At 36.6% G+C, this 265,978-nt stretch overlaps 4 protein-coding genes across 9 annotated transcripts; 1 reads left to right on the top strand and 3 right to left on the bottom strand.

Annotated features, from left to right (window-relative positions):
• Positions 1–26,730: 26,730 nt before the first annotated feature.
• Positions 26,731–53,224, bottom strand: LOC145664918 (uncharacterized). Of its 2 annotated transcripts, none has more exons than XM_081732019.1 (2): positions 52,965–53,224; positions 26,731–29,975 (listed from the first exon to the last, which is right to left on the bottom strand). In XM_081732019.1, the coding sequence occupies exon 2, from the start codon at positions 29,943–29,945 to the stop codon at positions 29,610–29,612; it is 336 nt and encodes a 111-aa protein (XP_081588145.1). In that variant the 5' UTR covers positions 29,946–29,975; positions 52,965–53,224; the 3' UTR covers positions 26,731–29,609. The 2 variants fall into 2 exon arrangements, with proteins under 2 accessions (XP_081588145.1, XP_081588146.1); XM_081732020.1 differs by lacking the exon at positions 52,965–53,224 and adding an exon at positions 52,184–52,466.
• Positions 52,590–149,436, top strand: LOC145664917 (L-xylulose reductase). 2 transcript variants are annotated; one of them, XM_081732018.1, is made up of 7 exons: positions 52,590–52,748; positions 125,934–125,987; positions 131,739–131,997; positions 139,484–139,589; positions 142,486–142,587; positions 144,663–144,780; positions 148,758–149,436. In XM_081732018.1, the coding sequence occupies exons 2-7, from the start codon at positions 125,936–125,938 to the stop codon at positions 148,859–148,861; spliced, it is 741 nt and encodes a 246-aa protein (XP_081588144.1). In that variant the 5' UTR covers positions 52,590–52,748; positions 125,934–125,935; the 3' UTR covers positions 148,862–149,436. The 2 variants fall into 2 exon arrangements, with proteins under 2 accessions (XP_081588144.1, XP_081588143.1); XM_081732017.1 differs by having other exon boundaries at positions 52,608–52,748; positions 125,875–125,987.
• Positions 149,437–150,914: 1,478 nt separating this feature from the next.
• On the bottom strand, positions 150,915–178,777 carry LOC145664915 (uncharacterized). Its single transcript, XM_081732016.1, has 3 exons — positions 178,635–178,777; positions 173,376–173,990; positions 150,915–152,368 (listed from the first exon to the last, which is right to left on the bottom strand). The coding sequence occupies exons 1-3, from the start codon at positions 178,714–178,716 to the stop codon at positions 152,088–152,090; spliced, it is 978 nt and encodes a 325-aa protein (XP_081588142.1). The 5' UTR covers positions 178,717–178,777; the 3' UTR covers positions 150,915–152,087.
• A 23,555-nt stretch (positions 178,778–202,332) lies between these two features.
• Positions 202,333–265,605, bottom strand: LOC145664914 (uncharacterized). 4 transcript variants are annotated; one of them, XM_081732012.1, is made up of 5 exons: positions 265,292–265,605; positions 248,642–248,790; positions 226,913–227,083; positions 215,720–216,591; positions 202,333–213,501 (listed from the first exon to the last, which is right to left on the bottom strand). In XM_081732012.1, the coding sequence occupies exons 2-5, from the start codon at positions 248,690–248,692 to the stop codon at positions 211,656–211,658; spliced, it is 2,940 nt and encodes a 979-aa protein (XP_081588138.1). In that variant the 5' UTR covers positions 248,693–248,790; positions 265,292–265,605; the 3' UTR covers positions 202,333–211,655. The 4 variants fall into 4 exon arrangements, with proteins under 4 accessions (XP_081588138.1, XP_081588141.1, XP_081588139.1 ...); XM_081732015.1 differs by having other exon boundaries at positions 226,913–227,071; XM_081732013.1 differs by having other exon boundaries at positions 265,561–265,603.
• Positions 265,606–265,978: the final 373 nt, after the last annotated feature.

Genomic DNA, 265,978 nt, shown 5'->3' with positions numbered 1-265,978 from the left:
TTATTTGATTTTTGTGGGGCGAAACATATAACTGCGGCTGAAATCACCGGCAGATGATAGAGGTTGACAGAGAAACTGGAATTTCTCGTTAGCATGTCACAGAATGTCGAAAGTTTGCGGCTGGCGGAGAAAACGTCACCAACGAGGAGCGCAGTGGCGGACGCAGATTAGTATCAACAGATTTTCACACAGCTTGCGTGGAGGAGTTGATTCAGGACAGCAGGTGGATTACGTTACGACATCTGATGGCAGAATTGGGAATGTTGTTCGGAAGCGTTCGTCACATTGTGCACGATATTCTGCAGTAGTGAAAAGTTTGTTCCCGATGGGTTCCATGCAAGGACAGGATTTTTACCAGAGGGAGTCTTCAAACTCATCCCACGATACAATAAGTGCCGCAATCGATATGCAGACTGTGTCGAAAAATAACTAATGTATGTACTATCTGCTGGCTGTATTGGTTGTATGAAATAATATATCGTCGCTGCGCCTCGAAGAACCGCTATGTGACATTTTTGTCTAAAATGAGTTATACCGTGCAAATAAACATCAAAGCTGCCAGGCAGCGTCTCTTATAATATGATAAGTGAATATTCAATTGTTTCGCCACAACAATGAAAAAAATAATAGATAGGCTTCAAGTTTCTAATCGCGTACTTTGGGTTGGAAGGCAAACTTTGGGAAGGAAGGTAAATTTGGGGAAAGAATGATAAAGTTAGGAGAAAAATAGTAAATTAAGGGAGAAATACAAATTTCAAGCGAGAAAGGTATATTTGGAGGAAGAATTGCAATTTTGGAGGGAAGAATAACAAATTTAAAGGAAAGAATGCCAAATTTAGGGAGTAGATGGATAGTTTCGGAGAAGAAAGGTAACTTTGTGGCAAGGAAGGTAAACTTGAATGAATAACGGTAAATTTAGAATTAAGAATAGTAAATTTGAGGAAAATGATAAATTTAGGGAGCAGAAGGAGATTGGTAGATTTCGGGGGAGAAAGGTAAATTTAGGAAAGGAAGTAAATTTGGGGAAGAAAGATAAATTTAGGGAGAAGAATTGTAAATTTACGGACGAAATGTAAATTTGAAGGAAGAAAGGAACATTTGGAGGAAGAACGGTAAACTTTAGGGGAAGAATGATAAATTTAAAGAGAAGAATGGGAAGATAAATTTGGGTGTTGAATCCAGTAATGTGAGGCAATCGAGGAACTACGTAAATTGAGGGATAACAAACTCCAGCATAAGAAGATAGAAATAATGGACGTTAGAAGAACGCATAAACACCAAGTAAAAGTCCTCTATCTTTTTGTGGGGTATTGCGTCAGGATATTTAGTATAGTAGGTAATGATAACTTAAGAGCTAGACAAAGAATTCGTAAAACATCTAACTTAGTAGAAGTTGATCAACCAAGGGACAGTTACACCAAATGACATGGCACCTGAAGCCCTCCTGAATTTCCTAGGCATTTATTTCTGCCTTCCAGCGAAGTTATTTTTTCCAAATCTGATTTGCCTACCATGAAGTAATAGCATATGATAACGAAACAACTTAGCGAAAAAGATCATTTCTGTTTTTCGTTGCTTCATTGGTTAGATTTGGATTTAATCTATCTTTCAGCATTGAGGTTATATGAGACGTGGAACTACAAGGTTAATGTGGAATCACATCCGCACAAGAACTCCCATCGGGACTCGAGCACGAGTCTCCTGCGCCATATACGCTAACCATATAGACACGAAAGAGCTCTTTGCTTCTCCATTCGGAACTTTTTTTCTTGCTGCATATAACTTGAAATGACAAGCAAATCTGCGGTAGGATATTTAAGACGTCTATCTGCTGTTTCTACATTTTGATAGTTTTAATCTATCATACACGTCTTTTGTAGAATTGAGTTCTGTTTATGAATAGAGCGAAAGTTGTACGCAGTCGTTCTTTCAGAAAAAATGTTCCGGGGGCACTCTTAATATTCGGGGGGGCACTGCTGGTAGGTACTATTCTATTTATTATTATATTACAGACGTATTATTTTGGTGTCCTCCGGGGGGCACTCTCAGAGTTCCGGGGCGCAGCCCCCCTCCAAGAAACATGTCTGGAAGAAACACCGGTTGTACGTATTACCTGACCAGCGAACGATTGCGGGCGGCCGGTTTTGAAACTAAAATGCAAGCAGCAGTGTTTCTAACCGGATTACTTGTAATCAATCTATCATAGTTCTTTTTGTCCTGTTCGTAATAAACCACTTCACGCATATACTCAAGTCAGGGGCAGTTCCATGGGGCGGGGCGATTGCTCCTCCCTCAGAATGGGATATTTTTTTTATTTTAAAAATAAAACCTAAGAATTTTCACCTTTGTATTATAAATGTAAAATAAAACCTAAAATAGGTAGGCCTTACTTTTTTTTTTTTTTTTTTTTTACGTTGCAGAAGTCAAATAAAGCAATAAATTGCAAGAAATTACTTACATTGGCGTTCTTGCTCAAAAAAATGTCCACCTTTGGAATCCCAGGTGGCCATTTCTGTTCTAGAAATTGCAGACAATAGCTACTTCTCCTTTTCAAAAGTTGCTTTTTTTTTTTTTTTTTTTTTGGCAATACACTCTTACCTTGATTTAACTTCGAAACATTCAGCCTGAATCCGCCCCTGGCTCAAGTTAAGACAAACAGTTTCAAAAGTTATTGAAGTTATTTGCAGAACATCTTAAGTAACAAGCCAAAAAAAAAAAAAAAAAAAAAAAACTACAACAAAAATACACCCTCCATATTAACTTGCGAACAAACTAGCGAGCAGCGTTTTACAGGGTGCTCCTGTTTTATAATGACACTGAATAAAACGTAATCAATTTTTATACAATCTGCTTAATACACGGTAGTAGCTCACTGAATTGTCAATTATGCTATGTTGTTCTTAAATTGGTAATTTCCATTCATATATCACTATTCACAATACATCTGCATTACTGCAGGAATGGTTCACTACAACCATATAACTTACGGCGTTCTTTATTAAGCGGAAAGAGATTAGGCTATGCATAACATCCAAACTGCAACTTTTAAAAACAGTTGGATACACTGCAGAGTGAAACTCTCCGCTCCCCTGTCCCGCCGTGCTTGCCAAGAAACTGATGTAAACACAACAGCAGCGCCATCCTCCCAAAACTGCACTGCTATCCTGGTCAGGTAATACCAAGGAACACGAACGTTGATGTACCATGGGACAATAATTTTGGATGTAATGATCGCTATTTGTTGTAACGATCTTATGAATGTATCGGACTTCAAACCAAGTTCTATATTAGTTGTGTATTCTTTCTGATTTGGTTAGCACTCTAGGACGTCTTTATGCAATAGGTAAGACATCGGTTTCCAATGTGTTATTTCAACCTTTTAATTGAGTTGCTATTTATTAATTCGAACTTCCCAATCGCTTACAATATGGGCATAGATGGTGTGAGTCAATGAAAATTTTACCCACGACTCGTTGTGACCCACCATGACCCACTCTGATCCACCCACCGTCACCCACTCCGATCCACCACACACCAAAACTCATCGTCATCAACTTTGACCCATGATCCACGCCCTCCTCTGAACTGAATAAAGAGTTTACCCTTGTAATAAAATAAGGCTATGAAATTATTACTAATCGTAGTTTGAATTTCTACGGTCAATCGCTCAAACACCTCTCTGTTACAATACCGGTGGATCTGACATTTACAATATAAAACGGTAAAGTGTTTGTCATGGTCCATATTAAGAAGAATTTCAATTTAATTATCATATATAATTATTTCCTTGTTGAATTGCAGATGCTTTTCAGTACAAAATACAGTATGAAATTTGATAGTCTGAAATCAAAGTGAAGAACACCAATGCAAAGGAAAAAAAAAGGTGTAAAGTTGGACTGTGTCTCGAAAGCCAAGTATGTAGTAAGTCCTATTGCTAGTTATTACAAATATCAATATCCAAAAGTACCGTACCTGAATTTTTAGTTTACTTCAGGTAAGTAAATAGAAACAAATTAAAAAGGAAGAAAAAATTAGGCCTTGAATTTGAATCGTAGACAATTTCACCAGTGTTCAGAAGATAATGTCTACAATGCACTGAGCACAGTGGGTCAAGAGTTGGTCACGATGGGTGGTGGGTCGCAGAGGATCACGTTCTTTTTTACCCATAACCCAATCCAATTTTGGATTTGGGGTAAAAAAAAAAAAAAAAAAAACGTTCTGTGCTTGCATTCGAAATCAAACACGATGCCACATGTGCTAGCCATACATACAGCTACATGGAGTAAGAAAGTAAAGCAGTTGAAATACATAGAAGGTATTAATTAATGTTAGTATATTTATTTCCAGGTAAAAAGTTTTCTTTACAAGCTAAAGCAGCCACTACAATATGGAGGCAACAACAGAAGTTGCTATAGAAACTAATGCTAAGTAAGCCTTGGTTTCCTTTCTTGGGAAACCCCTGCAGCAGAATCCGTAATAAATAAAGAAAAGAAAGAAACCTTTCGTAATGAAAACATTCATTTTATTTGTTTTCTCACTCAAAGAAAATCCGCAAATGAAATCATTTAGGATTACTTTCAACCTTGTTTTCTCGACCTATTATTAGGGAAAGATATATTACATCTTTTCCACAGAAGATAAATATTATCTCACAGCCTTTCTTCTTCTTTTTCTTTCGTTTTTAACATTACGAGGTGAGTTCGTAATTGAAACTCGCACTAAAAGCATTATCTCCGTTCATTTCATTACGAACAAATACTTGTGTATAGGGTCATTTCTTTCCTTCAGAAAAGTGTAGAATGGAATTGAATTTTTATTTTGATGCTTTAGAAACTCAAACTGCAAAAACTCACAGTGAAATAACGGTTTATTGATCATTTCGCAAACGATGTCTCACACGAACAGCTTTTCGCTACAAAAGTTATTTTTATTTTTTCCATAATCTTTTCAGTGATGCACCAAATCAAATATGTCCTTTGTCATTTAAAACTTTCATGTGACCTCCTAGAGCCTTGTAGACCAAACAGAATGTCCCATTCGATGTTCTTTCTGACGTTTTCTTGTCTAATTTTTTGGATCAAAAGATCCAATATATTTCAATTAAAATTTTTCTCGTTCGCCTTAGATATATCTGGAGAACTACATACAGTGTAGCCAAACGCAAATTATCACCTAAATTAAGATGATATGCTTATTCCGTAGAGAATACGAAAACTCGATTTAGGGATCGTTCAAAAATTTGCTGGCCCATCCAAGATCCAATATATTTCAATCAAAAACAAAATTTCTTGTACGCAATACAGTATATCTGGAGAGATACATACAATGTAGCCAAATCTAAATTATCATTTATCATTTATCAGAATAATGTGTGTATTCCGTAGAAAATACAAAAACTCGATTCACAGGCCGTTCAAAAATGTTGTGACCCCTGATCCAAAAACTAATTATTGGCCAATCTTTTGATGCATGTTATGGATCATTCCTAAAATTCTTTTTGTTTTATATAAAATTCCTTTTATATTCAGTCGTTTGTGATTTATAAACAACGGACCTTTCCTCTAAACATATTGGGCCTTATGCAGAATCGTTTTAACATATGATTAGCGTCATACTAAACGCCTGACTGCTGCAGGATACATATGTTAGTCGAAATCTTTAGTATGGCACTAATCACACATCAGAACGCCTCTGCATAAGGCCCATTATATTTATGTTTCCTGTAGGAAGATGCTTCTTTCTTCCTTGTTCGACAATGTGTTTAAACAGAAATGGAGAGATTCCCAGAAATCACTAGAATTTGTAATCAGTATATCGCACCTAAGGAAGCAGAAGTATTAACATGTAGGTTTTAGAACACATGCTGCACCCTAAAAATTTTAATTTTGGAGGTGGATGATAATCTTCCTTTAAAAATGGAACAATCACACTTCAACCCTACAATACATGATTTTTTTTTTTATATATATATTTTCTATGAAAAAGTAGTTTTGCAAATGGAAATAAAAATGAGTAACGGAAGTACCGATACTCTTAATAGTGCCATCTATGCGGAAACTATGGAATTACAACCAGCTTCGAACGTTCCCAATCTCGTTCAACAGGCATTAGCAACTACATACTGTTAGCTAGGAAAGCACAGATCATTTACCACTATGACCCATATCTATCCTACTATGCATTGTAGGGTTAATTATACCAGAATAATATTTTGAAAAACGGCAAAAAGTTCCGAAATTGAACAAAATTTAGTCTTCACAGTCAGTTCTCCTCGTTTTCCACAACCAATTTCCGTCCTCTCTATTACTTTTGTGGTGGGAGAGGCGAATGATACATTTGGCGGGATTGTGTAAAAGCACTTGGGGTCATGGGCACAGCTACAGGAAATGTGACGGTCAACATGTTTAGAGCTGTATTCCTACTTTGAAACTTCCGAAATTCGTCGATCATGATCAAGAAGCATCGAAGTAATTCAGAGACAGAAATATTAAAATAGTTTGCAAAAAAAGAAATAAATAAGCAAATCGGATGCATGTGTTTAAAATTAAAAACAAGCTGAGAAACCGACGGATCTTTAAATAACCAAAATTGTTAAGTTATTCAAAATTAAAATCCTGAGAAAGAAGAAAAATGAGTCTCTGTCAGTCTGGCAATTAAATAAGCCATGAGTGGTAGAGTTGTCGATTGAGATATGTGATTGAAGACTCTAGATTCGAGTTCGATGAATACCGAAGGTAGCCCCAAATAGCTCGGTGTTCCTCAGCGGCCTGGTATGTAACAGAATGGGAGCAAACGCAAAGAAGGGAAACAAATAATCTTAAAGATTTTTTGGTATAGTAGTTATATAAAACGCATAAAATCTTTGTTGCCTGAGCACTGGAAGTCTCTGTACTCTGTTCTGTCCTGTCCTTAGCCTCGGAACCCTATCCTGCTCTGCTCCATGAATCGCCTAGCTAGCGAAGTAAATTGGCGCATAGTCTGTTATAGAAGACTAAAACAATTTGTTTAGCCAACAAATTTGGGTATTTTAAGTCCAATTAAAGAATTTTAAGTGTACAAGCGTCAAAGGACGTGCTTCATTTAATCTTTGTCCGAACTTCGGGATCCTCAGACAAGGTGTGGCCAAGAATAGACGAAGAAGACACTCGTTGTTCCCTCGCATTCTGCCGGCAAACATTCACTTTACTTGATATCTACCAGCAAATTGGAAATAGCAAATTGGAATCATTCACCTACTCCAAGGTTACACTGAATCATTCATCCTCACCAAAGACAATTTCTCCATTACCTTCCCTTTTATATTTGCTGAAATGGAAAAGGTTTAAAAAGAAAATAAACTGGCTTTGAAAAGGTTGTTTTCTACTTGTCGACTGGCCTCCACAACTAGTCTTCTCGATGTAGGTAGGATCTACAACTCCTGCCATGTAAAGAGGATAGGCAGACAGCCCGGAGGTGATGTTTGCGCTTGAAAGTCCGGAGATAGAAAATGTAGATGTTTCCTCGAGGAACCCTTTCTGGAGCTTAGAAAAAATACAGGAAATTGGAACATTAGTTTGGATGTGAATGGTAAATTCTATTCGATTATTTGATTAAATTACGTTTATCTACGACAGAATCATGAACTCTTAAATTTCAAGAAACAAAACTTTTATTTATGATGTACATTTGTAGACGGCTTAAATAAGCATGTATTAATTAATGGTTATCACTGAAATCAATATATATAATAAAAGTAAGTGTGGTTTGTTTTTATTCTTTATTTGGTCGATAGTTGATCGATTTCGTCTAAATCCGCACTGATAATCTCCAATAATTTCATCTGCGTGTGGGGTCAATCTTGCTAATAGAATATTTGAAAAGATTTTATAGGATGTTGACAGAAGAGAAATGCCTCGATAATTATTAGTCAGTTTTGTCGCCTTTCTTGTGAATTGGAATAATGATTGATTCTTTCCACTCTTGTGGCAATTTTTCCTTGTTCCAGATAAGGAGAATGAGTTTATGTATCTTGTTCCACAATTTGTTCCTTCCAGCTAAAATTAACTCAGCCGGAATTTCATCTACACCCGGAGATTTGTGTTTCTTTAATTTCTTTATAGCGGTTTCTACTTCTATTCGGTTGGGCTCTGGAATATACGGTTCTGCGGTGTGTATCTCCTTTTCTCCGCCCACACTAGTTTCTGGTTGCGTGTTAAGCAAATCGTCAAAGAAACATGTCCATCTATTTAAGACGCTATCCGTATCAGTGAGAACTGTACCGTCAGATTTCTTTAATATATAAGCACGAGGTTGATAGCCTTTCTTAAATTCGCTGATCCCCTTATACATGTTATACATGATGTTTTTATTTTTACTATTATCTTCAAGTTCCTTAATTTTAGCTTTCAAAAAATCGCGTTTCTTGGTTCTAAAAGTTTTGGAAGTTTCCCGCCTGATATCTGCGAAATTTTGTATAGTTATTTCATTCGGATTTTGTAGCCAGCGTAATTTTGCCTGTTTTCTCTTCTCTGCTAGTTTTATGCATTCCTGGTCGAACCATGGTTTGTTCCTATGTATTTTCGTGTGTCCCAATTTTTCTTTTGCTGAAATTTTAATGATATCTCTAATTTCAATCCAGGTATCCTCAACACTAGTACACTCCGAATCTTCTAAAACCGAGAATCTATTCGAAACTTCAATCTGGTATTCCTCTCTTACCTGGCTCTCTTCTAATTTCTTTAAATTGAATCTCTCTGTTTTCGAACAATGAATATTACCTTTATTCAACGATAATCTCTCTCGTATTATCGCTGCTACCAGGTAGTGATCAGTGTCACAATCAGCCCCTCTAAACGACCGGACATCAATTATGCTAGATTGTCTTCTTCTATCTACTAAAACGTGATCAATTTGATTCTCATAACTAGACTATTTAAAATAAATATTTCTTGTCGGAAGGGACCTTCATGATGACGGTAGTCAAATTTATTAAGCTGACCTATTTGAATACTACATTCATAAATCATGTTTAGGTCGCATTAGTTTAAGATCACATGGACAATGCTCGAACGAATGGTCAAACAAATCCTACCATGAACTGCTTGATTGTTGTCAAATACAAGAACTCAATTCTCGATCAGTAGCGAACATCTTTTTCATTTAGTTAGTTATCACAGTTTTGATATGAAAACAAGTTTTGTCTTTGTCACAAACAAGTTCCTTATCATTGGTCGAAACTTTTTTTTTTAATGATTTAACTAATGTAGAAGGAAAATCAATAAACAAAGATAAAGGAGCTAGTAGCACTGAAATTTCAAATTGATATATTCAGATTGACACTCGATATTGAATTCCATAAAAAGGATTACTATCTTTCCTCTGCAGGGTATTTTCTTTATCTTTTATAACATAATAGATTATTATTTAAAGAAAAAACGGACACAACGAGATCGTATTTGTAGTGTGTACTAGGCGTTTCTGAGTGTGAGTGCCCTTTCCCTCTTCTTTGTTGTTCATGATGCGGTAGCATATTTAAAATCGTGGCTTTTAAGATTTGTTCTTTCTAGAGAAAGAAGGGGTGACGAATGATGCCATTGCACGGGGGAAAGGCATATTGCCTAGAGCCGGCCCTGATCTGAATAGTCAGCAAGGATAATGAAAAGAAGACATCACGCGGCAAATAGTAACAGATAAGGTTTCCAGCAGAAAAGGGAGAATAAACAACAGACGATCGTAGGGAGAATCAATCAACAAATCCGGAAACAATACTTTTTCTTGAGTGAACAAAGAAGCCATATTCCATGCACCCTTGTTTTCATTCAATGCTATTATTAGATTACTTTTTACGTCAACAGATGTCACTCTTTTCATTCATTATCAATTGTAGTCTGCAGTCTGAGGGTAACTTGAGCGCATAGGGGAAGGTGGAGCATAATGGACACCTTAAAGACGAAATCAAAATTACGAACAGTGGTGAATCGCAAATCCGCAAAGGAGTGAATTACACGTAAAAGTAATATTACAAATAAAAAATCAAATATTAATTTTCAAAAAAGGTAAAATTCCACATTAAATGTGTGAATTTATATCATGGATGGCTGACCAGCAGTACAATATCTGATATTTTTATTAGCAGAATATTAAATGTGTTACTAAAGAAAACTCCGAAAAATGGGAGAACAAGAATTTTAAGAATGATCCAAAAAAATGCATGAAAAGTTTGCGATCTTGGTCAATAATTAGTTTTTCGATCAGGGGTCACAACATTTTTGAACGGCCTCTAAGTCGAGTTTTCATGTCTTTTTACGAAATAAGCATATCATACTGAGTTAAGTGATAGTTTGGGTTTCCCTACACTATATGTAATTCTCCAGATATAAGACTTACAAAAAAAAAATGTGCCTGAAATATATGGATCTTTTGACCCAAAAATATATTCGGTCACTTTTTGTAACTTTGTGTCTCGAGTTCCGAAAATCGAAACGTCAAAATTCCTTTAAATTCATGTTCCCCGTACTCAAATTTACAAAAGATATTGAAATCAGGTATTATCCAGTTACCTTCTTTGTTCTATTCTATTAGTTATTATTAATAACTAGTTCTTATTATTAGTAACATTTTATTTTTTTTTACATTTATTTATTTTTATTTAATCCAATTATTAAAATTTTAAAAATAAAATCTATTTAACTTTACTCCGTCAACAATACTAATACAAATAACCTACAGTTACACAAAGAAATCTATCTAATTAAGAATTTGTTAGAGAACTAAATAAACTTTCTCTCTCGTTACTTTGTTTCACCATAAAAAATCTTTCATTCACTTAGTCAGGCCCGTTCATTTCTATTTTTTTTTTTTTTTTTTTTTTTTCATATTCCTTTACAAAGGTGTCAACGTGATCCATCGCAGCAGCAATGTCTGTGTTTGGCTGACCGGAGTGTCCCAGTGTACAAATTCCCGCCAACTATAATCGGTCCGCTGTCGCCTGTTGGTGGATAGCCGCCGAAGTGAAGGAAAAATGGCCGGCATCGTTCCGTTTTGGTTTCCAAACGGAAAGCCACCGAAGCGGAAGCGAAATGGCTGCCGTCGTCGTAAAATTAGATGTCAGTTGTCGTTTTTCCGCCAGGTGGTGTTATAGAAACTTTTCGACGAATGACCGCTAAATGATCGTGAGAACTCGGTAACGTCCGCTGAGTTTGGAAGATCGTATTTTGTTAAGCGCAGTATTGCATAGTAAGCGACTTTGTCCCTAGATCCAGCAATCTAATAATTTATTTTAGCGATAACATTTTGTTCATTTATCATTGTTAGAATAGGGAATGAGCGACGTTTTAAATATCGTATAGAGACTAAATTAGCATTATTTCTATTAAAATTAAGGTTTTTAGTGAGTTTTCGAGTTATGTTTAGGAACATTACTGTTCACGTCGTTGTCACTGGCGACGCGATGTGCAGTTGTTTATTTCAAAGAGGGTTGAACAAAGGTAACAACCAAGTTTTAAAGTGCAGACCAATACAAAACGACCAATGTGGGCCATCCAATGACTCGTCATTCATATTGTTCCGATCTTTTAAAAATTGGTCGATTTCTTTTGGTATATATAATGTTTTAGCCTGTTGTCTTTGGTTGTTAAATAATAAATTTAATTTAAATGAAATTTGATTTATTAACGGTTGCAGTTACAAAATTAACAAATAGTATAGTGGACACAAGTGAATATATTATCCCCTCACGGGATACCGATTTTTAGCTACCCAATTCACAGCTCAGAGATCGGAGAAAAAGGAAAATGACTTGCACTATTGTCTCCAGTTCCATGCTCCAGAAAAGGTCTGATCCTTGATCGCTTTGAAGTGAAGTGAAGTGAAGTTAAGAAAAGTTTTTTTTTTTTTTTTTTTTAACCTTTTGTTTAGTTATTAAATACCACTTTAATAGTCATTTATCTAAAGGCTGGGTGTTAGCATGCGGGATCAGGTTTTATTCAGTTGCTTACTGGCTTTCGTTCGTTGTCAGTCATTTATTATCACAAAATGTATTTAAAACTTAAAAGTTAAAAAATTGTTCGTTCGTGCTTCCTGCGCGGTACGTGACAATAGTTATACCGAAAAAAAAAAACTTTATGCCGGTGTGACTTCACTTGCACCTCTGTAGACGTAGTAATTAGATTCGATACGGAAACTATACATAAAGTACTGAACCTCTGTAGTGAAGCAAAACTGTGTAGTATAAACATATTAACCCACAAACGCCCAAGACCAGTTTTATTCGTTAGCAACTGCATTGAACAATACCGTGTTACATCGAAAACCTGAGAAGAAAACTGAACGAAATTCGTACAACAAGAGAACGGGTAGTGTGCCTGAAGTGGAACAACGGGGGTTTGGCTAAATGAATGGTAAAGCCTATACCCACAAACGCCCCTTGTGCCACCAGTGACCCACTTATTTTTCACTACGTTACATGGGCTATATCATTCATTTAGCCAGAAGCCCGTTGTTCCACTTCAGGCACACTACCCGTTCTCTTGTTGTACGAATTTCGTTCAGTTTTCTTCTCAGGTTTTCGATGCAACACGGTATTGTTCAATGCAGTTGCTAACGAATAAAACTGGTCTTGGGCGTTTGTGGGTTAATGTTAAAGCTTTTTTGAGTATTCTTTTATATTTTAAAGTTACTTTGATCATATTTAACAATTAAGTCAGCAGCCAGTCGGATCGTTCAATATTTAACCTCATGTTAAAAAAAAAAAAAAAAACTTTGTATATGCCTATTCATCGCAAAACGACTTCAAGCATGAACAGGACTACTCTCACAGAAGCTTGATTAGGTTTACTTTATGCTTTTCTTTTGTAGAAAAGAACTTACGCACATACACGAAGTTCCACATTAAAGAAGGACCTCTGACAACACTAGCTGATGTCAGTTGTAAACAACGAAATTAATTACAAATTTTACCGTTTACACAAATAAATCAGTTGCGTAATACACCATTGTGTTTTTATTAATATATTATGGTTATTTAGTTATTTACAGAACATGTTCAAATGAAACCTCTTTGTGATAGAAAACGAAAATATGCCAACACGGGAAACAGAAAATATGTGCTAAAGAAAGCACAATTCCATCACTACATTATCTCTGTGAAACACTTTCCTCTTGAGAATTTTATTAAACGTCCCGAACAAGTGAAATCCAGGCTGTTGGGTGGGTGAAGCTACATGCGGACGAGTATTGTCATGGAGAATGGCGACACCAAACGTCAACATTCCGGGACGTTTCCTTCGTATGACTCCATGCAATTTGTTGAGAACCGCGATGTAGCGTTCTTCATTCGCTGTGATGCCAAATTTCGTGTACTCTAACGACAATGGTCCTTGATTGTCGAAAACTGCTGTAAACGTAAGTTTGCCGACGAATGGTTGTTTCATTATTTTTTTTTTTTCTTTCTTTTGGCGTTGACAGATGCCTCCATTGCATGGTTGATGCTTTGGTTGATGGTTCGAAATGGTGACAGCATGTCTTGTTTCCTTCCACAATGCGCAGAAGAAAAAAATCACAATCTTCTGTATATGGACACAGATGCTGCGGACACTCACACATGCGGAGATACTTTTGATCTGTGGTAAGAACATGTGGGACCCATTTAGGGTTGCCATATTTCAAAAATGGAAAACCGGGGCGCTACTAAATTAAGAGAATCTTTGAAATGCTTAAAATCAAACGAAGTGTTATATACTTATTTACTTTATTCCATTAGATAGAGTTGTTCAAGTATTACATAATCACATTTTTAGTAATTTTAGTAGACCTTCTCGTCCCTAGTTAAGCAAACGTAAGCAAATGATTTACCCCCTCCCCTGGTAAGGAAAAATGTTTAAAAAAAAAACATTTCACTCATCTCATAAGTTTCTATTTAAAAAAAAAAATACTCCAATATTTTCAAATTGTTGTCTGTTCAGTTGTATTAATTAAAACACTATATTTTTCTTCTTAAATGGTCAACAGAAAATTACCAAAAATATCGGTCAGGGATTATTGATTAAAATATTTCAGAAGTAAGATGCAGATTGAAACAGAGTATTAAAAATTACCATAAGATTGAGTAGTAAAACCTTTTCTCCCTGCCCAATGAAACGAATGCTTCGTTTAATGTCAAAGTAATTAAATCGTGAACTTAATTAAATCCACGTTTTATGAATTCGTTTTTTTTTTTTTTTTTCAAGTTCTGAATTGCTACACTCAGAATTGAAAAGCATAATTATATACTTAATCCTGTGAAAAAAACAAACTATAATATTCCCTTCGTTTCATCTTCGCTGAAATCCGGGACATTTAAGCGTTCCAAGAAATATTTTCGGGACACCGGGACGCAGATCTCGATTCCGGAACGAATGGCAACTTAGACCCATTATGCACACAATTTATGATACAGCAGCTTCTTCCGCAAGATACTGTGTATTATACCACGTGAAACAATTAACTGCAAGGCCACCGTACAAAGTATACTTTTCCTCTGACTCTTGTACACATTATTGGCCTTGGGGCTTATGTAACGGTTTGCGTCAACGCAACGCAAAAACTGCGTTTAATTCGACAATGAGCATAACCGATATTATTATTATTATTATTGCATGTTTTCCATTGCATTAGGCTCCGCAATTTTACCGTAGGTTGGTATGAAGAAAGTTATAGATATGCTACATTGACTTGATCCCTAGTCTTCCGTTGCAAGCGCTGCTATCGGCTGAAGGAATTCCACTCGCTTTCTCTCGCTTAGCAACAGCTGAACCCTTATTCGCTCAACGCGTGGGTGTGTGAGGATGTGAGCGTTAGTTCGCATTTTTACCACGGCTCAAGACATTTTGGCAGCACAATACATTGACTCGTAATTTTTTAAGATTTAAACAGCGTTATCCAGAAAACATTTAATGGTCTTGTGAGTTAGTTTTTCTTATTATTATATTCGTTTTTGTGTAAAAGGAATAATCGTTAAAAACTGAAAAAGTAATATTATCTATGACATAATTAACGTCATATATAACTTTTTAAAAGTCTTTTGTTTTAGTTAAATTAGAAGAATCCAAAAATACCATAGCTTACATTTAATGAAATATTTTCTTTCTAGCAGCAACAGTAATCCAATGTAAGCAAGTCCTGTTCTTAAATTCCCTAGTTAAAAACCCAAGCAAAATAAAGATTGTCGGTAATAATTCATTGTCTTCTCCCTTGCCACTGGAGTTTCATCTTCTGGACTTGTAGGAGACTCTGGTGAAAACAACAGAAGAAGAAAAAAAGCTCCAAGGAGAGAATCCTGCTACTGGGTAATGACGCCACTAGCTTTCTTCGTGGAATAACAATTGGACATCTTCCGAGACAATACATTGCAGGATTTTTTTTTCTTTTAGCTAGCTTTGTAACAGTTGGTGACGAGAGGGAGGGACGAAATAGAGCTTGGGTAGCAGCCTAGCAGGAAAAGAAACAAAAGATGAGTTGAACTGAGAATGGATTGCATGTAATTTTTGTCCGCAGTCAAGCGTTTTTTTTTTGTTTGTTTTTTTTTTTTTTTTTTTTTTTTTTTAGCATCCAAAGAGGATACTAAGTGCAAATAGCTACGGTTCTCTCGTACTATTTCCGTTAGGGTTAACTATTAACTGTGATTGTTCACAGTGATGCCAATCTGAAACATTATAATATCCCATCTCAAGAGGTAAAATTCCCAATTTGCTCTTGATTTTCTCACGTTATACTCATTACAAAATTAAGGAAAAATGAAAACTGAAATTATTACATGCCATACATTTTCCTCAATATATGAGTAAACTAATCGTAAATTTCAATCTGCGTTTATCAAGAAGTTGATGAATAACTATTTAATTTAAAAAGATAGTTGAAAATGTTGGCGAAAACAGTTGTCGGCAGATTTACATTATTTCTTGTAGTCATCTTATTGTAATAAGCGTAAAGATACTAGAAGAAATTTATTTTCCAGTCGTTTTGTGTAGAACGTTTTCGAAGCTGGTTGTTTCTCATCTTGCATTTTTCTTTTTCGTTAGTTATATTCTTGGTATTTTTGTTTTTAAATCAGAGTACAATTTACATTCCTTGGAGCTTGCTTTTAGAGAATCACGTGCTACTTCTTCACTAGCATGCATTTTCGGATAACAAAATTTGTAAATTAACATTGATTTCAGAATTATTGAGGAGTCATTGGTCTACTTTTCATTCATACGGAATTTTCATATTGTTAATGAAAAATCCCATATTTGTTGTCAATTGCGACAATATATATAGTTAATGTCAAAAATTCCTCGAAATGGTATTTTCCCCAAGAGCTGGCATCACTGATTGATCATTGGATGCAGCCGAAGGACAGCAAGGATTTTGTGTTAGAAGCCTAGACAAACAAACTGATGTGAAAACTAAAACAGTGATAAAAAATTTAAACTAAATTACAGCGAGAGAAAAAAATCGTGAATAAAGAATATTAATATACTGTTACAAAAATATTCTTATACCAGTTTATCATAAATTTACTAATATTTGTAGAGAAATACGTAGAGGGTGTTCTCACGCAAGAAGAAGAATAACGTGATAAAGAAACAAACAAAACTTCTCTTTGTAAAATATACAGCAGTGTTATATGGAAAAAGCCTAAACACGCAGGTATTATACTTGACAATAAACTTTCCAAAGATATAACAACTCAGGACTCTTTCCGAATTCAAAAAAAGAACTCCAGAAATATTTGAGACAAAATAAAAAGTCTTCGATTTCATTTCTGTAAAGATAGAGTCTACAGTTTTTCTACCACTGAAATAAAAATTGAATTATTTTACTATTCTTAAAATAATGTATATTTCCTTTTACACAAGTAGTGGCAATATAATAATAGAAGATTTCCCACAAGATTCTCAAAATACTTCCAATAATATTTTCCCTGACAAGAAACAACTTTAATCGTAACCGTATATTCAGAAATAGGAAGATACGTAACTTTAACCCTATATCTCGCCAAGTCATCAAAATTTTTTGTGACGTCATAGGTCAAAGGTCAATGTCATGGCCCGGGGTCAATGACCGAGGGGTACCTAGGATCACCTCTAGATTTTGACAGGGGTATATTGGCCCATCCCCTAAATTTTGGCAGGGGTACATAGGACCATCCCTCTTAAATTTTGGAAATTGCCTAATTTAAAAATTGGCTATGATAGCCTAGGACCAGGGTATGTACCTCTATTAGTATGGGGGGTCCACCTCGTATCCCTTTTATGGGTAAAAAATTGCGAAAAATTCAAATTTCGGAGATTTTTCACGTAATTTATCCCCTTTGATGAGGTTTAATTGTCTTATATAGTTATATAGGTATATACAGGAGTCCATTCCCTATTATGAGTACATTGATGCACCCTTTAAAATTTTGAGAGGGGTGCCTTGGCCCATCCCTTAAAATTTGGAAATTGAGGAATTTAAATAGTTTGTATCATCAGCGGAAGAAAAAATACAGACACCCCGTACCCAGAGGAGACCATAAGCAGCAACTCCATCAGCGGAAGAAATGCAGACATCTCATACCCAGAAGAGGAGAGAACTAAGCAGAGTGCTACACATCCATCTTTTACGAGTAAGTTTTATTTCTCTCTCTTATTGATATTTACAGAATACGTCTGCACGATTCGAGGATGACACGTTCAATGTATTCCTTGACCTAGATTATCCACTTATCATGTTAATAAAATTTTATAAGAAGTGCAAATACCTTTCGCTAAAATACAACAAGTTGAAAAAAAATATGTTTTATCATTTCTTGAAATCCCGAACACTCGTTTTAAAATAATGTTAATCTTGAAAATTTGGTTTGAGAATTTGAGGTGGAAAATTTAAGTTTAAAAGTGTTATAGTTTTCCAACATTGGGCTTAAAGGATTAGTTTGAAAATATTTCGGTCGAAAATTAATTGAAGAATTTTGATTTCCAAAATTTGGTTTTTAATTTTTAGTTTGAAAATTTTACGTTTAGTTCGAGAAAAAGTTTGATTTGAAAAATTTAGATTTAATATAAATCTTTTCGTTCGAAACTTTTGTTTCTTAAAATTAGGTTTAGTTCGAAAAAAATTGGTTTGAAAATTTAGTTCGAGAAAACTTTGATTTAGGAATTTTTAGTTTTCCCAAAAACTTGGTTTAAAATTTTAGTTCGAAAACGTATTTCGAAAAGTTTTCTCTGATTTTTTTTTTCATTTTTTTTTTGTTTTGAAAATTTTACTTCGGAAATTTTTTTTGAAATTGTTTTAAAAATTTGTTTCAAATTTTTTGGTTCAAAAATCTTTTTGAAAATTTTAATTTTTTGATTCGGAAGTTTTGTTTTTAAAATTTTCTTTTTTTCGGTTCGAAAATTTTTTAGTTTTGAAAATTTTAACTGTTTTGGTTCGAAAAGTCTTTAATTTTTAAAATTAATTTTTTTCGTTCGAAAATTCTTGCACTCAGTGGAACCGTCTCGAAAAGAATCGGAGCTGTTTAGATTTTAAAAATCTGGTAACACTGTTTCCATCAACGAAGCACTTAGTGAACAACAAAACGCTGAGCGTTTAAAAAATCGCTCAAACTCACAAAATGTTTCGTAAGAGTTCTTACAATGAACCAATCATATTAAAGCAAAGTATCATCTCTTTAGTTAATCTACGAACGACAAGAATGCACCCCACTTTCACCATTGTTAGAGAATAAATGTATCCTTTCAGAGACATACTAAACACTCTGGTTCGAGATTAATCCTCAAAATTTACCCCCGTTTTCGATTTTTAGCCATCCAAGGGAACGAAATTAGTCCTTACCTTTGACCTTTGCCAAGGGCTCGTTCATGTACCTTTGCGCTATGACAGACAACCCCATTCCAAGACTAAACACAAGAACGTTTAAGGTGGGTCTGTACTTCACATCTTCTTTAAGGTGAGCCACCCAGGGGACTTCTGCACTCTATCAGGGTAAGAAAGCTGGTAATCATCTTACCTGTAAAAGGGAACGATAATATTTAAGGTGGGGTCAAACCCTCCAAGGGAACTTCAAGGTACCAAAAAGAATAATCATAAAAGTGAACGAAATTCTAAAATCCAGAGTGAGGGATTTTCCCGTAAGGGTGACTCATGACGTCAGGGCAAGAGTATTCAAATTTTCATCAAATTAGTCTAATGTTGAAAATAATGACATCAACAAAGTTTTACTTGCATTTAAAACTGTTAATTTTATAACAGAAAATATTTGCACCACATGCATGTATGTAAAATAGTTACTATGCGGCACTACGGAAAAGAAAAAAAACTGCGTACATTCCCCCTGAATGTGAGGCAACAGGACGAATGTGAAGCGGGAAAAGCACGCACTACGAATATTTTTCACAGGTCACAAATTAAATTGCCAATTCCTTCGTAAAATGTACACTCCTCATGCCACCAAATTTTGCACTTGTTATATTTAATCCAATCTTCTGTTGGAGAATCACTATAGGTGCCACTGCATGGATACTAGTAAAAGATGTTATCATTTTTCTTCTTTACACTATTGAAAGCACTTTTCACTTGCAATTTTCGCTGTACATATTTAATGTGCTCCCGTTTGGCATGATGTTTGGTAGCCTGTGAATGATTCCATTTCAGAGGCAATTTTTGCTTAAAAAATGATGTTGATAGTATTTCAGACTTTCCGCCAGTTGGTTTGGGTTTGACACATGAAGAACGTATGGCTGATGGTGAAGACGTTATTGTAATTGATGGAGAATGTGACGTCGATGGCCTTGGACTGATCGTATTCTTTGATGAACAGGGCTTGAACTTTACGAGACTTACGTACATTTTGCAACTGAAGGAAAATATTCTTGAACGGAACGGAACGGAACTGAAATCATTTTCACACTCGGTTTCAAGAATCGATTCAACAAACAGCTAAAAATCTACATCGCAGAAGGTATTTGAATTTTATGAAACAATAACACTTTGCGCTAAACAAGAACGCGCCATTTCCAACGCTTGTAGCCTTATAATAAACTTGAGAAAACAGAATTAAAACCACAAACTATCTGAAACAGGTTGTGAAGCTTTAAAATTCGTCTGAATGTTTGTATTCTATTTATAATAGTTTAGTTATGAACTTCCTTGCATGATATTTAAGTTATTGTAAGCGACGTGTTATTCATGAGGCAAGATTACGCACGCGTGTCCTCACCCTAACCATATGCGTACTCTTTCTTCCTACACATATAAGGGACATGTCATGAAACCGGTGCGACATAAATGCAACCTGTACTTTATGATGTAATAAAAGTGGTATAATAAAAGTTGGTCATTATTTGCACTTTCAATTACATTGTAAGTTATATAGAATAGGCTTTAAAAACTAGTACCACAATGGTACACTAAAGTATAGAAAAGCAAAGTTATTTAACTATACAGTGGAGTCGCGGTAATCCGAACAGGTTCGGGAGGAATTTTTGTGACGAAAATACGCAGCTTCTGGAAATTAATAACTAAAAGGATGAAAATGGATGCATGTTTTCGTAGAAAACAAAGCAAACTTTCGTTCATGGCCGCCCACAGAGGAGGGCAATAGGGGGCAATTGCCCCTCCCTGGATTTTCGAAAAAGGTTAAAATTTATAGGCTCTTCTGGTGACAATAGTATATTTTAAAAATCAAAGTTTTGTTTTGTTGCGTTTCATTCTAGCAATTGTGTGTGTCTTGCCCCCCCTTGGAAAATATCCTGCGGGCGCCCATGCTTTCGTTAAATACAGTTTTTAGACTTTAAGCCACATTACGACAATTACATAAATTCTTAAATAGAATACAGTACGTACTGTACAATATTGAAACTTATAGGTTTAGTATGAGTGAAATACAGTAATGCAGTAGAATAAATACTGTACTGTACCGCACTGTAATGTGCAAATGCTCAAAACAGAGGAAACAATGCTCGCACGGAGATAACAGCTGACAAACTGCCGACCGCTACAGAGTGAACTACACAGAGATATTAATACCCCTAACGGAAAGATTTGTAACTACTGTACGTGAAAAAAATAAAGCCATCAAGTTTTTCGAACACTTGTAACATTTTTCCAGTACAGTACATATACTGTAGTCAGAAAACGTATTTTGAAGTATTATATACTATGTATTACAACACAGTAGACCCGTTCACCCGCTTCAAACCGCTCGGCTAATCCGAACATTCACGTAATCCGAACAGGGATCGGTCCCAATTAGTTCGGATTAGCGGGACTCCACTGTATTTTCTATCCTTCTACGCACCAATTTCACAAATGTGTGTTTGTTCATCGCAATAACTTTCTATCATCACACATATCCGCATTTACGCATGGACCAACAAGGGCTATGGGCCGAAGCCGCAAATTTTGTCGGACTAGTTTGTTTTCCACATTTCATGTCCAGAAATTACAGAAATTTGGCGACAAACATTGGTAGTGAGGGGCAGCGTTTTCTAATGGCCCGGGGCGACAAAAATGTTAAATGCATGATGGTAATGTTGCAATATGCATATTTTTTCTCGTAAATTTCAACATTCTTATGCTTATCCCCTTCTCCTATATGTTTCTGAGTCAGCATTACGTTTCATATTTTAGATTGTAAAGGAGACATGAGTTCATAATCCTATCAATAATCATATTATGAAGTTGTATAAATTACAGTAAATTCTGTTAACCTGGTCATCTCTTTAAGTTGGCCACCTGGCTACTTTGCTCTTTACTATGGGACCTGCATTTTCCCATAAGATATACATTACTTATTCTAAGTTGGCCACCTGCCAATACTGGTCTTTAATATATATATAATGGAAACTGTCTATATTGGAACTTGGCCAATTGAAGCAACATTGCTCCTATGCTGCTAAAGTTAAATTTCCCTCTATATGTTGGACAACTACGTAATCTTGATTTCTTAGAAACCTTTTCAGAACATAGTCCTAAGTCGTGTGTTGCAGGTTAGTAAATCGAAAGGAGAAAAAAGGAAATATGGTTCGAAACCGTGTGTGCATGAGCGATTTTAATTTTGTATGGGTGAAAGTTTAGATTATTGTATAAAATTCTCCATGTGCTGCGTTCATAGTCCGAGAGACAAAGCATGGTAGCGCGCCGACTGGCGTGAACGCTCACAGTCGCGATAGATACAGGCTGGAGCACAAAATGTCATACACTAAAATTTTCTAATATAGTCTTTAACTCACCAAATATATGATACAACTGAATATTGATTTATCCTTTGGAATGTGCATGATTAGTGACCATAAATGACAAGGATCTTATAAATAGATGATCTGCCCGTATGTATCTTCATCCTATTAAATCGATGAAGCCAAAAAACAACCGAGCATCGGCACGTTTGATTGGCTACTCCCGTTTCTGCCATCGTCTGATTGACTACTTTCGTTTCCGCCATGATTGTTGGCTCAAAACATTGCGATCCTATTGGGCGGAGTGAGCAGAGTAGGGGTGGCAAAACTGTGACGTATGGCTTCAAAATTTTGTTGTAAGGGCAGATCCTCTATTTTATAAGATCCTTGATAAATGACTTGTCAATACGTGAATCTTTCTGGCGTATCACCTTATCGAAACGAATATTAAAGTTATTTACAACCCTACGACTTAAGTTCTCTCCAATTCCCTTAAAAATGTCAGGATGGTTGCTCGCAGTTCCACGAGATTTCGTGGTTTGCTCTGGTAGACAGTTTCCTTTAAATATCCCCATAAGAATTAATCACGGGGATTAAGATTTGAACTCTGTGGCGGCCTCAGTACACCATGTGGAAAACGTTCAAGATATCAATCGGACATCACACGTTGTTGAAAATGTTCATGCAGGAAATCCAATACAACGTTTGCTGTATGAGGTCGAGCTCCGTCTTGCATGAACCATTGATTTTCCATTGGTAACCCTGTTGCATAGGGTTCGGGGAGAAAATTGTTTTGCAATATATTCATATGATGACTGAACTCGCCTACCCTGTTTCCCACAGTTAGTTTAGACAACACTGTAATTTTGTATGGGAATAATTGCAGATCCAGTAGTATTCTTTAAAAAGAACGACGTGCAATGCCTAACTCAACAGAAGCTCTTCCGGTTGACTTACCGGGGCTCCGTGTAAAGGCCACTCGCACCGTGGCAGTATTCTCTGGAGTACAGACTGTGGTGTGACGCGGTCGTTTCCTTTCCAAAACACTGCTATCCGTTTCAAACTTTGTGAATAGTCTATACAAAGTTTGTCTGGTGGGTGCCTACCTAGTACGAAAATGAGCACAAAAACGTTCCTGGGTCGCAACCACACCCTTTATTTACGCGAAAAACAACACTGTTTTCACTTTTTGCTCAAGCGTCAACCGGTCTTTGTTCGCAATGCTGAAAACAAACTAAAGCCACACCACACATGCACGACATTCACAAAAGTTTATCCATGAATGAATGCACGTTATACATGCCAAAATTGGAACACACTAAACCTTCACATTTGAATTTTATTACATATTTTCATTGTATGAAATTTCGTGCGCCACCCTGTATGATAAGGATCTCATATTAAACTATAGGCACATATTTTTTTACACTAGCACCTTTCTTCTTCAACGCAAAACTAGTAGCCTCAGTTTTGAATCCAAGTCTTAATAGCAGGAGCTAGTGGAAGTGTGATTGCTATCTACTGCATATATTTCCGAAATTTCCGATTGTGTAATTGTCTCCGTTCTTGTACAACGCTTTCACAGCAAAAGCACAATATACCCCATTCATTGCTCCACTGCGATTAAATACTTTTCAGTACGCTACAAAAGGAAATACTGGTTTCACCCCCACTGAACTCTCTCCTTGGAAAAACAGTGTTGCAAAATTGTCCGATTTACTGCTGGATCCTTTAATTTTTATCACTATAAAACACCATAATTACGGTTTACTTTATTGTTTGATTGAATTAGAATTTTAGCGTCCTTTTCAGCATCGAAACGTGGACCTAAAGCTTAACGTGGAATCCGAACTACACGAGCTCCCACCGAGAATTAAAAACGAGTCTCCTGCGCCAAAGAAGCGTACGCTCATCATTTAGCCACATTTTATTGTAAATGTTCACACGTAAAACTACTTCATTATGTTTCCAACTACCAATAAACACTTTTTGCTTCACATTTTCGTTTTGTAGTACCGTTTTACTGTGAAATTATTTACAGTTTATTCCAAAATAAGCTTTTTTTTTTTTTTTGTCACACTTTTAGCTGTTGAAATTATGGTCAACCGAGATAGGAATAGATATGGTTAGGATTCCCTATTAAGTTACACACCCATTGTTAATACAAACTCGTATCCCAATGAAACAAATGTATGAATGCGTGTCATGGTCAATACATAGTTTGAATGTACACTGAACATGGCACTGATAAAAGTTGCAATCATACAAGATAGTACGGTATCTTATATAAATAGCTCAGAGCTTACAAGAAATTTTTTTGTGATTTCTAAGGAACAATTTACTTAATAAAATACTACCTTGAACTCACTTCAGCACTTTGATTTGTCCATCCCTTTACGTTTCAGCGACTGTTTGTTGTTGTCCTCTGTACGTATACATTTTGCATAGTTTAAAAATATCGTTGACACCAAACACAAGCCTGAATGTACTTGAAGGGTTAATATTTTGACCAACACCTCCAATGTTTGAATTCTTGTTATGCATTCGCTTGAAACTCTGCGATTTAAAAAAAAAAAAAAAAAAAAAAAAAAATCTGAGTCCATAAATCTTCTGGGATAGCATTTCGAGAAAACAGAACATAGGAAGTACTTCCTGCCGCATATCTTTTATTTTCAGTGTCCGTTTACATATTACGTACCAAAGATTTTAAAAACAGACTTGAATCACCCCACCTCCCCCATTGTTAAACATTCATTTGAAAAATGCTCTTTTAAGAAACATTCTACAGGGTGAGTCAAAAGTCCCTTACCACGCCTTATAAAATGAAAGCGAGTGTAGATAACCGGAATTGGTAATTTCATGGACGCGTTAGGCCTAAGAGGAACCTTTATTGTACGTGTCAGATGAACAACCGCCATCTTACTGTTCGCCATTTTGAATCTCGCTCAAAAAGTCTAAATGGGAACGGGTCATGTTATATATGAAACAGAGTTAGAATTTTAAGAGGAACTCAATGTTTTTAATCAGATTTAACATAGTTGTAATAAATTCGAAGTTATAAACAAATGAAACTCTATTATCTCGTGCAAAATGTGTTGGCCGTGTTGCATTAAACATATTTGCAGACGTATCTCCTAAGTTATATGAACACGGAGTTGTATCTCAGATGTGATTTGTACACATACAGTTTGTATGTTAAAAATGATACAGATCACTAATCTCTTCCCCATATACCTTTAGGTGACACCACAGGTAAAAGTCCAATGGCGATAAATCAGGTCATCTGGCAGGACATTTCACTGGGCCGCGTCGATCAATTCATCGATCAGGAAATTGTTCACCCAGGTCCTGACGAACCTGCAGTCCATAATAAGGGGGCACACCGCCATGTTTGTAAAATAAGGAGAAAACTACCACCTGGGGCCGACACTGAGGAAAGAATGAGTTGTTCTAACATTTGTGAGTAACGCTCTGCAGTTACGGTTAAAGTACCAGGGATGGCAAACTGGCCAATGGCACATTTTTCCACAGATCTCTGCCCACACCATAATTTCCCCTGCAGCAACTATTTTACATGGATCTATCCATTTGGGGTTTTCTCGAGACCAGTAGCGTACATTTTGTTTGTGTGTCCCCTGTAAGACACAAATTTGCTTCATCGGCGTGTAAAATTTGCATAGCAAGACAGGAGCGCACTAACAAAATTGCACTCTCCGATCTGGGTCATGTTCAGAAAGATGTTACTGGAACTGCAACTTGTAAGGATGCTATTTATGCGTCTGTAACACCCTGCAAATGGAGGTTTGGCTGACGTGGCATTCCAGTGATATTCGGTGTGTGCTGCGCTGTGAAAACTTAACAAACGACGAGAACAATGCCGTAGCTGTGCCTTCGTCAATGGCAGTTCTAGGCCTATCTGATCGTGGACTGTTCTCGACTGTAACTCTTTCTTCGACCTTGGTCAGTAACTGTGCCACTACAACGTGCGAAACTAGAGCATGTTGTAGATGCCTTTCATTGAAATCACGAGCAAGAACACAGGCATTTATGCCAGCCCACATCTTGACGATCTTGATGCGGTCAGCTTTGGCTAATGGCATGGTTCAGCACCTGGAAATTAGACATAAATTCTCTTAAAATTTTAGCCCTATTTCATATATTACGTGAATTCCTTCCCATTTAAACTTTTAGAGCAAGACTGAAACTGACGGATAGCAAGATAGCTGCCGTTCACCCGATCATAAAGGTTCTCCTTGACCTACCGTGTCCTTATATTACCAATTTACGTTCGCTGTCATTTTGTAAGGGACTTTCGACTCACCCTGTATATCCCGTTTTCTAAATAAATGATGAAGAGAAGCAATCGTTGAAACGCATGCGGACAAATTAAAGCATGGGTGTTTAAGCAAATTCAAGATAAATATTTTATCATTCACTGTACATACTATCATTTCAATGATTCCAAGAATGTACTTAATTTCAGGTGGATTTATGGTGGTAGTATTCTATACAAAGCACAAATAAGAATTACCACAAATAATGATTTAATTTAATTTAATAGCATTAATCCATTTAGACCTTTTAATGCTGAAAAAATAATTTATTTCGCCAAAGAAAGAAAAAAATGAATATACAGCCATATTCAATGATGTTTTTTAAAAGTTTTATATCGCAGTGTTTCATCTGTAAGGAACATAACACAATACATTCTTTTTCGAAGAATTTCATTTTACTGTAGTATCCATTACACAGATCCAAACAATCAATTTACTGAAAATATTTAGTATCAACTACTCCACATATTTTAGAAATAAGGACACTAGTAATCATATAGTAAAGTCGCAATAAACAAAGTTACACATTCTTCTTTATGTTACTGCTTTTTTTTTTTTTTTTTACCAGCTTACTTGTCAAACATGCCACCTGCACGAGTAAAAGCTTACCAAAAATATGTAAGGAGTTCATTCTTTTTTAACAAGACTATACATAGATACACACAGAGAACAAATTGATTTCATAGACGTTCAGAATATTCTATAATTATTTTTTGTTTAAAGAGACAGAAATATCTTTTTGTTGTTATAAAAATAGATTTCTAAATAAAAATATGTTGTTTCTAATGTTATCTATCCTAATACCCCACCAAGAAGAAATTAATGTAATAGCAACCCTCATTTAAGAACGGATATTACGTTTCTATGAATCATACCAAGTACTAAGTGCTTCTCAGAACCCTCTTAAGACAAAACAATTAGTATTACCACCTTGGATCGCGAGATCACCATTTTAATTCAGACACGAGCTTATGTGATTAGGATCATGTCCACGTACCACAATGTCCCAGTGTTGATTCGTTCGTTTGTTTGTTGAAGTTTAACATTGATTTTCAGAATTCAAGCTACATGATACATGACCCTACAGTTTAACAGTATTAAATACGTATACCATCTTTATTTTTAGTTTACTGATTTGTGTGGGGAACTGTTTTAGTTTTCTATGAAATCAACCACACTAAATTTTCTACTTCTGTAAAGCCAGGGTCTATACTTTCTCTACAACATAAACGTAAATTCGATTATTTTACCAATCGTAAAATAATATTTTTTTTCCTTTTAGACAAGTAGTTGCAATATCATAATAAAAGATCTCCCACAGGATTCTTTAAATACTTCCAATGATATTATCCCTAACAAGAAAGAACTTGACTCATAACCGAATACTCAGAAATAGGAAGATACGAAACTTTAACGCTAATACATAAAATAAAAGAATTCTTTTATTCTTCTCAGGTTTAATATTTCACAGACTGCAATTAAGAAACCACTAGTATACAAAATCAAACAAAACAATGTATTGCACCCTAACCTTAGCAATCGTATACAACCTAAGATTCGCTAATGAATCATGTGAAAACGAATTGACCACTGTCTTGCAAAGCGTTAAAATTTTTCTGAGAGATCGTTATATCACAGGTATTTAGAACACACATATTGAACGGGTTTTGTAAATGGGAATCATTATTAAAGAGGATAATCACGAAAAACGTTTAACTTTGTACGCACACATGAACGAATTTCAAGCAAATGAAAAAAAAAAAAATGAAATGTGATTAGTACAATAGTATAGAAAACAATATGTAAACCTCAACAGTATATTCCGCCTTGTTTAGTACAGTAATTTCCCAAGGTTTGTTTGTTACGATGTGAGATGTTAAATACATCAACGTACAGAATAAGACCTAAATACTAACTCAATAGCTGATTTAACCCTTCTCCGAGCAAGACATTTTATTGTGCTGCCAAAATGTCTTGAGCCGTGGCAAAAATGCGAACTAACACTCACACACCCACGAGTTGAGCCAATAAGGGTTCAACTGTTGCTAAGCGAGAGAAAGCAAGTGGAATTCCTTCAGCCGATAGCAGCGCTTTGAACGGAAGACTAGGGATCAAGTCAATGTGGCATATCTATAGTAACGTAGACGGAAAATTCAATACCTATTGTCACACATTGTTCCGACTAATCTAGAATATGTATATTTTTGTCAAGCAGCAAAACTTTGTGTAACCCTTTTCTAAGTCCAGCAGAAATACAAGTCGGGGCCAGACATTTTTGTAACGTAAACGGGCAACCGGGGCCTGTCAGGCCCAATATATATTTTAAGTGCAGAACAAGCAAATTTCAATGCCAATTGTCACATACTGTTTCGACTAACGGTTACAATAGCCACGTGTTCAATACATAAATATCTGACCATTTGATCTTATATTTCACAGGAATTTCATTAAAGTTATACAGGGCCTCCTAGGCCCCGGTTACATCAGGAAAATGTTTTCAATTTTAAAAAAAATCCATTAGCTTAATGTTTATGATTTTAACTTCGAATAACGATAGAAGAATTCAGAATTTTATGTCCTCGAAATATGTACGGTTATTGAGAAATTCGAAAAAATGAAGCTACTGGGCCTGGGAGGCCCCAGTTGCCCGGATAAGGGTTAACATTATCTCCCAATTACTGATACTGCTTGAACATAATTTGAACAAAAACATTAAAATTTCAACCTATTTTGATGTTCTTTTCTCTTAAGAATGTCCTGTTATTAATTATTATGCGCTAGCTAATGCTACATTTTACATGACAGATTTCTGTTCCAAATTTTCATGTAACTACAGACTATATTACGTATTGCATTATAAGTACATAAATATCTTTATACAAAATTTTCTCAATATTTACTGATTTATCAAGTAACCTTCTTTAATCTGAAATAAAATAAGCTATTTATGGCTGTGATTTTTCCTTAATAAAATTACCAATTATACACTTATTAACAAAAAGTAATAGTTCAGACACATTGGATTTTGTACCACACGGTGTTGTTTTGTAATTAATGTAACATATTAATGCCCACTTATAGGATTTTCAGAGTTAATCACCTTGTTTCTCTCTCTCTATCACTTTCAACTCGCTCTTTGTTCTCGGTTCAAATTTTCTCGTTCGTCCTCATCATCCTCCTCTTCTTCAATTTCAACCTCCTCCTCCTCATCATCATCATCGTCCTCCTCCTCAGCACCATTTTGCACAGCATTATGGCGCCCCCGCACATTAACATCCATGTTGATTTCCAACTGCATTCGAATGTCCAATACCATGAAACCAACAGTGATTAATAAAGGTAAACGAATGCGTGATTCCCACGCTAGTCCTAACAGAAACATCAAACCTTTTTGGAATGGTCCATTCAGTCCAAGAAGGGAAGTCAACGGAGACATCCCTGTTGATTTTACACCCACCATACTCTCCTTCCAACGATTTTCTATCGCTGCCTAGAAGAAAGAAAAAGAATGAAAGGATTTAACAAACGATTTGAGCACAGCCTTTCTAAAAGTTCTTTAAAAAAAAAAAAAAAATCTAAGATTAGAGAGCACGCTACGATCAATGTAATCCTGAACCACAAGATGCAGAATATATCATAAGATATCGGTTTTCTTTACACAACACACACTATTATTAAAGTAAAAAAAAAAATAAAAATGAATAAATAACAACACTGCTCACGCATGGCCCTTTGGAAAGTCCTATATTCTTATTGAGATGAAATCAAGTCAAAGAAATTGGATTAACTCTTTGGGATCTTTATTTCAAGCTAAAGTATTGAACTGAATGTATAGTGTTATTATCATGTTTTTTTCTTTCTTTCTTAACCAAACAGTATATGTAGTTTAAGCTCCATGTAAATAAGAATATTTTTTCGTTGTATCTTGAAGTTTCGTGATTTATTCCCCCATAGCAGGACATGCCGCGATCTGCGATGTGATCGCAGAAAATTTGCCGCGTCTGTGCAGAAAAATTGCCGGAGAAAAAAAAAAGGCCAACAGAAAAGTGTAAAAACATGCCTGCTACGTGTAGATGTCTTAAATTTCACGGACGACTCGCATAAATAGGTTTTTTTTTTTTTTTTTTTTTTTTACCCCACGTAAAGCGTATTTTTTAGCCATCACAAGTGATTCTTCTGCAGAACTCCTGCAGAAAATGTTTGAAGAATTCATGCAGAAAATTTTTGACTTACAAAAGCTCACCGCAGAAAACAAAGAAAGTTCTGTCATGGGGATTTATTCATACGGTTTCAATGTTCTCTGACACTTTCTTCGATGAAGTCAAAAAAATTACCAAACTTCACGCAGTATTAAGGTTTTCCCCTCTGCGGAACTCATTTGTGATTCGAGGGAATTTTCACCGATAAAAATGAACGTTTTATCGCTACAAAGAGAAGAGAACTTACCTAGTGGAATTGTACTTTAATACAAGAATCACAATAGAGGTGTAATTGGAAAGTTTTACGACTGGGTTCGTTATTTAAAAATGGCAGTACTTACAGGCTATTGCGATGCATCTCTTTCAACTAGTACCCCGCTGCCTGAACACACAGATTCCAACAGTGTTTCCACTTCTGGAAGCATTTCTGAAAATTATCTTTCGTTAGGGTGTGAAGAACTCTATCTGTATTTAGGGGCCGCGGTGGCTCAGTGGTAGAGCGTTCACCTCTGATGCTTGGGATCCCGGGTTCCCCGCCAAGTGAACTTTGTGGTGGACAAACACCGTGTGCGTGGGTTTCATCGGGGTTCTCCCGTTTCCTCCCACTTTCTTCATTCCACCATTTCATTCACTACTCATCATCGCCGTCTCCTTTAGCCTCACCGGCATAATCGTGGGACGCAAAACTCAAAGATTTCATTTCCTCTCTGTATTTAGCATGACGTCTTCAATTGAGTCAAATCTCTTTCCTTTCAGCGACAATTTTAATTTAGAAAACAGATAGAAGTCTACAGAGGCTAAATCAGGGGAATGTGGGAGTTGCGGAAGCACAGGAATGTTGAATTTCGATCCGATTAAGCAAGTCTTGGGACACTTCAAGTCAATGTTGTTTCTGCTCGTCTGACAACAATTTCGAAATGAATTTTGTGAACACTCAATGCATGTTCAAATCGTCAGCTAAGATTGACTGAACCGCGTAGAAACGTAAATTCAGGTCGTCAGCCATCTCTCTAATTGTAAGTTTACGGTTTGAGCGCACTAAATCGCGAACTTTCACAATGTTTTCCTTGATCTTTGATGTGGAAGGCCGGCTGGACCGGGAGTCATCTTTGACTGAATCGCGGCCATCTCTGAATCTGTTAAACCAGATAAACATGTTTGACCGGCTCAGTCATTTATCTCCAAAAGCTGTTTTTATGCGTTCATAAGTCTCCGAAGCATATTTCCCAATTTTAAAACAAAATTTGATACCACTGTTGTTTCAGTTTTTCATCCATTTTGCGCAATTAATAATCCGCCACGACACACACACGCCCGCACTCAACAGGTTGCTACGCTGTACTGAACAAAGATATCGTAGTGATTCTTGCAGCACATATCAAGGTCACACCACGGCACCGCTTCCATGCTAACGGGCAATTACATCTACTCCTCTTGAGCAGTGGCGCAACATGTCTTAAAACTTTCCAATCACACCTCACATTAGGCAAGTTTTTTTTTTTTTTTTTTCTTAGTTTGTGGCAATAAAATGTTACTTACTACCAGTGTCACTTATGTTTTTTTTTTTTTTTTTTTTTTTTAAACTAATTTTACCATAGTTTTTGAGAATGGAGTGTGAGTAGAACACACGATAATTCCCCACAGGAAGGTAAGAATCTTAACTTATATCTTCAATTTTCAGCTTCTGGATTCCACAGAAGAAAGTGTCACAGAATACTGAAACCGTACGAACGAATCAGAAAGATCCGCAAATTTTATATTTTTTTAAAATAGTAGCAAAGTAAAACAGTCTGAAAAATAACAAGGTCAATGTTTTAAAGCACTATTTCATAGTTATCACCTACTAGAAAGTTCTAAATTGCTATATTATCCTAATTTTAAAAATGCTTTAAAAAATAAATAAATTAATTAATTAATAATAATAATAATAATAATAATAAGAAGAAGAAGAAGAAGAAGAAGAAGCAGGAAAAGAAAAAGACGGAAATAGGTTTGAATTTCACTTCCAATCTAGTTCACAAAATTCCGGCCATACACCTCTCTTAATTATAAGCGGAAGTTCAAATCAAAATACTAAACTTTACCACATACGATTGCATAAAATACCTTTCTTTGAGGAAAGATGCGTGACCACATTTTTTCTTCGACAAGACTGTACAGTCAGAAATTCGAACCCTCGCTCCCCAACCCGCTTCACAAATTGTTCTCTCAAAAACTTGAAATGATTTTTTTTTTTTTTTTTTTTTTTCGAGTAACTTCCAGGAAACTATTTTATCTTCAAGTAGCCGAAATATTTACTTAAATAGTTTTGGCGACTTCGAATTTATGACTATTTTGTCTAAATGAAAAAAAAAAAAAAATATATATATCAACTTTTATTAGCGACTATACAAATTCATGATTAGTAACGTTCATGACAAGTTAATTGCTTCCCTTTCTCCCCTTTCTTTTTAATCATTTTCTATATTCAATTAAAATCTGTTTGCCTGTAAATTACGGAAAACTGCATTAAAATTCGTCCACCTCTTCTCAAGAAAGTGGAGGAAAAATAGCCTAAATACACTTCTAGTAACTACTTTGATATACATTGCAAGGTTTCACGTTTTGGTTGTAAAAAGAAACTTCACACGACAACCACACACAAGATATCGTCGAAACGAAGCTCAATGAAGTCAGCAACACATCTGGATAAAAGGAGCCACAACACCGCAGAAGGCATCAATCTCCAACGGTTGATCATCACCTCCATTCTCTAGGACGCACGGTCTCTGAGAACTCCTTTATCCTTAACACTCTCTAGAACGCCTGGTCTCTTGAGAGTTCCTTTTGCTAGGACGCCTTGACTCTGCAAAACATTTTACCACTCTCTAGGAGTCTCTACCAGTCTCTGGGAGTCCCTTTATGCTTACCACTCTCTGGGACGCCTGGTCTCTAAGAGTTGTTTTATCCTTACAACTCTTTAGGATACCGGATCTCTGAGAGCCCCTTTATCCTTACCACTTTCTAGAACACCTGGTCTCTTGAAAGCTTCTTTATTCTTACCACTCTCAAGGACACCTGATCTCTGAGAGTTCCTTTATCCTTACCACTATTTAGGACGCCTGGTTTCTGAGAGCTCCTCTGCTAGGACGCCTGGTCTTTGAATTTTATCCCCCTCTCTAGAACGTCTGGTCTCTGAAAGCTCCTTTATCCTTGGCACTCTCTAAAACGCACTGGTCTCTGAGAGTTCCTTTGCTAGAATACCTGGTCTCTGCAAACACCTTATCACTCTTTAGGACGCCTAGTCTCTGAGAGGCACCTACAACAACTCCTTGGCCACAAGAGCCTTGGATCCTGTCACCCTAGGAGGCATGGTCTCTGGGTTCCTACAAACTCACCAGTGAACTATCAAATATCTAGAGGAACTTATATTTGAACTGTAATTATTATTACTACTGTATATAAGAAGAATTTTTATAATATAAGATAGAATTGTACAATATATACTGTATATATATATATATTGGGTCGATGCATAAGTTCGTGCGGTTCTTATTATTTTATTTTTATTCTGCTGTTCTGTTAATTCAAATACAAATACAACATAGACATAATATTAACATATTCTAACAATACATTACATACATTTCAGTGTCATTCACATTAACTCACAATCACTCAGTGATGTATTCACCTCCACTATCTATGATCTGCCAACGTTCAGGTAGCAGTTCAATGCCTTACCTGTAGAGCTGTTTTGGTTTTGACTGGAAGAAATTTGTTAGCCATTGGTCAAGAGAAGCGCTTCTGTGCTGTTCTTTCAGCAATTGCTTCATTTCCGTACACTGCACCAATTGTTCTCGCAGCTTCTGCTGCACTGGATCCTCGGCTAAACTTAAAGAGTAAAATGTGACGGAAATGATCACTTTTCTCAATTTGACATTCCGTATTAGTTTGTCTGAAATATATACAATAATACGTTCACAATCAAGAAAACCTGTGTTTCACAACACACAAACTCCAAACTACGGTAAAACAACGGAACGATAAACAATCGCCTCACGCCCCATTGTTATCAAAGAATACCACACGAACTTATGCATCGATCCAATATATATATATACATCTTTACCGGGATGCAAGTCCTGAAAAATGATGAGAATTAGCGTCAGGAATAGTACGCAGTTGTCAAAAATCCTCGCCTCGCGAAACCAAAATATGATAGGTATGCTTTAATCTTTCCTCGGAAAATGATATGTTCCTCGACAGACTCTTAAATGTGAAATCAATGACTGAAAAAGGAAAGGACATGATAGGTCTAATGGCAAGTAAAAGAATAGAAGCACTGTGTGTTCAGGAAACAAGATGTAAAGGAACTGAAGCGAAGAATCTAGGAAGTGGGTATACACTATTGTATAGTAGAGCAAATCAACAATGCAGAAATGGGGTAGAAATTGTCTTGTGTAGTGTAATGAATAGACTGAAATAGTGTGACGTCACATCCGTTTCGTTGCCATGGTGATCGCCATTTTATTTTCTATACAAACACGAGCGAAGGCTGAGAAATAACGCATAAATGGTGATGTGTTATGTATTTGATTGTACACATTAATGTAATTGAGCAGGAATGGAACAAGTAATATCCTAGAATTCTTTACCAAAGATTTTCGATATTCTGTAGGCAATATAAAATTCTTAATCGTAAACGTAAAATTACTAAGGCAAAATAAATGACCAAATATGATTCGATGAGAGCACACAATTGTAATATTACATAATACAGACAAATCAACACGATCTTTACACATGGTTTGTTCCCCTTCTGTGCAATATATCGAAGATACAAACGAATAATGAATACAAACTTACTTCTACTTCAGTTCTTCATGTTTGCTCCCCACTCTGCCTTTTAAATATTTAAATTCACCATCATACATTACGGAAGACACGTAATTTGATTCAAAAGCATTTTCGCCTTTTTGCACCAACTTTATTTCGTTCTCAAAGTATTTAAAAATTCTAAATAATTTCACAGCCATTGTTTACTCAACACCTCATTTACACACACACATTTGTATAGAAAGCAAAATGGCGATCACCATGGTAACGAAGAGGAAATGACGTCACCACTATTCCAGTCTATTAAGTCAACGTGTGAATTAAGTTGTTGGTGTTAATAGGAGTAGTAATAGAATAATGAGAGTGAAATTGCGCATTAAAAAAATGTTTAATATTGTACGTATGTACGCCCCGCAAAGTGGGTGTGAAGACGATGTAAACGACACTTTCTGGAATAATTTGGAGCGAAAATTAACTAGTACACCAAAGGAAGAAAAAAAGTGATTCTGGGTGGCCATCTGAACGGTCATATTGATACTAAAGAAGGAGTTATACCTTCATGGGTTCATGAGGGTTGGAATATCGGAGAAAAGAATAGGAAAGAGGAGAGAATATAAAATTTTCTACTGGAATCTGACTACGTTATATGTAGCACGTCCTTCTAAAAGAATCCAAAGCAGCTAGTTACACAGGATGGGTGAAGTCTCTCCCTGATAACAAACATTAATAACAAGAAAACAGAGAATGATAGACGCATGCGGTCTGAAAACATCACCTGTATGATACTTCAAGGTTTTACCACAGCCTGTGCAGCCATCTACTGCATCTGACAGTCATTTGTTTGAAAATAGCATCAGCACAGCAGAAAGCGAAGTGTGTTTGAAACAAAATATCCCGTCACAGTTCAACGAACATTCAGGAGAGACTATGGACAGCAGCCACCATAGAAGTGTAGAGTCAAATAGATTTTCTTATGCACAGACAACACTCGGAAGATATAAAAAAATTATGAAATCATCAACGGAAAAGCAGTTGTAACTCGACACACAGTCCAAATATTAAATTGTGAATTCACCTGCAGAGATGCTCAGAGATGAAGTTAAATGATGGAAACTCAAAGACCCAAATCTAAGATGCGAGTTCAAAGAAAAAGTATTGCGAAGACTAAACCAGTAAATGGAGTCAACAAATGGTGTAAGATAAACAGGGTAGTCACTATACAGATAGGGAAGGAAGTATTAGGTAAAGGTGCTCCAGTAGATAAAGATACTTGATGGTGGAATGAAAACATACAGAAAGCATTCAAAGAGAAAAGAAACGTAAAAGTAAAATAGGATAAATCAAGAACTGATGAAAAGCGAGACCAATACAAGAAAGCGAACGAAGATGATAAAAGAGAAGTGGAAAAAGCAAAAGTAAGAGGCCTGGCGAGAAGTGTATTAGAGACAACTCCTACGGATAGCCAAGGCACGTGACAAAGTAACAAAATATATCTCCTATATTATACAGATAAAGGAAAGAAGGTGTGAAGATTACTTTAGAAATCTGTTAAATGAAGAAATCTCGAGAGTAATTTTGGAAAATGAACTACAATCTTTATATCCCACGGTTATGTCGGCTAGGCTAAAAGAGATGGTGATGATGAGAAACGAGAGAAATGGTGGAATGAAGACAGTGGGAAGAAACGGGAGAGATCCGAAAAAAACCCATGCACACGATGTTTGTCCACCTCAAAGCCCAGTTGGCGCGAGATGGGATCAAGGCAAGGACCCCACGTAGCAGAGGTGAACGCTCTACTACTGAGCCACCGCGGCCCGAGAGTAATTTTGTAGAATGATGTACCAAACCAAGTAGTCAAAGACAGCGTAAGGAAAGAAGAAGTAATAGTAGCGCTACGCGGATTGAAATATGACAAAATAACTGGCCCGAATGATATATGGAAATGTCTCGACGAAGAAATAATGTATCTATTGTTACATCTGATCCACGTGGTATTTGCTGAAGAAAGAAAACCGAAATAGTACACGGAAAAGGGTGAATGATATTCGAGATTGTAATTGTAATAATTATAGAAGGATTAAACTGATTTCTCATATAATGAAGATTTGGGAAAGAATCTTGAGAAAGGGCTTAGCGAGGAGTCATCAAGAGGAGGGGAATAAATTGGATTCATGTTAGGTCGGGGACACTAGATGTGATTTTTGCAATTACACAAATGATGGAAAAATACCACGAATAGAGAAAAAAACTACATGTAGTGTTCATCGACCTGGAGAAAGCTTGTGACAGAGTACCATGTCAAGAGATCTGGAAATGCATGTAGTGCATGTTCCCCTCGCCCAAGATAGGTACGAAGAAGCTAAGACAAGGGTCAAGAGCAGCGTAGGATACGCGAATTGAATCAAGGATCTTCCTTGAGCTCATATCGATTCAACCTAGTTATGAATGTCCTATCTGAAGATATTAAAGACTCATCGCCTTTAAGTTTAACTATTTACATTCTTAACAAACCGGAAGGAATTGGCTTTCCATTACAACTAAATTTACTATTCATACTGTTTAAAATTTCCTGGCATTCTTATAAATTGTTCCGACGAGGGTGATAGAGGAAAATTATCGTCGAAATTATGGGAACAATGCACTAATTTTTGAGCACTACTGAGGTTTATGTTACAAAGGAAAAGTTACCTAAAGAGTCTCATTATTCACTTGACCAAACTGTTTCAGACAACCTTCGTCTTCATCGGGCTGCAGAACACATCACATTCTGGAGGTGCCTCTAACTTATCAATACTTAAAACTGTATAAGCTGTTCGTAAACAACACCAAAATTACTTTGGGAAATGAATCCTTACAGGAAAACATATTTAGTGGGTTTAAAGGAGAATCATCCAATATCAAACAATCTTAACTATATAGTTTTTTATCCGTTTTGGACCAACAACAAACCGTAAGAAAAAGGGAATTCTCAAGTTACAGTTCTATGGGACAGGGACGCCGACTGGGTGACTATGTAGCATAACGGAAAATTTATGAGATCTACAAACGAAAAATCTACATTAAGAAACAAAAAAACTGATATAATTCCATATCCACTGCAACTACTCGACTTTCACCCGATATTTCATTCTGTAGCTTTGACCCTCTTTATAGCATTCCGAACCATTTTCCGCATCTTTCCTTCCAAGAAAAGAAAAGAAAAGAAAAAACTGCTGACACAGTGAAATCTTTCAACGTTTTACAAAATACCTAATTTTACGCATTAAGCTATTTTACATAACTTTCTTTTCTTTCTTTAAATGCAACTTTGGAAGAATGTGCAATTGTTAAGCTTCGTTGTGCGTTTCACACCTACTAATTAAGAAATATAACTCAATTAACGTGTTTAATTTATCTCTGTCTTAGTGTTGAAAGTTTTACGTTGGCAGATTTCAGTGTTTTAGCAATTGTTAGTTCCTTCAGAAGTACATACTTATTCACATGTCACACAACTTTTAATCATGAGATACAGTTATTTTCTATTTAAGGATTTCAAAACTTTCTCATTTATATATAGTTTCTATACCGACGAGTTGAGCTAACTCCATAATGTGATGTGTTACGCAGCTTAAGTTTCGCACTCATCCATCGATGAAGATGGAGGTTGTCCGTTGAAACAGTTTGGTCAACTGCATAAGTCGCTTTAAGTGAGCTTTTTGGCATTTTAATCTTGCTTCAGATCCCTTTACGTTGTTACTACCAAGGATTATTTTTGTCTAAAACATGTTTTCGCGTGCCATAACTATACTTACAAGAATATTTTTATAATTTCTGATTCTTCGTAATGAGTATATTTTTATACTTAAAATGAATCTTACTACAAACAAATATGCTTTTTTCAACAAAGAGCTTATTAATCAAGTAAAAATGAAGTGCGAGTATTTGAAATTCTTATGTAACTAAGAACTTTGTTCTTCAAACAGGTAATTCAGAGAATTTAACTAAACTTAAAATTCAGTCTTTCCAAATCATTCACGGGCTATGATGGGAAGAACAGTACAAGTATTAGTATTAGTACATGTTTGTTGTATTAGTATTGGTACATGTTTAAGTATTAGTCTGCGTTTGACTCTTAGACACTTATTTCATAATATTCGACTTATAATCCAGTCCCCAGCCTATATCCCCGTAAAAATTTCTAGGTCCGGAGAATTTTATTGCTGGAATGAGATAAACAGTGACCAAATAAAAATAAAATCGTAGGCAGACATCTGTTATCCTGTTCGTTATCTTTTGGCAGCAATTTTTCAATATGGCGGCCGCTATAACACTTCCACGTTATCTCGGGAACTACTGACACTTTTTGAGTGATTTAAAAGTATAAATCCATATTTTCGGGGTTATAGAATCTGATGAAACCGTTTCCAAATTAGTTTTAAATGGTTTTGAGTATGTTCGTATTAAGTATGTGTACTTACACGCCACGAAAACTGTATAAAATTAAGTAATAGGATTTCTCTTTATTATTTCAGAAAAGAGGCAATGATGACTAATACTTCTGCAACAAGTACTCCTCAAGGTGCTCAACTTAGTCGTCTATGCATGAAAGAGCCCTTCGATAGCAGCAGATGCATAATTTGTCAACAAAATATTTCAGAGCGATTGACCAGTACGGCTGCCGGAATTAAAAGGTTACAAGAAGTTGCTGAAATTCGAATGTCGACGTAAGTAAAAGTATAAAAGAAAACGATAGATAGAAAATAGTGTATTACAGTGGCAACGTCTGTTGCAAGGCTTATAACAGACGTAGATGTAATTCGAAAGAAAGAAAGAAAAAAAAAAAGTAGATGTAATTCGAAAATCGAGGGAAACCGAAACAGCTGAAAGGGTTCTAAACAAAGAGGGAAACTGTTCATTATTTCCACCAGGAACAGCAATGTCTCGGTCAGAAGAACGGGAACATACTGAATCTAGTAGCGTGATTTCACCAGAGCTTTTGCCGTATCTTATATGTGCAAACGTAGCAACTAGAGGAAAGATGGGAGATATTGAAAATATAGAATTTATGAGTCAATACGTGCAAACTCTTTTCTAGCTGCAACTTGTCATTTCCAAGACGAGATATTTTGTCGAGCTCCTGACCTGGATAGTGAGGGAAAAATTTTTCACAGCTGATTTGTACGTATATGAAAATTGTATACGAGGATGCGTTAAAAAGTATGAGAGCAGTTGCAGAAACAGAAACGGAGAAGCTTCCATCATCAGAAAAGAATTCTGTATTTCGAAAAAATAAATGTGAAGTTAGAAACACTTATTAATTCTGGTTATATCCTAACCTTATCTGAAATGTGACACCTTCTGAAGTCTATCGACAAATATATACAAGTCTATAACAGTGAAATTAAAATATTCTTCGTACGCACGTACGGCGAAAGAATACACTTTTTCTAATCCAATAGAAAGAATGAATCACTTCCGGTGTTTTGGGCAAGTTTCACACCAGAAAAAATTCGGAAACAGATCGAGCTAACGATACTTCAAAATGTGCTGCACACATTCCAAGAAAAGGTTTACCGCGGCCAGGACTATTAAGTTTAAGAATATCTTTATATTATTCTAAATGCAAGAGGAAGTCCGAAAATAAATCTCTCTCTCATTTTCCCCAGGAAAACGAATAGCAATGAACGAACCAAGACAGTGGTTGCACGTGCAACACAACCAGACACAAGTGTTTGGGGGCCGCGGTGGCTCAGTCGTAGAGCGTTCACCTCTGGTGCGTGGGGTACCGGGTTCGATCCCAGCTCTCGCCAAGTGAATTTTGTGGTGGACAAACACCGTAGGCGTGGGTTTCCTCGGGGTATTCCCGTTTGCTCCCACTTTCTTCATTCCACCATATTTCATTCATTTCTCATAATCACCATCTCCTTTAGCCTAACCGGCATAACCGTGGGACATAAAACTTATTTCCAGACACAAGTGGGTATCGTTCGCCCGTGATCTTGCAGATGGCGCCGTCGAAGCGTCTGCGCAAAGCGGAGACGAGTCTCTCAGTCGAACCTGGTAGCTATGGAAAGCAGCGCGTTTTGACGTCGTGGTCAAAAGAGGAAGTGCAAGCCAGGGTTTGCCCAAGTGGGCCCAGCCCGAAAAAACCCCTGGGCAAATCAGATGCTTTCACATTAAGGTATACAACAACATACGACATAAACTTGTGAATGCACTGAATGAATTAAAAAAATATTTATTTTTTAAAAAAAAAAACTTTAGCTTGAGGTAATTATAGAACAAATTAATGTATAGATTATGCTTATAGCCTGTTTGAAGTAAGATATGCAGTTTTATATTTTAGAAAATACTATCCGCGAAAAGTGTGCTCGCTGACTCGGCGACGCCGAGGGACGTTATCCCTCATCGGGTTTAAGGCCATAGGTGCTGGTATTACTAGTAAATATGCAGTGCTCGGAGTTCCGACGATTACGTAACTCTTACTATTTCAAATGCTGAATTCAAACTTCCTTACTAGTAGAAGTTTCGATGTACACCAAGAAAAAGCTGCATTTTCGAAAGAAAGGAAAGGAAAAAAAAGGTCGCGAAAGAAGTGCTCGGGAAATTCCCGCAATTCAACGCACAAAGCGTCGCAACTGAATAATTCAACAATAACACTATTTATTTTACGCTGGAAGATATTGAATTTCATTTAAGACATTTTGAAACATTTACTTTATGAAATATGAATTATGTCTGTGTTAATTGTTTTAAATTAATTTTATGGAAAGAGCCGTCTTGCAACAAGTGCTCGGGAAATTCCCGTAATTGAACGCACAAAGTACGGAAGTGAACTCCAACCAGTGGCGGCGGTTAGACGTTACAAGTGGGGGGGCAAGACGATCTGAATATTTGAGATCAGTTTTAGTTTTCCTGGTGGCTTGTAACACTTTGACGAAAGGTTGTATAACTATTAGGATAGTGTCTTTTTCAGTTATACCGTATATCTTGTTTCATATTTTACTAAGTAAATTGACAAGGGCAACGCAAGTAGATACTAGCCCTTTGTACTCTTAAACAACGAAGGTGTAAGAAGAGATTTGATTCCTTGCTCATGAATATCTGTCTGGAAAATTGTGTGATCAGATTAGGAGCCTATTTAATAACAACGGTGCGAGCGGTCCCGGGTTCGACTCCCGGTGGGGGCACTCGCTCGAAAAAGTGTAAAACGCTTTTTCAGGCCAGCCATTCTGAATGAAGTTTTCCTGATTTTTCCTCATTCACACCAGGCAAATGCCGGGGTGGTACCTAACATAGAGGTCCCAGGCCGCTTCCTTCCTTCCCCCATCCTTTGTTCCTTCCCTTTCCCCGGATTGTGTGCTCCCCGAGGGACGCCATCCCTCAAAATGTGAAGGGCTAAATGGCCTTAGATGCCGAAAGTCCAGAAATATAAATCCTAACCTATTTAATAACAAATTTGCAAAACAAATAAACAGAAAGGATAATATTAATCAAATAATCATAGTAATGAATAATGAGGCTTGTTTTGGAAAAGTTATATTGAAACTGGAAACTAATGAACAACTTATATTTTTAATTCCACGAATGCTATTATGTGTTATTACTCTTAGAATGACAGTGAATACTACAAGGATATACTGCGACATTTAAAGAAATACTTTTGCAGCTTCCCGAAACATGTTCGCTGCCATTAAGTACAGTTTTCACTTTCTTGGAATACATCAAAACTCAGCAATACTTAAAGTCACTCCATATTTCAGTTATACAAAATAATCCTAAAACCTATAATTATGCTGAGTTCACTAAATTTAATTGTAGGTATATATACAAAACTGTATATGTACACCCCCAAACTCGTATATTACACTGCAAAATTAATATTCCTTACTGAGCTCCTTCGTGGCTAAGCGGTTAGCGTACGCGCCTTTGACGTGGGAGACTCGGGCTCGATTCCCGGAGAGCTCACGTGGTTCGAACTCCACGTTGATCATTAAGTCCACGTCTCATATAACTTCGCTGCTGAACAGGATGTTAAACTGAAAAAAATCGAATCAAAATATTCCTTATTATTAGAAAAAAGAAAATACATTTTAAGAACTGTCGATTTTTGTGCAATTAAAGAATAACTTGTGAAGGACTTCTTTTCTTGCGAAATGTTATCTCAATTAGTTCTAGAGCGGCTGACTAACATATCGAGCCCTTGCAAGAAGAAATGAAAGTACGCTGGAATTATGGCGCTCCAATAGGTTATTTTTGGGATATTTTTAGTGGCAGTTCAAACACAATTCCTGTAGCTTTCTTAATTCCATGGGAAGACAACCAATACGTACTCATAGAACGACAAACACTTTGTGGCACCGTTTTTATTCTATAAACCAATAATACATACAAAACTTTATATTTCCAAATGAAACTATATACATTAATGAGTAATTTCAAAAAAGTGGAGGGGAGGCAACTGCCCCTCCTAATCGCCGCCCATGACTCCAACAATAAAACTACTTATTTTACATTGGAAAATATTTATGTCGTATAAGAGATTTTGAAACATTTATTTTATAAAACACGAATTATATATCTTTGTTTTAAATTAATATATTTGGTGTTCATATTTGGCGAACGTCACTGAGGCTTCTGGGATGATTCGATCTACATTTGTTCGTTCGTCTGCCCGTACCACACGTGTTCATATTTGGCGAACGTCACTGAGGCTTCTGGGATGATTCGATCTACATTTGTTCGTTCGTCTGCCCGTACCACACATACTACAGGATATCACTTTCAGTCTTTTAAGTTTAAATTTTCAGGGTACAAGCACGAGACACACTAAATTTCCTGTATAGATTTTGGCGGCATACCAACGTAAAATTTCAAAATGGCGGCCATTCTTTTTTCAAAATAGCGGATATCCACGCTACAAAGTGCAATTTTTGGTCTTTTTAAGTTGACATGTTCAGAGTAGAAGCATGAGACATTCTAAATTAGCTGTATATACTTTGGCAGCAATCCAACGTAAAATTTCAAAATGGCGGCCGTTTTTTCAAAACTGCAGTGAATAGAAAATTGTTGTGACAATTGTGACAAATTGTGGCAATGATAATCTTGAAATATAAATCACATTTTAACACTTTTACCTCAAAAACATTGAAATATTTCGAAAAAACCCAATTATACCCGAAAATACCCAAAAAAAACCCACATGGGCCCAGGTGGGTTGGGCTTTTTCAAAAAAACTCGGGTTTTTTCAAACCCTGGTGCAAGCGGTTATCCGCTATGAATGGGCACGTGGTATATCGGGAGCAGAAATCCATAAACATCTCCTGGAAGTCTATAGGCGTCATGTGATGTCGAAACAAATGGTGCGGAGATGGTGTCGTCAATTCAGTGAGGGGCGGCAGCAAGTGTTGGATACACTGAGACTCGGAAGGACGTGCATGACCTCTACTACAGACGAAAATGTTAGGATGGTGGATGCCATGACCCAGTGACTTTCATTTGTTTGAGGCTTTGAAGAAGAGTCTCGGTGGCAGGCGCTTTGGAACCAATACTAAAGTCACAGAAGCTATCCGACGCTTCTTCCGTATACAGAGCCCTGAATTTTTCCTGGAAAGGTTTCTTGAAGCTTATAGACCGGTATGATAATGTCTCAATGTACGTGATACTTATGTGGAAAACTAAAAGTACGTCTGATCTTTAATGTTACAGGTTATTTTTGATCTTGCATCCTCACTTCTGTCCACACTTGTCTGAGGAAACTAATTTACGGACTCCCCCTCATATATTTATGGATGAGAAGAGAATATACACTACATCTTTTCAAATAATGATGAGTGGATAGGATTATAGCAAAACCTGTAATTAAACGTAAGTTCAGGACGTAATAAAGAAAATTATTCATGTAAGCTCCTTTCTCTAATGAATTTTCAACCTAAATTTTGGCCGTCAGTAACGACCTTTCTCTCTAAATCTGACTGTAATGAAAATTGCAGACAACGACCGAAAATTCAGTGGACACTTCATTACGAAAAAAAAAATATGGAGTAAGTTTCTTCAAAATCTTATCCCTCCATTGCTTTTCGGTCTCGAATGATATCTAAACACCATTTAAAAGAAAATGTTCATCTTCAAGGAAAAACATATTAATACTATATTAGTAACCAGGTTGATTAATTTCTTTATTAAACTTAGTGAATGTGGAACGTTCATCCTTCCCAAAACAACTGATGCACCGTCTGTAGCAATGGGAATAAGATTTCTCGCAAGAAAATCTCGGCTTATTCCATGTTTAATTCCATATCACTGAACTGAGTATTATTTAGTTCCTCCCCCAAATCACTTGGTAGTGACTGGTTCACTTGCAGTGATTGCGGTTCGTTATTTGTAAATGTGATTAGTATAAATACAGTGATTACGCATGGCGTAAAAACTACAGTGCATCAAACACGAACCAAATTCTGTTAGGAGACCACTAAAAATCACGAATGCTATCTAACTGAGTCAGGACAGTAGCACACCAGTGAGGGCCGAAAGGCAGCGAAGAGGTGCATCCGGTAGAGAGCAGGTGCGTCAGCGATGGTGGGTATATGTATAAACAAGGTCGCTTAAACGGCTCACTATAATTAAGTCACAGTACCGCCTCCGAAGCCGTCAATGGATTTGGGGAAGATAATGAATGCCGTCTCATTGAATTTAATATAGTGTTAGCACTCGAGTCACTAATTTCTTCTCAATTAAGAAGGCACGTACTGTACTAAGTTCCGTATGGCTAGAAAACACTGCTCTTATGCAAAGAACCAAAGTTTCTTTCCTACTTGTAGTAGTGGATTCATCAATCATTAAGTCTAATCTTTAAATCATATTTGAGAATTGGGCCAATTAAATTACATTTTATTGATTAAGCTGTGTGTTTCGTTATGTCAGCACATGAATGATTGGACTGTAAAACTTTTCCTACATCCTAATTATTTAAAGACTGCAAGCCTAGAAGAGCTGGTAAATCGGATAAGTTCGATTGAGCTTCGGCAATGCATACACAGTTCTGTAAATGCGATACCCACCTCATGATACTTATTCTCCTGTATTGCAGTCGAGTTTTGCAGTTCCCTTTCACTTGGTTTTCTCCGTATCTTCATGCACAACTGATAAATTGTATAAATTGTAGCCCTATACTTTTTTTTTGATAGCAGGATTGTTGTTGTTGTTTTCTTTCTTTCTTTCTTATAGACCGCCGTCGTTTATTATCACTGTCATCAAAACAGCTCTATCCCTTCTTGAGATAATTTTAGTCCTTGAGATTTGTGTATACTTAAAGACACGATATCCTTACAAACTGAACAACCGATTTTTCCATTAAGAATAACTAACCATTTGTTTTTCTTTTAAATTCTGCCATCATTGTTCTTTTCTCCAATAAGTTAAAAAACTTTCTTCTTTAGTACTCTCGCCTACACTGAAACTACTGATGTTAACTTCACTTGAGCTGTAATGTAATTCTAAAAAAAAAATATATCTATGTATATTAAAATTTTCAACGAACTTTAAAAAAGTTCGTTATTGAAATCTCTATGTCTGTGTGTCTGTCTGTTATTTACGATTTTTTTATATATATATATTTTGAGCTCTCCATTTGATAAAGCATCAAAAAAATATCTGAGAAAGTGATGGAATTTTTCGCGTCACTCACGGAAATTTAAGGAGCCACGGGATGGTAAATATTTTGGTAACAAATAGTACCGGTGGCCACTGGCCACCTTTCCCCAGATATTGGCCAAAAAAGTTGGAATTTAAGAAGATTTAAGGAGCCATAACGCGGGAACCGTAAGTCATAGAGAGATGATATTTAGCGAGAAACCAAAGAAGATGAGGATAAAAAGATTTACTTTTACATGTAGGAATAATCACAATTATCCTTCCCACTCCATCTTTCCATTTTTTTCGTTCTGGCAATCGAGCATTCTCAACTTGTTTGTTCTTGAAAATAAAGCAACACGCTATAAAATAAGTATAAGTAATTTCTATAAAATAAGTAAATTCACCTCAAAATACAGAAACAAACAAGGAACTCATACAGGTGAAAGGCCACGACAGAAATATATACCGGTATATATAAACTCACCACAAAATAAACAAAGGATCTGAACAGTCAAATCTGGTAAGAAGCGACGTTATAGTTTGTATTCTTAGTATTCAGGGACTTGGGCATTACGGAGGTTAGAGAAGAAATATTTAGAGAGCTTCGAAATGTGGTGTTGGAGGAAGATGGATAAGATAACATGGATAGAAAGAGTAATAAACGAAAATGTTTTAAAACGGGTAGAAGAGAAGAGGACGCTTCTAGCAGCAGAAAGGTCAATTGGATTGGACACATCTTGCAAAGAAATTGTCCTCTTCACAGGGTTGGCTGCTTTAAACCAGCTGTTTTTTTAAATCAACAGGTTTAAACCAAAAAACGAAAAATGTTCGTAAAAGGGTAAGTGTTCGTAAAATCTTGATGAACACACATTTGTGGGTTATCACGTGTCACTCCCGCATATTATTCGTATTATATTCAGATCAAATTCCCCATTCATTACTCAAAACTATTATACTACAAAACAACTTTTTTCTTATAAGTTTATGAATGTTTCTTTTTGATTTTTTATAGTTTATTATTATTCAGCAATTGCAATCAAAGAAAAATTTTAAATATTGTTTCACTTTAATAATGATTACTATCGATACATTCGTCGAAATGCCGTACTTTTTTTTTTTGGGGGGGGGGGGGGTTGCCATACAAACCCGACGACAGTGAGTCGGTAGACGTATCGTATTTGTGGCCAATTAGTCCCGTTTCGAGTTCCAATGGAGGACAATTTATTTCGGATGTAAGTGGAGAAACGGTTTGGACTCCGCTTTAAGCTTATGTGACCCCTTCAAGCATAACCCGGTTGTTGCATAATAACAGCATGGTGAAACGAACTTATTTCTGTCCATATGTGATATAAGTACACACAGTAAATTATTTAAACAAAAAAACTGATTTAAACAAAAAAAAACGGTTTTTTTCTTTATGTTTTTTCAATAAAAACCATGGTTTTTGCCAACCCTGCTTCTTCATATCGTCATAGGAGGAAAGATGGAAGGAAAACGAGGAATAGGAAGAAGAACACAACTGATCGATGATTTGAAAAATAGAAGAAAATATTGGGAGTTAAAAGAGGTAGCTGAAGATCCAGAATGTGGAAGAAACATTTCCAGGTCCAAACTGAAAATTAAGAAGAAAAGAAAAAAAAAATTATTAGCCCCAGGATCTGGCAAAAGGCAGGATACTCAATAATAGTAATAATAATAATAATAATAATAATAATAATAATAATAATAATAATAAATAGTAATACATACATCAGGGTTGGCTGGTTTAAACCAAAAAACAAAAAAATGTTCGTAAAAGTGTAAGTGTTTGTAAAATCTTGATGAACATACATTTGTGGGTTATCACGTTTCACTCCCGTATATTATTCGTATTATATTCAGACCTAAATTCCCCATTCATTACTCAAAAAGATTATCCTACAAAAGCAACTTTTTAAAAAAAGTTTATAAATGTTTATTTTGTGATTTTTTTTTTTTTTTTTTTTTTTTTTTGTAGTTATTATTGTTATGTAATTGCAATCGAAGAAAAATTCTAAATATTGTTTCGTTTCAATGTTTACTATTGAGAAAATACATCGAAAATGCCGCACTTTTTGTGTGTGTGTGGGGGGGGTCATACAGACCCCACGAGAGGCATTTAGTGAAATAGTATCTTTGGTACCTATTTATGTATAAATGAGTCTGAGCCAAAGTGGACTCAAATAATTCGTATCTTTATTCACTTTTCTTATTGATATGCAGATTAAGTCGTTGTATTTCTTTAATTTGGACCAATAAATGTCGTTGTTAACTAACTTGAACTAAATTAGTTCTTCTGTACTCCGTAGTACTTTGAAATTGTTCATATGTAATTCTGTATAATTATTTCACTTGTGCAACTGTTTATCTTTTTGTCCTTCTGAAATTAGTCTTGACAGTTATATTAAGAAGCATGTAAAGATCAGTACAACGTATTTTTTTTTTATCAGGATTCCTTCGTGAGTGAGTCGGCAGACGTATTGCATTTGTGGCCAATTAGTCCTAGTTCCGAGTTCAAATGGAGGACAATTTCTCTCGGATGTAACTCGAGAAGCGGTTTTTATTCCTCTTTAAGCTTATGTGACCCCTTCCAGCATAACCCGGTTGTTGCATAATAACATCAAGGCGAAACAAACTTATTTCTGTCCATATATGATATGAATATATAGAGCAAATTATTTAAACCATAAAAACCTGGTTTAAACCAAAAAAACAAAAACCATGTTTTTTGCCAACCCTGACATACATTATGATCTAATTTACGGTTTGTTAATTTACGTATTCATTCGCTTAGTTTTTGATATTTTACACTCGCAATTTTTTAACAAAACGCATTCAGTATCTTTGTTGTCTCGATCTCCTTCAATGTTTGCTTTTTCCATTCGATAAATTCGCTTTTAAAAACCGATAAAAGCTTATTAATTGCTCTTCTTCTCTTTTACTAACCGACCAAAAGTTTATTTTTAATACTTAAATAGCATGAAAGATATTTTCATTGTTAGTTTTATTTTTAGCCTCTTTATTCGTTGCAAGTTGAACTCCCTTTAACCAAGAATTAGCACAGAGGAGGGAATATACAAGTATTTTACGTGATAGGCCTATATAAGGTCACAGTTGTGATTGTATCGAGTAATAAATTTGCAGTTATTTCTTACTCTACATTGGATGAAAATGCGGTAATGTTTCCTTCGTTCTGGAATTTATTTAATTACGAACGTAATTCCAAATACAGCTGAACGCCAGTTCACATCGAAATAGCTAAAAAAAAAAAAAAAATCTAAGAGATGATAAAATAAGGTAATAACAATAATATCTATGTAAATAACAAGAAAAGTTGACAATAGCTGACTAGAATTTATCCACTAAAATGGCGTCATAATGCAGAGTTATATACAGTTTCAGAATTAAATAAATCTACAGGAGTATGTGATAATTCTTTGCATAATTTAGGAAGCTTGTAGAACAGAGAACGTTGAACTATTGACAATACTATGTGAAAACGATGTGTATTACGGGTTTGTTTGAAGGAATTGGAATTCTGAGAGTAGCATTTCGGACCTGAGTTAGTCTCATGTGAGATTGTACAGATATTTGAGATCAATGTTTTTATGACGAGTGTTGTGTACCTGAATCCATATGATCAAAATTAATAAACCAGTAGTGCAATTTTACTTCTAAAAAATACTGGTATGAACTAGGGATGGCCAGAACCGGTTTTTCGGATCTAGGTCTGGAACCGGTTCTTCGGATCCAGGTCTGGAACAGGTTCTTCGGATCTAGATCTGGAACCGGCTTTCAGGATCCGGTTCTGGAACCGGATTTTCGGATCCAGGTCTGGAACCGGTTCTGAAAAACGGATCTCCGAGAACTTGTGGCCATCCCTAGTATGAACATTAGTGGAATAGAGAAATAGCGGTATGGTATACCGGCAAATACCAACACCTTATCTATAACCTACTCTTTCAAGAGTTCATGCCTCTAAGCTACCGCAACATGAAATGATCTAACCTCCTTCTAAGAGTTGAAACCTAACCTACCGGTATCCAATAGTTCAAAACTAAATAAAAAGGGTTTACTCGAGCAGATGGTTCTACCAAACAGAACATCTATAGGTAAAATACGGTATGAAACATTTTTCATTAAGGAATGAGTGTGTTACTCAAGAAGACAGTGGTACCAAATTTTGACACATTTCTTACATCTTCAAGTTAGGTTAGAGCTTTGTATTTATATATATATATATATATATATATATATATATATATATATATATATATATATAGCAGAGCGTACACCAAATGAGGACCTCCATTACTACTTGCAGATCGACTACAGGAGAGTTCACTAAAAATACGGTACAATGTAGACGTATAGCATAAAAACCAGAGTGCATAAAACACGAATCACCTTGTGCTAGGTTGCCACTAAAAAGCAAGAATGCTATCTAACCGAGTTAGAACACGAGCGCAGCAGTGGGGATAAAACCGGTAACAAAGGGGTGTCCGCAGAGAGCAGGCGCGGGAGGATTACGCATAAACGAGGATAGTGGAAGAGCACACTTACACATACACTATCACTCAAAATTCATTTCAATATGCGGTCAATGTTCCGTTAAGGGGGTTCAGTGTCTTTGACACCACTTCCTTCTATTGATTTTCATTTGATTACATAGTATAACGTTATATTAGGTTCTATTAGGTTAGGTTAGCTTATGGGAGTACAGTGTAGTTTTGGACCCCCTTAACGGAACATGGACCCAATATGCTGTGCAATGGTGCCAACAAAAACATGATCTTATATTAAAAGGTGCAAAATTTTGTAAACCTTTGTCCCAATTTTATTTATCCCTCCCCTTCCCCCTCAGCGGAACGAAGACAATTCCTCCAGCACCAGCACAAAATAAATGCTAGGAATACTCTTTAATCTTAGTAGTGACAGTAGCTTCTAGGAAAATTTCGGTTTTGGTGCATGGTTCATAAGGTGCGAACCCACCAGCTTTGCCTTATCAGAACGGGAATGATACAATCCTTATATGAAGTAACCAACTCACCTAGCACAGTTCGGTGCGTGTAACATTCAAGAATGTATTAAGGTATTATTTAAGGCTAGAAAAATGATGCAAAATAATTTTATGAAGTGGATGGAAGCTCGTAAAACTGCACGTCGTCTTCGTATGAGGACATCTGTTTGGTTTATTTGTTGAAGTTTAATCCCTTTTCAAAATCGAGGCATATTGACGTGAACTTATCGTTTAAGCAGAATCTGATGGATCAGAGTTTAGCGTCCCTTTCAGCAGCGAGGCTACATGAGACGTGATCTACAGCGTAACATAAGATACCAACATGCGCTACGGCCTGGAATCAAACCCGGGTCTTGTGCGTCTTTGACACGTGTACGCCAACCATATAGCCATAAGGGAGGTCAAATAGTACCCGAACTACAGTAGGGCGTCGAAATTGTAATGTCTTCGTATCAGGAACTGAAGGCACAAGCGCTAACCTCTACACCAATGAGAAGGGCTATGAGGACATTCAGTTTGTAGCTTGCAGGAAGAGCTTGAATACGCGAAGGCAGTCTGAAAACAACGTGCTAAGGGAGTAATTTCACTCACGAAGGTACGTACATCATTTGAAGTCAATGTAACTGATTATCGTGGGGATCATCTGCATATTGTGTGCAGTGCTTTTGTTTGCTGATTCTTCTGACAATGAGGCTCTCATTATTTTTAAGATTACTTTAGGTACATTGACTCTATATTTTTTTTTAACTCATAAATTGGCACTTATACTTTTAACTGTATCATTCCGAATTAAAAGAAACAAATAACATACCTTGTTACCATTTCACCTCGATGATAGTGTCAATAGCTGACGAAACACCTCATAAACTTCAAGCTACTTTCATCCGTTCTGCCTCAGAATTCAATTTTCATTATAGTACTATGATTTTGGTAATGAATGTAAATTAACTATTTAGCTCTCAGTATATAAATTGAATTCCAAATAATTTTGTCTTTCAAACTTTTATTTATTGACATATTACTCTGTCAAACCAAAATCGACAATTGACATACGGTTCAAGCAGTGTTGCCAGCAAAACTTCAGAAAGTTAGATTAGATTAGATAATCATTTTGTGGACTATATTACGTGTATACAGTAGGGATGGCCAAAAATTTTCGGATCCGGATATCCCGGATCCAGTGAGATCCGGATCCGGATCTTGCCGGATCCGGACCTAGATCCGGATCTCGGATCCTAATCTCAGATCCGGATCTCGGATCCGAACCCAGATCCGGATCTCGGATCCGAACCCAGATCCGGATCTCGGATCCGAATCTCAGATCCGGATCTCGGATCCGAACCTCAGATCCGGATCTCGGATCCGGATCCGAAATTCGGATCTCGGATCTGGGTCCGGATCTCGGATCTGGGTCCGGATCTCGGATCTGGATCCGAAACTCGGATCTCGGATCTGGATCCGAAATTCGGATCTCGGATCTGGATCCGGATCTCAGATATTGATTGGTATCCAAACCTACATCTGAAATTCTGATGATAAAATTGAATATCTAAAATTCGTCAAAACTTTTTTCGGATTCACTAATATAGTAGGATGCTGTGGTTTTAAATGTTTCCATAACACGTTTGTGCTACCTTTGTTCTTTATGTTATTTTAACCTTGCAATATTTACTTTCTTATATAAACTTTCTTATTTTCTCATATACAAATGAAATATCTTTTAGATAAGACCCTTCTAATCGCAGGAATACTGGACAAAACAAACTCTTTATTAATAGTAGTTTCTGACTCACTAGAGTCCAACCATCAACAAATCTTTCACTTCGAAGGTACAACAAAAAATATAAGACTGGTTGGCGTGGAACAACAGTAGATCTTTAAACATACACACGAGAATTTCAGGAGAGCGATATGGTTGTGTAGTATTATTAGTATTAATAAAAGTGTTCGTTGTACGACTTTTTATTACATAACTTATGGCTTGCCCTTTGAGGTCAGGAGTTTGTTGAAGGAGTAAATATAAAAGAGATTTCTGTTATTTCTTCTTCACCCTCCAGGTTTCTTTAATCATACATTGCAGGACGTAACCAAAACATATCCATGCATCGTATCATTGAAGCGTTTTGTGTTTTGTATATTAAAGTGTTCAAAAATATTTAACATATTCGCATTTGTTCATGTGATCTCAGGTTCAATTCTCAGTGGAACATACATGAGAAAATTGAAAGCTGAAACAATATGAAAATAGTATTTAAAAGTCAGGAAATTAATATTAAAACTTTAGCTATCTATTGGGACTGTAACGCTATAGTTAAATTAACCCACACGTTTCGTGAAGATATATTAAGTCGTTATTGTTTATTTACTATAAGCTACCAGATACATCCTCAGAGGCCACTTTACACTGTAATAATCAACAGATGAAAACATTGGGAAAGGAATGGAAGGAAGGTCTCCAGAGCCTTAGATCAAGGTACTAACCTAGCATTTGCCCAGTATAACTGAGGAACAACCCTGGAAAATCCTCAGTCAGGATAGCTGGTCTCCGAATTCGAACCCGGTATAATCCAATTGCGAAGCAAGAATCCTAACAAGTAGCCTGAGCTCACTCCGTATTATTATTGTTATTTAATTAACGTAATGTTCTAAAATTAGTGCAAATTAAACCCTACTTTCTTTATTGCTGATGATATAGTTAATAAGCCTACATGAGACATCAGTCTCCCATTAAATAGGCCTTGCTCAAGAAAGAATACCAGAACTGGAATTCAGGAAGCGGAGGTGAAGAGATTAATGAGGATGAGGAAACTATGTGCGATGCAAAAACTGAGAAATTATGACTTCATCACAGATATATTCACTTACATACGTCAATTAATATTTCTCTGATACAGGGCACTCTACTTTCTATAGTGGCAGGAAAATGGCCCGCTTTTGTAAACGAACACATTAAGCACGTGCATATAGGCGCAATATCCGTGCAAAGAAACATAGGTAAAACTAGAAAAAAATAGGGAAAGCGAGGGGAAAGTGATAAAACGCCATTCAGCTTTTTTTTTTTTAAAAAAAAGCTGAAAATAACTTAGAGCTACGAAAGACGCGAGGCGAATTTTATTGAAATGATTGTTTTTCCTTAGTGATTAGTTGTGCTAACTATGAACATGAATTAAAAAAGAAAACAAGTAGCTAGCTCTGAGTTTCGCAAACTGGTTGAAAAGAAAATATTGGATAAAATTTAATAATAAAGAAGGCTTTTATGATAATTAAAACAAATTAAATTCTTGGCACGACAGTCCTTTGGTTCCTACCATCGGGCTTACGTTCATTTGAAGCGAGATTTGCATCCAATACATTTACAGTAAAAGGATACACAGCCTAATGCCGCAGACCACTCGACTATGGCTGTCGGGTTTTCTCGGCTAATCTGTAGCACATTAACAGTAACTGATTATTTTAAAAGTTGCTCCTAAATACTGACAATCTAAGTTTTATGTATCAAATATTTCCTGCGGTAATACCATACACTCTCCGACTTCTATAGACGAAAAGCTATAGTTACCCACATTATCTAATACAGAAATAAGTTCTGATTTTCTAATAGCTGCTGATGGTGATAGTCAAGGTTCACCGAAGCATGATCCAAAACCCAAACTGAGATATTGATGTCGCTGGAACGCCTGAAAAGTCATTGTGGGTAAGTGAATTGCCCACTTGTCAAGATGAAGGGCGATGGTGATGTGAAATGCAGGGCTGTCAGAGGTACTACTTATAATAATTGGATTTGTAATATTCTATGTTGCCGTAAACCCTCTTCAAGAAGATAACTGTTAATTTTAGCTTTGAAAATGTTACATAAAGAGTTTTATTGCTATCATTAGGTTACATATAAATCTCTTTATTCCGGAATTATCGGATTTATTTTACCGCTTAACTTTCACATCTCTTCTGATTTACGAATATTTAAATCACGATTATCCCCTTAAGGTCAATTAGTGATATTTTAACTTATTTCGAACCAACTATGTATATGGCTAGTCTTGTTATATGGGAATAATTGAGACTAGAAGCAGTCTACAGGCTACGTTCAAAAGAATCTTGTCCGACCTCCTGATAAACCACGTCTTTCAGCAAGGTGAATTGTGGCAATCCGATACTCACATGAGGAAATCTTCCGGTTCAAGTGAAAGCTTCCATAAGAATCAGCACCCTAATCAATGGTATGTGCCTTGCTAATTTTTCTCCAATGTGAAAGTACCTAACTTTATTGTTAAAAATGAAAAGGTTTTTATTTCAAACAAGTTGTCATTACAGTTTTCATATTTGAACACAACACTCATGAAAAGTCATGTTAAAGCGCGACTTACTCCTGAAAAAGAATATTTATCTGTTTTTAATTTCTCGTGTTCCTCAAACTACATGCGGAATTAGTGCAAGTGCCTTCCGCTCGCATTACCTAGGTACAAACGCAATGGCGTATATAGGGGAGAGGCTTCCGGGCTTAAGCCCACCCCCCCGAAATCTTACTTACTATAGTAAACTATATGAAATATCTTGCAGAATTTTCACATTTTCAGGCAAAGCCTCCCCCCGAAAGTTAGCAAAGCCTCCCCCCGAAACAAAATCGTAAATACGCCACTGTACAAACGGCTACGATCTTGGTACTAGCACATGTTTCGGTTTCCAGATCTCAAATATTTATATTTCAGCCTGATTCTATGTATGAATCCGAAATTTCAAATCTATATAACAGGCACCAAAATTCATAGTTTATTCTCGGTGCTCATATTGTGATTTACTAAATAATTGTTAAATCTAATTGTAGGGTATACATTTGATATTTTGAGCAGACTGAGCAAGATAAATATACGTAAAAAGTAGTCAATACTTGTCTTAACTGTTTATGTTTTCTTAACTGTCAATGAAATAGGTGCATTGAGGAATTTTAAATATTCACCTCGGTCCTGCAACCGAGTGGAACTAGATTCGACATTCGAACTCTCATCCGGATCGTTTTTTTTTCTTAAGTAAGCCAAACATTTGATCTTTAGAGTAGAATGAAGGAAACAAATAGACTTGTCAATATTCGTCTTAATTTTCTGTTCTCTTCTTCACTGTCAGGACTTCGTGAAATTACTTTCGGCGAATTTTAGATATTCAAGTTTATCATAATTTGGATGGGATGTGGGTTTGGATAAGAATCAAGATCCGAGATCCGGATTTCGGATCCAGATCCGAATTTCGAAACCAGATCCGAGATCCGAATCCAGATCCGAGATTCGAGATCCGGATCCAGATCCGAAATCCGAGATCCGGACCCAGATCCGAGATCCGGATCCAGATCCGAAATCCGAGATCCGGATCCAGATCCGAAATCCGAGATCCGGATCCAGATCCGAGATCCGGATCCAGATCCGAGATCCGGATCCAAAGGATCCGGACCCAATCAGATCCGGATCTTCGGATCCGGCCAGATCCGGATCCGGCCATCCCTAGTATACAGGGTGTTTCAAAACAACAACGACAACGTTTGGGAAGTGATTCCTGACTCCAAAATAAGACAAAGAGTATAAACCAATCTGGGTGCACAAATGCTTCCTTTCAGAGTTATAGGCTGGCTGAAACATGAAAAATTGAACTTTAAAGATCCATAGCTCCAATACCATGGGACCTACCGTAGTCGGGTCAAGACTTTACTCAGGAACTAATATGTGCCCTATCCAAATATCCATGTTTCAGAATCCTAAGGTACTCATGAAACTCCCTCTATAAAAAATGTTGCGTGAGTACCTTAGGATTCTGAAACATAGATTTTTGGATAGGGCACATAGCCTATTAGTTCCTAATTAAAGTCTTGACCCGACTACGGTAGGTCCCATAGTTTTGGATCTATGGGCCTTTAAAGTTCATTTTTTCATGTTTTCGACAGCCCATAACTCCGAAAGGAGTCATTTGTACACCCAGGTTGGTCTATAAATTTTGTCTTATCTTGGTGTCAGGAATCACCTCCCAAACATTGTCAGTGTTATTTTGAAACAATCTGTATACAATAAACAATAGGTCTATATCTTGTTGCTGAAAATGAATGATCGAATGATTTACCTATTTGCTTTCGAAATGGCCGAAATCGAATGTATACTTCAATTTCAATGCATAATAAAAATATTATAAAGTCCCTATTTTACAAGTTAATAAATATTACAAATATACGGATAAATGAATATGAAACTAGTTTACTTTTCAATCATTATTTAGCTTTTGTACCCGTCCCAAATCGCACAGTTAACACTCATGTGTGTTAATGGATGTACAGTGCCGTGTCGCAAGGGGGTGAGCGGTCCCCGGGAATTAGAAAGAAAATAAACAAATAAAAAAAAGAGAGATAAAATTACTTGGAATACTACTAGAGCCTTTCTATTCAACTGTGCCCCTTCTGTCGATGCGTTTTTTTTTTTTTTTTTTTTTCGTAGCTCCCTCCAAAGAGGAAGGACAAGTTACTGTGGCCGAGATCTTTCAATTGTTGGATGCGGAAGCGTTGCCACAATGAATTATTTCACGGAGTTCGTGTTCTCTCTCTTGTTAGCCATTCTAAGTAGGAATGGCCACAAAGTTCCGGTTCCACGAGGAACAGGTTCTAGAACCGGTTCCAGACCTGGATCCGAAAACCCGGTTCAAGACCTGGATCCGAAAACCCGGTTCCAGAACCGGATATCAGACATCGGTTCCATACCTGGATCCGAAAACCCGGTTCCAGAACCGGATCTTAGGAACCGGTCCAGACCTAGATCTGAAAGCCCACAAAGACCCGTAAAGGAGGCACAAAGTTCTCCTTACAAAAATGCAAAGAGGACCATGCGCTTGTGCCCTCTCCGCCCAGACCTGCTTGTGCTCCCAGAAAAAAAATTGGTCCACCAGTGTGTGTTTAGCCAAATGAGTTGTCCAGTTTGCCTGTTTAGCCAATGAGTTTGCCAGTTACACAGTTTATTTAGCCAAATGAGACAAGCGGCCGCCGCCTGGGCGCCTGCCTGTCTCTTCCACCATTTCATCTAGCACACTGTTCACAGCCTGCCAGCAGCTCTGGTTTAGCGTAGGGATGGTCACAAAGTTTCGGTTCCAGCGGAACCGGTTCCGCCTGAGGATCCGGTTCTTGAAGATCTGGTTTTCAGAACCGGTTCCAGAAATGGGTCCGTAAACCCGGTTTCAGAACCGGATCTTGGAAACCGGTTCCAGACCTGGATCCGAAAAACCGGTTCCGGAACCGGATCCGTTCAGACTCGAAAACCAGTTCCACCAGGAACCGGTTCTGGCCATCATTAATTCTAAGTAGCCTACGATCTTCACTGTCAAGACCAATCGACTGAATGACAAATTGGCAACACAGCTGAGTTCACTTCTTTTCCCTAAGCAAAGGGAGAATTTCCTCCGTCGGTTCGTCAGTGGCCGTTACGGCGTCTGCATCGTGTTTTATGTGCTCTGTGAGGACGAGAGTTGAGTGGGCCTTTCTATTCATATACACTACACTTACACTCTTTTTTCCATTTACACGTTCATACATTCCCTTCTTTTTTTAAACACTTTTTTCCATTCATTTTACACTCCCACTTTTCTTTACCTTTTGCCCTGTCCATCTTGGCCTTCAGTCCTCTTTAACTGTTCGAACTTCTCTCCCGATTTTGACCCTTACCCTATTGTGTCATACTTCTCTCTTGATTTGACTTTTTCCCGCGTGTGACTTTACTTTTTTTCACGTATGTTTTACTTTATCATACTTATTACTTTGTACATATCATATACCTTTGTCCTCATCTTATTACTTTTTATCATTTTCCCACTAATCAAATCGTTACATTTTACACGTTTAATTACCTTTGTAAATTGCCGATAAGTCTTTTTCAAGACAGTGGCTACGTTCTTTTGCGCCACTTTTGTGACGCTTCTACAAACAAACAAACAATTTCCTCCGTCATAGGGTGGGGCTGTAATATATTTCGCATATTTTCCGAGGGTACACCTGAGATAAACAGGCTCTAGTATGTACTTTAATCCTCTTCTTCCTTTAGGGAAAGCAGGGATTAGTTTTGAGCTCGGTTCGCTCCAACCATGATGGCGCTTCGCGGCTGGTCTGTCGACCCTACTCATAGGTACGGGAGCGCCGTCGTATACTCTCGCTCCGGGCGCTGATTTTTTGGCGGCACTGCACTGAGTATGTAACAAGTGATTTTTACAGAATCGATTGCGAAATTCAAAACTCTTAGTTTAACGTCCCACGTTTAGGCTAAGCGAGACAGGTGATTAAGGCAAGTGAATGATTAAAGAATCGGTGCAATGAAAACGTGGGAGAATAGGGAGTACCCCGAGAAAACTTACAGAACAATGTTGTCCACCATAAACTAACTTCGCCGAGGATTGAACCAAGGACCCCATGCACCAGAGGTAAGCGCTCTACCACTGAGGCACTTTGCTTCCCGATTGAGAAATTCAGATGGAGGGGAGTTGACAAATTATTATTTTCGACTTATTAAATAACTTGAATTCTTTGTGCTAAGTAAAATAGGCCTATGTTAAATTAAGTTAAATAATTTTGTATTTGGGACAATGACAAATTCGTTATTTTTCCTGTAATATTTTAGCTCACATCCAGTGGCGTACCCAGAATTTCTTCAGGAGTTCAAGTACTGTCCAATATTTTTCAAGGATAAGAGTGTTTATTGTGTATAAGAAACATTTACTTACCATATATTGCTTAAGGAGTGGTTAAATCCCGAATCGTTATTACGTGCGGCACTGCTCACATCAGGATGTAAAGAATGCCTTCAGAGTGAAAAATCACTGCAGGCTTCAAATCCTAGGGAAAGATGCTAAGCTGGTTTCACTGCCATTGTGTATGTGACTTCCCTCTTATAGAACTCCAGAGCCGTGATTGGGACAAGCACAAATAGATGATAAATCACCTCTACGATTTGTTATAGCATCAGTCCGGGAATTAAGTGAACAGCCCTTGTATGTGTATGAAAACATATTAAGAGGATTACAACATAAATAGTGTTCATTGTATCCAAAGTAGTCACTTGGTACATCAAATTAATTTGATTTGATTTGACTTTTTTCAGTTTAGCGTCCCTTATATGTAGGGTGACCAAATCGCCAACTAGAAAAAACGGGACATCTTTTATTTCTGGATAGGTTGCTCCCCTAAATATATTTTTAGCCTATCCGTTCTCTTTTTCTGTATTTCTCGCAAAAAAGGCAAATTTACACTTTTTCGTTTTAAAACCTATTGAAAAAGGTTGTGGAATTAATTAGATAATAAGTAACAATCAGCAGCTAACAAAAAATGAAATATTTGAAAACATTACTAAAAATATGTGAGCGCTCAAATCTGTCACTGACAGGATTTATAATTACTCTCAGCATCGGATTCCAACTCGTTTTATTTGCATTTTCTTACTTTTAAACATTATTTCATTTACAACTAGTTTCCTTTTTACTTTCACTTTTATAGTTCTATACTTCTGGTCACCTTTCGTAAATGGAAGTATGTTACATCTTAGTCAAATCACGGAAACACTGTACTGTACCGATGACAGCGAGTCAATCTTCCACCGCCCGAAACAGAGAGTAAAAACAGGTTACATTTGTTCTTCATAAGACTTTCAGCCCTTGGCACTGTCGTGTGCGGAGTGGGGAGACCTAGGAGGGAAAACAGTGCAGCCACCACATCCAATATTGCAAACGTCCTAATGACGTTGCTCAGTAATTAGACATATTCCAATATAATCACATAGCTTAGAAAATAATAATATAAATTAGGAAATTTTAGCGATTCAAAAGGTTTTTTGTACCCAATGTACGTAAATACGGGACATTTTGGCGTCCCGGGAGAAGTTTTCGGGACACCGGGAATGGTAGTGAAAAAACGGGACAATCCCGTTTTTACGGGACGGTTGGTCACCCTACTTATATGAGATGTGGACATACAGCTTACGTAGGATCCGAACCACATGAGCTCCCGCTGGGAATCGAACCCGGGTCTTCTACAACAAGGGCACGTATGCTAACCGCTTAGCCATGAGGGAGCTCCAATTCTAGAAAAGAAGTGTATAATAAAATAAGGTCACCTAAGTGTAGAAACAGTAGGTACCGCAGTATGTGCTTGTCACTTATATTTATATGCAACAAGAAAAATATTTCCGAATTTCGAAAACAAAAATTACGATTATACATGAAAAATATATGAGACCTTATTCCTTACCAGTCTTCGCAAATATTGCGGAGTAATTGACAATGAACAAGTTACATAAATCAATTATAACTGCTATGCCTTTTACCGCAAACTAAAACGAAGATTTTGCGTTTTATTGACAAAAAACGTTACTGATAGGGCCATGATATACAAATCACTTTTGGAAAAATTACCTCACTGCCAAGGGCGCCGATTCTGGGGGGCACACGCCCCCAATGCTTATGTGGGCCCCATATATTTTAATGAATATGTATTTTTATACGTATTTTTATTCTTGTATGTATTTTTGTGTGTATACAATATTTGACAAAATATGAACTCATCTTAAAATCATCATATATGCCTTCTTAGACCCTTGTCTGTAACCAAACACATATCTGAATGCCCTTCCCCAAAGTTACAGAGAAATCAGGGGCGTCACTTAGGGGGGAAGTAAAGGACAATGCCACCCCTAAAAGTTTGAGGAATACATATATTTTAATCGATAGTCTACTAATATATTAGTACAAAACGAGAAAGTAATATCGGTGGTGCTCTTGCCCCCCTCAAGCGAACGTCCCTGAGAGAAATCGGTGCCCTTGCTTACAGCAAGTAAAAAGTGCGTAGAAAATTCAGGAGAGTCGTATGTCATATGCAGTGGTGGATCTAAAAGGTAAAAACTGGGTGGCCAGCCAGAACCTAGACTATGATAGGTAGCCTATATCATGAGTTTACTGTAAATAATAGCTTGAAGTAGAGTAGAGGGGGGCAAGAGTACGTGGGGGGTAAGGATACGATTCCCTAAAATCAGGTGAATATATTCGCGTATGACAATAATGCGTCACGTGGAGTCTGATGTTAATAGCGTCTAATCTGATTTTCACAAAGCTTTGCACCCCTTGTAAACAATGCAGACTGCAGTTCACAAATGTAGCCAACTAATTAAACAAAAAATGTTATATGCAATTTTGTGCTAAGAAATGAATAAACAAACTGAAGGGGGAAAAACAATGAGATTAAAAATAAAATGGCATGGGCCTGTGATAAGAGAATCAGGAACCATTTTCTCTCGTTTGCAGTGGCGTACGCACTGCTCTCCTGAATCTTTGAACTACTATATAAACGCATACACGCATCAGGAGGAAGAAGGGCAGAACGTTATTCTACCAGTGTAAATTACAATTAAAACTTACTAACCCCACTCCTAACGTTTCCTCTAACTGGGAATCTACCTAAAATGTTAGGATTCAGAACCACTATTACATGATGACTTAGTGTTCCTACTAGCAGATCTATGGTTGGATGGATGGATTAAAGTTTATAGTCCCCTTCAACAACAAGGTTCTATAAGATTTGGACCTACAGCCGAACAAGTGATCCGAACTACATGAACTTCCTCCGGAAATTGAACGCTGGTCTCCCGCCCGACGACGAGTACGCGGATCATATAGCCACAAAGGAGTTAATTATCAGATCTAGAAACATGTGCAGTTGTACTCACGACTTCTATTCAAAATTGAGCTCTTGGGGGGCCGCGGTGGCTCAGTGATAGAGCGTTCACCTCTGGCACATGGGGTTCCTGGTTCGATCCCAGTTCGCGCCAAGTGAACCTTGTGGTAGACAAACACCGTATGCGTGGATTTCCTCTGGGTCCTTCAGGTTCCTCCCACTTTTTTTTCATTCCAACATTTCATTCATGTTTTCATCACCAATTCCTTTAGCCTAGCCTGCATAATCGTGGGACGTAAAACTCGAAAAATTTCATTTCATATCATTTCAGAATTGAGCTCCGTGTACGTTTCCATTATAGGCGAGCGAGTGTTTGGAACAAGCAATTGTTCATTCTGCAAGAACTTGAAAACTACTGAGTTTACTTATTTATTGAATAAAGAATTTATTAGTTTATTTCCTTTCTTATATGTAATAAAATACCTATAAAATATATATATCTTGAATCCTCGTGACCAAGGGCGCCCATCAGGGGGGGCAAGGTGGGGCGCTCGTCCCCCCCCCAAAGAGGAAATTGTACTTGGGAATATTCATTTTCATGAAATGACACAACTGTTTGACAACCATTCTTTGTGAAAAACTGAAAAATAATTATGAGTTAGCAACATTGAAAATGAGACTAATAACAGTTTATTCTTCCATGAGCAAATAGTACACAACAAATGCAATGTATTATGGTTATTCATGTATTGTTAAGGCACAGTAAGAACATTTAGGTTTCGACTCAAAGTATGTATCTATATGGATCGAAATCTTGAACCAAAAATCGAATTTGTAAGGGAAAACTGTTACAACAAATGACAAAACATAAGAAGTGCGCGCCACAATTTAAAGATGTCGCCCAAGGAAGCCAGCAGGTTACCTGCTGCTCCGAGTTATTCTGTTAAACATAAACAAGGCAAACTCGTAAGTGCAGAAGAAAAGCAAATACTTTATCAAACGATATCAACGTTGTTCAATTCACTTGAAGAAAATTAAGACTTGCTAATTTTCATGTTCTCATAGAATATTTATTTACTTACTTTGTAGTACTGAAGTTAGTATTTGTACATTCGCATGCTAAGAAAGCACATCAACAAATTGAACTAAAGGGGGAAAAGTACCATCTGTTTTCCATGGATATGCTTAATGATTTAGGTAATAGATGAAAAAGAAATAATCTCCCATAATGATTGCTTGCTGTTACATACCAGCGCCATCTCTTTATCGTTCAGTTGATAATTTGACATAACTCATTGTAATTTCATCTATAATTACAGTTTGGAGAAAAATAACAATGTTCAGTTGCTCTTAAAGGAGGGGGGATTATGGGTATTTTGCCCTATATCACGGTAATGGTGTGAGAGTGAGACGAGTAATGCACATCACAGCAGCAGAAATACATGCACGTGCTGCAGCAGAAATATTGCGGGAAACAGACGAAACAATTTCCTCTTCACCAATCAGGAAATAGTCGTGCGCGCAGTGATACAACATCAAGTTACGCGGTTTGTTTTTGAAAGGTGCAAAGGACTGTGAAAAACGCTTTAGAACCTAAACAAGTTTGAGGGTGCTGTTGCAAACTGCAAGCTATCTAGGTAATTATTTATTCTTTTCTAATAGTTTGATATAATATTGATATATTAGTTAATGAATAACTTACACAATTTTATAACGATTTCAAAGTATTATAAATCGTTAGTTTCTAACATATCCATTGTTTGACAGGATGGAGTAAATTGCCTTTCTTCCAACAGTTGGCTGTACAACATCACGGGAAAGTAAATTGTGTAGTGAGGGGGCAAGGGTACGCAGATACCGAGGGGGCAAGGGTACGCAGATACCTACGGGGCAAGGGTACGCGTGCGTACTCTTGCCCCTTCTGTTCTATGAAAAAGAATCCAATTTGATTTAGATCTAACAATCAAAAAAGAATGTAGATTCCGTTGTAATAGAGAGTGACGGCAAACTTTACGAATACTGGTTCCCACATGTAGCCTCTAACGTTAAAAATTCTGAAGAATCCTGATATTTTCTTATGTACGAGGAATAAATTGTTATTCTAAATTCCACTCCTTACATAACAGTATCTAAGGTGGTGTTTGAGTTTTCGAAACAGATAAACGTGTGAGATAGTTAAATCTGCAGTTATTGAATAACGTTACGCTTGTTTATTTTATTCAGGTTTCAGAAATACTACGCTTTGTCCTCTTTTATCTTAAATGTCAGTAGTCTTTAGTAATAAATTTCAATAGGCTTTATGCAGAGTCGTTCTGACGCGTGATTAGTGCATACTAAAAAGTTCGACTACCATATGTTTCCTGTAGTAGTCAGTCCTTTTAGTAATCATACGTTAAAACGACTCTGCATAAGGCGGTATCAGTCCAATGATTGGTATGGGATCCTATAAAGATATACAAAGCTAACCTAACATTTGACAATATGTAGCTTCATCAAGAATAGGTCGAGAAGTTTTCAAGTTACCCTCGTAGGTGACAAGTATTCTGTAACTGATGGAATAAGCTGAATTTGGAAATATATATTTTTATAAAGGATCTAAATATTATCTGATTTTTTCGTATACTATGCATTCCCATTACTGATATAAGGAGAATTAAGGATTTTTTTCCTCTTTTTAAATGAGAATCTGCAACGTCTTTAGGCACAATAAAGCCAGTAGGCCTATTTACCGAAGAAATGGAGAACGAATTAGTGGAATATATCACATTACTGGGTCAACACTTCTATGACTTAACTTTAAAAGATCTAAGAAGAATGGCATACAATTTTGCTGAACATAACTAGTTGCCCTATATACTTTAGCCATGTGAATCGAATGGCAGGAAGAGATTGGACAGAGTCTTTCCGTCGTACACATTTAACAATTGTTTTGCGACAGCCTTCAAAGACTGGTCTGGGGGAGAGCTTGTGGTTTTAGCAAGCCACAAGTTGAACGCTGTTTTAATTGTCTAAAAGATCTTGTAAGACAAAACGGCTTCCCTCCGCGGAATATCTACAACATGTACGAAACTCTCATAAATACAGTTCCTCATAAAGTTCCAAAGTCGACTAAAAATCAGTTGTGAATAAAACTGTATCTAGTGATTTTAGAGTTAACATAACAGCTGTTTCCTGGTGAGTGCATCTGGTTCCTTTATTCCCCAGATATTTCCCAGAAAACGAATAAAACAAGAATTATTCGATGGCTTGCCTCTTGGTTCTGTGGGAATGATATCTGATTCTGGTTCATCAACTCACAACTTTTCGTAGAATGGTTATATTAATTACACCAACATGTGCGATCAAATTCGGTTACGAAAAAGATATTGTTACTTGTTGACAATCAGACCTCTCACATTTCAATCGAACCGATTGATTTCTACAGGCAAGACGGGATAGTGATGTTGAGTTTACCACCAAATCCCAGCCATAATTTGAAACCATTAGATCGCTCCTTTTTTGACCCGCCAAAATCTTGGTATTCAACAGTGTGTGGTAAATGGATGAGGAATCATCCATCCCGCCTAATTCCAAATTGCGAGTTTGTTTACTGAGGCTTACTACAAAGCTGCAACCATTGGTATCCAGCCTTCAAGAATCTGGAGTTGTCCCACTGAATCCAGATGTGTTCACTGAAGAAGATTTTCTTCCTTCTATTGTGGATGTGGTAGACTTAAATGTAGAAGCCAGCTCTGAAGACGAAAGATTCCTGAAGCAACAAATCAAGCATCCGACCTGAATAGAGACCAAAATCGTTCATCGGATGATTCACTGGAAGTAAAAAGGGGCCCATGCGGCGCATCCTTTGCCAGGTGCTCGTCCTCCTCCATCTGTTACCAAACCTTCAAACAGTAACGCTAGATCCTCACTAAAAGCAAGCAAGAGCTCATGCGGACTGTCCACTTCAAACACTCTTCTGCCGGTTGCTCGTTCCCATTCATCTGTTACCAAATCTTTAACCAGTAACGCTAGATCCTCACTAGAAACAAGCTAGAGCTCATGCGGACTCTCCACTTCAAACACTTTTCTGCCGATTGCTCGTTCTTATTCATCTGTTACCTAACCTTCAACCAGTAACGCTGGATTCTCACTAGAAGCAAGCAGGAGCTCATGCAGATTGTCCACATCAAACGCTTCTCTGCCAGCTGCTCGTTCATCGGTTAACAAACCTCCAACCAGTAAAGCTGGATCTTCACTAGAGGTAAGCAGGGGCCCATGGGGACCGTCCACATCATGCACTCCTTTGGGGGTTGTCAGTCCTCCTCCAACTCAACCAAAAGATCTTGATCTTCTCGAGGTCAATCAGAGATTCTGACATCCTCTCTTTTCAAGCAGAACTTACTTCCGAAACGGCGCCGTCCAAAGAGCAAAGGCAAATATAATCTTGTACCAAGAAAGCTACAACCGAAGTTGTAGCTACAACTCCTGAGGTCAGCGAGGAAGTAGTGTACGAATGTCCATTATGCAATATCATCTAGAGTGATCTACCAATAGAAGACTGGATCAAGTGCGCAAGATGCCATGAATGGTGGCATGAACAATGCACATCATATGAAGGAGTAGGTACCTTCATCTGTGATAATTGTTAATGCTCTTTTGGGTGCGTACTCTCGCCCCTTTGATATCATACTCTTGCCCCACATATAGGGGCAAGAGTACGAATTTGAATGTTTTCATTTTACGAATTATAGTTCCTCAAAGGACAGAGGTATATAAAAGTTGAGTTCACATTTCGTAAAGGAAAGTTCAAGTTTTGTGTTCCATGTGTTGTAACTATTTTTTACCAAAATATATAAGTTTAATTGAAATTTGCGTACTCTTGCCCCCCTTTCCTATATTTTTGTCATTCAAAAAGCTGGGGGGCTATGTCCCCGGCCCTGGCCTACATCCGCCACTTGTCATATCCACTGGTACAGTACATACTGTGCCTCATGCCAGCAACTTCCCCTACATCTTACTCAGTCGCAATTATCTATCTGGGATGACGAACTAACTTATCTATACAATAAAATCCTTTCTATTCAATAATGGGGAATAATTTAGTTTCCGGGGATGGGGTATAATCAGCAACGAAACATATACAATCTAAATATCAATCGATTCAGCTTGACAAAACAAACCGATCAATACCAATTTTAACTACTTCCGGTTTATTCAGCCTAATTTAGTTTCCGGGGGTGGGCTATAATTAGTTACGAAACATATACAAACTATATATCAATCGATTCAGCTTGACAAAACAAATCGATCGATACAAATTTTAACTACTTCCGGTTAACAACTTCCCGTTTACTGAGCCTAATTTAGTTTCCGGAGGTGGGGTATAATTAGATACGAAACATATACAAACTATACACCAACCGATTCAGGTTGACAAAACAAATAGATCGATACAAATTTTAACTACTTCCGGTTGACAAATTCCGGTTTACTGAGCCTACTTTAGTTTCCAGACGTGGGGTATAATCAGCAACCAAACATATACAAACTATATATCAATCGATTCAGCTTGAAAAAACAAATCGGTCGATACCAATTTTAACTACTTCGGGTTTACTGAGCCTAATTGAGTTTCCGTGGGTGGGGTATAATCAGCAACCATCCATATACAAACTATATATCAATTGATTCAGCTTGTCAAAACAAACCGATCAATACCAATTTTAACTACTTCCGGTTAACCACTTCCGGTTTATTGAGCCTAATTTAGTTTTTGGAGGTGGGGTATAATAAGATTCGAAACATATACAAACTATATATTAATCGATTCAACTTGACAAAACAAATCGATCGATACCAATTTTAACTACTTCGGGTTAACTACTTCCGGTTTACTGAGCCTAATTGAGTTTCCGGGGGTGGGATATAATCAGCAACCAAACATATACAAAATATATATAAATCGATTCAGCTTGACAAAACAATTCGATCGATACAAATTTTAGCTACTTCCGGTTGACAAATTCCGATTTACTGAGCCTAATTGAGTTTCCAGACGTAGGGTATAATAAGCAACCAAACATATACCATTACCATACCATATTAAGAGTACGATTACCATTTGTTATACCTAAATCTAAAACAATCTCCCAAAAAATTCACCACTTGTGAGACTTTGTGAGAAACATAATGATATTATAAAATCTGGAATAGTCGTGGATTTTGCAATGTCTTTGGAAAAGTATATAAAATTAATTCAATTGTTTTTGAACCCTGTTTATGTAATGTAATGATTACGTTATTGCATTCAAAAAAGAAAAAATAGCCTGCATGAATGTTGCTATTTTAGACTTTTTTCTATCTATTTTTCTTATATTTATTTTAATCTAATAGATTATTTAGCAATTTCTCAATTGTATATTGAATTTGTATTCACCTGTAATTGGAGCAATTGGCTCTGTAATAGGTGTGTGTTAAATAAATAAATACACAAACTATATATAAATCGATTCAGCTTGACAAAACAAATCGATCGATACCAATTTTAACTACTTACGGTTAAACACTTCCGATTTACTGAGCCTAATTTAGTTTCCGGGGATGGGGTAAAATCAGCAACGAAACATATACAATCTATATATGAATGGATTCAGCTTGACAAAAGAAAAATCTATCGATACAAGTTTTAACTACTTCCGGTTAATAACTGTCGGTTTACTGAGCTTAATTTAGTTTCCTGGGGTGGTGTATAATCAGATACGAAACATATACAACCTATATACCAATCGATTCAGTTTGACAAAACAAATCGATCGATACCAATTTTAACTACTTCCGGTTAACCACTTCTGGTTTATTGAGCGTAAATTAGTTTCCGGGGGTGGGGTAAAATCAGCAACCAAACATATACAAACTATATATTAATCGATTCAGCTTGACAAAAGAAATCGATCGATACCAATTTTAACTACTTCGGGTTAACAACTTCCGGTTTACTGAACCTAATTGTTTCCGGGGGTGGGGTATAATCGGCAACCAAACATATACAAACTATATATCAATCGACTCAGCTTGACAAAACAATTCGATCGATGCCAATTTTAACTAGTTCCGGTTTACTACTTTGTTGTTGATTTAAATATTTGATGACATATGGTTGCTGCACTACTATATACTCCTACATATTTTTGAACCTAAAAGAATGCTATTTCGAAGGATTGGTGTCTGACAAGTAAAGGTTCAAGCTGGAGTTTTGCCACCTTTACGCCGAAAATATATTTGCCATCTCTCTCCTTGGCGTACAAAATTTTATTACGGTAGGAAGTTATAAAATAAATTTATTTCATGCATACCTTTGTCACGTTTTGGTAGAAATTTTAATAGATTTTCATATAGCAATAGGACATGGCGGCCACATGCGCGGGTCACTATGCACCAGCACAACAGCGTTACGCTCACACTCTGCACACGTGTCTACTGCAAATACTATTTTAAAATTCCACTTAACTTCAACCACAATGACTGAAGTTAATTGACTCGTTGAAGGACTTATATGTTTCGTTGCTGATTATACCCCACCTCCAAAAACAAAATTAGGCTCAGTAAACAGGAATTTGTTAACCGGAACTAGTTAAAATTGGTATCGATCGATTTATGTTGTCAAGCTGAATCGATTAATATATAGATTGTATATGTTTGGTTACTGACTATACCCCACCCCGGAAACTAAACCGGAAGTACTTAAATTGGTATTTATCGATTTGTGTTTTCAAACTGAATCGATTGATATATAGATTCTATATGTTTGGTTACTGATTATACTCCACCCACGGAAACTAAATTAGGCTCAGTAAACCGTAAGTGGCGGGTGTGGGGTATTATAAGCAACGAAACAAATACAATCTCAATATCAATCGATTCAGGTTGACAAAACTAATCGATCGATACCAATTTTAACTACTTACGGTTTACTGAGCCTAATTTAGTTTCTGGAGGTGGGGTATAATCAGCAACCAAACATATACAATCTATATATGAATCGATTCAGGTTGACGATACAAATCGATCGATACCAATTTTAACTACTTCCGGTTAACCACTTCCGGTTTACTTAGCCTAGTTTAGTTTCCGTGGGTGGAGTATAATCAGGAACGAAACATATACAATCTACATACAGTCGATTTAGCTTGACAACACAAATCGATCGCAACCAATTTTAACTACTTACGGTTGACCACTTCTGGTTTACTGAACTCAATTTAGTTTCCGGACGTGGGCTATAATCAGCAACGAAACATATACAATCTATATATCAATCGATTCACCTTGACAAAGCAGATCGATCGATACCAATCTTAACTACTTCCGGTTAACCACTTCCTTCTTAGTGATTCTAATTTAGTTTCCGGGGGTAGGGTATAGTCCTTAACGAAACATCTACATTCTAAATCTCAATCGATTCAGCTTGACAGAACAAATTTATCGATACTAATTTTAACTACTTCCGGTTAAGTAAGCCTATTTTTGTTTCCGGTGGTGGTGTATAATCAGCAACGAAACGTATAGAATCTATATATCAATCGATTCAGCTTCATAAAACAAATCGATCGACACTAATTTTAACTCCTTCCGGTTTACTGAACGTAATACTTTTCCCGAGTGCAGGGTATAGTCAGCTACGGAACATACACAATCTGTACATCAATCGATTCAGCTTGACAAAAAAAAATGATCGATACCACTTTTAACTACTTCCGCTTATACACTTCCATTTTACTGAGCCTAATTTAGTTTCTGAGGGTGGGGTATAATCAGCAACGAAACATAACAATCTATATATCATTCGATTCAGCTAGACAAAAGAAATAGATCGATATCAAGTTTAGTTTTTTTTCTGGTTAACCACTTTAAGTGTACTGAGTTTAATTTAGTTTCCGGGGGTGGGGTAAAATTAGCAACGAAACATACAATCTATATAAATCGATTCATCTTGTCCAAACAAATCGAGCAATACCAATTTTAACTACTTCCTGTTAACCAGTTCCCGTTTACTAAGCCTAATTTAGTTTCCGGAGTCGGGTTATGGAAATGTCAAAATTCAAAGAATTCTTTCAATAAAGTGGATACTTTCAAATATGTACCGTAACAGCACAAGATGTGCTAGGCATGTGCCATTTAGGCATCTCAGCTTCTTTTTAGGTACCCGACACTTGGTACATATGGTATTCATGTGTTAAGTATGTATCCTCGTCGCCATAAGTGCCTTTACATCGCAGTGACGGGTATGTGACCGCGCAGTACTCCAAGGAAGGGATGGTTGTATAAGAATTTGTGATTAATTTTGAAGAGTTTTTATTTTGACTAGGGAATTAACATAGGTGAAGGGAGTAAAGACACAGATTTGAAGCATCAGTTCACTGTTATTGAAGCATCAGTGCACGAAAAGATTCGTATTCTCAGTTTTTCTGTTTATTGTTTTATATGTTAAGTTAAACACCACAATATGTATCACTGATATCGCAGATCGTATTATTTTTTAAAATCGTGTTTGTAACCTATTGTCAAAACATTCATCTCCAGACATGATGTGGAGAGAAGAGAAAGAGATATGACATCTGTAATATATGTATATGTGATTCACTAAGTAACTGTAGAAATTAATTAAAGGACACATAAGAGAGCGAAAAGGAGCTCTAGAAGTCTGAACTTTTTAGAAACGTGCTAGATAGGTGAAAATATAGTTAAAAATTGCAGAAGGTATCATGTAAATTACCTCTCTTTTCTTATATTCTAGTATACTTTTTCTTTCACATCCAAACATCTCTATTCAGAATTACGAGATAAAGGTGAAGAGAGAAACATTCCCATTTCAAGAATTATATAAGGAAAAAAATCTTTTGACTTAGACTAGATTCGAACTCGCAACCGTTGAATCCATGGCTCAGCGCTCTACCGATTGAGCTAACAACTACTGTTGGAAAAGCCAGATTTCTACAACTACCGGTTGCTGAATGGTGTGTATTAACCAAGTTTGCCGAGATAATTGCTTCATATAGCTATAATAATAATAATAATAATAATAATAATAATAATAATAATAATAATAATAATAATAATAATAATAATAATAATAAAGCAGAAGAAGAACAGAATCTAAAAAGTCACATATGTTGAAAGTTTGACGTGCAGAGTAAGTCCTAATATGAGATTTTATTAATTATATATAATAAATGTAAGCGTGGTTTATTCGTATGTGCTACTCAAACTGCGCAACTCACTACCTAGTCCCATTAGGGTTGTACGCATATGGTACAGTAGCCTTGCGTCCTCCAACCGTGAAGAATGTTTCTGTTTGAACCTATGCGTGTCCTAAGAGGAAGGAGGAGATTGAAAGAAAGAAAAGTGGTTTAGAAATTATGCAAACTTAGAATATGTCACGAGGTGAGGTGATATAGAATTCAGCGTGTCTTTCAGCTACTACTCTATACAAGACGTACATCTACGACTTAACGTGGAACCCGAACCACACGACTCCTGACGGGAATCGAAACCCGTATCACCTCTAGTTCTATCATGGGAGACACAGGAACATGTAAAAATAATCGAAAATGAACGATATTATTGTTAAATCCATAGCTTTTGAGTGCATGAATTATGTATGATACACTCTATATCGTTCACATCAAATTTTAGCATTATCTGCATGGAGGTTTAATGGGAGGGGTGAAAATTAAAAATTCCTAATTGAAATATATGAGTGTCTATTCAATAGCTTTCGGGGTCGCTGAAATGCATAATTACACTCCCGATACTATTAAAGCCCAAAGCTTTACTCTTTCGTTGGCAGGAAGTTTATTCATTTACTTAACTCAGGACACCTTAAAGTTAAGGATATGAAACTCGATGCATATATTTCTAATTCAAAATTATTAGATACGTATTGTAGCTTAGACTTCTAAGGAGAGGAAGGGACAATTTAGGCAATGATTTCCTTCACATTCGAACAAAATACTGCCCCATTATATTGCAAAAACTCATTTCGAGTGGTGTCATTGCTAATAGTTTTACGTATTTGTTTATATCCCTACTCATTTATAACAGTATCTCACTTTTCCTGTGACGGGAGCAACACCTAAGCGAGCATTCAGTAAAGTAAATGCCATTAAAATCTATATTCATAGCACAGTGGTGCAAATAAAGTTGAGCTCTTTGGCAATCTTTAGCATGGGAAGCGAATAAAGCCACCACATTGGAAAAGCAGCTAATGAATTCCTCTCCGAAAAAGATCACCCGCACATTTATTTTACAGGTGGTGGTTTATAGCTATACTTAAGTTTGTTGAAATTGCTCCAGTGAGGCGAGACACTGAAGTCATTCGTAATAAGGGGGAAGGGACATGTAAAAGTAGTCAAATATGAACAATATTAGTATCGAAATCATAGTTTTCGTGGCCGCAGATGAATAGTGACGCTGTCGATGTTGCTTAGGTAGAAGTTAAGCATTGGTTGGCATGGAGGTGACAGGCAAAAAATAAATAAAATAAAATCGAAACATCCTATATTTGTGTCAAATATATATTTTTCGGTATATCTGACATAAATAGTAATATTCCAGATGTGGTATATGACCAAGGTCGGCCCCATTCGCATGCGGTTTCAGAGGAGAGAATCGGTGAAGATTTCAGAACAGTTCCTTTGACTTAAGTTTCAGTACACTGAGAGGGAAGAGTGGTAACACACAAATACTGGTGTCACATCCGGACCTATCAGAGGTATGATTTCTGGGGAACTGTCGTTGCTCCAGGGAGGCATTACCCCCTGATCAGTCCCTAACATTCTTACTGCTTTACAGGGGCGTAGGCAGGAATTTATTTCAGTGATCGAAAGCATTTTTAGGGGTAAATTGTGCACCCTCCAGGAGCCCATGTAGCATCGTACGTTCAACAGTACTTTCTCTGAGTCAAAACTTTGTCTCTCTCTCTCTCTCTCTCTCTTTATATATATATATATATATATATATATATATATATATATATATATATATATATATATATATATATATATATATAACAGTAACAGGGTCGGTTGTAGACATTTCGTAACTGTAAGCAAATAATATTTAGGCGCCCCGCCTATATGATAATAAAAGAATTGAATGCTGTAATGGACAAAAATTCTTCAGATAATTGTTACAATTACAAATTTCTTCAATATATAATAATTCAGTCTTCCAGTGAGTATTAAAGGAAAATGGCAAAATTAAACCTAATTAACTGTGGATGAATCATGACCAAAGTTCCAGTTTTAATAATTTATTATTATTATTATTAAATAAGCACAGGAAACAACTAAAATGTATACCTAAGATGTATTTTGACAAATACAGTTGAAACATAAAAGTCGAAATAGAATAAAACTAATGAGCTTCAAGTCTAACATTATCACAGGTTTGATTTTGACAAAGAGATATGCTCTTACACTTCATTAAAAGCATATTTAAATAGTGTTTTCTAGTGATACAAATATGGTAATTAGCTTAATTTCTCGTTTTCTTTGTTACTGTAAAGTTCATGTTATAAAGACACTTTTCTGGCTTTCAATTTGGCAAAATCTCTTATTATTGCATCCATATCAATTTCATTCAGAATGTCATCTTCAATGGCCATCAAAGCTAGTCCATTTAATCGTTCTTGAGATATACTTGATTTCAAATAATTCTTTATTAATTTTAGTTAAACTAGTTCAATACACAACAAATGACAAAAGTGTGTCTTAATTTATATGTAATTTGTCCCCGATCAGTGGCAGAACTTTAAAATCAGGTTTCTCCGCAAAAATTCTTTACAGGGCCCCTTATGCCTATAGAACAATTCAATTCTTTCATGTTTCTTTCCAACATAGACGTTCGAAATCAGGCAGTAACACAATGTAAACATAAGTAATGATGCACCCATTGAGGTCCGAAGATTTTTTCGGAATAGCCTACAAAATGCAAATAATTTTGTGTATTTGCCCCCTGAAATTATGCTAATTGGGGGATCCAGACTCTCAGACTGCCTGTTCAGTGTTTCGTCCACACATATTTTAGGGGGCCACTCCCCCCGGGAGGAGATCAAAATAATACGTCTATAATATAATAATAAATAAAAGAGTACCAGCAGTGGCCCTACTAAGTGTGCCCCCCGGAAGATGTTTTCTGAATAGAAAACTGCACCTATTAGGGATGCGCACGATACAAGATTTGTGGCTGTCTCGTCTCGAAAATGTGCTGTAAAAGTGATGGCTCGACTCGAAAAATGTATATTTCTCTATTGGAAGAGCCGTGTCTCGACTCGAATTTTGTCTGGAAAATTCTGTCTCGACCTGGCCCCTTGCGCATCCGTAGCACCTATGTCGGTACATCCCTGAACACAAGTAACTAATAATCAAAACTCTACTTTGCATTAGAATTATTACTAATTTAAAATATCGCTCCATCTAAATTTATTAGCAGAGAATGGATTAATAATTATTGTTATCTGTCATAATAAAACGAGCATCTGTATACGCTGCTGTGATTGAAAGTGAGAGTACTGAAAAAAAATACTTGTCATCCAAATGACCTTTCGTCGCTTTCGATTATATCCTTTCAAGTTCTATACTTATATGCCACGTGAAAACTAATTGTATTCAAACAAATTTTGAAATACATGAAATTTAATTCAGACCCGTAACCGAAATGACCGTATCGTTCCATTTTAATTCAACAATTAAATTACTGCAATCAGGTTAAAATAAATTTGTCAGCTTCAAAAGAATGTCGACCTGCAAATGCTTCGTTAACAGTGACTGATATTGACAACTCCCCACCTCAATATTTGTCTAATTTTGTCCAGCACTCGAAAGAAACTCTTTTAGAGCCTTCGGTTGCCTCTTATCTTCTTTCACGTTTTGTAGCTTTCTTTTCCGATAAAATGCTCACTTGGTTTTATATCGTTGGTCATTATTATTACATGAAAAACAAAGTACTATTAAAAAGTGAAAGCACACATCATTATAAATTAAAAATATAAACAAAAACGAAATGACTTAGGATAGAAATGAAAATGTTGACGAATGACAAATGACTAATAGATATTAACAAAGTGAGCATTAAGCACTGGACAGCGATTGTGAGTCATTAGGAACTTAAGTTAAAATTTCCCTCAGAAATGATTTTTAAAGAACCCATTTGTACCGCCCGTCTTTTCTTAGTATTCGCTCCACTCCCTGGACGAATGGACAAGAAAGCCTACTTGCTTGCATGGGGGCCCGAAGAATGTTTTTAGGGTGGTCATCTCCCTCGTTACTATATTACGTTTGGTATTTTTATTTGTATTAAGAAAATCTTAAGAAATTATACATATACATTATACTTGTCGTAAGCCAGGTGGGGCCTGGCCCTTTCGTCCCCTTTTGGGTGCCCATGCTTGCTTCAACTTTGATAATGTGCATTTCATTTACGGTGATCTTTCTCAACCCTTAACTGTTGAGAAAGGAATGAAGAGTCTGTTATATTTGTATTTTGTGCATATGGTGGGATTGTGGAAAGAATACCAGTCTTTAGCTCTACGGTCATAGTGCTTAATACAACATCTATTGGAAAGCTAAATTTACATTGATTTTATCTCATATTCGTAAAATATCCCTTTTCCCTCTTTAAAAGATCTATCTTGTGCCATGGAAATTTTCCTCAAACTAGCATCTCTTGTGAGTGTCGCATTGGCATCAATTTCTAGAGGATATCAGGCTTAGCGCCTATTTTGAATTCTCCCTGTATGTTGTTATTGTTCTTCAAACAAGAAATTGTAATTATTAAATAATAAAGAAGAGACTTCCCTATGTTGTCACCTCATCCCAATACAAATTCATGCTTACCATTCTCTTTCTAGTTTCCGTAACTTCATCAAAACAAGCTCAGCCACGCCGTTTCAGCAATTAACAAACTTCCCTATTGACCAAGATAATTGTGATGAGCTAGTCATCCACGTGCGGAGCACCAGGAAGAAGCGAAAGCAAAGAAGTAGAACAAAACCAGGGGACACGGGACCCTCGAGGTGAGAAGTGTGACAGAAGCCGCCAGAAACACACTTTGGACCCCTATTCAGAAGAGTCGTCGTAGCAGCAATTGAAAGACGGTCGGCACGCCTGGGCCCTCACCAACCATTGCATGACAGAGGTGTCATTCTGAAGAGGCCAGGACATCTGGGAGCTGTTGCCCTGAGGTCGAGAGGTTCTTCACTCTCGAACGTGAGGTCCGGGATCGATACCAGACGGAAACACACAACGAATTGGAGGATAAGGCTTCACCCGATATTTGAAGAGGCTCATCATATCGAAATGGCTGAGGTACAGTAAAACCCTTTCCTTTCCTAACCTTTGTGTCTCTGTGATTTCTTCTATTAGAAAACATGCATTTCATTTCATTCATCCCCAATTAATTACTTCAGCTATGTACTACTCAGATCCCCACGTACTTTCTCTCTTGCCATGCGAAGTGCTATCCCCACATTCTTTCAGTAAAGAACTGATAATTGAGCAAATAACTGTGGTTGTAACTCCACAGTACAGTACAGCAAGACATTGATGTGCGAGTCCATTTCATTTGTAAAGGGGTGTTTTACAGCCAACCAAGCGAAGATTCGACTTTATTGTCCTTTTGATGTATTTTATCTGTATCTCAGTCTGTACTAGAGACCTGCACGGGCCGGGCCTGGCCCGAGGCTCGAAGCCCGGCCCGGCCCGCGGGCCGGGCTTGGGCGGGCCAACTCTGCTATTTCTTTGGGCCGGGCCGGGCTTGGGCGGGCCGACAGTGTTATTTCTTTGGGCCGGGCCGGGCTTGGGCTGGCCAACACTGATTTCTCTTCAGGTCGGGCCGGGCTGGGGCCGATCAATTGCAATTCTTTAATAATTATTGACTTTCGTTAAACGATAATTGGAATAAAGCCAAACGTTGAAGAAGTGTGTCCGTGAAAAATGTTACAAAGGATGCAATAGCTATTTACAGTTTGTGTTGCTTAGCGGCTCCACTTTCACTATAGAGGATTGCAGGCATTATGCGGTAAATTGAGCTCTGACCTTGACATTCACTGAACTCAAAATATAACAAGAAGGGGTGGGAATGTTTTGCCTGTCGCTAAACAATTTTGTCATCTTCACTTTATAGTAAAAATCAATTAAGTTAGATTTTTGTTACAGGGAATGGAGTTTTTGTTCTCTCGATGACAGGCAAAGTTCTAGGAGGCAATGGTACCATTCGGGAGGCAAGCGTCAGGTTGTGAACCAGAGTTTAGAAAATGTTTCTGAGGGTTAGGTCAAATTTAGTACTAAATTTTGAGAAAGATTGGGGCTCGAGCTAATTTTTTAAGAAAATTATCGGGCCGGGGTCGGGCCAAAAACTTTTAAAATTTATCGGGCCCGGGCCGGGCTTGGGCCAAGAATTTTAAAAAACTTATCGGGCCGGGCCGGGCTCGGGCCGAAAATCTCCAAAACTTTTCGGGCCCGGGCTGGGCCGGGCCTAGGTACGTTCGGGCCGGATTGGGCTCGGGCCGAAAAATTCGGCCCGTGCAGGTCTCTAGTCTGTACAATATTTATTCGAAGCTATATGAGGAAAATTTTTCATCATAACATTTTTAAAATGAATATTTACATTTAAAACAAAATTCATTTTTCTAATTTGGCGCCCTGTTCACCTGGCGCCTCCTGCGAACGCGTAGTTCGCAGGATTCAAGATCCGGCCCTGCAGTAACAATGGAATTCTGTATTACCGCCCGGCTATCGTTGTTGTGAAAACATTCATCATAATATGACGTAGGAAAATGAGTTACATTAAGGTCTAAGATCTAATATGAAAGTTGAAACATCGCAAGTAAAACAAAAACATATAATAGCAAAAAGTTTTGAAAATAATTTCAGTTTAAACTAGCTGCGACTACATTTAATTCAAAATTGAACTTCTGGAGCGCAACATATGAGCGTAACTAAAAGAAAAAATCAATAAGAACAGTCGGGATTTGAACCTAAAGAAAACAAGTAGGAGTCCCTTATACTAACCATTCATCTACTATATTTGCCAAAGCTTATGTATTAAAAGTATCCCGGTATTCGCCCAGTGGTACTGCAAAATCACTAGTCAGGATGCCTCGTATCGAAATTTGAACCTGGAGACTCCCAATTACAAAGGTCAACGCTAACCAGTAACCTACGTTCGCTTAGTAAATGTCATGAAATTACTTTTCTGTAATTATTTTTGGAAAATGTTTATTATTTTCATGAAGCAAAGAGTGCATCTTCTACTTGGGTTGAGAACTATATACTATACTTCTAAGAGTCAACTAATAGTTGATGTTTCTTATTTCCGTCGATTTTCTACATGTGCTAAGTTATTTCAATTTTTTTTTTAAGTTTTCCCTTCCGGTTATGACAATGATTAGAAATGAAGAGTCCTCTTCTTATACAATTCTTGATCATTGTAACATTTTTTAGTCTAAATTCTGAATTATTGAAAATATTTAAATTAGTTAGAATGAAGAGGATAATACTAAGAAACATGATTAGAAAAAAAAGAAACATTGTTGTTTAACGAATTGATAGAATCAAGCTTTTTCAAAACATAAAAAATACTGTATGGTATGGGATGATCATGGAAAAAGTAAAAATAGCCATCGAGGACACACTAACCAACCACTGTACGCAGGTAAGTCAAGGTTCGTTAACTTGAAAATGAAATGAAATGAAATCTTTGAGTTTTACGTCCCGCGGTTATGCCGATTAGGCTAAAGGAGACGGTGATGATGAATAATGAATGAAATGGTGGAATGAAGAAAGTGGGAGGAAACGGGAGAACTCCGAGAAAACCCATGCACACGGTGTTTATCCACCACAAAGTTCACTTGGCGGGGACTGGGATCGAACCCGTGACCCCAAGCACCAGAGGTGAACGTTCTATCACTGATTCGTTAACTTTGTAGACGTATATGAAGAAATCACTAACAGAAAATAGCTGATAGCTTTACGCCTAACCATCTCAGCGACCTCGAAACTATGAACTCTACATGAACATCGGTTGTCGTTTTCGATCATTTTATATGTTACTACCTTTCAAGGTCGCAAGGTGTCTTGCCCCTTATCCCAATGCATGAAAAGCAAATGATATTTTCGCCAGCCAGGGGCAGGGAAGGAGTAAGAGAACGCACACAACTCGCTGTATAACTTTAGGGCAAATACCTAAAGGCACAAGCAATAAACCACTTGACCAAGAGCAATGTTGCAAAACATAAGACAAGGTGAGCCCACGCTCAGCCTGTTCGACACAAAATCACTGACCCTTCGAACAAGATAACATTATTGCGCTCTCAGAGTCAGGTTTTAATTGCATTTGTGTTGAAGTATGTTTTCTTTGATTTTTAAACATTTGATGAATTTCTTACACACTGTTGTGTATGATATTTTCTATGTGGAATATTATTGAATATTTTCTACTGTACACATTGTGTAAATAGAACTCATCTGTATTTCTTACATTGACTTTGAAAACTTTAGCAATGCCCTCATGCGCTGTGTACGGCTTTAAAATGAACACACGAAATAGAAAAGTTGGTGAAGCGAATGCCAAGTTCCGTTCATTTCCAAAGCAGGGAGATTTACAGCAATTGTAAAGCAATAGGGGTGTAATTTTGTCATCTGTGGTTGGACCCAAAAAGCCGTAGGTCCACGCTGCTTATGCCCTTAGCAGAGCTGAGCTGATTTTGAGTTTAACATCCCGTTCAGCAGCGAGGCTATATGATATGTAGACCTACTGGTTAACGTGGAATCCGAATCACATGAGCTCCCACCGGGAATCGAACCTGGGTCTCTCACGCCAAACGCGCGTACGCTAAGCTTGTGCCCTTAGTTTTATGAATTTTACCAAATGAATGAATATCTACATATTTTAACACAGTATATGAGTTCTTTGCTATATTGCTTTTGTAGTAATATTTTTGTCATTAATTTGCTTATTATGTATCTTTCTATATAAAATAACAAGTTCTGGCTGGCTGATTGATCAACGCTAGGCCAAACCGCTTAAGCTAGAAACTTGAAGTTTAGAAAGGGCATATGATTTGTAATGTAAGGTCCCACTAAAAGAAGACTATCTGGAAATTTGAAGGGAAAAGGGAGAAAGAGAAGTGGCAATTATCTTAAAATGCCCATACCCTGGAATCTTTGAGTGTTAACGACATGAAATTTGGTATATGGACTTCTCATTTAAAATAATTAGATATGTATGTAAGCGTTTTTATGATATTTGCCCTAGAAAGGAAGAAAATAGGGTAAAGTTATAATTGTTATAATTGGATGGTCATAACTCGAAAATCTTTAAGGTTATTGACATGAAAATTGGTTGAGTTGATTTTGAGTTTAACGTCCCATTCAGTAGCGAAGCTATATGAAACGTTAACCTACTGATTAACGTGGAATTCGAAATACATGAGCTCCCGCCAGGAATGAAAATTGGTGTTTAGGTTTTGCAAGTAAACCAAACCGCTTAAGCTAGACATTAAAGACATGTTTCTGCGTTTTTTTCATTTTTCCATAGAAAAAAAAAAGGTTTAAATTGTAATTGGTAAAATAGAATGGCCATATTCCAAAATCCCTTAAGAGTAGAAACATCTTGATTAAAGATGTATTTCAGCGTTTTATACATATACATATATATATATTACGGTTAGAAGAAAAACAGCAGGAAGACAAAGTTGGGAGTTGAAATTGTTACAATAAGATAGCCATATCTCGAAACCACTTAACATCAGAGGTCTTAGGGATATGAGAAGTGAGAGGTCGGAGAAAGAGCAAATGCAAGCATCTGGGGGCGGACTCCCCGCCTAGCCCAAAGCAAGTTATGCAATAAAAAAAATTTGCATCAGTTATACTTTACACGGCGGTTTCTGGTTGTTGGTTTTTGAAGCTCCAAGTTAATCACATAACTTCAATTTACATGTCTTTATTTTCTAAAATTCAGCAGTTGTTTATAAGTGGGTATTTTGGACTCAAATTTTACATTTAAATTCATATGTTTTTTCGTTATTTATATCTGGTATCAACTTTGTTTTCTTTATCAGAAAGATAGAAGAAATTTTCGATTATTTTTACATGTTCCTGTGTCTCCCATGATAGAACTAGAGGTGATACTGGTTTCGATTCCCGTCAGGAGTCGTGTGGTTCGGGTTCCACGTTAAGTCGTAGATGTACGTCTTGTATAGAGTAGTAGCTGAAAGACACGCTGAATTCTATATCACCTCACCTCGTGACATATTCTAAGTTTGCATAATTTCTAAACCACTTTTCTTTCTTTCAATCTCCTCCTTCCTCTTAGGACACGCATAGGTTCAAACAGAAACATTCTTCACGGTTGGAGGACGCAAGGCTACTGTACCATATGCGTACAACCCTAATGGGACTAGGTAGTGAGTTGCGCAGTTTGAGTAGCACATACGAATAAACCACGCTTACATTTATTATATATAATTAATAAAATCTCATATTAGGACTTACTCTGCACGTCAAACTTTCAACATATGTGACTTTTTAGATTCTGTTCTTCTTCTGCTTTATTATTATTATTATTATTATTATTATTATTATTATTATTATTATTATTATTATTATTATTATTATTATTATAGCTATATGAAGCAATTATCTCGGCAAACTTGGTTAATACACACCATTCAGCAACCGGTAGTTGTAGAAATCTGGCTTTTCCAACAGTAGTTGTTAGCTCAATCGGTAGAGCGCTGAGCCATGGATTCAACGGTTGCGAGTTCGAATCTAGTCTAAGTCAAAAGATTTTTTTCCTGATATAATTCTTGAAATGGAAATGTTTCTCTCTTCGCCTTTATCTCGTAATTCTGAATAGAGATGTTTGGATGTGAAAGAAAAAGTATACTAAAATATAAGAAAAGAGAGGTAATTTACATGATACCTTCTGCAATTTTTAACTATATTTTCACCTATCTAGGACGTTTCTAAAAAGTTCAGACTTCTAGAGCTCCTTTTCGCTCTCTTATGTGTCCTTTAATTAATTTCTACAGTTACTTAGTGAATCACATATACATATATTACAGATGTCGTATCTCTTTCTCTTCTCTCTACATCATGTCTGGAGATGAATGTTTTGACAATAGGTTACAAACACGATTTTAAAAAATAATACGATCTGCGATATCAGTGATACATATTGTGGTGTTTAACTTAACATACAAAACAATAAATAGAAAAACTGAGAATACGAATCTTTTCGTGCACTGATGCTTCAATAACAGTGAACTGATGCTTCAAATCTGTGTCTTTACTCCCTTCACCTATGTTAATTCCCTAGTCAAAATAAAAACTCTTCAAAATTAATCACAAATTCTTATACAACCATCCCTTCCTTGGAGTACTGCGCGGTCACATACCCGTCACTGCGATGTAAAGGCACTTATGGCGACGAGGATACATCAGCTAGCTAAAGTTTTAGGTGCGTGTTACACCTAATTGATATTTGCGACTATGTACTACAAATGTAGCATTTATATACCGGGCTCAGTTTAGCACTTTGATAATCATTTGTTTTTATATCGTCACTTGGGACATGTATCTTTCATGTTCGAGGTACTTACTTTAGGTGCATACTTTTTAGATACTTATGATAATTGATATCTGCAGCGACACAATAATGAGAGTTAGCACTTTGCATTTGCTCATGCGCAGTAATATGCAACGGTTTCTCGCGCTTTCTGCTCCACTTTCTGTCCTTCTAATACACAATCGCTTAGAAAAAAAGAAGGAACAAATGCATGAAATTTGGGAGATATATGTAGAAAAAAGAAATGACATAAATGATGAATAAAAGTTAAGAAGAATCTTTCATACATATGTGAACAGTTAATTATTTACGTAGTTAGGGATAAAGATTTGTATTATTTAGATGCCAACTGTCGCCGATCATTTGAAAGTGAAAATGGTAGAACCATGAAATAAAGTAAAGTGACGTGTGTCATTTTGTTATAAAATTACATGGCAAGCGGATTTTATCTGATCCGAAACGGTTATCGTCGAATATACAGGGTTAAAACAGCACTCTGATTAGCCAAATTAAAAAGACCTCAAGGATTTATCCCTCTACAAGCAACATTTTCCTCATCGGCTTCGTGGCCATGTCAGAAGAAAACGCGCCTAGTAATCAAAGGGTTGGTGGTTTACGCGAACCCTGAGGCACATTTTTTTTTTTTTACTTGTTTATAATGTTTTCTACACTTACCTTAATGTAAACATATTGCGCATATAGGCGACTTAACATATTTTGGGTGAGTAATTATGTGGTTCATTGATGCTTGCGTCATGAGGAACCTACTTGGAACATACTAGGTAAGTTTCCCAGGTACATAGGAGGCATGTGCCTAGGGGTGGAAATAGACTGTGACTATCACTTGCCATCCATGTGGTTTCTCTCTCACAGGTATATAAGGCACATACTGGGCACATTTCCATGTACCTGAGGGAACATGATTGGCATATAGCTGCTATATAATTGTGCTGTTAGGGTAGGATCAATATTAACAGACCAAAACGATATCTACGAAGAAATAACATCTCGACTGAAAGCAGGGAATTCGTGTTATTCAGATCAAAATTTTTTTCTTCGAGAATTCTGTCGTAGATTTTGAAGCTTAACATCTATAAAACGATAATCATTTCTGTTGTACTGTATGGTTTTGAAACTGGTCGCTGACTCTGAGAGAAGAACACAGACTGAGAGTATTGGAAAATAAAATCCCTAGGTGAATATTCTGTCCCAAGAACGACAGAAATGGGAAATGGCGGAAATTTCATAACGAGGAACTGCATAACTTGTATTGTTTACCAAACATTGTTAAGGTTATGATATCTAGGTAGCTCAAGTAGGCAGGTCATGTAGCCAGAATGGAAGAAAGTAGGAGTGGTTTGAAAGTTTTAACTGGAAATTTAATTGGAGAAAGACCAATAGGAATATCCTAGGCGAAGATAGGAGGACAATATAAAGACAGATCTCGCAAAATTGGAGTATAAAGTAGAAACTGGATCCTGTAGCGTAAGGAGAGAAGTGAATGGAGAGTTTTTGTAAACGCAGCATTCAACCTCGGGCCTCTATAGTCCATAAAGTTAGTTAGTTAGCAGGCCTTTTTGCTTTAGAACAAAACAAAAACATGAAAAAGCATTGCATGAACAGAAAACATTAAGAATTTCGATGTTTTTTTATTTCGGTTATGTAGTTATATCTACGTGAAGTTAGCCCTTGCTTTCAAATTTCGATTCGATACCAAAATCTTTTGTAATTGGTTGTTTTAAAGAAAAACTCGTTTGTTTCGAAAAAAAAAAATATATTTACAAAATAAAGTTAAGTGGGAAGGACAACTTTACACTTGCCCTGTGCTTTCAAATATCGATTCGAAATCGAAGCCGATCATTTGTGTTTCGTTTGATATTGATTGTTTTGAAGGAAAAAAATTGTTTCAAAAAAACAAAAAACGTAAGTGTTACAAAATACAGTTGGGGGAGCAACTTCACACTGGCCCCACCTACTTTCAAATTTTGATTCGAAAATGAAGTCAAGAGTTTGTTTTTCGTTTGTTATTGATTGTTTTGAAGTAAAAAATCGTTTGTTTCGAAAAACATAATGAGATATTTATCCAATAATCGAGGGAGTTCCGAGGCAACTTCACACTGGCCTCCCCAATATTTTCAAATTTTGCTATAAAAGTAAAGCCAATCATTTGTGTTTCGTTTGATATTGATTGTTTTGAAGGAAAAATTTTGTTTAAAAAAAAAAAAAAAAACCTAACGGTTACAAAATACAGTTGGGGGAGCAACTTCACACTGGCCCCACCTACTTTCAAATTTTGATTCGAAAATGAAGTCAAGAGTTTGTTTTTCGTTTGTTATTGATTGTTTTGAAGTAAAAAATCGTTTGTTTCGAAAAACATAATGAGATATTTATCCAATAATCGAGGGAGTTCCGAGGCAACTTCACACTGGCCTCCCCAATATTTTCAAATTTTGCTATAAAAGTAAAGCCAATCATTTGTGTTTCGTTTGATATTGATTGTTTTGAAGGAAAAATTTTGTTTAAAAAAAAAAAAAAAAAACCTAACGGTTACAAAATACAGTTGGGGGAACAACTTCACACTGGCCCCACCTACTTTCAAATTTTGATTCGAAAATGAAGTCAAGAGTTTGTTTTTCGTTTGTTATTGATTGTTTTGAAGTAAAAAATCGTTTGTTTCGAAAAACATAATGAGATATTTATCCAATAATCGAGGGAGTTCCGAGGCAACTTCACACTGGCCTCCCCAATACTTTCAAATCTATATATATAAAAGAGAACGTACAAATCCTTTGTTAGCTCATCACGCTAATACGGCTGAACCAATTTCTTTCATTTTTGGGGGGTTATTAAGATTTGGACCCTAGATGGTTTTTATCATATCACTTTAATTTTCAATTACCAGTGTCTTGAGATAATTGACCATTCAAGTGTCCATAACGTACAAATCCTTTGTTAGCTCATCATAGCTAAAACTAACCGTATTTATATGCAACCCACATGACCGTGTCACTCGGCGGGTTAACATAAATGACAGGCGATATAATGTTAACATTTACTCCAATCTTCTATGGTTTTTATCATATCACTTGAAAGCGAAAAAGTAAAAATTATCTAAGTAACAAAGTTTATTGCGTTCCAGGGTGACCCCAGCGAAGCGGGGTGAACGCTGCTAGTTTTGCTATAAAAGTAAAGCCAATCATTTGTTTTCTGTTTCGTATTAATTGATTTGAAGAAAAAATAGCTTGTTAAGAAAATAGTAAGAAGATATTTACAAAACAAAGTTGAGATGTGGCTAAATTTAGCCAGGTTCCTATACTTACAAATTTCGATTGAAAACCAAAATAAATTGTTTGATGTGCGATTGTTGATTATTTTGAAGAAAAAACAGTTTTTGAAAAACATAAAAAGTGTTTACAAAAGAAATGGGTGATGAAACTTCACACTTGTAATACCGTCATATTTCGAATCAAAGCAAGAGCTAATTTTTTGTTTTTGGTTATTTTCAAGAGAATTTTTTTCTGTTTGGGAAAATAGAAAGAGAGACTCTTATCTGTTGTTGATTGTTTTGAAGATAGAGATCCCCTTTTTCCAAACACACACACACACACAAACACAAAATCGTTTGAAGATATATTTGGTGGTCAACTTCACACTACTTTATCCGCTTTTAGATTTCGATTCAAAACTTTCGATTCAAATTGTTTATTTTTCCTTTCTTATTGAGTGGCTTCAAGACAAAATTTTTAAATTCGAAAAAATCTTAAAGGTTATATAAAAATATTGTTGGGTGAGCCAATTCATACCGATCTTTCAAATTTTTAATTTCAATAAAAAAAATCCTTAACTGTTGATGTTGCCAAGAACGTATTCATATTATTGTTTAACATTTGTCCCAAAACATTTGCTTCTTTGAAGGCACAGGAATTTGTTAGTTAAGGTTACAAGATTTATATTTATTTAATAGCATTTCTGACAAAAAGTAAAAATGAGATAAAAAAAAGGGCGTAAGAAATAAAGCTAACCAGAAGTTAAAATCTGTATCGATCGATTTGTTTGGTAAAGCTGAGTCAATTGATATACAGGTTGTTCGTTGCTGATTACACCCGACCCCCGGAAAATAAATTAGGCTCAGTAAACCGGAGGTGGTTGTCCGGAAATAGTTAAAATTTGTACAGATCGATTTGCTTTGTCAAGCTGAATCGATTGATACATAGATTGTACCAAATTTCACATAAGTAAATCCCCACGCTAAGCGGGTTTGCATATCCAGGCTCCTAACTATGAAAATATTTACGATCACTCCAACCCCAATCATTTCACAGATTCAACCTGTTGTATATAAGTTATTAGGACATAAAATTGAATGTAATTTATACGAAAAACCCTTTTATGCATTGCAAGACCTGTAACGTCCAAATATTCACCACAAACTTATAGTTGTATCGACATAAACAAACAAACAAAATAAAAAAAAAAGTGTGGAGCAGGAAACCACTTTACACAAAAGTCAAAAGAGGTTATTGAAGGCATACGAACTGGTCGAGCGGTTTGGGTGACTAGTCTGTCAATCAGAAGTTTATGTGTTCAAACCCTGTAGAAAATATTCGTTTTTTTTTTTTTTCTTAAAAGTGTGTTCCTATTTTCATCAGAGGACTGAGAACATTTCTTTGAATAAATCTTTGGAAACTACTTTTCTCTCAAATTCGATTAGAAGCGAACATTATATGAATTGCAAATCTAACATCCACAGCTGAGAACAAAACATTAAGTATGTTCAATATGTCATTATTATCCTTTGATTTGTAGTGAAAAACTAATTATAAGCATTGACAATTTCAGAAGATTCTCCCCCGGTAATGGTCAAGATATGAATGAGAAAAAACTGATAAAACATTATTAGTCCATTTGAGCATGATCGAAGATAACTTATGGCCACGAAGGGGAAATTTATGTCGACAGGATCTCAAATTCTCCGACAGGTCATGCCCTGAAATCTTCACTGTTTGAAAGGTATCCTTAACAAATAGAATATTATATTTATTTCTCCTTCTACGTTTTGAAATGGAAAAATCATAATTTTAAATAGAATTATAATACGATAAGCATAAAGATTTATACAACTAATGAAGTAAATATCCTTGTGTAAGTTATCGATTTCTATTCGGATTAAAACTCGAATATTCGTTTGCATCACATTTTAAAGTAAATCCTCTCTATATATAGTTCCTACTGGAAAGCATGTTTAACTCCAATTACTTAATCAATATTTTTAATAATATATTTTTATTGTAATACTCTTACTATTCAATGTTGTATGCACTTAATTTCCCAAAGCAAAACCTCACAAATGTATAATTGACTAGTAAATATTATCAAATAAATTATCATTTAGTTTACGTAAACATTGCATCGCCTGATTTGAAACTTCGTATTTTAAATAATAATAATAATAATAATAATAATAATAATAATAATAATAATAATAATAGTAGTAGTAGTAGTAGTAAAATCATAGCCATATCTTTATCAGAATTTCAGGCTTAGTCAATAAATGAATTCAACATAGTCTCTATTCGAAGCTCTATTTAATCGAATCAGATAGAAATACGAAGAGGAACTTCGAGAACAGGTAAAAAAAATGTTACTTTGGTGGGTTTGAAAGTAACTTTTAAGAGGTTTTTTTTTTTTTTTTTTTTTTTTTTTTTTACAATTACAGACAAATGCCTTGGACACTATTTTCTTTTCTTTAAGTTAACTGATTCACCGAACGTATCTGACATATGAGTAACTTGTCTCTATTTTCTACTCGGTTATACACGTTTTACAATCTTTTCCATTAACCTTGAACGACAAGAACACGAACACAAAAACATCCACGTAGGTATGACAGTTAAAATTCCTAACTTCCCCCACGGGGAATCGAACCCGGAACCACATACACCTGAGGCACACGTGCTAGCCACTAGACCAGCGGGAAGAACAATCAAAATGTATTTTGTAGTGTCTGAAGTTTATAGCTATTTCACCCTGTTGTAGTATGTCTATTGATTTTTTAATGTTTACCGTATTCGTTACTTTGAGGAATGATATATATTATTGATATAGGTTTTATTACATATTCGGCCATAAATATTATATAAATTATCAGAATTATTCATGATCTTCCATGGAAATTCACTGGTGCATGCGCAGTAGAAACAGAAGAACACAATTTTCTGATGTTGGTCAGAACGCAAATTTCTAACAGGCTGTCTGAATTCCTTGGTGGAAAGCAGTAGTTCCCAGCCTAGGGACCTGCAGCTTCCTCCTGAGTAAGCATGAAGAGCGAGTAAGGTGGCGAAAGCTACTGGCATAAAAGAATTGTGCAATAAGTAAATAAAGCACTACTTATTATGACTTTCAAATTCAGCTTGACAATTTTATAATTGCCGTTTTACAAAAACATCATATTGCACTAGGAGGGTATGCAAAAGTTTTGCTGGAAATAAATATAAATTCCTGGGATGATGATGATGATGATGATGATGATTATTATTATTATTATTATTATTATTATTATTATTATTATTATTATTATTATTATTATTATTATTATTGGTCTCCTACTTCTTGGCCAAGATGTGAAATATTCACTACCTTCTTCATACCGCTAAATCAATTTCTTCACTGTTTTCTCGTCACAGCTCATACCCCTAGCTATCTGAATGGCAATTTGTCTAATTGTTGCTCGACCTATGATTTTCCCTCGCATAGTAACAGATAGTTTTCTACAGCTTTTAGAGCGAGGTATTTTGACAACCTGTAGAAATTTGCATTGTGATTCGTATTAGCAATGACAGTAAAGTGGATATTTCTGTTCCTACTGTGCATCATCAGTATCATTATATCAGAAGTATTCCGCCATTACCAGCGGGTCACTTACCGCAGCTGAGAAGCTGCCATGCTCCACGATCTTCTGTTAACCTCTCCATCTTCACATACGATTTTTCTGTTTTGATATCGCCAATAGCCTAATTCTGTTTCTATATAGTCTAATTCGTCCTCTCCCTCTCTTCCCTGCCACCATACCCCTCAAAATACTATTTCCTCCATCCTAAAGGCTCTTTTCGCCATTTCTATCCTTGCTTTTATTTCACGTTCGCATGTCAAATCATCACTAGTAATAGTACTCAGATATCGAAAACTAATCACTTGTTGTTTTTTCCCGCTCCTACTTCTATATTTCACACCGATCGCTTCGTTTCAATCACCATGGATTTTGTCTTTCTAACATTTATTTTCATCCCATATTCTTCACAAGCCTTTCTCAGGTTTTCTACATCTTATTAATTTTCTTTTTAGATTCTACAACAACAACCATATCAACCCCAAACCGTATACACCTCACCATTCTATCTTCTACGGAAATTCCATCTTCATTATGTAGACTCGTTTTCGTTATCTCTTCTAAATAGTTATTAAATAAAATATAATCGGCGGAATATAGCCCTATAATCTCTGTTGAACTCATCTTCCAATTACACTGTCTGTCTACTGCGCATGCACCAGTGAATTTCCATGGAAGATCATGAATAATTCTGATAATTTATATAATATTTATGGCCGAATATGTAATAAAACCTATATCAATAATATATATCATTCCTCAAAGTAACGAATACGGTAAACATTAAAAAATCAATAGACATACTACAACAGGGTGAAATAGCTATAAACTTTAGACACTACAAAATACATTTTGATTGTTCTTCCCGCTGGTCTAGTGGCTAGCACGTGTGCCTCAGGTGTATGTGGTTCCGGGTTCGATTCCCCGTGGGGGAAGTTAGGAATTTTAACTGTCATACCTACGTGGATGTTTTTGTGTTCGTGTTCTTGTCGTTCAAGGTTAATGGAAAAGATTGTAAAACGTGTATAACCGAGTAGAAAATAGAGACAAGTTACTCATATGTCAGATACGTTCGGTGAATCAGTTAACTTAAAGAAAAGAAAATAGTGTCCAAGGCATTTGTCTGTAATTGTAAAAAAAAAAAAAAAAAAAAAAAAAAACCTCTTAAAAGTTACTTTCAAACCCACCAAAGTAACATTTTTTTTACCTGTTCTCGAAGTTCCTCTTCGTATTTCTATCTGATTCGATTAAATAGAGCTTCGAATAGAGACTATGTTGAATTCATTTATTGACTAAGCCTGAAATTCTGATAAAGATATGGCTATGATTTTACTACTACTACTACTACTACTATTATTATTATTATTATTATTATTATTATTATTATTATTATTATTATTATTATTATTATTATTATTATTATTATTATTATTATTATTTAAAATACGAAGTTTCAAATCAGGCGATGCAATGTTTACGTAAACTAAATGATAATTTATTTGATAATATTTACTAGTCAATTATACATTTGTGAGGTTTTGCTTTGGGAAATTAAGTGCATACAACATTGAATAGTAAGAGTATTACAATAAAAATATATTATTAAAAATATTGATTAAGTAATTGGAGTTAAACATGCTTTCCAGTAGGAACTATATAGAGAGAGGATTTACTTTAAAATGTGATGCAAACGAATATTCGAGTTTTAATCCGAATAGAAATCGATAACTTACACAAGGATATTTACTTCATTAGTTGTATAAATCTTTATGCTTATCGTATTATAATTCTATTTAAAATTATGATTTTTCCATTTCAAAACGTAGAAGGAGAAATAAATATAATATTCTATTTGTTAAGGATACCTTTCAAACAGTGAAGATTTCAGGGCATGACCTGTCGGAGAATTTGAGATCCTGTCGACATAAATTTCCCCTTCGTGGCCATAAGTTATCTTCGATCATGCTCAAATGGACTAATAATGTTTTATCAGTTTTTTCTCATTCATATCTTGACCATTACCGGGGGAGAATCTTCTGAAATTGTCAATGCTTATAATTAGTTTTTCACTACAAATCAAAGGATAATAATGACATATTGAACATACTTAATGTTTTGTTCTCAGCTGTGGATGTTAGATTTGCAATTCATATAATGTTCGCTTCTAATCGAATTTGAGAGAAAAGTAGTTTCCAAAGATTTATTCAAAGAAATGTTCTCAGTCCTCTGATGAAAATAGGAACACACTTTTAAGAAAAAAAAAAACAAAACGAATATTTTCTACAGGGTTTGAACACATAAACTTCTGATTGACAGACTAGTCACCCAAACCGCTCGACCAGTTCGTATGCCTTCAATAACCTCTTTTGACTTTTGTGTAAAGTGGTTTCCTGCTCCACACTTTTTTTTATTTTGTTTGTTTGTTTATGTCGATACAACTATAAGTTTGTGGTGAATATTTGGACGTTACAGGTCTTGCAATGCATAAAAGGGTTTTTCGTATAAATTACATTCAATTTTATGTCCTAATAACTTATATACAACAGGTTGAATCTGTGAAATGATTGGGGTTGGAGTGATCGTAAATATTTTCATAGTTAGGAGCCTGGATATGCAAACCCGCTTAGCGTGGGGATTTACTTATGTGAAATTTGGTACATATTTCGTTCATGATTATACCCTAACCCCGGAAACTAAATTAGGTTCAGTAAAGCGAAAGTAGTTAAAAAAAAAGGTATCGATCGATTTGTTTTGACAAGCTGAATCGATTGATGTATAGAATTTATATGTTTTGTTGTTGATTATATCCCGCCCTAGAAAACTTAATTAGGCTCAATAAACCGGAAGTGGTTAAACGGAAGTAGTTTAAAATTTGTATCGATCGATTTGTTTCGTGTAGCTGAATCGATTGATATATAGATTGTATATGTTTAGTTGCTGATTATTCCGCACCCCCGGAAAATAAATTAGGCTCAGTAAACCGGAAGTAGTTATCCGGAAGTAGTTAAAATTGGAATCGATTGATTTGTTTTGTCTAGCTGAAACGATTGATACATTGTTTGTTTATGTTTCGTTGCTGATTATACCCCATATCTGGAAACTAAATTAGGCTTAGTAAACCGGAAGTAGTTAACCGGAAGCAGTTAAGATTGGTATCTATCGATTTGTCCTGTAAAGCAGAATCGATTGATGTATAGAATGTATATGTTTTGTTGTTGATTATAGCTATCCCTGGAAACTAAATTAGGTGCAGTAAACCGGAAGTAGTTAAAATTTCTGACGATCGATTTGTGTTGTAAAGCTGGATCGATTGATATATAGTTTGTGTATGTTTCGTTGCAGATTATTCCCCATACCCGGAAACTAAATTAGGGGCAGTAATCCTGGAGTACTTAAAATTGGTATCAATCGCTTTGTTTTTTCAAGCTGAATAGATTTATATAAAGATTGTATATGTTTGGTTGCTGATTATTCCCAAAGTGACTAGAACTTTTACTTTCAAAAACGGGACGCATACGAATCGGCGCCGGTGGAGGGGGGGAATAACTTCCACATTACATTTTGGGACTCAGCTGTGTTTTCAATTTGTAAAATGCATACAGTGAGTGTAAAAAGTATTCATACAGGCAATATTTTTGTAAAAAATGTGATTTTGTCCCGCTTCGATGATATGTAGATCCAACTCACTGGGCAATTAGAAAAAGGTGTTCCGGGAAGGAAGACTTGGGGGAAGTATAAACAACAAATGCTATTTTGACCTTGGTTTACAAGGACAAAATGGAAAAGTCTGAAAATTCATGTCCAAAAAGTATTCATACAGTACCACAACTCTCACAAGAATACCTCACTCTCCGTGTACAGAAACGAATGTCGGGCCTATAAAGGCACTCTAGTTTGTTCTACATTCCCGTGGAGTGCATTCAAGTTCACAACATTATCGCGGAGTTTGGAAGTGCGGTAGTATGGGGCATAAGGGTCGTGAAACTACAGAAAAGGAACGAAGAATTACAATTCGTCTGCATAACCAGTGTAAGTCACTTTCTGAAATCACAAGCATTGTTGGTAAACCTAGAGGGACTATTCACAGTATTATTGATAGAATGGGACAGAGAAAAACGTTGAAAAATGCACATAGAACAGGTCGTCCAGTCAAATTAAATAAGTGTTGTCAGTCATTGATAGTTCGAAAAATAAAAAGTATTTGCGTCTGAGTGTGTCAGAGCTTGCAAGTGAACTTCATAATAAACTTAAAGTGCATGCCTCACATTCTACGATTCGCGATTACTTGAAAAAGTGTGGCTTTTATGGTTGGGTAGCCCGTAGAAAATATTTTGTGAGTGAAGTCAATAGGAAGAAAAGGTTAACATTTGCCAAAGAACACCGAAATACACCACAATAATTCTGGAACCGTGTGATATTTATGGATGAAAACAAATTCAACATTTTTGCATCCGATGGACAAACCATGGTGTGGAGGCAAAAGAATACAGAGTTTCGAAAACAAAACCTGAAACCTACAGTGAAACATGGTGGTGGTTCTATCATGGTTTGGGGATGTATGAGTGCATCTGGTGTAGGGTCCTTGTACTCTATAGATGGTATTATGAACCATTATCTGTACACTGATATTTTAAAATCGAATCTCCATTCATCTGCTGACAAATGGGCATTAGACAAAACTTCATGCAGGACAAAGATCCAAAGCATTCCGCTTTAAACACGCGCCTTTGGATCTTGTACAGTACGCTAAAGTACATGCTAACACCTCCCCAATCACCCTACACTAATCCCATTGAGCATCTATGGGACTACGTTGACAAACAGATTAGAAAACGACCGATTTAGAATAAACAAGTCTTGCAAAATGCTCTGCAAGAGGAATGGCAGAAAATTCCCTCATCAAAGACCAAGGCTTTGGTAATGTCAATGACAAAGTGTATTAAAGCTATTAAAGCAACAAAAGAATCTCCTACGAAGTACTAAAGTAGCCCAATTTGACCAAAACAAAGGCACTAAGTGAAATGTACGAATACTTTTTGTTGATTGATATTTCTTTCTTTTCACTACCTTTTTGAATTTCCTGCACGAATAGTAGCTTGTTTTTTTAGCTACAGTCCTAATTTGTTTCTTATCAGTGTATTTTTGTGTTATGTTTCCTACACTTGAAGAAATAAAATACAAATTTTCAGTTCAAGTGGTGTTTTCTCACCGGGATAAGTTACATTTTACCATTTTCTGAGGTGTATGAATACTTTTTACATTCACTGTAAGTAAGAATGATAACACAGCGTTTCTAACTTAAGTACAACCCAACAACACTTTTAACTACTTGAACACTCAGAATTCCAACCCAATTTACACTTGAACCACAGAACACACAGAACACTCAATTCCCATTTGAACATTCAGAAGTTCTAGGCACGGCTGAACCTTCCCAGTGAGTGTTGGTACGGGAGAGTGTAGAATTAGCGTTGACCATTTATATTTTGAATAACAATTACGGGACACCTGGGTCAATTTTGCTTAAAAACGGACATCCCGTTTGAGAATCAGAAAAAAACGGGACAACGGTTGAAAATAAGGGACTGTCCCGGCTAAAACGGGACGTCTGATCACCTTGATTATTCCTCACCTCCGGAGACAAAATTAGGCTCAATAAGCCGGAAGTAGTTGAAAGTTGTACCGATCGATTTGTTTTGTCAAGCTCAATCGATTGATATATAAATTGTATATATTTCGTTGCTGATTATTCCCCACCCAAGGAAAATAAATTAGGCTCACTAAACCGGAAGTAGTAGAAATTGGTGTCAATCGATTTGTTTTGTCAAGCTGAATAGATTGTATATGTTTCGTTGCTGATTATATCCCACACCCTAAAACTGTATTAGGCTCAGGAAACCGAAAGTGGTTAACCGCAAGAAGTTAAATTTACTATCGATCGATTTGCTTTGCCAAGCTGATTCGATTGATATATATATTGTATATGTTTCGTTGCTGATTATATCCCACCCCCGGAATATAAATTAAGCTCAGTAAACCGCAAGTGGTTAATCGGAAGTAGTTGAAATTCGTATTGAACGAATTGTGTTTTCAAGCTGAAAAGATTGATATATAGGTTGTATATGGTTGGTTGCTGATTATTCCCCACCCACGGAAACAAAATTAGGCTCAATGAACCGGAACTGGTTAATCGGAAGTAGTTAAAATTTGTGTCGGTCGATTTGTTTTGTCAAGCCGAAGAGATTGATATATAGATTGTATATATTTGGTTGCTGGTTATTCCCCACCCCCGAAAACTAAATTAGGCTCAGTTAATCGGAAATGGTTAATCGGAAGTAGTTAAAATTGGTATTGATTGATTTGTTTTGTCAAGCTGAATCGATTGATATATAAAGTGTATATGTTTCGTAGCTGATTATATCCCGCCCGAGGAAACCAAATTGGGTTCAGGGTAGGAAGTAGTTATCCCGATATAGTTGAAATTCGCATCGATCGTTGTTTTTTGTCAAGCTGAATCGATTGATATATAGTGTATTTGTGTTTCTTTGCTGGTTCTACCCTATCCCTGGAAACTATATTAGGTTCAGTAAACCGGAAGTAATTAAAATTTGTATCAATCGATCTGTGCTGTTAAGCTGAATCGATTGATATATAGATTGTATACGTTACGTTGCTGATTATTCCTCAGCCCCTAAAACTATATTAGGCTCAGTAAATCGGAAGTGTTTAACGGATGTATTTGAAATTCGAATCTATTAATTTGTTTTGTCAAGCTGAATCGATTGATATATATAGACTGTGTATGTTTCGTTGCTGATTATACCCCATCCCGGAAACTAAATTAGGCTCAGTAAACCGGAAGTCGTTAACCAGAAGTAGTTAAAATTGGTATCGATTGATTTGTTTTGTCACGCTGAATCGATTGATATATATAGATTGTATATGTTTCGTTGTTGGTTATACCTACCCCGGGAAACTAAATTATTCCCATTTATTTTTTTTTAACCTTTTCACGTAATTTTATTTATGATTTGCTTTAATGTCTTCTTTTTAACATTTACATTTGAACATCATCATCTCAAGTTTTATTTTGAATTTATAATGCACAGAATGTCTCGGAGAATACCTTTATCGCAGCAGGAAGAAATAGCCTCGGTGCTGAAAACCTGAAGAATCAATCAATTAATCAACATCAGCAGTGCTGAAGGTCGCAAAATCAAATATAGATACTGTTAAGTACGAAAAATATTACAGGTTTTAAGTTTTCGTGAGTATTACTTGTTCTTAAGAGATGGCAGCACGTGTGGTGTTATAACCCATTCTCACACGCTTAACTAATTTTAATGCTTGTAGAAAGACTTTTCAATAGTTTATTTATCTTCTTATTTGCTCTTAGGAAAAATGAATGGAATGTACAGCTGTGACCTTATTTGAAATCTTTAAAATCCAACCCCACAGGAGGCACAGTTTTATTCGTAATACAATTGGTATGTTAGTAATTGCTATTAGTTGTGCTTCTGCTACCTATAACCCACGTCGTCGCATATATCATTGCCATCCGCATATCTATAATCCGTAACCTCTGTCCTCCACATTTGGGTTTTCATCCACGCTCATGCACTTCTTCTACCGCATCCCTAGATATAATAATGAATATACAACTGTCCATTTAATAGCATCCTGAGCCCATCTATAAACAAAAGATACCAACAACTCCGTTTTCACTGGCCCCAGAGAAGGCGTTACCTTCTGTGGCCCGCCCAGTTTCGACTGGGAATGAAACTGCAGGTAAAAAAAAAAAAAAAAGTTGTGCTTTTGTTCTTATTACCTTGTCTAACTACAAGATTTTTTTCTTTTTGGTAGAGCATAGGTGATATATACCTTTGCTCTGAAATTTAACATGCATATTGGAATGGTTTATCCCATTCTGTGACAAACTGGTTTATGGTGGTGAAACTGTAAACTGCCTTTAGAGATTGTCCGTCTTATGTAGAGTCGTATTTACGTATGATTAGCGTCATACTGAAGGCCTGACCTGCAGGAAACATATTAGGGGAACTCTTTAGTATGGAACTGAACACGCGTCAGAATAACTCTGTATAAAGCCGTAGGAGTAAAATTTTTGAAGGAGCAAACGTTCAAGTGCCTCTTTTACAACTTTGTACTCATTGGCGTAACTAGGATAATTTCCTAGGGGGGCCATGGCTCCTTACTTCTGAAAATTGGAAGAATCTTTTAGAAGACCCTGTTATAATGTTTATATAGACGGGATAGATATGAGGAAAGAGCTTCTATACCAATACATGTTCATGACTTTCCAATGTCTGGGGCGCGGTGGCTCAGTGGTAGAGCATTCACCTCCGGTGCTTGGGGTCCCTGGTTCAATCCCGGCTCGCGCTGTCTGGACTTTGTAGTGGACAAACATCGTGATCGTGGGTTTTCTCGGGGTTCTCCCGTTTCCTCCCACTTTCTTCATTTCACTCATCTCTCATCATCACCGTCTCCTTTAGCCTAAGCGGCATAAGCGTAGGACGTAAAACTTACAAATTTCATTTCATTTCATTTCAAATTTATAAGGGCTACATCAAATAGCTATCATCGTATGTGAAGTATTGTCCCTTGGTACATGGTATATATATATTGGCTCCAGGTTCACTTGTTTCTCTCTATATGCAATTACTTTATGTTACCCAAATAAAGTACAGAAAACTGAATTCAATGATAGGAAGGCAAAATTGGAATGAAATTCAGGAGAGGTGCCATGTCCCATGGTATATTGTGTCCCTGGAACGCACGACTTCTCCTACTTTACCTATCTTCACATAAAAAAAAAATTAAAGAACTACATTCTTTTATAAGAAAGAAAAGAATACAGATGTATAAGTGCAAATCTTTAAGCCACAGTAATAATTTCATTGTTAAAGAAAGTATAGTTTTATTAAGAGAGTGCACAAATGCCTGTCAAGTTACTAAAATTGTATGCAGTCCAGATCGGATAGACTTTCCATGAGTGCGCTCTGGTACAGACAAAACACAATCATTAAAATAATAATAATAATAATAATAATAATAATAATCAGATTTCTTTTGAGGATTCGTTGAACCCCTCCGTGAGTGCCCTCTGGTTGTAACTATATTTTCCGAGTTCCTCTACTTTATAACTATCTAACTACTAACGATGCTAATGATATTAACCACGCAACTACAACAGTACGCTAAGATGCTCATATGTAATTCAGGAATATACAAGAGTTGTCTTATACGGTATATGCTGAAAAACGTTGAATATGCTCCTTATAAAATCACAAAAATGTGTAGCTAACTGCAATTTAAGCAACTAGCCTATAAATATTGCAGTGTATGAATGTGTAGCTTAGATTTTATGTAGTTAATTATATATATACAGGCCAGGTCGGGTTGTCTGGTCGGGTCAGCTCGGGTCGGGTTGTCGGGTCGGGTCAATCGGGTCAGCTCGGGTCGGGTTATCGGGCCGGGTCAGCTCGGGTCGGGTTGTCGAGTCAGCTCGGGTCGGGTTGTCGGGTCGGGTCAATCGGGTCAGCTCGGATCGGGTTATTCGAGTCGGGTCAGTCGGGTCAGCTCGGGTCGGGTCAGTTCACTTTGGTCAACTAAGTTTAGGTTGAGCTTAAACTCGGCTGGAGTCGAAAACTACTGTTTTTCACTAGGTGCCTAATTAAAAATAGCAATTTTCAATTGATTTTATAGAAACCATAAATCTATTTTGAACACTTGCAGCTAGTGTTTTTAAGATAAATGCTTATTTTTCGACTTGTGTGTACTTTAATTTTTAAATGTGGAAGATTGATTTTACCAATCGACTGTAATATTAATATTTACACCAATATGGAGTCCGGATTTAGAACAAAACTAGAAGTTGTTTAAGCAAGGCCAAAAGAAAGATTGGATATGGACGACCAAGCCCAAGCAGGGCCGCGGTAGCTCAGTGGTAGAGAATTCATCTCTGGTGCATGGTGTCCATGGTTCGATCCCAGCTTGTGCTAAGTAGGCTTTGTGGTGGAGAAACGCCGTGTAGTGGGTTTTCTCGGGGTTCTCCTGTCTCCTCCCACTTTCTTCATTCCACCATTTCATTCATTTCTCATGGTCACCATATCCCTTAGCCTCGGTGTAGAACCGAGGGACCTTAAACTCAGGGGTGTAGCCAAGGGGGGGCCCATCGGGGCCAGGCCCCCCAAATGGTTTCCTGCCCCCCCTTAAATGACCAGCTTTTAAAACATCATAGTAAAATTACCTCCCTTCATTCATTTAAAAGTAACAAAGTTTATTGACAATAAATAATTTACGGTAAATAGTATGGAGAAATATTGTTTTTCCATACCGATCGAAAAATAGGATACTTTTTTGTGACAGCAGATTACACAATTTACTGCGATTTATATTTGACAGTTTAAAGACAAACGTTTTAACAAGATATTATAAATATAGCCATAAAACAAAGGTACTAAACTGATTTGTAAGTACATTATATTTTTATATGCTTTAACAAGTATTTTAAAAGACATAGAGGATGGAAAATTTGGTGAGAAACAATGTTTTTATTCAGTTTGGATTTCATTCGCTCTCTCTTTTATTTCTACTCAGTGTAATAAAATAATTGTTTTTTTTTTTTTTTTTTTTTTTTTTGTCACGAATAATAAATACATATTTTTGTCAGGAAACCGTAAAGAAATTAAGTGAAATTTCAAAGAAAATTAATCTTGTGTAGATAGGTTCTCTATACAAGGTCTTAAATTTAAATATACAGGTAACCAAGAAAAGTTTTGTTGCTTTTTCACCCACCACCTTCGAACATCGATATGTCACCTAACCTGGAAGATCAAAAATAGTCCCCATCAACATCGACGACCTTCTGAAAACGTTCTGGAAGGCCATGGAATCCATCGCGGTAGAGCTTGGTGGGCCGTGAAACGAAGAAGGTATCAGGTGCATTTTGGACTTTTACTAGGGATTTGAACTGGCGTCCTCTAAGGTGATTGTCCAAAGAATGGAACAGGTAATAATCGGACGGTGCAATACCCGGGGAATATAGTGGTTTCAATATTGTTTCCCATTCAAGGCGGATAATGGTGTCCTGAGTCATCCTAGCCACGTGGGACTTAGCGTTGTCCCGTAAACGAGGACCCATTTGCAATTCAGAAGTGATGGCTCCAGAGTTTTGAGTTTTTGTCGAGCACAGCTCAATTGCTGACACTACACAGTTGCATTGATACTCTGACCAGCTGGTAGCAGTTCCCGATGCACGATGCACCAAACACACAGAAGGACCTTATTCTGGTACAGTGCTGGTTTCGGCTGTTTTGAAATCGGTTCATGGGATGCTAACCAATGATGACGGCGCCGTGGAGCTTCGTATAGGACCCACTTTTTATCACATGTCAACGCCCTGTCCAGAAATGGCTCCGAAACAGTAAATAAACACATGCGACTGCCGCGTTGCCTACTGGCCCGGAGTCAAAACATGTGAGACCCAACTTGTAGTGCTTCCCAACTTGATAGATGTGCTGCCGAATGGTTTCTCCACACACTGAATTGTAGTCCCAGTTCCTCTTTGTACGTACATGTGTTGGTCTTCTGGCATGTGGTGTTTTCGGGTGTTTCGTCATCGTCCTTAAACTTTTTAAACCATCGCTGCAATCTCCGCGTCGTCACGACACCCTCAACAAAGGCCTGGCATATTTTCTGTCCCGCTACAGCGGCGTTTGACCTCCATTTGAACTCGTTCAGCATACATGCTCTTATGACGCTCTGTGGATGTCCCATGTTCCCCCTGTCTTTACGCAAGTTCACTGTGTATCTGAATTGCCACAACCGGGTAGTATGTTGGATATACCCACACCAACAACTGACGTTCGCCTTATCTCTACTCGCATTCAACTCACGGTGTGAGGTCCAATTGAACACAGACCTCCACGAAAAGGGACAGAACTTTCTTGGTTACCTGTATTGTTATGCACAAAAGTATAGCGTTTGGTCCCGGGCAGTAGTTCTTGATTAAGCATAATAAAAACTATCTTGAATATAATTTATGGATAATAATAATAATAATAATAATAATAATAATAATAATAATAATAATAATAATAATAATAATAATAATAATAATAATAATAAATAAGCTAAAATAGTGTTTTTAGTTTTCCACAAAGAAACCAAAATTTTCCCTTCTTTTAGGCCTCAAAAACACTAGCAGCAACACATTTTTTTTTGCTTTGTACATTGTAGCTGCCCCCCTCAAAAACCACGGGCCCCTCCTACACAAACCTGCTGGCTACACCCCTGCTTAAAGTGAATATTTCATTTTATTTCACCAAGCCTAAGGACATCGATACAAGAACAAGATAAAGATTGGATATGCAAGACGAATTGCATAGTAATCTTGCTCTTGGCCTTGTTTTGGTGATCACCAAGTAGCGATGAGCGTATTTTCTTGCTTTCCGTATAGTATGAAAGACCATAATCAAAATCACACTTGGTTTTCATTTGTACCGATGAGGTGAGCATTCTTGGCTCTTGTATAGCATGAAAGATCACCAAGACTACGAAATGCAGGACCAAGACTTGTCTGCAAGACAAAGAATAAGACGCAGTATTGATGACCAAGACCCAGGGAGCGAATTATTTGAATTTCATTTGTTGGGCTGAAAGTGATGAAATAAAATTAGTACTTTATAATTAAATATCATACTGTATTTTTAAATTTTACATTACAAAATTCATATTATGTGTCTTCTTATGTGCAACTATACTGTAAAATACGTTTTAATTACCGAGAAAGAAAAATCAAAGTGACACGGGTCCCGGAATCATAAGAACCTATTTTGGAATGAAAGTTGAAGGGTTGGAAAAAATCACAGATGTTCTCCTGTTTCCTCAACCCTTATCATTGTAGTTAAACGATTTCCTTTTGTCTCCGCCAAGAGACTCTTGCTACTGCCTTCCGAGAAGACCCCCTACCGTCCGAGCAGGTAAGAACACTGAGCTTGAAGAAAAATTTCGTCACATAGAACTAAAGCAAGAAAAAAATAAATTTCTCCCACGTCAGACATTGGTATGTTATAAAAAGAAATAACCAAACCTCAAAAGTGCCAAATATTCATTAAGATGCATATACAAATCCCCCGCTTGATCTAGCTATTCTCTGTTCCACATAAGCTGATAGGAAAAAGAAGAAGTTTTTCCCCCCACCACGCTCAAGTACAGGTGAATGTTGGTGTTCCGTCTTCCGCCATCAGCCCTCGCACACGGAGGTATAGAGTGTATCTAAATATGTCTAGGCCTAAATAATAAATTACAACTTTCATAATAACACTGCGTATTTTAAAACACTTAATTACATTTACCTGCATTAGTGAGTAAGCAGCACATGTGTCATTTTAATGGAAATTTTATTGAACAGTTGTATTGTTTATTTTCCTTCTCTTTTGGCAGTCGGGGTTGTAACATAATGTTGGAATGGCAAGGGATGTCAGGGTTGGTAATTGAATTGGTATTTACTGCTTTGATACATTAATTTCATAATATAAAATCGGAAACCAAGTACAATATGTATGGGTAAATTATCAGTGCGTTAAGATAATAACAATAGAACCTGAAATAATAATAATAATAATAATTAATAATAATAATAATAAGTGGCATCCGTGTAACGTGGGTTCCTGTCACCACGGCATGGCGCGTCCTCAGGTTGCGGATCGAGGAGAAGTCCTCTAGATATAGAGGTTAGCTGCGAATATACTGAATAAGCAGTCGCGGACAGACGACTAGGAGTGGTCCTCCAGCTTGGGGGTTTGGGTAAGGCTAACACCCTCATCCTGTAAAAAAAAGGTACTTGTTCAGAAACATCCACAAAAGCCTCGGACAAGGACTGATAACTTGGCACGACATCAGCAAAAGAAAATGGACATGAGATTTGGAACATGGAATATTAGAAGTCTTTATAGGGCAGGCGCGTTAAAATCTGTAACGAGTGAGTTAGAGAAATACAGGATGGACTTAGTAGGAGTTCAGGAAGTTAGGTGAGAAGGAAATGGATCTGAAAATTCCGGAAATTTTACGTTCTTTTACGGGGAAGGAAATAAAAATCACCAGTTAGGAACAGGGTTTTTCATCCACAAACGAATATTACCAGCAATTAAACGGGTTGAATTTGTTACTGACAGACTTTCTTTTATTACTCTTAAGGGACGGTGGTGTGATATTATTGTTTTAAATGTACATGCTCCAACTGAAGATAAGGGTGACGATATAAAAGATAGTTTTTACGAAGAAGTGGAACGGATATTTGACCAACTCCCGCGATACCATATGAAGATTCTATTAGGGGATTTCAATGCGAAGGTAGGACGAGAGGATATTTTCAAACCGATTATAGGGAACGAAAGTTTGCATAAGGAAAGTAATGACAACGGTGTTAGACTCGTGAACTTTGCAACATCCAAAAACCTAATCGTGAAGAGTACAAAATTCCCACATCGCGACGTTCATAAATACACTTGGACATCACCAGACGGAAAAACACATAATCAAATTGATCACGTTTTAGTAGATAGAAGAAGACAATCTAGCATAATTGACGTCCGGTCGTTTAGAGGGGCTGATTGTGACACTGATCACTACCTGGTAGTAGCGATAATACGGGAGAGATTATCGTTGAATAAAGGTAATATTCAATGTCCGAAAACGGAGAGATTTAATTTAAAGAAATTAGAAGAGAGCCAGGTAAGAGAGGAATACCAGATTGAAGTTTCGAATAGATTCGCGGTTTTAGAAGACTCGGAGTGCACTAGTGTTGAGAATACTTGGATTGAAATTAGAGATAGCATTAAAAGTTCAGCAGTAGAAAAATTGGGACACGCGGAAATACGTAGGAACAAACCATGGTTCGACCAAGAATGCATTAAACTAGCAGAGAAGAGAAAACAAGCAAAATTACGGTGGCTACAAAATCCGAATGAAACAACTACACAAAATTTCGCAGATATCAGGCGGGAAACTTCCAAAACTTTTAGAACAAAGAAACGGGATTTTTTGAAAGCTAAAATTAAGGAACTTGAAGATAATAGTAAAAATAAAAATATTTGGGACATGTATAAGGGGATCAGCGAATTTAAGAAAGGCTATCAACCTCGTGCTTATATACTAAAGAAATCTGACGGAACAGTTCTCGCCGATACGGATAGCCTCTTAAATAGATGGAAAGATTTCTTTGACGATTTGCTGAACACGCAGCCAAAAACTAATGTGCGTGGAGAAAAGGAGATACACACCGCAGAACCGTATATTCCAGAACCCAATCGAATAGAAGTGGAAGCCGCTATAAAGAAATTGAAGAAACACAAATCTCCGGGTGTAGATGAAATTCCGGCTGAGTTAATTTTAGCTGGAGGCGAAAAATTGTGGATCAAGATACACAAACTCATTCTCCTTATCTGGAACAAGGAAGAATTGCCACAAGAGTGGAAAGAATCAATCATTGTTCCAATTCACAAGAAAGGCGATAAAACTGACTGTAATAATTATCGAGGCATTTCTCTTCTGTCAACAGCCTATAAAATCCTTTCAAATATTCTGTTAGCAAGATTGACCCCATACGCAGATGAAATTATTGGAGATTATCAGTGCGGATTTAGACGAAATCGATCAACTATCGACCAAATATTTACCATTCGCCAAATACTCGAAAAGAAGTGGGAATACAATACCCCGGTACATCAACTATTTATTGATTTTAGAAAGGCTTACGACTCGGTTAGGAGAGAAACATTATACAACATTCTTACAGAACTTGGAATACCGAGAAAGCTAATTAGATTAATTAAGATATGTTTAAGTGAATCCCAAAGTAAAGTCCGGGTAGGAAAATTTTTGTCCACGAGCTTCCACGTCGAAAATGGCCTGAAACAAGGAGATGCGTTGTCGCCATTATTATTTAACTTTGTGCTGGAATACGCCATAAGGAAAATCAAAGAGAGCAACCAGGGCCTAGAGTTGAACGGCATTCACCAGGTTATGGCATATGCTGATGATGTAAATTTAATAGGGGATGATAGGAGAACAGTAGAAATAAATGCAGAGATCTTATTAAACGCTTGCAGGGACATGGGTCTAGAAATAAATGCAGAGAAAACTAAATACATGGAGGTGCGTCGGGACCGTAATACGGCAAATTGTGGAGGCGTTAAAATATTAAATAATGCTTTTGATAAAGTGGATACTTTCAAATATTTAGGATCAATATTAATAGACGAAAATCATATTCACGAAGAAATTAAATGTCGACTAAAAGCAGGGAATTCGTGTTACTATTCGGTTCAAAATCTCTTGTCGTTGCGAATTCTGTCGAGGAATTTAAAGCTTAAAATATATAAAACGATAATCATGCCTGTTGTTCTGTATGGTTGTGAAACATGGTCGCTTACTCTGAGGGAAGAACATAGACTGAAAGTATTTGAGAACAGGATCCTGAGAAGAATATTCGGACCCAAGAGGAACGAGAATGGGGAATGGCGGAAGCTTCATAACGAGGAACTACATAGTTTATACGGTTTACCCAACATTGTTAGGGTCGTGAAGTCTAGGAGGCTTAGGTGGGCAGGTCATGTAGCTAGAATGGAAGAAAGTAGAAACGCTTTCAAAGTCTTGACTGGTAGACCCATAGGAAAACGACCATTAGGAAGACCTAGGCGCAGATGGGAGGACAATATTAAGATGGATCTCGCAGAGATAGGAATACAAAGTAGAAACTGGATGCAATTAGCTAAGGATAGAAGTCAGTGGAGAGCTTTTGTGAACGCGGCACTGAACCTCCGGGTTCCATAAGCCATAGAGCTAGTTAGTTAGTTAGTTAATAATAAGTGACATAATAAAACACTTCTTGTTTCCTCTCTTATATACATGTGTTCTTACATTAAAAAGAACCAGAAGAAAAATAACCATATGTATACACACTGATAATAGTGAATAAATGCGTCTCGCCCCGGGCGCCTCAACTCAGGCAAATGCTCTGGTTTCTATTGATTATTTTTCAATGAAATCATTTTCCTACGTTTTTCTCTGCGTACGTGCACCTGATGTGATGGTGGCAAAGTATCTTTTTTCTGTTTGTTGTTTATTAATACGCGGCCATAAATTTACGGTAAAGCATCATACATACAATATTCATCAACATTGAAGTATTCTGAGTTTATTAAGGGGGAAAATTTGTTATGGTGGACTTAGAAAAACAATCCCAGATTGATTGAAGCCTGACACGAAGTAGTAACTACAGATGCTACGTAATTTGAACAGGTCCATGTCTGAGTCTGCCGTTTGCAAGCAAAATTATAATTATTGGAGCTTAACCATCATAGTAAATTTGACGCCCCTAAAATCCCCTAAAATTTGGCGCCTTGTGCGGTTGCAATCCTCACCCGGCCCTTTCGTTGGCCTTGAGTTTAGCCAATTGATAATAGAGTAAATTGACTTTTGAATTGTTACTTGACTATTTTAATAAAAACGGAGTTGTCAACAGTCCTGACGACCGTTGAGGAGGAGGGAGAGTAACAGAAATTTGGAAATGAAATGAAATCTTTGAGTTTTACATATCGCAGTTATGCCAAGTAAGCTAAAGGAGACTGTGATGACGAGAATGAATGAAACAGTGCAAAGAAAAAAGTAGGAGGAAACAGGAGATCTCCGAGAAAATCTGCAAAAGCAGTGCTTGTCCACCACAAAGCCCAGATCCACGAGCTGGGATCGAACCAGGGCCTTATGCCCCAGAGCCACCACGGCCCCCCCAAAAAAGTTTTTAGTTCTCACAGAACTCTTGTCTGGAGGTCAATGCAATTAATGGGTGCTTATGCATACTTGCATTGACTTCAAATCCTCTATAAAATCAACATACATAAATACACACTAAAGGACAAATAATACTGAGTAAAATGTATTAGTATTAGTTGCTGCTCTCCAGAGGTTCTGTATTCATACTTTGGTCACTCTCGCCAGAGTCGTCACTGTTGTCTCCAAGGTTAATAACGATTTTTCTGTAACTTCGCAGTTATCCTGTCGAGTTTTCAGTATTTCCTTTCTTCGATCTCCACTACATGTTGCACACAATCTTTCCACTTTTCACGTGTTACCATTTCTAACCCTTCCTCCAAAAGAGTCTTCACTTCACTAAGTGTAAAACGTTTATTGTTTCGTGCCTCATGTCCCTTTACTTGACTCCAAATCAGTTCAGTTGGATTAAATGTACAATAGTAGGGGGTATTCTGAAAAATTCCCTACCTGAAGACGCCGCCGTTTTGTCCACTTTATACTTGCAGCATTCACTTTTGGCTGCAGGAGGTATAAGATTAATTAACTCAGTTTTAACGAACGAGTCATCATAAGAAATGCTTCTATTTTGAAGCCATTCTTTTATTTTATTTTTTTGCCCAAGACATGGTGGGAACCCGATCTACCTTTACACTGTGATAAGATGCGTTATCCTTGACTATCACGCAGTTCGGTTCTAAATGTGGAAGTATGTTTTGAAACCAAGGTAACATTTTACCTTTACTGGTAGGGTTCTTAAGTCCAATGGAGAGTCCAGAAAGAAAGGCTTGTTTACTAGAATTCACAGTTTCATCTACCATTACCATTGACACAGTATGAGAAACATTTACCCGTGTCTCATCAATATAATAGATTTTCCTACCCTCTGCTCTGTACTTCTTAATTAAACGGAGATATTTTCTCCTCCATAATACTATGTCATCCCTATCAACTACAACAGACCTTTTATTGCGCTATACATACTTGAATTTCATTATTTTCAACAGTCTATGGAAAGTTGAGTGAGAAAAGCAGGGCACTTCATCATCGGTATTTATAGCTATCAAAATTTTATTTAACGTTGGCAATGCATTACGGGAAAAGATCTCATGTATTTTTGATCGAATTGCCGATTTCGTGAAGTCGTCATAGTTTTCCGAGAGGGGAAATACTTGTACGCGTATTTTTGGGACTTCTTAATTTATTTTCATTAAATTTAGCCTCCCGCCTACTTCTATAAACAGTTGTCTTTCGTACACTTGTCTGTTTCCCAGTCATGTCGGCGAATTCTTCAACACTTAAAATGCAACGCTTCTCACTACTTCATAACGGTTTCCCGGGCTCATGTTTTACAACAGAACTAGTGCAAGTATCGTGAATTGTCGTTTCTCAAAGCACTAAATACGCAAGTATTTACAATTTAATATGCACTAAAAATTTGTTTCAGATAATATAAACTATACAAAATATAATGGATACAAAATACAATTTAATATGCACTAACTTCACACGACACTATATATAATATAGTTACCATACACGCTAAATTCATACAATATTTGCACAGGTCGATAGTCTGCGCACTCGATACTCAGACAGCCAGAACTCAGACCGCCTTCCTTGAAATTGTAAAGACATAATGTCGACAGGATTGGTTTGCTTTCTCTCCCGATTCTTAAGTGAAACAATGATAGAAAACTTTATAACGAATTAGTTCTTATTTCTAGAAATGCAATTTAATAAATAGGACTAAAGCCAAAACTTTAATGCATAAATAGTAAAAAAAAAAAATTCTTAAAGACAAAAATTAAAAACAGTAATTGTTTGTTATTCGGGGTTGACAGATAAAGGTGCGAGCGAATTGACGTACGAATTTAGTGTGTACACGATTCTGTTTATTAGAAAAGCTTCCCTCCCTGTGAAGGTCAACGGCTTGCTTTCCCCTCCGTACTGGAGAGTGGTGGGAGGAAGGAGAGTTTCCTATCAGGTTGCCTGGAATAGATAATAGTGGTTAACGTGTAAGACTTCGGTACACGTGGTCCGGGTTTAATTCCCAATGGGAGTGCATTTTGGCGTTCACCCAGTGGCGCTCTCAAACGGATCGGGTTGACCCGACCAGACTCGGATCGGGTCAGCTCGGGTCGGGTCGGGTCAGTCGGGTCAGCTCGGGTCGGGTTATTCGGGTCAGGTTGTCGGGTCGAGTCAACCGGGTCAGCTCGGGTCGGGCTGTCGGGTCAGGTCAATCAGGTCGGATCACGGTTCGGGTCAGTCAATTCGGGTCACGGGTCGGGTCGGGTCGGTCTTCAACCCGACCCGTTGAGAGCACTACTTACTACCAATCTTGGAGATGTTCCATTGGATAAACTTGATGTTTTCACTGCAAATTTAATTTGATTGCTATTGTTGTCCCTCAAGTCCGTCTACAAGTCGTCTTCTCTTGTATTGTGGACCTGCTTCTCTTCTAAAAATTGTATTTTTTAAAATATTCAAGTTGTACGGGAAGTTAACCAACTATATTTCTCTGATTCGATAGTTTTACATACCATTATTATTATTATTATTATTATTATTATTATTATTATTATTATTATTATTATTATTATTATTATTATTAGAATATTATTATTATTAATAATATTATTATTATTTTAGAAAAATGTCTTGTGTATAAAAAATGGTTGTATTTTGTATTTCTTTGTTCGCAATGGTTTGTGTAATTAAGCTTTAGTACAATTTTAGTACACGACAATGATTTATTGTAAAACGTAAAATGACAAAATTTTACACTTTCCTTTAAATACAAAAATGAATAAATATTAGCCCGTAACTGATTTTTAAAAAGTTATAATTTTAAATTATGTCATTGTTTGTATATTTATTTGTGTTTCTATTAGATGTAAAAGTAAATTGACAAGGAAGGGACATGGACCTGTTATCCGAACTTCCGAATCAAACCTAGTCTATTCGATAAACATTACAAAGGTATGTTCATGCACAAAGGAGTCAGTACCTGGGGCCCATTAACACTGTTAGTATAAAGAAAATCGTAGACTCGCAGTAAAATAGCTTTTGTATCAACACTTGTTCATTGGAAAAAAATTAAATGAAATCTTTAAGTTTTACGTCCCACGGTTATGCAGTTTAGGCTAAAGGAGACGGTGATGATGAGAGATGAGTGAAATGAAGAATGTGGGAGGAAACGGGAGAACCCCGAGAAAACCCACGATCACGATGTTTGTCCACCACAAAGTCCAGACAGCGCGAGCTGGGATCGAACCAGGGACCCCAAGCACCGGAGGTGAATGCTCTACCACTGAGCCACCGCGTCCCAGACATTGGAAAGTCATGAGCATGTATTGGTATAGAAGCTCTTTCCTCATATCTATCCCGTCTATATAAACATTATAACAAGGTTTTCTAAAAGATTCTTCCAATTTTCAGAAGTAAGGAGCCATGGCCCCCCTAGGAAATTATCCTAGTTACGCCAATGAGTACAAAGTTGTAAAAGAGGCACTTGAACGTTTGCTCCTTCAAAAATTTTACTCCTACGGCTTTATACAGAGTTATTCTGACGCGTGTTCAGTTCCATACTAAAGAGTTCCCCTAATATGTTTCCTGCAGGTCAGGCCTTCAGTATGACGCTAATCATACGTAAAAACGACTCTACATAAGACGGACAATATCTAAAGGCAGTTTACAGTTTCACCACCATAAACCGATTTGTCACATAATGGGTTAAATCATTCCAATATGCATGTTAAATTTTAGAGCAAAGGTATATATCACCTATGCTCTGCCAAAAAGAAAAATATCTTGCAGTAATACAAGGTAATTTACCTAGAAGCACCACTTTTTTCCCTCTGTCTTTCATTCCCATCATGCGATGGGCGGGCCGTAGAAGGTGACGCCTTCTCTTTGGCCAGAGTGATGTCTTTACTATGTGAAGAGTATTATTGTGGTTGGATACAGGTTGCTAGTATAGTGTAGGTGCAATCAGAAAGCTTCTCAGTATTAGTGGTGTTGTATCCAATTATCGGAAGTGCCACGTGTCATGGGCTGGGTTAGTGTGAGGTGAGGTAGAGAGGTTCGGCAGTGGTGTCATGGGAAAGCATGTATTGCCACTAAACTATTATCGATATATATGAGTATGGTTTTGGTATATTCGACGCTCAGGGTTGTAGTCATCTGAATTGGTTTCTCGTTCATATATTGCCAGTAGATAGTCGATTGGAGGATATCCAGTACGGGAGAGAGCAGGGATCTCATCTAAGAGGGATGTGAGCGTTTCATGTGATGTTGCTATATGATGAGTAATGTATCGCGTGCGTAGGCGATAGAGGTGGTCCAAGATAAGAGGCATTGTAGTGCGTTGATAGAGCTCGGCATTGGAGGTTCGATAAGTTAGAGAGTACGCAATGCGTAAGGCCTGACGCTCGAGGAGTTGTAGGTGACCATAAAAGTGAGGAGTCGCGGAAAGCCAAGCTAGATGACCGTATGTCATAGCTGATCGAACAAAAACTTTGTAGGTATACAGTAAGACGTTAGCATTTAAGCCCCAGGTTGTGCCTTTTAAGTTTCTCAAGAGGTGAGGCGACGACGGATGTCTTGCTCGAGAGCGGTCAGGTGGGTGCGCCATGTTAGCTGTTTATCGAAATGAACCCCAAGATATTTAACACTATTGCTGAGCGAGATCTCTGATTCCAGTACCATCATATGTAGACGCTCAGGATTGTGTGTGGGACAGTACTTGTGTTTTTTGCGAGCAAAAAGTGTCACTTGTGTTTTGGTTGGGTTTAATTTCAGTTTCCGGCGTAAGCACCAGGAGATTAGGGTATCTATGGCTGCTTGTAATTGTAGATTAATGCGCTCGACAGAGGATCCGAGAGCGAGATAGGCGGTATCATCTGCGAACCTCAGAGCATGAATTGGAGGTGACGGAGAAGGCATGTCAGCTACGTATAGGATGTAGAGAAGTGGAGAGATTACGGATCCTTGAGGGACTCCTGCTCTTAAAAGAAATTCGTGCGAATGTCCTTGGTGAAGTTGGATAAATGTACGTTGCTGGTAGAGAAAATTGGCGATCACTCGTACGTAATGAAGTGGTAGGAGGCGCTTGAGTTTGAATAGCAGCCCCTTGTGCCAGACAGTATCGAATGCACGTTTGATATCGAAGGAGATGAACACAGATGGTAAGTGTTTATTAAAGTGACTCATTACGAGCGAAGAGAGTTTCAGGAGTTGGTCGCCAGTGCCAAAAAAAGGTGGAAATCCTGCCTGAGCAGAAGGAAGAATATTTCGTTCGGCAAGGAAAGGATGGAGCCGTTTCACAAGGGCCCGTTCCAGTGTTTTACTGAATACAGATGTTAAGCTGATAGGTCTGTATGAGTTGACTAATGCCGGGTCTTTGCGTGGTTTTAAGAAGACGAGGACTTTTGCGAGCTTCAACTGGTTAGGGATATACCCTGTGGTAAGGATGAGAGTATAAAGGATGGCGAGCAGGGTATGAAAGAGAGGGGGAGCCTGAGAAAGTTGCCGGTAGGTTATTTTTTCTGCGCCTGGTGCTGTATTAAGTCTGTCCCGAAGTACATGTTGGATATCCTCGGAAGTTATTGGGGCTAGAAGAGCGTCGGTATCATTTAGTGGGTCGCCAAACTGAGTTTGGAATAAGGGTTGAGTTGGATCACCCTCTATGGCAATATGATGGTGTGATGGATGGACAAAAATGGGATCAGAGTGGGATGCAAAGGCCTTTTCGAAGTAGATGGCAAATGCTGTTGCTTCCTCAGTGTCAGTTGTGGGAACCGTGCCATTGATGACTAGTGGGTAATGTGAACCATGTTTCTGGTAGGTTAGACGTTTGAATAAGTTCCAGAATTCTCAATAGATTCCTCTCATTTTGTAGCTGGTTACAGGATTGGCGCCAGGTAAGACGTTTTCGGGCGATGACGTAGTGCTTAACCATTCTCTGGAACTGCTTATGGATATGGTAAAAGTATGGATTATGTGTTCGGCGGTACTCTCTAAGAGAAGCATGGGAACGATCTAAGAGTGTAAGCGCATACGGAGGTAGGATGGGCCGGAGTGGATGTTAAGTAAGTTTGGGGACTGCATATTCTGTGCCATCACTGATTGCTTCCGTTAGGGTTGCTGCCAATAGGTCCATTGAATCAAAGGTGGTAATATTGGAGTTAGCATTCGCTTGTCGTGTGGTGATGTGTGTTTGATATTTGATCCAGTCGGCCTTACTGAAATTGTATTTTGGAGGTAAAGATGCTGGAGGCTGCGTGGGAGCTGGTTGTTGAATCGTGAGGAGAAACGGTAGATGATCGCTGCCAACTGAACCAAGAACTTCCACTGATGCGCGGGTTAAGAGATTATTGGAGGCTATGGCTATATCTGGCGTGGTATTGCTAGCTGGGCGAGTATGTTGAGGCAATGGAATACAGGTACTATGGATAGTTGCCAAAAAATCCGTGAGGCGCTGTTGCTGAGTGGCAATGCGGGAATGGTAGTAAATGTCGGCCAGCAGGATATAAGTTCGGAAGTTTAAGTCAAGATATGTTATGAAGTGATATGGCAATAGCTGTGTAGATCGGACGTAGATAGTAGCAACTGTTAATGTAAGTGATGGGAAGTAGACAGTTTGAATAACGTGCTCAGAGTAGCGTTGAGGGTTTGGGGGTATAATATGACGTCTGGGTAGCGATGGCTTTAGGGCTATAGCGGCTCCTCCGTGAGCTGGGTGTTGCGATAGGTCCGCGCGGATGAGATTGTATTGCGGAAAATAGTACCGCTCGTTAGGTTTTAAGAAGGTTTCATTGAGCAGGATGCAGTCAACGCTATTGGCGGCAGCCATGGTTTCCAAGAGTACTCTACTAGTGTGCAATGAGCGGGTGTTTGGGAAGAGAAATTTGAGTGGCCGTTTTCCCCGTGTGCGAGTATTCATGTTTGAATATCAGAGTAAAAATGGAAGTAGGTGGAAAGTCCGAGTACGTAGCAGCCATATGAAGGTGGAAGATGTCATAGGCTGCTTTCGTAGCGTGGGTTAGAATGGTTTCCCGTTGATAGGGGAAGGTGTTCTGGAGCACTAGATTTATGAATTGAAGTATATTTTCAACGGTGGGTGGCGGTAGAAGAGAGGTTTGGGTGCCGGTGGATACTTGAGTTGCTGGATGGATGCGTAAGGGCACTACTGTTTCCGGTTTGACTGGCAGAGGCTTTGGTTTTGGGGGGCATTGGTAGTAGTAGGTGGGGTGTGATCCACCACAGTTGTTACAGTTCGCAGGTTGTTGAAGGTTTGGACAACTTTTAAGTTTATGAGCGCCTTTGCAGTGGGGGCACACAGATGGCAGCGTGCATTTATTGGTAGGATGGGCGTTATAGGTGAGACAATTTTCGCATCGTAAAGATAGAGGTGGTGGAGTCCGTGATGCTTCCACCCGATGATGGCAGCGGTAGATATATACGCCATTTTGAAGAAGTTTATCGATAAGATTTTGATCATCGGTGAGCAGGTGCACCATATATGTTGTGCCGGTAGCGTTTTTAATTCTTAGTGCTCTTTTTGGGTGATAGCCGTCTTCCTTTAGTTTGTCTAATATCTCTTTTTCGGTCAGATTTGGATCGACGCCACGAATTACCACTGATAAGAGTGGTGTGCGGCGTGGTGGCGGTGGAGTTTTTTGATTTGGTGTTTTCAAAAGTTGAATCTTGGCATTTGTCCCAAACATAGCTGGGGATTGGTCGTTTTCAGAATGATACCATTTTGTGTTTTCACGAGTTGGTGCAGATCGAGGCGATTGCAATAGCGCATGAGTTGGAGATAAATGGCTTTGATAGTGAAATACTCCGGTTTGAGGTTGCTGAAGAGGATGGTGTATATGTTAGTTGTAGGTTGATCGACAATGATGGGCTTATCAATGGATGAGGTAGAGGCAGATGGTACTGGAATCGCGTCGGTTTGACGTTTAGGTGGACTTAAGAGAGAGGTGGTCGGTATATTTGGTTTTTATTTATGTTGGTTGGGCAGCGAGAGCGATCTCTGTCCCTGACAGGAGAACTGGTGGAGACGGAGGAACCTCCAGCTGAAGTGCGTTCGCGTTCTCGTGGACGCGTGCGGCGATCTTTGGGTGGTCCCATGACAGTGGCTGGTTAGCTGTGTCGCCCAGATGTATTATCCCAAGAAAGTAGATTAGTAGAGGATCCTGGCGTATCGCAAACACAGAAGTGCTGCGCCCCGCTCAGGTTATGTGCGGACAGTACAACCAGAGTTAGTAACTAACAAAGAAACTACGCGGTGCAAGTAGATGGTCAACTGGTGGATAGGCATGCCGTGGTCGTGCCGGAGTCTGATCTAGCAGACCACCAAGAATTGGATGTGCCTCAGCTATACGGCTCTGTCTATAGCGAGTGCGGAGACGATATAGATTTTGTAAAAGCGTGGGTATGGTGGTGTGCCGATAGACCTCCCTAGTAGGAGTATTTGCCGGTAAGAAATAAGCGGTGCGCAGAACATGACGTTCCAGGACTTTGGGTGTAGAAGTGCAGGCATCACTAATAGCAATTAGTAACATACCAACTATATTACAAATAAAACTGTGCCTCCTGTGGGGTTGGATTCCAATTGCGACCTTCAGCACTGCTGATGTTGATTAATTTATTGATTCTTTAGGTTTTCAGCACCGAGGCTATTTCTTCCTGCTGCGATAAAGGTATTCTCCGAGACATTCTGTGCATTATAAATTCAAAATAAAACTTGAGATGATGATGTTCAAATGTAAATGTTAAAAAGAAGACATTAAAGCAAATCAAAAGTAAAATTACGTGAAAAGGTTAAAACAAAAATAAATGGGAATAATTTAGTTTCCGGGGGTGAGGTATAACCAACAACGAAACATATACAATCTATATATATATCAATCGATTCAGCTTGACAAAACAAATCGATCGATACCAATTTTAACTACTTCTGGTTAACGACTTCCGATTTACTGAGCCTAATTTAGTTTCCGGGATGGGGTGTAACCAGAACGAAACATACACAATCTATATATCAATCGGTTCAGCTTGACAAAACAAATCGATCGATATCAATTTTAACTACTTCCGGATAAACACTTCCGGTTTACTAAACCTAATTTAGTTTCCAGTCGTGGGATATAATCAGCAACGAAACATATACATCAATCGATTCAGCTTGACAGATCAAATTAATAGATACGAATTTCAAATACTTCCGTTAACCACTTCCGATTTACTGAGCCTAATATAGTTTTAGGGGCTGGGGAATAATCAGCAACGAAACGTATACAATCTATATATCAATCGATTCAGCTTGACAGCACAGATCGATTGATACAAATTTTAATTACTTCCGGTTTACTGAGCCTAATTTAGTTTCCAGTCGTGGAGAATAATCAGCAACGAAACATATACATTCTATACTTCAATCGATTCAGCTTGACAAATCGAATTGATCGATACCAATTTTAACTTCATCCGATTAACCACTTCCTGTTTACTCAGCCTAATTTAGTTTCCGGGAGTGAGGAATAATCAGCAACGAAACACATACAATCTATATATCAATCGAATCAACTTGGCAAAGCAAATCGATCGATAGTAAATTTAACTTCTTGCGGTTAACCACTTTCGGTTTCCTGAGCCTAATATAGTTTTAGGGTGTGGGATATAATCAACAACGAAACATATACAATCTATATAGCAATCTATTCAGCTTAACAAAACAAATCGATCGACACCAATTTCTACTACTTCCGATTAGCCACTTCCTGTTTAGTGAGCCTAATTTAGTTTCCTTGGGTGGGGAATAATCAGCAACAAAATATATACAATCTATATATCAATCGATTCAGCTTGACAAAACAAATCGATCGACACAACTTTCAACCATTTCCGGTTTATTGAGCCTAATTTTGTCTCCGGAGGTGAGGAATAATCAGCAACCAAACATATACAATCTTTATTTCAATCTATTCAGCTTGAAAAAACAAAGCGATTGATACCAATTTTAACTACTTCAGGATTACTGAACCTAATTTAGTTTCCGGGTATAGGGAATAATCTGCAACGAAACATATACAGTCTATATATCAATTGATTCAGCTTTATAACACAAATCGATCGTCAGAAATTTTAACTACTTCCAGATAACTACTTCCGGTTTACTGCACCTAATTTAGTTTCCAGGGGTGAGATATAATCAACAAAAAAAACATATGCATTCTATACATCAATGGATTCTGTTTTACAGAACAAATCGATATATACCAATCTTAAATACTTCCGGTTTACTAAGCCTAATTTAGTTTCCAGATATGGGGTATAATCAGCAACGAAACATATACAAACAATATATCAATCGTTTCAGCTAGAAAAAACAAATCAATCGATTCCAATTTTAACTACTTCCGGATAACAACTTCCGGTTTACTGAACCTAATTTAGTTTCCTGGGGTGGGATATAATCAACAACAGAACATATACATTCTACACATCAATCGATTCATCTTTACAAAACAAATCGATCGAAACCAATTTTAACTACTTCCGGTTAACCCCTTCCGGTTTACTCAGCCTAATTAATTTCCCGGGGGTGGGAAATAATCAGCAACTTAACATATACAATCTATCAATCGATTCAGCTACACGAAACAAATCGATCGATACCAATTTTAACTACTTCTGGTTAATCACTTCCGGTTTATTGAGCCTAATTTAGTTTTCTAGGGCGGGATATTATCAGCAACAAAACATATAAATTCTATACATCAATCGATTCAGCTTGTTAAAACAAATCGATCGATATCTATTTTAACTACTTCCGCTTTACTGAACCTAATTTAGTTTCCGGGGTTAGGGTATAATCATGAACGAAATATATATAATCTATGTATCAATCGATTCAGCTTGAGAAAGCAAATCGATCTGTACCAATTTTAACTACTTCCGGACAACCATCTCCGGTTTAGTGAGTCTAATTTAGTTTCCGAGGGTGGGGTATACTCAGCAACGAAACATATAAATCTATATTTCAATCGATTCAGCTTCACGAAACAAATCGATCGATACCTATTTTAACTACTTCTGCTTTACTAAACATAATTTAGTTTCCGGGGTTAGGGTATAATCATCAAATATATATACAATCTAAGTATCAATCGATTCAGCTTGAGAAAGCAAATCGGTCGATACCAATTTTAACTACTTCCTTACAATCACCTCTGGTATACTGTCCGGGGGTGGGGTGTAATCAGCAACGAACAACCTGTATATCAATTGACTCAGCTTGACCAAACAAATCGATCAATACAGATTTTAACTTCTTCCGGTTAGCTTTGTTTCTTTCGCCCTTTTCTTTTTTTTTTTATCTCATTTTAACTTTTTGTCAGAAATGCTTTTAAATAAATAAAAATCTCGTAAACTTAACTAACAAAGTCCTGTGCCTTCAAAAAAGCAAATGTTTTGGAACAAATGTTAAACAATAATATGAGTACGTTTTGAGTGAGTACATCAAGTTAAGTATTTTTTTATTGTTTTTTATTGAAATTAAAAATTTGAAAGATCGGTGTGAATTGGCTCACCCAACAGTATTTTTATATAACCTTTAAGATTTTTTCGAATTTAAAAATTTTGTCTTGAAGCCACTCAATAAGAAAGGAAAAATAAACAATTTGGTTGAGTTTTGAATCGAAATCTAAAAGCGGATAAAGTAGTGTGAAGCCCAGTGTGAAGTTGACCACCAAATATATCTTCAAACGATTGTGTGTGTGTGTGTGTGTGTGTGTGTGTGTGTGTGTGTGTGTGTTTGTTTGTTTGTTTGTTTGTTTGTTTGAAAAAAGGGTTTCTTTATCTTTAAAACAATCAACAACATGTAAGTCTCTCTCTTTCTATTTTCCCAAACAGAAAAAAATTCTCTTGAAAATAACCAATAACAAATAATTAGCTCTTGCTTTGATTCGAAATATGACGGTGTTACAAGTGTGAAGTTTCATCACCCATTTCTTTTGTAAACACTTTTTATGTTTTTCGAAAACTGTTTTTTTCTTCAAAATAATCAACAATCGCACATCAAACAATTTATTTGGTTTTCAATCGAAATTTGTAAGTATAGGAACCTGGCTAAATTTGGCCACATCTCAAGTTTGTTTTGTAAATATCTTCTTAATATTTTCGAAACAAGTTATTTTTTCTTCAAATCAATTAATACGAAACAAAAAACAAATGATTGGCTTTACTTTTATAGCAAAATTTGAAAGTATTGGGGAGGCCAGTGTGAAGTTGCCTCGGAACTCCCTCGATTATTGGATAAATATCTCATTATGTTTTTCGAAACAAACAATTTTTTACTTCAAAACAATCAAAAACAAACGAAAAACAAACTCTTGACTTCATTTTCGAATCAAAATTTGAAAGTAGGTGGGGCCAGTGTGATTTTGTAACCCTTACGTTTTTTTTGTTTTTTTGAAACAATTTTTTTCCTTCAAAACAATCAATATCAAACGAAACACAAATGATTGGCTTCGATTTCGAATCGATATTTGAAAGTACAGGGCAAGTGTAAAGTTGTCCTTCCCCCTCAACTTTATTTTGTAAATATCTCTTTTTTTTTTGGAAACAAACGAGTTTTTCTTTAAAACAACCAATTACAAAAGATTTTGGTATCGAATCGAAATTTGAAAGCAAGGGCTAACTTCACGTAGATATAACTACATAACCGAAATAAAAAAAACATCGAAATTCTTAATGTTTTCTGTTCATGCAATGCTTTTTCATGTTTTTGTTTTGTTCTAAAGCAAAAAGGCCTGCTAACTAACTAACTTTATGGACTATAGAGGCCCGAGGTTGAATGCTGCGTTTACAAAAACTCTCCATTCACTTCTCTCCTTACGCAACAGGATCCAGTTTCTACTTTATACTCCGATTTTGCGAGATCCGTCTTAATATTATCCTCCTATCTTCGCTTAGGATCTTCCTATTGGTCTTTCTACAATTGGATTTCCAGTTAAAACTTTCAAACCACTCCTACTTTCTTCCATTCTGGCTACATGACCTGCCCACTTGACCTACCTAGATATCATAACCTTAACAATGTTTGGTAAACAATACAAGTTATGCAGTTCCTCGTTATGAAATTTCCGCCATTTCCCATTCCTGTCGTTCTTGGGACCGAATATTCACCTAGGGATTTTATTTTCCAATACTCTCAGTCTGTGTTCTTCTCTCAGAGTAAGCGACCAGTTTCAAAACCATACAGTACAACAGGGATGATTATCGTTTTATAGATGTTAAGCTTCAAAATCTACGACAGAATTCTCGAAGATAAAAGATTTTGATCTGAATAACACGAATTCCCTGCTTTCAGTCGAGATGTTATTTCTTCGTAGATATTGTTTTGGTCTGTTAATATTGATCCTACCCTAACAGCACAATTATATAGCAGCTATATGCCAATCATGTTCCCTCAGGTACATGGAAATGTGCCCAGTATGTTCCTTATGTACCTGTGAGAGAGAAACCACATGGATGGCAAGTGATAGTCACAGTCTATTTCCACAGTCTATGCCTCATATGTACCTGGGAAACTTACCTAGTATGTTCCAAGTAGGTTCCTCATGACGCAAGCATCAATGAGCCACATAATTACTCACCCAAAATATATTAAGTCGCCTATATGCGTAATATGTTTACATTAAGGTAAGTGTAGAAAACATTATAAACAAGTAAAAAAAAAATGTGCCTCAGGGTTCGCGTGAACCACCAACCCTTTGATTACTAGGCGCGTTCTCTTCTGACATGGCCACGAAGCCGATGAGGAAAATGTTGCTTGTAGAGGGATAAATCCTTGAGGTCTTTTTAATTTCGCTAATCATAGTGCTGTTGTAACCCTGTATATTCGACGATAACCGTTTGGAATCAGATAAAATCCGTTCGCCATGTAATTTTATAACAAAATGACACACGTCACTTTACTTTATTTCATGGTTCTACCATTTTCACTTTCAAATGATCGGTGTAACACGTACCTAAAACTTTAGCTAGCTTTAACACATGAATACCATATGTACCAAGTGTCGGGTACCTAAAAAGTAGCTGAGATGCCTAAATCGCACATGCCTAGCACATCTTGTGCTGTTACGGTACATATTTGAAAGTATTCACTTTATTGAAAGATTTCTTTGAATTTTGACATTTCCATAACCCGACTCCGGAAACTAAATTAGTAAAGGGGAACTGGTTAACGGGAAGTAGTTAAAATTGGTATTGCTCGATTTGTTTGGACAAGATGAATCGATTTATATAGATTGTATGTTTCGTTGCTAATTTTACCCCACCCCCGGAAACTAAATTAAACTCAGTAAACTTAAAGTGGTTAACCGGAAAAAACTAAACTTGATATCGATCTATTTCTTTTGTCTAGCTGAATCGAATGATGTATAGATTGTTATGTTCGTTGCTGATTATACCCCACCCTCAGAAACTAAATTAGGCTCAGTAAAATGGAAGTGTATAACCGGAAGTAGTTAAAAGTGGTATCGATCAATTTCTTTTGTCAAGCTGAATCGATTGATGTACAGATTGTGTATGTTCCGTAGCTGACTATACCCTGCACTCGGGAAAAAAATTACGTTCAACAAACCGGAAGGAGTTAAAATTAGTGTCGATTGATTTGTTTTGTGAAGCTGAATCGATTGATATATAGATTGTAAATGTTTCGTTGCTGATTATACCCCACCACCGGAAAGTAAATTAGGCTAAGTAAATCGGAAGTGTTTAACCGTAAGTAGTTAAAATTGGTATCGGACGATTTGTTTTGTCAAGGTGAATCGATTGATATATAGATTGTATATGTTTGGTTGCTGATTATACCCCACGTCTGGAAACTCAATTAGGCTCAGTAAACCGGAAGTAGTTAAAATTGGTATCGATCGATTTGTTTTGTCAAGCTGAATTGATTTATATATAGTTTGTATATGTTTGGTTGCTGATTATACCCCGCCTCCGGAAACTAAATTAGGCTCAGTAAACGGGAAGTTGTTAACCGGAGGTAATTAAAGTTTGTATCGATCGATTTTTTTTTGTCAAGCTGAATCCATTGATATATAGTTTGTATATGTTTCGTACCTAATTATACCCCACCTCCGGGAACTAAATTAGGCTCAATAAACCGGAAGTGATTAACCGGAAGTAGTTAAAATTGGTATCGATCGGTTTGTTTTGTCAAGCTGAATCGATTGTTATTTAGATTGTATATGTTTCGTCGCTGATTATACCCCACGCCCGGAAACTAAATTATTTCCCAATAATGTTCTGTTCTAAACATGTGGTCTTCCTCCTAAAACACCTATGTTATTTAGCAATATATTAAAGAAATTTGTAGCTTATCTCGTTGATCAAAAACAGTCACTAATGAAAATGTTTTAAAGGTATCGGGGATTCTGTTAAAACATTACTCGCTGCTTAGTTACCACACAGATAATGAAATCCTTTATTCCAGTTATAGCCATCTGACGTCAACTCACGAATGCCATCGTGTTCATTCTATTGTATAGGATTATTTACTAACTTGATACTATAACCGTCTGCTCACTTCGATAACTCAACTGAACACAAACGACCTTGGTCTCCTAGATGCAAGGCATTGTGCCAAGGTCGTGCACTAAACTACTTACGAGCGTGCTTTAACAATTTCTTTCTTTTCTTTCTCACTAGAGAAGAGTATAGTTGGGATTCCAGAACACAAAGTGACGGACATTTTACACTCTTTTCAGACATGGAGATTAGTTTTGCAGGCAAACGAGCTCTTGTCACAGGTGCAGGACAAGGTAAGTTTCGTGCTATTCGTATTTCTTTTAGGCTAATTATTAGGTTTAAATGCGACAACCTCAACTGAAAATTCTTCTTACCGTTCATGTCACGTGTAAGTACGGGAAGCCGGATGGATACCAAGCCTCTTCACGTGCAACAATTCTTAAGTAACATGGGCCACTGACATCGGTATGTGATAAACATTTCCCCAGTAGTTCACCTTTATCTAAGGTTACCAGGTTATCCATTTTACCAGATACCGGTACCATCCTTTTTTGAGCCACTTTTTCATTCCTTGTTTCAGTAGTACTAAAATGTTTGATTTCAGTAAAATGTTTGCTTTTGTTCAGATCTAAACAACAGAAAAAAATTCTTACAATTTTTGCTCTTTGCGTTGCTAGGAAACCAGTTCATTGTTGAATATACGAATTTAACTCTGCAATTTACTGCCTTGATAAGCTAGCAATGTCATAATGTAAGCCACGGTAAGGAGTTTGGTTTTAGCACTGTACACAACGTGAGGATTGAAGTTTTAATTTTTTAAAGGTTTAACAACGGAAGTGTCTCTCCGCTACACCGTCTGCCTGTCAATACTTCTGTGCATTCCACCGTGACCATCACTTATCAACAGTGATGACTAATGTCCGGATTTGTATGTAATTACATATTTTTTTCTTCATATCTAGGTTCGTCAAATCCTTAAATGTTTGTGATTCACACCTGTAGGGTGCTTCAATTTAAGTTTCATATTACATATTTTTTTTACATATTTTGACCAATATTACATATTTCTATGGTTTCCGCATATTTTCTTTTACATAAAACTGTCTTAATATTTTGCGTTTACTGAAATTTTAATTTGAAATAAAAAAAAAATAAACTCTCCAACTATGCAAGGCTTGCATCTAGATTCAATTTTGTCATGTCTATCATTTTGTTTCTTTACCGAAAGAGAAATATCTCTTATTTTTAATTGTCAAACCATGTTTCGCAGAATTTTCGCCGATAAAAGAACTAAGAAGAAACAAGTAAAAATCCTCCCTCCGGGGTACATTAGAGCGCCCTTTATTCTCAACTCTGGAGGTAGACAGATCACGTGCCTGACAGGCGACTGGCCAGGAAATTCCTAAAATGAAGTCTATTTGATTGTTATCAGAGGTCGGACAGGAAAAAAGATGAAAGCAAATCCTGCAATTCAAGTTAAAACTGTATGCTAGTGCGCTTCCAGGAATTAACTACAAGAGTTCGTTCCAAGAAGCTGGCGACAATGGCAATATCATAGCAGGTAACCTAAGCTTTCAAAGAACTTCGCTTGTTCAACTGAATAACAGGAGGACAGTACTCTAGTATTGCAGTTGCAAAACGCACGTGTTCTGTATTGACCGTCGAAGTTAGAAATGGCTCCGGTTGCCTCAACTTTATCCGCGAAATTGAGGTCGTGGGTAACTATCGATGATGTGTTTATTACGGACGGTAAAGTGGTGTTGTGCCAAGTGTGTGATAAAAAAAATGGATGTTCAATGAAATCTCAGAACATGTACGAAGTTCACTTCATGCAAGAAATAAAAATTTGCGAACTGCAAAAAAACAAGTACTCTTGGCCAGGGGCGGATGTAGAGGGTTCAATTCGGGGCATTTGCCCCGGTGCGCAGCTGATTGAGAGTATGTAGAGGGCGCCATTTCGATACAAAATTGGGATGAAATGGAACAGATATACGTCTTTGCCCCGGGCGCAATATTTCGTAGATCCGGCCCTGCTCTTGACACAAATGCATCAAGATACTTCAGTGAGTGAGTTTTTCAAAGACATGCCAAGCAATGATAGTAGCAAACATTCCTTGGAACAAAGTTCAAGTGCCAATATACCGTGCTTTTCTGGAGAAGTATTGCGGGCGTCGAATTCCTGACGAATCCACTCTTCGAAAGTGTTATCTCGAAGTTTGTTATAGGGAAGCTATAGATACCATTAGGGCAGAAATAGGTAGTTCATATATTTGGATTTCTGTGGACGAAACAACAGACGTTTTGGGACAGACAATTATGTAGCAAATTTAGTGATTGGAAAGTTAAATGAAGATGCTCTATCTAAATCCTATCTTATTGCGAGTAAATTGCTGGAACTCACGAATCATTTCACGATTTTTCGCTTTGTAAATGATGGTCTTAAAGTGTTGTGGCCGGGAGGAGTTGAGGAAGAAAAAGTCCTTGTTCTCTATACAGACAGTGCAGCGTACATGTTAAAAGCGGCTAGAGCACTTACAGTTTTTTACCCTCACTTAATTCATTTCACCTGTATGGCCCATGCTCTTCAACGTGTTGCTGAAGAGGTGAGAGACAACTTTTGCGAAGTAAATCAACTAATTTCATCCATGAAAAAAATGTTTATTAAGGCGCCACAACGTGTTCAAGTTTACATAGATTAACTACCAGACGTGCCACTTCCTCCGGAGCCTGTGCTAATGCGATGAGGCACTTGGATACAGGCAGTACATTTCTACAATGAACATTTTCAAAAAATTAAGCCTGTTGTTCATTCATCTCCATCGGAGTCTGCTGTGTCAGTTGGCATTGCTCAGAAACTGTTTAATGACTCAAAAGTAGCGTGTGATATCGCATACATAGAGAGCAATTTTGATTGGCTACCTACAAGCATTAAAAAGCTAGAGACTAGACTGTTGGGCGGCCTCTTCCGGAATCCATGGAAATCATAGAGGATGCAAAGAGACTGCTGCAAGGTTTGTGTGGATATGTAAGAGAAAAAGTTCGAAAGAAACTAAATGCAGTGCTGGAAAGAAACCCGACTTACGACAGCCTATTGGCAGTGTGTGAGATTCTCAGTGGTGAAACAAGAGCCCCCTTGAAGATATTTCCCCCAACTACATCCCCCCGTTGAAATACGCTCCTGTTACCTCATGTGATGTGGAGAGATCATTCTCTGCATACAAGAATATTTTATCCGATCGCCGACAAAATTTTACTTCTGATCATTTGGAAATGTACCTTGTTACCCATTGTGCAACAACACACAGTTGAACTGCAGGCACATCTTTTGTAAGTACTTTATTTCAAATTAAAAATGTTCATTAGTGGAAATATTCTTCAATCTTAGTTCAGCTAATCTTGTTTAAAAGATATAGGACTACTTTTCCCTGCATGAAATAAACATGTATAAAACAATAATTTCGTCTTAAGTTACTTTTAGTATTTAAATTTGTATATTGCGTATAATTCATTTCAAGATTGGGCCGTGGTGACAGATGCGCATTTAGTGTAAAAGGTTCTAGATTTGAAACGGGACCACACCACACGAGATTTCTGACGTACAAATGCCGTATGCATTGTTTTTCTCGGGGCTTTCCTGTTTCTCTCTAGCCGATTCACATCTTCCTTCATTCGCTTCTGATTTTTATTATCCTGCAGTCACGTCAGTGACGTATGGCTGTCTCAGCTGTTCAAGCATTTCACTTCATTGGGGGACTTGCATTAAGCAGGATAAAGTGTAGTAGATTTTTCTTTTTTATTTTCATGATTCGTTTAAATATTGCATACTCATACGCGTGTTAATGTTACGTTTTCATAAATATGTAACATAAGTAATATTACATATTCTTATATAATATTACATATTTCTTATATTTTTAAGCAATTTTTGTTACATATTTATGTACATATTTAGTGGGTTGATATTACATAAATATCCGGACTCTAGTGATGACGCTATAGGAGGGCAACGGGCGGGCAACTACCCAGCGGCATCATTCGCCACCTGCTTGCCCCCTCCCCGCAGCCATGTCATATTGTAATTTAGAGTAATTAATATTCAACTATCATTTTCCATATGCAAAAAAAAAAAAAACCTATCTGCTCCCCGAAAACTGTCTGCCCCTAAGAAGTTAAAGCTGGCGTCGTCACTGTTTACCACGTAAAAACTATAATGTGTTTCAGAGGAAACTGGAGGCGTCAGTATAAATTTAAATTGCACGCCGTCTTCAATCTTCTCTCTAAAATACATTTTCCCTAAGCCTACATTCTCCACTCAAAAACTTCAATGTTGCCATGACAAACGGTTTTCATTACCTCTATTTAAGGTTTACTAATGACGTGATACTTTCTCTATACTGAGACCGGGAGTGATAGTAGATTACAAACTAAATACAACTATTATTTAAAAAGTAGTTCACAGAAAACCAAAACAACATGATACGTAACCAAATGAAGTTGAGTTCGTTCCTCTACTCGCTGCCTTAACTTGGATTTTAGGGGAGTTGTTTTTCTGGCAACACTGTAATTTCTATAGATGGTAACACTGAACATTCTTCAGGTTCATATTTTCTGTTGTAAAATCAGTGATGCATATTTAGCCTATTTAGGAAGACATTTAGCCATAGAAATCAACGGAATGCTTATAGCCTTAAATAGGGATGTGCACGAGTCGAGACACACTTTGAAAAATTCGAGACGTGTCGAGACAAACGTATTTCTCGACTCGACTGCTCATAAAAATCTCGACTCGACCTGAATGTCTCGAAAATCTTTCTATAGATATAATTCTTAATATTATTTTGAAGAAAGTACTCACTCAGAAACACTCGGCACGAGAATTTTGGAAACTGCAGGATTTGTCAGGTGTTCGAGAGGTGCTGTGGTGAGTGTCTTCAACAAGTGGCGAAACCAAGGGAAAACGACGTCCAAACGTCGAGGGGTTGGGCGCCCCCTAGCTCATAACAGAAGTCGGACGTCGTTGGCTGGGCAGACTGGTAAAACAGGACAGGCAGCGAACTGCGTCGGAACTAACATCCGAGTTTAATGCTAGGCAAAGTACAAGTGTGTCTGAACTAGTGTAAAATTTCCGGAAATTTTGAACCTGTTGGTAAAAAAGCTTTTTTTTTTCGATTTCTTTCTGGAAAAAATGGAAAATAAGGTTAATTTTATTAGGTTAATTTTACTAGTAATTATATCTTTTCTTTCAAACGCGTGAAAAATACATTATAAGTTCAAAAATTTCAATATTGCGAATATTAAAAACTAGCACCCGAAAATAAAACTATTCCAATTATTATCTATATATTAAAATACTAGATTCACGCGTATATGTTTGTCTCCAATCCTTTCGATAATGAGATCTCGAACCCACAAGTGCTTGAAACGTGCTGTTTTCATTAGTCGATTCCAAATTTTGTGTAAATTGTCCAGTTCTAATTGAATACTAAAAAAATGGTCGTTAGTGCTTTATTACATATTTAGGGGTATACTGGAAGTGCTGAAATTTTTGAAAAAGTAAAGCATCATACCCTACGAGTTATATATACACCAACATCACACAGTTGTATATCTTCAGGCGTTTGTTTCATGGCCAAATGATAATGAAAACGAAGGATAACCATCTGTTTCTCTGTGTGTCGGTGACTGACAGTTCATGCATGCTCCATTGATCCATTCTGAGTAATTTACTGCAGGAAAGAAACATTTGTTTCCGGAAAAAAATATGCGTATATTATAGTTAGTCATCTGAAATGTAATGCAAAACAAGTAACGCAAACTAAATACGTTACTTAAAACTTCGTTACAGTTACTTTGGGAAAATGTAACGCGTTACTAGGAATTGTTGCTTAAAAACTAAGGCGTTACTTGCGTTACGTTACTTCCCAAAACTGCTATATGGCCAATGTTTAACCGATTCCACGTATATTAGATGAGCGACAATCGTGGACACAAACGGAAAAAGATATTCCTATATATATATTTATTTTATTTATTTTTCTTAAAAGGTATTGGTAGAGCGTTAGTGAAGAAATTAGTCGAATGCGGCGCAGAGGTGGTGGCATTGTCACGAACACAGAAGCACTTGGATTCATTGGTTGAGGAGGTGAAACCCAAAGCTATCCAAGCTATTTGTGTGGATTTATCCGACTGGGACTCCACTCGACGTGCAGTACAAAACGCTGGACCAATTGATTGCCTCGTGAACAACGCTGCAGTTGCACTTCTAGAACCATTTTTGGAAGTGAAGCCGGAAAATTTTGACATGTAAGTAGATAAACTTATAGGGCCTTATGCAGAATCATTTTGACGTATCATTAGCGTCATACTAAACGCCGACACATAAGGCCTCATGCAGAGTCGTTTTGTCGTATGATTAGCGTTATACTAACAGCCTGACTACTGCAGGAAACATAGTCGAACTCGTTAGTATGGCACTAATAATGCTTCAGAATGACTCTGCATAAGGCCCATAGTCTTTAAGTGATTATCTGACTGTGAGAATCTTCAGAAATGCTGTTTCCCGATGAATCATCTACCAACGAGCTACCAACCACCAAACTGCCTCTAACGAGGTATAATCTATGAAATTTATAACTGAAGTAACATTCAACACAATGTCATAAGAAGCAATCTCAGACTGCGATACAAGTACTACCATATTAGTCTAAACGTAACCTGACCCTTGGGAGAACGATGGCTCAGTGGCAGAGCGCTTACCTCTTTCGTATCTGGCATCCCTGGTTCTATCACCGGCTAAGTGAGTTTATGGTGGACAACATCGTCTCAGGATACTTCTATTTTCTTATTCCACCAATTCTTCCATCGTCATTCATTTGTTTTAAGCATCGTTTCTCTGAGCCTAACGAGCATAAACGGGGTTAAACTGAAACATTTCATTTCATAACCCGTCCGTTTTATCCAAAGTTCAACCGTGAACAGTTAAAGAGTAGCTTAAATTCGCGACCTAACAGAAATTACCCTTTACGATATCTTGTCACCTCTAAAATTGTTACTTCTTATTTCTAACCCTCGCCTCTAACACTTTACTATCGCACCTCCCTATATCACTTTGAAGTCTTGTGGAACGTAGATTGTTTTCCAGATATATATGGGGTACATGTCAACTCCCTAGTTACGTTGGAACACCGTTTCTCGTGAGACCAGTGAAGTCAAGCAGCGCCAGATCTGGTCAGAGGAAAGATGGGTGACCGTTTGTACTCACCAGATGGTGGTGGTGTCATTGCGAAGTCTACCTAGCGTCGTGAGGACAATTAAGGAGCAACCAGAAAGAAAGAAAGTAGCAAGCTCCGGACTAGAAGGCAGCATTAACGGCAAGGGGAGTAGATGTGCTGACCACACATACTCCCAAACCCATGAGTACCACAAGTTAGTTAGTAGGTTCTCGGTCCCCTAAGCTCCAGGGGTTTAGGTTAATTTAGATATATCATCATCATCATCATAGGTATTCTGCCCTTACTGGCAGGTAGTGATGAGCGCAAGAGTCTTGGTCTTGCAGTTTTTGCAAGAGTCTTGCATGCAAGACCAAGACCAAGACCAAGACCAAGACCAGGAATCCCGATGCAAGACCAAGACCAAGACCATACCAGCAAGACCAAGACCAAGACCAAGACCGTACCTGCAAGACCAAGACCAAGACCAAAACTCTTGCGCAAGAGTCTTGCACAAGTATGGTACTACTTGATTTTTTATAGAATGTAAAAAGGAAGGGGAAAAATCATTACATCTTTCACGTGAACTTCTTGGCTCCAGTAAAAATACCGCCGGAGTGAATGTGTTCCCAGTAGTTTATGCAATCCATGTGAGTCGATCTGCTCCTGTAACATATAGCTACAGTATGTCGTTTTTTGAATCGGTTGTTCACGAGACGACCGACAGCATAATTCTATGAACTGTTACAAGCTATAATAGCTTCAGTGTCTGATTTACTTTGGTCATCATTTGATCATTCACGACGGCCCATGATTGGATTTTGGGAAATCATACGAAGAATAGTTGTGTCCATAAGAAGTGGATAAGCAAAAATAAACTAGAGCATGTTATGGACACGGTAGCTCAGTGGCAGAGCGTGCACCTCTGGTACATGGGGCCCTGGTTCGATCGCAGCTTGCGCTATGTGAGCTTCTTTGGTGAATAAACACCCTGTGCGTGGTTTTCCCGTTTCCTCGTACTTTCTTCATTCCACCATTTCTCATCATCACTGTTTCCCTTAGCCTCAGTGTAATAATCGTGGGACGTTAAAGTAGATATTTCATTTCATTTCAAAACATATTAATGGTGTTCTTCTTCCAAAACTAAAGAAATGTAGTATTGAACATCGGCAATTCCGTACACCATAGATGTCGACTACATGGGTATGGCATTGGCTCTGAGGTTCAAGCATCCGTTGGAATTTTTTAATGTGTACTTATAAAATTAATATTGAAATAACATTTTCATGACATTGACAAAAACTTAGCGCATGTGACCGCAAGTTTGATTTCATAGGTGGATGCTTAGTATATACGTTGAATAATTGTTTATCAATATAACTTATAGCCCCCTTAGGTATACGGCATATCTAGGATTCAACGATATAACATTATACAACAATAAATAATCTATATTCACAACTGAGAGTGATTTCGTATTTATTTCAAATAACTTGAAGTTTGATGCCGTTATTATGTATTTCTAATGTAGGTCAAAAGTATTTATATAAATTGAGTTTACACAAAAGACATAGACCGTTGAGTCGTTTTCAGTTTTCACTCAAATTATTCCAAAATATTGGGGCCGCGGTGGCTCAATGATAGAGCGTTCAGCTCTGGTGTTTGGGGTCCCGCGTTCGATCCCAGCCCCCGCCAAGTGAACTTTGCGGTGGACAAACACCGTGTACGTGGGTTTCCTCGGGGTTCTCCCGTTTCCTCCCACTTTCTTCTTTCCACCATTTTCATTCATTTTTCATTATCACCGTCTCCTTTAGCCTAGCCGGCATAATCGTGGGACGTAAAACTCACAAATTTAATTTCATTTCATATTCTAAAATATTAAGAGGTTTAATTATTATTATTTTAATTTTTTCTCTCTCTTTTGGTCAATATTGCAAAACATATCATCATCGTCATAATAATAGCTATTCTGCCATTATTGGCAAGTCACTTGCTGCAGCTGAGAAGCTTCGATGACTGTGGTCCTCAGCTAGTCTCTTCGTCTTAACGTAGCAATTTTCTGTCTTAATATCTTTCTTCAACTACAATCTCCTTCGCCCCCTCCCTCTAGCACGTCCCTCATAATACAGTTCCTCCTCAGCCCATGTCCTCCTCTTAATTACATCTAAAATTCTTCTTTTCTCCCCTACTGCTACTATTTCTAAAACATTCGCATTCGTTTTCTGTTCAACCCAGCTGATTCTCTCCTTTTTTCTCCATGCCCACATTTCGAAAGTCGAACTGTTTCATCGTTTTTGCGTAATGTCCTTGTTTCTGCCCCATACAGTACATATTAGAATCAGTAAAACTAAATTTCAATATTTAATTCGGAGTTTGTTCAATACAAAGATGAGCTAATCGTGATTGGAAAGAAAAAAAAATCTGACGCCTTTAGAGCATAAAAATAATTTTGCAATTTATGGTATTTCAGTAATCTGTGCCGTCTTGGTTTTCTTTCATGCGTCTCACTGTCAGGGATAGCCTCCCCAGTTTGGGAACCAATGGAGTATTGGATCTGTTAAAACATATAAAAATATTACGAAATGTTGTGATTTATCTTATAAGTAGTGAAGCGTGATCACCCATTGAAAAAAAAAAGTAAAGGTCATCGCCTATGTTGTACAATATCATCACACTTACACGAAGGTAAAATATATTACATTTAGAAACATACATTGTATTTCCCTCACTATTGACGCAATGTAGGATTTATTATTCCTTATATCCAGAGTAAAATTTACTTATGAAAATCATAGATTTCTTAAAAGCAAAACTTGCAAGACTCTTGCAAGCAAGACCAAGACTGGGTGTGCAAGAGCAAGACCAAGACCAAGACTAGGTGTGCAAGACCAAGACCAAGACCAAGACCGAGGGTTCCAGTGCAAGACCAAGACCAAGACCGCATGTGCAAGACCAAGACCAAGACCAAGACCAAGACCACCCGGGTCTTGGTCTTGGTCTTGCATTTGCTCATCACTACTGGCAGGTCACTTGCAGCAGCTGAGAAGCTTCCATGCTCCACGGTCCTCCGCTAACCTCTTCGTCTTCACGTATAATATTGATGATATTACTACCCAGATATCGAAAACTATTCACTTGTTCTATTTTCTCCCCTCCCACTTTTATTTTTGACACAGTCCTCTTCGTTCCAATCACCATGGCTTTTGTATTTCTAACATTTATTTTCATCCCATATTCTTCAAAGCCCATCCTTAGGTTTTCTAACATTTTAATGATTTCCTTTTCAGATTCTGCAACAAGCGCCATATCGTCTGCAAATCTGATGCATCTAATCATTCTGTCTCCTACCGAAATGCCGTCATCATCATATAAACTCTTTTTCACTATCTCTTCTAGATAGACATTAAATAGTGTTGGCGAGAGGCAGCATCCTTGTCGAACTCCCCTTCCAATTGCACTCTCTTCCGTCAGTTCTTCCCCTATCCTAACACTTACTTGTTGGTTCATGTATAAGTTTCTTATGAGTCTTGTATCTTTCCATTCCAACCCTATCTTCGTTAGAACTCCCAACAACAATTTCCAATTCACGCGGTCAAAAGCCTTTTCTAGATCAATAAATATAACATACACCTCTTTCCCTTTTTCTATAAATCTTTCACCGATGGCTCTTAATAATAATAATAATAATAATAATAATAATAATAATAATAATAATAATAATAATAATAATAATAATAATAATAATAATAATATATCTTGTGCCCTAACCTCTTCTGAACTCGAACTGCTCCTCCTCAACTTCATTTGTTCTTCCATATAACCTTTTGTTCAGTATTCGGAGCAAAATTTTAGCTCCATGAGATATGAGACTGATAGTTCTATAATCCTCACATCTCTTTGAGTTCGATTTCTTAGTTATCGGTATCATGATCGTCTTCAGAAAGTCTTTTGACCACTCTCCTGTTTCGTATAATTCATTGCATAGTCGGAACAATTCTTTCTTTCCCTTGTCCCCCCTATTTTTGATGAATTCGATTGGTATGTTATCTATCCCTGATACTTTCCATTCCTAATCTCGGATATAGCCTTTTCAAACTCATCCCAAAGAATACTAAATCCTTTATCATCATCGCCTACTTCATTTTCTACTTCAACATTTAGGCTACACGGTCTATCCCTACTCTCATATAAATCTTCAATGTATTCTTTCCACCTTCCTATGACTTCATTTCTCTCGCTGACTACCTTCCCATTCTTATATTCTACTGCCATCATAATATCCTCTTGTTTCTTCTGAAATTCCATAGATTTCACCTTCTTCTACATTTCCTCATATTTCCCAACTCTTTCTAATTCTTCTATGTCCTCGCGTTTTCTTTTGTAAAGCTCTTCCCTCGCTCTGTCTGTTTCTCTCCGTAATTCATTATTTAACTTTCTGTACATCTTTCTGCCCTCTCCTGTATCAACCTGTTTCCACGTCTTCCTTTCCCTCATTTTCTGCAACATCTGCTCTGTAACCCATGGTTTCTTAGCCGTAATGTGTTCGCGGTAACCCACTGCTTCTTCTGCAGCCTGTTGTAAGCAAAGTTTAACATGTGCGTTGCATCAATATTTCCCCTTTCCCTGAATGTTCATCCCTCGAATTTTAAGGAAGCGGCTTGCCAACGAATTCTTTTTTTCTTTCTTTTTCTTCGTTGCATTTTAAAGATATGAGCTATTTTCCAACGAATATGATAGTTCTCAATATTTGAACATCGTAAGTCACAAGGATGTTATAAAATAAAGGATCTGCCCATACAACAAAATCGTGAAGCCATACGTCACAGCTTCGCTACACCCACTCTGCCCACTCTGCGCCACTAAGATCGCAATGTTTCGAGCCAACAAACATGGCGGAAACGAGAGTAGCCAATCAGACGTACCGGCTCAGACGATGCTCGGTTGTTTTTTGGCTTCATTGAGTGCATATGATGAAGATACGTATGGGCAGATCCTCTTATTTTATAACATCCTTGGTAAGTCATTCCAATACTGTAATTTTAACATTGATAATAATGATGTATTCCTTTTCCCTGATTTTTTAAAAATATCTTTCTGATCATTGGTTTTATGTTGGTAGTTGCATTTTGATTAGCATGTGTCGGCTTTTAGCCTTTTCGTGGCGGAAACTAATAGCCCGACATCCTGCCATCCTCATCGAATCCCCCAATTAATTAATAATGAATAGTATCAAACCTTAATGAACTCAAATCTTTATTTTTTCTTTTTGAGAAAATCTTTCATCTGAAGTGATATACAGGGTGTTTCAGAACAACACCGACAACATTTGGAGGTGATTCCCGACACCAAGATAAAACGAAAAGTATAGACCAACCTTGTTGCACAAATGCTTCCTTTCGGAGTTATAGGCTACCGAAAACACGAAAAAAATGAATTTTAAAGGTCCATAGCTCCAAAACTATGGGACCTACCACAGTCGGGTCAAGACTTCACTTAGGAACTAACATGTTCACTATTCAAAAATACATATTTCAGAATCCTAAGGTACTCACGCAACAATTTTTATAGATGGAGTTTTGCTATAAACATATAATCTGAAGTACTCACCAAGAATTTTTAATGACTCCCCCCCCCCCGTAATATAGTGACAAACAAAGTAAATGTCTTTTTATAAGTAATTTATTTTAAAATATTTCTAGTTCATGAAGTCAGGTAAGAATTAGCCAAAGAGAAAAACAAACAATATAACTGTTATTTATGAAACTTGATTATAATTACACACACACACACACACACACACACACACATATATATATATATATATATATATATATATATATATATATATATATATATATATATATATATGTGTGTGTGTGTGTGTGTGTGTGTGTGTGTGTGTGTGTGTGTATGGATTCGATGTATTTTGTTACCCAAAATCCAAATTTTGAAACCCTAGGACGATTGACCTTGTCAATTTTGTTTTATGGACGAAAAACTTGTGTCCTCCCTATCCAAAACAGTTCAAATTTTTTGCTCTGGAGTTCGCTACACAGAACTTTATTATTATTATTATTATCATTTTGTATGGCTGTGGTACGTGTATCCTACCTATCCTAAATCGCTCAAGTTTTTCTCACATAACAAAAAGTTGACACGGTCAATCGTCCTGGAATTTCAAAATTTGGATTCTGTGTATCAAAATAGTTCGAACCCATACCCTGGGTCCGGGCACAAAACTTTTATTTATTTGTTTGTGTGTGTATGTGTGGCTGTGTATTAGTCTCAAGTAAGAGCCAGCATTAAGATAAATCTATTTAGAATTAATAAATTACTTTTAAACTGGTAAAATTGATTAAAAATTAAAGAAGTATGAAGAAGTATTAAAAAAAAACATTTATGCATTAGTATATTGAAATACGTGTTAGCAAAATATAAATGTATTTAAAATTATGGAAACATTTTAGATACACAACAGTCGTTGGAAGTTTTCTGAGTGAAAATTTCGTTTGAATGTCAGCAAATAGTTAAAAGATGAAAGCAAATACTTCTAATTGTTTTGTCATGTTCTTGTATTTCAGGTCTTATAATGTGAACGTCAAGTCTCTTATCAATGTAAGTCAAGTTGTTGCTAAAGGTATGATTGAGAGAAAGAAAGGGGGATCGATCGTCAATCTATCATCACAAGTAAGCATATAATGTTGAATAATTACAACTTATATCGTTCATACGTATTGAGCTTACAAGGGAAGTTCGCGAGAAAGTACTTGCCTGCAGAGAAACTAAGCATGTCATTTGAAACACCAATTCATACTGATTACAACAAGCTAAATAAAATTCCTGTACGGTTGAGAACTTTTCGAGAGATTCAACGTTAAATGTATGATTGCGCCTCCTAGCGACCCACCGTTCTTATGCAGTTTTGATGGTTTGAAATTGCTACTGCTTGATCACCGGGGATCCATTCAGAGACAAATTGTCCATTGCAAGTTGGATGACGGATGGCAAAGACGTAATGGTTGAGAATACACCAAAGAACTGCACACGATTTGTACAACCATTTGATGTGTTTGGATTCCGACCAATCAAAGATTATATCAGGAGATTTGTACATAGTATGAAGCTTCTTCATCCGGACCGTTATGACGTACCAACGAAGTAATCAAATAAAGTTCGTGTCTATGCTAATGAATCAGTTCCGATACATTTGATTGTTTCAGTTGCGTTCCACAAGCAGGTTACGGAACAAATTATGTAGCTTTTGAATCACCTGTCGAATTTGCTTTTCGCTTTGGTTATGTGAGCTATTTCCCTTGACGGATGCAACGCAATTGCACATATAAAATGTTCATGGTGAAAGGTAGCCTCTTGCTTGCGTCATTTCTTCATAGAACAGAAAAATAACAGTGATCAATTTTCATCTCTAATCTATCATTATTGTGAACAGTATAATGACTAATTTTAACTATAAGAAAACATTAATTATTGCGAAACAGTTTTTTTTTCTGCTACCTCCCATAGATTTCAATTTGTATGTCAATATTCGTTGCTAATAATGTTGTACTTACCGTGTTTAAATGTGCATATACTCAATTTTTCATATAAACTTTCAAGTTGAGTTTCTCAGTTCTCAATCGTATAGGAATTTTATTAGCTTGTTGCAATCAGCATGAAACCGTACTTCAAATAACATGCTTATAGTTTCTGCAGGCAAATGCTTTCTCCCGAACTTCCTTTGTTAGGGGAACTGAAAATGCAAAATCGTAAAAGCAAACTTACCTTAAAATTCTGTGTATAATCAATTATTTAATACTTGATATCATCAACATAGTCATCAGTTTTGTTTACGATTTGAATGCTATGGCTAAAAGCTACACGTAAACATTGTAAGGAATAAATAAATAAATAAATAAATAAATAAATAAATAAATAAATAAAAAGATATAGTATATAGAGTGTCAGTAATATTTGATAGATATGTTTTTTTTTAATCTATACCCTTCGCGTTCTCATTCTTCGATTTTTTTTTCCGAAGAATAAATTATCTATATTAAACGCACAAGAAAAAATTCAATACAACAAGAAATCTGTCAATCTTGAGTATAAACTCCTATTTGGTCCCTTGAGTGCAGAAATATGCCTGGTAGCTGATGCTGATGGCTCTTTCACAAGGTATTGACACTTTTCAATATCTGGTTTATAAAAATCGTGATAATTATCTGAAGTTTTACTCTCTGTACAACAGAAATTCAATTAACCTAGCAGTATTGACTCCTTTCGGTTCCTTCATCGGGACTGATAATTTTCCATGAGTTGTAGGCACTTTGCAACCGATTTCTTCTTTTTATTTTAAATCCTGAAAACTGTGTGAAATTTTGCTTCAATTGCTGGAAATTAAGTGGTTTATTAGATAATCACGTTTCAAAAGTGGTTTCGTCCGATAAAGGTAATCTCGAAGAATAATCTTTTTTGTATAAATGTCTAATTACTAATTATTTCCTGCCTCAATCTTTTCATGAATTTCTTTGTGAAGAAGGCTAAGTAGTAGAGCCGAAATACAGAACTTAGTACTTAGACGAATTTTGAGGTAAGTTTGTTTTTAAATCTGTTGATATTTCTTAGAGAATATATCTTAAATCAAAACAGAAGAAATGCTATTAACTGATAATTAAGTTTTTCTTTTTACTTTCACAAAGGAGACAAACATTTCTATAGTTGTACCATATGTAGCAACAAGAATGACTCCTTACGTCTGTGCATGTAGCAATATTTCTGTCTTTGTTCCAGTGTTTTACACTGTTGGGATTTCATCTTTAATGTACATACCTAAACATACGTAATAAATTATAAATTCATTATTAGTACCAAAATTAAGTAGAGAAATCGAAAAGTTATTTTTAAAAAGTATTGTTTAAACATTTCGTATGCGAAAGAAGAAATGTATTATATTCTACCATGTTCGCATGTAACAATAGATTAGTGTGAATATGTGTTAAACTTATCTGGTCTGATCTAATGTAACACAAGGTTTTGCCTTTTTTGAATTCACTGTCCAACATTGAATTTCTTTCCTAAAACGTAACACGTGATATAAAAGTTTATTTTTCTGTTGAGTTCAAGCTCTTCAAAATTTTGAGTTTTTTTATTAAGTACTTATGTCCTATGACCAGGAATAAAAGTATGGGGGAACACATTGAAATGTCCTCCCGCCACTTCCAAAAATATCTATATGCGTCCCACCACTTCCTAAAAAATACAATGGGCAAAGACACACGGGGGACGGCAATTTTGTTTGATTAATAATACTAGTTTTCTTTCTATTTTTTTTTCAAAAATATTACGTACAAAATATCTTGATTCAAGCTGGGTCAAAGAATATGTAATTCCAGTAATGTAATTTATTTTTCAGTTTTTAATCCTATAGAGAAAAATAACAGATATTATAGTATTTCCGATATCGTAATATGTTCGGTTTTATGTTCAAAATTGCACTAAAAATTGACATTTTCGTAGAAATGTAAGCTTAAAATATATGCAGTTGTAGTTTTGTAGTTTATTAACAGATTTATCTTTCTCTTTACAGGCCAGTCAAGCCGCATTAGCAGATCACACTGTATATTGTGGTACAAAGGGCGCTGTTGATATGACAACAAGAGTAATGGCCTTAGAATTAGGACCACATAATGTAAGTTAAGATTTTTTTGTCTGGGCACTGCGGTGGCCCAGTGATAGAGCATTCATTCACCTCGGGTGTGTGGGGTCCCTGGTCCGATCCCAGCTCGCACCAAGTGAACTTTGTGGTGGACAAACACCGTGTGCGTGGGTTTTCTCAGGGTTCTCCAATTTCCTCCAACTTTATTCATTCCGCCATTTCCTTCATTTCTCATCATCGTCTCCTTTAGGCATATTCGTGGGACGCAAAACTGAAATATTTCATTTTTGTTTTTTGTCTGTATGATATAATATGCAATTATATTTATAAAAAATATTACCATTAATTAGCACTAATTAGTATATGTTGTGAAGAAAATTTGTCTGCTGAAAAACCGTACTAACTCCGATTCGTACAAAATAATAATAATAATAATAATAATAATAATAATAATAATAATAATAATAATAATAATAATAATAATAATAAAGAAGACAAGATAGATAGTCCTTCATAAAGTAACGTTACACAAAGCCACATCTTGTTCAAGAATGCTTTTTCCAAAATAATTTCAAACAGTGAAATTTTGGATTCGAAAAGTGGCCAATTATTAATTTATTTAACTTTGTTCTTTTTCATGAGTCGAAGTTATTAGTACACTAAAGAAAGTGTAGTGAAGGACGTGAACATGGAAAGCATTAAAAATCGATACTTAGACAAATCTTACATCACCAAATTTTGTTTTTGTTGTGGACAAGATTTTGCTTAATACAAAATGCCAGTGTCAAAACAAAATGATATAAAGAGTAATTCTAAAAGTATGGTCCGCGAAATCAATTCAAGGGATCTGTAACACTTTTCAGTTAAGTGCAAACTATAAAATGATATAATGTGATATAAAGTCTAAAATAAAATGTGTAGTTGTATTGCAAGAAGCACTTTTCCGTCCAGTATTATCAGTGGCGTATTTAGGGGGGTGGCTTCCGGGCTTAAGCCCTCCCGAAATCTTACTTAGTATAGTAAAGTAAATGAAATATCTTGCAGAATTTTCACATTTCCAGGCAAAGCCCCCCCCCCTCCGAAAGTTAGCAAAGCCCCTCCCGAAACAAAATCGTAAATACGCCACTGAGTATTATAATCAAATGTTTTGATTGCTACTGTTCTCTTGTCAGTTATTACATCTGTGTTATACTGCAAAACTAGTCTGGACTTTTGTATTTTGTTTGATATTTGATATGTAAGTAATTGGAAACGCGTGAAATATCTAGTTCTAACGTTTTGATTGATTCTCGCAATTTAAAGAAGCTACTTGAAATATCTCTAGCAAATTATTTGTTATCTTTAGCACATAGTAGTATTTACCGCTATATATCATATAAATTTATTCTGATACTAAATATTGCAATTATTTTTTTTAATATTTATGAAGGTAGATAATCTAATGCTCTTTGTAATTGTTATAGGAATCATATATATATATACATATATCGTCAAAATTCCACATCATTTTAAAATATCTGTCTAGTCAAAGATGTATTATGTACTTACCATGAAAGATAAAAAGCTTTTCGGTTAATTTTGTGTAGCATCCTTCTGTTGGTTTTAAGTGTGTTGTATTTTTAATACAGTTTGCAACAAACTCAATTATTGTAAATATGTTGTAATATATAGAACTGAATTTCTTTTTAAAAATATCTATTTGTATACCAATTATGATGTTATATGTTTTTGGGGTCATCAACGCCATCTGTCATAATCTTGAAAATATAATTCTAACGCTCTTTAATATGAATTGGGGTGGTTATTTTGTACTTGGTAACATTGAAAGATCTTCATTCACTGATGGTAAACTTTCCTGTACATTAAAAGCTCATTGAAGAATCCATTTGGTTTCTGTACATAGAGATAATCCCTTTTCATCCTTGTTCAATATTAATTAACAAAATTGTACTTTTTACAAATTTCATTTAAAATATGACATTATAAAGATGATACACTCAGCTCAGTTGGTAGAATCATTAGAGTATTGTATGTGTAATACCATGTGATGTGTAGCATTTTCAGGATTTCTGAAACAAGTTTTTTTTTTTTTCCTCTTTCCTTTTCAGATAAGAGTAAATTGTGTAAACCCAACTGTAGTTATGACAGAGATGGGAAAAATTGGTTGGTCAAAACCAGAGAAGGCTGATCCAATGAGAGCCAAGATTCCTTTAGGGAGGTTTGCAGGTACTTGTATTACATTCTGTTTTAAAATTTGTATTACATATGTATATATGTCGGTCATTCAATACATACAGTATGGTGCTAAATTCGTTGTACAAAAGCAGAGGAGTGATTCCTGGGAGTAAAACAAACAAACAAAAAAAAGTTCCAGTAAACATAGGGTGAAAACCCCATCGTTTACGTGTTATAGGCTGCCGAAATCATGAAAAAATGAATTTTAAAGGTTCATAGCTCCTAAAACTATGGGACCTACCTTGGTCGGGCCAAGACACCACTTAGGAACTAGTATGTGCCCTATCCAAAAATGCGTGTTTCAGAATCCTGAGGTGCTTCCACAACATTTTTTGTAGAGGGAGTTTGACTACGGGCATATGATATAAAGTACTCTCCAACTACCTCCATAAAAATTGTTGCGTGAGTTCGTTAGGATTCTAAAACATGTATTTTTGGATAGAGCACATACTAGTTCCTAAGTGAAGTCTTGACCCGACTACAGTAGGTCCCATAGTTTTGGAGCTATGGACATTTAAAATTCATTTTTTCATGATTTCGGCAGCCTATAACACGTAAACGATGGGGTTTACGCCCTATGTTTATTGGAACTTTTTGTTTGTTTTACTCCCAGGAATCACTCCTCTGCTTTTGTACAACGAATTTAGCGCCATACTGTATATGTTTTCCTATGCTGTAAAATATTTATTTTTTAAGAGACATTTGTAAACTATAGACACGTGTGTAAGTGGGTCCTTTCTCACCTCTGCATGTAATCCCCATTGAGATTCAGGGATTTGTCTCACCGTTGCACCTGGCTATTTAGCACTCCCCTTATATTACGTTTCACTTCTTCATCTGTTTCGAAACGTTCACTTTGCAACGCAGACTTTAACACCGGAAGAAGATGGAAGTGACTCGGCATTAAATAGAGGCTATATGGAGAGTGGGGCATCCGCTCCTACCCTAATTCTTCAGTGTAGGGTCGGGTTTGCGTGCTGAGTGGGAGTGGGCGTTATTGTCAAGAAGAGACTAGGTCGCTTATGTCGAATTGAATTTCCATAAAGAAGAGTTCAGGTTCGACAAAAGCGACCTGGCTTCCTGTCAACTGCTGCAGAAGAAGTAAAGCAGAATGTGAAGAAGAAGTGAACAGACAGAGCCCTGATTTTCTGCAAAGGGTTTAGACAAATTGGTCCAACGATGAGATAAATGTTTGAATCTCAATGGGGATTATGTGGAGAAGTGAGGAAGGACTCACCTACACATGTATATATAGTTTACAATTGTATCTTATTTTTTTTCCCACAGTTTAGGAATACTTATATATTAAACAACCTACGTATCTATATATTGTCTGAAAGTTTTTACATTCAACTGTATTTGGTTACCTGACGTATATGCAATATAAAATATTTCAATTAATTTTGAAAGGTTATTCCTTATACGATATTTAATTTTGAAAGGTTATTCCTTATACGAAATAAAACAAAACAAAAAAGTATTAACCTCCGTGCACTCGCATGGGTGGCATTTACAATATCTTTTCAGAAGAATACACGCCTGATCTCAGTACGCTGGGATAAGTTGGCCGGACCGTTAGTTTTGCTAGTTCTCTAGTTAAGTATTGACACAGCAGATAGCGCTGAGACCATTATTTTCGTGATATTGAATTCCAATAATTACTAAAACCGCGGTTAAAATATACCCAGACAAGCGCTGATATAACATACCTATACGCGCGTGCCCGAAGGTTAAATACGGTGTATGGTTAGAAAAATGCGCTTTTACATAAACAAAAGGTGTCCGTCCATAAAGTCTATTTCTGCTCACAATTTCAAAAATGATTAAGAATGTGAAAAAATGACAATGTTTGTACCTCTCCATCCAGAAAACAGAGTGTGGTGGAGAGAATGACCTGTGTAGAAAGGAATTCCAGTGAAATACCGTTCCAATGGTCTTGATAATTTTTTTCTAATATCATAGCAATTTTAAATAGAAACAATGTCAATCTTGGAGTTACACCAAATTGTTTATCATTAAATATAGCTCGATTCCCTTATTAAAATTTTTTGAAATAAACACCTCTGTCATCGATTCCAAAAGTCGTCCCCCTCAAGGTGCCGCGGTGGCTCAGTGGTAGAGCGTTCACCTATGATGCATGGAGTCCTTGGTTCGATCCCAGCTCGCACCAAGTGAACTTTGTGGTGGACAAACACCGTGTGCGTGGGTTTTCTTGTGGTTCTTTCGTTTCCTACCAATTTCTTCATTTCACCATTTCATTCATTCCTCATCATCACTGTCTCCTAAGCCTAGCTGGCATAATCGTGGGACGTAAAACTTAAAGATTTCATTTTCAGCCCTCTCAAAATAATATGACACTATCTTACGGATTTCCTGTATTCTCAGCCGTTTCTGAGATTCTGGGAGTGAATATCAGACTTTATTATAGACATCTTGTGTTTATATAAGAACACCTTTATGATACCCAATTCTTTAAAATCTGTTTGTTCCATTTAATATAAGGAATCATCTCTCGATGTTTGTTGCTTTCTTTTTCATTCAATATTTTTGCAATTGCTGGCGAAAGTGGGGAAATAAATACATCATAGATTGCTTTTATTTTTTAGTTTGCTGCACTTATACCTATCAATCTAAAAAAAATAGCAAAGTTGATATGGGATATTCAATTTGATATTTTCAAAGTTGATATGTTCAATTCTGTATCTATATACATGAAAGTGCAAAAATCTTTGCTATATTGCAGCCAAAAATTTGACTAATACTATGGAGAAGCAAAAATTATGGTCGAATAGCACTTTCAAATACTGTTCTTTTCTTTTTGATGAAACCAAGGGCATTATATTAGCATAAAAGATGTTTCGATGTTCACATTGTACCTACAACGAAACTCTAATGAGAAAAACATAGAAATATCTCCGTAGAAACCAAGGAACATAATGGTACTGCAAAATTTTATCGTTTGTGGAATGATTGAAGTAATGAACATATCCAAAACAATAATAATTAGAGAACGTTTGTTTGATGAAATTTGGACTCTACGGAGAAGCCACGTCGAATCAGTGATGCCAATCTGTGGGAAAAGTCCTATTTTGTGGGATTTTTTGACATTAATTTTTCGAACAGGGATAAAAGGTAATTTTCACCAAAATTGGCAGCAAATGTAAGATTTTTCCTATATTTATCTCATTGACTCCAACAAAATTCTCTGTGAACGGAAGTAGCCTAATGATGACTGAATAAATGTGAAATCAGTGCCAATTGTCCAATTTTTTTAATTGAAAAATTCATGTTAGTGTAAAAGTGATTGACGCAGAAACTGGTTAATCTCAAATAACAAGTAACAAGAAACGTAAATTGTACTCTGGAGTTTTACAAAATCATGAACGGAGTAAAGTAAATTATCAAACTACTAACAGTCAATTTCTAAAAAGGTCCTACTCGAAATTACTGAAGAATGAAGTTCGTCTAGTTTCACTACATTCGATAAAAGATTATTGCACAAAAGTGGGATGAAAATACTAAATTCTGATAGCAAAATTTATTTATTTTCATCAACAATTTCAATGGTCTCTCTTAATTAAGGAAAATATTTATTAGAAATTCCGAAGCCCGTCAAATCTTGAAGAAAGTAAGTGACATACAGAAGTTTCAATTTTTATATTTTATAAATTTTGAAAAAATTTGTAATTAGTATAGCACTTGGTTAATTTACGAGCAAAATGGGAATATCTGCCGTTCGAAATGGATTTTTGCAATGTTTCAGATTGGCATCACTGCGTGGAATATGTAATGTAGTAAAACAATTTGCCTTTTTATCATATTTCTTGTTTAAAGATGGAAGGGAAAATGCTACTCAAGGAACAAATGAATTTTATTTTGTTCTCTTTCTTTTATAACACATTATTGTAAACTATTTAAAATACTGTAGGGAGAGACTAATACAATGCTTATCTTGATTACTATTACAGAGGTTGACGAAGTTGTAAACGCAATTCTGTTTCTCCTAAGCGATAAGTCATCTATGATAAATGGAGTAACACTGCCAGTTGATGGTGGATTTCTTGCTTGTTAAGAACAACAAATGTATCAACGGCAAAACTGAAGTACGTTACGTCTTTGCCAAATTATATGTGAAGCAGCAGACACCGAATCCTGTCAACAATTTACAGAAATTAAAAGTAACTGAATTTCAGCTTAAAACAATATTGGTTTTCTGCTTCTTAGCAAACCAATATCAACATTTATAATCGCTTATGTCAGACACCTGCAATGCAGAGTGGAGAATGCTACTGTGTAAATGACCACTTTGCAATTGATCGTATAGTGGATCACACAAGATGTTTTTTTTTTTTTTGTTTTGTTTTGTTTTGTTTGATACAAGAACAGCAACATTTTTGAAGGTTACAAAAAACAATATTACTTTCGCGATTACGCCAGAAATTTGTGGATGAATGTTTTAAATTTAATAAATGTTTTAAATTAATTTGATTAAGTAACATTTGCAAACTAGTACATATATGTATGTGTCCATAAAATTTGTAACACTCTTAATTGCTACAACTTGTGTTTGTAACTATAAGTTTTGAGTGAAAAATTTATTTTTCACATTCATTAATAGACTGCTGTATTAAAATCATTCCAAACGTATATTTGACTTTTTAATCTTTTTATACTGTACATTTATTTTACCTTGTTAGAGATCTTAGTTTATATAATAAATATATTTATGATATATGGCATGTTATGGACATAGTAATGACCCTAAAATATGAAGTTCATCGTGTACATATGATATGACAACTATTTCTGTTTTATGTGGAGAGTGTGGTCAAATTTTCTAATAATCTCTCATTTAGATTCAACTCCACTTTCTTTTCATATCTGGCTCTGCAATCAATGTTCCAAATGCATTATATTCCTCGCAAAATGTTGTATCTAATATCATCACCAAGTTCTGTAACATTAGCTCTTTTATACTGTAGCATAAGACACTAAAACTCTTGTTACATTATAATTAATGTATGAAGGAAGACTGTTCAAAAGTTAGTAGTTCTTTTTAATTCGTAAACATAAAATTAACATCTGTGACAATAGGTTCATTCGACACTAAAAACACTATACGCTCATTATTTCAAGAAATACCATGATTCACATTCCTTGTCGAAATATGGTAGATATGCCTACAAAACTTCTGCGACATCGCTGGATAAAGGTGAAGGTTTAAAAACATACATATAACTTAGAATTGAAAGATAGGATTAGAAACTAGTATGATCTATAAAACTATGATATATATATATATTTCACATCAGCATACTGAAGAATTTAGACAATGAATTTTACACTCGAATATTAATTATGAAGAAGCTAATAATGTCAAATCACTCAAACAAACGTTCATTTTTAATTTCTTTAATATAACCATTGAATTGAATATGGTTAATGTTAATACTGCAATAATACATAGTATTTTTTTAATACATGGTATCAAAAGCAATTATGGCTTATTTACAAATAGGATAGTTTAATATGTTTGCACTACTACGGAGTATTTTAACTCAGTTTCATATTTCTTTTGTCTTGTTTTACGGATCATCTACAAAAATTACTGCGTCTGAAGAAATACATATAACAAAACTTTTCATTCGGATAACATTGGAAATAATAAAATAGAATAACATTTCATTCACGTAATAAACTATGGGGAATTTACAAGGAAAATGATTTTTTTGGTTCTATACGTAGCATAGTTGAGATCAAAATGACCAAAATTCGAATAGAGCAGTGCCTGTACGTTCAAATTTTATCACACAACTGTGCTTCACCGGAATTGAAACAATAGAAAATATTGGGGGCTAAGATGGTCTATCGACGAAATCATGAAGTGGCGAAGAATATTGTGTTGTAGGCTATGTATTGCGTTGAGTGTACCAAATACATGTACAATGTCAGAAACAATATTAAGTATAGGTTCGAGCTAACATTTCTTATTCCTCCAACCTATACTTAATGTTATTTCTGACTGTACAAATTACGCCTTGGTACAGAACAATAATGGAGCAAATAGTATTTTGACCCATATAGAGATTTCCGAAACAGGAAATCCTCTTCCGACAATTCAACAATATTACTAGAAAAACAACCCAATTCTCGTTAAGACTGTGATTGCTGGATATAAATGAGTCAGATTTGTATGTAAGTGTGTAAATGAAAAAGCAACGATTGAAATATAGCTATTAGGTAAAGAAAGCATAGTATGTTGTGTTTTATATTTTGATACCGATAGGGGACATAGTGGCTGGCTCCTGGTAAAGCACTTACCTCTAGTCCGTAGGGCTCTGATTCAATCCCTGGCCAAGTAAGTTTATGGTGTCCATGGGTTCTCTCAGGGTACTCCTGTTTCCTCCCACATTGTCATTTCACCAATTCTTCCATCATCATTCGTCTCCCTTAACGTAAAGGATATAATCGTGGGACGTTAAACAGAACGATTTCATTTCATTTCATGCATTTCCGTATATTTTTCATATTTTCATGCAGATACATTTCCGTACCTTTCTTATCGTTATCCGACTATTCTATAAAGATTTTTTTCTTTTAAAAATTTAAATTAAAAAAAATATATATAATCCTTTCCTTTATTATAAACTGTACAGGGCAGCGTTAACATAAGTATTGTAAATTCCATATGTAGCAAATTTCTTTCAAACCTACCCGAAACAAATAATATCGGAAGTATTAGCGTTAAGTGAGTCTCGTCACGCCATTCTGAATGCTAACCTTTGGATGTACTGATTTTGGAAAGGAGAAAAAAACTTCATATTATCAAATTAATACATCAAAGCAAATTAATATATATTCGATGGTGTTGGTAAGAGATTAAGTAGTGGTTGAGTTGAGTTGATTTTGAGTTTAACGTCCCTTTCAGCAGCGAGTCTATATGAGACAGAACCTACTGATTAACGTGGAATCCGAACCACATGAGCTCCCACCGGGAATCAAACCCGAGTCTTCCATGCCGAGATTAAGTAGTGGTGGAGTGTTCCGAACATGTTCTGGAATTCAAGATTATCTTGATTTACAAAGATCAATAACGTATAGTCAAGGGCGCCGATTTCTCTGTAAATTGGGGGGCATACAGATGCAGAAAGCATATATGATGATTTTAAGACAAACTGCATTCAAATTATGCCAAATATTGTAAATTTACAAATACAATGAGGGGGCCCACATGAGCTTGGGGGGCGGGGTCCCTCCAGGATCGGCGCCCTTGCGTGTAATTGATTTAAAAGTGATAATTACCAAAGAAAGGGAGCCTGATGATGATGCCATAGAACATAATCATACCACCAACGATTAGCACGTTTAGGATTAAGCAACTTTTTAGTCCTAAAGTCAAATGGAATTAAATTACGATTATGTAACTCTTCAGCTGTTGTTAAGAGACTTCGCTGTCTGCATGGCGTACTTCTCTTGTTTTGATTCATCGTCATTACACTCCAACGAACAAATAAGTAAGGTGTGAATGTGGTTCCCAACAGTTTAGAGGCACTTTGAATTGCTCGGCATTCTCGTCCATCTGCAAAAGACATTTTTTTAAGATAAAAAAGAGTGGCACATCTTGACTTTGAGGTCGGGCATACAACATGCAAATCAACATCACATATGGAGATGACCCATAATTATGTATGTGATGTTTTACTGACTGTAGTATTTGTAATTCTGAACAAAAAGTTTTGATATGGCAACACTACGTAGCCTGAGAGTGAGGATAATCATCACTGGAGTTAACGGTCGCACTATGCCATAGCAGTGCGGGAGTGGCTGAACGAAACATGCGTCGTGGGTCTGTGGAATGGCTAGTTCGATTTCCCGATTTGTCACTATCTGACTTTCTGTTATGGGATGTTTTAAAGAACAACGTGTATAGACATTACATACGCAATTTGGGCGAACTACGGGAAGTTATTACAAAAGAGTTCCACAAGATACCAATACGGGTCTCTCAAGTTCTTTGTGAAAACATTGCTCTTCGTCTGCAAGCATGTATGGATTTGGATGGTGCATTGGTGAGCCATGTCACGGACAACAGGGGTTAAAATTCTTGTAAGTAAAGGTATGAAAGTAATGTTTTTTATATTCAAGTTATGTTGCTAGTTTCTTTCTAAAGTCTCTGAAATATCATATACATAATTACGGGCCACACTATATATTTAATAAACCTATATTTAATTCGTTATTATCAGAGGGCGGATCCAGGGGACGATTGTCCCCCAAAGAAGAGGAAACTTTCTTATTTTATATATAAATAAAACCCATCCCTGAGTTTGGAGGTCTTAAAAGTAGCTCTAAGTAGTAGTATTACAACCCCCTCCCAAAAGTCCGTCCTGGATCCGCCTCTGGTTATTATTACTATACGTCAATTAGTAGTTTTACACACACACCACACACACACACACACACACACACACACACACATATATATATATATATATATATATATATATATATATATATATATGGCCGGATCCAGGATTCTCTGAGGGGGGTGCACCAACAACTACCAGTACATTTGAATTAAATTTGAGTTTTTTAAAAATGCCTTTAAGCATTTGTGATGTGAATGAGGAATTCCTTTGGAAATGCTAAGTGTCTGCTCTCGATGAATTATTTTCCTTCAACCTTCAGAACATTGACTTAAACTATTGATTTTGCAAAACTCACTGCTAGCTTCTCACTTTAGGTAGTGTATATTTACAACGAAGGGGGGGGGGGTGCACGTGCATCTTTTCACTCCCCCTAAATCCGGCCATATTATATATATATATATATATATATATATATATATATATATATATATATATATATATATATATATACATCTATGTAACAGACGCTCAAACAAGTTTATGCTCCGAACTCTACTTCCTTCCTTGAAACATGGCGGCAGTTCTGTGATGCTACGGATTGTAATCGTAATTTCCTGGTACCAGGGGCGGATCCAGGACCGACTTCTGGGGGGGGGGGCGGTGGGTTGTCATACTGCTACTTTTAAGGGCTCCAAACTTTGGGATGGGTTTTATTTATATATATAAAATAAGGAAGTTTCCTCTTCTGGGGGGGCGATCGCCCCCCCTGCATCCGCCCCTGCCTGGTACTAATATTCCGTGGATCCTGCGACTACGCTTACAAGTCGGATTATTTCCAATGATTACGCGAACACTTTTAGGTAACTACGTGCATGCAGATATTTATTCCAGCCAATAAAGTACTTTTCTTAAATGGCAGTGCGCAAATTCACTCTGCAAAAATTATTGACGTGTAATTTGGTGGACATAGGGATGAAGTACACTTCCTGACCTACCCAATTCCCAGACAATGTTATTGAACACTTGTTGTCAGTTCTGGGTCTCAAACTGCGGAGCAAATCTTATCCATTCTTGCTGACGGAACTGAGTGCTACATTGCATTAAATGGAACAATATTCCCTTGTAAACCATTTTTGACTTCTATATGCCTGTATACGACGACAAATCAGAGAAGTTCAGCAGGTTAACAGTAACCTGACGCCGTATTAATCAGGTAAGTTTTATTTCCATCAGATGTACCCACTATTTTGATAAACCACCTGTACATGCAATGTTTCTTTGAACCACATTGCAAAATTGTCAGGTTCTAAAGCATTTCAATATTTAAATACCTAACAAGCATAGCATTAATAACTATATTAATAAATATTATTTTTAGTAGGGGAGCATATGTCATCCCGTGGCAGCTTTCGTGAAGATAAAATGAGAGGGTGATTTTTTGATTTAGAAAAGCCTTCTGATAAATAATTTCGATGGTGTCACTCACTGGTGATTGGCGTGTAGACATGATGATGTCATCAAAATGGCGGACAACTCGCTTCAAGAAACAATCATTATCTCCGTTGTTTATGAACCGATTTTCTTTTTCTGTAGCTCATTTTAAAGGAAATTAAATTTTCCATAAAAACTGTTTTGTAAGTATTTCTTCTAAAACTAAAGGTTTAGGAGTTATTTAATAATTTAATGAATTATTGAACAATTATTTATGAAATAAGCAAAAATAATTCCGAAAGTTAGAGAAGAAGAAGAAGAAGTAAAAGAAGAAGAAGAAACAATACTCAATGTTCAGAAATTGTATGTTGTTCCCTCTAAAGCTTTATCATATCATCGTTAACAAAATGTTGGTAAGTCGTCATCGTTGGTAACTACAGTTTTTGCAACGATGGCCCTCCCATTAACCAACCGTCTGCCAACATTTGTCTACTTAGTAAGCACTTCCACGGCTAGTGACTAACATCATTATGATTCTGTAATCGTTAATGGTGTTGAGTATCTAGGAAATCTTTGTTATTATCTCATAAATTTATGTAGACGAGCACTTTTTCCCTTTCCTTTCTATAAAATGAACAGGAATTTCTATAAAAATTATCAGCTGTTTTTGATTTTTCTTGTTAAAACACCTCGGGCCTTATGCAGAGTCATTCTGACGCGTGATTAATGTCATACCAAAGAGTTGGACTAACATATGTTTCCTGCAGTAGCCAGGCCTTAAGTATGACGCTAATCATACGTCAAAACGACTGTGCTTAAGGCCACTCTTCTTTATTTGTGATTGAAGTATGTTAACATTTTCTTATTAAGTGATGCATCGTCAAAAAGAAAAGAAAAAAAAAAGAAATAAGGGAATAATCGAGAGTTTTATTCATTCATTCAGTAAACACTTTGGGCCTTATGCATAGTCGGTTTGACGTATGATTAGCATCCTACTAGGGTCGTCTACTGCAGGAAACATATATTAGTTGATAGGGGCGTCGGAACAGGGGCAGCTGCCCCCCCTGAAATTTTCATGGAGGGCAAGATACTAGTTTTGCCCCTCCACTTTCAGACTGTAAATACATCACATAAAAGTGGTTATATAAACTAAATTTGTTTCTTTATGGTAATGTGAAAAAAATTCTGTATTCCATATTCATCTTTCTCTTTGAGACATGAGAACGGGCGCTTTTTCTCACCCCATATTAGACAGAAAGATTTAGGAAAAGGAATTGAAAATTCTCTTTCTTTCCATTGGTGTACATTCTCAAAACATTAAAATCTTTAAGAATTGTTGTTTAAGTAATCGTGTTTGCAATATGAAACGAGTCGTTGAGCGAGATTTTAAAGCTTAAAAAGAGATAATAGTTTAAATGCGTAACAGGACATTGAAATACTGTATATTTCCTATAAATTTAAATTATTCTTACAAACTATATGCAGAGTGCAGTAAGTTTTAGAGTGAGGAAAAATATATCCTTTGTGAGCACTAACGAATGACAGTATTCAGGATGTTCTTGCCTGAAGAAAGGACAGGGCGAGACACGTTCACAAACGTTAGCAAGAACACTTCCGACATGGATGTATGCGGGGGTGGGTCCTGGGGGTCCGGACCTCTCCCGAAATCCCGATAATTCTGTATATTAAAGTAAAAGATACAAGAGGGTGGGAATCAGAAATTGCCATTCGATACGTATACCCACCCAACCAGGTACATTCTAGGAACGTGCCATTTAAGTTCCATATGTATCGTTTACGTACCTGGTACTTGAGAAATGTACATTTCATATGCATAGCATGTGTCGCTAGGTATGTGCCTTTCGAGGAATTTCTGACACTTGAAAGGTACTTTTACATGCTTCACTGGAATGTGAGGAATGTGAATGGCACATACCCCATGTACCACGGCATGGTTGTGCGTAAGTTGCTTCGTATTGCGACTAGGGTTGCCAATTTTGCTACTTTGTGACTAGATCTGGCCATTTTGAGAACGTCGTTAGTCACAAAGTTTCCAAAGAGCCAATAGTGGCTTTTTTTAGCCATATGCTTTTCACTTCTATAGGCACTTTCTGAGTTTAGCCACATTTTAATATATTCTGTGTGTCATTTTGCAATTTTCTGACGTTTGATGCGTTCTCTAGGTTGTAACATTCTAAACCCCACTGTCAGAATTGTCCTCATAAAATTAGCATTGATGGTTATATTGTGACGTTACACAGCAGAGAATTAGCTCAAAACCTGTACGTTAAAACTAGACGTGAAATAAAATGTTCGGGAAGACGTAAGTTTAAGTATAAACTAACTCCTTAAAGAAATTCAGCCTGATAATATAGACATCCTTCAGGAAATGTCGCTTTTCAGTGGCAATAAGCCTGAAACCGGTGAAACATCTTTTACTGATTTAGCTTCTTCTTTCACCTTCTGTGGAATTTGAAGATAATTTCGACAAAATTGAAAATCAGTGGCGATTATAAATCTTCAATTGAAGAATTTTTGCAAGAAACTAGCTGAACCTGCGCTCTCTACACAGCGCATTATTCGCATATGAGCATAAATCGCCTTATCATTCCTTACAACATCTGTACATGTCTCTTTACAGACACAAGTTAAAGACGTATTGATTAAAAAATAGCCAAGGGGTATCATAAAGGGGAGATTTTTCGATTAGTTTTCTGAATATCTCGCACCGTTTGCAAGATTTGAGCCTACTTCCGGTTGGAGTTTCTAATTCATGTATGACCAGTGTTTTCTTTCTTCTTGCATGCAGTATGTAATAAGCAAATACATTACATACAAAATTAATATAATGTCAGTTATATATGGTGTTCATTGGGCAAAACACTCCCAAAAAAGGTTCATCTTAGACTGGAGAAATGGTTATCCTTCCTTTTCCATTATTATTTGGCTATGAAACAAATGCCGGAGACATATACAACCCTTATATACAACAGTGTGGTGTTGGAATGTATAATGATTAGGATGTGATGTTTTATTTTTGTTTTTTTTAATTTCAACACTTCCAATGTACCCGTAAAAATGTAATAAAGAAATAGTGCCCATGTTTTTTAAATATTGAATTAGAACTGGACAATCTTCATGAAATTTGCAATCGATCATTGAAAACGTCATCTTTCTAGAGCCTGTAGTTTCTGAGATCTCATTGTCGAAAGATGGGCCGGAAACATATATGCGTATTTTAAAAGAGCTCCAAAGATGGCAGCACAATTCATTTGCATTTATTTCGGAGAAGGCTTACTAAAGGCAAAGGTCTTTGAACAATAATTCAAAAGGATAAACTTTGTGAAAAATATTTCCTTAAGTAATTTATTTAAACTACACTCTTTTAAAAATATTTGTCTTTGTTATAGACGTGAAATCACAAATAACCGTAAATTTAAGGTTTGAATGCTAATTTTATAGGTTAGAGCTCGGTCGCTCTTAAAACACAAGAAGATAACCCTTCACCTGTCTAACTAACAATATCACTGTGTTGTGGCGTCTAACTTGCACCTCATCTTTCATCACATCACACATACATTTCGATAGATATTGTACGTACAATAAATAACGATTCCTGATCAATTGATGAATAAAAACAATAAATAAATAAATGAAATTAAACCTCTTTGTCCATCCAACTTATCCTTTGTTCCCCTTACGCATAACTCCACTCCCAAGAGAAGGTATTCCCTTCTACGGGTTCTTGCATTGTAAAAAAAAAAAAAATAAAAAAATAAAAAAAAAATCGCTCTTAAACATACTCACGATCGATGTTTCATTCGATCTTAACAGCTGTGACGTACCAGACGTCAGAACAGCTGCATTTTGATATCCTGCCTGTTCCTCATCCCGGGCTTTTTTCTGCGTCATTCCTTTGAGCACTACTCTCCAGACTAATCAAGCCAAGGGTGTGTAGTGCTACGGGTTTGTCCAGAGAACTGTTCCAACCTTGGTGGCTATCCAAACGGGTCACCTTACCTACATCAACTTTCATAATCATCACACACTCCATCTCGTTCGTTTTTCAATCTAGGGGCTTCGGCCCGGTTCCTGCTCTCCATGGCGGATCCACCTCAGATCACTGGGGCTTCGATGGATGGTCGGCATGGCGGACTACCTCCAGTCTTCCTCGCCCCACCGGCTCAAGCCACAAAGGTGGAAAAGCGAAAGGATAGCGCACGACATCGCAGAGCTTCAGAACGCTCAACTGCCTCCACCGTCTCGAACGCCTCCAGTCGATCGCGATCGCCAATCCGTTCCGAGAGCTATGCTGAGCGTTTAGTAAACTCACCACCAGCTAAAAAACAGCATTTAAGTCAAACAACTTCAGCTGTCATGGACGCCGAAATTGCTCAATCTTCATCGTCATTTCACCATCCGAACCATCATCAAGTCATCCCGCCAGGACCAGAGCTTCATTGTTTTCTTCTTCAAAACTTTGATCCGAAATACGACAATGTCAAGTACGTAGTTCTTCAACTTCGTAAATATCTCCCAAGTATCAATCTCACTCAGGTTGTCAAATCCCGCAATGGAATAATCTTGAAATCTACGGACCCACATTTCGCTACTACCGTACGAAACAAGGCTTCTTTCGAAATCTTTGGGAAAACAGCCAAAATTGACACCCTCAGTTCCTCTCGCCGGAAACAACCACCACCTCCGAAAAAGCCTCCTCTTCTCTCCATTGTTATCAGGGGCGTTGATCCCACATACACGGATGAGGAAGTTTCTGAAGAGCTGAAACTGGAAGGCTTCACCATCACCAAAGTACTCCGCATCCGGAACGATCAGGGACCCACTTACATGATGCGAGTCTTAACAACATCGCAAGAAACAATTGACACCATGCTCGCACATGGCGCCATGATCTATAAAAAACGTCATCGTGTAGAACCCTCCCGATCATCCCCGCCACTTCCAATTCGTTGCGAAAGGTGCCAAGCCTACAATCAACACACCACTGCCAACTGTCGCAACACTGCCATCTGTGGCTACTGCACAGGCACCCACCCTACCCGTACTTGTCCGAATTTAGAACTTCCACCCCGTTGTGCTACCTGTAACGAACAACATCCCACATACAGTTACAAGTGCAAAGGAAAACCTCAACCTGAAAGTACTCGACCTGAATTAGTTGCCCCACTTCGCACTCATGATTCTTCTACCAACACGGATTTCCCCATTGACTCCACTCCTGTTACTATAGATAAACTTCTCGCTTTTACTACACTTGCCTTGCAAAACATCCACCCCTTTATACGTCCTCACATCCTTCAACAAATCATACACGCAGCCCGTATCATTTTTCACGTCTCTTTCAACGCAACATACTCTAATACCGATGCTCATTTTCATACGTCGCACCTTCCGTCTTATTCTTAACAGCCAACTCTTCCAGCATATCATCATGGCTTTAGTGTTTCTATTTCTCAATATCCGATCCTTTTTCAAAAACAAACTTCTCTTCGAAGCGCTTCTACTCGAGGAAAAAGTAAATGCATTTCTGCTCAATGAGACTTTTTTCAAACGATCGGATACTTGCCATATCGCACGCTATAACATCCTTCGTTGTGACAACACTCTTCCAGCTCAGAGAGCAAACGGTGGGGCAGCAATTGGCTTTTACCACAACCTTCCATATAGACGTCATTCTAGCCCAATTCTCAATCTCCCTGAGTATGTAATAACTACATTATATTTCCCGAATATAGCCATCACACTCATTACCATTTACGTCCGACCAGGTCATCCGATCCCACTTCATTTTCTACAAGATATATCCAATACATACAAGCATTACATCATCATGGCAGATATCAATCTTCATAGTCGTACAGACAACGAACGTACCATGTTCATGCAATTTGTGGCTTCAAATACAACAGGCATCATCCACGCTTTACCATCCCCATCTCGCCCTATTTCTCAGACAACTCCCGATATAGTCATCACTTCCAATACTCTTGCTTCCCATTGCACTGTTGACGTTCTAGCACTACTTGGCAGCGATCACGCACCTATTAAGCTGACGTATCGTCATACCCAGGCCACTAAAACTGCTAATCTACCACCTCCGCGGCCAACACTTCGATACGATAAAGCTGATTGGCAAAAATACCGTGACTACATTTCTCAGTCTTTACATCATCACACACCACCTGCTACTGAAGAGCAATTATACGACAGCCTCTCTACCATAAACTCGACTCTTAGCCATGCCTCCGAACTGTATATTCCAACTACATACTCTACTCCTTATAAACCACATCTTCCACCTCAATATTTATCCATGATCCGTCGCTCCCGTCAGCTATACCGTGATTACCTCCGCACTAGAAACCCTGACACCCTCCATCATCATACTCAACCACAGCGCACTGTTCGCAATTACATCAAAGCGTACAAACTGCGGAATTGGGTTAAGACCTGCAATGATCTCAACGAAACCAGTCATCCAACCAAATTCTGGAAACGATTCAATGCTCTCTGTGGCAAGTACACCAAGCCTTCTTACCCTCTTCTTCATAATAATGTACCACTCCAAACTGATCTGGAGAAAGCTAACGCCTTTGCAGACTATTTGCAAGATATTTTTACACCTGCGGCGTCCTCCACTCTCATCACTCCACATCCAACAGATCGCCTGAATCTCGCATCTCCTCACTTACAGCCCGATGTCACTCATTCCCTTCCGCATCATCCTCTTACTACATCTGTTACTACCGCTGAAATCCTGGCTGTTGTTAATCGTAAAAGAAATTCCGCCCCAGGCTTTGATAATATCACATATCGCCACATTAAAGAAGGTCCATTATTGCTTCTCAATCTTCTTGCACTCATCTACACATTCATCCTTCGAACCGGCTTTTTCCCGACAGACTGGAAAACTTCCAAAACACTCATGTTTCTGAAGCCTAACAAGCCTCCTAGTGATACATCCTCTTACCGTCCTATTCAGCTGACATCCACTTTTAGTAAAGTCTTGGAGCGCATCATCGTTAAAAGATTACATCCATATCCCGAAACTAAACATCTTCTTCCCATTCACCAAGCAGGATTTCGCCCTTCATATTCAATTAATGATCAGCTTCTTCGCCTCACCAGTCTCATCACCTCACATTATAATTCCATCAAGCCATCTTGCCTTCTGTTGTTTGACCTGGAAAAAGCCTTTGACAAAGTTTGGCACCTGGCACTTCTTTACAAGCTCAATCATCTTAAACTTCCCGTTGTTTATATTCGTTTCATCTATCACTTTCTTGTTGGTCGCATCTCCTACGTTTCCATTAATGGGCAGTTATCTCATCCCATTTTTCTTTTGTCGGGTGTACCTCAAGGTTCAGCTCTCTCACCTCTTTTATATATACTTTTTGTAGCAGATTTTCCTCCACTTCCTCCTGATATATATCTTTTTCAATATGCAGATGACACAGCATTGCTGGCCTTAGGAAAGACTATTCGCCAGATAAATCAGGACCTGCAGGAAGCTATTAACCGTTTCACTTGCTGGTGCACTAAGTGGAGTCTCTCTATAAATGCGACCAAAACACAAGCCATCATTTTCATTCCACCACGCAAACGCTCCAAAGTCCACAGAAACCCATCATTGCTTACTCTTCACGTTCATGATACTCTCATAGCTCCTACTCGCACAGTTACCTATCTTGGCATAATCTATGATACACATCTCACATGGAAACCATATCTTCAGAAAGTCGCGGCCAAAGCTTACCAACGTTTGAATCTTCTCAAGCGCCTCACCGGCACTACCTGGGGCCTTAAACCACATACAGTTCTCAATACATACAAAGCTTTCCTGCGCCCGGTTCTTACGTACGGTTTTCCTGCTTGGATTGCTGCACCACCCACCTTTTACGAAAAACTGCGCATACTAGAACGTCATGCATTCCGAATCGCACACCGCATACAGCTCCCCAGTCCGACCCGAGCACTATATGATCTTATCACTTTTCCAAGCATCACACACCATATTGAATCTCTTAGGCTGAAATTCATCACTGTCCGATATACCTCTCACCATCCTTTACTCATGGATACTATGCGCCATCATGAACTCCACCCTGTCCACACTCGCTATGCCCATTCTCCACTCAGTCTGCTTTTCACTTTATACCGCTACACTCTACCACCTGACCATCCGGATTTGTATCTGCTCGAAGACTACCAAGCCCATGCTCATCTACCTCACATCTTTCCATCCTTCACTGCACAGTGACACCTCTTGTTTCTAACAGGGCTCCCTCCGTCTTCATCAGCCTAGAGATGCCCCTAGGCAGAAGATAACACACATTTGTCTTACTAACGTACCCTGTGTTGTCCTGTGTATCGCACATCGCCCCATCTCTCATTCTAAATTCCATCAATTTGGTAGTCTAACTTTCCATGATCATTTCACTTAATCAATAATCATATACCTGTATAGTAACGTTTTACTCTTTGTCTACCTATATACTTTATCTCATCCTAATCTTTGTGCTTCAAATTTTCTCGTGATTTGCTCTCTTATCTCATTTATGTATATTTCTATCATTTCCTTATTTATGTTCTGTCCAATAATATGCTATGTTCTTTATGTTATGTTATTTACGTTATGTTCATATGTTAATGTAGAACTCCTCCTACCATTTATATATGATTATGATCGTAAAGATCATAATGTCCTAGTTCAGGAACCAAAATAAATAAAATTAATTCATTCCCCTTAGCCCAGCCATGCCTTATTCCTCTACCACAATTCCTCCACTTCTCTCACCTCAGAGAGGGTGTAGCCCTCTAAAAGGACGCTAGCCTATGGCTAGCACTAAAAAAAAAAAAAAAAGTCGCTCTTAAACGATACTCACTCAGAATTCAGAATCGATTATCGATTCACAGGTCTGAGGTCGATTGCTAACGCTCTACGAGCATTGACTAGCATTTTTTGTTCATTTAGGGAGGATTGTACTGTTACAGACACTCGACATCCCCTTGCAGTCCGTATTGCTGACTCAAGTGGGAGCCCGTGGCCATCATCATCATTTTCGTCTCCTCATCTCTTTTGTGGAGGGCCAGTGCTCACACTGACCGACATCTCCGCGAGGGCGTATTGCTGCCTCAAGTGAGAGCCACAGTGGGCTTCCTCGATCATCCTCTTCACCGAAGTCTTTTGCGCCCATTTGGATGGCGTCAGGTGGCCATCCGGGACTACCACCGCAACCTCCTGGGCCGTCTCTGAACCCCACGTCAGTGGGCCAGGGGACTGACCGCAGGCATCCATCTGCTTCCCAAGGCAAAAATTCTGGTAGATCCCGATCACGCACACCGGACAAACATCACACGTCTTCAACTCAGCCACCGTCTAAGCGTCATCATACTGTTAGTGAATCCGAGCAGTCTGTTTCATCCATGAATCTCGACGACGCTAATGAATTTCCGACAATACTGGATTCTTCCAAACCTCGTCTTCATTCATTCCTGCTTACCAACTTTGATCCCAAATTTGAGAATACCAAGCTGGCTTTCCAGCAACTCATAAAATATCTACCACGCGCCTCCGTCGCTCAAATTGTTCATACACGCAATGGGATAATCTTCAAGTCATACGATTCATCATTCTTAACCACTGTACGAAACAAATGCAGTTTCGAAATTTTTGGCAAACATGCTGAAATGAAGCGACTTGAATCAAAGGCGTTTAAACAGGCACCACCTCCACGAAGACCCCCGGCTCTTTCAGTTGTCATTAGGGGGGTGGATCCTTCCCTGACAGACGATGAGATTCAGGAAGAACTCACTCAAGAGGGGCACTCTATACTTAAGTGCATACGTATTAAAAACGACCATGGAGCCACATACATGGTACGAGTCATTACTAATTCCGAAACCACCATCGATGACTTGCTAACTTATGGCGCTTTCATTTATAAAAGAAAGCATCGCGTCGAGCCATCAAAATCACCTTTACCATTGCGATGCGAGCGCTGTCAAGCGTACAATTCCCACCCGACTTCAAAATGTACGCAACCTAGCAAATGTGGATACTGTAGCGGTGCCCACGATACTAAGGCATGTACCAACTTAGCTAAACCACCTAAATGCTCCACATGTCCGGAGCAGCATCCGACGTATAGTTATCGATGCAAAGCGAAACCTACAGCTGAACCTCTCAGCCCGGAACTCACGGTTCCTTTGCGACCTGTTTTACCGCCAACTCAGCAAGCGCTACCACCACCAGCTATCGACGAACCTATTACTCTCCAACAATTACTATCTTTTTTCACTATCGCAATGCAAAACATTCATCCTTTTCTTCGACAACACATTCTCGGGGTGGTCAATCGCTCTGCTCGCCTGATCTTTAAATGTTCCTTTCAAGCTACCTACTCTGGCCCACACGTGTATTTTCATGTCACTCCATTCGAAGAACATGCCTCCACAGAAACTTCCAACCCTTCTACTGCACCGTAATCATGGGTATTTCGCTCTTATTTGTTAATATTCGATCCCTCGCTACTCATTATACTCTTTTCGAACAGCTTCTCTTAGAAGAATCTATTCAAGCCTTCCTCATTAACGAAACTCACCTCACACCAGCTATGTCTTTTAAAATACCTCGATATACATTACTACGTTGTGATTCTACGGTAGCTGCACGCCGAGCAAATGGGGGAGTGGCTGTTGGCTTTCATCCTTCCATTAGTCATCGCCAATACCACCCTGCCTTATACAACATACCGGAGCACCTCATTATCACCCTCTATTTTCACTCCCTTTATGTCACTATAGCCACCATATATGTGCGCCCTGGACACCCAATCCCCCTCTCCTTTTTTCAGTATATCTCTAATAACTTTAAATATTATATCATTATGGCAGATATTAATATTCATAGCCGTTCAGATAACCAGAAACAACGTTTCCTTAACTTCATCACCAGTCATACCACAGGCCATATCTTTGACATACCAAAACCTACCCGACCTATCACTGAAACCACACCAGACGTAGTGATTTCATCTGTCAACCTTTCCCAACGATGTACTCTCGAGGTACTAGATTCTATTGGTAGCGATCATCTACCCATCAAACTTCACATTGATCAACCACAGCCTCATAGTCCTCGAACCTTACCAGAATCTCGGCGTGTCCCACGTTTTGACCAAGCAAAATGGGAACATTATCGCTCAACAATCAATGCCGATTTAGCCAATCTTGAGCCGCCTACCACAGAAGATGCTCTGTATAATTGCATTTCTGATATTACCTACTCTATCCGTCATGCGTCCGAACTTCATATACCAACCACTGAAATCTCCCGGTTCCAACCACGCCTACCACCAAGTTATCTACCTCTTATACACCGCTCCCGCGCATTTTTCCGAGAGTTTCAGCGCACTGGGAACTTGGAAGCACTGCAGCATCATCGCAAACTCCAGCGCACAGTCCGAAACTATGTTAAGGCATATAAACTCCGGACCTGGGTCAAGACTTGCAACACCTTGGCAGAAACTTCGCACCCAACTAAGTACTGGAAACGCTTTAATCTGCTGAAGGGCAAGCTTACCAGGACGCCTTATCCATTGCTTATTAATGACTGTCCGCTACAAACAGATGAAGATAAAGCCAACGCTTTTGCCGACCACCTGCAAACTACATTCACTCCTTTTTCACCAGACTTTCCCCGGAGGCATCCCACGGACATCTTGAACCTATCAGCACCTTACTTACAACCGAGTGAAACTCATAGTCTTCCCGACAATAATCCTCTCACCGCTCCTATCTCTACTGACGATATTTCGTCTGTCGTGAATCGCAAGCGTAATACAGCTCCTGGTTTGGATCGGATAACTTATCGCCACATCAAAGAAGCACCATACTGTCTTCTTCTTCTTCTTTCTTATGTCTATACATTTATACTTCGTACCGGCTACTTCCCCTCAGACTGGAAAACATCCTCTACTTTAATGTTTCTGAAACCTAACAAACCTCCAGATTCTGTTGCATCTTACCGTCCAATACAGCTAACCTCCGTATTTAGCAAGATTCTCGAGCGCATCATCGTCGCCAGACTTCATCTCCATCTCTCTACCCATAATTTGCTTCCTGTGCATCAGGCTGGATTTAGACCTAATTTTAGCATCAACGATCAACTGCTCAGACTCTTAAATCTCATTACCAATCATTATAATACTGCTCGACCGTCTTGTCTCATCCTTTTCGATCTCGAAAAAGCTTTTGATAAAGTTTGGCATTTAGCTCTTATGTTCAAACTACACCGCTTCCGACTTCCGCTTTCTTATCTCCGATTCATATTTCACTTTCTTTCTAACCGCCTCTCTTATGTAACCATCAATAGCTCCTTCTCTCATCCGATTTTTATTCACTCTGGTGTACCCCAAGGCTCTGCTCTCTCACCCCTACTATATCTTCTGTTTGTAGCTGACATGCCGGCACTTCCTCTCAATGTGCACACTTTCCAATATGCTGATGACACTGCTTTTCTCTGTACAGCCCGAACCATTCAACAGATTAACTCCTCTCTCAGCATAGCAATTGACTCCTTCTTTCGATGGTGCAATAAGTGGCGACTTCACATAAACTCCACTAAGACGCAGGCAATTGTCTTTATTCCACCTCGCAAGCGCTCTCGAGTACAGAAAAATCCGAATCTCCTTAACATCAGTGTCGACGGTACACGAATTCAACCCACTAAACAGGTCACTTACCTCGGTCTCACTATCGACCATCATCTAACTTGGTGCCCACATCTTAAAGAAATCACTCGCAAGGCCTATAATCGTTTAAACCTTCTTAAACGTCTTATAGGTACCACATGGGGATTACAGCCTTCTACAGTACTCAATACCTACAAGGTATTTTTGCGCCCCGTCTTAACATATGGACATCCCGCCTGGGTTAGTGCATTACCTTACTTCTACAACAAATTAAAAGTGCTCGAACGACATGCTTTTCGTCTAGCATACCGAATCAAGCTTCCGAGTCCAACGCAGGAGTTGTATGACCGCATAACGTTTCCTACCCTACTTCATCACATCGAAAAATTAAGGCTCAGATTCATAACTACCCGCTTTCAGCAACGGCACCCTCTACTTGTGGACACGATGGATATCGATCGCAACTACGATCTGGGTTATAATTTCATCACCTGTCCTTTATCTCTGCTCTTCTCCCTTTATCTCAAAACTCTTCCACCTGATCACCCCGACCATTTTATCGCATCTGCCTATTCTTCCGATCATCTTCCCCATCATGTTTCACCCACATTTACTGCACTGTAAATCCATTATACTAACAGGGCTTCACATGTCTTCATCACTGTCCAGAGTAGCCCCTGGACAAGAAGATAACCAGCATTCGTCTTTTTAACAAATTGTTTGTGTTTGTCCTGTGAAGTGCACCTCACCATCATCTTTTCCTGCCCTTATGATTATGATCACAAGATCATAATGTCTGATGGATACTATAATAAAATGAAATAAAGTTGAAGTATAATAAAGTGTTACTTAAATACATGATGTTCCAGTTCTCCTACATCCCATAGACCAGCTCCAATCTCCTTACTACCCCAATACTCTCACCACTCACCCCGGATAGAGGGCGTAACCCTCGCAAGGGAGCTAGCCTTCGGCTAGCAATAAAAAAAAATCGCTCTTAAATGTTACTGTAGCATTTTAATAGATAGATAAATTGCTACACAGATGCTGGAGGAGAGAATCTATTTTCAGAGTTAGTTTCGTGGCTTTTTTTTAATATTATTTATTGATTTATTTATATATATATAAATAAATATCAAAATACATACATGCTTCGACATTCGAACGTAAAAATGAAGCGTTAAGGTTTTAGGATTTAAATACGCGTACCCCCGGTTGAATAGCACTGCCCTAAGAAACATTACTGACATTCCTGGCACATGCCAAGTAAATGTGTCAAGTACATACACGGTACGTGATATACACATAATAGATACATTCCTCGGTATGTGTCATGCACGTACTTTTGGGCGGAAGTAACCTTATTCCTTACATGTGTATTTCACATGATTGCTCTATTCACGTACCTATCATGTACATTCCAATGTACCTCGAGGAACATTCTTTACACATGACCAGTATGTACTTGTGTTGGGTGGGTAACCAGTACAGATAGTTTTTAAAGAATATCGTTATACAGTATAGTATACTTGTTCGTAGTTAAGTTAGTGCACTAACGGCGTTGGTGTAATAATACTGTTTTGTTTTGATGTTTCTCTTTCATGTGTTTTGTTTTCTCCATGTTTGTGTGCCTTTTTTATGCAAATACGGTATAATGTTTTGAAGCACAGAGTGTCCTATATCTAACAATCAATTTATTTTCTTCATATTACCCCAGGGGTAAAATTGGATCTGAGAAGGTAGGGCCGGTACGTAGCGGCATGACGTCACGCCGTCCCCTGTCTATCTTTGCCCATTGTAATGTTTTAGGTACTGGGGGGACGCCGTACATATTATTTGGAGACGCCCCCTCGCGTCCCCCCTCACTTTTACCTCCTGAAAAGACACACTAAATCAACAACATTTTAAGAAAAACAAATGCGACAGATTTTCTAAATTTTAAAACAAGGTAGAAACATTTTCTTTATGTTTAATTTCTTGGTTTTAAAATCAAAATATAGGTATTTCTCTAAATAGTTTTCTGTTTGCTGTGAACCCAATGATTTGTGATTATAGAATATTGCAAGCATTATTATTATTATTAGCTTGTCAGACCCACAAAGCCAATAACGAGCAGCCGTGCCGCAGTGGTAGCGTTACGGCTCCGCATTCGGGAGGTCCGGGGTTCGATCCCCGAGACCAGCCAACGCGACAGGTTATTTCACGGTTTCTCTCAGGCAAATGTTGGAATGGTACATTCTTTAGGGGCCTTGACTTCCTTTTCTAATTACTTCTTCCTTTCCTTCCTCTGTTCCTTTTTCCGGGTTGTATGCTCGCCTAGGGACGTCATCCCTTAGTCATATGAAGGTCTGACCAGTGGCGGCTCGTAAGTATATGATATGGTAGTGCCAAAACGTACACAATAAAAAAGCGCATATCCGTAAAAAAAAAAAAGTACATGTAAAGGCACAAATAACATTATTTTATTACAGTAACACACACACACACATTCATATTATATATATATATATAATGAAGTTGTTTGTGCCTACAGTAAACTTATTTATAAACATAAAGCAGATTTTGTCCAGCTTGCGTCCCCCCCCCCCAAACAGTACACACGGAAAACAAAATAAAGCATTGGCTACATCACAGCCACAAATTCAAACTGTTTTTCAAATATATGTTCATGTTAAATTGATGCAATCTTTCCTTATTATGGATCACTTGCTTAACACACAATTTTAAATTAGGTATTGACTTTCCTAAATTTTTAACAGTTAGTTTGTCGTCATATGATAGGGACGAAAACGGATATTTCAGTAAAGTACTTCCCGCATTCATCGTAATGTATTGTCCTGATTTCACGGAAAGTAATTACAAATATAGAGAAAGAAAACAGCACTACACTTAAATACTCAGCTTCAAAACTTCGCTAAAATATATGATTGACATACACACATCACATTCAACACCACAAACACTCAGGCGCACAAATTGTTTATGTTTCAATCAGGAAGGAATCATGCCTGCGTTGACAACACAATAATGAAATAAACTCCAAATCGATTTTTGGGAGGGTCAAATCTAGATGGTACATATTGATATGTAATAAGTAACTAGTTTGGAAACACTGCAATGGAAACCAGTGAATCAGAAGTCACGTGTTAGAATTCCAGGCGACTTTAACTCCAAACCAAAACCCCCTTTCCTAGAGCATCAAAATATAAGACGAAACAAATCTCCCGCTTCGAGCCACCTTCGATCGTGGCACAAAACACTAGTTACGTTCCTCCTGGTCTCCAACTAACGAGCATGCGCACAAACCATTTTTAGAACAGTCGGGAGAGCACGGGAGAACTTGGCACAAACAGAGTAGAGATACATGTAGGCTTATCTACTTCTGAGCGCGATTCAAACCAGCTTCTCGTGCGCAATGATGACGTTGCAAGGAAAGTATTGTGCATAAAATTAAAAAGTTAGTTAGTTAGTAAGATGCAAATACTATTTATATTATTTTTTGTATTATTTGTGGTAGTGCCCTGGCACATTGGCTCCCCCTCAGCAGCCGCCGCTGGGTCTGACATAGCCAAACTTGCTGAAGGGCCCAATTTTCAGCGCACAACTATTATTTGCAGAGTTGAAATTTTGGTTCACGTGATATTTGTGTTTGGATTCTTTTATCGTTGATTTACCAGCACAACAGAAGGCAAAATGAACACTGCTTAAGTTCTCGGAAAGAGCACTCAGTGTACACATCAACGATTGCTTGAATCCCCTAACTACTCATATAACATTACGTTCACTTAGGCCATGTAGGAGAGAGTGCTGAAACCTGTAAATCAGTCTGACATTGAAATAAAAGAGCTAACTTTGCGTCACTAAATCGTTTCCTGATTATGTAGGGATGCAAGGAAATGCATATGTTACACATGTGTTCCTTACTTCATGTTTAACCGAAAAAGAACCCTTCTTAACACATAGTTAACATAATCAACAAAGAAAGTATCGAAAAATACAAGTCTTCCTGGTGTTTATGAAAAAAAAAAAAAAAAAAACACCAACAACCAGTGCCAGCATTGGTACAGAAAGTTCACAACAAAATACATCTCAGAATTCTCTGCAATGTGCCTGACTTGAAGTACCGGATTCCACGAGCACCTCCAAGCAGCAAAATGAGCAAAGTGTCAGGTAAATTGCGACGATGTTCCCCAACACTTCCACACAGCAGTTGCCTAAAGAACTGGATGAAAGATCTTGTGTAACCGATCAAGGGAAAAAGTTCGAAATTCCTGTTTTAGAAAATAGAACTCAGCCGACTAAGGATTTCAATTTTTCACGAACTGCACGCCGATCTTGTCGCGAGGAATGGTTTCATACATTCCCTGGTTACATTATGATACAGTCAAAAATTATGTTTTGTGTTTTGATTGTATAAGGTATATCATTTGACAGGTAAAATGCTGATGCAAGGACCTGAATTGACTTTTCTCGCCATAGGATTCAAGAACTGGAAAAAGGCCACAGACAAATTCAGAGCACATTAGGAAAGCGGACATTAGAAAAGATGCTTCTCGTAGATGGAAATTTTACCCTCACGAAACTGTTTACAGCTGCATTATATTATTATTATTATTATTATTATTATTATTATTATTATTATTATTATTATTATTATTATTATTATTATTATTATTATTGTCCAACCATGTTACATCACGAACATATATTCGTATTGTCTTACCTATGTTACATTCCCGCGTCTATTTTGAAGACAGTAGTTCAAAATCAGTTTGCCCCCAGCTGAAAAATACTTCCGACGCCACTGTTAGTCGAACTCTTTAGTATGGCACTAATAATGCGTCATAACGACTCTGCATAAGACCCCGAGTCATTCTGACGCGTGATTAGTACCATACTAAAGAGTTCGACTAACATGTTTCCTGCAATAGGCCTTTAATTTGATGCTAATCATATATCATAAGGTAATTAATAAGAACTTGTATGTTTTTATATTAAAGTCGAAGCCTGTGACCAAGTCGACTATTGCACTATATTGTCACAAAGTAGAAAATTGTATTAAATTATTTGCATTAAATAACTTTAGTCACGGCACAAATCGCAACGAAAATGACGCGGACATAATCCCGAATCCACTTGCACTAGACAATATATTGTCACAAAGTAAAATAAGTGGAAGATAATAAATAAGTTGACGCCAGGTATCACATGTTATAAACATTGAGTACAAAAGAAAATGAATCTAAAACAGCACATGTATTAAATAAAAAAAAAAAAAAAAGGTACGAATTAGGAGTTCGAAACAGTACACCAAACCCTGACGGCATATTATATCAAACTTCAATCGAGAGTTTACTATATTAAAATTATACATCTCGGAGTTTAATTTTCACAAAGCGTGGGATATTTAACCCCTTCAGTGCGTAATTTTCAGATGCGAACCGCTGTAAAAAGTGTAGTTTTTTTTTTAGAACTTTGGAATTTGTTACCTTTTAATAACTTTTGAACCTCTCAAGCAATCACAATGAAATTTTCGGCATTATGATCTTTGTTGCTTCTAATTAGCTACTATAACTTGTCATTGTCGTATTTATGGTTATCATCATCATATGGTTAGGTTACACAAAATTTGGGAATGCCTCAACAGATCAAGCCCAATTTTTCTGTGTGGTCTCTTGGGGTTCCTAGGTGAGCGCAAACTCGCTAAATATTGTCGGGAATAACATTACTCATACTATGGGCAAATATATTCGCCATACGCAATACAAAATAGCCAAAGCAAAATGAAAGCGTATATATACGCCATCCGCACACCAGGTGCGTTTTGAAGACACGAGTTAACTCGCCACCCACATTGAAGGGGTTAAATAGAATTTTTAGAAGCAGTGAAATCGAAACATTAAGATTACAGTTAATTTTAAAGGAAAAATAAAAATACTTTTTCAAGTCTATAAATTAATGGGCTATAAAAACAAAGTTGATAGTTAAAACATCGAATTGTTTACATGTTCCCCAAAATTTCCATACGCGTAGAAAATATTATCGTTTGCTTATGTATTGTTAAACTTACCTGCATCTAATTTAATTATCACTATTGATGAATTGATGAACGGAACCAAATCATCCATAAAGATGGAATGCACTTGTCGAATGATTTTACTTCCTGATTCAATAAATGAAACACGACCAGAAGACGATCTACAAGGCTCGGAAGCGAACTGAACCCAATCCCTTTTATTTGACACAATGTTGTGCATTAAAACAATCTTGTCCGAGTTAGATAATCTCCTTGCGGCACTAGCAATGAGGGAAACTTGAGTCCATGATGATTCAACAGCCAAAACTTGATGGCCTTTTGCAGCTGCTATAAGCGAATGAACTCCCAGCTGAGCGCCAATATCTATAAAAGTTGCACTAGGATAGTTGTTTAAAGTTTGTAATAATAAATTTAACATTCGGGAACTTTTCACACCAACTTTGAGATTTTTAGCTGAAAAATTACGGTCTGAACAAAAGCACACATTGACTGTCACTTCTTTTGTTAGTTGCATGCACTGGGTCCACTTCATTTCATTTTCGGTAGTTAGCGAAATTATTGTAGGTGAATAGAATGCCCATGTCACCACAGAAGATGCTCTTCCTGAGAATAGAAGCCACATAAACGCCAAGAAGAAAAGGATGAAAACTGCAACAAATAAGTTCAAAATATTAAAAAGTATTTTTTAAATGTAGTTTTCTACACTATTCTAGTAAATTTATTCGCACGATATAACGAAATAACATTAAACTAAATTATGTCATTTTCAACCATTAGAAATTGTAAACATGATGAGAAACCTGTCAATGTTTATTGCCAATTGCAGTTAGTTTCCGTAAACTTCTTTTGCTTTATTTTAATACAGATATTCTTACGAATTTAAATTGCGAATTGAAACGTTCTTTTCTGGTGGTAAAAATAATATGTGGCACCACTGAAGACTCATTTCTCTGATTAACATTCAGAAGCCAACATGCCTGAATAAAACATTTACGAGCCTTGTAGCAGACTATTTGTTTACATACCAAAGAAAATATTAAACGAAATGAAATCTTTCAGTTTAACGTCCCACGTTTATGACTTTGAGGCTAAGAGAAACGATGGTTAAGGCAAGTGAATGATGGAAACATTGGTGGAATGATCATGTGGGACGAAAGGGAGTACCTAAGAAAATGCATGGGGATCGAACCAGGTTCGCCACGCACCAGAGGTAAGTGTTCTTCCTCTGGACAGCAAAATTTGGAGCATAGAACAATATACGGAAATGAAAATTCTCCCTCAGATTGGAACATTTTATATCGAAAGTATTGTACAAACATCTAAAACTACCATATAGTGGGATGAATACTCGGGGCTCGGTAGTACACCACTTACTACTGGTGCGTGGGCTCTCTGGTTCGGCGCCCGGTCAAGTGTGGTGGACAACATCGTGTCCTGGGTTTTCTCGGGTACTCCCTTTCTTCCTACATTCTCATTCCACTAATTATTTCGTCATCATTCACTTACTTTAATCATCGCCTCCTTTACCTAAAGGGCATAAATCATCGCTTACATGAAATTTAATGTGGGACGTTGAACTCAAAGATTTCGTTTCATTTCATTTCCGAATCCCGGACTCCATGCAGCAAAGACACGTGCACTACTAGACCCGCGGGTAAGGATTTTAGTCATATTGACGACGAAGGTGAACTGATATGAGAGTATATTTTGCCATTAGATCACTTACTGTAGGTTATGAAAGTCACTAAAGATGGCATTAGTTCCAAATGGATTTTTGACATCCTCAGAGTTCAAATTGTAACAATCTGAAAATCGATCGCTCCAAATCTGATTTTATTTAATAATTTAGCTTGATTTAAAACACGTATTTTACAGGTGCTTTCAAATAGGCTTCGAACACTCTTGGTACATATTCTGATTATTGATTGTTTTATGTTATTTTAAATACTCGTTTATTTAATTTTAAGCTTATTGCTACTAAGTTTAATATGTTAAAATTTTAATTTGTTACTAATTATTTACAACTTAAATTTTATTAAAACAAGTCGATGAATTACAGCTTTCCGGGATATTAAATCACTCGGCGGGAAGTGCTTTAAGTTCTGTACACATGCACATTTTTAATTTTTTTTTTTATATTTATCTATTGATAACTACTACAAAATGTCTACGTAAAAAGAGTAAAAGCTGATAAACGTAAAGACGAATTAATTTGTCGTTTAAAACAGTTTTAAGATTGTTTGCAGTAAATGAATATAAATGGTATGATGTGCTTATGTAATATCGTTGAGATATACATTAATATGAATTGCTAAGAGCTTAACCCCACCTACTTTCGTATCCTAGATGATTCCCAATATTAAATAAATTTATCAAGTAAGATTTTGCATGAAATAACTATTTAACAAAATAATATGGAGTTTCCTGAATCCAGAAAGCTAATATTACAACTTATGTTCAAAACACAGGATGGATGTTTTCAGATACGTATTCCTAGCTGTTGTTCTAAAAAGCTCCACAGTTATGTATGAATACGTCGCTGTCTTAAGGTAATAAATGAATTAAAATGTGAGAAATAAATTAATTATATACGTCGAATTCTTGATACTAAATGAAATAATTTAGGTTACTTGCTGTAGGAAGTAAAATGGTGTTAAGTAATTGTTGTATCCTATAATCCGAATCGTTTGGAAACAGACAGCTATGGTATAGCGCTTGTATCCAGGTATTAAAAATAAACGTTATCTTTGGAACTGAGATTGGGAATCTGTATAACTATTGGGATTGACTATAGCCCGCTCCCCCCAGTGATTTTTAACGAATCATAGTGATTCTAACGATTCATACTAGTTCATAATGAATCAGAATCGCATGTTATAAAGATTTAAGATGTAAATCTTGCGGTAAGGAAGCTTTAGTATAAGTAATAGTAGTAGTAGTAGCGGTAGTAGTAGTAGTCGTAGCAGTAGTAGTAGTAGTTAGTATCAATAGTAGTAGTAGTAGTGGTAGGTAGTAGCAATAGTAGTAGTAGTAGGAACGGGTTAGAAGCCTCGCAGGGGTTGGTTGGATTCTGTTCTCGATATAAGTAGTAGTAGTAGTAGTAGTGACTCTTCCAGTTCCGGTGACAAAGAACCCGGGGGGGAGCGGGCTATACACAAGCCGACTATTGTAATGTTCGTTTAATTCTGTGAATCTGCTTCCGGCTTAAGTTCAAAGTATCCCCTCCAGTTTCATACCTACAAAAAAGCAGTAAAACATTAAAACGTGCAGCCGTAGTAGTAGTAGCAGTACTAGTAGTAGTAATAGTAGTAGTAGTAGTAGTATAATAGTAGTAGTAGTAGGAGGAGGAGGAGTAAGAACGGGTTAGAAGCCCCGCAGAGGTTCGTTGGGTTCTGTTCTCGACATAAAATGAACATGCTGCTGAATCATCGAACCTTCCGTGTCTTGCAAATAGTACGCACTTCCACATATCTTTTCTCGTATTAAACATAACTTTACTGCCAAAGTTACACACCTAAACAACACATAAGAACTCCAAATCATCATTTCTTACCTCATTTCTCCTGTAAATTTTCCAAATTTTTATAAAAAACGGAGGGGTGACTCTAAACTTAACCCCTGCTTCCCCGCATGATATGCGGACCTGCTCGACTGGTGTTAAAATGAAATGGAAGTCCAAAATACAATTTTACAAAACAAGGTTTTCTTAGAACAACGAATGACTGTTATCATAGTTTAACAAAAAAGGTATTACTGTTGAGCGTTTTACTTTAACCCACAAAATGCAAATATTCTTTAGGCCTATACAATTCATTTGTGTCCAACCAAGGTGCAATGACAGCACATTTTCGGTGCCGCTGGGAAGTGTCTCGGACATCGTGAGCCTCTTTCCGTAGCGGTATGGGTCAACGTAAAACAAGTTTTGTTTTATAGTTTTTTTTTTTTTTTTTTTTTTTTGCAATAGTTGGCATAATTATCTATTGCTTACTTGCGTTACATTGCGAATGCTCCTACAAACTAAGGCTCCTTCGATTGGCTAATCACTTATTTCAGCGTTTTTATTACTTGCACAACTTCCATTTACTCTGATAAGTAGAGTTACCAACTACCCAAATCAAAATGTAGGGACACTTCACGCAGAACATGAAGCTAGAAATGGACGATCCTTTTTCCGCAATAACTAATAAGATAAAGTAAATCTTTCTAATGAGCAAATAATATTTATCTTCTATGCTCTAAGGTCTTCTGTTATTTTGAAGACTGTATAATAGCGTGCAGGGGCGGATCTAGAAGGTAAAAAACTGGGGGGAGAAGCCAGAACCCAGATTCTAAAGATACACCATGAGTAAACTTTCAAAAAAATATATATATAAAATAGCTTAAATTATTTTTATCACTCAAAAAACTTGACCCCGGTCCCCTGAAACTAAAATACAATATAATAATAATAATAATAATAATAATAATGTACAGGTGTTATAAAGGTTAGTGGTAGCCAAGAGCGCCCATCAGGGGGGGGGGGCAAGGTGGGGCGCTCGCTCCCTCCTAAGAGGAAATAGTACTTGGGAATATCGAAAGCCCAATAGAATTTTTACATTAGTTATAGCAAAATTTGAAACTATATTTGAAACCTCGCTAATATTTGCCCCCCACCACTTGGAAACCACAACATGGGCGCCCTTGGTGGTAGCCAAAGCTATCTAACCAATATACGCCACTGACTAAATTTTAAAATATCTACTGAAATTATCGAGCGCTTGCTACTGATATTTTTGATCCTTGGGTTGGCAGTGTTGGAGCGGAGGTATACAATTGCAGTTTGTTTATTACGTTAGGATCACTCTTACAGTGAACTGTAAATAGTTGTGATCATTTTAACCCTTTCACTGTGGAAGGCGACGGAAAGAAAATTTCCCTAACCTGCGAATGTCGATTATAGTCGACGTGTTAAAATTTGTCTGTATCTTGGTTTTGTCGATTGTAGTCGCCAAAGGTTTTCTGTGTGATTTCTATTGTTTATCGAAAACAATAGAACACAAAAAATTGAACGGTACAACTTTGGCGACTACTCTCAACAAAGCCAAGATACAAACAAACAAATTTTAACACGCCGACTATAGTCGACATTCGCATGTTAAGGAAATTTTCTTTCTGTCGACAAAAGTCGACTTCCTCTGTGAAAGGGTTAAATTCCAGCTATTAAACATTTAAAAATTAATTATCTGAATAGATCGCTTAAAATAAACAATATATATATTTACATACGTTATATACAATAAATAATGTACTCACATATGTACGTTAATTTCTTCACAAGTTGTTTTTGCCTCATCGGTTTACGAATTCGTCTTCTTGAAACAATTTTCTTCTCCATCGGTTCACTTGCGTACCTGGCGTTGCCATTGATCGGTCTGCTATGACAACAGCAGATAAAAAACTCTTTTCGTGGACTCACGCACGCTACGTCTAGCTTGTTTGATCTTATCTCGTGTTTAAATGTTAAGGTTTTCGTCAAGAAAAAGGAAGCAGTTACGTTCTGTGAAGCACGAAACTACTGTCAATCGAAAATATAACCAGACAACGGAACTGAGAACAGGAAAATGTCAAATGTATTAATATCCTTTCTTTTATAAAAATGTTTAATTACGTTCAAAGTAAGATTTGATTGCTGTTTATTTGGGAATTCTTCAAGTAGAGATAGAATAGCAATAATATTGATGTTTTAAAATAAAGTTTTTTTTTTCTGTTTCGTTGCATATTTTATTTCTTTTTGCGCTTTCTTCCTCAATATCTGTTTCGTTGTTTCCTTCTTTGCTTCTTTTCTTCTTGCATTTTTCGTTGTTTTGTTTCTTTGTTGATACTTAACCCTTTTCAATGCCGAGGCTATTTATCAGACGTGGAACTATGGAATCCAGACTGCGGCAATAGGCCCTACTTTCAATTCTCTTTCATCAGGAATCAAGAAAAATGTTACTTCTTTTATAAAGGAATACGGTAATTGATAGAATCTCAAAGTTCCTCTTTGAAAATACAAGTTACACGTTTGGCAACTACGCTTTCATATTTGAATGCAAATTTGAAGAACCCTAGCACAGTTTTACTTTTAACCCTTTTTTAATTGTAGGGACTTTTAAGTCCCATTTTCTTTCCTCATATATTATTTCTCCTGTGTGCGTTATAATGTCGAAGCCTATTCACCTGACGGGTCTCCTTAGTTCCCTTTCCCCTCAGCATTGTTGATCAACAATAGAAGCAAAATATATTTTTATATAATATAGTGTATCCACAATTTACTATCATATCAAATAATAGCAGGAAAAATATAATTAGTCGAAAAAGGGTTTTAAAAAATCTAAGCACCTGCTGCTTCTCTTTGCAACCGTATGATTTAGGACATTTTATAATTCGTTGGTTTGTAATAAATATCCCAATTGGCCGAAGAAGACTTGCCTTTGTTTAAGTTTTAAAGAGAATGGGTAGCTAGGTTTTTAAACTTCTTTTTAACAAGACTGTACATTCTGACAAAACTTACGGTTTTTGCCATAGAGTAATGTTTCTAGGTTGACATCAAGCTGAAACTACCATTTTGAAAAATATAATTTTGTGAGTGTAATTACATTGCACGAACAGTTGGGACTACTCTTTCTCTCCGCTTGAAATGAGTTGAAAATGCACTTTATGTATATGCTTTAGTGTAACCAATGTACTTTCCTCCATTTAAACTGACAGATAATGAAAACAAGCACCCCACGTCTTCAGTATTGTGAAAAAGGAGTAAGAAAGTTACTGGATTTGTTCGGGAGGAAAACTTTTCGTAAGATACAGTACCGCGTAAAACAGGGAGCAAAATTTCAGTCAGACGTAGATACTCACCAATCCAAAAATGATGGTCGCCATTATCTTACGTGCAAATTATGAGAGGTCCCCGCCACGGCCTTTGGTTTGACAAAGAAAGAGATTACATCAGGGCATATAATTTCAAAACTAGACAATTAGGATAATCAATTTTGAATTGAACAATTCATATACATGCTAAAAATATCTTACCTTAACCAGGGGTGCCCACAAGGGGGGGCTATGACGCAAACTGCGTCATTGAAATATTTGGGGGGGGGTTAAAAATCTATATAAATATGTTTGATGGGGGGGTAAAATTAATCGAAAAGAAGATTTTTTCATGGAAGAACACCTACGGATAGACAATTGGGGGGGGGTGCGTCATGGACATAAGGGGGGGTGGGCACCACTGCCTTAACCGTCGCAGCACTAAGTCTCAGCTCATTCTGAGATATTTTTGAATTCTTATTGTTCACAAAGGAAGCAGAGGAGAAAGATTTGTTCCGTGGAAACAAATATTATATAAACTTGTTAACACAAAATAAAAGTATTGACTGCAGGATCACACATATTCACGATTAAAATTCCAAGTTTCGAAAGTGTGGCACTTTGTAGCCCCACTTGGTCCTGTTAGGGTTAAAACTTCACGTTTGTGTAACGCTCTCTCTCTCTGTACTGAAGTAGAGCCTGTCTATCTCATCTATGCCCTCGGAAAGTATGCGAACTATACTTCGGCCCCACCCCCGCCAACCTCTGACGGAAGTGAATGACCTCAGAAGTGTTGCCAATTTGTAATTCAATCGTTTGGTCTTGACGAGTGAAGATCGTAGGCTACTTAGAATGGCTAACAAGATAGAGGACATCGAAGTCCGTGAAATAATTCATTTTGGCAACGCTTCCGCATCTAAATTGAAAGATCTCGTCCGCAACAACTTCTCCCTCCTCTTTTGAGGGAGGTACGGGAAAGCACACGTTGACTGAAGAGCCAGAAAGGGCACAGATCAAATAGAAAGGAGCTAACCAGTTATCCATTGCAGTTTTTGGATCAAAGTCCTTAAATGAAGAGCCATTGATGGAAATTGTCAGCAAATCACCCAGTGTGTCAGTTTTCAGTGAATTCCTGTAGGCAGTCTTGACTCTGTTGATACTGCTAAAGCCTCTCTCACATGAAGCAGTACTCACAGGTAAAACTGCACAAAATGTGACAATTGGTACCAAATTTGGGAATCTAGTAATGAAGTTTTCGATTGAGGATGGAGAAAGAAGGGGCAAATTGCAACGTTGTGAAGACTTCACATTCCGTGTTTTCTCTCACTCAGTGACAATTATTTTCGTGCGAAACACAAACTGCGCAACCCTGTGAGCAACCTGGTGTTTGGAAATTTCGCGTCCTGGCGTAAAATCAAAATATCCATCACATATCACTCGCCCGTGATATCACTAAAAAGGCATTGGTGATCATTTTAGCCACTATCAATCTTTGCTGTCAATAATTAGTTTTCGTTTTTACAAGAAGTATTAATTGTTACTCATATTTATATATTAAAATTTGATTTTAGTCTTATTTTTAAATTGGATTTGTAGAAGTAAGAACTCATTCGGTTTCATTTAAGGGTAAAGGAATCTTGTACCTATCCCGTAGAAATTCTATCTTTGTTATTTCTGAGATTGTCTTCTATTCCAGTAGTTTTCAACGAAATTATTTTACCGGTCCGCATTAGAGGGTGCTCAACTTTGACCTATGGCACGGCGCCGTGTCACCCATGAAACTTCCTTTTGACATAACGCTGAAGTCCAGATTCAAAAACAAGTCATTAAATCAGTTACAGTTATGTGTAAATAAAGGAGATGCTGATCTAAGTACAAGAGTTTTGATAATGACTATTTCAATTACTGTTACAGAGATTTTTGTAGAACTACCAAACATGATCACGGGTCGTTTGGTAGGCCAAAATCAGAGTTGAACGAAGCATTTTCTAGATTATGTGAACATATAGAGAATAGTGACGAATGTCAGTACACAATAAAGGAACTATAGAACCTTTTAACGGAATTTTCCGGTCTCTAGGAAACGTACACAGATAAACACTTGAAGAACCTTCTTAAGGAACATCTTAAGAATAGTTTTTATTCATGTCAAATATAAAAGGACAACAAAATGTTCTGTGTTTATCTGATAAAGCTAACAAACTGATTGATCAGGGGTACAGAGATAGAGACACAGATCCTGCTACAGAGCGTATGAAAATAGTGTTAGTAGCTGCAGACATTATTAGAGAGGATATACAGAAAATGATGTACGATTTTCAGAAATATCCAAGTGTTGATGAGATCAGAAGTGGAGGGGAAAATCTTGTTCCAGAGACTCTTAAATGTTTTACTAATAGAGTAACAGAAAAGAAAGGAGCTCCAGATACGAAGAAAAATGAACGAAAATGTGCGGTAATAAATCACGCAATAATTTCTGCTGTGAGACCAAGATTGTTTTTATCTCCCATTCAAACAGGTTTGGGGTTAACACTGCATAGGTTATATGGATCAAAACATCTTATTGATCTTCTAGCATCAATGGGTATTTGCGTCTCATACATTGAAGTATCTGTATACATGAAGTCTCTCATAAATGGTGGATCGCCTAAGGTAAATGATGAAGGACTCATCCAATACGTATTTGACAATGCAGATGTTAATGTACAAACACTAGACGGATTAAACACATTCCACGCAATGGGAAGGATAAAATGCATAACACCAAGTAAATATGTTAAAACAGAAGTGGATGTGAAGCGAACTCCGTTGGGAACATTTAATCCTGAAACTATTCGTATTCTTTCGTATGCCAAAAAAAAAAAGTCACCGTAGTGGGCTCTCCAATATTTTTGTGGAAGATTTTAATGACTTGAAAGTTACCAGATGAATTGAATGTCGAACGGTACACCCCATATTTCCAATGAATGTTTTGTGGATTGCAGGCGCAGATATGCAGCCTGGGTGGAATGAATTCATGACCTCCGTAATGAGTAGAAGAGAAGATTGTGAGGATACATATATATTAGGAATTCTCTTTATAAACATGGATCCTAGCAATCCATCAACAATTTTCTCTGCTCTCAGTTATGCTGCAGAACAATGTCAGAAGCAACGCCGTGCCTGTATTGCTACGTTCGATCAACCATTGTTTTTAAAGGTGGCTGAAATTGTAGCGTCAGCAAATCCCAACAGTGAAGTGTCAAAAATTATTCTGAGGCTAGGAGGATTCCATCTATTAATGTCTTTTATGGGTGCTATTGGAAAGATAATGGAGGGGAGTGGTTTTGAAGACCTATGGGCTACAGTTTACGGTAAACTGACTGTGAACCACATGTTGAATGGTCACGCATACGCAAGAGCTGTCCGAGCATATAGCCTTACTGCTTGTGCGATTGTTAAAGTGATGAAGAGCAGTTTTCCTGAAATAAATGGCTCTCTTGCATATTTGGAAAATATTTCTAAAGATCTTCTTGAAAAGGGTTTTAATGAACAAGACGTTCTAGAAGAAGCTGTTAAAGAAGCTTTGAGCAAATTTAACGATTTCCTGCAGGAAATTAGAACTTTAAGCAGAACAATTAAGCTGTGGGTTAATCGCCTTAGGTGCATTGACCTTATAATGCTGTTTATCTTTGCAGAAAGATCAGGAAACTGGGATTTACATCTGAATACAACAATTCAAATGCTCCCATATTTTCATGCTGCCGGACATCTCCCCTATGCTAAATCCGCCCACTTGTATGCACAAGAGATGTGCAAACTTGAATCAAAACTCACAAATCAAGCTAGTTCTTTTTAAGGAGAAAGGATTCTTCACTATTAGGCGGAAAGGCAAGTACTGGTCAGGAACGTGGTCTGATATGTGCATAGAACAAGATTTGATGCGACTCATAAAATCTGTTGGAGGACTGACACATGGCCGTGACATTACTGACAATACTCTTTCAAAATGGGTACTTGGAACACCATTCTTTCTCAAAGTCCATGAGGCTGTAGACGATTTTTTCGGAACAGCAATGCAGTTTAGCGAACAGCACGTTGAACTACGAGAATTCAGAAAGAAGAAAGACTTGTCAGACTTACAGAAGTTTACAGCTTGGTTACAAGAACACAATCCTTTTACAAAGTTGTCTGGTGAACTGGTCTCTTTGGCCACTGGGTTTGTTTGTGATGATTCAATAAACTGTGATCAAGCATACGATGTCGGTTTGTCTACCATAAACAAAATTAAAGGTAAAAATTTCCAAGAACTCAAACTGCATAGAAAAGATATGGTGAAGACACAGGCAGCACAGAAGTCAGCAAGAGTAAGATCAAAAGAGGTCAATATCAATTCTCAACAGCTTTTTAATCGGATATTGTGTGTCTGTGATAGCGCAAGCAAATTAAAGACATATTTCGAATATGAATTGGCAGTACGCCCACCAGCTCTGTTTGATGAAGTTTCTCTTCGAAAAGGTACAAAATCATCCTTGATGAAAGTTTTTGAAGAAGGAATCATCGAAGAACTAGATGTAAAGGATGCAACATATATTGTAGGCGGAGGGTTTCTTCTTCACCATCTGCCATGGCCAAAAAATTGTACCTTTGGAGCTGTCTTAGAGAACTATTGTACACATGTTCTTAATAAATATGGTCAAAAATCTACCGTTGTTTTTGATGGTTACCCTAGTGAGCCTACCACGAAAAATGAAGAACAAAACAGGAGAGCGGCGAAAAAATCTTCACAAGACTTTTTTTTGTCAAAAAACAGTCTGTGCCACGGGAAAAGACGAGTTCTTAGGTAATAGAAACAATAAGAAGAGATTATCGTTGGCTCTGGGGTCTGAACTCATAAAACGGGGATTGACTGCAATAACAGCAGAGGAAGACGCAGATGTTGACATTGTAATGACGGCCATTCAACAGATGAAAACTGCTTCAAAAGTTATTGTTGTAGGATCTGATACTGACCTGGTAGTCTTACTTACTGCTTTGTCTCCTGAGAAAGAAAGTGCTTCTGTTTACTTCTGTAAAGAGAAAGGTGGTGTGACTCCGAACACGCGGTACTTCAGGATCGAAACATTGATTGAAAAGTTTGGAGATTGCCGGCAACTACTTTTGTTCTGTCATGCGTTTACAGGATGTGACACGACATCGTGTTTTAATGGTATGGGCAAATTAAAAGTAATAGATATGCTCAAATCACCGGAATTTCAAAACTGGGCCAGGATGTTTTTGGATTTTTCAAAATCTAAAGGAGAAATATTATCTACAGGTGAAAAATTAGTTTTGGCTTTGTATGGTTTGGGAAAATACTCAAATTTGAATTAAGCCCGATACCACAGATTTTTGTCTTTGACAAAGAAAAGTTCACTAAGTTCTAACTTTGACCTGGCCAAACTACCTCCAACTTCTGAAGCGTGTAATGAACATTCGCTCAGAGTATTTTTGCAAGTACAGAAATAATTAGGAAATAAACTTCCTGACAGAGAATGGGGTTGGAGGATAGAATTAATTAATTAAAGAAAACGGACGCTCCAAAAAGACATTGAAACCTATTCCCACATCCAAGCCATTTGCACCAGACGAGCTTCTGTACATAATATCATGTTCGTGTAAGCAAGGATGTGGCCAATACTGTAAATGCAAAATAACTAAAATAGATTGCTCTGCAATGTGTGAGCACTGTAGTGGGCTGTCTTGCCTAAATTCACAATTCTATTCCGGGGAAGAACTTGTAGAATCATCATCCGAAAATTAAATAGTATACTGTATAGCTACGGAAGATTAAGTTGAAAATACTGCAGTAAGCATAGGGGACATGTTCAAAATTAAGATGTAAACATAATTAAAAATGTTATAGATATAATTTCATATGCTAATTGACTGAGGAGATCCAAGGCAAAAAAAAAAAAAAAAAAAGAAAGAAAGAAAAAAATAGGGAAAGGAAGAGCAAACAAAATATTTCAAATTTTTATAGTTTATTTGTTTATCTAGAAATTATTAGATTTATAAAAAAAATAGAAAATAAAATAAAATAATTTGATCACTTTTTAAGAATAAAACAGAATGTGAAAATTATCAGTGTGTGGAATAGTTTTGGAGATAATACCTTTTGTCAGAAACGCTTATTTTTAAATTTGGAATTGTAATGGGAATAGAGTAAGGGTTAAAGCTTCACAGGGGAGCAGGACTAAACAAAAATGCTTTTCTAACTATGTAGTGGTTTATTATTTTTTTTAAAAAAAAAGCTTTGTTATTATTTTTTTCTTTCGAAATGAAACATAGTGACTGATATTTGAGGCGAAAATTTCAGCCCGCTCGTCTTCAAACTTACCTCGCTACATGGCTAATTTTAAGAGTAACCCCCACAATATATATACACCGTTGGAAAGATAATTTTATGCTCTTTAAGATTTATTTGAAACATTTTTCCATATCACAACTCACTAAGGAAATATAAGAGGAAAAACAAAATGGCGGGGGCGATTTTTTTCATTTTTTACTCTTTAGGTTAAAATTGCCAAGAAACCATTAGATTTATGAAAAACTTTAAGGAATACGAAATTGTAGCGCACATTTCACAGATTACGAGAAAAAAAAAGCATGTCAATATGTCCATTAGTTTTGAAGATATGGCCTTTTTTCTAAAATGCCCATTTTTTTAACTTTGAGGGGGCGTGGGGGGAAAGCTCGAGGGGGAGGGGAGGGGACTTTTGGGAAAATGTTCCCCTCATAGTGGTGTATCACTTGGGAGAAAATCAGCTTTACCCAAATTTTTTCCTTGCAAAAACCTTTATTGACGGGGCTAGTAGTGTTGCCCATGAGAGATACTTGAAAAATTTTTCGTTTGGTAAAAAAAAAAAAAAAAGAGAAAAGAAAATTTACTTCTCAATTCGATTCTCGAGTCGTTCCGTCTCGTCTCGTTATGATGTAACATTGCCTTATTACGTCAACTATACTACGACACTATCTTGTTTCACATTGCTTATTTGTAGTTCTGTTTCGCTATGATTTTTTTTTAAAAAAATTATAATATTCAGTACTCTACGTATGCGTTTCCCAATTCTCACTTGTTCTTACTGTTGTCGACTTTACAACTTGCCGTCGAAACAAAGCAACACTAAAGTAGCCTCAATTTCCAACAATAACTAACAAAGGTTGTTTAGTAGTTAATGTAGGGCTACATGTAGAGTTATGCGTAATACGCTGACATTTGTCTGCCATTTGAAAAACAGTTGGGTTGCCAACACTAAACATCTGGCGTTGGCACATGTGGAATAATTTTCCCTCCCTATTTAGTTAATCAGAACCAAACTCGGGGACTCTGTAATGGTTAGCATCATCGCAACCCAAAATTTGCCAGAGCTCATTGCTATATGGTTAGCGTACAGGTTTCTGGTGCAGGAGACCCGAGTTTGATTCCAGTTGGGCGCAAATGCGGTTCAGACCTCATGTAGGTGTAGGTCCACATCTCGTATAGCCTCGCTGCTGAACCAGACGTTAAACTCAAATCCAATTCAAAACGGAATGAGGTTCTTGGCCGGTTTAGAATAGACTATAATGGAACTAAATATCAGGGCCGTACTGGCCAGGCGGGAAACCGGGACATTTCCCGGTGGGTCCTCTTGCCTTGTGTCGTAAGTAGCGGCAAACCTATATGTACAAAATGGTACACATTATGCACTCTTCGAATACGGGAGTACCGGCAGGCCGGTAGACAGCCAAAATATTGGGGGGGGGGGGCGAAACAAGTTAGGAGGGGCCCGATCCAACCATATTATAGTTAATTTACAATCCTACCGTGAAAAATTTAGGGGGCCGGTAAAAATTTAGGGGGGGCGCCCTAACTAGATTCCCTCTGATACGGATTTGAGTATCGGCAATACAGTCACCTAATTCCAGACCAGCGATGCCAGCCCATGATGTTGCGAAAACAGTCTTTCACATATTTCGTAATTCAACCCTTGAAAGATTCCTGACTTCCCACTCTGCTTTATAATTTTGTTAACATTGACGTATTCAGTTAAATTGGAATCTCAAATGATGCCATAACTTGAAACTCAATAATAAGTTACGTTTTACAGCACTGTTATTTTTCATATAGAAAATGTACAGGGCCAGATTAAGACTATTAGGATCCCTGAAGCGAAAAAATACAAGAGGCCCATCAAAAACTTTTATGATGGGCCCTCTCTCAACATGTTCAAAAGGGCCCATGAATTATATAGGAGAGAGTCATATCGTGTTTTTTAAACTTTTATGGTGAAAATGTTTTTAGTATTTTTTTTTAATTTTGGGGGGCCTCTTGGTCTCAGAGTTCTGGAGCAAAAAAATGAAAACAAACTTTTCTTTTTCTAAGAAAGAGGAAAAGCAATCACTATGTTGCAGATAAGTAGTTTTTCAAATAATGTATTTTAAAACGCGTGTTAAGAGGATCACAAGGGGCCTTGTGGAGATGCAAATTTAAGTCAGTTTTCTTCCCGTTCTACCAAAAATGCTTAAAGGAAATAAATAAAATTCATTTATTTGTACCTAAATATATGAAACAGGAGAATGGCCAAAAGACTTTCTGAAAACGATCATGATGCCGATGGCTAAGAAATCGAACCCAGAGAGATGTGAGGATTATAGAACTATTAGTCTCATATCTCATGCAGCTAAAATTCTGCTTCGAATACTGAACAGAAAGTTATATGAAAGAACAAATGAAGAAGTTCAGGAGGAGCAGTTCGGGTTCAGAAGAGATTAGGGCACAAGAGATGCAATTGGATTATTACGGGCGATCGGTGAAAGATTTATAGAAAAAGGGAAAGAGGTGTATGTTATATTTATTGATCTAGAAAAGGCTTTTGACCGCGTGAATTGGAAATTGTTGTTGGGAGTTCTAACGAAGATAGGGTTGGAATGGAAAGATCGAAGACTCGTAAGAAACTTATACATGAACCAACAAGTAAGTGTTAGGATAGGGGAAGAACTGACGGAAGAGAGTGCAATTGGAAGGGGAGTTCGACAAGAATGCTGTCTCTCGCCAACACTATTTAATGTCTATCTAGAAGAGATAGTGAAAAAGAGTTTACATGATGATGATGGCATTTCGGTAGGAGGTAGAATGATTAGATGCATAAGATTTGCAGACGACATAGCGCTTGTTGCAGAATCTGAAAAGAAAATCAATAAAATGTTAGAAAAAATGAGAAAGGGTTTTGAAGAATATGGGATGAAAATAAATGTTAGAAAGACAAAAGCCATGGTGATTGGAACGAAGGGATCGGTGTCAAATATAAAAGTAGGAGGGGAGAAAAAAGAACAAGTGGATAGTTTTCGATATCTGGGTAGTATTCTTAGTAATAACATGAAGTGCGAACGTGAAATAAAAGCAAGGATAGGAATGGCGAAAGAAGCCTTTAGGAGGAAGAAAAGTCTGTTTTGTGGGACCTTGAATAAAGAGTTGAGAAAAAGACTCATAAAATGCTTCGTGTGGAGTGTTGTACTGTATGGGGCAGAAACGTGGACATTACGTAAAGGTGATGAAAATAGACTGGAAGCCTTCGAAATGTAGATGTGGAAAAGAATGGAAAGAATTAGTTGGGTCGAGGGGAAAACGAATGAGAGAGTGTTAGAAATGGTGGGGAAGAAAAGAACACTTTTAGATATTATTAGGAAGAGGAAGAGAAACTGGTTGGGACATTGCCTAAGAAGAGATTGTATCATGAGGGACGTCCTAGAAGGTATAGTGGCGGGAAAGAGAGGGAGGGGGCGAAGGAGACTACAATTAATGGATGATATAAAAACAGAAAGATCATACGCGAAGACGAAGAAGTTAGCGGAGAACCGTGGAGCATGGAAGCTTCTCAGCTGCGGCAAGTGACCTGCCAATAAAGGCAGAATACCTATGATGATGATGATGATATTTGTACCTTACTTTAAAAGGATTTTCCTGCCTAGGCTTTTTCCTAAAGACTGTGGTTCTGTGTGAAATAAGTCCTTTGTGGGTCCATGGTCTTGGCTTGTGCAAAATAAGCACAATATACTATACATTTGCTTTGAGTTATGCTAGTACTACGCAGTACGTACCGGTACATGTTGGGGGAGGAGGCAGCACATACATGTGCATTGGCCCTTCCGGCAGGCCCATGGGATGCAGTACGGCCCTGGTAAATACATCACTGCAGCTTAAGCAGTACAAATGATGCGGTTATATATATATATATAAAAAGATGAAGTGTTACCAGTTATAAATGTGCATATAATAATAAAGCTTTTTCTTTAAAAAAAAATGTGACTATTCTCTCGACTTAGAATAAGTGGAAGGTGAACAGCAAGTTACTTTGTTTAATTAATCGATAAAAAGTACTTTTATCGGGGTTTCCAAACACGCTGGCTAACTTGTTTTAAAGAGTAAAATATCTGTCCAGATGGATTTTCTCCCACAATGTCCGGACTTTCTGACGGTTTGTGAAAAATAAAAAAAATTCAAAACAAACAAATTGTTCCCATCCTAATTCTTTCTAAATATTTGCCTCGGAAGATGCTCGACTGCACAGGAAAGGAGACAACTATAATTTGCTCTGACACTTTCAAATACCTGCACAATTTCACGAGAAACTGCCTAATTTATAGTTTATCTAACACTGTTGTCATTAAAATGTAGGATGATCAAGTGCGCAGGTCATGTAATCAGACAGGAAGAAGGAACGCTTTCAAAATTTTAACTGGAAACCCATTTAAGAAAATATCATAAGTAAAAGTAGGAGGACCTAGGTGCAGATTGGATGACAATAGTAAGATCTCGCACTAGAAGCTTGACTAGTTGGCTATGGACAGAAGTGGGAGCTTTTGTGAATGCGTCATTGAAGCTCCGGGTTCCCTAGGTCATAGTTGGAAAAGATAAGTTCTTTTCGGTGGCAAAATCAATTAACTACATAGAGTAACAATTTACCAGTAGAACGCATAAAGGTTCTGATCACTCTCATTTAAATACATTGGGCCTTATCAGTGGCGGATTCAGCTCGAGGCCGGGGGAGCCTAGTTTTTTGGATGATCAAAATAATTTATTTATGTATGTTTTGTATCGTAGTCTGAGTTCTGGCTGTCCCCCCAGTTTTCCCTTCTAGATCCGCCACTGGACCTTATGTATGATTAGCGTCGTACTAAAGGCCTGACTACTCCAGGAAACATGTTAGTCGAACTCTTTAGTGTGGCACTAATCACTTGTCAGAACGACTCTGCACAAGGCCCATTGTATCTAACACGAAATGCACTTGACCCTGAACCCACAAAGTGGGGGTGATGTACAGGGTTATTCAAAAGAGAAAGAACAGATTTCAAACATTTATTTCTTCCAAACTACAAAAGATAGAAACATGATTCGAACGTTACTTGATTAAGAAAAGTTTACAATTTAAACAGCCCGGATAGAAGTTCCAATCACGGCCGCATTCGTGCTGTTGTTTGTCTTCTGGGCGACGTCACCACGGGAGGTCTTTTTGTGTGCTACAATTGGCAAAACTTGAGTCCATTGTTGCAGTTTAGCGAGCATTTCGCCGTCAATTTAATAAACAACCGCCGCATCATAAGCAAATTTACGAGTGGCATCGAAAATTCGTAAAGATGGTTGCATCTGCAAAGGGAAAAGCACGGGACGTCCACGCACATCGAACGAGAATGCCGAGCGTATTTGTACACTTTACGAAAGGAGCCCAAAGAAATCCAAATCACGAGCAAGCAAAGAACATTCCTCAACCAACGGTATAGTGAGTTCTAAAACATCGTCTGCACATGAAGCCATACAAACTGCAGTTATTGCAAGCATTGCATCCTGACGACAATAAAAGGTACGAATTTTGCATTAGCATGTTAGATGATATGGAAGAAGACAATTTTGCTCAACGATTAATTCTTTTTTCGATTAATCCACTTTTCATCTTTCTGGTAAAGTTAATCACCATAACGTTAGAATTTGAACAAGTACTCAACATGAAAGAGATTCACCAAAGATGAACGTCTTCTGTGCGATATCTGTAACCAAAGTTTATGGGCCTTTCTTCTTCATGGAGAAAAGTGTGACAGGATTAACCTATCTAGACATGCTTCAAAACTGGTTATTTCCCCAACTTCATGATTCAGATGACTTCATCTTCTTGCAAGATGGTGCCCCGCCTCATTTCTCTAACCACGTTCGACGTTACTTGAATGACACCATTCCAGGACGTTGGATTGGAAGGAGCAGAAGATCAACTTCATCGCCGGTGGCGGTCTCCAGATCTCACTCCGTGTGATTTTTATCTATGGGGTTACGTAAAAGACCGTGTTTTTATCCCTCCTATGCCTGACACTCTTGAAGGTCTACGACATCGAATTGTTGAAGCTGTGAATTCAATAACTAGAGACCAGCTGATTCGTGTGTGGCGAGAAATGAGCCACCGTTTTGACATTTGTCGTGTAACACACGGTGCTCATATTGAATGCACACCATAATTACTAACAATAAATTGTAAACTTTTCTTAATCAAGTAACGTTCGAATCATGTTTCTATCTTTTGTAGTTTGGAAGAAATAAATGTTTGAAATCTATTCTTTCTTTTTGAATAACCCTGTATATATTTCCTGAAAGCTTGGGTCAAGGTAAGATCAAAACCGGTTACCAAAATTGGGGAGGCCTCAAGCATTCCGCTTGAGGGCAGCACGTTACTCATTTTTATTAACACCTTTAAGCGTGTTTTAAAGTCCGTTGCAACCCCGAAAAATCTGAAACGGTGAGACAAATATGAAAACAGAAAAACATGTATTTCATCATTTCAGAAGTATAACGTATCAAAGTAAAATAAATTGTCCCAGGGTCCCAGGCGGGGTCCAACTCAAAATTTTTAAGTGGAAAGGGGGGTCAATTTGCATATCGTATGAAAGTTGGTGTTAAATAAAAGAAGATAAATCAATTCGCGACTCTCTACGATAAGCCTGTGCAAAATAGCGGTGGGTCAAAATATCAACACACTCTTCATTGCAAAATCTATGGCCACTCGTATGAATCTGAAACAGTGGAATAAGTGTAGAAACAAAAACACGGATATGTCATTATTTCAAAAGTATAATGATTCAAAGTAAAAAAATGTTCCAGGGTCCAACTCAAAATGTTGAAATGGAAAGAGTCACGTTGAGTATCGTATGAAAGCTTATGTTAAGAGGCCTCATCCCGGCGAAATTAAAATACCGCTAATTTTACAGTAATTATGTGATATCTTCAAGTAGATAAAAGATAGTCGAAATGTGGAACAAGACCGCCCTAGACAATATCATTTTACATGAGATACCAATATCACGACTCACTTTTCTGCTTTCGATTTCGAGCCATTTTGAAAATCGGCATTTATTTTCGCGTTTCTAAATGGCTGAAAACGAAAAGCCACTAGGTGACTTGTGATAACGGTACCTCACGCAAAATAATATTGTCTAGGGTGCTCTTATTCCACATTTCAATTATCTGTTATCTATTCGAAGATATCACATAATTACTGTAAAATTAGCGGTATTTTAATTTCGCCGGGGAGGCCTCTTAAGTGAAAGAAGAGAAAACAAGTGTAGACTCTTGAAAAAGTCTATTGCCACTCCTATTAATCTGAAGAGGTGAGATAGGTGCAAAAACAAAACAAAACAAAAACTAGAATGTATCAAAGGAAATGGCTCCTGCCATTTTGCAATGCTTATCGACAGTCGAGACTTGTCCGATGTCCAATTCTGTATCATTTAACATAAGCTTTCACATGATGTGCTTATTTACCCCCCTTGGCACTTGAAACTTTTGAGTTGGACCCTGTCTGGGATCCTACAGATGAAACTGGGATATTTCTTTTTTCCTTTGATACATTTTTTTTTTAAAACACCTGTCACCGTTTCAGATTAATATGAGTGACAATAAACTTTTTCATCAAGAGGCGAGACTTGTTTCCTCTTCTTTCACTTAACATAAGCTTTCATACGATACAGGGTGGACAATTTATCTGGAACATCCGTGATAACGGAGAAACCAGAAGGGGGAGAAAAGCGAAACTTCGCACGAAGCAACTATAAGGAGGGGGGGACATCGTTTTATGTATTAAACCACACCACGTAGTAAACAGTGTTGACATCCCAGTACAAAGTTATATTTTTCAAATGACACTCCGTCAGGTTATTACATATTTCAAATCAACATATTAAATGAAAACTTAAAATACCACATTTATTATTCAGTGTTTGCAAACTAAGGATGTTATAATATCACAAACATCCAAAGTTTGGAAGCCTCTATCACACATACAGCACAACGGAAATGGAGAAGACAATGCACATCGGAAGTATCTTAGCGTTGGATACTATGGTCATGGCATGACTTGTTTTGAATGAATAGCAACGAAGTTACAAGGGCTTGAACATGTGAATTCTTTTGAAAGACTATATTTCGAAACCATGCTTAGCTAAGTAAAATATCTAATCAATTGTGTGATTTGCAATTGGCAAACAAATCATTTTGCCGTTTATAGCACTTAAATATCTTAAACTGTTCCGGAGATATGATACACTGATAAAGTTCGCAACACTGCTGAAGATGGCGTGGACAATATTTAAACTTAGTTGTTTTCCTTCTCTCTTATAGCATTGCAGGAATAACTTTTAGTAGGTATAATTACAACAAGTCCTAGCAATTACATCATTTAAGCAGTGTTCCAAACTTCAGCAATGTTTATCTTATCTCCGGAACGGTTTGAGATATCGAAGTGCTGTAAACGCTTAGGTACTTCCGATGTGCATTGTCTTGTCCATCTCCGTTGTGCTATATATGTGATAGAGGCTTTCAAAGTTTAGATGTTTGTGATATTATAACATCCTTATTTTGGAACATTGAATAATAAATGTGGTATTTTAAGTTTTCGTTTAACATGTTGATTTGAAATATGTAATAATCTGACGTAGTGCCATTTGAAAAAATATATCTGTACTGGGATGGCAAAACTGTTCACTGGGTATTGTTTAATACGTAAAACGATGTCCCCCTCGTTAATAGTTACTTCATGCAAAGCTTCTCTTTTCTCCCTCTTCTGGTTTCTCCATTATCACGGTATTCCAGATAAATTGTCCACCCTGTATATACCGTATATTCGAAACAGAGGAGTTACCTAAGACGACTCGAGTGGGTCAAATTATATAAAATGTATAAATAAATAAACAAAAGAAACATAGCTTATTTTAATTTTTATGTATCCTATAGTAAATACCTGCAGCCCACAAGAAAAGCATGACGCAATGAAGATTATCCGAGTTATCCACCTCACACAAAACAAATAACTTTAAATAATGTAGTTACTTTTGCAATAGGTAAACAAAGAAATAAGAATAATAGTACTAAGAAAAAAGCAAGCTCGTTTTTCCCGGTGAAACATTAAAATATAGTGGGCCTTATGCAGAGTCGTTTGGACGGGTAATTAGTGTTATACTAAAGAGTTCGATTAACGTGCTTCCTGTAGTAGTGAGGCCTTTAGTATGACGCTAATCATACGTCAAAACGACTCTGCATAAAACGGGGTATGTTGGACAGTATTAACGAATCAGTTGCTGCCATTATTGCTCCGACTGTTTATAGATGTTATTGTTCTGTGTGAGGAATACAGTGAATTTTGTGATGTGATTTCCTGGATTGACAAAGAAAAAAAAATGAACGTTACACAACGCTGAAAACTGGTCAGATTCCTTGCCATTCTTCTTTCTTATTAATCCTTATGAAGAGTCGTTCTAACGTGTGATTAGTGCCAAAAAGTATCTGCAATAGTCAAGCCCTTAATATGAAGCTAATCATACGTCAAAACGACTCTGTGGATTATTATTAGTCACTTACCGCTGTTTAATTCGTTTGTTTTAGTGTTTTTCTTCTCTCCGTTTTTGAATCATCCTATTTCTCAGTGTAACAACTATTAGTAGCACCGTCGCGCGACATGATATCACTTGTTTTCTACTTTTTAAATAGGTGTATGAAAAAAGCTCTTTTCGGATGTAAGTCTGTAAAGTAACTTTTTTCCTTTATTTAAAACGGAAATTTTCGCTTTTCTCGGTTTCTTTGAAATTCATATTCAATTACCATCTTTATTTTATTGTAATAGATTTTACAATTAAGGAAACTACAATATGCATCACTTGTGACTACTGTGTTCAGGTTAAGTTATGCAACCCGAAATTATTACCGATATATCGGCTGCCCAACTGCCATATCAGTATCTGAAAGTTAATAAGTCTTTTTATCTGTGTTCTTGAGACGTTTACATTTACACTTGAAGGCAAAATTACACTTTGCCTGGGTTTTTGAAGAATGTCTATATTTAAATTTGTAGGCAAAATGACATTTTATCTAGGTTTTTGAAAGATGCGTATATTTAAATTTGTAGGGAAAATAACACTTTATCTAGGTTTTAAAAGAAGCCCACATTTAAATTTGTACGCAAATGACACTTTACCTGGGTTTTAGAAACACGCCTACCTTTAAACCTGTGGGCAAAATGACACTGTACGTTTTGTTTGAGAAGTTAAAAGAATGAACGTTCATTTTGGCTATTTAGTAAACTGATGATAGCGTAAAAATAACTTATTTACCAAATATTAAAGACCTCAGTAAATGAGATATAAAAAGTTGTTTTAATTATGCTTTCAGATAAAACGTGACTTCAACTCCTAAAGCATAATGCACCTACAGTTTCATAAATAATTCCGTTAACCCTTAAGTACTATGGACGAAAATAATCACGTAACTACTATGGAACGGTCTGTCAGACCGCATTGTTGTTTCACATTTTCTGAATAGTAGTTTTATTGCATATTTTTTTAAAATGCTATCCCACATATCTTAGTTGCTTATAGAAAAATAATACATAGTAATTTCACAATGTAAAAAAAGCTTTATATTTTTAAAACAATAAGCAAGAGAACATAGTCCAAATTTGCAACAATGCTTTCATTGTTATTCTAAAATTGTAATTGTTTAAATTTTCAATTTTTTTCTCCGTTTCTATGTTGTCAAAATAACACTAATTTAAAATACACTGTTCTTATAGATGCACTGAGAATAAGTAATACAGTAAAAACGAAAAAAAAAAAAAACATGGAATTTTACCTTTTTAAAACTTACATGAAAGAACTGTTATAGTTGTACTGTTACATTTTTTGTAGTGAAAAGGTAATGAATAAAACTTATTTTTAGTTCTTATATGATGCCGAAAGTAAAGAAAAGCACTTTCTTCAGGTAGGCACTTAATATCTTTTTTTCTGCACTGCAATTAAATAGTTACCCCAAGCCGCTGACACGAATATATTTGCTTTCCGCTTACAAATCAGTGGACAGAAGACTATGTTTTACTCTTCAATTCCTTGTGCGCGATGATGGGAAACTCACTTTAAAACTGTAGTATGCTTGTGATTGAAAAACTCAGCTCTCCTGGCAGAGGCTGATGAACAATCTACATTCTATGTGAGGCCTAACAAATCCTTTTGCCAATGTTTTCATGAAATCAAGTCCTGTCATCACTGAGGATGTAGCGTAGACTTGATGATATTACGGATTGACACTACACGCAACAGCCACCAGCATAAAGAAAATTGTCAATGGCTATCGTCTTGTTCGACGACTTGATGTGTAATCTGTACATTTTTTGTCTAGAGTATACACTCCGCCTTTACTCATCTTATAAAATATGATTATTTCAAGTTTTCCAGTCTCTGAACCATTATTTGATGTGTGGTGTAAGATGTGCCACACGGCAAGGCACAAAACTGCTAATAATCAGTAGCTAACGAAAGACAACTGAACAGCAAAATACTCACGTAACTACTATAGTACGTCTGTGAGACCGCTCGACCCCTCCAGCGCCGCGCACAGGGGATCAATTATAACACGAACTTCACAATACGTAACCATTTGCTAGACAGGAAGGTAGACGAAAAGATTTACTTGTAGTAGTGAGACTGTGGAAAATATAATAATACGAAAAGTCACAGCGGTCTGAGAGACGGTCCATAGTACTTACGAGTTAATACAAAATTTAGTCACTATACAGTATTTCCAAATAGTTTATTGGTAACACTTGTTTATCTTCATAGAATATTTTTGCCACTGATTAAAAGTTCTACAAACAATTCGTTGAAACTGGAGTTGAGTTGAGTTGATTTTGAGTTTAACGTCCCGTTCAGCAGCGAGGTTATATGAGACGTGGACCTACTGATTAACGTGGCATCCGAACCACATGAGCTCCCGCCGGGAATAGAACCCGGGTCTCCCGCGCCAAAGGCGCGTACGCTAACCGCTTAGCCACGGAGAAGCTCTCATTGAAACTGGAGAACCCAATGAATCTTTCTAGTTGGTCTCCCCCCACATTCCCTCCGAATTTCTTTGAATATTTAAATTTTTCATATTTTTCCCCTTAGAATAGAATAACTACACTTTTCTTTCCTATTGTATGAAAAAAAGAGAACGAAAGAACAAGTAATACATATTGAACGTCTTCTGTAGGACAGCATTATGTTGACTACGGTAAGCACAATACCGCTCGTTTTTACTGTACACTGGGTCTCATCTTCCATACATGTTTTCTACGATCTGCACTTTTTATCACTAAGAGTGTTTTAACAGTTTCTTTGTAGCTCCCATGCACTGCCACTGTTTCGCAGTGCGTGTACATAACTGGATTCTTTGGATGGGGTTTTCCTTCGATATCTTTTGACCCGACATTCCTATTTCTCTATGTTACAAAGATACTTTATTCCTACATTTCGCCTCCCGTAGTGTTCCTACAGCGTAGCCATTGTTGCCTTTGTTCATTAACATTTGTTGCTGCATATTCCATATATCATCATCATCTACAGTTTGTCAGTGTAAATTGTTTACTTTTCTTCGCATTTCATTCACTACCTTTGTGTCCCCTGGCGCCGCCACTGTTTCGCCATCACTTATGCATAATTGAAGTCTTCGGGTGGAGTTTCCTTTGATATCTTTTGACCCGACATTCCTATTTCCCTTCGTTACAAAGATACTGTATTCCTACATTCCGCCTCCCAGTGTCCCTACAGCGTAGCCATTATTGCCTTCTGTTCATTAACATTTGTTGCTGCATGTTCTATGTAACATCCCCTACTATAGTTTTTCAATGTAAATTGTTCACTTTTCTCCACGTTTCATTCACTTGCTTTGTATCCTCCTCTGGCGCCGCCACTGTTTCGCCATCACATATGCATAATTGGATTCTTCGGATGGGGTTTCCTTTGATATCTTTTGACCCGACATTTCTCTCGTTCTTGTGATATTGCAAATTGCCGCCCCGGAAGGCGACATTTATTTATATATATATATATATATTATATATATATATATATATATATATATATATATATATATATATATTCTGAAAGCCCCATTTGGTGTTATTTGAGTATCATTCCAGTTGATTTTGTCATTGACTTGTCTGCTACGCAAATAGGTGTTTACCATCTTATTAAAACAACGTTTGAAAAAAATAAAAACTTTTTCCCTCTCTTCTGTAAAACTACGAGAATGAAATTACGTTACTCTCGTTCTCACACAACTTGTTAAAAATGAAATTAAAAAAAAGGAACGTTTTCTTTGTAGAGTCTTGCATTTTGATACTTTTCTAATTGGTTTCTTACGTTATACGTTATAAAAGGTGAAAAAGAAAACGAACACAAGGTACACATTTTTTTTTTTTTTTTTTTTTTAATTCTTACACTACTATCACAACACGAATATTCTTCGCAAACATGATGCTGACTGCACAACTTGCATGCTTGTTGTGGTACTTAAAATCGCGTATATTGTACGAGTATTTGGAACAAGCACTGAGATTGCATTTTCTTTACGCTTCCACATAAAATGACATTTGTGCATTAGCTCGCGTCTGTATGTCTTGATGTATTAAACAGGGCCGTGCCCTGGGGGGAGGGGGGGGGGAGAATTGGGAGAAAAAAGGAAAAAGATAGGAAAAATTACTTGGAATATATGTATGAGGGCGACGTCGTACGCTCTCGTCCCGGGCGCTGATTATCCACGGCACGGCACTGGTATTAAAACAATATCTTCACATATCAACTGTCGGAAGTCTTCCATACTTACATTCCCGAACACGTGTCAAGTCTCCACTTACAAAGATTGATTCATCTCCGTCGGAAAAAATGTAACTACTTACCTAAGATATTCTACTACGCTTTTCATTCTGGATGTGATGGCCACCGGTAGACACCGCAGTTTTCATTTCAGCAGGCGTCGTTGCAACTGTACCAGGAGTGCATTGTCCTATTTCTGCTTGCAGGGTTTCCACAGTCCATTTACGAGGCGAACCCCCACGAGATGAAAGGAGCCATGGCAGAAGTACAAAAATACAGTAATCCATTCGACTAGCATCTGGTATCTTTAATAGGAATACCATGAATACTACTTGTTACAACCATCATGTGTCGATTGAAGGCCAGTGATACTTTGGTCGTGTGATTTGAAACTTTATCCTAATTCAGTTCTACACGATGGATATCATCGCCATACAATGCTCGTATTTTGTCTGTGTAAACTGAGAATTGGACACACGTTCTTGGCAATAAGCAGCATTGATTTCGATATTACGAATCTTGAGATTCATTGTGTAGAAAACGCCAGTAACAGTCAGAACACCTGTCATGAAACTTCTTTTGTATAGACGAACTAGGCTATACGGATAGTTTTCATAAACAACGGAACATTTTCTAAAGCCGCTTAAGTAGATCCATACTTCGTCCATTGTCACAACAAATTTCCAGCGGTTACCAATTAGATGCAGTTCGTAGTCTTCTGCCCTTGCGGACAGTTTACAGCTTTCATTTGTTATTGATTTGCACATTCACTATTAACTGGACATGTAATCATTTGGCCATAACACGCTGTGGTAATGGATTCTCACATGTGGCCATGATCCACATCATCTTGAGCACAGATCTTGAGAACTTCACTGGCCTCTTTCGATACAATTTCACTGCTGACGTGGACTGCGAAGGAGACTGTTATACCTGAGGTTTAATTATACCACTAACAGTAGTCTGTCCTACTACAAAACCATTGTTCTAGCGCTGTTCTATTGTGCAGAAAATGCTAAAGTTTGCATGGGAAAGTCATGATGAACCCTTCGCAAAGGCGATTTTTTTAAACGCCATATGTCACTACAACACCTTCACTCTGCTACACAACAGCTGAATCTGATACACAATGCGGAAACCGGTTTGACAGGTGTCGTCTGAAAGTTGCTCCGATGGAAACGACTCATCCTCTGTCCTGTATTATGTTTAATTTCGTACAATTTTAGACTTGAAGGTAACATCAACTACAATGCTGGCAGCAGTTAGTAAGGCAAAATGCTAGCAAGACAGATTTGCTTAATTTTCTGTGCTACTTTTATGGACTTTGTGCTACTATTTTCTTGCCACAATATCAACCTTAGTGTACAACCTTATGAAATCTAGAATAAAGTTAAAATTTTCAAAAGACTAAATTTATTTTCTACACAATACTGTATATTTTTTTCATTTTTTTTTCTTTCGATACACTAAACAGTTAATATACCTTACAATTCCTTTGCATAAAACAGTTTTACTTTGTGTACTTAAGTATAATGCATTAGCCCTTACGTCCCCCCTCCCCTTCCCTCCTGCTCAGCACAAGAAAGAAAAAATCTTTCTAACTTAAAAAAAAAACAATCAACTTAAAAAACAACTGTGTTAGGAAAATAACTAACAACAGCAGTACGCTTCGACAAACAGACTACGATATTTCTAACAGTCTTGCATTTGGTCGCACACAGGCTTTTGCTTTAAAAGTTCATTCTTAATAATAATAATAGTAATAATAATAATTATTATATAGACTATATATAAACGTATATAATGCTCTGTACAATACCATGATTTCACAAGCACATCAATGCTCAGTTTATTATCAAGGTACTGAATTAGTACAAAACTTACATACACGACTTAATACACTGGATTTTTTTTTTCTAACTTCTCTTACAATAACTGAACTAGATAAAAAAAATCATTTAAAAAATGGCGTGTCATCATCTAATGTTGTGAAAGCTACATTAAAAAAAAAAAAAAAAAGTTACAATTGACTGACCATGATTTAACCTCCACCCTAGTAATAACAAGCCCATCTACATCTACACGAGTCAAGAGGTTTGCCTGGAATTGGCCTAGCATTATCTTCCAAATAATAACAATAATGAAAAAAAAGGACAGTTTCTGAAAAATAAAGCACATTAAAATTACATCCACATAAAAATCTATACATTTCATAAAGCTGTGTGTGTGTATATATATATATATTTGTGTGTGTTGTGTTTCATGTGAGAATTCTTTTTTTAAAAAAAATATGAAGCAAATACTGTGGTAACTCACGTTTTCAGATTCTTTCTTTTTTTTAAACTAGATATGTTTGTTGTACAAGCCCAAGTGAAAATGACAATACATAATATATTAACATTTGCGATTTAACACTGGTGACAGTTGAAAAAAAGAAACCACCAGTTTTATAATATATATATATATATTGTTATATTATATAGTATTTTCAAGCTGCCATTTGCTCGCTCGAATGTACACACAACAGATCACCACACTCTTGCTGAGAGACATATCAAGCACTTTGCATTCTATACATACAGCGCCCATCATTTGTTCTATTTACAAAATATATGTTTTGACCGTATGCATAATAATGGCATAGCTTTTATTATTTGTATTTTCCGTCACAGGCACATACTTATAAAAAAATGTGGGAAAATAGTACGAGAAAAACTGCTTTAAAGTTTCCAATGACTGTCAAACAATTTCATATGTAAATAACATGAATTTCAATTATATTATGACCAAAACACATTTTTCTTTTTTCATTATGGTAAAAGTATCAGTGTGTGATAAAATATTAACCCTCCCACTACCTAGGTATTTTTTCTGTGACGCGGACTACCAAGTGTGTGTGTGTGGGGGGGTATTTTGTACCCACCTGTTAAAAGATTCAATATACTTTCACAGAAGAAACAAATGAGAAACTCTCACAAAAACCTACGGTGACTGGAGTGAACAGTACGCGGGATAAGACTGAGCTATTTATTTTACTGCCATCTAGGAGTGACACTTCTAAGTATCAGACACATCTCCTACCAACGGCGGATTACTTTGTGCCCACCAACTTAAAACAGCATATTTATTAAGACACACTTACGTTAAACTGTCACAAAAAAAAAAAAAAAAATCTAGTGACTGAAGTGAACATTAGATGGGATAACAGCCAAATTCAGGAAAGGCGGGATACAACTCAATTTATTATACTGTCATCTAGGAGTGACACTTCTAAAGGTCAATCACATCCCGTACCAACGGGGGAGTAAAATACCAATTTATGACACACACTAACATTTAATTTCCATCATCGCAAGGTATACGCTTTAGCTAAACATGCTGAGCAATAACATATTATATATATAAATGTATATTTTAACAATTTTAAAGAAATTATTAGAAGAGTAATTACAAAAAACATACTGTGGTTGGCACAAAGTAACCCTCTCCCCATTCGTAGTGCGAGGGTTAATTTAGCTAGAATTTTGCTGAAAATAAAAAAGAAATACATCCAAGCAATACGGAAATATAGATGACTTGCTTCGATCACAAACATTCTCAAACGTTAAAGTGCAACAAAAATAAGAGACAGACAGAGAGAGAGAGAGAGAGAGAGAGAGAGAGAGAGAGAGAGAGAGAGAGAGAGAGAGAAACGAAATAAAAATAGGTTCCAAGGAAAGTGAAGTCCAAGTTTGTGATCGGAAATATTTTTAAATTGTGAAATGGAAGAAAAATTTTACAATAGGCTTCAACTCTTATGACTTTCGGAAGACAATTATTAATATTATATAAAAGGTTCGAGCATTGTAAAAATCAAAGGGTTTTTTCTGAATATTCTGTGATATTATATACCCAGGAAAGTAACAAAGTGATCGTTCTATCACAGTAGACATATATATACACATCGATGGTGTTGCATAATGACGTTACAAAACAATGAAAAAACTGTTCATATTAGAAAATAAATAAAACTAAATATTGTTCCTAGAATTAAAAATGCTCTCTCTCGCATTCAAATATTCCAGTGATTTCTTTTTTTAATTCTTACTGACTTTTAACTTAATGTCAAAGCAGTGATTATCACGCTTTTCAGATTGACGAGATACTATACTGTACGCCACAATATTCCAACACACTTATACACGATTTCAGGACAAGAGAATCTCAATTCTTGGAAAACCACGGAACACCCACACGGCTCTGCCCTTTGTCAACAGGTCATAAATCTAAAAAAAAACAACAAGCAACCCTCGGTTAGAAAAAGAAGTTGCCAAACGTCCTATTTTCTCAAGGCTTCTTTTATTTATCGCAAGCAGTAATAACATTATCTTTATTTCTCACGTTTTTTTCTTCTTTCTTTTTCTACCTGCTCTTTTGGTAATGGTGTGAGGCAAGACTTATGTTTTGAAACGGACAATACTTGATTTTTTTTTTTTTTAATTAATAATAATATAGTTTACGACGGTAAGTTTCTGTGTAGTGACTATGTAACAGTAATGAGCATTGTTGCGTCGCTGGAAGCGTTGACTAGTACAGTTTGTCTCAAAACTGATTGTAACAAACTATTAAATATTCCATGATTTTTTTAAATTTATAAAATTTCACAACATATCATGTGGGACTGCGTAATAGACCAGTGTCTCGCGAAACACATGCTGGGAACCACCGTGCTAAAATAACCATACTTTACTGAGTTGCTTGTTTAACCCTTATCCGGGCAACTGTGGCCTCCCAGGCCCAGTAGCTTCATACTTTTCTTCGAATTTCTTAATAACCATAAATATTTCAATGCCATAAAATTCTGAATTCTTCTATCTTTAGTCGAAGTTAAAGTTATGAACATATCGAGTTGGTAAGGCCCCAGTTGCAGTCTACATTGCAAAAATAGCTTGCCCGGATAAGGGTTAATGTTAAAAAAAAATAAATAAATAAATAAAATAAACTAATTCAGTCCCGCTTCGTAATTACACGAACTGAACAATTCAATTTTCAGCTGATATCACGAAATAGTTTAACTTACTGTTTCTTTTTTTTTTTCTTTCTTCCTTTTTTTCTCTGAAAAATCGTACGTTAACTCTGGCATAGGAAACAACATTCCAATTTGGTGATTCTGTTGCTTAACACACAGTTCCATGAATCAGACGAGATCTGCACACACACTATGGTATTCCGATAGCAATTTTTCAGTCATATCTAGTTAAATGCAAAAAAATACAATTCTTTTTCATATAAATACTCATAGCAAAAAACAGAGAAGTTTGTAACATAAGGATCTTGTGAACGTTTGATTTCTTGACCCTAAAAGAAGTTAGGGTGATCATTAAACTAAAAGCATAACTAATCACTTCTTGCATCTCTAACCCTAACACTTAATCTATCCTTCCAAGTCTAGTTTTCCGAATACTTTTCGGAGTCATACTGGAAAAGAACTAGTCATCCTAGTCAATTAACTTAGTGCCCCGCTTGCATTCGAGACAGTTTACTCACAAAACATACTCACTTGTCAGATCAATAGAGAATTGTCCTATAATAAGATAAGTTTTGTGTTCTTATATTGTCGGAAATACATGAGAAGATTTGACAGCACAAGCAACTAACAAACAGAATAATCAGTAATAATTTGTCCACTTCGGTTAAATGAAAGTATACATAATTGATAGATATGAGATTTGGAAAATTGCATTATTACCTAAAAAGTATGGATCACGACCATTATTGGTGTGACAAGTATGATTTTTTTTTGCGTCGGTGATCACGATCATGAAAATCCAGAAATTCTTCATCCAATGGAAGATTAAGACATATTTAAGGATATCTTTGGAACTGCTGCACGTGGTCATGGAATTTTGTGTACTTCCCGAAAGTCAACATGGGGGACGCAGGAGGAGGGAAGGATTTATATTTTCAGTATCTTTGTATGCCGCATTTTCATGCAAACTTCTTAAAAATTACTATTACTTTACTCTAACGTGATAGTCCGGATAGTTTACATCATACACAGTTGTTAAGAATTCAACCCCGAAAGAGAAGGAGAAAACGAGTACTCTTATTACATAGGCACGAAAACCTGTTTGTAACCTATAACGAATGAACGACCTACTTTGTGGATTGGGATCATTTTCAATGTGACGACGGTTACTACAGTGAAACCTATCAACTTGGCCACCTGCTCATCTTGGCTAGTTAGTCTTGAACCTGCATTTTCCCATAAGACATTTGTTACTTACTACTCTATAAGTTGGCCACCTGTCTATCATGGAAGTTGGTCGCATGAAAGCAATGCTTCTCTATAATGATAATTTTACCTGCGTATCTTGGCCACGCATAATACCGTTTTGTTAACTCTTTCGTATTCCCATATGAGACGCAAATGTTCTGTATTTGTAACTGGAGACAAAGAAGCATGGGTTCCCACGATTTGTTTTTGGAGGCCAATGGCCAGAACACTGCCCTGATAAAGAGATGACGAAGGAAGATATGAATAAGAAAAAGTACGTACAGGAATTCAGAAAATGGTTCTACGTATTTGTTTATCCTGTCTATTTTGGTAAAACCATTAGCTACATCGACTCCTTTCATCAGTGGGAAGCTTTAGTAATTTCGGAAATTTCTCAAGGTTAAATCTAACCAACTCAACTGTCAACTATTGGCACCTGACAGCTTGCTGAAAGGTAGTGGAGGTTTTGAGACAAATTCCCTTAAGATTTTCTCAAAACATTTTTGCTCCGAGAGAAACAATTGTAGCTCATTAACAAGAGATCGTTAGAATGTACATATGTGCCAAAAAGAATAAAATACGTCTAGAATGAACAACCATGAATAAATTTGTTAAGTGTATTCGTATATTGGTATGGTTACTCTATATACATTATTTAAAAGTAGTTGTCGTGCCATTGCTTATTAAAATTTTACAATCAAGTAATACTAAAAATTTTAAAAATACACCAATCATACTTAATTTCTGTAAGTTGGCCGCTTTTCAATGGAACCGATGGTGGCCAACATAGACAGGTTTCACTGTTTCTGTAGCGAGTTGTTATAAAAACAAATTTTTTAAAAGTTCAACTCCGAGGAGAGGGAGGAATGAGGAATTATTATGATATTCAATGCTGCATGTAAAGGCGTGAAATTTCGGAGAAGTGACATGAAATACTTAACATCCTACGATTAGTTATGTTCTTTACGTTAATGGGGACTGATTATGATATGATTATGAAAGAACTGGTGGAAACAGAATACAGAACGAAACCAAAACTCCAAAGAAAGAAAGAAAGAAAGAAAGAAAAAAAACACGGACACAACGTTGTCTACCAGGATCCTTGCAACAGAACATGGAATTTGAAATTTATGATGGATTATTTACACGGAAATGAAGAAACTAGCAGTTCTTTTTATCACACATTACTCTTTATATAGACAAATTTAATGAAATTAATGAAGAAATTCTGCCTCACAGAATACTATCATTCTCTGGTTCCAATGCATAAGATTTAGAACAAAGGGAGGGGTCAGGTCTTCAGGAACACGCGCGGATATCTATTAGTGCCATTACTGTTTCAGATTAGGGGATTGTCAACATCTCTCAACAAGGAACTGATTTCCATGACATTTTAACTATAAACATTGGAAAAAACATCCTGTTTCCTACATTAGATTCAAAATGTAAACATTAACAACTTGAAACTCTCGGTTTACACAATTGCCTCTTCATGGGTTATGGAAAATGCAATTCCCAGAAATCATCCGTTGAAAATCTCATGTTTTACGTTCCCAATAAACATGATTTTGTTCCAGAAGGAAAGATTACAAATGCGCAAATAAATTAGTACTTACTATGGTTTTATTCTCATTTATGGATTAGCAAACGGAAGTATATATACATTTATAAGTTTCAATCTTATATGAATAACGAAAACACCCTCTTTTAGTATGGCCTTGATTACTGGAAGTGCAGAACATATAATGAAAATCCCTGATTATCCAGTTTTTTCATATAATCCTGGGAAATTATGTTTCTCATACTGTAAAATTGAGAATTACGGGAGAAATTTGTGGATAATCAGAAACAATACTATCATTAATAAAGGCGTACACAAAAGAAGCATATGAAAGGATTTCTGTATTCAGCATTGGTCTGAAAGAATGAGTTGAGTTGATTTTAAGTTTTACGTCCCGTTCAGCAGCGAGGCTATATGAAACGTGGGACCTACTAATTAACGTGGAATTCGAAACATGAGCTCCTGCCAGGAATCGAACCCGGGTCTTCCACGTCAAAGGCGCGTACGCCACCCACTTAGCCACGAAGGAGCTCTGGTCTGAAAGAAAACGAACTATATTTTCCTCTGTTGTTTGTGTATTTTCTGCTTCATGTGCGTAACCGAAAGCTCTCTCTCCTTTGAATAGTGCTAAAATCTAGTTACTAATTCAGGTATTTAGTTTTATCAAAATTTGACGCCTTAAAAGTAATTGACAAAAGGCTTGAGACAAAGTTCGTTTCAATCATTTAAGTGAGAATCACAAATTTTCCAACTTTACTTCACATAACGCATAGATAACGTGAAATCTAATTAGAAATATTGAGAGTACTAAAATTAGAAATGTAAATTATCCATAAAAAAATGCTTTTGGCAACACTAGCAATGTCGACTTCAATATCGTCTAAGAGGGTCGCGGTGGTAGATAGATAGATAGATTTTGAGTTTTACGTCCCGTTCAGCAGCGAGGCTATATGAGACGTGGACCTACTGATTAACGTGGAATCCGAACCACATGAGCTCCCGCCGGGAATCGAACCCGGGTCTCCCGCGAAGGGTCGCGGTGGCTTAGTGGTAGAAATTCATCTCTGGTGCGTGGGGTCTCTGGTTTGATCCCAGCTTGCGCCAAGTGGACTTTGTCGTGCACAACTAACGTGTACGTGAGTTTTCTCGGAGTTCCTCCGTTTCCTCTCACTCTATTCATTCCATCATGTCATTCATTCTCACCACCACCGTCTCCTTTAGCTTACACGGTATACCGTCGGACATAAAATTGAAAAATTTCATTTCACTCTCAAGAAAACAATTTTGTATTACATATAAGGAAAACTGAGTTTGCTAATTGGTTCCATGTCTTTCTTTGCCATTTCATTACACACGTTTGTAGTGATTCGTAAACAAATTTGAAAATAATTTCTAGGTTAAACCCGAATTGCTTTTCAGATCGCAACAGCTAGCTGTCACAAGGTCTAATGCAGCCTAATTTAACCATAAATTTCATATTTGCCTCTGTTATCATTAATATAGTTTTGTGTTGTTATATTCATTATGTATCTCGTTTTCGTTCTGAAACAATAAAATATTTATCACTAACGACTTCTTAACATTAAAAAAAAAAAAAAAAAAAAAAACAGTAATACTATACCATTTTATTAGTTGTATTATCGCGAATTTTGAGTGTAAAGAAACAGTTCTATTATTTCAATATAAAGAAAAAAATAAGATGTAGTTTTACGAAGAAAAGAAGTTTTTTTTTTAAAAAAAAAGAAAAAACAGAGGGGGATAAGAAAGTAAGTTACACAGAAAATATGTAATGTGTAAAATCTATTACATGAGATACATAATATGCCACAAAAGCCACCACAATTATCAAGCTTACATTAAAATGTTTCCACAATCATCAATAATAATTAGTATCATACGACAAAGTCCTCAAAATCGAACAATTAGAAAGTTAACATATTACTACGCATTTATTTTTCTTGGGACTATTTTTTGGCTACTGAAAATTGTTGTTACTTTAATAACATTATGTGCACTGACGAACTTGCAATAATAAAAAAAAAAAAGTTATTAATCATAAGCACACTATATTCCATTCTAAAAGAGTCATACACTTTTTCAGAGTATACATACGTATATACAGTAGCAACATGCGTAAAATGTTTCTACTGAAAAAGGTATTTTCTTTTTTCGATGAAGAAGTATGTCTATCTGTATACTATATTGTACTAAGAACTGAAATAATAAAATATATTTCCTCTATACATACAAATTTTGTTTCGTTTATATTTATATATATATATATAAAATAGTGAAAAATAAAGCTTTTTAAATACAATAAATGAAACTAAAGAGAGAGAAAGAGGGTGAGAAGAAAAAAAAACATACAGTTCCAAGAGACGTATTTTTCTACGTATCGCAAACAACATCCGAGCGTACAAAAAAACTGCCTTGACAAACAAGAAAGAAATGTCACTGAAAGCTTTAGAGCAGTTTTTTTTTTTTTTTTTTTTTTTTTTAAGATATCTTCTTCCATATCCCACTTATACAATACACTAAACATCTGCCGTTCGCGTTGGTTCTTACATAATCTCTATGTATGTGTGTATATATATATGTGTGTGTTATTTTCAGAAGAAAAGCTTCAGACACTAATATTATCTAACTACGAAAAGAAATTAGCTTTTGACATTTGTATAAATTCTTTCAAATATATTCCCCCCCCCCTCCCCACCTGAATGAAGAAAATCTACAACTATTAAATAATATTTTTTTTTTTGTTTAAATTCTGACAGATATACATCCTAAATTTATATCTTTACATACACCATATATATAATAAGCACTGGAAACAACATTTGTAAATATATGTATCTACGGCTTTTTCTTAGTACTTCCCGTAAAACATGGCAAAAAACTGACCTAACTTCTATGTATCTAGCTATATGTAATACGTATATATATACGTAGTTTAAAGATTTAATTCATCAGTAACATAACTACATTATTACGGCAGGTATCAAAGTACTGTCCAGTTTATGTTTCATATATATATATATTTATATACTTTAATCTGCGGTCATGTATTTTCCATTTTATCTATGTACATAAATGTAATCCAATGTTGATGCAACATTGAAATAATGAAATGATCCCTAACTTCAATTGTAGTATATAAAACAGGTTCCGTTAGTTATTTTTATATATATATATTTTTCTATTATAGCTTACTTTTATATATATATATATATATATATACTAGATCTATATAAAACGTTAACATTTTTTAATCCATTATTTCTCTCTTACTAATACTGCCATCTTTTTCTTTAACTCAAGCCTAGAGCCAGGAAGGAATTAAGGGAAGGCCATTATTTTCTTTTGCTTTCTCAGGGCCATTTTTAACAAGACAGGTTATGAAGTATACCTCATAAGTCATTTGTCTTTTCTAAACTTTTAATTCCCTTCTACTCCTACTACTGGCTGCAGGCTCTTGACTTTCATTTTCACTAAAAATCGCTAATATATTTTACGATGGCTAATAGCTTGTAAGTACTCCATTAGCTGGAGGAGGTGGAATTGTGATGTTTTCCGCGTGTTTCCTCATATGACGAAGCATATTTCCCTTCTCCACAAACGTTTTGCCGCAATCTCCGCAACTATACGGTCGTTCACCGTTATGGCTTCGCTTGTGACTCACCAGGTGGCCCTTGCACATGAAATCTTTGCCACAAATGTCACAATTGAAGGGACGCTCTCGAGAGTGCGAGCGCTGGTGGAACAGCAGATTACCCTTCAGCGGGAAACTTTTGCCACATTCATTGCAACTGTATGGGCGCTCACCCGTGTGGCAACGCATGTGATTAAGGAGATGTTCTTTTCGTGTGAAAGGTTTGTTGCACACTGTGCAACAATGCGGAGTTTCCCCAGTATGCTGGCGTAAATGATTAACCAAGTGCTCTTTCCGTGTAAACGTTTTGTTGCAGAATTCACAGCGGTGCGGGGATTCACCAGTGTGAATGCGAACGTGATTCACCAAATGCTCCTTCCTTGTAAACGTTTTGGAACAGAAATGGCAACGATGTGGAGATTCCCCGGTATGCTGTCGCACGTGGTTCACCAGGTGTTCTTTGCGTGTAAAGGTCTTAGCACAGTACTGGCATTTGTGCGGGGATTCTCCAGTGTGCTGTCGCGTGTGATTAACCAAGTGGTCCTTCCGTGTGAACGCCTTGGGACAATATTGGCATCGGAATGGGGTTTCGCCAGTATGTTGGCGCACATGGTTGACTAAGTGCTCTTTACGGGTAAATGACTTGGCACAGTAACCACAACGATGCGGGGATTCTCCAGTGTGTTGACGCACGTGATTTAGTAGATGTTCCTTCCTGGTGAAAGTCTTGCTGCAGAAATCACATCGATGCGGAGTCTCCCCTGTGTGCCACATGATGTGGTTCGTGAAGTGCTCCTTACGTGTGAAACTCTTACCGCAAATCTCGCATCGGAATGGCGTGTCATTTGTGTGACTACGCATATGATTATTCAGATGCTCTTTCCGCGTATATTTCTTCCCACATATGTTACACGTGTGTGGAGTTTCTCCCGTATGCCACATTACGTGGTTCATGAAATGCTCTTTTCTTGTAAAAGATTTCTTACAGATGTCACATCGATGTGGAGTGTCCCCTGTATGTTTTCTTACGTGATTGACCATATGCTCTTTCCGTGTGAATGTCTTAGCGCAGTACTGGCACCGATACGGAGTCTCACCCGTGTGACACCGGGTGTGGTTATCCAAATGTTCTTTTCTGGCGAATGACTTCCCGCATACTTGACATCCATATGGCTTATCGCCTGAATGTCGTTTCTGGTGCCTCTCGAGACCACTAGCACTGGCAAACACATGGAAACATACGTTACATGTATACAGACTACCACCTAGGTGGCACTTCCCATGTCTCGCCAATTCTGCATTACACGAGAAGGCCTTTCCACACACCTGACAAGTGAATGGCTTTTTCTCCGTGTGGTAGCGTCGGTGAACAATCAGTTGGTAACGGAAAGGGAAAATTTTGCCGCAGATATCGCAAACGTGCGTACCTGTAGCTACAACTGTAGTGCCTACACCTACAGACTCAACAGGCTTGTTCTGACATGTTGCTAGAGCCGGATTAGCATTTAATGCAATCTCGTTCTGTAGTTTACCAAACACCTCATGATAGGCTAGTAACTGATTGATATCGTCTACATTAACTTTGTACATATTTTGTACCATCTCAACACCCAAGTTCTTTGCTAATTCTTGATCAAGAATTGGAGCTGTTTTAATAATAGATCCATCAGGGTTCCTTGCCTCCATCAAGCCCTTCATGTCATGAATTGGAAAACTGAAAATCAAACAAAAGAACTTGTTAATATGACGCTTCGTTGTATTTTAACAATTTAATGCTACAGATCTTGCATTTCTTTTTGACAAATTTATCTTCACATTTGTCTCTGGTTAATGTAGTATATAGTATGCAGCATGCAGCAAAACAAACAAACTGAAATTGGGATGGTGCGCAGGTGTAATGAGGTGTGAGCGCCACATGTGTGCTTAGTTGTGTGTGGACTAGCGTAGTGTGCAGTTGGCGTGAAGATGTTGTTCCTCAGAACACAGAAGAAGGTGTATATTGTCAAGCACTATTTCCGCTCCTGCGGTGTGGAGCGCGCACGTCTACTGTATTGCTCTGGAGCTATGGCTTATGAAGATGAAGATTTCATCAGCAACATATGGTTCAGTGATGAAAGCCATGTGTACTCTGATCGCTACATCAATCAACAGTTTATTATTGACTCATTCGTGGTTTTTGCCACACCAAAAATGAGTCGTCACAACCACAATGGATGCAGCAAGACGGATCTACTGCCCACACTGCAAATGAGTCACTTGTCCTTCTGCCCACGAGAGTTTGACCATCGCTTACTTTCCTATAAAACGTATTTTCCATATCTTTTCTACTCCCCTGACCTCACGGCTCCAGATGCCTATATATGGGATACGCTGAAGGAAAAAATTTCCCTACCACTATACCGGAGTTAAGAGAGAAGATTCGGTCATTTGTTCTGTCGTTCCAGCAACCCCTGTTCACTAACGTCCATCGATCTACACGACTGTGCGCGATGTAATGGTCAACATTTCAAACACATGATGTATACAGACGCGATTCCTCTTAAATTTACAATATGTATTGAGTGACATTTAGTTGACATCCATTTGACAACATTTACTATGTTTCATTATGTTGTACAATAAATAAATAAATACATACATACATAAATTTTAACGATGTGATTTCAGTACTGTTTGTTTTGCCGCATACTGTACTTTTGGAATACTAAGGCAATATAATGACAGTTGAAGAGTTCAGAGGAAAAAAAAATCAGGGTTCATTTCACATCTACACTGACGCATTAATAAATTGTCGCATAAAGAGTGAAAACATGTGACAACTGCTTTACAAAGAATTACGTGAAATTGTAAGTTTGTTGGTGACAATACACAACAGTTTGTTTTCCTGCTAAAATTTTGAATTTCGTGATCGATCGGATTTTCTTCGCTTCCTTGAAATATTTCTAAGGTGTACTCTCTAAGTAATATGCATTTTATCGATGTTAATTATAAAATACTAATTATGAATAACAGCATAATATAGTAAACAATACTACGAAATATATTAATATGGGGAACTGAGTTTCAGTTAGCATATATCTAGTTATATTAGTTTATATCTAATTATGTACAAAATACTTTAAAAAACAATAATTTTGAAATATATACGTACATATCTTACAAATTAATGAATTTACGAACCTTCTATCTCAAATCTTAATTATAAAAGAAATAAACGTTAAATTTATTTTCTAAAAAGACTGCAAACTGAAATTAACTACTGGTTTACAGCGTACTGTCTACAATATATTATAGTATTAACAATATTATGATCTAATAGAAGCTGCTCTGTTTGTAAATACAAAATTATTTATGCCTACAAATCATCATTTCTCTCTTAGTGTCGAAAAAAAATCTACTTTAAGTTTCATCTCTATGCCGCCCCCTCTGAAAAGTCTCAGTAGAACATGAAGTTACAAATACATATTTTTCGTTTGGCCAGATTTCTTAACAAAAATACAAGAAATAAAGTTTATGAAAGAAAGATTGTAGCTCGTTTTTGTGTCTGGCAATACCATACATTCAAAATTATGTCCCGAATAATGAGGCTTAAGTCTTTGAAGATCTCGAACCTGTACTAAAAATACTTATACCTTTAAAATGTGGGAAAACATGATATCAAAAACAAGAAAACCTATTACTCGATTTATGCTGAACATTCCTCGTTCAAAATATTTACAAAATAATAATTTGTCTCCATAAAATGACAATCACGGCGTGCTTAGTTAGTTGAGATCCGAGGCATAACTTTCAAATGAATCGTACAACTCAGTAAAACACTCACCCGTCAAACGAGAAAGATGAGTTGGACTGTCAACCCAACACTACCATATCACATTGTTTCATATCCGCTAAATAGTATAAAAAGTTAAAGATTTAGACAATAATCTTACCCAGTAATAATCTGTTTGCCGATTTCCTTGCATCCGCTGGTTGTGGCCGAAGCCTCCGTCTTCACGGTTTCTGGCCCAAGCGTGGTCTGCTGTTGATTATCCTTCCTGTCCTGCTGCATCCCCTCTCCTTGCGTTCCCTGTGGAGCCATTTGCGGCTGAGGTTGTTGTTGAGGCATGGTAGGCGGAGGTCCCATCGGAGACTGTTGTGGCTGCGGCGGTTGCTGTTGAGGGGGGCCCGCTTGTTGGGGCGGTGGCTGCGCAGGTGGTGGTTGTTGCTGCTGTTGTTGCTGAGGTTGAGGTTGTGGTTGTGGTTGCGGAGGCTGGGGCTGAGGAGAGGAAAGCTGCTGCGGCGACAGCTGTTGTTGAGGAGGCTGAGAGGGTAATGCCATTGGTGCTTGTTGCTGCTGTTGTTGAGGGGAAGGCTGTTGCTGTGGAGCAGGGGGTGGAGGTGGAGGAGGGGGTTGCTGCTGTTGCTGTGGTGGGGGAGGTGGCTGGGGCTGAGGAGTCGGTTGTTGTGGAGGATGTTGTTGAGGAGGCTGTGGAGGAGGTGGAGGTTGCTGTAAAGGTAACGGCTGCAGAGGCCGAGCATGGGCCGCTGCAATTGCTCCGTTCACCAGCTGGAGGTCACACTGCACTTCGCAATGTACTAAGTTATCCCCGCATCGCTCTGTCGTACACGTTGATTTGTCGATTTTACTCCCTTTGGCATCGATGATCGCCGCAGGAGTCACTGTTGGTGCGAGAATATGATTACTTGTCGGTGGTGGGGGCAACTGTGGAATATGTTGTTGTTGAACCAAAGGCATCGTTTCTGGTTGGGCACCTGGCATACATTGTTGGATTTCACCCATGGGTTGCCCCGTCTTATCACACTGAAAAAAAATAGTAAATTAACGTACAATTTATCACATATGTAAACAATCCAAATTAGATAAATACAAGGTTCAACAATAACGTCCCAGAACTGATGATTGGTATTCTGTAACTATTTATGACAGAAAATTGTTTCTATTACACAAGATTAATGCTATGCTATTCTTCTTTTGCAGGATATGTGAAGATTTGAAGAGACCATCTGTGCGTTCTTCTAAACACTGGTCATCGAAGATAATTTGGTTCCCATTGTCATGGCCCTAGAGGAAGAATTTGTTCCTGGTCATCGAAGGTACCATAGTCATGGATCCTTAGAATGTCAGTGGTCCGGTCATCGAAGATATCCGTGTTCTCATTGTCATCGATTCACACATGGAAGAAAGGGGAACATTAAGTTTTGCTGTAAGTAAGGGAAACCAGCAAAACAGACTTATGAGATAATCCAAACTGATTCTCAAGATAATGACCCTATCTTGTGGTAGTATGTTTGAATGGTATGTCCGATTCCACATCTTCCATCATGCGACGTTCTGACTGCAGCAGATCACAAACGCGGTTCACATTATCCTCTGAACGACTAGTTGACTGATGTCCACGGCTAGGGTAATCACAAACGTTTTCACGAAATCGGAGATACACTTCAAGCACGATTACGAAACAGAACATTCTCGTAGTAAACAGTTCTGGTTATCTTGAAGTCTCTGTTTCTGATTTCTCTAACTTGCAGCAGAACCTAATAATCGCCTATTGCTACATGTATAAAATCTATGACAATGGGAACCAGGGTATCTTCGATGACTGATGTTTAGAACACACAGATGCTTTCTTTACGCAATTGCGGCATGCCCTACAAAAGAAGAGTACCATAGCATTACTCTCGCATGTTAAGCAATTTTCTGTCAATAGTATTAATCGTTACAAGGTACCGGCATCAACTCTAGAACTTTACTGTCAAATTTTGCAATAAAGATTTACCAGCCACAGATGACAGAGCTCTCGTATAGAGAACAAGCTAACATGTTTCAAGTCCCGTCGCACTAAGTGAACTTTGCAATAAATAAATGAACAATGTTTACATCAGTTTATTCCATCATCATTCATTAGTATATATCATCAGTTTCCTTTAGCATACATAGCATAAGTATAAATCTAGGTTTAAAATTTCACTTACTTATAAAAGGCTGTGATGTATCCTAAATAAACAGGCACTCACCTTGTATCCGGAAGAGTGGAAAAGTGACTGACTGAATCGGGACACGAACCCGGAACCGCTGCGTTAACCGATGTCGATACGTTAACCACTACTATCATCGGCCGGAGGTCTCGGGTTCGGGTTCGTATCCCGGTCCAGTCAGGCACTTTTTCACTCTGCGTTAGAATTCGCACTATAGAGGATTTGGTGTGCAAAATAAGAAAATCAGTTGTTTCCTCCTTCCATTAGTTTATTTATTTTATTTTATATTTATTTCTTTATTTTTCTGTTATATTATTTCGGCTCTCTGTAGAACTTTCTTGAGTATCCATTACTTTAGTCCCCCTTCCTCCTCACATATATTTATCCTTGAAAAGGAATTTCCTGGAATATTTGAAGAACAGACGATCGAACAATTGAAAACATTTATGGATTTTTTTCTAATGTCACTTGTTAATCCTTGTCCACTTCTTCACTTACAGAAATTTGCTCTTACATATAAAAAATTTCATATTGTAAATAGTACTTAGAAAACTATTTATGAAATAAGTGAAAAATGTGATCTTGCATCGCGGCGACATGTCGTGAATTTTATTTCCAAACTAAAGCATTTTTACTTTTCTTCACTTTTTGATTTGAACACTTAAAGAACTAATGTTTCTTGTATTTTTTTTTTTTTTTTAATTTTAAATACTTTTAAGTTTAAAATTTACAAATTTATAAATTAACGAGTTGCTGGAATAAAACAGAATACGAGTAGATAAATGGAATTAAACACTGGATTACGAGAGACTAAAAATACAAAATAAAGAGTACTAATTTATAAATATTTAATAATGTACAATATTTTATAACTCAAATAAATAATAATATTAAAAAAAAAAACTCCAATTCCTTTTCCTTAAGTGTTCAGGGCAATAACAGGGTGTCTACTAAAATTCCACAATGAAATTTCGTGACTTTTTCGTGACTTTTTCTTTACCAAATCATAAAATTTCCTAACATTTTCAAGAGCGAATTTGGGTGCGAATTAGGCCGAATTTTCATCCATGCGATACAAACATACTTTGCTTGCGATTTGGTAGCGTCTAAAGCCAACCATAGACATTTTTGGTGCTGATGTTTTATAGAACAAAATTTTCCAATCTGTACTTACATTAGCACAGTTAAAAAAAATTGTGACCCAAAAGCTGAATTTCGTGACTTTTTCGTAACTTTCATAACTGTTTTCTGATTTCGTGACATTCGTGACTTTCGTGACCCATAGACACCCTGAATAAGTTATGTAAAGAAAAATGAAAGTATTTTATTTTGGAAATAAAGTTCATGACAGGTTACTAGAATGAAAGATCGCATGTTTCACCCATTTCTAAAATGATGATCTAAGCACTATCAGTGATATTTAGAATTTGAAATTTCTATATTTAAGAACTGATTTTTGTAAGCGAAAGAAGAACAAGAATTAATAAGTGATACTACAAAAAAAACATCATTATACATCGAGCAAGACTACGTAATAAAAATATATAAAAACACAAACACATAACAGTCTCAATACACTACCTGTCTTCATGACGTGGAAGTCTGATGAAGACACAGTTAATGAGTTGAAACTATTACATGTTTGTGTTTTTATGTATTTTATCACATAGCCTTGCTCAGTTTGTTGTGTTTAGTTCGACAATAAGGAAACAAACACCTAATAGGATACTTAAGATTTAAAAAAAAAAAAAAAAAAAAAATCAAGTGTTTTTCGATGATCTTGTCTTCTTCAAATATTCCACGAAAATCCAAAATGAAATGAAATTTTTGAGTTTTACGTCCCACGGTTATGCCGGTTAGGCTAAAGGAGACGGTGAAGATGAGTAATGAATGAAATGGTGGAATGAAGAAAGTGGGAGGAAACGGGAGAACCCCGAGAAAACCCACGAAAATCCAATTCGAGAGTGAATATATATGAAGAGAAAACGTCAACTAGAAGAACGGTTAATTAAGGCTCCAGAGAGAGCCGAAATAATATAACAAAACAAAAATTAACTTCTGGATACAAGATGAATGCCTATTTATTTATTTATGATATATATATCCTATACAGCCCACTAGTAAATACTGTGATTAATTGGTTTAATATGCACTAGAAATATTATTTTAAAGTGTTAAAATCTGTATGAAAGATGCACGAGCAATGTAGCATTTTTGTTTTAATCAACAAGCACAAATTTAAGATATATATATATATTTTTTTTTAAATGTGACTACATAATTTTAATGAACTGATGGATTAGCAGAGTATCTTTGATTTTATTTATTTATTTATTTTTATTTACAAGAAAGAATAAATATACCAATTTCTACAAATGATTTATCTTCTAAACACTTACGTATCATCATGATGGAAAATTTTTTAGGTAAACTTATCGTATGAAAGCTTCAACATTTTAAACAAAAGTAACAAACCCAGTAAATAAACTATACACGATATGTCTATTTAAAACCTATGACACTTGCTTCAGTTTCAGCCTTTCAAGAAAGAAAGAAAAAAAAAGTTTAGGTTCATGGCATTTCTTAAAAAGTTAACTAGTTAACAACTCGTTACTACAATAAAATTATGATTTAAACGCTGGTAGCTATCTTAACGAAATACACGGGGTGGTCCAAAGCTGGTGTGGAAACACCTTAGTATGTGGTAAACGCTGTAAAATATAATCAAACGAACAATATAGGTGGGGAATGGGAATGGGGGGAAATGATTGAAGACACATCACAATGACGTTCGCCATTTTGAATTTTACGCGACTATCTAAAATGGAAACCACAGTATGTAATATGTCCTTTTAATAGCAAATTTTTTATAGAAATTGAATGGTTCTGTTAATTTTTACTCTTGCACTAACCATTACGAAGTTATGACCTGTTTCTTTGTTTGCATCGTTGCAGGTGACTTCCAAGCAAATCATGCAGAGCACATTAATCTCTGCAGAACGAAGCAACACGGTGCCAGCAGACGATTTTAACCGCCGTCGTCGGAAAAGGATTCCCACCAACAATGGTACTTTGTTCAAAATGCTAAAGAAATTCCAAAAAACAGGATCTGTGGTCGATCGACCCAAGAGTAGTAGACCACGCACGGTAACAGACGAAGCAACAACTGTGTCAGTGTTGGCATCATTCAGTAAAAGTCTCAAAAGAAGCACACGTAGTGTAGCTCATGAAAAAAATGTTAGTCGTACATCAATCATGCGTAATATGTCAATGAATAAGTGGCACCCTTATAAGCTGCAATTTCACCAACATCTTACAGAAGATGATCCAGATTGTCATTTTGAATTTGCTCAATGGGTCACAGAGCAGCTGCGACATTTGCCTCTGACATATTGTTTCTTGATGAGGCAAATTTGAGGTCAACAGATAGAACGTGAAATACTAGTCAGGCAGTAATACGTATTGGTTTGACGAATCCGTAGGTGTTCCTGGTAAGGTAGTAGTGGTGTGTTGGGCGTGTGAGGGACACTCACGTTGTCGGTCAATTCTTCATCGACGGGACCCTAACGACGATGGGTTGTCGCCGCATGTTGGAAGAAGACATTTTGTCATTACTGCTGTCGGAGGATGGGGAATTCTCTTTTTCTAGCACGCCTCACACATATGGTACCTCGATCAGCAGTTTCCTAATGCGTTAATTAGTCGAAGCGACGTGCTGTGGAATGGCCACCTCGTTCCCCTGACCTGACTTCTACTACATATTGTGCCATGTGAAATCTGTGTGTATGTGGTAAAAATTACGGATGTTCTGCATCTCTTAAGGGACGAATTTGGGACGCACGTTCCAACAATTACAGCCGGCACTTTACAAAAGTTCTGCATGATTGGGAACTCAAAATACTGTGACAATCGAACGGAATGGGGAACCCACCAAACACGTATGTAACAATAAGACCTTGCCATATGACTAACTCCTTTTGTTGTGGACACAAAAAGAAAACAGTCATAATTTCATAATGGTTAGCGCTACAACAAAAATAACAGTGTCATTCAATTTCTACGAAAATTTGCAATTAAACTGGCGTATCAATGCAATTGTTTCCAAATCAGACAACTACATATAATTCAATATAGCGAACATCACTATGATGTGTCCTCAAACATTTCTCCCCATTTTTATTTCTCACCTAAACTGTTACTCTGGTTATATTTTTTCACCGTTTACCACTTATTAGGGTGTTTCCACACTTTTAGACTACCCTGTGTATCAGTTAGGTATACTAGAATTCACAAAATAATTGTTCCTATTTAATCTCCTTGTAAATGGTTAAGCATACGCACTGAATTTTTCGCATAATGCATATACTATAAGCAACCCTTTCAAATATAGCACTTACAATATATATTATCTTAAAATAAAATGGCTTTTCGATGTCTGAGTAACACGGGAATTAAAACTATTTTCCTAGAACTTGGAAGCTTTAAAAAAAAAAAATAAAAAAAAAACTTGGCTTTACATTTTAAATTTCAACTGCAAATAATAATTACAAAACTAAGCAATTAATGTTTTAAATTTGCAATTCAGGGTTAATTTGTATGCACTTAATACAATAATCGATCGATCCTTTTATTTTACTTTCAGTTGTTTTGTTGTTATCCACTTCACTAATTCATAATTATTTATTGAAAGGAGGATAGATAACATGCTGAACTATTGTATACCAGTAAATGTGAGTCCATTTTAATTAATGAGACAATACAATCAAAACAACACACGTACACTCATGTCCAAAATTATAGTAGCATGTCTATAAATATGCTGTTGTAGGAATATAATTTAATAACGAATTCGCCCGGTATTTCTTATCATGTTAGTACGTGTATAATCGGCCAACATATGTATGTGGCAAATTGTATGTCAAAAGAGCAGTAAATAAGAACAATAAAACGAAAATAAAACTTTCTTGTCCATTTAGCAACATTTTATTTTACTCATTCTAATTTTCGTATTTATAACGCTTTTCCTATGAAATTTAACCCAAATATATATTTCCCGATTATACACACAGTATCAGTATTAAAAGTACCTGCAAAATCTTTATCAAATTATATTCTTACAAGAAGACAGTTATAGATATGCGACAATCATTTTGGACATGAGTGTGCATATTGTATTATTATAAATGACTGTTAGATTTTATATTAAACCTGACAGCGTCTGGGATGTATTCAACACTTTATCTTAATGGAGAACCTCACACATGATCTTTATCTACTACTAGAAACGAGTAATTTATACGAGAAAGACAACAAAAATCAAAAGATTTGAATATACAGTACATTCATATAAAAGAATATTAAAATTCGCAATGTGTAGAAGCTTATTCATTCTCAAAGGACGCTTTTGTTGTATCTTTCTTATACATTGTGCTGTATCAATTACTTAATTATTATCAACTTCATTCCCGATTTGGTTACGTTTTATATATAAATTGTTAATAAATTTACTAATAAATAAAGCTATGTCAAGAAATAATTTATCTCATTCAAAATGCTTGACATAAGATAGAACTTACTTTCTTACATGTATGATGTTGATCAAAAACAAATACAGTAAACTTTCGATTATCAGTGCTTGTTTAAATGTTAAATGTTTAAATATTTAAAACAAACTAGAAACACAAATAATAAAAAGATGTTTTAACACGAAAAAATAAAAACAGTTTACAGTTTTTCTTTCTGTGTTTCTTTGTGTGCGTTAAAAAGTAAACCAACAAAGTTGTAACTTCAGAAAATTACTGTATATTAAATCATAATTGTATGTATAATTTCCCCTCCCCCTACTGTAAATAAAAATTGTTCAGTAGTTTTCGTATTGGTTTTGTTTTCCGGCTATTTTGCGGATTATCCGCAGAATTTGTTTGTCTGCTGTTCCCAAGCCATCCAATTTATTTCGTGAATAATATTTACATTCCGCAACTGTTAAAATCATACGTATTCCACATTTCATTTTAGTTATTATAATTTCTCATGTATTATTATTATTATTATTATTATTATTATTATTATTATTATTATTATTTACATCACTGTTTCTTCTTTAAACATCACACAAACAAACTATATTAATGTCTGTTTAGAAACGACACATAAGAACAAAAGCCTATATTAATGTTTATTAAAAAACAAGTAAAAACAAAAGTTTATATTAATGTTTGTTTAGAAACGAAATGTAAAAACAAAACCTTATATTAATGTTTGTTTAAAAACAGCACTATCTTGGAGAACTTTTATTAAGATTGAGAGAGACGCCTTAAAGCTAATTACAATAGGCCTAATCAAAGATTTCTGTTCTCTTCCATATTTCCTCTTTGTTACACGTTTACTCATAAAACATCAACACTATAATTCTTTGAAAAAATCTATTTTTCTTGTATTCAATTACAATATCTACGGATTTCTTTGTCCGAGCAGAAATTCATTATTATAATTGCTAATTTCATCCTAGAAGCAATACACAGCAATTCAAAATGAATGGTGCAAAAAAAGAAATGTTACAATAAATATACTATACAGCAGTTACAGGTAATTTTCTTTTGTACCTGTGACTGGTGTAATTAACTTATTGTAGAAAAACCGATATAACATGAAACATAACTCTCCAAGATTTTTACAGACATTCACATTTCATCATAGATATTTAGAGATATTATATGTGGGCCCTTTTCGTGATGCGGTAGATACCTACACGATAATCAAGTTCTTGCCACCTTCGTGTTTGTTTCCTTATGCTTTTTCCTTTTAATAAGTACTTCTGTCTCCGCAAACTGTTTCACACCTTTTACAATGTTGTGCCTGTGCGGAGCCTATTTACCAAATTTTAATGTGAAGTTCCAACGTATTCGAGCACACAATAAGTCATCTCTATCGATAATACTGCCATTTTGCATACCAGCGAAGTTAGTGGGCAATTTCGGAAATGAAGACTTGTTCAGTGTTGTCAAGTGAAATTTAAAGAGATCAATAAACTCAAAAGATATTCACTTTGCTCTCCCACATCCTTATAGATAGATTTATAAATTCATATTAAACGTCGAATTTTTGCTTACATTGTCAAGACTTACGTATGGAGGGGTATTTGCCTATACAATAAGAAGCACTTCCTTGTCTACCCAAATACTATTAAAGATCTAGCAGCTATATTTGATAGCAAACTAACCTTTGCTCAACACATTGACCCAATAACGAGTAATGCATACAGAAACCTAGGTTTAATTTATAGGACAGGACAGGCTTCTACAAAAAAAATCAACATTTATAAGGCTATAGTTTTCGTGTGTGAAGTCAAAATTAGAATACTGTTATACTGTTTGAACACCAAAGGTCACTAAATACTCTGATGCCATAGAAAATACACAGTATAAATTTTTAAAAATGCTTGCATACAAGAAAACCAGTTCCTACTAAAAATATGTCCCCTATGAAGACTTAGTAACAAATTTTAGTTTTCGAACATTAGCAAAAAGGAGATGGTATCTTTGATTTCTTTGTTCTTACATAAATTATTAAACGGTAAAACTGATTGTGCAGAATTAGTTTCAGAAATGTTAAGAGTAGAACAGCAAACAGTGGGACCTGCTATTGTAGAAAAGAAAGAACTAACATATTAAGTAAGTCTCCTCTGTGGAGTGTGCTTCATATAACGAAATGATTAGATTTCATGTAGTAGATGTATTTAGTATGTCCGAAAACAAGTTCAAAATAATTGTAAGGCAACAGCTTCTGCATATTTAAACGACGTATATTTATGTATATATAATAGTGTATGTTAGACAATTATGTACACGATTCTGTAACTGGGCATTAAGCCTGTTGTGTTGTCCTTATGAAATAAATAAATTTTGATAGATATAATCATTAATATATGTTACAGTTATTTCCACAACAAATCCACTACACCAGCCACAGGTAAATTTTCTGTTATCTCATTCATTTTGAATTGTCCTGTGTGTAACTTCATCACTATTACCAATACTCAATCTGTAAAATCAGAAAGTAAGTAAGTTCGTAACGGTCGTAACATGCTCATGATTTGTGAACCCCGTACGACAATCGGCACAACATCAATGTTATTACCTAACGTTCTATCTTCATACTATCACTTGCAATGAACCAATCTTCATTCTTATCATCAACCAAAGTCTATTTTTTTCTTATTTCTTTTCTATTTTCTCTAGTACTTACTTTCTCTCATATAATGTATACATTAAGTATAGCTAACCTTTGAAATACTCGGTGGAATGTAAATTACGGTGTTTGATCAATCTTGTAATTCAGTCCGATTTCCATGATTATACACTTCTAACTGATTCCATTTTTATGTAGAACCCTATCTCATTTCAAGCTCAACTGTACGAACATCTTTCTTATATATATGATTTTGCCAAATTCAATATAAAATATTACTTTACCTTTAAGCAATTGTTGAATACTTGCCCACTGATTCATACAAAAATTCTAAATGCACTCTGGGAACATGCGTCAGATGCAGAGAAGCGTACATGGATGGGTAACATTACCAAAACGGAAGAAAAGGATTTTATATAATCAAAATGCAATGGCTTCAAAAGTAATCAGGTATCGGTATTAATCGTACGAAGAGAAAACAACGTCTGAATTGAAAATAAATGTATTATATAATAACAACAAAACAAAATCATGCAAATGACACATAAGATTAACTTAACATCAACCGTGAAGGGAAACTTGCTGACATACCCTTGACTTTCGAGGGAATTTTTAATGTATGTTTACTCATCCATTCATCATCATTCAGGAACTTGATTTTTGTATTACTTCATAATAATAATGCCTCGCTGCTTTATAGAATTTCTTCAATTACAAAATAAATCATATTTGTAATTTTTTTTTTTTTTTTTTTTTTTTTTTTTTTTTTTTTTAATTGGATAGTGCATAAAGCTTGGCCATCTCCTCACAGAGGCAGACAAAAATGTCTCTCAGCCATTCATTTTAAAAATATTATTAGTGTTAGTTAGTTTCTAATTATAAAGATTAGTTTCTAATTTTTACTTAATAATATGTGAGTACTTATTAGTATAAAAAATTAAATGATTTATATTTTTTACCCTGTGCAGCCCATACACAGAAACCTGCGGTATAGGTGCAGGAAACAGGTTTGTTAGCACCCAATATTTGGCCACACTGGAAAGAGCCACTGCTGCAGTCCCAACTCGCAAGTCCGTAGCACCTTCTGTATGTCGCTGCACTGAAGAATGGGTGGGTTCCTGCAACAAGGGCTGATGTAGAAATTTTGAAAATAGTTACAAAAGAATTAAAAAACAGTAAAGTTTGTTTTGTACATGCTATTTTATTTATTATTTTCTTAAAAATAACTATTTTATTAGGCATCTTAGGCTTCTTTAGATCCTATAACTCTTTTACTGCTCTTTATCTTTTGATGTTCGGCAATACAGTTAAGAGGCGCGTGCTTAGTTTATATGTAAGGGAAGAAAAACCTTTATCTACCCTCTACTTCAATTGTTGTTGTTTACGTAACAAATTTGCCGTCTTTCTCACCATTCGCAATCTTAAAGGCGATAAAATTCTGCAATAGATTCTAACACACGTTTTAGATGATATTATCAAATAATTATTTTTTTAATGATGTCACTTTTAGTTACTTACTAGCAGAATGCTCGTTCTTCGCACGGGGAGAATAGTCTCATTTTGGACATAAAGGGCACCAAAACTATCATTAATCAACTTAGGGACCCCAAACACTGTGAATTCAACACTAATATTGGTCATTTTCAATTATTTTTACGTCACCATCCCCCTTAGAAGTACTAATGGGGGCTGAATTTGGATTTAAACGGCATCGGAAATGTCACTGTTCATCTCAGCGACCCTGAAAACTATGGATTCGACACTAATATCGGTTATTTTCTATCATTTGTATATATATATATATATATATATATATATATATATATATATATCCCTCCAACCCTCCGCTACGTTACACCGTCAAAGTGAAATGATAAAAACCATCCCCGACCAGAACTTCATCTATGCTGAAAATTTGATCGAGATCGAATCGAGTGGTTCAAGAGTTATTAAAAGAGTTAAGTCACAAACATAGTCACTCATTTTTAAATCATTTTATATAATAGATATATATGGGAATCATGGGAACATGTCTCAGGTCTCCCAGATCAGTGAATTTAAGTATGCCAGATCTGGGTCAGAGGAAAGATGAGTGATTCGTGTTCACCAGATGTATTGGGACTACGGTGTCCACCCGGCGTCATGAGGATAAATGGGGAGCTCTCCTTGAAAGAAAGAAGAAAAGGGTAGCAAACTCCGGTCTAGAAAGGAACATTAATGGCGAGGGAAGCCGATCTCATCCCAAAGGAATGAGTGCAACAAACCGGCTGGAAGGCCTTGTTCTTCTTAGGGCTGTTGCGTCAGGAGTTTAGTTTTCGAGTTTTTCTTTTCTTTTCATTCTCATTTGATTATTAACGTAGTTTCTATTCCATACCACGTAAGTTTATAGGGCACAACATCGCGTCCGTAGGTTTCCTTTCTTCCCACTTCTCATTCCACTCATATTTCATAATCATTCGTCTCCTTTAGCCTACAGGGCATAAACGCAAAGTACACCCTCCCCCCAAAAAATGATTTCATTAACCCTTTTGGGATTTTAAAGGTAAATTTTACTTGCACTCAAGCAGTACTGCATCATCACTATTTATCTTAGGATCACGGTTCGTATCTCATTTTCTTCAGACAAACGCAACCTTCCAAACGGTACCATTCGCATCTCCGTCTTCTACCTGAAAAGGGGAATTCAGGGAAAATAAGGATTTTTTTTTTTCTGAGAACATATGGTATATAATGTATACAATAAATCTCGAAAGAGTTAATTAAGTTTCAGAACTTAACACTGAAATGAAAGTAAAACAAGGAAAAAAGAAAAGCTGCAAAAACGTGGTCAGGGCTTATACGGTGTTTCTCTCATGAGACTGAGGACCCTTTCTCCCCCCCCCAAAAAAAAAAGTACCCAAAATAGCTTCTCTGAATTCCGAGTCCGGGAAAGCCGTATGAATGTCGACAACGCCAACAAAATGTCTACATTCGTTCGGATAAGTTAATTAAAAATATTACGATTTTATATATTTCATCTCCCTTCTCAGAACAACCAAAATGGTTAACTGAGCGAGTCAATGAGTAACAGGAATAATACGTTTGTTAAGGAAACACACAACAAAATGGTATTTCTTTACCCTCCCTAGTGCACTGCGTCGCACAACACTGTCCCATCATAAATTGTTTTCTATCCGATTACGTGTTAATTTCAATATATTTTCCAGAGAAGGAAGTTAACCTTCATACCCGACAAAACAGCACAAGACACCACTTGCCAACAGACACTTACGACACAATTTCTTCCTTTACTTATTTCACTGAATATCCGTCACGCTTTATGGACTACTACAATAAAATTATTTTCGGAATCCCAAAACACTTTTGGGTAAATTTTGAAAAGCTATACGCTTTCCCACATATGGTAGAAAGTAATTTTAAATTATAAACCCTATTTTTTTCACAAAATGAACACAAACGCATTCCTAGTACGCGGTCTATTTCCGAAGCAAATGCAATGAACTTTATATATATATATTTCAAGCTAATGTAAAGGTATAGCTTATAGGAACTCCTGCCTACTACAGGGAACTCACGTGGTTCGGATTCCACGTTAATCAGTAGGTCCTGTCCCATATAGCCTCGCTATTGAAAGGGACGTTAAAGTCAAAATCAACTCCTACCTACTACCGTTAGAATTTTTTGTCTGCTATAATGAAAAGGGAGGTCTAATTTGGAATGTAGTGCTAGATTAAATACTAGCACGCTTGTCAAGTTATTCTGAAACTGTCTCCAATTACTTGGTACAGTACCCGGCATAGAAAATTTTACAAAAATTTAAGTTTAAATTGTTCAAATTACTAACAAACTCTTGCGCCATGTGCTTATGTACTCAGAAAAACACACACCTCGATCGCCTAACTGTTCCTCGTATTTAATCCAACCCGACCTCCTCCTCCCCTTGTCTAAAGCAATCTGTCTGACGTACTATACTCTTTCCATTCAGACAGAAAAAACAGAAACCATGTTTACAAGCTTTATAGCTCTTAAAACCGTCTCTTTCATTCGTTTGTTTTGAAATGCCTTTTTAGAATCTGAATAATAATAATAAAATGTCACAAAATGTTCCTATAGCTTCATAAACGCCTTTATTTGTATGCTTTCCCTTCTTCAAAGACTGCAAACTAAGATGATGCTCCTCGTGACATCTATGGAAACTGTCAATCAGGGCAGTAGGTTTTGTATTTCCCAAAGTCTATAATGCAGGCGCAGAGCTCTAAAAACTACTGACAGAAATGAGTGTTATTCAATGATTAATTTCATTTCTTTTCAGTAATTGCAAGCATGTGTTTCAGGAGCGTTAATTGGCCAGGATAGGAGGGTGTTATTCCTCCTCCCTTGAGTTTCATAAACGCATACTGCTTGATTTAAATGTATAGTAATACAAAAATAAAATATGAAACTTTTATGTCGGCGGAAAATCTCCCCATGGGCAAAATCTAGGGATTTAGGATTTAGATTTCTGGGCTTTCGGCATCTAAGACCATTTAGCCCGTCACGATTTGAGGGATGACGTCCTCGGCAAGCACACAATCCGGGGAAAGGGAAGGATGAAAGAAGGCGGCCTGGAACCTATAAGTTAGGTACCACCCCGGCATTTCCCTGGTGTGAATGAGAAAAACCCAGGAAAACCTCATTCAGGGTGGCTGGCCTGAAAAAGCGTTTTACAATTTTTCAACCGAGTGACTCCACCGGGAATTGGGCAAAATCTAAAATTACATTGCTTTTAGCAATAAATCTATAGAGTTAGGATAGCACATTGCCAGAGCGCTTGCATCTGGTTTCAAGAGTCGAGGGTTTGATCTCAAGCCATGTGCTTTCACAATGGACGACATTGAGAGAGAGAGAGAGAAGAGATTCAAATATGGGGACAGAGAGAGATGATTTACATATGCAAGTTTAGAATTGGAGAGACAGCATCCATATTATGACGAAAATTGTGATTTAGTGAAACAAGAAGGAAAATTTTAGAACTGCGAACATCATATTAGGCGGCTGTCGAATTAAAGTGGAGAACTGTTTTCAGAGCATCATATGATTACGAAAGGAGAGATTGGTGGCATTCATTACGACTTTCTCTGGTCTTAAGATGGTAAGGACCAAAGCCTCACACACTGAGTGGGAAAAGTCTCCTCTTTCCAGATAGATTGAACAGCTGCAATAATGTGAAACAGTTATCACGGGAGACGCTGCGCAACATATCATAAGATATACGATCAACCTCTAGAGCAGTACTGGATGACTCATGTACAGCAGAGTCGAATTTGAAAGTCGTAAATAGAACGTTATAATCTCCCAATTGGCGCTATGGAAATTTAAAGGATTCCCATCGATATGAGTATATGAAAACGATTAAACTATCAAATAATGTGAGAGTCTGAGACAGAATAGTAGTATCGACTCAATATGTTGGCTATCTTTGTAAGCATAAATTTCCTGGACTCCGTCTACTGATAGAGAAAGTACACCAATAGTAGAAAAGTTGTTACTTATGAAGCAAACTCGACGCTGAACAGTATTGATAAGAGTTCGTCTACTGAGACAACACCCGAGTAGAAGTTCATATGGCGCTAACATCGCGTCAGTATATACCGAGAAAAATTTGCAACTTTAAGTGCATTTATCTCTAAACGAACAATTGGAAAGATAAAGGGCTTCTTCACCCAATGCATTGTTGACTCCCTATTTTCTTGTCCGGTGAGTACCAGGGTTGATATGAGTATACAGAGAACCGGTAGGCTCTGTAGATCACAATACGTAGGTTTCGAAGTCGCAAAATCAGATGTGTTCAAAAAGGAGTGGAAAAACCGATCAACGGTCCCGACAGTGTTGTAGTCTCTTCTCGGGTCACCGTGCGCCATTCAAGAGGCTTTCAATGGAGATCTTTGGGTCTATCCCCATCTTCTGACATTGCTGCGTAATTCTATGCATCACATTACCCATGAAACCACACAGATTAGGCAGGATCCTCACAAGAAGTGACGAGAACGGCCCAGAAGCATGATTGGGCCCTGGCACTGGAACAACTTCAAATGCGACATCACAGTTTGCATATTCGGAAACTAAAGTGTTCTCTCCATACTCACATTGCCCGAGGGACCCGTCGGTCACCGGAGATGGGCACCTCCAAAACTAAACAATACATGCTTCTGCGCTGGTTCTCGTCACTTCTTGTGAGGATCCTGCTGGATCTCTCTGGTTTCATGGGTAATGTGTGGCATAAAATTACACAGCAGTCAGAAGATGAGGATAGATCGAAAGATCTTCACAGGAAACCTCTTCAGTGGCGCACGGTGACCCGAGAAGTGATTACAACAGTATCAGGACCTTGATCGGTTTTTCGACTCCTGTTCGAACACACCTCACTTTGCAACATCGAAACCAACATATTCGTGACCTACATAGTCTACCGGTTCTCTACATACCTATATCGATCCTGGTACTCATTGGTCAAGAAATTAGGGAGTAACTGGAGATGCCCTTTCTAGTTCAATAAAGCGATCTGGCTATTATCTCTGTATTCACTGAACTATTTGCTTCACATCCCAAGTCGTGTTAGCAACAATTCCACAACTATTTCGAAAATTAGGTCAAAAGATAGTTCAATCAGTGAACAGGCTCTATTACTTTCATTTGCAGCTGCATTCTAACACATATTCAATCTTATAATTAATAATGTCTTAAGTACCTTTTATCAACATGAATGAACTATTTGTAAAAGTACTTCAGGTTGGATTACTTTAAACTTAGAGACTTGTCTACAAATTGTAGCATTCACTTGAAAGCTATTCGGGAGAATAATAATAATATGCTGGAATACAACATTGAACGAAAAATCTTGTAAGTTTTACGTCCCACGATTATGCCGGCTAGGCTAAAGGAGACGGTGATGATGAGCAATGAATGAAACGGTGGAATGAACAAAGTGGAAGGAAACGGGAGAACCCCAAGAAAACCCACGCGCACGATGTTTGTTTACCACAAAGCTCACTTGGCGCGAGATGGGATCGAACCAAACAATATTGAACGAGTCTGTGCAACAATGCAAATGACCGAAAACTGAATATTGATTCAAATAGTTAAGATTTCAATTAGAAAAGAAATTAAAAAATATGTGCTTAATAATAACTGTGCCCAAAGAAAGAAAAAAAAAGTTTAGCCACTTGATGAATGAAAGGGAGGGATATCGACTCTTGAATGTTTAGAATAATGGTTCCCAATAATAATATTTGGATTAACGCCTTCTAGTTCATCTAATATCCTGTAAAGGGCACTAAGTACTTATTAACAGTAGGAGACCAGCTTATTTTACATAAGGGTGTGTTGCAGGGATTGCCTACAAAGAATAATATATCATGAAGAAATAAAAATTATATGAGAATCACTGATTCAAAAAAACTGGGGAGAATTACAAATAAATGCAAGGGGAGCTTTTTTACGATTTTATTTTATGAAGATCAACCGACACTAGTTAGCTGACCATACATGGTGTGGCAAATGTGTAGTTTTATAGTGATACTTCCTGTCATACGTCCTTGTTCACGTACAGTAGAAATGATGGTTTATTTTGGAGGAGAGGAGTTCATTGCAGGAATAACCATTAAAGAATGGGTTCCGTATCCAGAACTTGTCTAAACGTGATCAACGTGCTGTCAGACATTTCCTTACTACTCACGATCAACCAGCTTAACATATCGTCGGCAACGCATTGCATATCGACGTGTATGGCAACGCATTGCATATCGACGTGTATGGCAACGCATTGCATATCGAAAACAACTGTAGTCGATTGGTCAAAAATATTTTTGGAAGGACGTTGGGATACAAGTGATTATATCTGTCCTGATCAAGACAATGTTATTGCCACTGAGGACAACTGAGCAAAGATGTCTGAAGCTATTCGTGCGAATAGACACCGACGTATTCGACCCGTAGGAGAGCAATTCAACATGAGTTATGATATTGCTCAGAAGATTATAAAAATTTGAGATACCACGAATTTTGAATGCAGTGAATTCTCGGAATGTCGACGAAGAAGTTAGAGCGCATGGCATATTCCATTGAACATTTGTCGTGCTACCAGCTAACGGGAGATTACTTCTTGTTTCTAATTGCTGCTGGATGAATCCAGAAGCCACAATATTGAAGCAAGTTCAAAATCTTCCGATACACAATCCCTCATCCCCACGCCCCAAGAAATTGAAGTTAGAAGCATCTGCAGGGAAAGTCATGGTTAACATCTTTGATTGCAATGGAACTTCAAAACACAGCAGAAACTATTAATGAAGAATGCTACTGTGCGACACTGATTCGTCCCCATGTTGAACACGTTCGGAACTTGCTGAAAACTATACTGGAAAGTGTTGCGTCACCCTCCCTACAGCCCTGACCTTTCACTTTGTGACTTATTTACTCATCTAAAAAAGGCGCTGGAAGGTTCACTCAGATGACGAAGTGAAGGTCGCCGTCCGTCAATAGTTTTAACTTCTAAATTTTACAAGGATGGCATTCGTTAATTGATCACACAGTATGTTTCAAATGTTTCAACGGGTACGGTGGTTTCCTTTTGAGGCACAAAAGCTGTGACATTCATCATGGATGTCTTTACATTTGTATAAAGGTTGGTTACGTACCATTAGTATTTTTGCAGATACTGTCTGTAAACTGGTTTCAGTTGATCACATCATACACAAAAATACATCTATATACTTTTTTTTTTTTTTTAAATTGAAAACTACATTCTAATAATTTTGCTATTATCTCGAGAACGAATAAAAGACTAAGATGCCTAAAGAAATGCTTTAATCTTCACTTATGACCAACAACTTTTTAATGGAAGAAAATGATCATATATAATAATAAATATTACGTATGAGAGTAAAATACCATATTTAAATACACCACGATTTATGTCTGAAATACATCGCAATCCAATTAGCACAACATACTTTTTAATTACATATATTAGAGGTGTATCTATTCAAATTTATGTTACAATTATTTTTTTAATCACTTTTGTCTGCCTCTCAATACTTAACAAGCATCTATTATATGCTCAATTATGTATCACTTACACACGTGAACAATCACGTCATGGCCAAACTTTGGCAAATGATTTAAATATTGCAAAATATTGATAAACAACTGAAAAAAATAAAAATAAGTAACATATATAAACAGATAAATTTCTTCATGCTTCATCATGCATGACGGCTGTCAAAATAGTAGTGCATCACATTATATATAGAAATACTAGGTATATTTTTGACATATTACTAATTAATAAATTAGGCACTTACCTTTTAAGTTATATATTTCTAGTTGCCATTTTAATGTTGCGTATTTGGCTTTTATAACGAAAAACTTTTTAAGTAAAGGGCGAAATATTGCTATCAATGTTGTTTTTCTTTCTTCGTGAATACTCTTTTAAGATTATTTACTACAGACTCAACATTAACAAAAATGTCAGCTGCTACATTGAAAATCTAAGTTTTAAGTCCCACAGATATGCCAGCTAGGCTAAAAGAGACAGTGATGGTGAGGAATAAAGGAAAGAGTGGAATGAAGAAAGTGCGAGGAAGCGGGAGAACCACGAAAAAACCCACGCACACAGTGTTTGTCCAGCACAAAGTTCACTTGGCGCGAGTAGGGATCGAACCAAGGACCCTATGCACCAGAGATGAATGCTCTACCACTGAGCCACCGCAGCCCCCAGCTGCTACATTGATCAGTAACTCAAAAATTAGAGTGAATTTAACGAAATGCGTCGCTATGCAAAGCTGGCGCCGATCTGCATCCGTTGCAAGATAAGCACGAAACGAACCAGCAAATTAAAGATACGAAATTACAAGAAAAAATAATTTGCATTTGGTACCATCTATTACTTACCCAAGTTAGCCAGAAACTCACCCCCTCCCCCAATATTCTATATATTAAAATACTAAATTTGTGTGTTTGTCTATAGCAATCAGGGTGGAAAAAAATCATGATTTTTTAAAAAAAAATCATTTTTGTTGATTTTTTTGATTTAAATCGATTTTTTTGATTTAAATCAAATCTTTCTCCTCGTATAATGCAAGTCGCGAACTGAAGAAAAAGCATTAGGAATTAGTATTAAATGCTAATTATGCCATTTAAGTGAAAGTATTGGGGTTGAATTTTGAATTATCCCCAATCGTTAACCTATATCAATCCCAAACAATGTTTCTTAACCCTTTTAAATTATGGCTCCTTTTAAACGTAAATTATAGACTTTCAGTCAAGCAGCTACAGCATCATCCCTATTTATCCTAGGATCATGGTACATACATCACTCTCTTTAGAATGGAACAGCTTTTGAAACGGTAACATTACATTTCCCTATCATGTCTCTGAAGCGGGAAATTTTGAGAGTAGTCGGCTTTTTTTTTTTTTTTTTTACTTTTTTTTAAAAATTTTGATCCCCTCTGGATTCCCCTGTGTTAACGCACAGATCTCAAAATCAACTGGGAAATACTAAGGGGTGTACTAAGCGTGTGTACAAAGTTTCAACTTCTATCTTGAGTAGTAAGGGTGAGGAAATTATTTAACAATGAGCTAAGAACATTCCCACGATGACCCGGATGTAATATAAAAATTTTCTCAGACATCCCTATTTATCCTAGGATCATGATTTGTTCATTATTCTCTTAAGAATAAAACAAATTTTCAAACGGGTCCCTTCAAATGTCCCCATCATGTATCTGGGGCGGGTAAATCATGAAAAAAAAAGGAATTTTCTGTTAAAAATATCTTTTTTTAAAAAAAAAAATTACCTTTGTGGACCCCTCCCCTGTTTTAAAGCAGAGATCTGAAACAAATCTGAAAAATACTGAGGGGTGCACTGAGTAAATGTGCAAAATTTCAATCTTGTAGGTGCAAAAGTAAGCCCGCGAAAAATAATATTCCCCAAATACCCCAGATTCCCGTATAAAACAGGATCTCAGATAACAGTTTCCTGAGACATCCCTATTTATCCTAGCAGGGCCGCCCACAGGGGGGATGTATGGCGCAAGCTGCGCCATTGAGAAAAATTTTGGGGGGGATTTTACTCTACTTTCGAATTAGCAATTTTACTGTCGGAATAGCATTAAAACACGATTTTGAGAAGCTAATTTTCAAAAATTTTCCGGGGTGAACCCCCGTACCCCCTGCTTCGATACTCGATGAATGAAGTACCGCGCAAGTAGCCGTATGAAAGGAAAGGTTGGTTCGTTTTAAGAGAGAACAGGTTTGTTGGATATGTCTGGTTTTCCATACCTAACAATATTATACCAGATACTTCTGTCATTACCAGCAACGAGTTGCTCAGCAGAGAGGATTATGAGTAAAGTAAAGATTGTAAAAAATAGACTAAGAAACAGCATGGGAGATGTATGGCTCTCCGACATGCTTGTCCTTTCTTCCGAAAAAGACATTTTAGAATGCATTCCCAACAGCGATAGTATAGACAAATTTGCTTTGTCGAGTGAACAAAGAAAAAAATTATTACTCTATAAAGGACATCAAGGGTAGGTTAATGTCACCACCACGACCAGTAATAATTTAATCCAACAAAATCATTCCTGTAAAAAAAAAAAAAAAAAAAAAAAAAAAAAAAAAAAAAATGAGCGGCCTTAAAAAGAAGTGAAATCACAAAAATGAGCGCCAAGTTCTGGTGAACAACAGTTACAAACACTCAAGGAATCACTTTCAAATTTAGATTTGAAACTTGCCTATGTTGTCTGTTGAAAATTATAAAGTAGTGTGACATAATTGTGAGCTAGTGGTAAGCACACAGACAACAGCCAAGTTTCAAATCTAAATTTGAAGTGAGCCAGTGAGTGTTTGTAACTGTTGTCCACCAGAACTTGGCGCCTATTTTTGTGATTTCATTTCTTTTTAAGGCCACTCGTACTTGGCTCTTTTACAGGAATGTTTTTTGTTGGATATCACTTCTTTTTGTAGGCTAATTTCGAGGATAACATTTTCTTTTGGTATCAAACTCAATAACTTGTAACTTGCATCTTACTTTTCATGTACAAGGGAATTATATCAATATTTTGTAAAGACAAAAATAATACTACTAATTGTAAAAAAAAGAATACCTGTGCCATACACAGTGTGTAGAAGTTTTTATACCCTTCAATATCCTTATAGAACATATTTAGTATTGTACACTGCAAAGACTACTAATAAAAGTAATGCCATTTTTATAATTACTACTGCCCCTACTACTACTACAAGCATTCTATAATACTACTACAGGAAATAAAAACAACAACAAAAATAACAATTACTAGTACTATAAAAACTACTGCTACACTGGGCAATTGTTTTTAGAGGACTTGAGTTTTGAGAAGGGAAGAGATTATTAGTTTTGGGGGGGAGTGCGCCATCAGCTTTGGGGGGATGGGCACCCCTGTATCCTAGGAGCATAGTACCCATCATTTTCTTCAGAACAGAACAGCCTTTGAAACCGTACCATTCATATGTCTCCATCTGAGGCGGGAAAATCACGAAAAAATCTGTTTTTGTTAAAAATATTCTTTTTTTAATCATTTTTGCCCCTCTGGACCCCGCTGTTTCCACACAGAGATCTGAAAACATCTGAAAATTATTAAGGGGTGCACTGAACGAGTGTGCAAAATTTCAGTCTTCTGAATGCAAAATATAACCCGCCAAATAATAATAATAATAATACGCATAACAAAAAATATCATCTTTTTAAATTCATAACGTCATCACACACTATGCCTCAACGCAGAAAGGCGTGAAAGCATATGTAACGTGTTCTAGAATGCCTCCAGTCTTGAAGAAAACGAAGTAAAAAGCCTTATTGGTACTTTTTAATAGAATAATGAAGATTCTACCCTATCACCTAAAAATATAATATAATTTAAATATAATAATTTAATTATATAATTTAAAAGATTATGCATTAAGGAAAAAGTACAGCAACGTTTATCAAAATGACACTTTTTTTCACAAAAGTTACTTATATTTGGCAGGAGCCTATTTAAAAAAAAAAAAAAAAAAACAGAACTAGCTTGCAGCATGAAATACATAAATTTCTCCTAAAGTTATAAAACAAAAAACAAAAATGGAGAGGGGATAGGACCCCTCTAAAAACACCCTATTATCTAGGAACAAACAGACACACACAAAAAAGAATTTTCGTCTTAAATGTCGATGGTGATTTCCCCGTTTGAATAGTTAACGATCTTAAAACCCAAACCCAATGTTACGAAAAGAAGGAAGCAGGATTGCTCCGTTACCTGTTCAAAACGGGATTTTCCCTAATCATCCTCTGCATGACATTTGTTTTCATACTATACTGTATATTTGAGTCTCATTGTATTATGATTATTAATTTCCATAATCGAAATAACAAAACAGAAACGGGATTTTACTTATTTTCACTTTAAATTAATTTATTTCGGAATTCGATTTAAATCAATGATTTTTATTAAAAAAATCAAGTGATTTAAATCTTGATTTAAATCGTGATTTAAATCAGACTGATTTAAATCAATCCACCCTGATAGCAATCCACTCTCTTTGAGAGTCTTCCTGTTCTTTACTTGTGTTCGTAAAGGGACTTGCACAGATACAGTGAGAAGGAGATTCACGCTCATATTAGAATCGTGCGTTGTGTCAATAGCGCCTGTTCAGTTGGTTTTATTTTTTTTTATTTATTTATTTATTTATTTATTTATTTTTTAATTTGAAGCAAACTACTTGTTCCTGTTCTGAAAAATTCAACTTTTCGATGCTAAAAGATTACCGTCAACGTATATCATCATCAGTTCGTTGAGTGATTTCCAATTGAATGTTAGTTAAATATTTGACAATTGAGTGTTTGTTGTTTGTGATGTTAGGCAGAAGTATAGAGGTCTTTTCATTTCATTAGGAACAGACCGAAATCCTAGTAACGAACTACAAATTTATCAAATCACTTTTGTTCTAAAGCAGTGGTTCCAATGGTTCCAAACCTTGTTTACCTAGCGTTCCCCTCTTCATCATCTCTGTACCTCTCCTTGCCACTCATTGGCCTGCCCTTTTGCGATTTCAGATGTAGAATTGAATTCTTATATCTTCAATAATAATAATTCACACCAATTTACACTTACTGAGGGAAGAACGTAGACTATTTGAGAACAAGATCCTGAGACGAATATTCGGATCCAAGAGGAACGGGAATAGCAGAAACTTCATAATGAGAAACTAGATAATTTATACCGTTTACCAAACATTGTTAGGGTCATCAAATCTAAGAGACTCAGGTGGGCAGGTCATATAGCTAAAATAGAAGACAGCAGAAACGCTTTCAGTCGTAACTGGAATTCCAATACGAAAACAACCTTTAGGAAGACTTAAGCGCAGATGGGAGGATAATATTAGATGGATCTCACAGAAATAGGAATACAAAGTAGAAACTGGATCCAGCTGACTGGATAGAAGTCAGTGGAAAATTTTGTGAACGCGGCATTGAATTTCCGGCTTCCATAGGTCATAGAGTTACTTAATTAGTTTTTAATTTATATTTATTTCCAGCAAAACTTCTGCCGGTGCAGTACTATTTTTTCTTTTACCAGCTTTGGTTTTACTTAATAGTTATTTTGTATTCGTACAATATTTAATTTAACGCTTCTTTGTTACAACATTCGTAATATTTTCCTGTCAGTAGCTTGGGCTCCCTTGCTTGCTCTTCGCCCCTCTCCCAAAAGGCAGCGCACCCATCAGGTTGAGAACTATTGTTCCGGAAGATGACAAGCAGAAATTTTCATACAGCATGTCTTTTTATGTAACAACTGGTTTTTCTTTAGATTCGCTGAGGAAGAAGTGAGGAAAGCTCGAAACCGTTTACAGATTTTGTATATTTTGGTGTTTTAACGTATTTGAATTTTTATTTACTGTTAATAGATATACATATAATCGTATCAGTTAGTAATTATGAAGAGAATTAATTACCAATGTTAACAGCAATGTGTGTACTACCAGACTTTCAATAAATGGGGATGAAATATAGCTGAGAAGAAAATTTACTTCGCATTACACAAGGGGAATATGCAATCTTCTGAGAACGAATTGCCCCTCATTGCCCTCGATGATTTGCAAAGTGCTTAACAACAGTATTAATGGATGATTTTGTGTTTCTATGTACCGTACTGTAAATATATTATTAAAATCACTAAAATGGGATGAGAGAGAGAAAAATCTACGAGAAGGATTCTTTTCTGTGTTGTTGTTCTTTAATACATGTTGTTCTATATTGGAAGACAACTACAGAATCCGTCTCATCACCGGTGCTAAGGCTAACATTTTACTTAAATATTCCTTCATATCAACAATACCTCTTATTAACTTTTTACTGAAGGTGAACACAAAACAAACAAAATATCTGCAAAATTCACTAAATGTGGAATAAACAAACATCTTCCTGTTTTCCACTCTCTGAAACTAACAAATTGCACTAAATATTTTGTTCTATTTCCAACAGCATGCTATTAATTTAAAATTTAGCTCTTTGGGTTATCTTATAGTTCCATAAACACTGTTGGAGGATTGCCCGCAAAGCTAAACTAGCAATAACCACAATCACTGTGTTTAACCCTCTGATCTGTGTTGTAACCAAACTTCGTTCCTGATAAGTATGTATTGTCATGTAAATACTTATGTTAACCAAATCTTTGCTTGAAATTTTAATTTCTGAATATACCCTTGATAGCAGTTCGCCCCTACTCTAGAGTTTTGGTTATAGGCAATAAGAAAACAAACAAATACATGGAATAAAATAAAAGCTATAGAAGAACTAGAAAGCTATACTATCGTAGAGACGCGATGTTTCATCTATCCTGGTAGAGATTCCAAACGAGTCGTCCAGTTTCAAAACGGCTCTTGTCTATTTATATAAAATCCCAGAAAACCGAGAAAAACTGTAGGATTGATGCGTTTTGTAAAACTGGAAACATTTGAGGATGTTCACGATTTTCACACGAACACAATGAAGTATTAACAGTTTTACAAAACATGCTTATCCTACATTTTTTCTAAGATTTCTGGCATTTGTCGTAAATGGACAAGAGCCGTTTTGGAACTAGATGACTCAAATGTAAACCTACCATTTCCTTAACTTTGAAACACCTACGATTACACACAGAGTGACCAGATTTTTTAAAAGCTATATCAATTATTAATGCATTTAGTAATCACGGTTCCTAAACTTTTGGAAGATCTAAAAGGTTGACGAGATCTTCACAAAGTAGTATTGGACCAATTCGATGACGAGATCTTGATTCAATGGATATTACTTTACGAGTTTTATAGATCTGAAATTACGTCTTTTCTGCTGAAACTAAAGTATATTGATTGATCGATGACGTCTGCAAAAAGTTCATGGTGCAGAAACTGCCCACTTTACTTTTCAAGCACTAATAGTGTGATACCGATTTTTGTTTACTGTCGCTGTACTCTGTTGCCATTAACGTATTCAACCATATAGTGAGTGTGTCTTTGACGTAGTCAGAAGTGAGGAAACGAATTTCCAAACAGAAGCATATTCCACCTACGACCCCACAATTTGAGCCACACAATGATTTCGTGTACGTGAACGTTACCAAACTGTAAGCCCTGAATGAGTTGAAAATCTTGCCGGGTGTGGGATGCGGAATGTGATAAGGTTTAGAACGCAATTACATTCGTTCCAGTGGATTTCATAAGCAAATATCCAAAGTGTACGATACTAATTTAATGAATCGATGAGAAATAAGTGTACTAAATTAAATGGGGAAAGAACAAGATGGCGTTCCTTTCAGCAGCAAGGCTATACGAAAAGTGGACCTACACTTAATGTAGAATCTGAAACACATCAGTTCCTGTCCGAAAACGAACCCGTGTTTCCCACGCCAAAGGCGCGTACGATAACCGCTTATCTTCTCGAGATCTTGAGTGCACGATAGTGAATGTCTCGATCCACTCACGCTTCTGACAGAGACCTGGACAAATTAAGGAGAATAAATGCTTTACATCAGATTTCTGCATGCATCTTTCCCTGACATTTTACGATCTTTTAGTTTACGATGTTTACAGTACACCTTCAGTACCGGTAAATCTGTGCTAGATAGATCCCCCAACTGTTAACTAAGCACGAAACCTAATGCATGAGAGCCGTCATGATATTTCTCACTTGCTATCATCCAGTGCTGATAGATATTTCAGCCAGATTGTAACAAGCAATAAGAACTGAATCGCCTATCAACGCCCGAAGCAAGTGTCACTCAATGGAATTGCACCAAGCCGGATGTCTTTCGCGATTAGAAAGGAGCGTACCTCATTTTGTTGCGCGCGAAGCAATAATAAATGAAGATTCCTAATATCAAACGGTTCTAAGACTCCGTCGTGGCATATAGCACATAGTGTAGCACTGGAACACTGAAACGTTTCGGTCGGGATGTATTCAATCATGCGCCATACAGCACAGATGTGGCACCCAGTGATTAACAGTCGGTCCTGAAATTTGACGATCTGCTATTAACTTTGAAGATGCCGCCAGTACATTGTTGAATACCTTAGCGGTAGCAAAGTACAATGACGGTATAGAAAAATGATATCACGCTATAATAAGATCTTGGAAAGTAGAATAAGGTATTTAGTTTCTATGCAATAAATCTTTTGCACATAAAAGTATTTTTCTCTGAATAATCTTTGCAATTATTATGAAATTTTAAGGGATATAAACAGATATAATAGTTTGGCAACAGTACGTAATTCCACTGCATGACGCGCTTCTCATCTAGAATATCAGAAGCACGGGCAAGATATTTCTACACTACTACATTTCTCTAATAGGTATCCTGACTATAGTCTCCTACAAATTCTTCTTTACATCCTCCTTTTCACAGTCGTAACCAGAGCTTTAAAGTACAATTTAAAACTTGGGAAAAGGTATTTCTAAAATCACGAGAAATTATAAATAAAACTTCAAATTAATTCTACACTATAAGCAATCAAAATGGAACATGAGAAGAAACTTTCCAAGGAAGTCGACTATGGACGTTTAAAGTCGTCCTAAGCTTTGAGTGATGTGAGGGAATACAGTCAACACAACTGATTGCAGTCAATTTATTGCGTAAACAATTGCGTTTTAAGGTTAGTGTAAAGGGACAAGTTTTGCCGATAGATGTCACTACAGCCTTCGTATCTCTCCCATGAATTTTTACCTTTCACGAAAATTTTCAATTTCTTTTATAACTTTAACCTAGAGACTTCAAATTTTTAGAGAAGAAACTTCATAACCTATTAAAGGGAACAATCCGTGCCGATTTTTCATTTATAATTTTCTTCATTGTTGAAACAATTCCATTGTTAAAGGTCTGGATATCCATTTCAACAATCAAGCCATTTCAACAATGAAGAAAATTCTAAATAAAAAATTGGCACGGATTATTGCCGTTGATAGATTATGAAGTTCCTTTTCTAAAAATTTGAAGTCTGTAGGCTGAAATTTGTAAGAGAAATCGTGAATTTTCGTTAAAGATAAAAAATACATGGGAGAGATACGAAGATAGTAGTGTCTCCTATCGGCTAAACTTGTCCCTTTAAGCCAACCTTAAAGGGGAAAAAATTTAGTGCAAAAATAATCCTTGAAATATTGAAATCAAGACACACAGCTCACTAGGACTGAAAATGTGAACATTCAAAAAAATTCGTTACAAAAGGACTTATATAGTTTAAGTTTACAAAGATATACTTTAAAAAAGCGAAGTGATTCTCAAATAAGCGCAAACGGTAATGTAATTATAGTATTTATAGAATACTTTGCGGCCTCACGTTCTATTTGAAAGTATATTACATTAAATATAACAACTGAGCTTCGTTTCACAGTATGAAACTACAGTAGATTTTCAAACTATGGACATTCAATACTCAAACTTGAAGCAGTACATCTATAACTACTGGTTGCAAGATCAAATATACGGTTAATATATCCCAGAGTTGTCCAAATGGCGGCCGGCCAAACCATTTTCTGCAGCCTACAAAGCTCTCACAACATACGATTGTTATTACTGATAATATTTTCATTTATGTTCATTCTTTTAATGTTTCCACTCTTCTTTCGAAATAAGGCATCCATTTAGCGCTTCTGTACAACCAAAAGGCCCGGACATCCAAGGCAACACTGGAGTCAGTAATGTAGCTATAGGCAAGGCATCGTTGCTGAAAGAACGATTACTTCAATTAACTAAACCAAACCAACCATACGAATTCACCATGAAAATTGTGAAGAACCGCTTCAGAAGCTGCCTTGGAGATTCTTCTCTTTTACATCTTCTGCGGCTCGCAACAACAGGATTGGATGTAGATATCCCAGCCCTTGTAAACTCTCCTAGTCATCCTCATTTATCACATTGAATGTAATATTTCAAATACATTTTTATATTTTTTTTCTTTTGTAGTATAATAATAATAATAATAATAATAATAATAATAATAATAATAATAATAATAATAATAATAATAATAATAATAATAATAATAATAATAATAAGCTGCGGCTCTTCACCTTGTTAGCAAAGACGGTTATGGCCCTCAGGCTCATTATAATTGGACACCACTGATATATCCTGTTCCTGAGACGCTGAATCCATATCAAAACCCATTACTTGGTATGCCTTACTGTTTTTGTCCTATGGGATAAAGGTTGAAACCAGAAATCGTTAACTTAAAACTACTTTCGGATTGAATATATGGCTAAGGGACGAGATAGAACCTATTAGGAAGCTGAATCGATTGGAGAAACAAAAACCTACGTCTTGATACCACACCATTTTTGCTCTACGGAAATTATTGAAACCGGAAGTAGTAGTAATTTCAACCACTTCCAATTTTGGTAGAATATCACAGGCTGTGATTGTGTTCTCTTGAGACCCTGAATTGTTTGCGGAAAACAGCTTCTCGCTATCTAATACCATTTTTATTCTATAGCGAAAGATGTTAAAACCGGACATAATTCATTTGAACCACTTTTGGTTTAAACAGTCCGTTTTGGTTTAACGGAGGAGATGGGGCTTATTCTTAAGACGCTGAATCAACTGCAAAAGACGGCATCTCCATAGCTCTTATCGTTTTTGCTCTATGAAAATCAGTATTGAAACAGAGAGTAATACTAATTTAAACTACTTTCGGTTTTGGTAGAATGTTCTGATAGTAACGATATGCTCTCTTAAGAGACTGAATCGATTGCAGAAACACGTATACTGCTATCTATTACCATGTTTCTTCTATAGCGATAAGTGTTGAATAGAGGGTTTATAAAGAAGATGGAACCTATACTAGGGAGAATGAACAGTTTGCAAACAACCGTTTCTCGCTATCTATTACTGTTTTCGTTGAATAACGATAAACGTTGAGACTGGAAATAGTTCAACTTCAACCATTCCGGTTTGAATAGAGAGTTTATGGCGGAGATGGAACCTATTCTTGGGACAATAAATCAATTGCGATAAAACCGCATCTCGATACCTCTTACCGTTTTTGTTCTGATACCTGTTGACAGACAGACGACAGACATAATAATCTACTGTAGTGAAATAAAATACTGAAAATAATAAACATATACCTTGAAGCTTAAGAAATTTTAAAAAAAAAACGTGCAATAAAAAAAAGCACAATATTTAAGACAATGTTTAGCACTCATTGCGAAATGCCTGGAGATCAATTTTTTATCCGAGTATTAATTTCCAAGGTTAAACTGTCCTCTCTATTAACTGTCGTAATAGTTTAGGGCACAAAAAGATTTTTCGGTTCTTAGAAAAAAAAACGAAACCGGTTTTCGATAAATTTCAAAAAATTAGTTTGGCTGATCAAAGACCAGTCACAGTTATAAACCCGGTTCGGTTTTCTATCAAAAACTTCTTCCTTCTTCGTTAATTTGTTTGGAAGTAAGTACTACAAGAACATGAACTGACTGACTTAAGAGAAAATCACAATGATTCCAGTAAAAGCTCAAAACTGTTTTGATGTGAACCGAAACGTTGATTTATCTAGAAAAGGAAATTCGTTTTTATTTAAAAAAAAAAAAAAAAAAAAAAAACGGTTCTGCCTATTTATAATGGTTATTACATGATATCAAACAGAAATAATCACCTGATTAAAAAGCAAATATGAAAAACTGAGGTGACTGGAATTTAACAATTCTTGAGGAAGGGCTGGGAAGAATATGGGGCGAAAATAAATGCAAGGAAGACGAAAGCCATGGTGATTGGAACAAAGGAGTCGGTGTCAAATACAGAAGCAGGATGGGAGAAATTAGAATAGGTGACCAGTTTTCGATACCTGGGTAATATCATTAGTAATGATATGAAATGTGAACGTGAAATAAAAGCAAGGATAGGAATCGTGTTAGAAGTCTTTAGGGGGAAGAATACTATTTTGTGAGACCTTGAATAATAAAGAGTTGAGAAAAAGACTCATGAAATGCTTCGTGTAAAGTATTGTACTATATGGGTCAGAAACATGGACATTACACAAAAATGATGAGAAACGAGTGGAAGCTTTTGAAATGTGGGTGTGGAGAATGGAAAGAATTAGCTGGGACGAGCGGGAGACGAATGAGATGATGTTAGAAATGGTAGGAGAGAAAAGAAGAACTTTAGATATTAAGAAGAGGAAGAGAAACTGACTGGGACATTGGATAAGAAGAGACTTATCACGAGGGACGTGCTAGAAGATATGGTGGCAAGAAAGGAGGGTTCGATAGATACTACAATTAATGGACGATATCAAAACATAAAAATCGTACGTGAAGACGAAGAGTTAGCGGAAGACCGTGGAGCATGCAAGATTCTCAGCTGCAGCAAGTGACTTGCCAATAATGGCAGAATACCTCTGATGATGATTATAATTATGCAACATTCTGAGAAGTACTCTCTGGACAAACAGTTTTTAAGATGATTACTTCTATTTGACACATCGTCTGGTAGCTATTACGACACGACTAAGACGACAGTTTAGTCTTCGATTTGTCTGACTAGAGTTTAGCATCCTTTTTAACAGCGAGGCTATATGAGACGTGCACCTACAATTTAACGTGGGATCCGAACCATGTAGCTTCCGCTGGGAATCGAACCCGGCAGGCCGGTAGCCACTCCAAAAATGTAGGGGGGACGGACCCAACCATATTATAGTGCATCACCATATTATAGTTCATTTGCAAGCCTACCGTGAAAATTTTAGGAGGGGCCAGTGAAAGTTTAGGGAGGACCCGGCCCACCCTAGCCCCCTCCCCGTGGATATGGGCCTGGAACCCGAGTCTGCCATGCCAAAAAGTATGTACGCTAACAGTTTAGTCTTCGAAATTAACAGTCGCATAAAAATTTTTCTTCTGGTACTTCGAAGTAAGTTTACTGATAAGCCAACTGCAATTTATCTACAATATTGATATACGAATTCAAACAGCTGAAGAAAAAAAAAAGTTGCGATACCGACACCTCTATTTGACAGCCATCATTTTCTTAACACAAACTATTCAATTTTTCTCAGCATGCTACAGGTTGTTCATTTCTAAAACAGCTTCGTTCTTGTGTTTTATATATAGACAGCGAAAATACTTTTAACATTCATCAATATAATAAACGATTTTAAAAACCTACCTCCGAAGGTCCTGCTGAGGACGTCGGTAATGCGTGCTGCTCAGCATTCATTTTGCTCCTTTGTTCCACTTACTCAGGAATGAAGTGAAGATCTACTGTTTAATACTCAATGTCAGTTGAATGAATAAACAGCATTTATGGCGTTAAACCTACAACAAAAGAAAAAACATATTACTAAAAGCTTATAAATATTCATAATGTAAAGATAACCACAAAAACAGTTTTATCAATAGCATTTCGTAGTTACTATCTGGCTAATTTTTAATATTTTGTTTTTCCTTATAAGTCTCTCATGGAAATTTGTTAACAATCTGGAGATCGTAATCAAGATCCTTTATTGTCAATTTTGAAACTGACACCTACCGTCCACTTGCTGTTTCATAGTCAAAAGTCAATAAAAATGAATGGGCTATATTACGTAACGACTTGAACAGTAAAGGTATCATTCGACGTCCCCTTTAGGGTTAACTTACCACACTATATTATCGCGAAATTCGGCAAAAGATGGTAAAATGACGTCTTAAATTATATATTAATTCACAGTTATGGAATTCTTGAAGTAAGCTGAGCAGACTATGTCACAATAGACCCAGACGAAACGAAATAACTTTTTCTTTCTTTCTTTCTTTCAAATTGGCTCGGCTTGAAAGAAAGTTTTAAAAACCAGTAGTTTTTTCATTATTTTTCTTTGATGAATGATTTGAAATTTCAACATTTCACCGAATATTATAATAATAAAAATTCAGCATTTTACAATGGGCTATAGTGATCGCAAGGAGTCTGATGTTTGACATAGATCTACCGATTTCACCACCCAAGTGAACGCAAGGATGTGTTCCGGTTATCAACCCCCATCCATGAAATTTTTGTCATCTCTCGCGCTCTGCGGTGAACATCTACTCAGGATACAATGTTGCCGGGTAAGTTTTTGTTTTGTTCATTTTTGTTATTGTTTTACATTTTTGTTCTTATTATTTTAAAATTTGACAACATTGTTCATGCACGTCTGCTGTATGATGTTTTCTCAAGTGTGCGTTCGGAAGGTAGCTCCACAAATCGTACCGATATATCACACTTGAAGTAAAGCAGTTCTATGATTGGTTTAGAACCCAGACTTCACAAGTCATTGCGCTCACTATAATACACATCATGAACTATTCTATAACTTGATTCTTAAAGAAAATCTGTAGACGTGTTAGTCAAATACGAAGAATATCTGAGCTCACAGTAAATACGAAATACTGACAGAACGTTTTTTCAATGTTAATTTTCACAGTTTAGGAGAGCTATAGTAGCAGGAATGACTAGTAGTTCAGATTTTGGTTCTCTGTATTTTACTTCTTCCATATTAGGTTGCGTACTCAATCTAGAAAACACCTTAAAGCAGGATGTCAAAACAGTCGATCACCACTGAGTAATGTGTAGATTGCAAAAAGTTTTAGAAAAAATATATATTACCTAAAAAGAAGTTTTACATACCATTGGCGTTTTTCGTAAGTTGACAAATGGGCGAACTACAAAATCATTATGAAAAAAATGTATAAAATCACTCACATCAACGAATTAATAACAAACATGACCTCACATAACTAAAATAAAGTACTTATTGTAATGAAACAATAAACTACGAATTTAAAAAATCATCATTTTTATTTATAAAAATTATAATGGCAATTTAGTAGGTGAAAATGAAACAAAGTTTTTTGTAATATTTTAATTGTTAAATACGTGCATAATATTATTTTTAAAAATCACAAGGACAGTATTTGTAATCAAGAAATCATTGGAAGCAGAAGCAAAATAGTCAAAAATCACCTAGGTAGTCAAATAACAATGCTTGTCAGTAATAATTAACAATTCAAATAAAATCACGAAAAAAAACTAAAGCAAACCTAAAGGTAAATTAAAGTTCAAAAATACTTATTTTTACATCATTAGATAACAATATTTTTCAAAAAATGTAATTAGGACTTTCCTAAGATTTTGTAAATTTTTATATTGGCTTTGGCAAAGTAAAAAGGAAAAATAATTAAGGCAAACAAAAGCAATAAAATAACCAAGTTTGCAAGTAAAAAATTATTTTGGATTCTTCATTCTGCATTTTGGGTCCTGCATCCAGCATTGCAATAGAAATGCTTATAAGAAATTACAAATACGGCAACAGAGACCATTGTTTGGTTAAAACTAAGAGAAATATGCAATAAGGTAAAGTATGACTACAGAAAACTTTAACTGTCTATTTTGCATGTAACATGATATTAGGAGGTCTCTGAAAGTGACAGGCAGATTTAAATGTTTAAATATTTAGCCTATTTCTATTAAAATTGGCCTAGCATTGAGTGATTCTAAAAATTATCTGTTATACAGTTAAGCTAACCTACTACGTCTGGTTTTGAACTCAATACTCTTGGATGTTCACAATTAAATAATTATATTGTTACAAAAAAAACTATACACTATACTACCTTTGTACACCAATTTGGTCATCAATAAAGTATTGTCATTTATGCCAGTACGAGATTGCAACCATTCGTTTAATTTCACTCTTTAATTGAGATACAAATTCGCTATTCCTTTTATAATTAATATAACAAAATTTATTTTAATCTTTATTTCTTTAATATTTTTATTATTATTATTATTATTTACTTACGGTACATTATACGCTATAGAAATAATACAAGAAAAAGTAATCTGTATATTTCTTGGGTAAAGATAAATTTTGGTGTTTTTTTTTTTTTTTTTTTTTTTTTTTGTCATTTTTTTCAAACTTTAGGCCGTTAGTGCGGACTGAAGATCCCAAGTGTGATTATTTGCGTTATTTTTCCATTGATTAGCACGCAAGTACGCAACTTTTGAGCTCTATTACAATACGATACTCAAAAATCTTATTTTTTCGCATAAAGGTAAATTTTAGTGTTTTCTTTTTTTTTTTTTCATTTTTTTTCGAACTTTAGGCCGTTTGCGCGAACTGACGATCCAAAGTGTGATTTGCTTTCGTTATTTTTCAATTGATTAACATGCTTATACGCAACTTTTGAGCCCTATTAGTTCTGTTTCCGCTATATTCAAGCCAATAAAAGAACAATTTGTTTTGTACATTGCGTATTATTCTTTCACATATTAGTTCGCAGTTCCCTCTCAAAACATGCAAGGTGTGTTCAAGAAAAGACTTCACTTTTGTCGTTCTTGCCTTATTGTTCATTATACGAACATTCCCCCATTATCCCTTTCAAAGTACTCCCCTCTATCGTCAATACATCGTTACGTTACTATCGTTTCCTCCAATTTTGAAACGTCTGTGGAAATGTGCAGTATTCTCGTAGCATTTTTAATTGTTCTATAGACTAGAAAAAACAACGTACTTTCAAAGTGGTTTTCAGCTTGGGGAATAGAAAGGGAAGTCCACCAGGGCAAAGTCCGGAGAAAGGATGTGTGGGGGAAAACGGAAATGCAATGTTTTGTCACATAATGTGCACGTCTCATCTCTTGTTATGATATTCTTAAGTTAGTTTTCGTCCTCATTTGCACTTGCCAGAAGTTCCTGACAGATTTCAACTGGATTCTGCTTCGGTCATGTCAACAAACGTGGCACGAATACTGCACAGACATACACGTTTTTACGTCAGAATTTGATGGAAAGATTCTACATTTATGCCTACGTCTTTAGAAACCTCACAGACAATTAAAAAACGACTTTCACTAATTACAGTGCACAATCTCAACATGTTGGTCATCTAGTTCTCGAATCCTCGACAACCAAACTTCTGCTCTCCTTAAAACGCTTAAACCAATCATAGCACTGCGCTTGGATCATTCAGTAGTCATTCTTGTGTACTTTGTTAAGCATTTGCAATGTTTACCTCAAAGTTTCCCCAGGACATACAGCACCATGGGGCACATATAGATCTAATGAATACATAGTTTGTATATGGAAGCATTCAACTATAATATGTACTGAATATATCAACTAAAATTACACTGACAATGCTCTCTGTGATATTCAAACCAGAGGGAGCAAGAGGACTTCTCGGACACCTTGTACAAAATAAAAAACACCCAGATGTGTCTACCGTGAAAAGGAGATCTTGAAAATCGAAAGTTTAATCGTATCTCTTCCTTACAACACGGCTGAGAAAGGTGAACTAAAATATACAGACACTCTATGGAAAAGGTCTATTTAAACTATAGTTTTTCGGATTTTAGTACATTGATTATATATTGTTCCAGCATTATTTAAACCTAAAATGATAGCCTACTTTGCCAAATGTTGATGTACAGTCTCAATTTACGAAGATAATTGTCTAGCAGATAAAATGAGCAATACCGATCTTCTGTCTATCAACTATGGTATTGGTTGAGGTGATTACACTAATATTTTCGAACATGACTGTACACATACATCTTTTCCTTTAAAACAAAATTCAGATATTAGCAGCCTCAAGTACATAAAAGTCAGAATTTTTTAATTTTGATTTACTATTTTATGAAAGTAAATTAACTTATACTCATGATGGGTGAACTACGAGCTACGATCCAGATGCAGCACCCGGAAAGGGTTTAGCCAGCCAGCGACAGAACTCCTAATCTTATAAATTTATCTTCACTTCTGAGAATCAGAGCACATCAGTTTGAATGCGATAAGAAACTTTTAGAAATACATTCACAATTTCACTTATCGTATTCTCTTTCATAATTTCTCAATCACTAATAGGATTACAAGAATTTTGTAAAATGTACCGTGTTGTTTTTAATTAATTATATTTGTCGCCTAACGGTTTTCTTTCTTTTTCTTCGCTCTCTCCTACAAATAATTGGCCACTACAGTCTTATACGAACTAAGTTACTGTAATCCAAGCTTTCTTAACAAGCGGGTCGCGAAATTTTAAACTTAAAAATAAATTTTATGTCAAGAATTCGTATAATACATTCTATTTTTGTTAAAAGCTTTAATAGTTACAATCAATTTTTAGAAAAGCTGTATCAATCAACGATACACTGCTCAATTCCAGCCTTACAAATGTGACACGAGATCGTGCACGTTCAATAGTGTCATGTCAAAAAAAAAAAAAAAAAAAAAAAAAAAGTACTGATCTAACCTCATGTTCTGAGTCCAAATATAAATGCGTTATTTCATACGAAGCTTCTAATGATTATTCGTATATCATCGGCGTAACACCAGTCATCGAACTGCAAAATTCGTGTTTTGAAAAAAAAAAACTTTTTTTAAGTTTTATTGCAAAAATGAAATTGTACAGTCACGTGAAAGCTGAAATTAGATTTCGATCCACTCACCAATAGAATTTTGCCTCTGCCATAATGTAAAATGTTGAATCACGATTCACGATATGGACTTACAGGAAAATAGCCAAAATCGACTTACCGCAGACTTCGATGCCTTAGAAGTAACTGCCTGTTTCATTAAATTTCTTGTACCTGTTACTCGGAACGTGGAAGTTGCTGTTACATTCTATATGGTAAAAATCTTGTCTTATTTTACTGTGAATCGATAAGAATGGAACTGTGTTAATGGGCGGTGTTAATTAGGAAATTTGAAACACTTCTGATAAATATTGAATTGGATACTGTATATTATTATTATTACTAAGCACAATAAATTAGAGTACTCATATTTCATTAATAACTAATGGTTTCTTGATGGTCCGAGATAAAAATCGATAAATATCTATTCTTTTTTCCTGTACATTGGTAAAAACATTTGAAGGAATAATCTGAATATGTAATACTCTACATTTAAACAACTAAAACAGTATGGGTATTTTTTGCGAGGAAAAAGATACGTAATTTTACCCTTAAGAGGTTAATATACACTTAAGTTGTCAAAGTACAGACGTTTAAATTGTGGTACAGTACATAGCTTTCTTGGTTAAATATCTACGTCAGATATTAGAACTGGTAGCTTGGTTTTGTATTATAACTTTCTTGGAGGCGAGATAACGTGGTGGGGAACGATCTACACAGTAAAGATTGATCTTTCATGGTGGTCTGTGCACCCATGAACTTCACCAGATTGAAGTCCCGGCCCTTGTTTAAAATATCGTTAATGGTGGGACGAATCCTTCATAAATTCGAACTCAAACGCATCGACCTTACGAGTGAAAAAATGTATGATGGATTCAGGAAAGAATCAATAGTCTATGGCGCACCACACCGTAAATAGGTTCGAACTCAACATTTTCAATCTCTGAATTCCATTTTATCTACATGCGATGAATCACAGCAACACCTGAATTCTCTATTTCTCAATATATATAGTAGGGATGGTCTCAGAATTTCTGATCCAGGTCACCCAGTTCTAGATCCATTATTAGCTAGGATCCGGTTCTGGATCCGTAATTCATACTGCTACAACTAGAAAACGAGACTGATTTTTTTTTCTTTCCTGCGTAGTCAAGCTTTGATACGAAAGTTTTTTATACAGTAAATCTTGAAAACACGTGCAAAAACTTCCAGCTCGTCCGCTCGCCAATATGGTGCGTTACGCGGTTCAGTTTAGACTGGTGATCTAGTATCCAGTCAAAGACTTAAGAATACAACAGAGTGAATGTGCGCACTTAGGAAAAACTATAAGGGACATCCGAGATGATTAAAAAACGTTTCTGAGGATAACTTCCTTTCTCACTGTTGTGCTTGTAAATGATATAAAAAGTTCAGTAACAGGAAATCTGTTTAAGAAGATGAGCACCAAGACCCAAACAAGCTAAAATAGTTGACAAAGTTAGGAATTTCATTTTGAATGACCGAAATATTTCTCATAATATCAGACATCTTGGGATGAATAAGGAGACTTCGCCACAGAATAACGGAGGATTTGCCTAATTGTAAGAGTTGTTTTCTTTCGATTAGTAATTCAATTACATGCTAGTTTTTAAACTTTAGTATCTATTTTTTTTTTTTTTTCAAAAGCCCTTGTTTGTTCATTTTGTTATTTTACCTATCATTTTTCGGTTTTTATTTAGACATTAATTCCGGGCTCTAGTCATTACCTTTTCCTCCTCAAATTAAAAGCATAACTGAAGGGTCACATTTTTTTGACGATGTTTCCCCGATCAGGAAAGCAGTGACAAGAACCCTGACCAGCACTACAGTCCAGGATTTCAGAAGTCATCCCATGGCTTAATGGATTGTGCAGAACTGTGTGGAAAAAGGAGGTTCCAATTTTGAATAAACCGAAGTAAGTTGATTCTACTTGTTATTTATTTATTAATTGGCCCAACCTAGTTTCCTAACTGTTGCACAACGATATTTGCGGTACAATTCACATGGCCTAGTTAAACGTCAAGCTAAGAATAAGAGTCAGGGAAAGAACCGGAAGACTTAAAGAGGTTAGTACACATACCCACAAAGCTAAAGAACCAGGTTCAATCCGAGGCGCAATTACACACTTTCACTTCATTCACATCCATCTTATGATCCATACACAAGCTATTCCATAAAGTACGGATTCATCCTTTTAACTCAGGAAACCCTGTTTCATGTGAAAAATACCGAAGCCCATATTCGATCATTAATTTGAGAACTGATATTTCAGCTAACCGAACTCCACGAGGCTCGTCGTCAGAAGAGAACGGGAATTTTTTTTAACAGAAAAAGGATTCGAGTAACAAAGGGTTTTCGTATTTAAAAAAATACCACTGCACAGTTTTATAATACTACACAACCATTACGTGACACTATTCAAAATGATGGACTACCAAATTTCAAAAATTAACTTCGATTACGTCTGAAACTAGCCCCAACTGAGGTGGACCATTTCTCTTGATATGCCCTTAACTTTTAAACTCATGGACAAAAAGAAATAAAAATAAATAAATAAATAAATAAATAAAATAAATTTTGTATCATGCAAATGTCGGGAGGTGTTTGACATGCACGATCAACAGTGTTGTCATTTCTATAAAAACAAAACTGAAATATCAGAATATCAGCAATTCCTTCTCGACGTCTGCACCGAATTCGACAACTTTTGGTACATGAGTGGATCGTGGTCTACCTTAGGTTTTTCTCGCATTATTGGCATGGTGGATGAGCAGGGATGACATTAAAAACAATCAGAAATAACCGATATTAATGTACAATCCAAAGTTTTCGTGATCGCCGAGATGAAAACCTCCCGATGCCGTTTAAGTCCAAATTCATCCACTATTTTCATCGGAAAGATACGAAAAATAATCGAAAACGACTGATATGAGCGTCTAATTCATAGTTTTCGGGACGGTTGAGATGAATAGTAACATTCCCAATATCATTATAATTACTTTTTTCACACAGAAATCTGGTAATTTGCACTTTTGCGTTGTGAAATAAAATCTGGCGATTTCAAGTTTGCCACATATTGTAACACATTAATAGCGAAACTTGCGGACTCGGCCTAAAATATAAAAATGTAACAAAAATTCAGGCCTAAAATATAAAAATGTAACAAAAATTCAATCTGCAATCATCTTGTTCAAATAGATATCTACACGTTAGTGACGTAACCTACGTTTTATTTTGAATGTGGCTACCTATGACGATAGTACAATGCAAGGTGTGCGTATATATATATATATATGTGTGTGTGTGTGTGTGTTAACAAAAATAACAGTATATCGTACTATTTCAACAGAAGGAAATGAAATATAGTCATATTTGTATACGAGAAATTAAAAGTATGAACAGTGCAATAATAAAATGCGATTTAATAATATAATTTTAACCAACAAAATGTAATAAAAATTCTTCATTTCCGGAATATTTTGAATTAATTTCAGCCATTGGAAAAGCGAATGGCGCGAATAACACGTTTCGGCGCAATAACAGGTCAAAATTGAAACTATTTTTGAAATGGAACGAATGGCGAACTTTTCGTAACTGGGGACATTCTAACATTCTTCCAAATTCTAGAAAATTATAATTTACTCATCTCGTAGGCACGACGTGATCTCAAATGACACCCTTCGGCCAACTGATGTTCGAATTTAAGGTAATCCTAATCATACATATTGAGCTATAATCAATGGTTTCATTGCCTCTTGTTTTTTATATATATAATAAATAAATGAATTCCGGTTTCAGAAAAGAACGATCTTTGGCACATAAAAAAAAATATCTGGTAATGACTATTTGTGAACATGACAGACAAAGAAACAGCAGGAAAACTGAAATTTTGAGTTTAATATGGATACTAGCTGAACCTGCGCTCTCTACACAGCGCATCATTCGCATATGAGCATAAATATCCTTCTCATTCCTCACATCTGTACATGTCCCTGTACAGACAAAAGTGAAAAAAGCCTTGATTTAAAAAAAAATCGGCAAGGCGTATCATAAAGGGGACCTCAATATTTCGCACCGTTTGCAAGATTTGAGCCTACTTCCGGTTGGAGTTTCTAATTCATGCCTGACCAGTGTTTTCTTTCTTCTTGCATGCAGTATGTAATAAGCAAATACATTACATATACAATTAATTATAATGTCAGTTATATATGGTGTTCATTGGGCAAAACACTCAAAAAATAAAGATTTATCTTAAGACTCCAGAAATGGTTATCCTTCCTTTTTCACTATTTGGCCATGGAACAAACGCCTGAGACATATACAACCCCAATATACAACAATGTGGTGTTGGAATGTATAACACATAGGATATGATGCTTTTTTTAAAATTCAACGCTTCCTGTGTATCCTTAAAAAATGTAATAAAGAAATAATGGCCATGTTTTTTTTTAAAATATTCAATTAGAACTGGACAATCTACGCAAAATTTCCAATCGATCAGTGAAAACGTCATCTTTCTAGAGCCTGTAGTTTCCGAGATCTCATTGTCAAAAGGAAGGCCACAAACATAGAAACATAGTTTAAAAGAACTCGGAAGATGGAAGCACAACTCTCATGCTTTGTTTTTAGAGAAGGCTTATTAAAATACAAAGGCTTTGAACAATAACTTTAAATCATAAACTTTATGAAAAAGATATAGTTAACTAATTTAGACTATTTAAAGTACAAATACCTAAAATGTTTGTCTCTGTTAAACGTGAAATCACACATAACCGTAAATAAAAGATTGAAAGCTAAAGTTATAGGTTGGAGCTCAGGCGCTTTTAATTGCTATTGTAGCATTTTAATAGATAGATACTCTATTCCCATAGGAATTACATTGAGTGATGAATTATTAACTGATTTGGATAAGTATTTATAATTATGAAATAGTTGGTAATTTTTTTCGCTTTATTACTGTTTCCTAATAAGGGAAAAAAGTATTTACATCAACTAAACGGAAACAGTTGAGTGGCAGAGCTAATTTTGTAACGCAAAGTGATATTTCTATTTACGGTAACCATCCATAGTGACAGAACGCTATTATCAATGGTTCCAATATCTCATAATTTTAAATAAATTCAAACTACAGAATGGAATTATCTTTGGGACGCAAGTAAGAGATTGCCTGATAATGATTATTTATGAACGTCACTGAAGAAGGAAAGATTGAATTGTGGCCTATAATTAGAATATGATTTTTCAAAATAAACAGAGAATAATATATTGGTGATTGATATATATATATATATAGGGTGCGGAAAAAGTCTCGGAGCGGTCCAATATCTCGCAAAGTATAAATATCAGCAAAACAAAAAACAACACGTGTTAAATAGTTTCGAAAAAGCTATCCAATTATACTAAACATAAACCCCTATCCCCACCCCCTTCGCGGGTACGGGGGATAACTTTAAAATTTTAAATGGAAACCCCTCGATTCTCCAGAAAAAGTGACAGTGATTTGACCCAATATTGAAAACAATGTCTTCACGGATCGATCTTGAATCGATACACACACAAAAAAAGGAACGCAAAACGTTAAGAAAATGTGGTATCTCGGCATCGTACTCTGTGGCCATGCGGTTAGCGTACTGGACTGTGGAATTAGAGGTCCTGAGTTCGATTCCCGCGCAGAGTAACATTTTATATGTGATTTTTTACACCCAAATAATGAATTCATACATTTTAACTTCGATAAAAAAATAATGTATTTGGCTATATTTGCAAGAAAATACAAATGGCGACAAAAATGGTTAATTTTTGTTGTAAGTAACCCTATTACTAAGAACTACTTCATAAAGCTAGTTTGCAAAACAATTATCAAAATTTGTATTCTATGTAACTTCAAAAAAAGTATTAATTGAAGTTAAAACATATGGAATTTGTTTGGGGAAATAAAAGATTGCCTTGAACGCGGATCGAACTCACAACCTCTGACTCCGTAAGCCAGTACGCTAACCGTACGGCAACAGAGCACGGGACTGACAGTTCGCATTTTCATAACGTTTTGCTGCATCACCTTTTATTGTGTGTCGATTCAAGCGCCATCTGCAAAGACACTTTTCAATTTTAGGTCAAATCACTGTCACCTCTCAGGAGAATCCAAATATGTAATAAGAAATAGGTGTTCCCATTTAAAATTTTAAAGTTAACCCTCTTACCCCCAAAAGGAGTGGGGATAGGGGGTTGCGTTTGGTATCGTTGGATAGATTTTTAAAACCAATTTAACACGTGTTATTTTTGTTTTGCTGATCTTTTATACTTTGCGAGATATTGGACCGTTTCGGGACATTTTCCGCATCCTATATATATATATATATATAATTAGTTTAATGCCCAATGGCTTTTGGGGCTAAAGAAAGCAGATGATCAATGAAAGAGAATGATGATGAAATTAAGGTTTTGCACCACGGGGAACACAGGACCACGTACACCAAAGGTGCACGCACTAATCACTAGACCACCAGGAAGGACATATTCGTTATTGGCTATTAAATGCATGTTCTGTACAGAAAATTACTACGGACTAGCAATTTTTACTTCAGACTCGCTTCGCCAGTCACAATTAGTGACAACAAAATGATTCGCAATACATAGAGGCCACCTATCCGAACACGATGACGGTAGATTGAATATTTAATTTTGAGCACTGGCAACATCTTTTTCTTGAAAAGACGTTGTTGACCTAGACTGGATCCGTGATTTTCATTATTAGTTATATTGCAATGTGTGGCAACCCTGAAATCACTAAATTTTAATTCCCAACTCTAATAGGCATTTATTACGAAGGTGGTCGTCCGCCTGGTTCTTGACAAAAAGCGTAATAACAGCTACGAGAATTTAAAAATCATAATCTTTTTTTAGGACCGCTTTACAAGGAAATGAGATCTTTTTTAACGTCCCACAATTATGCCTATCAGGCTGAGAGAGACGATGATGAAAGCAAGTGAATGAAAGTGGGAGTACCCGAAAAAACCCAAGAGAACGATATTGTCCACCACAAACTTATATGGTCGGGGAACGAACCAGGGACTCCACGCACCAGAGGTAAGCACTCTACCACTGAGCCGCCGTGTAAGGATAGTGTACGCTTTAAAAGGATATAAAAATAGTGTAGGGAAGTTTGGATCCATTTTGTTAAAATTAATAGTGAAATTTCTCGTTTCTGCATAAGGATACCAAATGGAGTGTCACTGTACACCTGCAGCGTCAGAATACAAATGTTAGTTACTTTCCCGGAATTCAAACATGCGAAAACCTCGCGCGAAGTAATGCCCTAAGCTTGCCAAATAGTTCTATGTCTGTAACCGCTTATAAAAAAATAAACACAACTTCCGCTGTCCTTACATTTACCAAGCATACTTACGAGCAAATTAGGCTACCAATTTCTTCCCGGTAAATTTTAAAAATTTTGATACAACGCATGACCAACTTTGGAACTTAACCCTGCTAAAGTGCAGTATCACCTTGAAATTTACGTCTATTGTTTGTCATTGCGTCTCAGGAAAATATTGAAGGTTGAAAACAATTTTAGGAAAAAGTAACTAGTTTAAATGCTGTAATCCAAGGCCCATTCTTGTAAATTTACCAGGTGAATTAGAGATGTATTATGGTTTATGAGATTGAGTGAATAGTTGAAGTTAAGTCAAGTGAGGGGAATAGTTTAAGTTAAGAAGATGGACGTTGGGAAGGAAGGAAAAGCATTTATTTAGCGGAGTATTTGTTTAACGAAAGGAAACCCCCGGTACTATTGTACACGATTTTCTACTCGAAATTGCCAAAGTGTACACGCATGTATTGAAGGTTAAGTGACTTCTAATTCAACCTGACCTAATAAAATCTACCCTAATGTATATTTTGGTACTTATTATTTTCGATTTTCATGTGGTCTGATGATACAGCAGAAATACCAAAATTTATCCCAAAAATAGCGTATCTTATTCCCTTTACCATTACACTTTCACAGAAATGCACATCCAAATACTTGGGCTGGTGTAGTTTTGGCACACCACATTTTGCAAGGCTTACTGGTAAAACAGTACTTTGCATGAAAAGACATCTTTATAAGGAACACATTTCTAAAAGCGAAATAATTAAATACAAAGTAATACAAGCGTATTTTAGGTTTAGAAGTGTAAGGTTACTAGTGTAAAATCATTACATGCGTTGTACGACGACGGATTAAATAAGTCAGTACATATGACAGACGACTCTATTAGGCCTAGATGCTATTTTCCACCGGTGGCATCTGAGCATAGTGTACTCAGAACGAGCATTTTACGTTTACAAGTGGACAATGAGAAGTGGTACTGAAAATCGTATCATTGCCACAACCCACTTCTTTTCAGTACCCTGCTTATGCATATACCGACCATCACTGACGCGCCTGCTCCCTCCGGACACACCCCGTGCAGTCCTACCAGTTTCGCCCCGGTTAGATAGCATTCATGCCTTTTTAGTAGCCACGTAGCACAAGTTGGTTTGTGCTTTTCAAACTATAAATTTTATGCCATATATTCGGAAGCCGTATTTATAAGCAAAACGTAGAAGAATTTTTCGACAATTACTTCACGTGGCCCCCTTGAATTTTATTTATGCCAAGTGAGATATTTTCACGTCACCCAACCTATAGCCTATCTTTTAAGAGACAATAAGAAAAATAGCGAAATAATTATAATTTTTCATTCGAGTGGTAGGCCAAAAGTAAACCTGCACGAAATATTTTTGATAAACTTACTTTTACCAAGAACGGGCATTCCAGGTAGTAGCATATATTATTAAACTACTTTTCAAATAAACCCTCATAAATGCAGCACGGCACATACCTACATCAGAAGAGATCAATTTTGTCGATGTTCAATGGGTTATGTCGGACAGTGAGGGCCAAAATTAGGTTAAAAAGCTATCGGGTTCTTTCGGGTTGGACCCAGCTGAAAAAACCCACCTGGGGTTTTGAGCTTTTTGTTAGTATTTTATTGGTAAAACTAAGGTGATGACAATGAAGATGATTTTTATCAAATTTTGGACTTTCATTGGGCGAATTAGATACTTTCACGTTAAGGTACAGAACATTCAACATAAAGTTCTGAATGCACTGAATGGATTTAAAAAAAAAAAAATCCTTAGCTTGAGATGATTATAGAACAAATTAATGTATGGATTATGCTTATAGCCTATTTGAAATAAAATATGCAATTTTATATTTTAGATAATACTTTCGGTGAAAAATGTGCTCGGCGGCACCGAGGGACGATGTCCCTCTTACGTTTGATGGGTTTAAGGCATGAATGCCGGTAATACAGGTAAATATGTAGTGCATTGGTAAAACTACCAGTATTATTTTTTTAATTACCTTTGATGGTAACACAAGTATTCTTCAGTAAAATTTGGTTTTCGAACAACTGTTTAGTCCAGTTATTTGTTGCTACTCTTTAAATAATCATTCTATAGAATCAACAGCAGCAATAGCGTAAAAATTCTTGCCAAATTTAAGAAGCTTAATGCCCAGAGTCCCGAAAAACACGTAATGTTTACTATTTCAAGCGCTGAATTCAAACTTCCGTACGTACAGTAAAGAAAGCTCACATTTTCGAAGAAGAAAAAAACATTCCGAAAGAAGGGCTCGGGAAATTCCCGCAATAAAACGCACAAAGCATCGGAACTGAATACTTCAACAATAAAGTTATTTATTTTACGCTGGAAAATATTTAATTTCATTTAAGACATTTTGAAATATTTACATTATAAAATATGAATTATATAATTATTGTTTGTTTTAAATTAATTTTCTGGAAAGAACTGTCTTGCAACAAGTGCTCGGCAAATTCCCGTAATTGAACGCACAAAGTATCAGAAGTGAACTTTAACAATAAAATTATTTATTTTACACGTTTGTGGACACCTGTTATTTTTTCAAAATAGCGGGTATCCACACAATAACGAGCAATTTTTTGTCTTTTAAGTTGAAATTTTCAGAGTAGAAGCACGAGAGACTCTATATTAGCTGTGTATATTTTGGCGGTGACGATCCAAAGTAAAATTTCAAAATGGCGGTCATTTTTTGAAAACAGCAGGGAATAGAAAATTGTTTCAAGTTCTGACAATGATAATCTTGAAATATAAATCACATTTTAACACTCTTACCCCAAAGCCATTAAATTATTTCGAAAAACCCAATTAAACCCGAAAAAACCATATGGGCCCAGGTGGGTCGGGCTTTTTTTTTTTTAAAAAAAACGGGTTTTTTCAAACCCTGGATCGTAGTGAAATCGAAAATCAGTGTGTGCAATCGGGGGGGGGGGGGGAGGGAGTGAAATATGTGACAGACCCCTAACCTGGCATAAGCTAACCTAACCTAGCGTATCGTTATGTAACCTAACCAAAATTAATCTGTATTAAAAAAGTACTGAAAATTTACCAGGAAGTACCAATTTTTGGTAATAAATGCTGCCTCCATCTGTCCGACGTATGCTTGTACAATATTTCGGTAGCGCGTCCCTCAGTGCCTCCCGCGCTCTAAACGTCATTAGTCCGGTTCCTCACTTCTCGGTAGGCCACGGAACGGATACCCTTCCGCAAGCATACATAATTAAACTGGAAGGCTGATAATGGGATAAGTGTGTTTAACACTATGAGATTTGTCAAGGAAGTGTAAAATAGTAAGTATAGGCCCTAATCTTTACCTGTACGAACACGGACTAGAGGAAATTAACAGTCGTTGCCAGAATCCTTTTAAAGCAGTAAGAATTTTTTTCTGTAAACAAATGATACGTGTGTATTTTGTGTACTGTTTCCGACCAAGCAAATTTGAATCGACTCTATTAAGGCAATTTCTTTGTTTACTATAAAAGGAACTTCGATTGCGTAACATTATCCCGGATTAACACTGTTAATTTTTACAATAAATTCACTAGCCTCTAATGCACACGAAATTGACATAAATCGAAGCAAACAACATATAAAGCAAAAGCTCGTAATTGTTTTGATTTAAAACATTTCGATTGTTTACTTGCATATTTAATCAATTATATTACGAATTAATTTTCTCTGAGAATATAGAATCATTTTATGCTATTTCTTTATTCAATTGCACCGAAAACTTTCTCACTTTTCTTATGCTTTGTAACGAAAACATTAGATCTGATTAAAAACCCATTAACTTTCGCACCTTGTTATTTATATAATATCCTTACAATGGACATAGCATTCCGCGACTTGCCGTAACATCGGGTAGTGCTTACATAACAATTTCATTAAATACCACACACTGGTTTCAATCTCAACGAAAGGACCCGAGAAAAGATTTATTATGAGCTAAAAAAAAATGCATACCAATGTCTCCATTACTCATAATCAACACGCACTCCAAAATTGTCACTAAGAAACTGGACAAGCCCAACGCCAAACAGGTTAGCTGTCATGGCGTAAACATTCACTTCATCAAATATCCCACAAAACAAGTATTATGTCACTGTTCGAATATTAAATTTTACAATTATCAAATTAGGCATATCTATTAGTTCCAAATATGTTTCTTCCTTACAGTTTGGTCGCACAAATCACTAGAATAATTAAACTAACTTATTCAAGCGAAAGCTTACACGATGCCATTAACAATATCCATTTCTCACATCGACCTCTGTATCGATTCTATTTCGATACTCGAACAATGCAATTTACGTAAGACGTCATAATGTATCTGTTATTTCACAGAAAAATTAATTTATTTACTTTTATTTTATTATCATATCTAATTTGTTTATATAGTCTACTTTTTTTTTTAATATTGACACATTAAAATGGTAAGAAACTAAAGATACACAAAGTATGGAAGTAATGGCAGAAAAATACAAACAATTATTTAGGATAATTCTTTCATTTAATTATTTTTTTTCTTTAAGTAAAAAACGTGAGAATGTAGAATAAGACCAGACCAGCATAAAAGTAGAAATTTTAAGGGTAAAATATGTTATTCATGGACAACGGGAAATGTCTAAGTAACTCATTTATGCAAGAGGC

Source organism: Thermobia domestica, chromosome 11 (genome assembly GCF_964235325.1).
Source record: "Thermobia domestica chromosome 11, izTheDome1.hap1.1, whole genome shotgun sequence".
NCBI lineage: Eukaryota > Metazoa > Arthropoda > Insecta > Zygentoma > Lepismatidae > Thermobia > Thermobia domestica.
The sequence above is the reverse complement of the archived record's forward strand: the minus strand, read 5'-3'. Positions and strand labels throughout refer to the sequence as shown.

Excerpts from the sequence above, each read along its gene's own strand:
- LOC145664918 (XM_081732019.1), bottom strand. The coding sequence starts at position 29,945 with ATGGTGGGTGTAAAATCAACAGGGATGTCTCCGTTGACTTCCCTTCTT.
- LOC145664917 (XM_081732018.1), top strand. The coding sequence starts at position 125,936 with ATGGAGATTAGTTTTGCAGGCAAACGAGCTCTTGTCACAGGTGCAGGA. Across the intron at positions 142,588-144,662 it reads TAGAATTAGGACCACATAAT|ATAAGAGTAAATTGTGTAAA; the intron begins GTAAGTTAAGAT and ends TTTCCTTTTCAG. Across the intron at positions 144,781-148,757 it reads TCCTTTAGGGAGGTTTGCAG|AGGTTGACGAAGTTGTAAAC; the intron begins GTACTTGTATTA and ends TTACTATTACAG.
- LOC145664915 (XM_081732016.1), bottom strand. The coding sequence starts at position 178,716 with ATGGAGAAGAAAATTGTTTCAAGAAGACGAATTCGTAAACCGATGAGG. Across the intron at positions 173,991-178,634 it reads GAAGAAATTAACGTACATAT|TTTTCATCCTTTTCTTCTTG; the intron begins GTGAGTACATTA and ends TATTTGTTGCAG. Across the intron at positions 152,369-173,375 it reads GATAATTAAATTAGATGCAG|ATGGACGAGAATGCCGAGCA; the intron begins GTAAGTTTAACA and ends TGTCTTTTGCAG.
- LOC145664914 (XM_081732012.1), bottom strand. The coding sequence starts at position 248,692 with ATGAATGCTGAGCAGCACGCATTACCGACGTCCTCAGCAGGACCTTCG. Across the intron at positions 227,084-248,641 it reads CCTCAGCAGGACCTTCGGAG|CCCTTGTTGCAGGAACCCAC; the intron begins GTAGGTTTTTAA and ends TTTCTACATCAG. Across the intron at positions 216,592-226,912 it reads CTGTGTATGGGCTGCACAGG|TGTGATAAGACGGGGCAACC; the intron begins GTAAAAAATATA and ends ATTTTTTTTCAG.